We start from the raw sequence: 263,945 nt of genomic DNA, 5'->3' as shown, positions 1-263,945 counted from the left end.
AACCTGGGGGACCCCCGGCACGTGGCTTGTCATCTCTGGACCTCAGGAGCCTCACCTGTGGTGGGACAGTCTGGACTGGGTCCCCGGAGGGCGAGGAGGCTTTGACTTCATCTAGCACAGAAGCACGTCCCAGAAGGAGTGAGTAGAAAGGGCCCCCTCGAGTGTCCCATTTAATCCTTGCAAGACCTCTATGGTGCAGGCGCTTGTTACCAACGGGGAAACTGAGGCACGGGTCATCTTGTTGTGAGCGGCGGGGCCCCGGGCGGCCAGGGACAGCTCTCTGGAAGGGGCGAGACTTGCTCTGAAGTTGGACGGGTAATGATGGCGAAACCTTCGTCCGCCTGGACGTTTTGCCAAAGCCCCCCTGCCCGTTTCCCACTCTCAGATTTGATCCTCGCAATATCTTTATGAGGGAGAGTCTACGAGCGTCCCTAGTGCACAGGTGAGAAAACCGAACTAAGACACGGAGAGAGGGAAGTGCCCAGGCTCACTCAGAGAGTAAGCAAGTGTCTGAGCCAGAAGTGGAACCGATTCCCAGTTTCTGGAAAGGTCGTTCCAGGCCAGCAGGGCGCTCACTGGTTGTTTCGCTCTGGGAGCCCAGTCGGGTCTCCCTGGTCCCACGGGGGCCTTGAGAGGCTGTGCAGAGGGCAGGGAGGACTGGAGGTGAGGGGGCTTGGGCCAAGCAGGTTGGACACCTAGAATGGGGGAGGTGGACGGGAAGGGCCGTTTCAAAATGCCGGAGTCACAGAGCCCAGGGGTTTGGGGCTTAGAGAGTTCCTTAACATCTGGCCAGCCCATTCTACAGATGGGACAAACTGAGGCAGCCCAGCCGCTTAGCTTGGTAATCAGACCAGGACACAGCTGGCCTGCCTCAGAACTCTAAAGTCCCAGCAGCCCCGAGGGGGTGAGGACCCACGGTGGGGAAAGGGGCCACCGGGGTCCAGCGGGCCAAGACCCAGCCCAGCAGGCTGTGCCCTGGGTATGGAGGACCGAAGGGGTCTCTCCCGCCCTCCACTCCCACCCTCGCCCACCCCCCAGCACTCAGTAGTCACCAGGGTGGAATATTTTAGCACCTATAGAAAAACCGCCACAGACGGCCTGTGGCAGCTGTTGCTAAGGAAACGCTCCCAAAATAGCCCCCCTCCGCCAACCTTTCCCGCTGCTGCTCCTGCTGTGGGGAGGGGAGGAGGCCAGGAGGGGAGGGGGTGGCACACGAACCCCGGACCCAGCTTCACCCACCCACCCTTGCTCCTGCTGCCACGCTGCCCCAACACTGGGGCAAGCCAATGACCTGGGCAGCCACAGGTCTGCAGAGGGGGCAAGGGCTGGCCCGTGGCCTCGACCACAGTCCTCGGCTGGAGGAAGGTCACCCAGATGAGGGGGGGTGGGGGAGAAAAGAGCCGCTGCACCCCCACCCCCCCGCACACTCCTCTACGTGCACCATCACAGACCTCACCGTTTTACACATCCACTTGTGCACACCACAAGTACAAACGCACAAATGCCACCCCCCCCCATCCCCAGATATGCCTATTCACCACCCAAGACACAAATAGACGCACGGGTAAACACATATGCCTCAAATACACAACACACACCTGCAAAAACATACCCACAGCCATAAATACGCACATTGACATACACATACTCAAATATGAATCCCAAGTACACACAAACACCAGTGCATGCACGCATGCCTGGCACACGCGCGCGCACACACACACACACACACACACACACACACACCGATGTATATACAGTCTCACAGCCCGTGAATATACAAGTGGACAAACACGTGCCCAGCACGTGGCGTCCAGAGAGCCCCGAGTGGTGTTACCGTCGGGTTCTGTGCAGAAGCCACGCGCGCCCCAGGGCTCTCCAGACATCCTCACTTAGTGGAGAACTCCTGTGATCTGGCCACGGAGTAGAAGATTAGGAGGAGGTGTACAGGAGCGTGAGTAGAGGTCGATGTCTCTGCGAATCCCTCGAGTAGGCGGTGGGGGAACCAGAGGATCCCTGGTGCCTGGGAGAACTAACCTGGGTCCACTTCTTGGGAAGGGGGCAATTCCGGGAGGGAACTGCAGACCGGAAACCTCCGGGCCTGGAGAGTTGGGAGCCCCAGGTTCACCGGGCATCTGGATGTCACCAGGCCTGCAGCGGGGAGGGGGGGGGGGCGGGGTGAGGATGAAGACAAGAGGACACTGGAGTGGCAGCAGTGATGGTCCTTAACATGCGCACAGCGCTTTGCAGTTTACAAGCCACCTGACACTTGTCATTTCACATAGTTGGTAGTGGCTACTCTGAGTTATCCGTGGTGCTGTCCCATCTCTGCGGCACAGGAGGGAGAGGGGACTGGAAGACCACGCGGCGAGGCACTAGCAGAGCTGGAGCCGGAGCCCAAGCAGGTGCCAGCACCCAGCTCCACGCGCCTGCCACTCGGCTGCACTGCACGAGCTGGAAAGCAGGCCAGCGGGGTGCAGGGCTTGCCTTGGCCCCTGATTCGCCCCGTGATATTGGGGAGCAGCCAAGCCCTCCATCTCCCCGCCGGGAAAGCTGAGAGCGGACCCCAGGGGTGAATACGCTCAGTAGTTTGTAGCCACAGGGCTAGAGAGACGTGCCTGACGGATGCCCTCAGAACGGCACCGCAAGGAGGAAGGGCACCTGTCGCTCGCCTCCGCACTTGGCCAGCCACCCCTTCCCCACACCCCCCGCCCCCGCGCACCACGCGCCCCGTGGCTCCGGTTCATCGATCCGGGTTCCGGGTCTTCGCTGACGCCTCGTCACTCGGGAGACGCGGCGAGCGGCGAGCGGTTGCCTTGGGAACCTCGCGGCGGGCCCGGGCGCTCGGCGCACGACTCTCTCGGAGCGCGGGGCGCGGGGCCTGCACCGCGCGCGCGGAGTGTGGCCTTTGATGTCTCAGAAGGACACCTGTCGCCGAGAGCGAAGGGAGGGGGTGTCGCAAGGTTTGGTATGTTTCCTTTTTCTATTAATCGAGGTGTAACTTACAAGCCGTCATACCTACATCTTAAAGGGTCCAACTCGGTGGATTTTTACGTGTGCAGAAAACCTGTGATCACCGCCCGGATCAAAACACACAACGCTTCTAGCGCCCCAGAAGGCTTCCTCGGGCCCAGAGGTTATTTTTAATTGTCTTTTTTGCACTTCTCCTGGAATAAACCGGCGAGGGGGTGATCGCCTTCTGAGAACACGGACATTTTCGGAATTTTCTTCTTTTCTCCCGGCTCTGCTTCGCCAGGCCCTCTTTGGGCCTTGGTGTCCCCTCATGGAAGCCAGGGACTGGTTCCCCTTGTTGAGCGGTTTCCTGTTTGCAAAGCGCTTTAGAGACTTAGCTAACTTTGGCTCCGATAACTAACCTATGAAGTCAGTACTCGGTTCACACCCAGGTTACCCATGAGAACCGTGTGACTTGGAAAGAGGAAACGAATTGCCCAGATTCGGACAGCTCCTCAGTAAGTGGTGAAACTTGAGACTTGAACAAAGATCTGTCTCACCTTGATGGTCATTCTTCACCCCCCTCCCCTTTCCCCCATTTATTGGCCTCTTTTAAAGATCTATACAAATAAAATACGCTGCGAGAGCGGGTCGTGTATCCCATTTCTGTGCCTTGGGGCACATCGTTCCTTCTATTTGGGACTCCTATTCTTTTCTCCCAGGTTTCGTCCTTCAGGCAAGCTCCTACTCATGCTGCAAAACCCACTGGGGCATCGTCTGAAGCCTTCCTAACTGCAGTCCTCCCTCTCGACTCCCCCCACAACCAAGGGTAATTAGTCTCTCCCCTGTGTCATATTTAACTCTTGCACGGACCCCGCCTCCCACGGTGCCCCAGGGGCTCCTTGAGGCTTCCTCTTTGTTCACCCTGCAAGGCACCAGCACACAGCTGGTCTTCAACAAACGTGCTCGGAGCTAAAAGCCGAGGTTTTGGAGCCTTGGTTTCCGACTGTGTTAAAAATAGGGCCGCACTCGCTCTGCGGAACGTCGCTCAAGAGATACTGGGGGGTGGGAAGCTTCCAGAACACCTGGGCAGAACTGCAGGAGGAGAAAGGCTGCCCGCAGCCCACCCAGACTAGGTGAGGGAATGGACTTGTCCGCCCCTCCTGAATGACGCCTGGTGGGGGGGGGGGCTGCCTGGGAAGAGTTCATTCCTCCTACTGGGGGGCGCCCACTCGTGTAGGCCAGAGGATGCCATAGCGGCCCCCAGTGACCTTAAGGGAGTCCCAGGAGCTGGGGCCCATAGCTCCCCAGTGTTTCCAGGGCCCTGCCCAGCGAGAGGCAGCCAATTCACTGCTTTTCACTCGATAGCCGCACTTTCCTTCCACACGGAATTTGAGGCAGGTGGCAGGCTATTCAACTGGGCATGTAACAAAGTGTAACAAAGGGCGAGGACCAGGGAGGAAGAGATTGTTACACCCATTTGCTTTTCCCCCTATAACTCAGTAACCCCCCCATCCTCTCTCCTTTGACTCTGAATGTACAATTTGCATTGTCAATGAGGAAAACAGAACCCTTGCCCTTTGAGTTGAAGGACATTTCCCTCCTGGCGCCCGACCCCCCCCCCCAACCGCATCCCCGACGCACCCACCCACCGACCGCAGACACATGTTGGGTGTCGGGAAAGTGAGGCTTGCCGGGATGAGGGATGTGCCCAGAACCACCCAGCATCAGGGAAGGACAGTGTCGGCTGGTGCAGGTGGCCTACGCGCGGGCATGAGCCAGAGCCAAGGGCTTTCCCTCTTCTCCATCAGGAGCTTTGAAAAGCGTTCCAGCTTAAAGATGGGGTGAATATGAGAAAGGCAGGGCGGGTCACTAAGAACAGAGCGGTAGGACTTTGGAGGGAGCCGTCTACGTGACCTGGGGGAGCAAGAGACAAGTTTGAGCCTCAGTTTCCACATCTGTAAAATGGGCGTGATGAGCTCCCTGTCTTGAGACCTAGGGAGTACCAGTTTCCTGGGGACGCTGGAGACTAGAGGCCAGGAGGACCACGTCCCCCGTCAGCAATACTTTTCCCTTCATTGTCCCCATTAACAGGTGGCAAAGCGAGGCCCAAGGAGGGGCCGTGGGAGGCTCAAGGCCACGGGGGCCACCCAGCCTGGGATCTCTCTCCTCCACCACCACGGTGGCCATTCCTCAAACCTACCCTGGTCTCAGCCAGTTCCCCGGGGACGGGGAGGGGGCTTGGAGAAAGAGAGGGAAGAGGAGAATTCTAGCCTTGTTCCAGCCCCCGCTGGCAGTTGGGGCTGCTTCTCGGGAGGACAGATGTGTCACCAAATGGCAAATGCACGTGCTTTTCCGTGGCTTGGGGAGGAGGTGGGCGCTGAGAAGGAGATGCCAGCTGGTAGGGCAGAGAACCGTAGCCACACCTGAGGGGTTTAAATAGCCACCGCCTTCTCTGGGCGACGCTGGAAGAGAGGCATCTGGGCAGGACTGGTGGGGGGGGAGCGGCGGGGTTGGGGGGGAGGAGAGAGCAGAGCAGCCCATTCAGAGCCCGTCACAGCCCCGAGACGAGTGCCTGGCTCCTCCTTCCAGAAAGACTTGGCTTCCGCACCTCACCTCCCTGGACCTCCACAGCTGTCACCTGCAAAATGAGGATTTCAAGCCTGCCTCGGAGGGTGTCTGTGGAGGCTGAACGGATAGAAGCAACTAACGTGCCCGACGCATGCAAGGCACCCGGTCACTGCTCAATACTTGGCGGCTGTTGTTACTCCAACCTCCCTGCCAGGGCAGAAGTCCCCCCCGGCGGCATCCTTGACAAATGGACACCCACTCTCTGTTCACCCACCTCTGGTGACAGGGATCTATCTCATCATCCCCTATTGACAACCCACAGTGTCGTACATTCATTGAATTGCATAAACCCTGGGGGTGCCTGGCTGGCTCGGTAAGAGAAGCACGCGACTCTTGATCTCAGGGTCGTGAGTTTGAGCCCCACATTGGGTGTAGAGATTACTTAAACGCAAAATCTTTTTTTTTTTTTTTTTTTTTTTTAAAGCCACGAATCACATAAACCCTGGAGCCAGACTGTGCTGGAATCCAGGCTCCAGACTTAGGGTCTGCGTGACTGGAAGCACATCACCTAACCTCTCTGTGCCTCGGTTTCCCCGGGTGTAAAATGGGAGTAATAGCAGTACCTCCCTCATAGTATTGCTTATATCAGTGCCTCTCAAACTCCCGTGGGCCCCTGAATCAGCCAGGGATCTTGTTTAACCACAAATGCAGATCCAGTGGGCCTGAGGTAGGACTCAAGATCCCTTTTTTTTTTTTTTTTAAGTTTATTTATTTATTTTGGAGAGAAAGTGGGGGAGGGGCAGAGAGAGGGCTCGAGAGAGAATCCCGAGCAGGCTTCGCGCTGTCAGGACGGAGCCCCGTGCGGGGCTCGAACCCACAAACCGTGAGATCATGAGCTCAGCTGAAGTCAGATGCTTAACCCACTGAGCCCCCGAGGAGCCCCGGGGGCTTGAGATTCTGCATTCCCAGCAGGTGATACAAATGTTGCTGGCCCGCGGACCGCATTTTGAGTCTCGAAGGGCTGCCTCGCCCTAGGAGTCATGGTGAGGGAGCCACGGAAGGGTGATGAGTAGGGGGGAGACAGATTCCATGGTAGCAGAGCCTCTCTGGCCGGGGCAGGGATGAGGCTGGGAGGAGGCCGGTGTTTGGGAGAGAAGATCCTGGGGTCAAAAGGAGGGTGGTAACGAGGGGCCTTAGCTCATGCATCTTACAGATGCAGAGACCAAGGCCCAGAGAGGGGGGCACAGCACTGGAAAGACCCCTGCGGGCCCTTCACCCTTCCCGCCTCCCAGCCTGCTGGCCAACAGCCCGCAGCCCCCTGGAGTCTCCCGGCCTGTGTTCCCGTTTTACATCCTGTCACACCAAGAAGAGGGAGACATTAGTCGCGGCCCCCGGGTCTCCCTGACGGACATCTTTCATACTCACAGCAACCTCCTTTCACAGATGAAACCACTGAGGCCAAGAGCGGGGGAGGGAGGCCCACAGCACTCAGGCCGGAACAGAGGTCAGCCTGACCCCAAACCCGAGGGCCATCTTTCACCAGCTTCACCGCCCCGACTGGGCGGGTCAGGACAAGGGGGCTCTGGCAGTGGACAGGTAAGAGCGCGGGAAAGGAGGGAGGCCTTGAACCCCAGGGGATGCTGACAGCGGCAGTGGGTCACGTTCACGGGGCGCTGCCAACCCTCTAGGCTTAGGCCAAACGCTGGCGCGCGCCCCGCCCCCCCCCATCCACCCTGGCCCCCGAGTTATAAACCCTGGAGGCGGATGAGGGGGCCTCCGGCGGCGGGAGGGGCGCGGTGGCCCGCCCAAGGTCACGTGCGGGAGGCCCCGGGGCCGCGGCGCTGGGACGGGAGGGAGGCGGGATCTCGGGCGGCGGCGCTTCCTGGCTCGCCCGGCACGGCTGCCGGCCTGGCCACGTCACCGCCCGGCCGAGGGTGCGCTGGCGGAGCGGCGGCGGCGCCGGCGGGGAGCGCGGGGCTCGGAGCGCGGGACCCAGAGCCCGGCCCGGGGACGTGGCAGCCGCCTCTCCCGCCAGAAAGTTTCCCAGGAGTTGGCCGCGCGCGGTGCGGGGGCGGGGGTGGGGGCCGCCCGCCCGGGGAACCATGAACGTGTTCCGGATCCTCGGCGACCTGAGCCACCTCCTGGCCATGATCTTGCTCCTGGGGAAGATCTGGAGGTCCAAGTGCTGCTCCGGTGAGGGTCGCCCGGGCGGAGGTGTGCGACGGGGTGGGGTGAGGGAGGGAGGGCCGGTGCCGCCTGCCTGCAAGCCCTGGGTGGGGGGCTGCTGAATTTCCGTTCAGGGTGGGGACTTCGGCCTGGGGGTGCTTGAGACCGTCTTCGCACAGCTCAGCTTCCAGAGAACATGGAAAGGTGCACCCCATCAAAGAAGGAGGACCCTCGGAGATTCTGGAGGGAGGGTGATTTACCCCTGCCCCACCCCTGCCAGTGGGAAGAGGAGGGGGTGCGCAGGAGGTGATACCCTCTTGCTTCCGCTAGTCTGGCTTGTTGGACAGTTTGCTCTTTCTGCTTGTCAGGAGCTGGCGGCCTGTGACTGTGTACCCTCACTCAGGCCCAGAGTGGATCCGAAGGTGGGGGGGGGAGGGGGTCTGCACCCAGGACTGGCCTCCAGTTCTCAGGGGCTTCTCTTTCCTCCCCTCACCACTCTCCAGGGCCCCTTCCAGACATCCCCTCAGGCTGGGCCCTCTTCCCTCCTCTGCCTGCGCGTGGCACACGAGGCTGTGATGTGGCAGGAAGGACACCAGGCTGGGCCCTGGCGAGCCCGGACCTGCCCCCGTAGCAGAAGCCCCGGGAGGGCAGGAAAAGTTCCCCTTTTGCCCAGCAGTCTGGCTGCCCTCCCTGGGGGGTTTGGAGACGTTTCAGGGTGGGACTGCTGGTGGCCAAAAGGACCCGGTGCGTCAAAAAGGCTGCTCAGGCCTCCTGCAGCCATCTTTGCCCCGCTGGTGTCCTGGAGGGGCCCACCCTGTGCTTGGCACTGGGGTCAGGGGATACAGAGATGAATGCAGGCGGAGTGGGGGCCCGAGGAGGCAGAGAGCAGACCCCTGAAGTATTGGTGGAGGGAACAGCTCTGTGCTGGGTCCTGGAGGATGGGCGGGCTGTCACCAGGAAGGGTGTGCTGTGTGGAGGGTGCTGGGGGTGCCAAAGCCCAAAGGGATTGTCCCGGGGAGAGCTAGCAGCCCGATGTGGGGGAGGTCCACAAGGGAGATGAGTGGCAGAGGGGTGGGGGGTCCAAATGTGAAAGCGCCTTGTCGGTCAGGCTAGGGAGTCTGGACTGGGGAGCGGCGGAAGTGTGGGGAGCAGGGGAGGGGGGCTCGGAAGGGACGTGAAGCAGGTCACTCCCTCGTGTACTGGCCACGGAGGAGGGGCTGGGTGCTGGCGCGAGAGGCATTACAAGAGGGTGTGGTCCTGGACCTGCAGGCCATTCCGGTTTCCAGTCTCTGGAGAGATGGGCACTCTGGGCCCCTCAAGTTCCTACTTGGGGAAGTGAGGCAGGAGCCCTGCGAGGGGCTCCGGTGTGGGGGGGGGGGGGGGTGGGGGAGTCTAGCTCGGACCTGTCCCTGCACTTCCACGGAGGGCCCTAGGCGGGAGTGAGCAACCATGACCGGGAGGGGGCGCTGTTCCCCAACCCACGCTGCCCCGCCCGGCCCTTGGCCCCCCAGACGAACACCGACAGCTTGGGCCCCGCGCCTGGTGGAGGGGACTTGCTAGCAGTGGAGACGTGCCAGCCAGCAACAGTCGTAGCAGCCAAGTAAATGATACGGTTTCTTAGAGGTGCTAAGTGCTACGGGGAAAGAAAAAGGGCAGCTGGGCGGTGAAGCGTGTGTGTCTGTGTGTGTGTGTGTGTGTGTGTGTGTGTGTGTGTGTGTGTGCGCGCGCGTGTGCGCGCGCGCTCGCGCGCGCAGGGGGATTGGCACACGCCTGGCTGGGATCTGAGGAGGTGAGGTGCCTGGACGCCAGCCCCGTCTGCCCCGAGACGCGGAGCCTGGTGTGACCCTCGCTGACCCACCCCAAAAGGTAGGAGACTGGGGCTTAGGTCTCGCCCAGCCACTGACTCCCTGTGTCACCTCGGGCCTCAGTTTTGCCATCCGTCAAATGGAAGGAGGGCTGCTGTGTGCTCAGTGGATCCCCGGGGCGGGGCGGTGGGGGGACTCTGGCCAGGTACCGGCTCGCATTCCCTTCCTTGTCCCGGGTCTCTGTGCCTGGCTCCCTTCGGTGGAAATGTTTCACTGCTTTCAAAGGAGCGTGAAAACCTTTGTGCTCCTGACTGTCGGGCTCTGGAGCACTGAGGTGTGAGTGAAGCCCAGGAACCCGGCAGGCTGAGGATGCAGAGGGGAGCGGGGGAGGAAGGCCATGTGCCGAGAGGGTAGCTGTCCCCCGCCGGGGTTGCCTCCTCCTGGACCCTCCTAAGTGGCGCCGAGGACCTCCCTGGAGAGGCCTCTGGGAGGGCTCAGTGAGATGGGGTGGCCACAGGCATGGCCCGGAGCTGGCCTCGGGTCGGCATTGCCGCCTGGACCCCAGGCGCCACTCCCAGCAGTGGGCTCCGTCACCACAGCCAGCCCCACTGCCTCAAGTCCAAGTCCCAGACCCCCCCAGGGGGCACTCACACCCTCACTGAATCCTGCGTAGGCCTCAAGTCAGTGCTGTCCCACCCGTGGGGGGGGGGGGTGTTCATCTTACAGATGAGGAGTGTGGGGCTCAGGCTTGCCACACTGGCAGGAAAGCCAGCACGGGGGCCTGGTGCCCCCCAGAACGTTGGGGGGTGTCAGCAGTTGTCTCCCTCCCCAAAATGTGCAGCACCAGAGAAATAGATAAGGCACAGTTCAGGCGTATAAAGGAAGCGGGCCCTTAATCAGGTAATGTCACTTCTGGGTGCCAATGTCCCCAGTCACTTGGTTACACGTAGAGTAAAAGCCAGATGTTATCATCGTGACTGGAGGGAGGGACTGAGGGGGACAGTGATGAGATATGGGGCCAGGCAGGCCGCCAGGAAAGGTTGGGCGGGACCTCAGGAGCCACGAGGAGGATATGAGTCTCTATTTTAAAGGGCATTTGGGAGCCGCTGAAGGGCTCTAAGTGGAATTTTATTTTAAAAATAGCCCGTTGGTTGGCAAGTGGCATGGGGGTGGGGGTGGCAGCAAGGAAGGACTTGGGGACACGGGTGGGAGCCCTGAGCTAGGGTGCTGGGCCGGCGAGGGGCACGGGAGTGGGGGCGGTGGAGGTAGATGGCTCTTGCTTTCCTGGCGTGAGCTTGGAGGGGGCCGTGGCGGCATTCTCGAAGGAGGGGAGACACGAGCGGGGCTCGCGGGGAGATGGTGAGTCTGGTCAGGCTGGAATGTAGGGGTCAGAACTCGGAGGAGAGTCCGGAGCTGGGGCGTCCCTGAGACGGCACGGGGCCAGGGAGAAGCCCGGGGAGCCCTCAACGATTAGGTGGTGAGGATGGGAGCGGCCAGGGGCGGTGAGCTAGCCAGGAGGACAGTCGCAGAAGCCCGGGGAAGGATGTGGTTCTGAACGCAGTCCTCAGCCGCCTCTGGGGAGGTTGGGTGAGTTGACCTTTGGATCAGACACGCGGGCATCGTCGTCGATGGGGATGGTTTGGTGAGGTGTCCAGACTGTCCTTGCCTCCCCCACCTCCGTGACGTAGCAGAAGTGGCCGAAGGTCGACTAAGGAACGTGACCGCTAAATGCAGCATCGATCCCTGGATTGGCTCGCGGGACAGGAGGAGGGTGTCAGTGGGAAAATGGATGAAACCTGACTGAAGCCTGGAGTTCGGTCAATAGTGCCATACGAGGGTGAATGTCTTAGTTTTGGTAAATGTTCTGCGGGAGGAAGCTGGGTGACGGGTATATGGGAACCCTCTGTACTGTCTTTATGACCAGCTGCTTTTTGTTTTACAAAGAGCAAAAATAGTTACTCCTTTTATCGCTGAAAAAAAAAAAAGCATTTTGAATCTTTGTTTTCTTAATTGACTTTCTTTTTAAAAATTTCTTATGTTTATTTTTGAGACAGAAACAGAGCATGAGTGGGGGAGGGGCAGAGAGAGAGCGGGAGAGACAGAATCCAAAGCAGGTTCCGGGCTCCAAGCTGTCAGCCCAGAGCCCGACGCGGGGCTCGAACCCACAAACCATGAGATCATGACCTGAGCCGAAGTCGGACGCTTAACTGACTGAGCCACCCAGGCACCCCGCGTTTTGAATGTTTAAAATTTGGAAAATTGGGGCGCCTGGGTGGCTCAGTCGGTTAAGCGGCCGACTTCAGCTCAGGTCATGATCTCGTGGTCCGTGAGTTCCAGCCCCGCGTCGGGCTCTGTGCTGACAGCTCAGAGCCTGGAGCCTCTTTCAGATTCTGTGTCTCCCTCTCTCTGACCCTCCCCGTTCATGCTCTGTCTCTCTCTGTCTCAAAAATAAATAAACGTTAAAAAAAATTAAAAAATAAAATAAAATAAAATAGAATAAAATAAAATAAAATAAAATTTGGAAAATAAAATAGGATGGTCCTCTGGCCCTGCTTCTTCCTCTGCCCGCTCTGGTCTCCCTGATGAATCAACTCCCTGATGAATCAACTCTCAGTGAGTTGCCGTCTAAAAGGCAGAACTGTGGGGACTCAGTGGAAGCGTGAGGGTGATGCGAAGAGAAGCCCGGACCCCCCTACCCCTACCACTACACACACCCTCTCCAGAGCTGAAATCCGGGCAGGCACACGCAGGGACACCGGGATCCCTGAGATCGAGACCTGAGCTGAGGTCAAGAGTTGGACGCTTACAGGACGGAGCCCCCCCTCCCGGGGCGACCCCGGGCACTGGGCTTCTTGAGTGTCGTGGGGCCTAGGAGTCCGGGTCTCATTTTCTCCTCTTCTCATTTGGCCACAGGCATCTCTGGGAAGAGCCAGATCCTTTTTGCTCTCGTCTTCACCACCAGGTACCTGGACCTGTTCACCAACTTCATCTCCGTCTACAACACAGTGATGAAGGTGAGGGCGGTGGGGGGGCGGCGGCCGTGGTGGCGGGGTCCCCTGAGCCCCGCAGACCGAGACCGTGCGCTCGGGAACACGGGCTGTGGAGCCGGGCAGACCTGGATGGGAATCCTGACTGTGTTGACAGCCGCTGGGGGGCCCTGGGCTTGGGCGAGGCCCTGGGCACTTCATCTTCAGACTGAAGACAGTGCCAGTACTCGCCTCGGCGGGTTCTGTTGTGAACACGAAATGAGGTAATAAATGCAAATACACCACAGCTGTCGTATATCAAATATTCGATAAAGGGTCGCTTTATTATGCCGGTTCCAAAAAATGAGCCAAAAATCAAACCTGGTACCCTGAGCCTGCAGAGAGGTTATTCATCCGACATGCATTTGACAAATACCCATATTTCTTGAGCACCCATATTCCTGTGAGCCACGTACTTGAAGACCCGTGAGGCTCCGGCCAGCAAAACTTTGGTTAGGGGTGAGGTTATGCAGATATTATTAAAATAGGGTGACGTTGGCTTTCATTCTGTTTTTTAACGTTTATTTATTTTGAGAGACAGAGTGCAAGCGGGGGAGGGGGCACAGAGAGCAGGAGACACAGAACCCGAAGCAGGCGCCAGGCTCCGAGCCGTCAGCACAGAGCCCGACGCGGGGCTGGAACCCACGGACCGCGAGATCGTGACCGGAGCTGAAGTCAGACGCTTCACCGACTGAGCCCCCCCCCCCACCAGGCGCCCCTCCTTTGGTTATAATAAAAGAAGTTTTAATACCTGGGTTACGTGATAGAGAAGGAACAGGAAAATGTTCAGGGGGTGTGACCAGGGGGGGCCTCTCTGAGGAGGTGACACGTGAGCCAAGGTCTGTGTGACACAAGGAACCAGCCACGAGGCGATCAGAGGAAGAGCGTTCCAAGCAGAGAGAAGAGCTGGTTCAGAAACCACCCAGGTGGGATCAAGCCTGCTGTATTCAGGGGACAGGCAGGGGCTCTGCCGCCGACGGCTGGGGGAGGGCGCAGGTTAACTTGGACTTAACTTTGTGATGGGAAACTGTTGCTTTGAAGCATGGTCCTGTTTCACAGGGGAAACTGAGAACGTCTTGGTCCCATTCTGACGTCTTGGGCCCCGGGCCACAACCGTTGGAGGTTACATTGGGGTGAGCTTTTTCCAAATTAGCCATCCCACGTCTTTTTAAACTCTGCACCCAACGTGGGGCTTGCACTCGCGACCCCCAGATCGAGAGTCACGCGCTCCACCGAGTAAGCGAGCGGCCAGGAACATCTCCCTCAGTCATCTTAACTCTTTAAGGCAACACAGGTTAGTGGAAGGAGCCTGGGTTTCAGAGTCAGGGAAGTGGAATGTTCCTGCTTGGATGCTGGTAACAGAGACTTAACAGAAGAGTGGTCTCAGTAGGGGCACCTGGGTGGCTCCGTCGGTTAAAGCGTCTGATTTCGGCTCAGGTCACGATCTCGCGGTCTGTGAGTTCGAGCCCCGCGTCGGGCTCTGTGCTGACAGCTCAGAGCCTGGATCCTGTTTCAGATTCTGTGTGTCCCTCTCTCTCTGACCCTCCCCCATTCATGCTCTGTCTCTGTCTCAAAAATAAATAAAGACGTTAAAAATAAATTAAAAATAAAAAAAGAGTGATTTTAGTAAGATGAAGGTTTATTTTTTCTTTACTCATAATGTGGAATCTGGACGTGGGCCATCCAGGGCTGGGATGGCAGCTCCTTTTGTTTGTTTGTTTAAGTTTATTTATTTTGAGAGATAGCGTGCGAGCAGCGGAGGGGCAGAGAGGGAGGGAGACACAGAATCCAAAGCAGGCTCCAGGCCCTGAGCTGTCAGCACAGACCCCGACGCGGGGCTCAAACCCACGAACTGTGAGATCATGACCTGAGTCGAAGCCAGATGCTCAACCAACTGGGCCACCCAGGCACCCCTTGAAATTTTTAATTTTTAAAGAGGCCCTGCAAGTTAGATAGCAAGTCCTAATGTGGCATTTAGCCTCAAGGTTGCCTCAGTGTCACAAAATGGATGCCAGGGCTCCTACCATCACATCACATTCTGGGCAGGAAGGAAGAGGAAAGGAAAAAAGAGCAACAGTGTACCTGCCATCTGGGTAAGCCCTTTGTAAAGAGCTTTCCCTAACCCTAGCCAGTGACTGCGCGTCACTGACCATCCTTATCTGCAAAGGAGGCTGAGAAATGTAGTTTTCATTTGGGCACGTCATCTAATAGTTCCATTTTTTTTTCCCTAAAGTTTATTTCTGAGTGAGCGCAAGCAATCATGAGCAGGGGAGGGACAGAGAGAGAACATCCCAGGCAGGCTCCACACTCCCGGCGCAGAGCCCGATGCAGGCCTCGATCTCATGAACTGTGAGCTCATGACCCGAGCTGCGATCAAGAGTTGGATGCTTAACTGAGCCACCCAGGCGCCCCACTAACAGTTCCCTTTTTAAGGAAGGAAGGCTACATAATGGGGAACTCTACCGATCTCGCAGGGCTATTGTGAAGACTGTATGAGATGATTTAGGTAAAGCGCCTAGCACCCAGAAGGTACTTTCTCCTCCACATCAGGGATGTGACTTTGGGATTCCAGGCATCTTGCTGGAATGGAAGATGTTGTTGCCTGTGGGGCGTCGAACTGTGTGAACTTGTCTGAGGTCCTGAAATCACAGTCTGCTTAAATTCAACACGGAAATAGCAACCACCACCTGCTCAGTTCATTTTTCTGCCTGAGGGTCGGACTTGAACGGTCCTGGGAGGGGCTGAGGACCCAGCGCTTGGCGTGGCAGCATGAGTTAGTTGCAGAAGCCTCAGAGAGGCCAGATTCTGCATTGGTGAAGTGAGGAAGTGATCACCACTTCATTGATTCATTCATTCATTCTGGGATGTTTTGTGCCGGGCCCTGAGTTAGGGGCTGGGTGTTCAGAGGTGGACAGGACAGTCAGGACCCGCTTACAGAAAATGGGGGAAAGAGACCAGGTACACAGACATTTCCAGAGCATGTAATTATGGGGGACATCGTATATGTTCCCGTGGAGCTATGGTGACACCAAGGGTATTTTGCCTCCTTCTGGTGAGAAACTGAGTTTTGAAGTTCACATAGGAGTTCTCTAGGCCAGTGAGTTCCTGGACCAGCAGCATCAGCATCACATAGGAACCTGCTAGAAATACAACAGGCCTACTCAGACCTACTAAATCAGTAACTCTGGGGACAGGAGGGGAAAAAGGTGGTTACTTATGTGATTCTGATGCACAAAGTTGAGAACCTCTGGCCTAAAAAGAGGCCAAACCATAACGTCACATGCTGGAGGACAGCTACTGCAATTAGAGCTTTTCTGGGGCACTTGGGTGGCTCGGTCAGTTAAGCGTCCGACTCTTGACTTCGGCTCAGGTCATGATCTCACGGTTCGTGAGTTTGAGCCCTGCATTGGGTTCTGCACTGACAGTGTAGCACCTGCTTGGGATTCTGTCTCCCTCTCTTCTCTGCCCATCCTCCGCTTGCTCTCTCTCTCTTTCAAAATAAATTAAAAAGAGCAGTGCCCGGGTGGCACGAAGTCGAAGTGTCTGACTTCGGCTCAGGTCATGATCTCGCGGTCTGTGAGTTCGAGCCTCACGTCGGGCTCTGTGCTGACAGCTCAGAGCCTGCAGCCTGCTTCAGATTCTGTGTCTCCGTCTCTCTCTGCCTGTCTCCTGCTTGTGCTCTCTCTCTCTGAAAAGTAAATATTAAAAAAAAATTTTTTTTTTAAAGAGAGTGCTTTTCCGCAGGAGCAATGACCAAATGATTCAAAGGACGTTAGTTCTAGTGGAAGAATGCTCACAGGTCACTGATGCAGATCTAGGAATTTGACATTTAAGAGCCCTGGAATGCCACTGCTAAATCCCCCGACAGAGACCAACCCTCCCCCCCCATCTCCTGCCTGAGGCTCTCCAGTAAGGAGATGCCCAGGCACCTTTGGGTCCTCACACGGTTAGTGCCAGTGGTCCTAATTAGAAGCAAGGAGTTACTTAGCAAAAGGGTCATTAGTTTCGGAATCAAGGGCAATGACTCCGGAGAAATTGTACGCGTTTCACTTCTTCCCCCTTGGGGCAAGAGCACTGGCCCTTTAGTTAGGCTGGTCCCAACTCAAGGTAGCTTGGAAGCCCAGCCAATAGAGTGGGAAATGACTTCATTATGGATTCCCCTGTGGCTCTTTCCCTTGTTAGGTGGTTTTTCTCCTCTGTGCCTACGTCACAGTGTACATGATCTATGGGAAATTTCGGAAAACATTTGACAGTGAGAATGACACGTTCCGCCTGGAATTTCTTCTGGTCCCTGTCATTGGTCTCTCCTTCCTTGAGAACTACAGTTTCACTCCCTTGGAGGTAAGTGAAGGGACGCGGAATACCAATTGCTAAGGGTAAACACATTGCCGAACATCCTTCCCTCTGATCTTTTGTAAGGTCTGGGCTTGTGTTTTGGTACAACCGTGACCATCGCTTGTATATTGTTGTTAGTTGAGAAATCGGTAATAAGCTATTCACATGACTCCATTTGGAAATGGGCGCATACAAATAGTCCTGTGGATAAACAGAGCAGGCATCACAGCACCACTTATAGTTATTGAGAACTTCTGTCCCAAAGGTGGACACCTGAGCACAGTCCAGGCCGAGAAAGTAACTCAGGGAGGTCTGGGCTGTGGACCAACAAACATGAACTTGCGATGCTCGTGCATTGTGAGAAACTATGGCCTCCATTAAGGCGAGTTTATACACTAAAGTTCTGCTCCGATTAAAAAATTATGTTCGAAAATGTCCATGTGATGTGAAAAAAAAAAGTTTACTTGGAACTTTTCAAATATTTCCTATTTACAGGGCAAAGGGGGTGGAATGGATTACATTTCGGGAACTTTTTTGTTTCGTTATATCCTGTCCCGTGAACGTTTTAGTAATTACCTTCTTGTGAAGAGATGGCCCCCTTCTTGGTCTTGATCAGCCTCCTCCGGCCTCTTCCCTCTTTGGCTCAGATCCTCTGGACTTTCTCGATCTACCTGGAGTCCGTGGCCATCCTGCCCCAGCTTTTCATGATCAGTAAAACCGGAGAGGCTGAGACCATCACTACTCACTACCTGTTCTTTCTCGGGCTGTACCGGGCACTCTACCTGGCTAACTGGATCAGGCGGTACCAGACTGAGAACTTCTACGACCAAATTGCAGTGGTGTCTGGAGTAGTACAAACCATCTTCTACTGTGACTTCTTCTACTTGTACGTGACCAAAGGTAGGTGCGCGGCCACAGCAGTGTTGCTGGCACTGGCAGGTGTCACCCGTTCACTAGTTGAGGGAATTTGGGAAGTGGACATAGCTCCAGGTCTCTGCCCCTCGTGGTGCTTTTGTTTCAGTGGGATGAGACAAACAAGTGTTGTTAAGAAACAAGCACCACGAAGAACTACAGACCAGGACACGGACACACATGATATACATAGAGAGGTCGGCTGTGAAAGGACATCGGACAGAATGCTTGTTAGATATCCAAGGAACATTCCAGAAGAATAGCTTGTGCAGGAGCCCTAAGGCAGGAACCAGCTTGGTGTGCTAAAGGACAGAAAGGCTAGCGTGTTCAGAATCTATGAACCTGGAGAGATCAGAGGGTAATAATGGGTTTGCGTCGCACAGGGCAGCCACCGGAGGGCTCATTTACAGAGCCAGCAGCTGCTGGGCAGAGTGAAGGGCGGCCGAAGCAGGGAGACTTGTTATGGGGCAGGTGTGGTTGTTGGAAGAGGTCACCAGTGGGTGGGCAATCTTGAGCGGAGAGGAACTGGATAGATGTGAAACCGAAGTGGAGGCCAACTGCATTTGTGGCCTAAGGGAGAGTGGGATCAGGAACATAGGTGGGGCATAGGGGTGAGGGAGTCTGTAGGTAATCCATGATGAAGCTTCCCCCTTGGCTGTAACATGTAGCTACTGTGGACTGGGCATTAGAGATCCTAAGGTTATGCAGTTAAAAGGGAGTTAGTGTGGTGAATTCTCATTTCGTCTCTATTTTCTCCTAGTCCTTAAAGGAAAGAAGTTAAGTCTTCCAATGCCAATTTGAGGGCCCCACAGATGGTTCTACGCCTTCACGAGGACACAGAATAAACTCTTTGAAATAGTCTCCTGGACGACCTCTACAGGACTCAGGCCTAATGTCAGTCAGAAAAATGCTTAGTGGGGATATCTCAGCAGAGCACTGATCCACGTAGAAGACGTTCTCACCAATCTCTCCCTTAAATTATAGCTGCAGTGAGAAATCCAGGCCAATTATACGAGCATGGTGCCTGTCAGCTGGACATCAAGAAATCTTAGGTGCTTAACCCATATACGGGTGAAATAACCTTGCTCTCTATGGCCCTAGTGTGAGCCTCCCACTAAGGAACAGTCAGTCCCACCTGGAAAGATGTCTCTCTGTGTAGAAGACAAATGCCCCCAAAGACCAGACTTCAAGAAACGCAGGCTGCTGTGGCGATTTTCACTTCCCAGACAGGAGACCAAGTTTAGGCAGGGATACAAAGCTGATGGTCTCACAGGGATGAAGTGTCGTTACTTCACTTCTAACCCGCCTCCAAAAGCCAGACAAGAGCCAAATAGATCAGCTTCCGCCAGACTTCAGTAGTCGTGTGCCTCAGCTCTAAAATGGCCTTGCGTCTTGCCACGGCTATGGCAGCTCCACACGGAGTACTTAAATCCAAGCAATAACCTAGGTGGGTACTGCTACCATGAGGACCATTCTATCAGTGAGGAAACCAATGCTGAAGCCTTAACCTACTAGGTGTCCTGCCTCGTTGCTTTGGGATTCAAATCTTCCCGGTAAGACCCATCAACCCCACCTCCCTTCCACGTTTTTAGGTGCTAAGGTTACTACTCAACCCAACACGCCCCAAACTTGGTCTTGAAGCGAATAAAAACTGTAAGGCAACTACCGCTGTCCTGTGGTCAGAGAAGTTTTAAGCAATAAAAAGCTCACACCTTATTGTCAACAGTGTTTTATTTATACCTACAAAAGAAAACAAGATGGTATCAAAAGGACAATTGACAAACTAAGAATAGTAACATAGCTCTTAGAATCCTGTGCCTGAACATCACACATCTACAAATCTTTCAAGTCTTAATGCGACAGGAATGTGTTCAGAGACCAGCAAGAACATGAATAGAGCACTGATCCCAAGCAAAAGCCACCAACCTTTTAGATGAGAGAAGTCCACACAACGAATGGTTAGGGAGGAACTGGGGAGAAGCAGCCCCAGAGCTTAATATTGAAATCCTTTCCCTAAATGAGTTTCGACCGTGACTGCAGTAACTAGCCTCACACGAGGACTCTTCTGCTCATGTTCTGAAGCAAAGGCAGAGCCTGAATTATGAGGGACAGACGCGGAGGCAGAAGAGTTACTCTAAAGCCGTTTAGGAAAAACTCTGCTCGATCTCAGCTGCGCTCAGGCCACGATAGCTTTTGAGATTCGGGATATGCTGTTATTTTGACCTTATGACCACAATATCCCTGGTGGAAAAAGGGAAGCGAGTGGCAGACCAAATGCCGTCTGCGGGCCCAGAGGCCTTCGCCACCAAGGGAGGCTTTAAGACCTGCGAGAGAGTAAATGGCACCCCTTACAGTGGCACCTCTGTTTAAAAATAGTCACAAGTCTGATGTAGAAAGAAATGTCTACAACGGACTGGTCAGTGCTCAGACAAAATTTTTCTGTGGCGGGGGGCACTTTGGTTTGAAAGCACAGAGCAGTTCTGCCCAAGTTTTCCTGTGCCTACCATCCTCCCTCGGCCTCAACTTCTATAAGGGGGGAAAAATGAGAAGTAAAGGAAGAAGAAAGTGTGGGGGGACTGGGGGGAGACGACATGTCAAAGTTCTCACATGCACAGATTTCAGCTTATGCTGACAACCTACCTGTATGTTGCACATTCAACCATACTTTTCAGAACCCCTCAGAAACCATCCCTTCTCTCTCCCTGAAGAATTTTAAAAAGAAAAGAAAAAAACAAAAGAACCTCAAGTATTTAGATATTACAAACCAGCAAGCACCCTCAGGCCTTAGCCAAAGGACGCAGTGGAGCCTTCCCCCTTGAACTACATTGTTAATGAACGATACCAATAGCATAAAAAAATTAATAGTCCAACACTGGATATGGAAGAGGTTTCTGGGGCTGTCTGGTTTCCCTGTCCTGTTACGGTGACCACAAGAGCAGAGAATTCTTTCTAGGCCCGTGTGCTACAGGAAGTCTCAGTTAAACAGTATCATTCTGAAGGGGACAAACTCACCTACCTTCGGAAGGAGGAAAAGTGAAAGGACTTAGGCTTTAGTCCTCTGTAACTTCTCTTAAGCACTACCTACCTGTAAAAAGCTGAGTGCAAAAGGATGCTGAAGAAAATGTGCATCCCAAAGCTGTTACAACAAAGCACTGCAGAGAAGAGTATGAAGAGAATTAAGAGTTCTTTCTTAACAGACCCCGAAGGTTCTTTATTCAAGAGAATCTGGCCGAAAGGGCAGAGTAGCTGGCAAGAGTTGCTTTTATTCTAGCTTTATAGACACGGAGTTTAAAAAGAAACTTTGCCACTGAGTATATTGTTTATAATTAAAAGTGGTTTTTACACTGCAGGTGAACGCATATGTAACTGGTTAAATTATTTAACTGGTTAATAAATTTTCAGTGAGCATTTACGTTCATTCTGCCCCGAGCAACTATCTAGTTGGAAAATGAATTTCACAGATGGTCCCTGGTTATGTGGGGAAGAAAACTAGGCAGCTTCCACCCAGACGCCGAGATGCTACGTTTAACCATTTCAATAAACACTTGGGGTTTTTAAAAGACACACTTAAGAAACTCAGACTCAGCAATTCAATGTCTAACCTGACTAAAATGGTTATTTTTCAGTAATTGGGAAGGGGCAAGGCAGAATATAAGGGAGACAAAAACCAATTAGGAATTTTTTTAACTGTCAAATGCACTTAACGAGCAATCAGCCAAAATGACAATGGCCAGTGCATTGTCTTAAATACTCATCAGGCCCAAGGAACATTAAAAAGTATTACAGAATGTGCAGGGAATTCCCTCCTGGTTTTCTAACCCAAGTAACGAAAGCAATCTAAAGCACAGATGCCACCTTCTTCTGCAGAATTCAACCCTCTACCCTCCCCCCCTACCCCCAACTCAGGACAACAAAAATGGGCTCCCACAAAAGGGCCTAATACCTTACTTTTTCTTTTAAGATGAAAAATAGCTCAAGTATCCTCAACATGCAAGAAGTTGGGGAAAAAAAAAAAAGAATCTCTTCCAGTCGGCTATATATATGTTTTTACAAAATCTGTTATTTCAGACTGGATCATTTTGGCGGACAGAAGAAACCTGGCAGTGAATTCTAACTAATCTGCATGAAAGACAAATCACAATGGTTGGGGGGAAAATAAAAAAAAGAAAGAAAAGGGGAAGAGAAATAAAAGGGAAAGACAGCGTTCCTTTAAATGTAGTTAAGTCTGCGCAAGTCACTACCACTCGAGTGGTTTCATTTACGTGAAGGGGGAGGGGGAGGAGGGGGAGGGGGGTATTGATAGGCCGTCTGCCCCATGTAACCTATCATATTGGTAGCTCCCGGAGGCTGTGCGAACTGTTGTGACATCAGTGGCTGTGGCTGCTGCCCAGACCGGCCTATCCCACTAAACTGCTGGCTAGAGCTCTGTGAACTTCTCCCAGTTGAGGTGGTGCTACCAGCCCCGTAAGTGCCAGCGCCATATTCCTGGGCTGTATAGCCACTGGTGCCATAAGCAGCTGCCCCATAGGTGCCTTGACCATAGGTGTATTGGCCTGCTTGCGCTCCAAAGGCAGAATTTGGACTTCCATAGCCACTGCCGTTAGCATAACCGGCTCTATCGGTTTCACTACGATCCCGATAGCTCGCAGAGTCTCTCCGGCCACCATCCTTGACTCCTCGAAGCCTCCGGTCACACTCATCCTGATACATCAGATTGGGATTGTTGGCAGAAGAAGTGGTCCGGTATCGAGAACGACCTCCTGATGGGAGGACACGAGGAGTTTTTAATGCCAGAAATACAGTCCACACACGACCACGTGTAAAAACTTCTACCAGGTACAAAAGCAGTCAACGTTCTTTCTTGATCTGATTTTTACCCAGGCCAGCCTCCAAATCCGTTACTTTAAAATATACCCATCATTTGATTCTTTAATAGGACATATTCAAAAGAATGGTAAACGCGAAAAGACATTCAACTTCTCACCATTATAAATCCTTTTCTTTGAGGATTATTAAGAGACACAATCTTACAAATGTAGCAACAATGGTAAAGAAGTTGAGGTGACTTACCATAGATTAAAAATAAAAAGACAGTGGGGCGCCTGGGTGGCTCAGTCAGTTAAGCGTCTGACTTGGGCTCAGGTCATGATCTCACAGCTCGTGAGTTTAAGTCCTGCACTGGGCTCTGTGCTGACAGCTCAGCACCTGGAGCGTGCTTCAGATTCTGTTTCTCCCTCTCTCTGCCCCACCCCTGCTCACACTCTGTCTCTCCTTCAAAAATAAATAAACATTAATAACAAAAAGATAAGCAGCCAAGTTGGTATGACCCTACGAGGACCGTCTACTAGCACACACCAGCTTGTACGTTGCCCCGTGGGCCTAGCCGCATCAAAGTTATCTCACAAACTTGAAGTTCCTAGGCTCAATTCCAAACCCAGTTACAAATAAACCAAAAACCTTTTATCTTAAAAACCGTTCAGGTAATTCAGACACAGAGCTTTAGCATGCAGTAAGTTTGGGACAAAAGAATACCAAAATAGTAGTTCAGAAGCTACGGCCCTAGCCTATTTTGCAACTATCCAATTTTTTTTAAAGTAGGCTTCATGCCTAGTGAAGAGCCCAAGGCGGAGCTCGACCTCATGCCCCTGAGATCAAGACCTGAGCTGAGATCAAGAGTTGGGATGCTTAACCAACTGAGTCACGCAGGTGTCCCAGAACTATCCAATTTTTATATTCGTTAACTATACCTGTTTCTACTGCCACAAAACGATATAAAATTACTGATCTCTTCACATGAGAAACTGAAAGCCTAATACACTAAAGTTTTTGAAGGTATTAAAAATAACCGTAATTCACCTGAATTTTGAACATGCACCATATACTTCACAACACAAAAGTCCGTTTTATATTACTGTCTATGGAAATACCATGCTGCTAGGAGGCCAAACATGACAGCCCCCCCCCCCCCCCGCCCCAATCACATGGTCTTACTTAGAAACAATTATGAAAACCTATTAATCACTATCCTCTGTTATTCAGTAACACTTAAAAGTCTTCACAGGACTTAAACAAACCAAAAAAAGGCCCAATGAGCCCAAAAAGATACCTTGGCAGTACCTGGAAAACTCCAGGACTTACCCTTACCCCCTCCTCCGCCGCCTCCTCTGTGGTCCACCAGCTGCATCAGTTTTGGATTGATAGCCTGATTAGCCTCTTCCAGCACTTTGATCAGCTCTCTGGCCTGCTTTAGGTTCCCTGGGGTGAAGAAGGTGTAGGCAGTGCCCTTGTTGGTGCTACGGGCTGTTCGGCCAATACGGTGCACATAATCCTCAGAGCTGTTTGGATAGTCATAGTTGATCACAAACTTGACATCTTCCACATCTTCGAGGCCAACGACGAATCGGTGTGTAGGTTGATGTGGCAGGGAAAGAGAAGGTAAAGGACATGCCAACAACAGGTGGGAAGCACGAATGCAGATGACAGCAAGAGGAAAGAAGATCAAGTTAGTAACCATTCTGAACAGGAACAAAAAAAGACTCATCCCAACAGAGTAAAAGAGGATTACTGATTCTTGGGACATGCACAGGAAGCGGCATCTTTATCAGCTATGAAATCCTAATGGAATCCCATTCAACCACCCGAACTCTTGCCTCTTTATTTTAACCAACGTACTGGCAGGAGTTGTATCGAATTCCAGCTCCTTTTCAAAACCGGAAATGTAGAAAAAAAGCGGTACCACCGATAAGCTACAAGATCAAATTACTTCTACTCTGTTGGGAGAAGCCTGGCAAAATCTACCAGTAATATAACAAACTTACCTTTAAACCAGTCACAGAGCAAAATGAAAAAAGAAACTTCATATATACTTTACTACATTTTCAAGGAGACTCAATCAGAATAGATTAAAAGAACTTTTGCTCTCGTTATTTAAAAAACTGATCAGAGCCAAAGTGCAGTACACACCTATTTTCCCTTGCAGAAATATCCGAATTATCTTTCCCCATTCAATTACCACAAGAGCACATTACACTAAAATTTCACTGTACTACCAAGCCCAGCTCTGCCAAATGAGGTTTTTTTGCTCAACTCAAGGTTATTTCAACTCAGTACTTGCTTCAATTGTCAAAGATTGTCTACATAACCTGGGAAATTAAAATAGCCAAAGAGGGTGGGAAAAACCATGAAACCTTGAGACACAAGTTTAATGTTCTATCCACTGCTGGGAATTGGGTTGAATAACCTCCTAATGCTTCAAGTATGTAAATGTTAGTGTAATGCTTTCAGCTAAATGTAGATTTTTACCTACTTAAACAAACAAGTCTAATATAACAAAGAATCCTAATGTTTTGTGGAAAAAAATCTGCATTTTACAAAGAATATTCAGAAAATATCCTAGATAAAACACAGATTTTTGTGATATAAATAATTAAAAAACATTCTCTGTTTGTTACCAGACCGATGCACACTCCCTCCTCCTTTGGGAAACCGCTGCAGCCGATCCCGTCTCTTTGCCTTTTATTTTTGGCGGCCTCCTTTCGAAAACTCCGCCTTCTGACACGGGACCACTGGAGCGCGGGGAGCATGCATCAAGGGTCCGTGGCAGTGAGAAGTCCCCACACACGCTCGCTCTGTGAACTGGCTTAGATGCTTCTCTGTAGCCCCATTTGGTTGCCAAGCGCCGGAGAACCTGGGTTCGGGTAAAAATTTCAGGTCCTCCAACGCCTCCCCCAAGGATAATTGGGGTGATTGTAGAAAAAAATAATTAATTAAAAAATGTAAGTTACATCCAAAGGGTCAGACTGCATCTATTGCCCAGACTGGATCAATTTCAGGGGAAAGGGGAGATGATTAAAAAAAAAAAAAAAAAAAAAATTCAGCTGTTAAAGGGCCTGTGAAGAAAGGGGCATTATGTCTGTTTCTTATTACAATAAAGGCTCCTCAGTCTTTACTGACCCCTAAAGTCCTGAAATCACACCAGAAAGACGAGAAGGCAGTTATCACAGGGGGCAGCGTGAGTCTCCGGCTAGGGTCGTTGATGCAACAAAGGAAAAATAAAAATTGCCAGGGCTAGGATGGATGTGGGCTGAAGGGCTGGGAAATTACGCTCCAGGACCACATCTTCAGACCTATGGTAATGCTCCTCAGAGTCAATCCCACGGTGTAGGACTGTGGGCAGCCGAGCAAGTTGAATTACTGCACTGGAGGCACAGACGTGTGCTTTCCTAGCAGAAAGCACTGGGGACTGGAGTCAACCGTTCAGAACTTTTAGTCGGGAGTATTTCTGGAGGGGCTCGATAGGGGACGGACATGTTGCAAGTTCTTCACCCTAGAAAGGGGTCCTGTGTGTGTGCACACAGAGCTGGCTGAGGGCACCAAAGAGCAAGCGCAGAATTTGGTTTTCTCCAGTCAGGCCTGCCCTGATCTGATCTGCGCACTGCCACAATATGATCTTGCTGCCTTTAGAGGAGATGCTGTAGCAGGGTAAGACACTGAAAAGTTAATGTTTTGGCCAGCTGCCCGGGATAACAACTTTTTGTCTGACAAACCCCTCCCAATCACTAATTGGGAGGGACTGAGACTAGCCAACAGGCTCATCTAGAGCTGCTTCGGGCCAATGTAGATTTGCCTCGGCCATGTACTGAGTGATCTGCAGCTGATATCAAAGCTTCTGTTAAAAAACAAAACAAAATCAATTCAATACTTTTAGTTTAACAGTGTGTAGTTTAAACGAAAAAAAAAGAAAAAGAAAAATTAAAAATATCCCAGTGCAAAGGGAATAGTGGTTTCCTGAGGACGACTATCATAAAACTATGGGAATTGAAGAACTTACCTGAAGGGAACATTTAAGAGGCCATCGCTGGACAGGAAGTGAAAAAAGGCCTGGTGACTCAGCTGAAAATTGCACCCCTGTCTATGAGGTAGAAGCCTTCACTTTCCAGGATCTTGTAGGACCTTGGTCAGCATTCTGCCATTTTGGTGGGTTTTCCCCCTCCTTTTGATTTTTACAAGGCAGCAAACAAAGGGGCCCAAAACAAGCACTGATGCTGAGTAACAAGAAACAGACTCAGGTACCTTCCCTCTCCCCTCACTTGGATGAGTGGGGGTGGGATGAAGAGTCTAAGTTATTCTAATGGTAGCCAATTGATTTGGTTTAGAAATGCAAGGGGAAAGGGAGGAAGTATTTTTAATTGTCTAGGCAAGATGCACAAAGAAGCTACCAGCACATAGCAAGCCTGTTTAAAAACCACCATCACTGAAAGCTTTTGTGTAAACTGCTTTCAGGCCTCAGCCTCTTCTCCCAACAGGCCCAAGTTCTAACCGCACAGATCCAGACATGACCTCTGAGGGCAGAGACAATTTTCAGTCATGGCTGCAGGCCACCACCTCTGAAGGAGGGAATGATGAATGCAATGTATAAAAAGCCTTCATTCTCTTGTATTCCGGTTGAACACTTTCTCTTTACGCTACGCATTACAAGGGAATATGGTACTTCTCACCTTACTGGGCAAGAAATTAAACACCTGTCAGTAATTTAAAAATATCTTTGTGATAGACATAATGTCATCTTTTTTAATATAAAAATTTCGAGATGTACCTGTGTACCTCAGAAAATAATGGGATCAAGTACCACAAAATAGTTCTATAAATTTAAATCATAATGGGTGGAAACCTCCAAAAGAACATGAGCTTCAAGTTAAGTTCTTAAATTGGAAGACAGCACATTGATGATAGGAGCATAGGTGGGAGGAGGGGACAACTGAGCGTACACAATTATCTTACTTCAGTAAATAAAATTGGGCAATGCAGATTTAATTACTGAATGATAACATATTTATGGACTCATTAAATACCAGGATTATGTTAGCATTCATGGAATCGGAACTCGACATACATATATATGTACATATACACACGTGTATATATATATGTATACGCATATACGGGGGGGGGGAGAGAGAGGGAGGGAGGGAGGGAGAGAGGGAGAGGGGCGGGAGGGAGGGAGAGGGAAGGAGGGGGAGGGGGGGAGGGGGGGAGGGGGAGAGAGGGAGAGAGAGGGAGGGAGGGAGAGAGAGAGAGAGAGAGAGAGAGAGAGAGAGAGAGAGAGAGGGAGGGAGGGAGGGAGGGAGGGGAGTATCTGCCGAAACTAGCTTCTAATAAGTTAGGTTCAATCAGACTCATCCTATCCAGCCAGAAAACCAGGAAAAAGCTGAGCTGTTCAACTGAATGTCTCCTGTCCCCCTCTAACCATTTGAATAGTCATGCCTAGGCCTTGCTGCAGACCAAAGCCTGTTTGTCAGGAGCAGGAAGAGACTTTGAAAATAAAAGAAAACAAAAAACAAAAAACACCAAGGTTAAAAAAAAGTTGTGGGGGGAAGGGAAATTATCACACTTTGTGTTCTTCTCTTTTAGATATTTATCTAAACACATGTATACACGACTCTAATTTGAAATGACAAAGAAATCTTTAAACCAAAAGATACATATACCATTGACAGAGATGCCTATCTATACAAACCTAGCCCACGGGAGGCTACATCTGTGGCAATGAGGATGGGAGCCTTTCCTGAACGGAACTCTGCAAAACAAGAATAGTACCACGAAAGCCAAGTTATACAATCAAGACCAAATGATTATCTTTAAAAATGACCACACAGACATTCCTAGCTATCTGGCCTTTTCACTCTACCATGTTAAATTTCAAGTGATGGTGTCAAGAACATGCCAAGCTCTTTTAAATTCAAAGGAAAACAGTGATTCTTTGAAAATCTTCACTCTCCTCACTTTTAGCAGAGAGGCAACAGACCAAAAGCTACCTCTACTGAAAAGGACTGTTAAAACTATGTTTGTAACAAATTGTAATAGCAATTTGTAACAAAATTTAAATTTTGCTAGAATTTTTAGCCCTTAAATTATGACACTGAAGTTACCTTTCACATGAAATAAAACCAAAAGTAAGGGGCAGGAGAAGAAAACAACTTTAAAAGATGTGAAATGAAAGGAGGCACCCTACTTTCCTCTGTGAAATAACAGAAAATACGTGTATTCGTCTCTGCCCCCAACTCCTGGCACTCAGCTCCTAAAACGCTTGTAAACAGAAATGCTAGGAGAGTCTTTTATTCTTAGTCTTTGACCTTAGGTCCTGACACACAGACCCCAAGTCTCTCGGAAGATCCTGGGTGACGGAAGTATCTTTTGTGCTGAGGCAATGCTTGGTGGAATGCTGGAAAGCTTCAGGATGGGGGCTGGTCACCAGGAAGACCAAGCCATGATTATAAGAGCTTGGAACTTTCAGCCCTACCCCTCATCCTCAGAGGAGAGGATGGAGATCGAATTAATAATCAATTAGGCCTATGTTATAAAGCCTCCATAAAAATTCCAGAAGTACAGGGTTTGGGGAGCTTTACAGGCTGGTGAACGTATGTATTTTAAAGATAAGACCTTAGGGGCGCCTGGGTGGCTCAGTCAGTTAAGTGTCCAACTCTTGGTTTTGCCTCAGGTCACGATCTCACAGTGAGTTCGAGCCCCACACTCTCTCCCCCTCTCTTTCCCTCTTCCCTGCTGGCGTTCTCACTCTCTCAAAATAAGCTTGAAAAAAAAAAAAGACCTTATGAAAGAAAATGTGGTGTAAGTTATGAAAAAGCGTAAACAGCCCGCATTATTGACTTTAAAGGACAGTAGAGATATGCCAAAAATGCCCCTAATATTCAATAAACAAGAGCAGAGTTTGGCAAACGCTGGCCTATGGATCAAATCTGGCAATATGTATTTTTACTTTTACTGCAACACAGCCAAACCATTTTTTTCATGTGGTTCTTGACCATCTTTTTGCTGTAACATAAGACCTGAACGACTATGACACAAACCCCCATAGAGTCTGCAAAGCAGAAAATCTTTACTACCTGGTCCTTTACACAAAGCGTGCCCATCTCGGAAACAGTACGGACAATATTTAGTTTTGAACTCACCATTAAGCACCCAATCTCTTTCCGGTTGACTCTTGTCTCCATGGATACACATAGCTGGCCAACTGTCAGAAGAAAAGTAACCAGTATTTCAAAAATCTTTAAAAAAGAGGAAATCTAAACTTTAAAAACTCCTACGGAACTATAAATCTAAAACCTGAGGCTAATTACCTCAGCGCTGCACTCACCCATCTCTGCGCATCCTTCGAGTGAGGTCATCACAGCGTCTCTTTGTCTCTACAAATATTATTGTCTTATTTTCCTTTTCAGCCATTATTTCCTCCATGAGTTGGATCAACCTGAAAACAAGACGAGCAAAAATGCAGTCATTCAGAGAAGGCCTCCCCATACACTACGTAGCAGGGAGGTCTACAACGTAACTCCCCAAAACTACGGTACTTTTTTTTCACATTACGTTCTATACAGCTGGTAACTATCGCAACTAAGGATCCGGAATCCTTGCTTCTAACGACAGTGCTCTGATGAATGATATAAAGAAAGCTAGTAATGCTTTGGATGTTTTGGGGCCTCAAAAAATGTCAGGCTTCTCAAATGCTTTAATTTTGGAGGATAATTAGGAAAGGTTTAATAGCACCCAAACAGTCAAATCTCTCTTACTTGTGGTCTTTTTCACTTTCCATGCAGACATCCACAATCTGGAGGATGTTGTGGTTGGCACTCAACTCCAGATTGCCCACGTTGATCTGGGTGTAATCACGAAGGAAATCCTCCGCAAGCTGTCTTACTTCTTTTGGCCAGGTTGCGCTCCACATCAGTGTCTGCCTATCAGGCTACCAGGAAAAGAAAGAGCTTTCTTTTAGGCTAAGGATTGCAACAGGCACTAGGCATAAAGACGGCAGACCATCAGCTTCACACACCCTGATTTGGTCAACAATTTTGCGGATCTGAGGTTCAAAGCCCATATCAAGCATCCGGTCGGCCTCATCCAGTACAAGGTAAGTACATCGGCGAAGATTTGTCTTTCCTGACTCGAGGAAATCTATCAGGCGTCCAGGAGTAGCTATACAGATCTCGACACCTATAAAACAAAACCACAGATCTAGTCAACTAAGAATTCTTTATACGCTCTCCAAGCCTCAACAAACTGAGAAGCACCAGCTCCGGTGGCTGCGCTCAATACCACAGAGCACTAGCTACATTTAACACCATACCTGGAAAAGCATGATGTAAAGACACTTAACGTGTAATTATCAAATCTCCACCAAGTTTGTCTCTAATGATGTTAAACTTTCCCCTAATAGCATTTCACCCATACCTGAGAACTTCTAACCTGCTGGAATACTGAATTTTTTCCCACAAGGACCCACTATTTTCCTCTTCAATTTCATTCATAAAAACTCATAAAATTCTTACGTGCTAATTTTAAAAGAGATTACCTCTCTCCAAGTCTCGAATCTGGGGACCTTTAGGAGCACCTCCATAAATGCAAGTACTCTTCAATCTAGAACATTTGCCATAGTCATCAGCCACCTGCTGTACTTGCTGAGCAAGCTCTCTCGTAGGAGCCAGAACTAGACACTGAAACAAACATGCACATTAATACACCTCTCCCAAATTAAAAAAGAAAAAGAACAAAAAGGTTATCTAATTCTTTCTACTGCCTAATCTGATACTTTAAAAATTACACGATGGGGGGAGAAGGCAGAGAGTTTAAGACTGTGCACCTGAGTGTGGCAAAAAATTGTGACAATATTTAGCATATGGAATGATGGTTTACTTTTGATACAGCATTCATTACAGTTTATTGCTATTTAAGTGTATTTACAGATTTTATCACCTAGTTTTTTAACAACTCACAAAAATGAACAAGTGGCTTTAACCACGGATTAAATATTAGTAAAAAGAGATAAATAAGAAGCACTTTTCTGAATTCCAGTTTAAACTTTTAGCCAGACACATAAGGCAAAAACAATGACTTCTAGAACACTCAAAACAATACAAAATTAGGACTCTTTTAAATAGGTATCGTATACATGGTTATCAATGACTCCTGTTTTGTGTACAGATCCATTAAGTATTAGCTAACAATAATAAAGCTAATTCTATCAGCCATATGGAATATATGATGTATCATATAATGCAAAGTAATGCGTTACTTCTTTTTGCGAATATTTTGAGACGTACCTGTTTGTAAACACATTATCAAATGCGAGCCCAATTTTTTAAAGATTTAAGTAATCTCTACACCCAACGTGGGGCTCAAACTCACAACTCTGACATCAAGAGTTGCATGCTCTACTGATTGCGCCGAGCCAGTAAGGCACCCCTCAATTTTTTAAAAAAAAGTAAGAATGTACATTCAAAATGTTTGAAAACCACTACACAAAACTTACAGGAAATAGCACTAAGTGAAAACAATCAAACCAGAAAATCATCCTGCCCCAGAAACACTTACAGAAATACTACTTAACCACAAAGAATACACACCCCAAATCTGACTGACATGCAGAGAAGTGACATCATTTCATACTTCCTTTAATCCCTCACAGCACCATTGAGCAATTAAGAACTGTATTTGAATTTACTACACAGTAAATGCCTATATATGAAAGCAGTATATATAATGGTTAAAAATAACATTGGTTCAAACTCAAGTTCAGCCATTTAACAGCTGTTTTGGCTAGGGGTGCCTGGGTGGCTCAGCTGGCTGAATGTCAGACTTCAGTTCAGGTCAGGATCTCGCAGTCTGCGAGTTTGAGCCCGACATCGGGCTCCCCACTGATAGTGAGGAGTCGGCTTGGGATTCTCTCTCTCCCCACCCCTTTCTCTGCCCCTCCCCAACTTGCACATGCTCTCTCAAAATAAATAAAAAATAGCTATTTGGACTAGTCATTTAATTGCACTGTTAAAATTTATCAGTAAGAAAGTATCACTTTCAGATATGGAGGATGGACTTGAGAATGAAATCTGAAAACACATGCAAAGCACAGTGCCTGAAACAGTGATCAATAAATTATAGTTAATTTTATAATTATAAACACACTTACAATTGGGCCGTCTCCCCTTTCCAAGTATGGCTGGTGGTTAATATGAACAATTGCAGGCAGCAAATACTGGGGGGGGAAAAGAATGACAGTCTTATTCCAAAACTAAGCCATTATCTTAAATTATCACAGTAACTGATAATGCCTAATCACAAAAATGAAAACAGAACTCACAACTGTTAAACACACATGCAATGTAAATTTGAACACAAAATACTTGCACATATCTCACATAACTAAGAAAGCTGAAATATTACCTATACCATCTGAATCAGAACTTTTTAAGAATTAAGAATTAATGGGATAATCAGAATAGCAAAATAAGTCACCACAATATTAACCTTCCCCTCCTGGTGGTACGTACCGCCAATGTCTTCCCAGACCCAGTCTGCGCAATGCCCACCATATCTCGGCCACTGAGAGCCAACGGAAATCCCTGGCACTGAATCGGAGTTGGTTCTGTGAAGTGTTGATCCATCAACACATCCATTACATATTCTGTAAGAGAACAACCGTTACCGCTTTTAGATAAAAAACTAAGAACACGGCCAAGAGAATTCTAAAAAACTGTTCAACTCATCAAAGAAAAGATTTACCCGGCTTTACATCCCTCCAAGGAAAGTGCTGTTTCTTTCTTTAGTTACTGAATCTCTGACCCGATGACGACTACCTCTCTGAATGCTGCTGCTAGATATATCTACCCTTCCCCTCAATACTTAAAAAAAATTTTTTAATGTTTATTTTTGAGAGAGAGAGAGAGAGAGAGAGAGAGAGAGAGAGAAAGCGCGCGAGCATGAGTGGGGGAAGGTCAGAGAGAAAGGGACACAGAATCTGAAACAGGCTCCAGGCTCTGAGCTGTCAGCACAGAGCCCAATGAGGGCTCGAACCCATGAACTGCATGATCATGGCCAGAGCCAAAGTCAGCCGCTCAACCGACTGAGCCACCCAGGCGCCCCCCCCCCCCCCCGCCCTTTAATACTTTAAAAACCACTGCCCTAAGGTATAGAGTGGGCACATGGCTGTCAGTCATGTATTGTCTGCCAAGTCATATCCAGCTAGAAAGCAACTTCATTCTACTTTCTGAAAGAAGGAGACAAAAGTTCTAGGGGAAGATGAAATAAATAAATAAATGAACAGATAAGCATAAAAAAAAATCTCTTATTCAATTAACACAGCATTTACTTCCAAGCCTTGACATTATAAAACAAAACATTTATCATCACCTTTGTGAAGGGTTTCTATTTGCCTCTTCAACAAAATCCTGAGCCCGAATGAAAACCTTTGAATAACCCATTACCCATGTTTACGGTTCAATAAAAACTAACAAGTAAAATCCTTGATTAAAGCACACTTACGTGGGAAGTTAGCGTGATGGAAGGCAAACACAGGTTTAGGACAAACATCCCCCCCTCTCACTGTAATTTCTTTCTTTCGGCGTAGTTCATCAACCTCATACTACGGAAGAAAACAAAGTAAAACAAGTAAGTGAACAAAGTTATTCTAAACATGCAAAACTTTACTTGCCAATCAAGCTCAACGATTATCATCTATTCCACGATTACACTGGAAAATATATCTAACACTTCTAACAGCTCTTTCGCATACATTCAACGTCACCCAATTTGTAAGGATCCTCCCAACTTTGTGCGTCCAGGAAGTGATAATGGTAAGAGTTCCATTTTCCCCATGAGAAAACGAGACACTTCAAAATATTAAGTAACGTGCCCAAGGTCAGAAGTAGGAAGGAGAAACAGTGGAACTTGGAACCAAATGCTCTTTCCATTACACCTTCTTCTGAACAAGTAACCATTTCATGAGTAGAGTCCAAAACAATCACAATGAGGTTAAAAAAAAGACAAACAGAAGTAGATTTATACCAATGTTTTATTTTTTTAATTTATGTTTTCAAGTTTATCGAGACAGCACACACAAGAGTCTAAGTGGGGGGAGGGGCAGAGAGCGAGAATCCCAAGCAGGCTCCATGCTGTCAGCACAGAGCCTGACACGGGGCTTGAACTCACCAATGGTTAAGATCATGACCTGAGGTGAAATCAACAGTCAGACAACTTAACTGACTGAGACAGCCAAGTGCCCCTATATTTATGCCAATGTTTTAATTTTAACTTCAGAGATGAAAAAACATGAACCTCCTATACAGTTAAAATCTCCTACATGACCAATTGGGAAGTATACCAATAAATGAAAACCAAACAAATAAGAATCTAGGTACTACACTAGAATAAAACAAGTAATAGCAGTGTGAGTCAAGACTGCCTAATATGTCAACTTAGTTCATTACTGTGTATACAAAAAAGGTGAAATAAACCCCCAAAACTTACCGGAGTCAGCCTTGCCACTTCCGGATGCTCTACATAAAAATTCTTCTCAAACTTGGGGAGCTCACTCAAATCCCACTTCTTTTTACGTAAACGTTCCCCGGGATTACCAAATTTCTTCGGGGGAAGGCCACCGCCACCTCTTGCTCCAAATCTAGAAGCACCAAAATTTTTACTTTACTGAATATTTACTTATGAGGGTGGCACCTTAGGTGCCATAAAAAACAAGCAAAAAACTCTTCTCTTAGGATACTACCAGGCCCCTCCAAGAATATGTTTTTCTTACTCAAAGGTATGGAGGAAAAGGGTTCATAAAACTTCCTTTACTAATATTGTTACAGGTATGGTTACGAGGAGTGAAAAATTAAAAACTCTTTTATGTTTACAGATATGTATCATAGGGATTACAACCAGATTCTGGAATCACTGAAAAGGCTTGAATTTTGATTCTACTACTTAAGATGTTGTTTTGAACAATTTAGCTTCTCTGTACCCGTTTCTTATGTAAGTGGAAATACTACTACCACCACCTATTTCAGAGAGCGCTATGAAGATGAAACGAAAGTGTGAGAAGTATTAAAAAAAAGTATCTGGCACAGTATTCAATCAAACATAGTATTCAAGTTAGCGTAACTGTATTCATTCAACAAAGTTACTGTACCAGGTACTGTTTTAAGCGGTTCCTGGAGATATTAAACTGAATAAAACAGAGATTCTCTACTCTCGTGTAACAATCAGACACGTAGGCAAAGGAAGACATTAGTTTATGTTTAAATTCAAGGCAAGCAGGTGGACAGGTAGAAAGATCCACTTGAAGCAAGTCGCCCCATACCTGCAACAGTTTCGTGGACTCCTTATCCGAAACTGTGATAAGTACTCCTGTTGTCTGCTAAGCTAAGGAAAACTACCAGGGCCCCTGTAAGACCAGGAGGCTACTCTTCACCTTTAGTTAATGCTAATGAATAGCCAGAAATGATTTATGACCTCTCCTTCCTCTTAACTGCCACCTTTACCTTCTCCTCTTTGTTCCCAGGGAAATAGTACTGTTAACTATAAATGTGCCGAAGAAAACACTACTGAGTCTTATTTAAGTTTTTCTTTTTTGTCTTTTTTTATTTAGTAACCTCTATGCCCAACATGGGGCTCGAACTCACAATCCCAAGATCAAGAATCACATGCTCCACTGACTGAGCCAGACAGGAACCCCTTACTTAGGGTTTTAAAAACTCAAACAGATTTAAGGCCAACCTTTGTTTTATCCAACATTCATAACAGACAAGTTCAACTGGAATACAAATATGACCACTAGGCCAACTTGCAATGTCCTACTCTTCTTAGACCACAAAGATGATCTTCATTTCTGTATTTCAACCTATTGGAAGTGTGGGCCATTGTTTTGAATACAAGTAGTATACACTTACATGATGTTTCCATTCCATTTCTTTACCTCCCAAAATACTATACTGAATTTAACTTCCCCTTTCCACTCTAACCCACTCACAACATCATCTTGCAGATGGTTCCACATCACAACTGACAGGCAGTAGCTGTATTATTTTAAAGGGCTTCAATTTCCTAGAATTCAAAGTGTTCCTAAAACTTACCCAACTAGATAGTTCTCTAAATACAAAGACTGACCGCAGGAAATTTTCTTGGGACCACTGAGTACCTACACTCAACAGGCAGAACTTGACAGATTCCATGTATACTACTGAACTGTTAACAGAAATCAGGAATCAAAACTGAAGCAAGTTACAAAGCTACATATATCGAAGACATAGGATCAATGACTTCTTCAACTTGCCCTCAGGCCCAAAGGTCAATAGATCAAAGACCACCTGGGTCAACTTTCCTCCCTATAAAGGAAGCAACAGTTCTAATTAAGTAGGTAAGTCAAGTATTTTGATTGTCAGGTTTGCAAAGAATTATAGTACCAATTTTGAGAGACTATCAGCCTAGTTTATACTATTTTTTGAGACTGTCAGCCTAGTTTATACTATTACTAATTTATGTAGTTCCTACGTGCTCTTTCAATGCTGCTGCATTCCAATGCTGTCCAGACCTTAAACTAGTGATCTACAAGAGAACTTTGGAAAGTCAGGTTCCTTTAAAGTCTTATTCAGAGGAAGAGGTTTTTTCCCCCGTATCATCTTGACTATTTCATTCTCCAAGACATACTACTCTATACTACAAATATATTTTGAAACACGGGATTCTTCAAAAATATGCTGCACCTTTATAAAGCTAACCCAAATAAGATAGCCTTTCACTTTCACAGAATTTTTGAGCACATATCCTAATCCCTGACATACCATACTGTTCATTAATGTCTTGATTGCATATTAAGTTTGACTTTGCAATAAATGCAGCTCTTAAGATTCAGCAACATCATGCCAGTTTAAATTTACAATGTATAAAATGTTCAAATAATCCATTGTTCAAACTAATAATCCATTTCAGCTGTTAACACTCAGTTAAGAAAAATAGCAATTTAAATCGTAAATGAAATTTCATGGTAAAGGTAGAAGACACAGACATTATGAAAAAGTGTCATTTTGTTGATATGAACCACTTTTAAAGCCTAAAATGTCATCTGATAGTCAATATGGGATAAAGTAGGGATCAGTAATTCACTTTTTCCTCTTTTAAAATAATTTATTTTTATTGTTACAGCATATATACGGTGAAATTAAGTATTAAACCAAACACCCACAGTAAAGAGGACATTATCAGTACCTTGGCAGCTCCCTGTGCCCATTTCAAGTTCACAAACCCCCTAACAACCATCTCAAATTTTGCTTAATAGTTTTGTCATATATGTCTTTATAGCTATTATCCTTTTACCACGATTTTTTTACTTAATGTTTGTGAGTCATCCATGTTGATGTTAAGTTTTTTCTTTTCACTGTTGTGTTGTATTCTACTTGTATAAATACCCACACTTTATCCAGACATACACAGGAGCTGCGTCCACTATTAACATGAACAATGCTGGTATAAACGTTTTTGTATACAAATGCTGGGGAAGGTGTACGAGGTTTCTCTGCATTTGAATGTCTACAGTATAAAGCTCAAGAGGGGAATTACTTGGTCATTTTCACATTTCCTAGCTAACCTCAAATTCCCTTTCCTAAATGGTTGCACAGAAACTCACTCACTTCTAAATTTAGCTATACTGTGAAACACTAAGCAAACATTCCACTTCTAGCCCTCCAAATTTAACACTAAGATCAAATATTTTCCTTCCTAACAATGCATAAATAATGTTTTATTTTGCAACTCAAATGATAACTGAAGTGCTTGTGACTAGTCTGTCTGGGACGTGTGTATCTGAACCACAAAAAACAAAAATGTTTGAAGAAAACATCAAGTAACAGAACACCCTACTACAAAGAGGCAATTTCACATGGCATCTTAATTCCAGAGAACAATGCAAAGTAAAGGCAAGCGTTATGCCCATCTTCAGTTGAGAAAACAGGCTCACAAAGGTCCAGGATCTTGCCCAAGGTCACATATATGTTAATAAGTGGCGTTCCATTACTTTTTATCCAGAGGTTAAGACTTTTATTACATAAAAGTAACAGCACAAACCAACACGGAGCTCTTAAGCAACTTCTTCTTTTTACGGATTTTAAGTTGAATCTCGTTATCTGCGAAGACGTCGGGCCTAATTTTATTAACTTTCAACCCAGGAACCGTGGCACTACCCCACCAAAAACTTTCTGGCTAGGCCGCGAAGCTAATACCCGACACCAAGCGGAGAAAAAGAGACCGAAACACGGGGGGGGGGGGGAGGAGGGACCCTAAACTCACGATTAAAAAAAAAAAACAAAAAACCCCTCCTCAAACAAGATCATTTAGATCGCTAGCAATTCCACTGCTTTACTGTCCAATGTGCTTCCTTCGAATTACCTGAAATACGACTAAAGGTGATCTAAAAATACGTTTAAAACGAGAAGTCAGCCTTAGGGTCTCTAGTTAGTTTCCAACCAGGTTTCCAGCTCCATTAACAGTGATCTCTGGCGGCCGACAACATAAGGGAAGCCATTTGGCGTCAAGATTTTCCCAGGCCGAACTCGGAGACCTCCTCCTCCTCTTCTCAGCAAGAACATCCGTGGTTTCACAGATGAGCGCTGAGGCCTGGAGATCAAATGACTTGACCGAATTGGCCGGGCTCGAAATGCCGGGCGGCGACGCGAGGCCGGGCCGGGTCTGCGGCGCTGGGGCGGCCGCTGCCGCTCCCCGCCACGACGGCGGTCCGCAGAGGAGGGGCTGGGGCGTCGCCAGGCCGCCGCCCCCCGCCGGCTCACCCGCGATCCCGGGGCGCAGGCCCACCCGCAGACCCGCGCCCCACACCGCCATTAAGTCCCCGGTCGCCTCGCCTCCCGGAGTCGGGAGCGTCGCTCCCGGGCCCGCGGTCCGCTCCAGGTCTCCCGCTGGGCCGGAGGCTGCGGTCTCCTCAGGAAACAACCTTCCCCCTCCCCCCCGGCCCACGCACACGCGAGGCCTTCCCTCTCCCCCTCCCCCCTTACCCTCCACGGTCACGGTCCCGGTCCCGGTCCCCAAAGCCGCCTCCGCGCATGGTCCCAAACGGATAGAGATCTGGGAGCGGGGCACGGATGGCCGGGCTCGGGAGGGCCTGCGGCTCCGGTCTGGTGACGACCGATGGCGGCGGCGCCTCCGCTGTTGGGGCGGCGGCAGGCGCGGCGCTCTCTCGCTCCGACGCGCTGTCTCCCGTCGCAGACGCCACCGTCGCCGCCTCTCTCGTCGGAGACGGGAGCAAAACACAGAGAATCGGGGTTATAAAAACAGTGGGTAGGTTTGGCTACGCTCAAACCCGGCAGTGCCGCGGTCTAGGCGTCTCCTTCCTTCCCAGCGACTGCACAAAATGGCGGCCGGCGCTGAGACTGCTCCAGCTTAACGCTACGTACGTCGGAGACGATACGTAAACAGCGTCTTGGAATGGCCCGAGGGCTTCGCGGAGTCCTAAGGGTATTCTTGGAAGCACTTTACGTCAGTTGCGCAGACAAGCCCGTTTTGCATTCAGTAGAAGAAAAAGAAAGTACGAAGCGGGCGTAGAGTTCTCGCGCCACCTGAACTAGAACGTGGGGTGGGGTGAGGGGAAGAGCCTCCGGTGCGACGTAACATTCTTTGCGTCGTTAGCCGGCCCACTATTGCGGAGATGCGCAGTGTGCGTAACGCATTCTGTTTGGAGAATAGAGGATTTTGCCGTGCTCCGAACGCGGGACGGTCTCCCGTCCTCCTTGTGCAAGTTGCTTTGCGGAGACAATAACTGTCCTCCATATTGCAATCGCCAGGTGTCAGGGCCTTCAGGCGCCTTAAGCCCAGGAGGGTCTTCAGGGTCCCTGGCCGGCGCTCCCAAACAGCGCTGCCGGCTCCCTGGCCCCGCCGGCCTGGGCCTGCCGTCACGGGCCGCGCGCCTCGGCGCCATTTTCTTTCGGTTGCCTCTGGCTGCGCCGTCGCCGGCAGCCATGATGGATGCGCCTCGTCCGTTCTTCCGGGAGGTGATCAGTCGACGACGTCTCAGTTGGGTTCAAGTCCTCTCCACTACGCCCGGTCCACACCGAAGTGCTGTTTCTGAGCCGAATGTTCCCGCTGTCCCCGGCTGAGCACAGTCGGCTAGCAACGAACCAAAACGTGGGTGGGGTCCCTGTTGAGATAGACGCCGGGGTCCCTTGGCCGCCGTTCATCTCGGCGCGACCTCCGGAGGCCCTCGGGAGACCCTTGGCGCTCTCCGGAGACGAAAAGGCTCAAAAGCTGTGGCCTGTAGACACGGAAGAGGTGAAGGCATAAGCACGTGTTTCTAACCAGGCCGGACGGCGTTCCTCTCCCTCAATTCCTTCTAAGCTGGCGTCCAGCCTCCTGCTTGCTTCTCTCCCAGACTGAACTTCAGTCTCCCAAGCAAGGCCGGATGGTGTCGCAGAATCGTCAAGCAGCTAGGGCCTTCCGAACAGCTCATCTGTCGTCTCTTTTGTTTCTTTCTACAGATGGGAGATTTGAGGTCCCTCGCTGTGGGGCTGAGTGTTGTCTCCTGGGGCTGAGTGTTGTCTCCTGCTCTGTTGAGAATGTTTCCCAAATTCCTATAAGAGCATAGGGAGAGGAGCTTTGGTGACGAGCCGTTCAGGTGTCTCTGGGACCATGGACGCGAGTGGGAATCACTGGACAAGTGTCGAACGCCTAATGGGCCAAGCACTGTGCTAGGCCCTGGGGCAGAGCAATGAACGTATGGGTTCCTGCATTCATGGAGTTTATACTCTAGTGGGGAAGAGGAGACAAATGGTAGGTTAAGTATCGCCAACTAAAATAAAAAAGAGAGGAAGGACATAGTACTTGTGTGCCCGTGGGAGAGGGGAATTGTAGGTGTCATAGCGTTACTTGCCTAGAATGCCCTGGGAAAGGCCTCCCTAAGTAAGTGACTTTTAAGCAGAGAACTACAGGGAAGGAACATGTGCAAAGGCCCTGAGGCAGAATGTGGCCCGGCGTATTTTGAGGAGGAAGAAAGAGAGAGGGCCAGATTGTGAACTGTACCTTTTCCTTTTGGTAAAATGGAAATCTCCGGAAAGTTTTCAGCTGAGTGACATAATGAGAGGACCCCTATGATGACAGTGTAGAGAAAAAATTGAGAGTGGGCTAGTGCAGCAGCAGGCAGGTTAATGAGGAGGTTGGTGCAGTAGTCCAGGCAAGAGATGATGGGCTTGGTGCAGGTTAATAGCACTGGGTGAAAGAGGAATGGTCTGGAAATTTAGCCAGTGATTTGCTAATGGGTGGGATATGAAATAAAGAAGACTCAAGGATAAATCTTGTAGGAGTGGCACAACGGTCAAGCTCCCGTGATTTAGAACGTATGGGCACTGAAGGAATACTTTGGACTAGTTTGCCTATTTATCGTGTATGCTAAGTAATTAAATCTGAGGCTCTCCATATAACAATTTATAAAGTAAGGTAGCTCCACTGAAACCCTACATTTTGCTGAGGAGAAATAATCTGTATTTTGCTACGAGATCAGGTCCTTGTCTAACAGCATCTCATAGCTCCTCTGTCTTTATAAAACTTTTCACGGCATGCAATTATATATTTATGTCATTATTTGATGAATACCACGTCCAAAAAAAGTGAACTTTTAGTCTTCCTATGTCAGACAAGTTTTTGATTATAAAGTGAATCCAAGTATGCATTTCTCATTCTTGATACATGTCTGTTTTCTTACCAAAGATGGTTGAAGCTTATTAAATTTTTTCTGAACACAGAGAAAGATTTTTATTAAGTAGAGCGGTCAGAGAACCTAGGAATTTCATCACTAACAGCCACGACTATTGAGAAAAAGGAAATGTGCTTTGCTCAGTTCATCTTTATTTGAAAACCTAAGCACTTACTGTATGATCCAGCAAGTGCCCCTTGGTATCACCTGTAAGATTTGAAACTTCAGTCCGCACAAAAATTTGCACACAGGTGGCTACAGCAGCTTTATTCACAGTTGCCAAAACTTGGAAGCAACCCCGATGTCCTTCAGTAGGTGAACAGATAAACTGTGGTACATCAGGGGAATGGAATATTATTCAGCAGCAGAAAGAAATGCACTATCCAGACAGGAAAAGACCTTGAGAAATCGTAATTGTGTATTTCTAAGTGAAAGAAGCCAATCTAAAAAGGTTACATACTGTATGATTCTAACTGCATGACCTTTTGGAAAAGGCAAAACAATGGAGATAATAAACAGATCAGTGATTGTGTCAGGGGATACCGGTGGTGGGGGGGGAGGAAGAATAAGTAGATGGGAGTACAGAGGAATTTTAGGACAGTGAAACTATTCTGTATGGTACCATGATGGTGTGAATACGTATTATTATACATTTATCGAAACCCAGAGAATGTACAACATTAAGAATGAACCATAATGTAAACTACAGACTTGGGGTGATGATGATACATCAACGTAAGTTCATCAATTGTAACGAATGTGGAGAGGGTTGATAATGGCGAGGGGCTCTACGTGTAGGACAGGAGGTAGATAGGAACTCTCTGTACCTTCCTCTCAATTTTGTTGTAATTCTAAAACTTCCCTAAAAATATAAACCCTTAAAAAAAAAAACAAAACAAAACCCTGAGAACCGACAACCGTGGAATGCTCATGCTCACCATATCCTAGGCATGTGCTATGAGCTGTTACTTTATTTTATTTTATTCTCATCTGTAAACGAGGTAACAGTACCTCATAGGATTTTAGAGCCAATGAAAATCCCATTCAGAGTGGCGTTGCCTGTTATCATCTCTCAGAAGAGGTCACTTTCTCAGAATCAAGGGAAATACCACTTTCTCAGAAAGAAAACTGAGGCTTAGGAAGATTCAGTCACTCAGCCAGGGTCACAGAGCCATTGGCATAGCTGGGACTCAAACCTAGGTGCTCGGAGAAGGTTTTCACATAGTACTAGTGACAGTTTGGGCCAGAGAATTTGTTGGGGGGGGGGGGGGGGTTGTCTCATGCAGTGTAAGCTGTTTAGCAGCATTCCTCAACTCCACCCACTACAGGCCCATGGAATCTCCCCCCTCCTCCAAGTTGTGACAACAAAATGTCTCCTTGGGAACATTGAGAATGACTCCAATTGGGAACCACTGTTTTAGGACCCCTATGCTATACTCCCTCCCTGCGGGATCCCGGGATGATCATTCTCTTTCAGTTGTCAAGTTTTCCTGCAAATTTGGTTTGCCTTCTGCACTCCATGTGCCAATACCGATGCCATTTTCAATTTTATCTGTTTTCTTGTTATTACAGCAGTAAAATTTATATTCAAAACCCAATTTCCAACCACGAAGAGTTATTCCTCTTGTTTAGATTTAAAGCCATAGGTTTTTGTTTTTAAGCTACATTTACTATCAACCACCTATGCTAAGTTCTATACATACATTCTCTCTTCTCAGTGATACAACTCTGCAATTTGGGTCATTAAACTCACCCAGAGGTTAAATGCAGTTGCCCTGCTTTCTGTCTTGGTAGGACTGACGTTAGTTTTTTGCTAGCTTGGCTCATTGTACTTTACATATAAGAAGTTGAGAATACGGACATACTTAAGGCAACAAAGGTAACTTAAGAAGTTGCCTTTAAACTATGGTATGTGAGGGACACACTGAAACAGAGTTTTTAGGAAATCGATTTCCAAAGCATGAACTTTCATATATACTTCTCTCTAAAATTGGTAAAACTGACAAATATATTTAAAATGTCACCCTCCGATTTTACAAACAAAAAGTATTTCTCTTCTATCCAAAATCTCACTATGGGGGCGCCTGGGTGGCTCAGTCAGTTAAGCATCTGACATAGGCTCAAGTCATGGTTTCAGTTAGTAGGTTCAAGCCCCGTGTCGGATTCTGTGCGGACAGCTCAGAGCCTGGAGCCTGCTTCAAATTCTATGTCTCCTTCTCTCTCTGCCCCTCCCCTGCTCGTGCTCTGTCTCTCTCTGTCTTTCAAAAATAAACTTTGGGGCACCTGGGTGGCTCAGTCGGTTGAACATCCGACTTCGGCTCAGGTCATGATCGGCTCAGGTTCGCGAATTCTGAGCCCCCACGTCGGGCTCTGTGCTGATAGCTCAGGGCCTGGAGCCTGTTTCGGATTCTGTATCTCCCTCTCTCTCTGCTCCTTCCCTGCTCACACTCTGTCTCTCTCTCTCTCTCTCAAATAAAGATTAAAAATAAATAAACATTAAAAAAAATTTTTTTAATCTCACTGTGGACTTTGCTATGCATGTGAAACCTCAGAGGTGCTGAATACAGGGACAATTAGAAATGATGATTGGGGCGCCTGGGTGGCGCAGTCGGTTGAGCGTCCGACTTCAGCCAGGTCACGATCTCGCGGTCCGTGAGTTCGAGCCCTGCGTCAGGCTCTGGGCTGATGGCTCAGAGCCTGGAGCCTGTTTCCGATTCTGTGTCTCCCTCTCTCTCTGCCCCTCCCCCGTTCATGCTCGGTCTCTCTCTGTCCCAAAAATAAATAAACGTTGAAAAAAAAATTAAAAAAAAAAAATGATGATATTGAAGTGAGAAAAGTAAATGATTCTAATGACTTGTTAACACATCCTTTTGCAAAGAGAATTCCAGTTCTTTGCTTTCAACAAATGGAAAGGGGACCACGTAGAATTTTCAGCCAATAGATTGTTAAAAATAATTTAAGATAGATTACTAGATTTTTGGCATATAACTTGAAAGATTAAAGAACTGAGTGACATTACTATAACAAAATTCTTTCCATTCCCACCTACTAAATTATGTGATCAAAGAATCTCAGCACTTACAGCTATAAAAAATATAAAAAAAGCCAAAAGTAATACTATTCCATGGATACAGGATCTTTTTTCTTAATCTGCCTCCATCTTGTTTTTAAAAGATACATTCTCAGGACACTTGGCTGGCTCAGTAGGAAGAGCATGCAACTCTTGATCTCAGGGTTGTGAGTTCAAGCCCCATGTTGGGTATAGAGATTACTTAAATAAATAAGTAAACTTTTTTAAAAAGTTAAAAAAAAAAAGATACATTCCCAATAAAAAATGTACTATGTTTAATAGTTATTAAGAGGTTTAATGTATTTATGATGCTTTGTTTAATTGTGTTCTAATAATTATAATGATAACTTAATCCAGAAGAAATTTTAATATGTAGAGCCTTAGAATCATAGGGAATGAGAAAAAAAAATTAATATTTGTGCCACAATTCTGGGTGACAGAGAAATAAAATTAAATGATGAATAAGGCATTGGATATAAAAACATGGGATAGACTTCTGGAAAGGAAATAAGAGTTCAAAGAAGAAAGAAAACCATATAAAATGTCCAACTCTTAAGAACTTAGTCATATATTTTTATTTTTTTTAAGATTTAAAAAATGTTTAATCTCTACACTCAGCGTGGGGCTTGAACCAACAACCCCGAGGTCAAGAGTCTAAATGCTCTACCAATTTAGCCAGCCCCTCCTATTCATGTATTTTTAAAGGGAGATGCTGGGTATCAAACTGCTATGGTATTTAAATTACACCGGGATACATTTAAAAGAGTGATGTGACAGTTTCATTTTAAAATGTCAATATTTGGGGTGCCTTGTGGCTCAGTTGGTTAAGCATCCAACTCTTGATTTCGACTCAGATCATGACTCATGGTTCATGAATTCAAGCTCCACGTGGGGCTCTATGCTGACAGCAAGGAGCATGCTTGGGATTCTCTCCGTGCCTCCCTCACTCACGTGCGCTCTCTCTCTCTCAAAAATAGATAAACTTAAAAAAAATAATGTCTTAATGTCAATGCTTTGGGGAAGGGATAAAATAAAATTTTAACAAATTAAAAAATAAAATAAAATAAAATGTCAAGACTTCACCATATCATAAATTTCATCCTTTAAAACAATTTAAACCTACAATGAAGAAGTTTAGGTGTCAGCATATATTCTGTTTTCAGAATTTTCTTAGGGTCCTATTTGAAGACTGCTATTCCAAAAAGGTGAACCCAGACCAGGTGGCCATGCTCCATCTAGAACGGGTGCTTCACTGTCCAGCTAATTGTTGCTAGGCAGAAATTTAGGCCGAGAGGTGTTAATCATGAACTCGAGTTGAATGTGTGTGTTTGTGGCTTCTGTATTAGAGAGACATAGGAGAATGAAATCCCACTGTCACTGTTTTTCAACTTCGCTATTCTGTAGAAGTCTCTTGCTTAAAAACTTTCCACGGCTCGCCATGGCCTGAAGACCCCGTTTTAGTTCCATAGTCTGACATTGAAGGCCTTCCAAATTCTGGCTCCAACCTCTCACCACCTCCCTGCTTCAGCAAATCTCTATTCTCTAGCCTTCACCCACATTTAAAATATTTATGCTTAAATAAATAAAATAAAATATTTATGCTAACGTTTGTGATTTTTGTTAATCCTTGTCTATACATGTGAGTAGAAAAACTCAAGGTCTACTTCTGTCCCCTCCCTGCTTGGAAACTTGGAGAAGTGATCTCCTGTGCTCTGGCATTTGGAGGCATTAATCACCACCTGGAAACATTTTTTCTGTTCTCTTGATAGACAATGGGGGCAGCTGTTCGGTTCCTCCCCTCAACACAGCATGCAAGCAGGCTGAGGAAGAAGAGAGTTGAGACTATACAGTCAGCGCACTAGGGGTGACATAGACAAGAATTAAAGAGAATGACTCACAAGCCTAGAGATTAACAGTGTTACTTCGTCTTAAAGAGTCTAAATGAGAAAGGGGGTATTATAATTAACAAGGTGTGACAAATACTACACTCACATACACAAACGCTTGGCACTTATCTTTTGGAATACACAGGATGATACATCCACCCTGCCCTTTCCCTCGGCAAATGTACCTTTCTAATTAGGGTGGGACAAGAAACTTTTTTTTTTTTTTTTTTTTTTGGTGACAGAAAAAGTTGTTACACTTCCCCAGCAGCCTTCTAAGTCAAGGGATCCTAGTAGCGGAAGGCTCTTTGTTTTGTGCATATAAATGAATTTAAAGACAGGGTTAAATGATGTGTATGGGAGCGCAAAATCTGAGAAGCCAGAAAAGGTAAAAAAGTTTTGCATGGGGAAGTGGGAGAGGAGGCAGTAAGGCAATGGCTTCACCTTCAGTAAAATCGGTAATGTTCTCTAGTGCTCAGCAGAGGGTGTTTGTTTAACGGAGGTGCCATTAAAATGCCATGGAGTGCTGAGTTCCTCTTCAAGATGGATACCGGTTGAGAGCAGAGACGGTCAGTGTTTTCGCAGCCACAAAGGAGGTAACTAATTGGTTCTCAGTCCAGAGAAAGTTCCGAGATGTTCCAGTAGATTGTAAAGCACCGGGAGCTAATTTTCTTTAGATTCCGGTTCCCCGAATTCTCTGTTGCTCCTCACTCCTATAGCCCCTGTCTCCCCCGCCCCCTCGCGGCCCCATGTCCCCTGTTGCAAAGGTTGCGGCCAATCCCGGGGTTTTCAGCAGTTGGGAGTCCCGGTATGGCTGACGTTACTGGCTCTTCTGTGCATGCTAGCAATAGAAAACAACTGTCACAGGCTTGGACTGACCACAGACTGAGTGACCAAGGTGATTTCCATGGTACCTTCTTGGCTCTGGAGAAGCATAAAACTGACCCAAGCAAATTTCTGGGTCACTCTGGCCAAGAACCATCTGCCATGTCACAGCTGGGCCCCAATCTCCGAGCTCTCCTGGGTGTGGCTCAAGGATTCAAGATCAGACCTTGCCAGAGCTGTGTGACTAGCACCACTGGTGCCTGGGAGGCCCTGACAGTCTCGGAACCGGCAGCAGGGCCTTATCTTTGCTGGGGAAGACAAACCTGAAGAACCAGTGATTGGCAATCTTGGTTTACTTTTGACAATCATAGAGAGGAAAAGTCAGCCTTCATACCCTGGAGGGGAGGGAGTAGGTATATGTTAAAGCAGCCGAGCAGGGAGTTAGAGGAATGAGTTCATGTGTTTAAATAGATTCCTCTGTGTCCTCCAGACAGATGTAGGGATGTTGATCAGGTCCAGAGCTGAGGAGAGAATCTGAGAGGAAACTTGGCAATGTCCTGCTGAAAAACAGAATGAAAAGAATTGACCAGAAAGTATATAATTATGTACTTTAATTGTACATTTAGAATTGCGCTTTAGAAATACAATCGTACTTTGGAATTACATAGACAATAATGTGAAGAAAAACAGGCTGGCACCAAAAATCAGAACATAAGGACAAAGAGTGAAAACATCGATGGGTCAGTTAAACACCAACTGGTGTCTCTAAGGCATTATATAATGAGAAGGAAATCTCTGGTGTTTAAATAATTTTGATCACAGGGACAAAATGCAGTTTGCACACATTTGGAGGAAAACCAACTAGCATCAGGGTTATCTCTTAGGGAAGGACTGTGTCAAACAAGGACATCAAGCCTACACACACACACACACACACACACACACACACACACACACACACACACCTTCACACATATACCTACCTGATCTGGGGGTGGTTCAGATCGAATCAAAAGGGAAGACTTTTGCTTTTAAATACATATATAATCCTAGGCATATATGTTTGAGAATTTATGGGGGTACTGCAGCCCTGTTGTTTCCCCTAACGGACTCCTGCTCAGAGTAGAGAAGTCAGGGCGAGTAGATTCACATGGCTTTACCTCCTCTACCTATTGGAATTGCTGCAAAGACCAGTTCTTAGATTGGGAAATGAGGGAGTTGACTCCCTGGGCAGTACTTGTGAATTGAATTGGGACTGTAGTGTTCAGGACAGGTTTTTTTGCTCTCTGCCAACAAGGAGTGAAAGTATTTGAGGAAGTGGGTGGAGGAAAGGTTGGCAAAGTAGCCATCCAAGAGCTACCCAAGGCAGAGGGTGCCTTGTCCAGACAATGTGAATGTCCAGGCTGCCTGGCAGGTCTTCGTATCTGCCCCAAACCTGGTCAGGTCAACCCCAGACAAGGCAGTTCCCTCAGTGCGTACTCTCATAGCTACCTGGCCTTTTGCTTTGTAGCTGTTTGCTGTTTGCTTTGTGGTTATTTGGGTGATTTGGGTGATTTTCCCTGCAAGTTCATGCCTCAGAGACTGTCTTGATTAATCATTACTGTATCTGTTGTACTTGGCAACTAACTGGTGTTTCAGTATTGGTGGAATACAAGACAGTATGCTTTGTAACTTAGGGATGCACATATATGTAATGTAAGAATAAAGAAATATATGGGAGTATTTGAAAACAAATTCATAAAAGTGGATAATTCTGTGGGGGAGGAAAGAGATTCAATCCTAGAGGATATTCAGGGGTCTTCCAGTTATATTGGTAATATTTCATTTCACAAATAATTCATTGCATTATTTTTTTATACTTTTTTGTCTTAAGTACTCCATAACATATTTAAATTTTTTTTTTTCAACGTTTATTTATTTTTGGGACAGAGAGAGACAGAGCATGAACGGGCGAGGGGCAGAGAGAGAGGGAGACACAGAATCGGAAACAGGCTCCAGGCTCTGAGCCATCAGCCCAGAGCCTGACGCCGGGCTCGAACTCCCGGACCGCGAGATCGTGACCTGGCTGAAGTCGGACGCTTAACCGACTGCGCCACCCAGGCGCCCCCATAACATATTTAAAATATACATGTGAATGAATGAATGAGGATAAATGCAGTGGGCCATCAGAGCCCATTAAGAATTTAAGATTTATACCCAAGAAACCTTATTTTGATTCCATGTTCATCAAGCAACCTTAACTTCACTTGAACTTGCTCACGGGAGGCAATGCGTAGTTCAGGTCAATCTTTACATCTGGTCTACTTGCCATTAAAGTCCACTCTTCCGTATCACAGGCATTCTGGTATACTCTCCTTGGCAGCTTATGTTGCTTAGTCAGACTGAGCCATTTCTTTAGAAATTAATCAATACTGGGGCACTAAACACATTGAAGAGGAAGACTTTGAAGGCCTGCCCCTGAAGCATGAAACATTCACCACTATATAAGACCTCTTGGGAAAATTCCAGCTAGCCTTCCCAGGTCCAAACCCCTTTCTCTGAGCCTACCATCAGACTTACATCGTCTTAAAATGTTATTTAAATATTTAAATCCCGTGTTGCTATTTAACTTTCTAAGAGCTTGTGTCTCATGTTTCTGACCCTACTGTAAGCTCTTGAAGATGACCTGCAAAGGCCCAACAGAATACCCTGTAGAAGACTGTTATCCTGATGACTTCCAAAGAACTCCAGCTTCTGGCATTCAAGCCCCTGGGCAGTCCCCTCCCACTATGACTCTGGGCTTGGTGCCTGGCTTGCTCTGGCCAATGGGACATTAGCACGCATGAGCCGAGCAGAGGTTGGATAAGCACTTGCTCTCTTGAAACCCAGCTCCCAGGTGGAAGCTCTGGCTAGACTACTGAATGATGACAGAGAGAAGTCCTACCCTTTCACCCCTCCATCCCTGCCAAGACCCCAGACATACGGGTGAGGCCATCTTAGACCCTCCAGCCAACCCACGAGCTGAATGCAGCTGTGCAAGTGGGCTGCTTTCTTGCCACTTTATCTAGGTGTTGTCATGCTAGGATGTGAAGGTACAACGGCTGTTGCCATCTTTTGACTATGAGAGGAACTTTTGGAGAACAAACCAGCACTGAGGATGGGAAAGTGAAGAAACAGGAAGAGTGTGAGCCCTTGATGACATGATATAGTTGCTATTAACTTAATATTAGTTACATTAATGAACTTACTAGTTAATTAGTAAGGTCAACTTCTGAAATTTTTATTATATGAAATGGCATATTTCGTCATTGCTTAAGTTCCTTTGAGCTGGGTTTTCTGTTATTTGCAGCTGAAGGCATTCTTTTTTTTTTTTTTTTTAAGTAATCTCTACACACAATGTGGGGCTTCAACGCATGACCTTGAGCTCAAGAGTCACATGCTCCACTGAGCCAGCCAAGTGCCCCCGCAGCTGAAGGCATTCTAACTGATACACTCTTCAACCAGCTCTACCTGTACAAGTAGAAAACAAGTAGACAGACTACTGATCAGTGTGTCTTTGCTGAGAAAGTGAAAGATTTTGTGGTAAAGACTGCTAGTTTGCTTACCCGACAGCCGTTCTCCCCTTCCCCCTTAATTACAGAACTCTAAATTCTAGCTGGGCATATTGCCTTCTAGAACAAAAGACTAGTTCCCTACTTCTTTGTAGGCCGTGTGACTGAGTTCAAGTCAATGACACACAAGCAGAAGTGTTGTGTGGGAGGGCTGCTTCACAGGGGCTGACTCAGCTGGAAGGAACCTTTTTTTTTTTTTTTTTCCCCTTCTGCCTTTCATGCTTCTTCCCCCAGCTTGGTTTCTCTGACTAGAGTTCCAAGCACTATCTTAGGCTATAAGGTGACCTTGAGGACAGAAGCCAAGAGCTAGGGTGGTCAAGCAGAAAGACAGAGCCTAATGACAAAGCAGGGGTCCTGAGGAGAAAGTAGAGCCACCATAGCATCTCTGGACTGCCTGGCTTCAGGTTACTTGCCGATGAGAGAAATACAAACCTTGATTCTAAGACACTGCTATCTTTCAGTTTTTCTTTTATATTCAGCCACGTAAAATCTCAACTTTCCTTTTAAACTATTGATGACTGGTTGGGGCGCCTGGGTGGCTCAGTCGGTTAAGCGTCCGACTTCGGCTCAGGTCATGATCTCGCGGTTTGTGAGTTCGAGCCCCGTGTCGGGCTCTGTGCTGACAGCTCGGAGTCTGGAGCCTGCTTCGGATTCTGTGTCTCCTCCTCTCTCTGCCCCTCCCATGCTCATGTTCTCTCTCTCTCTGTCTCTCAATAAGAAATAAATGTTGGGGCGCCTGGGTGGCTCAGTCGGTTAAGCGTCCGACTTCAGTTCAGGTCATGATCTCGCGGTCCGTGAGTTTGAGCCCCGTGTCGGGCTCTGGGCTGATGGCTCAGAGCCTGGAGTCTGCTTCGGGTTCTGTGTCTCCCTCTCTCTGCCCCTCCCCTGTTCATGCTCTGTCTCTCTCTGTCTCAAACATAAATAAAACGTTAAAAAAAAAAATGTTAAAAAAAATTAAACCATTAAAGACCGGTATAGAGGAGGAATCTCTCATCTGAGTGTTAAGCAAGCCTCTCCTGGCTTCTTTTTTCTCCATTCCCCAGAAGCAGCATTTGGGAGTCACTTTCTCTGTGCCTTGGTTGGAATTCTAGGTTGCAAGTAGTATATAGTCCAACTCTGGCTAACTGAAACAAAGGAAAATTTGTCAGAAGGACATTAGGAGTCACTGAATTGGCAGGAGGCTGGAAAACCACCCTGGGAATGGACAGGAGTCTGAGCGACACTGCAGTTTAGGTTTCAGAAACCTGCAGTCTAGCAGCAGGAACAGACTGCCAGGTCACTGACACTGCTGCTGGCTCTGCCACCCTGCTGTCACTGCACGAATGAATAGCTTCTAACCCATGTTTTAATCCTTGCAACTGTCACTCAGTGTCCAATGTCTCAGGATAGACCATATGAATTGGGGAGAGGTAACTCTTTTTAACAATTTTTTTTAAGTTTATTTATTTTGAGAGAGAGAGAGAGACAGAGGGACAGAGAGACTGTGAGTGGGGGAGGGGCAGAGACAGGGAGACAGAGAATCCCAAGCAGGCTCTGCACTATGAGTGCAGAGCCTGACACAGGGCTCAAACTCATGAACCATGAGATCATGATGAGATCATGACCTGAGCCAAAACCAAGACTTGGATGCTTAACCGACTGAGTCACCCAGGTGCCCTCCCCTTTTGTTAAAAAAAAAATCTTTTTAGGGGAGAGGTAACTCTTTTTTTTTTTTTTTGAGAGGTAACTCTTTAAAAGAAAACCAGAGTGGGGTACTTGGGTGGCTTAGTCATTAAGCGTCCAACTCCTGGTTTAGGCTCATGTCATGATCTCGTGGTTCATGAGTTTGAGCCCCACGTTGGGCTCTGTGCTGACAGCGCAGAGCCTGATTGGGATTCTCTGTCTCCCTTTCTCTCTGCTCTTCCCTGTGTGCTCTCTCTCTCTCAAAAATAAAGAAGAACTTTAAAAAAAGAAAAGAAAAGAAAACCAGGGTGCTATTATGATGGAGAAATGGAAACTGCACAACCAAAAAAGTATACATATTCACTATATCCAAGTCAGTGTCAGGTGAAGAACACTTGAGTGGCTGCAGCTTGGTTTCCAAGGTCCCAACCCCTCTTTTCTCCATGAAAGATATCTCTTCTCAGGTGTCTTGTCTACTGGATTCCCTATTTTTGACTTGGCCACCTTATTCTGATCTTCTGGCTTTCTGAACTTGGTTTTTCTTTGCTCTTTAAGGAACAATTGAACAGGAAAGTAAGAAAGGGGTGGCAAAGATACTCTATTTCAACGCCTTCATTTTCTAAGGCCATTTTTATTTTATTTTATTTTTTATTTTTATTTTTTGAGAGAGAGAGAGAGAGAGTGCACAGAGGAGGGATGGAGGGAGAAGGAGAAAGAATCTTAAGCAGGCTCCACACCCAATGAGGAACACAAAGCAGGGCTCAATCTCATGACTGTGAGGTCATGACCTGAGCCAAAATCAAGAGTCGGCCAGATGCTTTACCCACTGAGACACCTAGGGGCCCCTCAACCTCTTCATTTTCTAAATAGATACTAGGTTTCCCCATATCTTGACTTACATGTTTCTGACTGTAGCCAGTATTGAGTAGAGATTGTGTCTTGTGCATCCTGGGGGGATGGTCATGGAGGGTTTGCAGGGAGGTCATGGAGAAGACCTGAATGTCTATTGACCTGTGAGCTGGACTCAGGTGATCAGGGGCTCCTTGCCCCTCCTCTGTCCTTGGAGTATGGATTTCACTTGTATTTCCCATTTTGCCAAGGACATAGCCTTGAGATAGTGATGTGAAGTTGAGAACACCTGCATGGTATAATACGTAACTGAACCCAGTTAAGGCCTCTACATATACTTTTAAGATTTGGCCGGCAGGGGCAGGGATCCATTTGTCTTACTGCTGCCCAAGACAAGCCTCATATTTAAGCTCCCTCTGCTTACTAAAATGACCACCCACCAACAGAAAGCCCTGCCTCTTTCTTCAGTCTCCCCCTGCCTTCCACCTTGGGAACCGATTTCAGATGACCCCCAGGAAGCTCCTGAGGAAGTTACAAGCCATCAGTGGTTGACCCTTGACTGCACCTGATTCTTACTCACTGCTATTATGGGTTTGTGTCCCCCCCTAAAATTCATATATTGAAGTCGTAACCTCAGAATGTGACCTTATTTGGGGATAAGGTCATTATGGATGTAATGAGTTAAATTGAGGTCATACTAGAGTAGGGTGGGCATCTAATCTAACATGACTGATATCCTTAAAAAGGGCCAATTTGAACCCAAAGACACACACACACAGTAAGAATGTCATGTGAAGATGAAGGCAGAGATGGGGTGATTCTTCTACAAGCCAAGGAATGCTGAAGATCACCAGGAAACCACCAGAAGCTAGGGAAGAGGCATGGAACAGATTCTCCCTCATGGACCTCAGAAGGAACCAACCTTGACCTTGGACTTCTAGCCTCCAGAACCATGAGACAATAACATTCTGTTGTTTAAGCTGTCTAGTTTGTAGTACTTTGTTTTGGCAGTCCTAGCAAACAAATACACTAACCTTCCGAGGTAAAAGCCCTAATCTCTATTTGATACTTCCTCGTTCCTGTTCATGATACAAACGTAATCTCCTCTCATAGGTCAGAGAACTTTGTCACCTGTGACTCCTGTTTTTTTACTGAATCTCACACCAATTCTTAACTACCTTTTGTTTTTTTTCTAAAATATATTTTTTAAATTTATTTATTTTAGAGAGAGAGAGAATGTGAGCAGGGGAGAGGCAGACGGGGGGGTGGAGAGAGAGAGAGAGAGAGGGAGAGGGAGAGGGAGAGGGAGAGGGAGAGAGGGAGAGAATCTTAAGCAGGCTCCATGCTCAGTGAGGAGCCCGACATGGGGCTTGATCTCACCATCCTGGAATCATGAGACCTGAGCCGAAATCAAAGAGTCGACATTCAACCGACTGAGCCACACAGGTGCCCCATTAATTACTTTTGAAACGTCTATTTCACTGCTACCCCTCCAGTCCCATTCTTTATCTCACAATTTTGTTATTATAACTGTTTCCTAATTGTCTCCCTGATGCCAATGTTATTTCCTTTATCCATTTTCCACATCACCATCAGATTAATCCCCCAACTTCCCATGGCCACAACTTCCAACCAGAGCACACCTAAAGCCTTTCCTTTTTTCTACTCTAAAGCTTTCCCGTTCCTCTGCCTGCCTTTGAGTCTCTACCAAAAGCAAATGGAGGTCACTAACTCTCTTGCCATAGCAAACTGCGAATACATAGCCTCTGTCCTCATTTGGTAGTCTTTGTTTTTGGTTTTTGTTTTTTGTTTTTCTACAGAATGAATAATGGAGGGAAAAAGGCATGCTTTTTCTAGTGGGTTTTTTTAATTTAGTGGGATGTAAGCCTAGAGCTGCAAGCAGCTTCTTGGCTACTGTGTGGAGAAAGCCTGTCTGAAAACAATAGCAGCCTGGAAATCATCAGAACAGGAAAAGGAGGCAGGAAGAGCAAGTCCTGATGATGCTGTTTGAGATCTTGGCTCCATCTGTGGCCAATGTCAGCACTACTTCTGGACTTTTCAGTTTCATGAGCCAATGTATTCGTGTCTTCCATTTGCCGCCCTGAGTTTCTGTGGCTTGCAACCAAACGAATTCTGACCAATAAAATCTCTTTTTTGAGCTCTTCTGTCCCCCTTAGAATAAGGGGCGAGAGCTGTTTCTATAGTCAGGTGGAGAGGGAGGACTGAAAGCCCTGACAAATTGAACCCTGGCCTAGCAGAATTCCATGGGTGCCACACAATCTGCTGTGCTGTCCCAAAGTTGGGCCCCAAGGTCACAGCTTCTTAATTCCTGTCCTCAGTTCTCCTTAATTCCTGTCCTCAGTTCTCAGCTACTGTTCTCCAGAGCAGGACACAAAAGAGTAGCTGGACCCAGAGAGCTTTAGCTACATGCCATATTAAAACTAGCCTCTCCACAGAACTATATAGGCTCTTTCTTGTATTAAGCCCTGGTTTCCAAACCCACTACCCACCTCTTGGTAAATTCTCACTGGTGAGGGGGTTACTCAGTTTAACCCAGAAATTTTTTCTGAATTTCCAATCTTGGGACTTTTATTTCCTTTCCTACCAAAAAGGCTCTGGGCTTCTACATAAATTAGTCCATTCCCCTCCAGGGCTCCACATACCGAGGTATCTTTAGTTGTTATTCAGTTTTTATCAAGTAACAAAATCTTCCCTTCCCCAGGACAAAAGTATGCATTTATATTTGTATACCAAAAGAATCCATTTGACTTTGCTGAATACAGAAAATCTGCTCCTAGATGACTTTGTCTCTGCTTATTCAGAGAAGCAGCTTCTGTGGTTTAAAAAAAGTAAAAAAAAAAAAAAAAAAAAAAAGCTCTTATTTCCCAGTACACCACTCTGAACAATTTCTGCTTGTCAGGCTGGTCTCTGTTTCCAAATCCCAGCTTCTCTGCCTTTGCACATGCTGTCCCACAGCTTAACCTTTCCTCTCCCATTTTTGCAATCCTATAATCCAAGACCACACTACTGATTAATTATATAATCACTTGCTCTCTCTCATTCTTTCACAACTATTAGTATTTTAACACTAGTATCTTAACTAGTGTTCACATTCTTTGAGGACAGGAATCATACTTTCCTGGTACATCTTTTAGCTCCAAGCATTGGTGAGTGAATGACAATGGATAATCAAATACCTTTTGTAACAAATGGTACTTTCAATACTTGTATTTTCATATGAAGTGATATGAAGTGATGCAACATAAGCTATGAAATCTTTTTGTGGTCAATAAAGATTGTCATTGTAAATATTGCTAGTATTTTAATTTTTAAATACTTTTAATCATACATTCATTTTGAAAACTACATTTTATTTTTGTGTCACAGAAAAACAATATTTTTTTGTACATTTCTAAAATTAGTACTCAGAAATTTTACATGAAATTAACTTTAATATATCTTTTTAATATTTTGAATTCTCTACCCCAAACTTAAAATATAAAACTCATGCACTATTGATTACCCCGAACTATAAAGTTCCTAGTTACCTTCCTCTTTATCTTCCCAATAAAAAATGTTTGTAAAAAATAAAAAAAATTAAAAAACACGTTTTTTAAAAGTAATTTCAACTTGTCAAAAAGTCAAATGGTTTAAAATTTAGTTTAATATTTCTTTTCTGTTGCTAAAGGTGAATATACAATTTAATGCTGTAAATACAACAAAAACTTTTTTGTGTGTCCTGTAAACATTCCTTCCTTAAATGGTTCCCTCCTTGAAGTGTATCTATCTCTGTTAAGTGTTCAAGAGGGAATGGGACATTTTCGAACTCAGGTTTTCCATCTGTTTAGTGTCTCATTTGGACACTAAAGTGAGGGGATCAGTTATCCCTTCCAGTTTTCAATAGGTTTATATATATTTCAATAGTTTATATATATTCCTGAATTGACATTCAATGTATAGTTATTACACATCAGAGACTTTTAGCGTAAATGTAAGATTTAAATTTCTTTTGCTGACTTTCCTTTAACAATAACACATGAAAAAAACAAACTCTTACTTCGAGACCTGAAATTTGAGACTGCTTTGCCATTTCTTTAGCTCCTAATAAGCACTAAGAAGCAATTTGCATCAATTCGCCACCTACTCCTTGGCATCCCCAATTCCTCCAGCAGTTATTGCGAAGGTGGCTTCATTTTCAGGCATCTCGGGGCTAACAGAATACAAGGGAACAGAAGTTTATAAAAAGCTCCATTTCTATAAATACCATATTCATGTCACAAGCATCACACTCCTATCAGTCTGAGTCTCCAGAGACATTTCAGAGTTGCTAGAGCTAAATGTGGACTACAGAAATTTACCCACAAGTATTATCAACTCTCACACTTACTGAACAACTTCCATTTGCAAGGTTCTGAATATCAAGAAAAATTACCCCAAACTTGGAAATAGGCAGAAGGAATAACTAGGGGGTTCTTGTAGTATACGCTCAGGCATTGTGTAGCAGACCTTTAGGGGCCCCGATTTGAAAGGGATGTGCACATTTCTACTGACTAAACTAACGCAGGGGAAAATTGTGAAAGGCTTTGTAGCGAACTGAAAGATTACTGAGGGCCTTCAGTGGAAAAATACGTTGGGGTGCTCGGGTGGCTCAGTCAACTGAGCGTCTGTCTGACTTGGGCTCAGGTCATTATCTTGCGGTCCATGGATTTGAGCCCCACGTCAGGCTCTGTGAAGACAGCTCAGAGCTCAGAGCCTGGAGCCTGCTCTGGATTCTGTGTCTCCCTCTCTCTCTGCCCCTCCTCCACTCACACTCTGTCTCTCTCTCACTTTCTCTTTCTCTCTCAAAAATAAACATTAAAAAAAAGAAAAAAGAAAAGAAAAGAAAAGTAGGTTGCCCAGGACACCCTTCCCAGTTCCCCAGTTCTGTGAGGACTCTGCCTTCCATTGTCTTTGAGCTATTTACAACTCTGTAAATTGTAGGTAACCAAGAGTAATACAAATTATTCTTGTTCATAGAAATGTAAATTGTATGAGGAGGAATACAATGGATTATTGTCCTGTGGATACTGACCTGCTTTTGATCAATTTATAATTCATGTTAGCATTCCTCATTTGGCTCCATATGTGTGCTCATTTGATTTTTTCTTTGATCTGGTTATAAAATTGTATTGGTTCCTGCATTAATTAATGAGTTAAATAAAATCTTTGACATTTCATATTTGTATGTGATTGTATGGTCTTTAAAATTTTACCTTTTAATTTATTCTACAACACTGTAGGAGTCAAGGTTAATTTGTAGAAAACCAATAGCAGTGGAGATGAGTTTTGTCTGAGGGTAATGCAAATGATGCCAGGCTACAGCACTGGAATCATTGTGTAGAGAAGCAACTGATTTCCCTCCAGTAGAAAAGACAACTTCAAATGTTATAATTTATCACCTTGTAGGATACTAACCAGTTTTCCATCTATTTGCAAATTTATTTCATCACTCCTTTGATTGACTACGTAAATCTCTGTCAAATTATCCTTTGAATCAATGTCTTCATCAATTAAGGAGTTGAAACAAGACTTTGACATATGTTTTATATTTACTTGCAAGAAAGTAATGTTTTTAAGCTTATGAAAATCATACCTTATTATATACTAGATCTTACAGATTTCACAAAAATAGACAGTCTACCAGGTGAGGGGCGCCTGGGTGGCTCAGTCAGTTAAGCATGAGGATTTGTTTCAGGTCACGATCTCACAGTTGATGAGCATGAGCCCCGCTTTGGGATGAGTGAGTTTGAGCCCTGCTTTGGGTGAGCACAAACCCTGCTTCTCTCTCTCTCCCTTGCTCACTTGTGCTCTCTCTCTCTCTCTCTCAAAAAAAAAAAAAAAAAAAAAAAAAAGAAAAAAAAGTCTAACAGGTGGAACTATGACAAATGACAGATATGCAAAGTAAGGTAAATTTCATAAAGTCAATATATATATTATAGAACTCTGAAGAGAGGAGGCATTATCCCAACTAGTTTGATTAGGGAAGGCCTCATAGATAAACCTTTGAAGAGGCTTTTGAGGCAGAATTGGGTGGTATTCCAAGTAGAGGGAATAGCATGAATAAAAAATTGGAATGGAGATACTTGTTTTGTAGATAAGAAAGAGAAGACTAAGAAGTTAGCTTTAGATATGTTCTGTTTAAAGTACCTGTGGGATACTCCTGTAGAGGAGTTCTATAAGCAGTTGGAAGTGAATATCTAAAGCTTGAGTAAAAGGTTAATAAACAAGAAATAAAAATTTGAAAATCACTGATCACAAGAGAAAGAGCCTACTGCTACTTTGTACTGTTATTATATCCAAGTTGTGGTGACTGTTTAGTAATATTAATAGCTTTCATTTATTAAGTATTTACTAATTTACTACAGGCTCCTTTGTATTATTTTACTTAAATCTTATGAGAACCCTTGGGTATGTATTATTATCCACATTTTACAGAGAAGATTGAGGTTCAGAGAGAAGTAACCAGGGGGCACACTGCTGGTAAATGATCATGCCAGATTAGAGACTAAAGTATTTGACTCCAAAGCTCATGTTCTTTTTTTTTTTTTTGAGAGAGAGAGACAGAACAAGTGGCAGAGGGGCAGAGAGAGAGACAGAGAGAGAATCCAATGCAGGCTCTGTGTTGTCAGGGCAGAACCTGATGTGGGGCTTGAACTCACGAACCGTGAGATCGTGACCTGAGCTCAAATCAAGAGCAAGATGCTTAACCCACGCCCCCAAAGGTCATGTTCTTAACCACTAGACTAAAATACCTCTCAAAGTTGGTTTTTGTTTTTTGTTTTGTTTTGTTTTGTTTTGTTTTGTTTTGTTTTGTTTTGTTAGAGGGGTAGAGATTAGGCTATACACTCTGAGCACCCTAAGGGTCAGGTTACTTCCCTTAGGAAATAGGGGGGGGGGTTCCCCTGAGGATAGCAAATGGGCTATAAATAAGGCTTGCTAAGCAAAAACTACAGCTGCTAAAAAGGCCTGAACAGAATCAGAAAAGAACGTTTGATGGCAAATACTCAGCTGGCCACTTACAAATGGCAGGAAGATAAGGAGATGAGAAAGAGGGAAGCCTCGCAAGCTATCTACAAAGTTGAACTGGTGTTTTTTTTATTCTGTTCTAGAAACAGAAAAAAAAAATTACTTCAGAAACTTGACCATTTGGGTACCTTTTCAATTTTTGGTAATTATTTAAAATTTGTTTTTCCTTTGAATTCAGTGGGATTCTTTGTTTCTACTGTCCACTGACCTCAGGTATGCTAAGTAGAATAAAATAAATGGGGTTTTTCTTGATTCAAAAGCTTTAAAGGGAGAATAATGTATACTTGGGGGCCAGCAATAGTTACTTATGGGAACAATAACTATAGTGACATCCTACGGAAAGAACTGAGTCCCTTTTTGTAGTCACTCCTGTACATCTGAGAATTCTTCTGATAACTCCTTTCTGTTCAATTCCTTGAGAATTTTGTGTTTTTTTTCTGAACAGGAAATGCCTTTCTACTACATCTGTATAAAGTAGTAGTTGAGGCCATGGGACTAGTTATGACTGTCCTAAATAGATCATCTTTAACAAATTAAAAAATGGTGTAAGATTAAAAGTGTCGGCCTTAGGGGTGCCTGGGTGGCTTAGTTAGCTGGGTGTCTGACTCTTGATTTCATAATCTCATATTCTGTGAGTTTGAGCCCCATGTCAGGCTCCGTGCTGACAGCATGGAGCCTGCTTGGGATTCTCTCTCTCGCCCTGTCTCTCTGCCCTTCCCCTGCTTATGCATGCTCTCTCTCTTTCTCAAAATAAATAAACTTAAAAAAAAAAAAAAAGAAAAAGAAATAAATAAAGGTGTCAGCCCTAGATTCAGACAGCACAGATTCTAATCCTGATTCCAATCTTTATTGATTGATTTCGGGGGAGTCCATTCATTTACTCATTAAGAAAATATTTATTGAGGACCTGCTATATCCTTATTGTAGGCGCTTGAGATCTAGAAGTGAAAAAAATAGACAAAGATTCCTGCCCTGTGGAACTTATATTTGGCAAGAAGAAGAAATGGATAATAAATAATGAACATAATAAACACATTATGTAATATGTTCAAAGATGATGAGTGTTACGGGGAAAGAAAAAATAGAGCTGGGTGAGGGAGACAGAAGTGTGGGAACTGGGAGGAGTTGCGATTTTAAATAGGGAGATCTAGACAGGTATTGTGGAGAAGGTAACATTTGATCAAAGACTTGAAGGAGGAGAGACTGGTTACCAGAATGAGGGCTATGTGGGGAAAGAGTATTCCAGGCAGGGATAACACTAAGTGCAAGGCCCCTAAAGTAGAAGTGTGCCTGGCATGTTTCTAACAGCAAAGTGCCCTCTGGGGTTGCAGTGCTGTGAGAAGGGGGAGAACAGGGGAAACAGGATTGGGATATTTACATAGTGCTCGGTAAACCACTGCAGAGACTTGAGCTTTTATTGTGAGTTAAAATGGGGAGCCAGTGGAGGGTTTAAAGCAGAGGACAGATATGATCTGACTTAATTTTACAAAGGTTCACTCTGGCTTCTATGTTTAAATAGACTGTAGGGGTGCCTGGGTGGCTCAGTCATTCAAGCGCCTGACTCTTGATTTCGGCTCAGGCCATGATCTCACAGTTCATGGGTTTGAGGCCCGCATCGGACTCTGCACTGACAGTTGGGAGCCTGCTTGGGATTCTCTCTCTCTGCCCCTCCCTTGCTTGTGCTCTCTCTCTCTCTCTCTCAAAATGAATAGAGTTTAAAAAAATGGAATGGACTGTAGAGAGGCAATGGTTACCTGTTTCCTCATGTGGAAACTACGGATAATGACCTCCATCTCTTAGGGTTGTTGTTATAAGTGATGAAATATATATATATAAAGCACTTGGTGCAAAGCCCAGGACTTGGCAGCCACTCAATGGGTATTAGCTACCATTATTATTAGCATCATCAACTTCTCAACCAAAAAGTTTCCTTTAAAGTCAAGAATTCTTTGTGGGAAATCTTTAGGGACCAGAAAGAAGGGAGGACAAGCTGCATAGCAAATTAAGTTTTGACATTTTAAGCTCTGATCTAGTTTTGGTGTTTTTATTCAAATTTATGGAAATTTGACATTACTAACCTCTATGATAACTTTAATTACCCTTTATTGAGTATGCAGAACCCTAGTATTCTCTCAAGACTGTAGAACTGCAGGAGTTACTTGTTCCTACAAATAGGGAGGATCTGATAAAATATGCAAATGATTGAACATATAGATGGAGTTCATTCATTTGTTAATTCAACAAATAGTAATTGAGTTCCTACTATGTGCCACATACCATGTTAGGTGCTGGGGACATTGGTGAACCAGATTCAGTTCCTATTGTGAGGGAGAGGTACATGTAGCCAGCTGATGTAATTCAGAGTGAAAAGTGTTTAGGGAAAGTTCTAAGCACAGCAATCTGTCTAAGATGCAGACCAAGAAATTTATATCTGTGAAAAGATGGAAAAATCCCACTACCTATTTAATTCAATAAAGAACATTTAGATTGCTGAAGCTTCATAAAACACAGAATTTGTATATTATAGCTTATAGGGACGGGTCATGAAAAAATGGTCTAAATAAAAATCAGATAAATGGGAGAACTGATTATTTAATGTTTATTCGATGACAGCTCATAATAAGTACCGTGATACATGGCAAAAACCAGATTAAGAGCTCATGTGATTTCCTTTTGCTGATTTTTCCTCCTTTGGGTAGAGTTATTACAAATCTTCGCCTTGTTGCTCAGGGTTGGCTAATAAATCAGTCACAAATACTGCACACGTATTACATCTCAGGCACTGATGGAATACAGCAGTGAGCAAGAGAATCGTGTCTCTATCCTTGGGGAATTTGCTGTCTAGCAAGGATGAGATACATTATATAAATCATTATCAATGGAATATAAGCTCTATGATGGTAGGGCCTTATCTTTTTGTTTTAGTCATTGTTCTATCCCAGAACCTTAAATAGCTGGTATGTAGTATGTCTCTCTGTAAAAATTTATTATTCGGGGCGCCTGGGTGGCTCAGTCGGTTGAGCGACCGACTTCGGCTCAGGTCATGATCTCACAGTCTGTGGGTTCGAGCCCCGCATCGGGCTCTGTGCTGACAGCTCAGAGCCTGGAGCCTGTTTCAGATTCTGTGTCTCCCTCTTTCTCTGACCCTCCCCTGTTCACGCTCTCTCTCTGCCTCAAAAATAAATAAACGTTAAAAAAAAAATTAAAGGGGCGCCTGGGTGGCTCAGTTGGTTGAGCGTCTGACTTCAGCTCAGGTCATGATCTCACGGTCCATAAGCTCGAGCCCCGCGTCGGGCTCTGTGCTGACAGTTCGGAGCCTGGAGCCTGCTTCCAATTCTGTGTCTCCCTCTCTCTGCCCCTCCCCCGTTCATGCTCTGTCTCTCTGTCTCAAAAATAAATAAATGTTAAAAAAAAAAATTTATTGTTTATAATTTTTCATTAAATACGTAAAGTACCACAAAAGAATATATAGTACAGTAAAGGGTACAGCCTAGACTGTAAGGGTTAGGGAAAGATTCCCTGAGGAAGGGATGTTTAAACTGAAACCTAAAAACAAAACAAAACCTGGCAGAAGAAAGGAGAATAATATATGTCTATCATACTCTGTGCTTTCCCTGCACGGACACAATTTGGTTGGAATTGATTCTTTCATTATCTAGGTTTACTGTAACTTTGGGAGGCCAGGGACCAAGTCTATGTGTCAACAGAATCTCTGAATCCCTAGAACCTAGTCCATAGTAGGGACGCCACAATGAATTGAATACTTTCTGAGAAGGAAATTCAAGCATGTAGTATCTGCCAGTGGCATAATTACAGCCCCTTCGAGAGGCAATTCTATTTAATGCCATATGCCCAAGAATCTGATTAAAAATAAGAAAATATTGGGCGCCTGGGTGGCTCAGTTAAGTGTCTGACTCTTGGTTTCAGCTCCGGTCATGACCTCATGGTTTGTGAGATGGAGCCTCACATCTGGCTCTGCACTGACAGCACGAAGGCTGCTTGGGATTTCTCTTTCCCTCTCTCTGCCCCTCCCCACCTTGTGCTCTCTCTCTCTCAAAAAATGAACAAAAAAAAAAAAAAAAAAAGGAAAGAAAAGAAAAGAAAATATTTACCTGTCATAAATCTTGGCAATTCTCAGTTCTCCTCTTCCTTTTCTTAAGCTTATTCTTGTTGTTGAAGCATGAGCCAGAATGTGTCCCCCGATGGGTTTTTTGGGGTCTGCCTGAAAACTGAATTAATAAACACCTTTTCAGGATTTTTTTAAGTTTATTTGTTTATTTTGAGAGACAGAGCACAAGTGGGGGAGTGGCAGAGAGAGAAAGGGAGAGAGAGAGAGAATCCCAAGCAGGCTCTGCACTGTCAGTGTGGAGCCTGATAAGGGGCTCGAACTCATGAACTGTGAGATCATGACCTGAGCCGAAGTCAGACACTTAACAGACTGAGCCATGCAGGTGCCCCTACACCTTTTCAGGTTTTATCATATGGACTATATACAGTGAAATCTGCAATAAGTAGGGAATTTTTCTGTGGAGAACAGCAGGGGATGGGATTGGTGTGTGTTCTAAGCAAGCAGAGGCTCATTTGTTAACTATAGAGTGGGGTAGGGTTTAGACCTGCTATGTACCACATTGTCATCCACTTCAGGCTTTTGAGAGTCCTATGATGAACTGTTTATGTTTTTTTTTCTTTTTTCTTTTAAAAAAAAATTTTTTTTTTAACGTTTTATTTATTTTTGAGACAGAGACAGAGCATGAACGGGGGAGGGGCAGAGAGAGAGGGAGACACAGAATCGGAAGCAGGCTCCAGGCTCCAGGCTCTGAGCCACCAGCCCAGAGCCCGACGCGGGGCTCGAACTCACAGACCGCGAGATCGTGACCTGAGCTGAAGTCGGCCGCTTAACCGACTGAGCCACCCAGGCGCCCCTTTTCTTTTTTTTTTTAAATGTTTTTTAACGTTTTATTTATTTTTAATGTTTTTTTTTTTCAACGTTTATTTATTTTTTTTGGGACAGAGAGAGACAGAGCATGAACGGGGGAGGGGCAGAGAGAGAGGGAGACACAGAATCGGAAACAGCCTCCAGGCTCTGAGCCATCAGCCCAGAGCCTGACGCGGGGCTCGAACTCACGGACCGCAAGATCGTGACCTGGCTGAAGTCGGACGCTTAACCGACTGCGCCACCCAGGCGCCCCGACGTTTTATTTATTTTTGAGACAGAGAGAGACAAAGCATGAACGGGGGAGGGGCAGAGAGAGGGAGACACAGAATCTGAAACAGGCTCCAGGCTCTGAGCTGTCAGCACAGAGCCCGACGCAGGGCTCGAACTCACGGACCGCAAGATCATGACCTGAGCCGAAGTCGGATGCTTAACCGACTGAGCCACCCAGGCGCCCCGAACTGTTTATGTTTTGATTAATTTTTTAAAAGGACAAAACACAAATAAAACATTATTCACTGTCTTAGGATAATTCTTGGGGGTAAGTGATTTTTCTTCTTTATAAAATACAAAGATTGAACTTATTCATTCACTTACCAGAAATATTTATTAATGGCCTACTATGTCCCAAGCACTATTCTAGTCTAATGAATAAAAAATACCCAGTTATCCCTATGAGGACATGATGTAAATGAGAGCAGATTGAGAACTTCCTTCTTGGGGCGCCTGGGTGGCGCAGTCGGTTAAGCGTCCGACTTCAGCCAGGTCACGATCTCGCGGTCCGGGAGTTCGAGCCCCGCGTCAGGCTCTGGGCTGATGGCTCAGAGCCTGGAGCCTGCTTCAGATTCTGTGTCTCCCTCTCTCTCTGCCCCTCCCCCGTTCATGCTCTGTCTCTCTCTGTCCCAAAAATAAATAAACGTTGAAAAAAAAAATTAAAAAAAGAACTTCCTTCTTAGTCATTAACTGTTTGTTGGAAGCCTTTGATGTTGCGCTCATTATGAATTTTCAGTGAGAATAATCTTGAAAATACCTGTGTCTTTATTACTTAAGCCTAAAGTTTATTCTTCTAAAATAAGTTGCAGAACAGAGGAGTTTTTACTACATTTGATCATATGGATTAAAAAAATATATGATTTCAAGGTAGTTACAAATATTATTGATGCTCACCATGAGAGATCTACTCACTAGGCGACTAACACTTCCTTGGCAAGAAGTGAAAGGTTCTTAATAACCCTAATAGTGGACCCTTTACAAAAACCAAGTGCAAAAATCCTTACTAAAACACTAGCAAACCAAATCCAGCAGCATATTAGAAGGATTATACATCATGAACAAGTAGGATATGCCTTAGGAATACAAGAGTGGTTCAACATAGGAAAATCATCAGTGTAACATACCATATCAACAGAATGGAGGAGAAAAAAAAAAACCCACATAATCTTCCCAGCTGACGCAGAAGAAAACCTAGGCTTTGAAATCATCAAGAAGGGGAACTGAATATAAACTAACAGGTTATACTTGATCAAAATAAACTGTGACATAGCATACTAACCTCAGCTTTGGGAGAATATGGTTACAAGTCATTTTAAATTCTGCTTGTTCCATGAAGGTGTTGAGAATTCTAGTTACTCGAAGCATGAGCATGGTGTAGTAAGGATGTGGCTGACTGGCATGAGGTTAAATAGATTGTAGGGTAGTGAGGATAAGAAGCTCTTTGGGAAAGGAATCTGCTATTATAAACTGCTGCTCGATTAAATGGTTTTGGGGGTTAGGACCGGAAGATCCCTGGCTGGGGCTGTTAGGATTGGTTAAGATTCAGCAGGTCCAATGTTGGAACAAACACAGATCGTTCATTTTGAAGTGAACCACTATCAAGAAAGCAGCAGCCAGAAAGTTGAGACTGACAGCAGTTAAGTCAGAAGGCTTGGGGTACCTGGGTGGCTCAGCTGGTTAAGCGGCTGACTCTTGGTTTCAGCTCAGGTCATGATCTCACAGTTTGTGAGTTCAAGCCCTGCACCAGGCTCTGTGCTGGTGTGGAGCCTGCTTGAGATTCTTCTTCTTCTCTCTCTGCCCCTCCTCCACTTGCTCTGTCTCTATTGCTCTCAAAATAAATAAACTTAAAAAAAAAGTCAGAAAGCTATATACCACATCCGCTTTACCCATTCATCAGTTAGTGGACATTTGAGCTCTTTCCATAATTCGGCTGTTGTCAATGCTATAAAAATCAGGGCGCATGTTTTCCTTCTATGTAGTATTTTTGTATCCTCTAGGTAAATACCCAGTAGTGCCATTTGCAACAATGTCGAGGGAGCTAGAGAGTGTTATGCTAAGCAAAATAAGTTAGTCAGAGAAAGACAAATACCATATGATCACTCATATGTGGAATTTAAGAAACAAATGAGCAAATGGGGGAAAAAGACAAGTAAACCAAGAAACAGACTCTTAACTATAGCAAGCAAACTGATGGGAGTGCCTGGGTGGCCCAGTCTGACTCTTGATTTCAGCTCAGGTCACGATCTCACGGTCTGTCGGTTCGTCGGTTCAGGCCCCGTGTGGGGGCTCTGTGCTGACAGCGTGGAGCCTGTTTGGGATTCTCTCTCTCTGCCCCTCCCCTGCTCATGCTCTCTCTCTCTGCCAAAATAAATAACCTTAAAAAAAAAAGATTTAAATAACAAACTGATGGCTACCAGAGGGAAGGGGAGGGGGATGGATTAAATAGGTGATGGGGATTAAGGAGTGATGAGCACTGGGAGCTGTATGAACTGTTGAGTCACTAAATTCTACACCTGAAACTAGTATTACACAGTATGTTAATTAATGGAATATAAATAAAAACTTTAAAAAAAGTCAGAAGGTTAGGTTGCTTTTTGCAAGGCAGCTGAAGGGGTAGAAAGCAATAAAATGATCTCAGCTGGATAAAATAGCTGGAGGTGAGTTGTCTGTATAATGCTTACCGATCGATACCACTCTTTTTTAATGGAATTAAATCGTCCAGGTCATCCTACATTATCAGTGGTTCTTCAAGGTCTTAAAAGAATCCTATGTTCTATACAGATAGGCTGCTTGAGGCGCTGATGATATCAAACAGGTCTGTGCACTCTGAACTTGCAAATACTATATTTACACTTCCCTAATGCACTTTTCATGTTGTGCCCTTAGTGCTATTATTATTCACCTATTATATTCCCCCTCAATCTCTCTTCTATTACCTGTCACTAAGCTCCTTAAGGGCAGACAAAACTGGATTTAAGTTTGTAGCAAGCACCTACACAGTGGGTCCTCAAAAACATTTTTGAGGGGTGTCTGGGTGGCTCAGGTCGTGATCTCACGGTTCGTGAGTTTGAGCCCCACATTGGGCTCTGTGCTGATAGCTCAGAGCCTAGAGCCTGCTTTGGATTCTGTGTCTCCCCCTCTCTCTCTGCCCCTCGCTTGCTCACGCTCTGTCTCCCAAAAATAAACATTAAAAAAATTTAAAAAAAATTTTTTTTGAACATAAGACATGGAAGTTACAAAAAATATCAAGAATATTGGATGATAGAAAGATTAGTGCTTCCACAAGTTAGACCGATTAGAAATTTCTGTCAAGGGGAGACAAGGAGAGTAAAGCTAAATGGGTGAGGACAGGTTTCAACAGCTATGGTTACTGCTTCTCACAGATGGTCTCTCAGTACTGCTTAGTAGTTCTCCTATATGAGCATGGTTGGTGTCCTTAAGCCCCCTTGTCCATTCTTGTCCCTTCATCTTGGATAACAATGCCTGCTTCTTTGTAACAAAAAAATGAATGCTCTCAGGAAGAAACTCCCTCAACTTTCCCTTCTTCCTATCTGCCATTTACATACTTACCTACGATTGTAGTCATCCTTCCTACTTCCCTCTCCAACTTTTCTTTTTTCTTATTCCAAGTCCTCTCACACCTTGATGCCTTTGCACACATACTTCCCTGTAAACAAAAGCCCCTTTCCCACTGTGTTTGTGCATTTACCCACTTACCCACCAAGTGTCAGCCCTTCTTGGAAACCTTGCCTGATTCTCTGAAACAGAGCAGAGCCTGCCTTGTCTGTGCTTTCATGCCACCACACATTCCTTTCAAAGAATAGTACGTTGGAATTTTAAATCCATGGGTCTCAGTCCCCTACTATACTCCAAATCCTTATTCATCTTTGTCATTCCAGTGCCCAGGAAAGTGCCAATAATGTAAAAGGCACTGAATAAATACTGTTGAATGAACGGAGAGGAGGACAGTTTGGGTATCCCTGGTCTAGATCTTTCTGGATACAGATTTTGTGACACACCCTCAAAGAAGTTATAATTCAAGGAAATTTTGAAAGGTGTTCTGACAGAAAGGTAAATGTAAAAGGAGACAGAATTTCTCTCTAATGGAAGTAATCCAACCCCACCCCATGACAGATAATTTAAAGAACAGAAAGGTGGAGCATTTAGATGGATAGCCATGTTGTTTTCTTAGCAAATTATTGTTTGCTGTTACCAATATGGTACCTTTTTTTTTTTTATTTTTTTAATGTTTATTTATTTTTGAGACAGAGACAGACAGAGCATGAACAGGGGAGGGTCAGAGAGAGAAGGAGGCACAGAAACCGAAACAGGCTCCAGGCTCTGAGCTGTCAGCACAGAGCCCAACGCGGGGCTCGAACTCACGGAGTGTGAGATCATGACCTGAGCCGAAGTTGGATGCTTAACCGACTGAGCCACCCAGGCGCCCCTACCAATGTGGTATCTTATGCACAAAAGAGAATAGGTACTACTGCTTATTACTGATTACTGTAGGTGAGGAGCCTGAATGTTAAGAATATTATCTCCAAAGGGAGATGATTTGGAATGAACTAAGTGGGGAAATAAATTACAGAATATGCAAAAGTACTAAGAAAACATATAGCAAAGATATTATGGGAAGAAAAATGTCCTCAAAAGTGATTCATAAACTAAGAGGTCATATGTCATTCAAATAGATTTCAACATACCATAACGGCCTTAGCTCTGGGAGAATACCAAGCCAAGTCAAATTTTACTTGAATTTTACATCCATCAAGGTGTTCAGGATTCTGTATAGAATTTTGCATAGAATTTATGCTCTTAACTTTTCTTATAGGTCACTAACACTTTGTTAATTTATTAAGAGATATAGACTCTTCCCCAGAAAAATGCACATATGTACACACCCAAACTTTTCATGTAAGTTTAAGGGATTCATGGTTTCTCTCTCCTCTGATGTCAATGGCTATTAGTTCTAATAATAACAGCGAAGATTTATCGAATCCTTACTATGTGGCAGATGCCCTTCTTAACTTATCCAGTGATTTCCTTTTGCTTCAATTCCATATTTAGTAAATAACTATGGATTAAAATTTGAATTCCTACAGAGGTCTGCCTACAAGGAGAGAATGCACTGGTTCTAAGAACCTCAAATGTAGTTACATTTTTCATTGGCCCTCTGATCTTTCATGGAGCCTCCTGAGCTTGTGAGTCTGCCCCTGAGAAATGGATTGGTTCTCAGTAGGCAACCCAATTAAATCTCTGCCTATAAGGCTGAGGGCTCTGAACTCTGGTCAATTCACCAGAGTAATGGATACATCCCTGCAAAGTTTCTCAAATGACAGCTCGCCAGCCTCTCCCCAAGCATATAAGGCCCTGATGTACTGTGTGATATATGAGCTTCGGAGTTAGACCAGGTTCAAGTTTAAGCATTGTAAGTGTCTGTTTCTTCATTTTGAAAGGGGTGGGGGGTAGTAAAATATCTAACTGGTAGGGTATCTGTAAGAATACAGGGTATCTGTAAGGCATTAGCCCAGTGGCTACAATCATCTGTTTTCCTAATCCTGACTCAAACACATACTGTCAGTGTAACCATGGGCTAGTTACTTAGCTTTATGAACTTTGGTTTCTTTAACTGTAAAATGGTAACAAAAAGACTTTCCCTCTTAGGGCTACCATGGGGATTCAAGATATATATATATATATATATATATATATATATATATATATATATATATATATAAATATAAAATTTTTTAAGTGTTTATTTATTATTGAGAGACAGAGAGAGACAGAGTGTGAGCAGGGGAGGGGCAGAGAGAGACGGAGACACAGAATCCCAAGCAGGCTCCAGGCTCTGAGCTGTCAGCACAGAGCCTGACGCGGGGCTCGAACTCACAAACCACGAGATCACGACCTGAGCCGTAGTCGGACGCTCAACCGACTGAGCAACTCAGGTGCCTCTCGAGATATATTTAATATAACTCATTGAAAGCCTACTACATGCCAGGAGCTGTGTCAGGTCACTTATGCACATTAGCTCTACCGTTACACTAATCTCGGCACATGAGAGATACCAAATAAATGGTAACTTAATTATTTAATTAAATGATTCAGTTAAAACAGTCACTCTTTCAATGACATGTAAACCAAGAAACTTTTCTTAAAGTTTCTTTGAACTTCCTGAGTATTCTAGCAGTTATAACTAAGGACTGAAGTTAAGTACGACAAGGTATAGAATTCCGCATCCTTTGAGAAGGCTTTAATTTACTTCTATTTCTGATCCAGTAAAAACAGCTTCAGAAAACCACCCACATCCCTCCTTTAGCCTATTCTTATTTCCCTTTCTTTCATATTTTCTTCTCTTCTTTCCTCCTTTTCTCAGGGGATGGGAGAATATGATGAGTGGGAGGAAGAGAGAGGGGTGGGTATGAAGGGAGGTCAAGAGAGATTGTGTCATTTATCCCCATCTGGTTGAACAGACACAGTGTATTACATTGTTGAGGGTAAGGCCCAGAAGAGACTGACCTCCCAACTTCAAACCAGGGTGCTGGGGTCATGAAGTACAAGATTGTGGTGATGGTAGGGCAGGTTACATTTTCCTAGGACTAGCATAGGGAGGGTAGTGCAGTGAGACTAAAAGAGCATCAGCTTTGAAATCAAAGATTTGAAAATCAAACATTTGATTTGAACCTGGGTTCAAATCCTGGCTCCAGGTTTTATTTATTTAGAGAGGGCGTGCGCACACAGGGAAGGGGCAGACAGAGAAGGAGAGAGAGAATCCCAAGCAGGTTCTGCACTGACAGTACAGAGGTCTACGTGGGGCTCAGTCTCACAAACTGTGAGGTCATGACCTGAGCCAAAATCAAGAGTCAGACGCTTAACTGACTAAGCCACCCAGGCACCCCCAGCTCCCATTTTTAAACTGTATGATTGGGCAAGTAGATACTCTGAGCCTCTATTTCCTCCTTTACAAATTAGGAATAATAATAGTATCGACCTCAAATACTGGTTGAAGTGGAGACCTTCAGGGGTCTGTGCAAGGGCAAGCTGGTACTGTCCCTGAGGGACAGCTGGAACTCCTGGTACTTGCTAAAGGGGAAGCTTTTGGATGGAATTTCTGAGAAGGGGTCTACTGAGGAGAGAAAGGCTGAGTGAACATACCCAAGAATGAGGAGGATCCTTTGAGATTAAGGGAAGATATGGAAAGAAGAGTACTGCAAAAAGAGAAGAATTTGGGGGAAAGAGAAAAGATTTTTTTAAATGTTTATTTATTTGTTTTGAGAGAGAAAGAGAGAAAGCATCAGCAATCAGGGGAGAGGCAGAGAGAGAGAGAGAGAATCCCATTGGCTTGATCTCATGACCTTGATCTCATGACCCTGAAATCCAGAGTCGGACACTTAACCGACTGAGCCACCTGGGCATCCCAAAGATTTTTTTTTTTTTTTTTTGAGAGAGGTAGAGAGTGTGAGTGAGCAAGCAGAGAGAGAAAGAGAGAGAGAGAGAGAGAGAAAGAGAGAGAAAGAACCCCAAAGCAGGGCTCAAGCTCATCTGACATGGGGCTCAAACTCACAAACCGTGAGACCATGACCTGAACCAAAATTGGATGCTTAACTGATTGAGCCACCCGGGTGCCCCCAAAACTTTACTTTAAAAGATTTAATTTTTAATATTTTTTAATGTTCATTTACTTATTTATTTTATTTAAATTTTTTTTTTTTTTTTTGAGAGAGAGAGAAAGACAGAGTGTGAGCAGGGGAGGGGCAGAGAGAGAGACACAGAATCCGAAGCAGGCTCCAGGCTCCAAGTTGTCACAGAGCCTGATGTGGGGCTCAAACTCACAAATTGTGAGATCATGACCTGAGCTGAGGTCAGACCCTCAACTGACTGAGCCACCCAGGCTCCCCTAGAAGATTTTATTTTTAAGTAATCTCTACACCACCCAACATGGGGCTCAAACTCACAACCTCAAGATCAAGAGTCATGTTCCATTGACTGAGCCAGCCAGGTGCCCCAAGAAAAGATGGTTTTTTAAAAGGGTTATATTTAAGAAGTTTTGTTAAGTAATTCCCCCCACTCCCACCATTTTCTCATAAAGTATGCAGAAAAATCTACACTTTTTTCAAAAGTTTGAAGATGGAATTCTGGGTTTTGAGCTAGGGGGACACATAGCACTATTCTGAGATTTGCTTCATAGAAAGAACAGGGAGGCCTAGGGAGCCTGAGATTTGCTGGGTTGATATGAGAATTATGTAAGATGATGCATAAAAGCATCTGGCACATGGTGAGCAATCAATAAATAAAAGTCCTCTTAATCCCTTAATGGAATTCAAATAGTTTATTTTTATTATTTATTTATTTAAGTTTTTATTTTATTTAAGTAATCTCTACACTCAACATAGGGCTCAAACTCACAACCCCAAGACCAAGAGTGGAATGTTCTTCTGACTGAGACAGCCAGGCACCCCTGAAGTTCAAATAGTTTAAATGACTTGCTCATGGTCACCAGGCTAGTGGACCTGGCTTAATATTTCCTCTTTAACCATATTGCCTCTTAATTTATGCAAATGATGTCGAATCAGTGGGTGACACCCCTAGAGAATAAACTGACTGCACATTTACAAGACCACAAATGTTCTAAGATGACTTCTTGTCTTAGCAAAACAAATACACAAATGAAGTAGGTGGCAACATCACGGTCTTATTTGTTGCTCCTATTATTTGCCCTGGTATGCGGCTTTGCAGGCTGATACCTTCACTTTTTATCTCCAAGTCTTCATCAGCTGGATCATTCTAGTTCTAAAATCTGTATCTGTAAGCCTCGTCTAGGAGCTAATGCTCTGCTGTATGATACAGCAGCTCCTTGCCTCTATAATTTTGTTCCTTTTTAATACGATGTGCCATCAAGTATAATGCATGGGATATAAGCCTCAATTATTGTCAGTATACTTGGGGACTCATACCAATTATAGTGCTATTTCTCTGACAGGTCCCAGGCGAGCTGCAGCTTGGAGTTCTTCAACACTGAGAAACAAAGATTTTCTTTATTGGAGGTTTTCTAATAGCATTTGAGATCCTTTAGTTTAAAACTGTACTGTTGTTGTTGTTGTTGTTGTTGTTTTTGATTGAGTTGTGGCAACTTATGTGCTTTATATGAAGGCATGCATTTAATTTATATTGTTATAATTTAACATACTTCAGAATATACTAATTATAGTGAAGTTTGATTGCTCACAACTTGGCTCAATAGAGGAGATGATGTTTCAAAGCAGAGTCACCCAGCAAAAATACTAGTCTTTGTTACTTTCTCTGGCTCTTGGCTCACTTCGTTATAAATCTCCTCCTCTCTTCAGTTCCTTCAATTATTTCCTCTCTGTCACCTCTCTATTTCTCCTTTTAGTGTCTTATTGGAGTCCATTCAAAATGGTTTTACTCTTTTTGAAACTTTCTACAAATAGAAGAAAAAGAACCCCTATCTGACCCAATTTCCACAGATCTCCTTTGCCTTCTAACTCTAGATAGACAGTTTTGGCCTCTGCAGTGTTCCCTCCTCACACCTGAAGAAAGAACATTGCTCTTTAACTTGTACTGTTTTATTTGAATGCAACCCACTTCCTCCCTCTGAGCCAATGAGTCATTTTCTCTTTTTAAAGTGAGCCCTAAAAATCTTCCATTTCTCTTCAGTTTAAAATTACACTCTTTGTGAAGTACTTCATGTCCTGTGTATGAAAGACACCCTATAAAACAGAGAAGATTGCCTTAACCACTCAAGGACTACAGGCAATGCGTGACCTACCAAGTCTTCACAATTTTGAGTTAAGTGGACATCACTTATTTTCTTCTTTATGAAGGCAAGGCACATAGTCTTTTGCTCACTAGTGAATTCCCAGAAGGTTGGTACATAGTAGATTTTTCAATAAGTATTTATTGAGTGAATAAGTGATCGGCTTCCCCTTCTCAATCTTTTTAACTTGCTTCATACCATTCATGCAGTTAATGTCTTTCACATTGGAATCTCCTGTGATTAAGTAGAAAATACTCATAAAAGCGTATTGAAAAGTGCAAGTATAAATTGTAGAAGATGCAGCAATATTCTTAGGGTTAGTTTAGAAAATGCCTAAAGAGGGGTGCCTGGCTGGCTCAGTTGGTGGAGCATGTGACTTTTTCTCTTGAGGTTGTGAGTTCTAGCCCCACATTGGGTGCAGAGATTACTTAAAAATAAAATCCTGGGGTGCCTGGGTGGCTCAGTCAGTTAAGCCTCAGACTCTTGATTTCGGCTCAGGTCATGATCTCATGGTTGTGAGACAGAGCCTTGCGTTGGGCTCTATGCTGAGTGTGGAGCCTGCTTAAGATTCTCTGTCTCTCTCTCTCTCTCAAAAAAAAAAAAAAGATTCTCTCTCTCCCTCTGCCCCTGTCCCCTGCCTGTGCGCGCTCTCTCTCTCTAAAATAAAAAAATAATAAAATGTTAAAAAGTTAAAAAAAATAAAGAAAATGCCTAAAAAGAGACACATACATTTCAGTACAATTTACAAAATTTACATTGGCATATCAAATATCCTCAAGTACATATGTCAATGACCCATTTATCTGTTATTAAATGATAATATTGCCTCGGTTTAAAATTTTTTTTAATGTTTATTTAGCTTTGAGAGAGACAGAGCATGAGTGGGGGAGGGGCAGCGAGAGAGGGGGAGACACAGAATCCAAAACAGGCTCCAGGCTCTGAACTGTCAGCACAGAGCCAGACACGGGGCTCGAACTCATGAACCGTGAAATCATGACCTGGGCCGAAGTCGGACACTTAACCAACTGAACCACCCAGGTGCCCCATCTTGGTTTTAAATAAAACTATATTGATGGGGCGCCTGGGTGGCGCAGTCGGTTAAGCGTCCGACTTCAACCAGGTCACGATCTCGCGGTCCGTGAGTTCGAGCCCCGCGTCAGGCTCTGGCCTGATGGCTCAGAGCCTGGAGCCTGTTTCCAATTCTGTGTCTCCCTCTCTCTCTGCCCCTCCCCCGTTCATGCTCTGTCTCTCTCTGTCCCAAAAATAAATAAACTTTGAAAACTATATTGCAATCACCAGAGTAATAATTGACTTAACCAAGAATCTTCAATGGATGCTAAAACCAAATGGTGAAGCTTATTGCAGAACATGATATTTACACACATAAAGTATCACCCCACAAACTGCTTATTCATTAAAAAGGTGAAAAGGGGCGCCTGGGTGGCGCAGTCGGTTAAGCGTCCGACTTCAGCCAGGTCACGATCTCACGGTCCGTGAGTTCGAGCCCCGCATCAGGCTCTGGGCTGATGGCTCAGAGCCTGGAGACTGTTTCCGATTCTGTGTCTCCCTCTCTCTCTGCTCCTCCCCCGTTCATGCTCTGTCTCTCTCTGTCCCAAAAATAAATAAACGTTGAAAAAAAAAAAAAAAGGTGAAAAGGTATTTTACAGTGGGGAAATCTTGTGAACATGATCTTAATCACATGATCAAACTTCTCATCACTAATAATGGGACAAACTGCCATCATGTGTCCCCTGATACGATCTATAGAGAAGGTCATATTATTGCTTAATAATTTTCCCGCCAGAAGTGTTTACTATTTTAACTAATGAGGAAAAACACCCTCCAAATTGAGGGACATTCTGAAAAACAGCTGGCCTGTACTCTTCAAAACCGTCAGTGTCATAAAAGCCTAACAAACACTGACGAGTTGTTTTGATTTAAAGGAGACCAAAGAGACAGAACAACTCCATGTAGTGCGTGATCCTCATTAGTCCCGAATCAAAAACAAAATGTAAAAACCCCACCAGCTATAACAGACATTATTGAGACAAGTGGAGGCACTTGCATACAAATGTATATCAGATAACACTAGTGTGCCGATGTTAAATTTCCTGACTGATACTTATATTGTGGTTATGTAGGAGAATGTTCTTGTTCTTACAGGAAATATGCGGAAGTATTAAGAACTGAAGTGTCATAACATCTGTAAATAATTCTCAATTGTTCCGGTGGAAAACCTCTCAAATGGTTCACTAGAAAATACACACACACACACACACACACACACACACACACACACACACACACACACACATTTGAATATGCATGTGTACCTATGGAGAAAGAGATTTTACACACATGTACACACACACACACACACACACACAAACATGAGAGAGAAAAAATCTGACAAATGTTAAGAATAGATGACCCTTGGTGAATTGTATATGTGTATTCATTGTACTAGTCTTGCAAATTTTCTCTGGTTAAAATTTTTTTCTAAATATAGGCTTGTTGAAAAGACTGACATCACGAATGTGGGGTTATTTTGATTGCTTATTCAGATACATAATGTTCAAAATATTTGATGGTGGCAACTAATTTTTCTTTGAATCTTCTGTTTTCATCATCCTATTTTAGGTCTCCTTGCCTTTCTGTTCACTGCCATCTGTCAAGCAGAGCCATCAATAAGTATGTAACGTGCACAGATACCTCAATAGATTCTGAATATGCCTAGTGTGAACTGAAGTTCTGTTTCTTCTAACAGGAGACTTCTCTCATAGGACCTCTTATGTATCTCCTATAGAGAGCCTCCCTTTTTGTTTTTGGCTGACAGCTTATTAGCACAATAGAAGCCATTCATGTATATGGAATATAAATTTTTATCTTTTTCTTATTGTCCTCCAATATCTTTTTAGTCCTAGACAAACGAGGAGCCCAAAGTATCTCTGAAAATGGTTAAACTATTGCTTCATCCTGTAAAGAACTAGAGATTCTGGAAAACAAGTGATATTTGCATTTATAAAGTAATATGCACTGTGCAATAAAGTGATTTGTGATATATTTGTGCCCACATCAGAACTGATCATTCTGGAATTATTTTCTATTCTTCACTCTAACCTTTTTGATATTAATTGAAACACAAAAGTAGAATATTGGGGCTTACGTCATAGTTGCTCCTGGATCAGCAGTCATTTGATTGGTCACAAACACAGCCACATTATATTCTGCATCAATAAATAAAATTGACAAACTAAGAGAATGGCAATATAAACAGTTCATTGTTTAGATTTCAGAGTTTAGGAATACTGTGCTTTAAATTTATTTTGTAAATATTACATTCCTATTTTTTCCTTGATAACATAAATTAATTTATTTAAAGTTATTATTGTTATTATTTTTAGGTACCTTATTTTGGTTTAAAGTCAGTATTTTGGTTTAATAAAAGAGTTGTAGTCCCATGAATTTTAGTTTTTAAAAATGTACTGCCTCCTGACATTATTCTGAGTTCTCTGCAAAGCCTACTCAACAGTCACAGATGCTATTCTGATAGTACCATTTATTTTAAAAATCTACCTTCTGAGATTTTTTGGAGTCGTGACAACATCTGGGCCAATTTTTGTTGCCGTTCAGCCAACTCCCCACGACCGCTGAAATCCACTCGGAAAAGGGCCATTATTGAATCAATGATCTACACAGGATTCACGTAAAAATAAATGTGCATTCGGCAAAGGAAAGAAGTTAATTTGAATTGGAATCAATAGAAGAAAAATAATATGCTAAGTGGCTCTGTGAGGGAGCAGTATTTAAAAGCTTGTACCAATAGCTTAAAGATGCCAGCCTCTTCGTGGAACTTTGCTGCTACATAATCAAGTAGCTCCATCTGATGTTCACCTGGTGGGAAATGCAGTGAGAAAATGTTACAAAAGCTAGAAGAAGCAGAGGCTAAGATCATGTATGTTCTTGCAGTCAGGCAAAAGAGAGTACTGAAAGGATTTTCTTGGGCACCTGGGTGGCTCAGTCGGTTAAGTGTGCGACTCTTGGTTGTAATCTCATGGTTTTGTGAGTTCAAGCCCCGTGTTGAGCTCTACGTTGACAGTGCATTCCCTTTTCCCTTTTCTCTCTGCCCCTCTGTTGCTTGTGTTCTCTCTCTCAAAATAAATAGATAAGACTTAAAAAAAAAAAAAAAGAAGAAAGGATTTTCTTAATTATTTATGGATTTTTAAAAATAAATGTTTATTCATGTTTTGAGCGGGGGGAGGGGCAGAGAGAGAGGGGGACAGAAGATCTAAAGCAGGCTCCACGCTGACAGCAGTGAGCCTGATGTGGGGCTTGAACTCATGAACCATGTAATCATAACCTGAGCTGAAGTCAGACACTCAACCAGCTGAGTCACCTAGGTACCCCTATTTAAGGCTTATTAAATATGATTTCACATTCTGCCTTAGCATGCATGCCAAATGCTACATTATCCAAAAAGAATATTACTCTCCATTTCAAAGACAAAGAACAAGGACTCATTTGAGAGCATTTTAATATCTAAGGGCTTGCCAGATGATAGGTAACATTTATGGACTAAATATATTTGGAGGAAAGTAAAATTAAGAAAAAGAACAGTGCCAAAATGTTATAAGTATCACCCAAATAATAAATCAGTGCTGCCAACCTTAAAACAGCTCAAGCATTAAATTAACATGGGGCTCTTACTAGTATATGCACGTGCATAAAGTACATTGTCCAGTACTGCATCATGGTCTACATTGAAGCGGTCAGCAATGTCCCGAAGACGATCTGGACGGCTGGAGTATGCCAAGATTAAGGATCCAATAAATCAATTTCAAAAAAAGTTTAGGTAACAACTACAAAAAATAATACCTTAAGTAAGTAAACTAACAGAGGCAAACAACATCCCTGCAAAGGTATTCTGGAGGATACTAATAATCACTTAAAATCTATATCAGATTTTATTTTTCATAAGTGTCCAGATTAATAAATACCTTAGGTAGTGATAACAGTGATAGAAATGATGAGGCAGTGATGAATTTAAATATTAAATAGTCTAGGGGAACCTGGGTGGCTTAATCGGTTAAGCCTCGGACTCTTGAATTCAGCTCAGGTCACAATCCCAGGGTCATCGGATGGAGCCCCCCTCGAGCCCTGTGTGGGGCTCCACACTGAGGGTGGAGCCTGCTTAAGATTCTCTCTCTGCCCCTCTCCCCACCTTGTGCACACACTCTCTCTCTAAAATAAATAAATAAATAATAAATAAATAAATGAAATAAATATTAAATAATCTAATCTTTACAATAACTTTGGAAGCTGCTTGTTATGGCCTATATTACATTTTACAAATAAGGACACTGACCAATAGAGATTAGGCAAATGACTCAGGATCATGCAGCAAATCAGTTACAAGAGAAAAACTAGAGACTAAGATTTGTATCTCTCTTTTGATCTCAGTTCTATAAAAATAGATCTATCCTAGGAAGATAATATCACTGAATTATAATTCAAGTCACTTCACAGTGAATTAATTCACTCTCTTTAAACTACTTATGTGTTTAATATGAAATAATTTAATATATCATTAACCATGAGTTTTCAACAAATGATAAATTTGACTACATGAACCGAAGGATCAAAAAGTAATTTTAAGGATCAAAAGGAAATTATCAACCTATGGTTTTTGGTTTATTTAGAGTTTAAAATCTACCTTCTTCTAAAGGACTTGTGTTAGCTTTCTAAAATCAGTAAATTCATTGGGAGGCAAATTCAGCGCACCAGCAAAGGTATTTGGAAGATGCTAATAATCACTTATATCTATCTGAACTATATAGGAGTAATAAACATTCTTTTAGGTCTTATCCACGGTCTCGTTTCACTTTGTTTACACTGCTTTTATAATACTGATCATACTATAACTAACTGTAAAACAAGGACAATTTACAATCTTATTTGTGACATTTATAACTGGTTCCATATACGTTGAATTGGATTGTCTTTAGGATTTCCCAGCCATCTGGGAAATCTGCATATTCTAATGCAGTAGTATGTTCTTTTCTTCAGAGCTTCAGTGATAACCACTAAAATCTTCCATTGCTACTGACTATACCCCATAGACGTTTTTGGTGGGCAAGTCAAAGAAGACAAAGAATTGGAAGACTAATAAAAATGTTTTTCACTACATTACTTTTTACAGAACCCAGTTACTATGTGACTGGGTGTGTAAAAGGTGGGCTTATGCCGAAGAAAGTTCAAATCAACCTATAAAATATTTGTTAACCAATTACCATACGGAATTGATAATCATTTTAACCAATTACCAATGCATTGTGGAAGGAGGAGTTGTAAGACAACATAAGGAGTTGTAAGACAATCCATATTATAGGTAAACATAAAACAAATTAAGAAGGCAAAATATAAACATATAAAAAACAAAATATCAAGAGAGAGCAGTGTACCTGTAAGAGAAACCAAAGGAATGAGGACATTCCAATGGGGCTCTTGAATGTCCTTGTTCCCCCCAACCCCAGCTGTTCCTCCCTACTCCCTCTTGCGTATGACTTAGCTCCAAACCGGTCCCCTCCACCATTCTTGATAAAATCCAAATTGCCCAAACAGTGGCTGCTCATCTGCAAGAACAATTCCTCCCTCTTTAAGAACCATTCTTAATCAACTATTTCTGAAACTAGCTGAACTCCAGCTGCGCTCCTCTTGCTACAGCCCTACACAGCATTCCACCCTCCTTCCCCAAGTTTGGAGTCTCCTTCAGAGTCTTCTCATGCCTGCTATTTCCAAATAAAGTCTTCTGCACACGGTTCTGGTTTTTTTTTTCCTTCTACTAGCGTATTTTAGATAGTAAATTCTATAACAGCTTAGGAAGGACCAGGTTTTTTAAGTTGAGTAGAGAAGATTAGAAAAGGCAGGCCTTCAAAGGACAGCTTTAAAGGATTTGTATGATTCAGAAAGACTGTGAGGTAGGGGTAGATGGATCACATACTGAAGGAGAAGGATAGAAATATAGCCTGCAGGGGCTCCTGGGTGGCTCAGTCAGTTACAGGTCCAACTTTCCGCTCAGGTCATGGTCTCTTGGTTTATGATTTTGAGCCCCACATCGAGCTCTGGGCAGACAGCTCAGAGCCTGGAGCCTGCTTCTGATTCTGTGTCTCCCCTCTCTCTGCCCCTCCCTCGCTTGCACTCTGTCTCTCTTAATTAATTAATTAATTAATTAATTAAAGAAACATAGCCCACAAATTTCTCTATGACTGGCCAAATTAACACTTAAGAGTGAGAACAAAATAAAGGCATTTTCAGACAAGCTAGGGCTCAAAGTTTACCACCTGCATTACTTTTCTGAAAGAATGACTTGAGCAGGTACTTCAATAAAACAAAAATACAGGAAGGAAGATTTGGGATGCAAGCAACTATAATGAACAGAGAAATGAGTACCTTTATAGTTAAATCTAACTAACTGCTGATATACAATGTTTCCATGTTTTAGAGACAATAATATTGGACTAGAACAGACTGCATCCATTTGTCTCTAACAATGGTAATAGTGAGTAATGAGATCTGAGAGCTAGGCTGGGGCTTCATCGTGAATGGCCTTACAAACTTGTGCAAGACTTTTCCATTGTTAAAAGTAATTTTCGGGGCACCCTGGGTGGGCTCAGTTGCTTAAGCGCCATCTCATGATTTTGGCTCAGGTCATGATCTCACGGTTCATGAGTTTGCGCCCCACATTGGGCTCTCTGCTGTCAGCACAGAGCCCTCTTTAGTTCCTCTTCTCCCTCTCTCTCTGCCCCTCCCCTGATCTCTCTCTCTCTCTCAAAAATAAATAAAAGCATGTAAGAAAAAGGAAAAGAAAAAGAAAAACAATTTCCTGGGGTACCTTGATGGCTCAATTGGTTAAGCAACCAACTCTTGTTTTGGAGTCAGGTCATGATCTCACGGTTTGTGGGATCAAGCCCCGAGTCGGGCTCTGCACTGAAAGTGAGGAGCCTGCTTGGGATTCTCTCTCTCCTTCTCTCTCTGTCCCTACCTACCAGCAATCGCTTTCTCTCTTTCTCAAAATAAATAAACATTTAAAACAACAACAACAATTTCCTCTGGGGTGCCTGGGTGACTGGGTTGAGCGTCCGACTTTTAATTTTGGCTCAGGTCATGATGTCACGGTCATGAGATCAAGTCCCTTGTCAGGGCTGGGTGTCAAGCCTGCTTGAGATTCTGTCTCTCTCCTCTGCCCCCTTCCACCCCCCCACCCACCCCCTATGCGTGTAAAACAAAAAACCAAAAAATTTCCTCTGAACCTGATAACCTCCTCAAACTACTGTATTTCATCTTCTATTTGTTGGTTAATAACACTGCCTCCATTCCTTACTGTTTATTCACAACAAGCTTCCATCATCTTACTTTACTGCAAATGCTCTCTTGGATTCCTAATGTCAAACCTCAGTGATCTTTCTCAGCTTCCACCTTCTCTCTCTTTCTTTGTGGAACAGTACTGACAACACTTTTCTTCTTGAAATTTGTCTCTGGCTAAGCCTCTACAACTGGATTTTCTCCTACTTCCTCTGTCTGTATGGCATCTTCTTTTTAGTCCCTCTTCCTAAGCTGAGGCACACCCCAAAGTTATGTTCTACCTCTTCTCGGGTAGAACTCAACATATCCATGGATGTCTTCCTGTTCCTCACATTTAACACAGTAAAATGAAACACACCATTTGTCTGAAACATGATCTTCCCAATTCTACTTTCGGCATGATTATCCTCCCAGCATCTAGACAAAAAACCTGACAGTAGTGTTTCAAACCTCTCCTTCCTCTGTCTACCAAACAGAGTCATCAAATCCTATCAATTTTCCTCCCTAATATTTTTGTCCCCCACTTTTTTAAAGAATCTAATTTTTAAGTAATCTCTACCCCCAACATGGGGCTCAAACCTACAACCTCGAGATCAAGAGTGGCACGCTCTACCTATTGAGCCAGTCACACACCCTTGTCCTTTTCTTTTTATTCCTACTGCTTCCAGCCTAGATCAAGCTCTCATTACTTGCCTGCAATATCGCAAAAGTATCCAATTTATACCCCTCACCTGGTTTTAAAGCCCTTCATATCTAAAACCCAAATCACCTTTCCAGCCTTAATTCTGAAACACATTTCAATTAAATTACAATTCTTTCTGTTACCCAACCAGGTTCTGCCCTTTTCTCTTCTGTGCTTTTTTGTTCTCTTCTTACCTTTCCCTTTATTTTGAACCATGACTTTGAGAGAGTCAACAATCTTCTTCCTAACTATCAAGTACAATCTTTGGAGAAATAAGAGGATAAAAAAACAAATAAAATATAATTTTCTCCCATGTATTCATTTTGTGAATTTTACACCAAACTCATCTGGAGAACTGAAACCTTTTGAAATAAAAAGTGACTTGAAAACTCTACCAACTGTTTTCCCTGTGGCTTTTCTCATTATTGCTGGTTTAGGAGATGATTGTACAAATGACATATTTCAACGTTTATTTATTTTTGGGACAGAGAGAGACAGAGCATGAACGGAGGAGGGGCAGAGAGAGAGGGAGACACAGAATCGGAAACAGGCTCCAGGCTCTGAGCCCTCAGCCCAGAGCCCGACGCGGGGCTCGAACTCACGGACTGGGAGATCGTGACCTGGCTGAAGTCGGACGCTTAACCGACTGCGCCACCCAGGCGCCCCTCAAATGACATATTTCAAACAGACTTTCTTTTATAGTAACATTACTACATCATACTAATTATGCTAGCAACTTGTTTAAATAAAAAGGTTACAAAGTATTTTCTGTATCAATGAAGATAATCTTTCCTCCTGAGTAGCCACCTGCTCCTGGAAGTTGAGCTGTCACTAGGAAGCAATTAAAAAATTAAATAATATTAATAGGATTGAATAACCTTTGTACAAGTGAATATATAAATTAACATAGGATTTGCATTGGTTCCAACTCTGTAGTCAATCTGGCAAAGAATCATGATCCTTTAGTTTCTAAAAGCATGTTATATTCTTGTATTACTAACCAATGGTAAAATCATAAATATTCCACCAGCATGGTAGCAATTCAACAAAGAATATCAGTATCTCTCACAATGGGAGATATTCATGAAAGTTAGTTCTCTTCTAGAGAAGAGAATTTAAATATTACTTTCTTCCTATAAGAAACAATCACAAATATAATTTATGCTAAATAACTTATTTAAGTAAGCTTTCGGGGCGCCTGGGTGGCGCAGTCGGTTAAGCGTCCGACTTCAGCCAGGTCACGATCTCGCGGTTCGTGAGTTCAAGCCCCGCGTCAGGCTCTGGGCTGATGGCTCAGAGCCTGGAGCCTGTTTCCGATTCTGTGTCTCCCTCTCTCTCTGCCCCTCCCCCGTTCATGCTCTGTCTCTCTCTGTCCCAAAAAATAAATAACGTTGAAAAAAAAAATTAAGTAAGCTTTCAATTAATGCGTGTCAAATTTTAAAATGCATTGTCTCTCTAGGTAGTAGTAGCTGACACTAAGGAATTTCTTTATATTAGGTTCAAGTATTATTTCATTTATTTTCAAAACAACCCTAAATTTGGCATTATCATTACTCCTATTTTACTGATGGGAAAATAAGACAGGTGAAGCCACTTGCCCAAGGTCACACAGTTAGCAGTGGTAGAGCCAAGACCAGAGCCAGGTATTTTGATTCCAGAATCCCATTCTTAACTGCTTAGCCATGCTTCTTCCACTCAGGTCAAAGAAATGCAGAGTAATGTCTTTGTACAGAAGGAGATAGTTTGTTTATTTGTTTTAGTAACATTTATTTTTAAGTCTTAGCTAAGGCCAACCTTACACCATGGAAAGTTAGAGATTCTAGGCCTCAGCTGATTTTGTGACATTTTTGTCAATAGAATACAGAAAAGATGAAATGGGAAAAATGGAGACAGTGAGGGCCTCTCTCCACCATCAACCCTCATATACCTATTCACTTCCTCCCTGGTTCCATTCAGGTGTTCAGAGGGCAGCACATATCCCATTACCTCAAGCATCACGCATTCAAAGACTGGCTCTGATATTTGTGTAACGATGGGCAGTTTACTTAAGCTTCTTGAGCTTTAGTTTCCTTGCAAATTGTTCAGGTTACATGAGATCATATAAAGTACCAGGCACAAAATAAAATTAGTATGTGATAGCTACAATAATTATTGTTGTTGTTGTACATCCTTACCACAGAGGGTATGAGAGAGCTGGGTTTTTCCAGTACGAAATTCTGTAATATATAGAAAAAAACAAAAACCACATAGTTCATTTTTAGATGTTTTCATAAAGAATAAAATACAGCCTCCGAGTATGATTTTCTTTCCAATTATCAAAACTTACATATAAAGTACTGGTATGTCATGGGTGCATTCTACAATATGAATACCAGTAGTAAAAATAACTTTAAAAAACATTTATCTATTTTGAGCGGCGGGAAGAGAGAGAAGGAGAGAGAGAACCCCAAGCAAGCCCCATGCTCAGCACACAGAGTCTGACACAGGGCTGGATCTCACAACAGTGAGATCATGACCTGAGCATCAAGTGTTGGATGCTTAACCAACTGAGCCACCCAGGCACCCCAGTAAAAACAACATTTTAAAGGTATTTGTTCACAGAACTGTCCTTTAGAAAAAAAAAATTATTTAAACCAAGTTTTCCTTAGGATTGATTAATCATTGTGAGATAATAGAAAAAGAAAAAAATATATATATATATTGGTCTCTGCCCTCTAGTTCTTAGCACAGAGTTCCTAAAACCCTTGTAATTTCCTAAGTGATAAGAGCACTACAAGCATCTTTTGTTTCAATGAGGCCACTCTGGGTGGACTCCTGATGGCTTCTGATGGATGGATGGGGGCTGGTCACCAGAAAGACCAAGCCATGATTAGAAGGTTGGAATTTTCAGCACTCTTCTCCTTCTCTAGAGAGGGGAGAAGGGCTGGAAGTGGAGTGAATAATTGATCATGCCTGTGTGAGGAAGCCTCCTAAAAGTCCCAACAGGATGGGGTTCACAGAGCTACTGGGTTGGTGAACACATGGAGGTGCTGGAAGAGGGGCACGCCTGGAGAGGACATGGACACTCCACACCTCTTCCCTCATACCTTTTCCTACTCATCTCTTCCCTCTCGATGTTCATCCATATCCTTTAGCATATCTTTAATAAACTAGTAAATGTAAGTAAGTGTTTTCCCGAGTTCTGTGAGCTGCTCTAACAAATTAATCAACCCCGGGGGCGGGGAGGGGACGGATGTTGGAATCTTGGATCTACAGCTGGTTGGTCAGAAGCAGGTAATAACCTGGGCTTGTGAATGGCATCTGAAGGCAGGGGACAGGTGGGGAGGGGATTCTTATGGGACTGAGCCCTTAGTAAACATATGGAATCTGATGCTATCTCTGGGTAGACAGTGTCAGAATTGAGTTGAATTCTTAGATACCCTGCAGGTATCCAAGAATTGCTTACTGTTGTGGGGGAAAACATCCATATATTTGGTGACCAGAAGTGTCAGAAGTCAAGTGTATTGTGTGAGCAGTAAAGGAGACTCACAGGAAAAAATACACAGTAGGAAAGAACTGAGTTTTCACTACATAGGGAAAAAAATACTGAGTTTTTTCATTTTAGTCATATAAATGAAAGTTTAAGACCCTACTACTAAGGAAGGAGAACCTCGGGTCCTCCCACTGCACTGAGATCCTCTTAGGGAAAGCTGAAGTAGTCTCAGATTGGTGGCATGCCCTACTTCCCAACAAAAGCAAATCCTTTCTAGAGAAAAACTTCCCCATGCACCAGTTTAGGTCCAGTGAACTCCCATAGATCAAAATCAGGCAATAAGGTCACAAATATCAGTAAATACACAAGGGAGTGAGCCAGTAAGACTGACAGTCAACAGAAATAACAAAAACCAGATTTATTTCTCTACATCGACAGAAACATCAACAACAACAAAAAAACCAACTTGGTTCCCCTAAGGACTGCAGATACTGGAATTGCCAGACATAGTATATAAAATAGCTATGCATGAATTGTTTTGAAGAAAAATAGAAGATATGATCAGGGAAGAGAAAATCTACTCTCTACGTTCATGGAACATGCATATCCTAGAAATAAAATTGATCCCAGTATTCAACTACCTTTTGAGGGAATGATAGAAAAAAAATGTCTACTCTTTTAGGGAAGTCAGAGAAAAAGAGGACAAACGCCAACCAGACCTATCTGTTAATGTTGGAATTTGTTTCAATTGCTGCCCAGAATGATCCTGTAGTATAACTGAGACTTCACCATAAGTTTCAAAATAGATACAATTTACTAATTGTTATTTGTTTAATTATATATGTATGTATGTGTGTGTACTTCTTTTCATATAACAAAATACGAAGGTTTTACCGACCTCCAAAAGCTTCTGTGATTGCCATGCTTTCAATTCCACCTCCTAGCAACTTACTGGAAATAGAAAGTAAGCATTAGTAAAAGGAACAGAAATAGAAATATCAAGAAAGGAGAAAGCACATCATATGTCTCCTATCTATCTATCTATCTATCTATCTATCTATCTATCAATCATCTAACATGAATGGGAATTCTTGGCAGAATGGATGACACTCTTCCTGTCTAGACCACAGGTTCTGCTGCATGTGGGCAGGGTGGATCAACAAAACAACATATAAGCCCTGCTGTTCTTGTTCTTACTTCTGGATACCAATAGGAAATGGGCTTTAAGTCTCATTCTTTTTTTTTTTAATGTTTATTTTATTTTTGAGAGAGAGAGAGAGAGAGAGAGAGAGAGCACGCACACAAGCAGGGGAGGGGCAGAGAGAGAGAGGGAGACAGGTTCCAGGAGGGCTCTTTGCTGACAGCAGAGTCCAGATCAAGAGCTTGAACTCATGAACCATGCAATCGTGACCTGAGCCCAAGTCAGACTAAGCCCCCCAGGGGCCCCTTAAGTCTCATTCTTTACAACTGAATTGAAGCTTGAATAAACGGTCTTAGTTATTAACTGGGTTGTTCATATTGTGCTTGGGACTATTCAGTGTTTAAATGTTAAGGAGAAACGTATGTAAAATAGATATTAGGAGAATTCACTGACTGTCACCATGATTGGTTTATTTCACACAAACCACTCTATGAAGAACATGTCAGGATAGGAAATATTCAAAGGTGTTATAGGTAATGCTAGCAGTTAGGAGAATAATGGTCAGATTTTGGCAGCATACATTTATTTGGTAACCCAATGTTTCAGTGTATTTAATATTCTTTAAAAAAAATTTTTTTTAACGTTTATTTATTTTTGAGAGAGAGACAGAGCATGAGCAGGGGAAGGAACAGAGAGAGACACACACACAGAATCTGAAGCAGGCTCCAGGCTCTGAGCTGTCAGCACTGAGCCTGACATGGGGCTCAAACCCACGAACCATGAGATCATGACCTGAGCCGAATACTTAACTCACTGAGCCACCCAGAAGCCCCTACTTAATATTCTTGATGTGAAAAGACCTAAAGTTAAGTCATTATGTCATTCATTCATTAAATGCAACAAATATTAATTGTGTTAACTGTACTAAGACCCAGAAGGAGTGCTTTAAAAAGCTGTGTTGTTTTAGGGTGCCTAGGTGGTTCAGTTGGTTGAGCGTCTGACTTCAGCTCTGGTCATGATATCATGGTTTGTGAGTTCGAGCCCTCAGTCGGGCTCTGTGCTGACAGTTCAGAGCCTGGAGCCTGCTTCAGATTCTGTGTTTCCCTTTCTCTCTGCCCCTCCCCAGCTTGTGCTCCATCTGTCTGTCTCTCTCTCTCAAAAATAAACATTTAAAAAATTTTTAAAAAACTTCGCTTATACTAGCATGAATTTTGAGACATGATCACAGATTAGACAAAGCACTAATAGATATGGATAATCCAATAGATTTTATATTTACATAGTTTAAGAGGGCAATTTAAGTGTAAACTGAGGCAATGTCAGAAGTTACCCACAAATTTAATGAGGACTATGTACTTTAATGAAAAAAAGAAAAATCTAGGTACCACCTGTATAACTTGAATCTAAAGGCCATGGGTTGAAAGACCATCCCATTTGGAGGGCTTGCACTTGAAGATCTATAAATCTACAAACTATTAAATTGAGGTTTACTTGTCCCTCCTCACCTTGAGAAAAATTCTAAAAGGCTGTGGCTTTAGAAAATCTAGGACAAAATTTCTGGTTGATATGCAATCTTAATCAGGCGAAAAAGTTTACCTGACAGGGTACCCCAAATTACTTCGGATAGCATAACTGTTCACTGTGAAACTCAGGAAAATTTAGAATTAAGTATAGGAATAGTGTTTTTAAAGCTAGATATTTAAAAATAGAGCCACAACTCACACCCACAGATGACCATTTTCATATTAAATTTGGGAATAATCTACATATTTAGTATTTGAGAACTTTCATTTATATTATTATTATTATTATTATTATTATTATTATTAAGTAGGCTTCATGTCTAGCATGGAGTCCAATGCAGGGCTTGAACTCAGGACCCTGAGATCAAGACCTGAGCAGAGATCAAGAGTTGGAAGCTTAACTAACTGAGCCACCCAGGTGCCCCTGTTTGAGAACTTTTAAAGTTTAAGAGAATTTGACCTTTTTATTAGAACAGATTAGCCTCTAATTGATTAAATGAGTTGATAACTAAATTTATGCAAAGTATCTGAACATTTAAAAGTGCTGAAGATTCATTATACTTATAAGTTTAATTTATTAGATTTAGAAAGACATTCAGGTAATTGGAAAATTTTAATAATTATACCAATAAGGTCCTTAAAGGAAATATAATATATTAAAATCACAAATATAACCTAAAATGTTTAAGGAAATTTAGTTAACCATGTGATGAAAGCCCCCTTGGGGCGCCTGGGTGGCTCAGTCGGTTGAGCGTCCGACTTCAGCTCAGGTCATGATCTCACACTCCGTGAGTTTGAGCCCCGCATCGGGCTCTGTGCTGACAGCTCAGAGCCTGGAGCCCGCTTCAGATTCTGTGTCTCCCCCTCTCTCTGCCCCTCCCCTGCTCATGCTCTGTCTCTCTCTGTCTCAAAAATAAATAAAAACATTAAAAAATTAAAAAAAAAAAAAAAAGAAGCCCCCTTACAATTTGCTGGATCTATAAGTGGACTTGCAGCTTAAGGAAAAATGCACAACATGTTAATAAGTCAAATATTAATTTTTAAAAACCTAGTTCCTGAGTAATCTTTTCTGTGCCTAAAACTCAATACTGAGGACACCGGAAAACTCACTATGACAGTAATAGTTTCTTTAGCCCAACGTTGCCTAAATCAGGATGTGGTAGAGCAACTGGAGAATATCAAGTTATTATTTGAGTCAAGTTGTTTTGGTGACCGACCTGATTTTGACCAATTAACTTTGGGGTAGGAATTCCCAAAGACTCTTCCTTAGCTGTTACTTGAAAAAAAAGATTCTGTGATTTTTTAAATTTAGGGCAATGTTAAGTTAAAGAGGTGTTTTGTTTCACAGTAGGATTTCATACCCTTTAATAGGCTAGTGTGCACTATGAATCTCCAAAAGAGTAATATATAGTATACTACACTTCACCAACTTATTTCATTCACTATTTGTTTATTCATTCAGTCATTTAATAAATATTCACTGAGAACCTAGTTCATGCTAGAGATGGTTTATTCACTTGGGGTAAAGCAGTGAACAAAAGACAGAAATTCTCTACTTTGTGGAGCTTACATTCTAGTGGGGGAACAGACAATAAATAGCAATAAATACTTAAGTAAAATATGTAGTATGTCAGATATTATTAAATGGTATGGATAAAAATTAGATCCAGAAAGGAGATAAGAAGTACAGAAGATGAAGGCAGGGGGTTTAAATATTTAAATAAAGTGATTAGAGACCTCACTGAGAAGTGGACATTTTATCAAAGACCTGAAAGCAATGACAGCAAGCCATGTAGATACAGGAGGAAAAAGTGTTCCAGGCAAAGGAAATGGTAAGTATAAAGGCCCTGAGGCAGGAGAGTATCTGGCATGTTCTAGGAATAGCAGAGAAGTCAGTACAGTTTGTGCATAGCAAACTAAAAAAAGATTAAAAGATGAGATTAGATTAGAAGTTAGAGAGGATTTTGGCTTTTGCGGGCGTCACTGGAGTAGTTTTGGGCAGAGAAGTGTTATGATCTGACCTAACTTTTAAAGGGATCATTCTGGCTCCTGTGTGAAGAACAAACAGCAAGGTCTGAAAGAGAGAAGTTAGAAGTTATTATAATACTCAAGAGGAGATATTAACAGGTAGTTTGAACCAGTACAGTAACAGTGGAGGAGGTGGTGAGAATTTTTATTTCCTCTTTTTTCCTGCACACACACACACACACACACACACACACACACACACACACACAAATATATAAACATTATTATGGAAAGTGTCAAACATAAAGTAGACAAAAACAGTATAATAATGAGCCATCACGTACCTATCACTTAGCTTCAATTATTATCAACTATGAACTCATGTCAATCTTTTTTCATATAAACCTTCAACCACTTCCCTCTCTTCTCATATTATTTTAAGTAGATACTAGGCAACATATCATTTCATCCTAAATATCTCAGTAGGTATCTCTAAAAGATGAATACTCTTATTCTCAACATAATCAATCACAGTACCATTATTACCTAAAAGAGTAGTAATTCCTTAATATCAACTATTTAGTAAGTGTTCAATTTTCCGTCTCATATATATCTTATTTTTTATAGTGTGCTTGAATCAGGAACCAAATAAAATCCACATATTGGGATTAGGTAAAAGGTGTTCTAAATCTCTTTTAATCTCTGGGTCTTCTTCCTGACTGTTTTGATTCCTTGTGATTTACTTGTTGAAGAAACTGGGTGGTTTGTTGTTGAAGGTAGAGCATCAGGATCTGTTAATGAGGAAGAGTTAGGGCGTGAAAGGAAAAAAAACACAGCACCAAGGATGACTCCAAGATTTTAGTTCTGAGGGTCAGAAAAGAGGCAGATCTGAGATGAGGGAGGCTTTCAGAGGTACAGATCTGGGGCAGATATCAGAAGTTTGGATTTGGATCTGTGAAGTTGCCTAGTAGACATCCAATTAGTTGGATGCAATATTTGACTATGAAATCCTTTCTTCTTGGAGTATCTTGTGAGGCCAGGGTTTTGAAGACTATTTTGTGGAAATACTGCTTTTGTTCAAATCTTAGCCACTCATCTAATTTATGAATTAGTAATTCTGCCTAGTAAGGTAGGGAAAATAAAAAAAACACATGCTAGTCAACTTGCATTAGGAAAATGATGACTACGTCTCAGGAATCATGAGATAGTAAGTAAAAGGGGAAGTTAAAACCGCTGATGCTAAAGAACAAAAACAACCCTGAATTATTTCTTCTAAAATATTCAGTCTAACAACTAATTTTTAAATAAAACCCAAAGTGAAATGGAATTGCCTTTATCAACAAAAAGAAAAGGAAATGAAAAGTTAAACTGATTTTCAAAATGGTTTTTAAATACAGGCTGATTCAGAAACTACTTATAATTTGGATCTGAATTTCTTGTAAGGAATTTAATCCTGCTTCTACAAATCGTTTGGAATTTGTTTGCTTCAGTAGCCTTTCAGAAGGAAAAAAAACTACTTCAAAAGAAAAAGCTATTTTGAACAAACTCAAGAAAAGAAATACTATATTCCGAAGATTGTGTCTAGTAGTTGTAAAAAATATGAGATACACACTCAAATTCCTGGCTCCCAGTGGTAATATGGAAAACCATCTTTCTCTTCTCACTATACTCAAAGGCAGTCAAGAATCCTGGTTCCTACAGAAAGACAAAAGGAAAGGTTCAAAAGGGTATACGCTGCCCAAAACTATTCACGTGATTATCAGAGTCATCGTTTGATACAAGCTACAGTTCATTTGTCTTTGAAGGCAGCACAAGAGCATAGTTAAGAAAACAGGTTCTGGGGTCACCTGGGTGGCTCAGTCAGTTGAGCATCTGACTCTTGATTTCAACTCAGGTCATGATTCCAGGGTTGTTGGATCAAGCCCCAAGTGGGCTCCTCACTGAGTGTGGAGCCTGCTTGAGATTCTCTCTCTCTCTCTCTCTCTCTCTCTCTCTCTCTCTCTCTCTCCCCCCCCCCTCTGCCCCCTCTCCCGTACTTGTACTCTCTCTCTAAAATTAAAAATTAGGGGCGCCTGGGTGGCTTGGTCGGTTAGGTGTCCGACTTCGGCTCAGGTCATGATCTCACCATCAGTGAGTTCGAGCCCCGCGTCGGGCTCTGTGCTGACAGCTCAGAGCCTGGAGCCTGTTTCAGATTCTGTGTCTCCCTCTCTCTCTGCCCCTCCCCTGTTCATGCTCTGTCTCTCTCTCAAAAATAAATAAACGTTAAAAAAAATTAAAAAAAAATAAAATTAAAAATTAAAAAAAAAGAAAACAGACTCTGGAGCTACCCTATCTAGGTTCAAAATATGTCTTGGGAGCCTGGGTGACTCGTCAGTTGGGCATCCTACTCTTGATTTTGGCTCAGGTATGATCTCATGGTTGTGAGATCAAGCCCTGCATCAGGCACTGAGCTCGGAACTAGTTTGGGATTCTCTCTCTCCCTCTCTCTCTCTGCCCCTCCCCTGATCACCCACTCTCTTTCTTTATCTCTGTCTCTCAAAATAAGTAAAAATTTAAGAAAAATAAAATGTCTCTAACACTAGTTATATGATTTGGAGTAAACTACTTAATCTGACTATACTTTAACTTCCTCTTTTGGATCAAATGGGGATAAAGAAACTGTCTCTCTAATAGGGTAGCTGTAAAGTTTAAATGAAGTATATTTATGTCATAAAGCAGAATGGTATTTTACTAAATGATTCCATTGATTTCATTGAATGGCATCATGCACCCCCCCCCCCCCCCCCCCCAGCTTGGCAAGTTTCAAGGAGCACAGAAATTCTAGTTTTCACTATTTAGGAGACATTATCTTTCACATGGTAGGAATACTACTTATCTGCTGAATTAATGAGCTATAGCTGATGTAGAAGAACTAGTAAGACTAGGCCCTGATGTGCTCCAATGACATGGTCTAATGGATTTCCCTCTATGTTTTATACTATGACAGTGGTTCTCAAATTTTGGAGAACTTAAAGGGGGCTGGGGTGGGTAAAAAAAGCCCAGGCCTATCCTATTTCAACGAATCCGGGCCTATGTTTTCTTTATTAAGCCACTCCAGGTTATTCTGATACACACCAATATTTGGAACCACTGTACTATGAAATTAACTTCCTTTTCTCTCTCCTTGTACCTCTCAAATCTCTAAGAATAAACAGCTTTAGTTAAGAAAGGATGCAGACTCTAGGTACAGTAGTGATGCTTAAGAAGGAGGGGGGTTCTTTTCTTTGATAAGGGATTTAGTTTGCAAAGAAAAAAAGACTAATGCCTAGGGGCTATCAAGTGGCAGTTTCCCAAACTCTGGGTACTGCTTCAGGGCAGTTGTGGAATTGACCTGTGAGTATACTGCCTGAGTTTACTCAGAAGTTAGAACAACTGAGCTGAGTGCAGAGCAGTTTGGTTAAGTCCTCTCCAAGTTCAGGACCACACTGCCACCATCATCACTCTCATACCCCCACTGCCCCTGGGGAAAGAAACCAAATGGCTGTCAGTGAAGAGAGCTTCTAGGACTTGCTGGGAATGAGACCCTCATATACACATGTAGACATGGAGAGCCTTGTTCTTTTGCAAAGAGACTTGGTGACTATCTTTCTACACATTCCTGTTTCCAGAGTTAGTGTCTCTGTCAGTCCCCAAAAGTTCTACACAAAAGGTTGTGTCAAAGGTATATGTTTTTGCTTGGAACCTCTTAGCTGTATGGGCCTTTCGTGGTCCGTGAACCAGCTACAAGGTACAAGTTCAGCTTAGCTTTAGCTCATCTGCCTCACTGAGCATTTTTTTTTCTTGGTCATATTTATCTCAACTGTACACAGGTAAACCCACACTGTTAATCTTTTTCTAACCCAACGCTCTCTTACCAACTGGCTTATACCAGGAGAGTGCAATTTCTTTTGTGCTGAGTGTTTTGAAACAACCAAAGACATATTACTTGAGGAGACAAAGCAAAACCAAAGAGGACTTAAAACAGAGAAACAGAAAGGGAGAAAAAATATAAAAGGAGAGCAAAAAAAGAAAGTTGTGGTAAAAATAACTGCCATTATAGTATTGAAGTCTCTTAACCCCTGTCTCAATCTGTCAGAAATTAATTGCTGTTGCTTTGAAACTGAAGTGATATAAAGTTAACACGAGGAGTATAACAGATTGTGATTTACAGAAGTTTCTGGCATTGAGTGAGAAAGGCTATAGAGTCTCACAGGGCCCTACCTTTTTTTTTTTTTTTTTTTTTTTTTTTTTTTTTTTTTTTTTTTAAGTAGGCTTCACACCTGACCTGGGTCCCGGACTCACAACCCTGAGATGAAGACCTGAGCTAAGGTCAAGACCTGAGCTGAGATCAAGAGTCGGCCATTTAAGCAACTGAGCCAGCCAGGCACCCCTCACAGGGCCCTTCTAAGCTAAAACAACAAAGAATCGATTTTGCTTACAATAAGTTTGTTGGCTGCCTCTTTAATCTTGTCCACTTTTGCTTCTGAGAGCCCTTTGACATTGCATAGTGCCCTTCTTGTTGTCATTTGTATCCCTTTGATGGTGCAGATTCCTACTGACTTCAGTTTTTTAATGTCAGCCACATTCTGTAAATAAAAGAATGGATGCAGCAGATTGATAAAATGCCAGCTTGCAAGGCTCCCATACTATGTCATGTGCTTTTGTGTCCATCTCCTTCCACCACGATGCCAATTTTATACAAGCAGCCAGGTGGAACCCACCCACCATGTAGCCAAATGTTCTGGAAATATCTGAGTAGAACATACCCAGCACGCTGCCAAATGTTCTGGCTGTGCCCTGATTTCCCGAGAATGTTAGTGAGACCATGGCAATGTAACAAGGAATTCAAAAGAAAAGTCTGTTGGTAGAAAAGCTAGCGAATTTATCACACGTTCGCCCCCTCAGTTCAGCTCTTTCCTTCTAGAGAACTTCATTATGAATATGTTCTTTTTAAAATTAAAATTTTTTTCCCTCTACCCTTGGGGAATGCAAATAGCTACATCGCCAAAGGGCCAGGATTTTCTCTTGCTCCTATTTTCTCAATCCAACTGAAAGAGATTAAATGTGAGGGCTTCAAAAGAAAATGTCAGAGAAGTTTTACTATCAATGAACTGCTGTTGAAATTCATCTAGTTACTCCAAGTCTGGTTTCTGTCATCATCATTTGCTCCAATCACCTGCCACAGAACTGAATTTTTTGTTGATGAAAACAGGGGTAGATAGCTCTGAACAGCTCCCGTTGGGCCAGGGGTTCTCAACTGGGGTCCATTTTGTCCCCTTGGGACACTTGACGATGTCTGGAGACATTTTTGGTTGTCACAACTAGAGGGGTGCTACTGGTATGTAGTGAGGGGTCAGGAGCCAGGGATGCTGCTGAACAGCCTATGATGCATAGGACAACCCCCACAACTAAGAACTGCCTCGTCCCAAATGTCCAATAGGGACAAAGCTAAGAAACCCTGAATTGGAGGATTTCACACAGCATTGAAAAAATACTTACAATCCCATGTTTTTGTAACAGGTCAATGTCTTGAAACAAAGATTCCTGAAGGAAATGCAACAGAAAAAAAAAAAAAAAAAGGAGTTTTGATTCTTCATATCCAGCTGTATCATATATTTTATAGAGTTAATTCAGCATTATGAGTCACTCCAAAATGCCTCAAATTCCACTTCTCTAAACAGATCGAGGTAGGATCCATATGCTTTTTTCAAACACGGTGCTATAGACTTAGAAGGTGCACCAACATTGAAAGGGCTGGGAAGCCGGATATTTTTGTCCTGTCCTGTCCAGATTTTTAAGACCTTAACCCAAAGGCGTGGAACAACACTTAACCTCTTTTAAAATATGTCTTCTCAGCTTTCTGCCCCGCCAGACCTTGAACTCCTTCCTCTGCTATTGGGTACCAACATGCAAAGATTACCATTATGGCCATACCAGTTGTTAGGTTATTAAAATACTTTCATGCTGGTTGCTAAGTAGCTAATCTTAGCATCCCTTGCCAAACAAGTTGTCACATATTTGTAATATTGCCTCTCCCTGGAACTATGCTTTCTTTCCACTCTTGGTTTCTAAAAATAATAGCTAACAGAGAAGGAACTTCATTTTTGTGGACTGACTGCACGTCTACACGGTTCAACATTCTAGCCATACCTCTTCATCTTGGAATCCTGGTTCTTCCAGCACAACTTGATCCTCCTTCATATTGAAAGGTGAGCAAGCAGAAAAAAGAATCAGTTCTGGGAAAAAAAAGAAATATTATTCAAGAAGCGGTCATAGATCAGACAGTACAAGGGCCTTTGCCCGGAGGCCTCCTTGACTTCATTTCAAAGTCGCCAGGGACCAGAAAAGCAATTAGGGAAACATTTGGTTTGGAATGACTGGGCTGGCCCATCTTTTCTTTTCGCTGGGCACCTTGACTCTTTTCGCTGGGCCCCTGACATTATGTGAGGGTGGGGGACTTGGTTTCTTCTCTTTTTCCTCAAAACTGGTAACTTTTTCCTCATCTTTTGATTTCCTATAGCACAGATATCAGGACTGTCTGATAATGCCTTTTTGGTGCGTCTTGGGTTGCTAGTTAGTATTGCACATTGCGACTTAACCTTTCAGGTTTGTGCTCACAATGCTCTGGGAATGTTGACCTTATGTCGTTCTTCCTGAATCTTCCCTGGCTCCGAGAACTTAGTCTACCCTCGGTCAATACATTCTATTTTTCTCAGGGATGATGAACGCCTTCCCGCTTCCTAATTATGAACGGGATCTCTTGCAATAGATTTCTTTCATAAGACATTAGGCACATTTTGCTTTATAGTATTTGCTAGCTTCATAATTATTTTTAAGATGTACAATTATGGTGGATACCCAATATTAGGATACCAATAAGCAGCTACATGGAGTCTCTAACGCTGTGGCGTTCGTTCCAAGATCTCAGGAATCTACAGGGCATGACTGGAGACTGAAGTGCAGCCCAAGCAATCCGTTTTCTTGGTCTTCACATCATTTTCTGGCTTCACATCAGAGTCACGCGTGGGGTCCAGCAGAAGGGGAACAAACCACGAAGGGAGAGAGAGGTATGACGGCTGTCACCTAATACCTCTCAACAGCAAAATAGCTGAGGTAAAGAGGAGACCACGTAAAAGGAATCTTCTGGAACACTGTCCCCGGATAGGTAAATCATGTATATGACCACCACAAATTCCACACTGGCTGTGCTCATGGAAGGAAAAAAAAAACAAAAATCGTCCGTGTCTTCTCCCCCTTGATAAAACGAAAAGATGGTTCTTTCTCGAGTGGCCACTGATGGGCTGAAGGGCTGGATCTTAAAGCAGGGTTAGGGCCAAACCCCCGCGCCGCCCGCGGGCATTTTCCGCACCTCCGGTTCCCTCCCAGGGCGGGGACGGGCCGCACAAAGTCACGAGCCCGGGGCCCAGCGGCGACCGCCAAGCGCCACCAAAGAAACGGACCCTTGGTTTCCCCTCAGATTCTTCACGCGCTTACCCTCTTTTTTTTTTTTTTGCCACAAACCCCTCTCGTACCCCACAGTCTCCCCGAGGTTTTCAAGGTGGAATCCCTTCCGCGCCCCCCGCCCGGGCTTTCGAGGCCTCCGGGGTTCTGACTCGGAACCCGAACGCGGAGAGCGGCAGCCCGCGCGTCGCTGACCGCGGGGTTTGGCGCCCACCGACGAAAGTCCGGGCGCGTGCCCGGAGTGGGCGGGCCCACGGTGGGGCGGGGCCGGGGTGGAGGCGGGGCGGAGTGCGAGGGGTGTGTTCACGGTGGGCGGGTCCCCGGACGCGGCTGGGACTGAGGCGCGGGGGCAGAGAGCAAGGGGGTGGAGGGTCCGGCCCTCGGTGGGCGGGGTCCGGGGCGGGGCAGGTATGGGGGAGGAGGGGCTACCGAAGGAGCCTCTCGCGGGGGGTGGGGGCGGGGGCTCCCTAGGGTGAGGGAGGGCTTCTGAGGCGGGGAGAAATGTGCTGAGGAGAGGGGCTCCCCGGAGCTGAGGGAAGTGCTGAAGTCAGGGAGAGGCCTCCAAAGTGGGGGCACGGAGGCGGGCGCTGAGGTGAAGGCGGGCTGCTGTGAGAAAGAAGGGTTCTAAGGTGCGGGTTGTTCCGAGATGGAGAGAGGCCTCTGGGAAGGGGTCACGAGGTGGAAAACCAAGGCGGGGAGGGGGTGCTCGGCGACAGGTGCCAGGCAAAATGCTTATCTTACTGGGGACCCGCGGTGAGGAGGTCGAACCTGGGGTCTTAGCCAATGTCCCCGCATTCCTAATGTCTCTGTGACACTCTCTCGTCTCGAGGCCCTTTCAGGACGGAGAGGAATTTTGCTGCGACTTAACTCGCAACGTGAAATAGACAACGGCGGCCAAACATATTTCGGTCCAGCTTCTAAATAGACCTTTTAGGGCCGCCTCCTTGCCAGCCCAGCCGTCTCTGGCAGCGTCGTCTTCCTCCCCTGAGACGGTGACTGACTGTTGACAAGAGTCAGGAAGCATTTGAACGAGCATCTGCTGAGGTGGAGGCTACGATGCACATCTGTGCGGACAGTTCTTGGAGTTCAAGCCCCAGTACAGGGCGACGCTTTTCCTTCGGCGTCTGAATCATTTTGCAGGAATAAAGAGCAAAAAAAAAAAAAAGTTGTTCCCACAATAGCAGTTGGCATTTTATAGGACATTTCCTGCCCCCCCCCCCCCAGTGGATTGTTTTAAAGGGCCAACAAACGGGGCGCCTGGGTGGCTCAGTCGGTTGAGCGTCCGACTTCGGCTCCGGTCATGATCTCGCGGTCCGTGAGTTCGAGCCCCGCGTCGGGCTCTGTGCTGACCGCTCAGAGCCTGGAGCCTGTTTCAGATTCTGTGTCTCCCTCTCTCTGCCCCTCCCCTGTTCATGCTCTGTCTCTCTCCGTCTCAAAAATAAATAAGAGCATTAAAAAAAAAAAAATTAAAGGGCCAACAAATAACTGCCTCAGCTCTTCAAAGTCTTATTTTCCAGAAACAGAGCCTGTCCTTCGTGTTAAGTGGAAACCGATGCCCAGTTTTGGGGTGAACTGGGTAGTGACATTTGGCTTTCGCCCTGTGACCTCACCTGAAATAACTGTAGTAACTTCTGCACAACTTGTTAGGTGAGGACATCCGGTGTAATGGTAGAGCTACAAAGAGCACAGCAAGATGATTTAGGGAAATAGAACATATGTAGTTTGGTGTAGTGACAGCTGGGAGAGAGAAATGTTCATAATATTTGAAGGTTGTGTGCAGTACATTTACCGAAAGAAACTGAAATGAGCGTGGTAATGACAGATCCTTGAAATGAGGATTAAAAAATCATGTTTGGATAGGATACTGACGATTGTATGCAACTTAAAAAAAATTTTTTTTAAGCCCAAAACGCAGGATAGTTAAAAAGTACCCTTGAAGACATTTCTACTCAAATCAGGACCAAAAAAAAAAAAAAAAAAAAAAAAAAAAAGCAGCCTTTCATATCACCTAAAAATTTTGAATATGATGACAGTGGTATTTCAAATCAGTGGGGAAATGATGAATTCAGTGAATGGTGTTGGAACAGCTAGATAGCCATCTGGAAGAAAAATAAAATTGGAACCAAACTTCACACCTTATACCAAGATAAATGCCAGTTGGATCAAGAAATTAAATCTGAATACAATAATAAAAGTGCTAGAAGAAAAGGAGACTTTTTTTTATTATCTCAGAATAAGAAAAATCTTTTTAAATATGACACAAAACCCGGAAGCCACAAAAGACTTATAAAAACGACCACATTAAAAAAACAAAAACAGAAAAACTTGGGTTCCAAAATGCTACTTTCCTATTTTAGATGCAGAGTCCCGCAAGCCAGGGCTTGTGTGTCAATTAGTAATTGTGACAAAAAGCTTTCCCAGTGTCTCAAATCCTTCAGTGAGTCCACAAGTTCTTTACAGAATTTTTAAAATTTGTGTCATTTTTATGGTATTCTAAAAACAACAACAACCACCACCAGGCAGTGGGAGTACCTGAATTTGAAACCGTTACACTTTAGTGCCCCTCTGTGGACAACTGCCTTATAATCAGAAAAAGGCACATGATCCCACCGTCTGCAGTTGGGTTTCCTCAAACTGGTGCCTGCGGATGTGTGTTCTGGGAGTTTCAAGAGCTCAAATATGAGAAGTGCTTTGGTAGAGAACTAAAGAATGGAAGACCATCACACGCACACAAAAAGAACTTCACTGGGCGCGTCTCCCCTTAAACATAGTTCATCCAAAAGATGTTTACTGAATCCTTACTGCTTGTCAGACACTGGGAGGTGTTGAGTACCAGGGTTTATTTTTTTATTTTTTTAAATTTTTTTTAATGTTTATTTAATTTTGAGACAGAGAGAGACAGAGCATGAATGGGGGAGGGGCAGAGAGAGAGGGAGACACAGAATCCGAAACAGGCTCCAGGCTCTGAGCAGTCAGCACAGAGCCCGACGCAGGGCTCAAACTCACGGACCGTGAGATCGTGACCTGAGCCGAAGTCGGACGCTTAACCCACTGAGCCACCCAGGCGCCCCGAGTACCAGGGTTTAAAGAACAAACGAGATACAAACCCTAATGGGGGTCTAGATTGGTAAGTTTCTAGGCAATTACAGGGAAACTCACACACACCCCCAGTCATTTGGGGGCTTTCTCATTTATTTAGATTTATTTCCACATTTGAACACCTTCCAACTTCAGCACACAGCTCCCCAGAGAGGCATGCTCCTGACAGTTTATTCAACCAACATTTATTAAACACTGCGTGATCCCAGCTCTCTGCTGGAGAAGGAGATGAAGACAGGTCTGGACAGGTCTCTGCCCTTTAGGGGCCCTGAGTCTAGTAGGGGGAGACAGATACCGAAACAGGTAATCACACACAGGGCAAGGTAAGAGATCAGACGTGCAGTCGGGTAACAAGGAAACCTCTCCCTGCGGGATCCTCACAGAGGTAGTGACCGAACTTTGGGGCTGGGAGGATGGGTGAGGGTTTGCTGGCCGGGAGGGGTGGGAAAGGCAGAGGCAACTCAGAGGCTCTTTTAGGGAATTGCAAGTGGTTTTGCTGGAGTGGAAGGTGCTAGGGAGAAAGCAGCTCTCAGAAGCAAAGGAGAGAAGCTCAAGGTAACATTTGATGACAGCCCACACTCATAGCACTTACTCCTTTCCACAGATTAATGCAACCACTCGTCACAAAGACACCATGAGGTAGAGACTATTATTACCCCTATTTACAAATGAGGACACTGAGGCATCACAAGGTTCAATAACTTGCTCAAGGCTCACAGTCTGGCTCCCGTGTCCATGTTCTTAACCAATCCACTAAACCAGTATATGGCAGACCCTGTATATTCATATGTGATTTTTTTTTTTTTTCCATTTATAGGAGTCTGGTTTAAGCACACATAGGAGTGGCAAACTGAGCCAGGCTTAACATAGTACAGCTCAGCCATTTACTAGCTGTGTAGTCTTGGGGACATTAACGTCTGTGCCTCAATTTCCTCATCTGAAAACCAATAATAATAGTACTGAGTTGTTGTGAGAATTAAATTGATACACTTGAAGTATTTGGGCTGCCGTGTGAAGAATGGATTGAAGGGGGCAAGAGAGAGAGGGCAAGGAGAATGAGTACCTAGAAGACTGTATAAGTCAAAGCCGGGGGCGACTTCATCCAAGAAAGGCCTCTTGAAAATGGGGAAAGTTGTGCCTCACGCACAGGGCTATAGTGAGAAGGCAATAAAATAATGTGTGCAAACATGCTTAATAGTGTTTAGTTCAGGGACACCTGGCTGGTTCAGTTGGTAGAGTGTGAGACTCTTGATCAGGGGGTTGTGAGTTGGAGCCCCACGTTGGGTGTAGAGATTACTTAAAAATAAAATCTCAGGGGCACCTGGGTGGCTCAGTCGGTTAAGCGTCCGACTTCAGCTCAGGTCACGATCTCGCGGTCTGTGAGTTCGAGCCCCGCGTCGGGCTCTGGGCTGATGGCTCGGAGCCTGGAGCCTGCTTCGGGTTCTGTGTCTCCCTCTCTCTGCCCCTCCCCTGTTCATGCTCTGTCTCTCTCTGTCTCAAAAATAAATAAACGTTAAAAATAAATAAATAAAATAAAATCTCAAAAAAAATATTTAGTTCATAGCAAATACCTTTAATTGTTTTATTATAGATAATTTTTAATATATACAAAGGTAAAATAATACATTTCCATCACCCAGATTCAACAAGTTTTAACACACGGCCAATCTTTTTTTTTTTTTCTTATGTTTATTTATTTTTGAGAGAGAGAGAGAGCAGGGGAGGGAGAGGGAGAGGGAGACACAGAATCCAAATCAGGCTCCAGGCTCTGAGCTGTCAGCACAGAGTCCGAGGCTGGGGTTGAACCCATGAACCACAGGATCATGACCTGAGCCAAAGTCGGACACTCAACTGACTGGGCCACCCAGACGCCCATAGATTTCTTAAGTCACACGGCCAATCTTATTTCACTTATAACTCCATCCACTTACTCCCTCTCATATTATTATTTTTTGTAATCTCTGTTTATTTTTGAGAGAGAGAGAAGGAGAGGGGCAGAGAAGGAAGGGGACAGAGGATCCCAAGCGGGCCCCATGCTGACACCAGAGAGCCCAGTAAGAGGCTCGAATTCATGAACTACGAGATCATGACCTGAGCGAGCGGAAGTTGGGCGTTTAGCCGACTGAGCCAACCAGGTGCCGCAATCCCTCTATTATCTTGAAGCAAATTTCATACATCATATAATTTCATCTGAAATATTTCAGTATGTATCTCTAAAAGATAAGGACTCTTTTCAAACAGAACCATAATACCATTAGCACACCTAAAATATAAGCACTTTTAATATCAAATATATAGGCAGCATTCAAATATTCAATTATCTCATCAGTGCCGTATATTGTCTGTTTCAACTGGGATAAGAAAATGTCTACGTGTGGCAACCGACTGATGCCTTTGGATCCTTTTCTGAAAATTCTATAGGTTTCCGTTTTTTCCCTTGTGTAAAGCACTGTGACAGTGCCTGGACGGAACTGGAGGGTATTCTGCCAAGCGAAATTAGTCAGTCAGAGAAAGGCAAAAATTGTATGACTGCACTCGTATGAGGACTTTAAGAGACAAAACAAATGAACATAAGGGAAGGGAAACAAAAATAATATAAAAACAGGGAGGGGGACCAAACAGAAGAGACTCATAAATATGGAGAACAAACTGAGGGTTCCTGGAGGGGTCGGGGGAGGGGGGGAGGGGCTCAATGGGGAAGGGGCACTAAGGAATCTGCTCCTGAAATCATTGTTGCACTAGATGCTAACTAATTTGGATGTAAATTTAAAAAAATAATAAATAAATTAATTTAAAAAAAAGAAAAAAAGAAAAGAAAGAAAGAAAGAAAGAGGAAGAAAGAAAGAAAGAAAGAAAGAGGAAGAAAGAAAGAAAGAAAGAAAGAAAGAAAGAGGAAGAAAGAAAGAAAGAGGAAGAAAGAAAGAAAGAAAGAAAGAAAGAAAGAAAGAAAGAAAGAAAGAGAAAGAAAGAAAGAAAACAAGTTCAGGAAAGGTCAAGCCCCACAGCTACTAGGTCTAAAGTCCTATATCTATTATGAAGCAGGACTCAAGGCCCTGCATTTTCTGGGGCCAAAGCTCGAACTCCTTCTTCCATCTCTTCACCTGGGATATTCTCCAAGGGGGTCACCTAGGATTACACTCAGGGTTCAAGTGAATATGCATATCTGTGGGAGACACCTTAGGTCCCAAGAATGCACTTACTTTCTTCTTGGTTTAGGCAAATAGCCATCTGCTTGATTTCTTTCCTTTAGGCATTGCCAGGCAGACCTCTCTAACAGATCAGGTCACTCCCTTGTGCCCTGAGGCCCAAGTGATAAAAGCCAAGCCCCTCAGCCCAGCCACAGGTCCTTCCCCACACTGGCCCCTGTCCCTCTGCATCTCAGTTGGTGAGGGGAACAAAGGCAAGAGAAATGTAGCTTAAATTAAATCTCACAGCTTGTAGCCCACTGATAGACACCTGAAACATGCAAAATGTGACCTTACCCAAGCAGCTCATGGCTGCCTTACTTCCTTGATGTTTTATTAAACACTAAAAGTAGCCTTACCTTACCAGTAGCTAGCCCCTCAAGGTCACGAAAGCCTTGCTTCCAAGTTCCTTATAACTTTACTTTATCTTTACCCCTCCCTCCACAAACTTAAAAGTATATAATCAGCCACTCCTCACAACCCTAGGGCAGCTCTTTCTGCCCACGGGTCCTGGCATGCTTTATTAAAATCACCTTTTTGCACCAAGGATGTCTCAAGAATTCTTTCTTAGCCATTTGCTCAAGAACCCCAACATCGGTGAAGTCTTTCTCGATTTGGTTTTTTGTTTATTCCGCACAGATTTCTAGCAAAGCATTAATGTATTAGTTAGTTTATACATCCTTCCCCCTCTCCAAGATTGTGTGTCCCTTAAAGTCAAGGACTGCGTCTTTATGCATCTCTGCAGGCATGGTAGAGAACAGACACCTGGAATATTTGCTCAACCTCTCCAAGCCCCAGCGTCCTCCCAGGAGAAATGGAGGTAACAATACTCACCCTGGGGGGATCCACCAGGAGGGTAAACCAAGATAATGTCTAAGCAGGACTTAACAGAATTAAAAAAAAAAAAAAAAAAGTTAAAGAAAGGGTGGGGGGCACCTGGGTGACTCAGTTGGTTAAGCATCCATCCGAGTTAGGCTCAGGTCATGATCTCACGGTTTGTGAGTTCGAGCCCTGTGTCAGGCTCTGTGCTGACAGCTCGGAGCCTGGAGCCTGCTTCAGATTCTGTGTCTCCCCCTCTCTCTGCCCCTCCCATGCTCATGCTCTGTCTCTCTCTATCTCTCAATTAAAAAAAAAAAAAAAGTTAAAAAAAAAAAGCAGGACTTAACAGAGTACTCGGCATGTCATTAAGTGCTCAATAAATGATTCTCCTATGATTACTATTACTGTGTTATATAATAATATTATGTATTCCATAGTATCACTGCTACTAGGTGAGTGGAAGATTTAGTTGGTAAAGGCATGAATGAATGAGGTGACTTCAGTTTAAATCCTGACTTTGGTCCAGAGAGGAGTGAACTTTAATATTCTTTGTCCCATGGACTGGGAATGATTAAATGTGTTGCAGTATTATTTTGTTGTTGTTTCTGTTTTAGATGAAACCCAACAACATGGGCAGGCTTCAGCCAAAAGTTCTCCCAATTCTTGGATAAGGATTCATCCAGGTGTGTTACAAGGTGAGGGGTTATGGAAACTGACTTCCTTTTTCTGAGTTGGTTTTGACTCCTTGGTGTCCTTCCTGTGGATGAATCATAAAGACACAAACAGATTAAAAATAAACATTGAAAAACCAGTGTGCTGAAGGGAATGCAGAAGTTAAGTCCCCAGGATTACATCAACAGTCTAGAGTGAAACCACCCAGAGTGAAACTGGTCAGGAGGCTGGGAAATGAAGGTGAAATTGATAGACTATGAAGTGTCTGAATGTACTGAGGGGAGATTTAGGTGGCCAAGGAGAAATTTGGAGATAAACTGTGATAAGTACATAATGAAAAAAAAAAAAAGGCAAGAAAACAGGCAGATTAAAAAGAGAGAAAGGCTTAGTTCCAGGGATAGCAAAAAGTTTTACAAGAAAACAAAAATACCATAGTACCCTCCATGGCTCACGGCAGTTGTGTTGATGGTATAATGCTGATTAGTGGTCCAAACCGAATCACAACAGAAACACACCGGGAGGACGAGAGACAGAAAGTGTGTGCATATGAGAGACAGCCCAGTCCTTAACCACTCCAGGTAGGAACTCAACAGACAATGCCTAACACTGAAAAATCAAAGAGCACCGTGGTATTTAGACATTAGAAGGATAACAAATACCAAAACCATCAGTTAAGAAAGTGGAAATGTGTTGCTGGAGAATGCAAAGGAGGTCCAGAGGGGTGCAATTTTTTGTAACAAGCTTTGTAGAACTAGTTATTAGTTAATTAGCATTTGCGTTATGCTTTCCATAATCAGTTAATTGAATAGGCACTTATATATTACCTTGCATCAGGCACTGTTCTCAGTGCTTTACGTATGTTAACCAATTGAATCCTCATAACCACCTTTTTTTTTTTTAAGTTTATTTATTTTGAGAGAGACGGAGACAGCGCGAGTGGGGGAGAGGTGGACAGAGAGGGAGACAGAAAATTCCAAGTGGGGCTCCACACTGTCAGTGCAGAGCCGGACACGGGGCTCAAATTCATGAAACTGTGAGATCATGACCTAAGCCGAAACCAAGAGTTGGACACTTAACCGACTGAGCCACCCAGGCACCCCTTCTTTACTTAATTTAAAAAAAATTTTTTTTTCAACGTTTATTTATTTTTGGGACAGAGAGAGACAGAGCATGAACGGGCGAGAGGCAGAGAGAGAGGGAGACACAGAATCGGAAACAGGCTCCAGGCTTTGAGCCATCAGCCCAGAGCCGGACGCGGGGCTCGAACTCACGGACCGCGAGATCGTGACCTGGCTGAAGTCGGACGCTTAACCGACTGCACCACCCAGGCGCCCCTTTACTTAATTTTTAAAGGATGAATATATATTATTTTAATTCAAATAAAAACAGAAACATTTGGAAATCAGTATGAGCTTTTAAGAGGATTGATTTCCAACTTTATGGGTATAGAGAGGCCAAGTCCTAAAATGAAATCAATTTTTTGTATAAGCAATTGACTGAAGCAGAATGCTAAACACACAGTAGCTGATCATTAATTCCTTCACCAAAAATTCACTGAATCCTTACTACGTGCCAGCCACAGGAGCAGGTACAAAAGGTTCAATGCTGAATGAGACAAGGTCCTTGAATTTGTGAGACTTATAGTACAGAGAGGGAGACAGATAATTCCATCACTAGAGTAGGTCATATTCAATGGAGCAAACTTGGAAAAGCACAGAACACAAAATAGGCAGTCACTAGTGCAGTCTGGGGAGACTTTCTGGAGGTAGTGATGCCTGAGCTGGCCTTTCAGGATCAGGTAGGAGTTAGCCACATGAAAAAGTTGCTAAAGCATATTTAAGGAAGAGGAAAGAGCAATGAATACTCGTTAAAATGAATTGAGTTGGTTGCCGTCCTCTTACATTCTAAAATATCAAAATGTCAGAAATAATAGTATTCATAAGCCCCTCCTAACCTGAAACATTCCACAGCCCAAACCAGTGGGGTGCAAACCATGCTGCTACATTCCGGTATGAGTGGCTATTTCTCTAATCAAAAGAAAAAAATAAATTGATAAAACTTTCTTCATACTGAATTTACTTCAGACTTCTCTTAAGGGTGCCTAGGTGGCTCGGTCGGTTAAGTGCCTGATTCCTGGTTTTGGCTCAGGTCATGATCTCACGGTTTCATGGGTTCAAGCCCCACATCGGACTCTGAGCTGATGGGTGGAGCCTGCTTGGGATTCTCTGTCTCTGTCTCTCTCTGCGCCTCGACCACTCGCGCTCTGTGTCTCTCAAAATAAATAAACTTTAAAAAAAAGTTAAACAAAAAGAAGACTTCTCTTAAAAATAGTTAGGCCAGGGGTGCCTGGGTGGCTCAGTCAGTGAAGCATCTAACTTCGGCTCAGGTCATGATCTCATGGTTCGTGAGTTTGAGCCTCACGTCGGGCTCTGCACTGACAGTGTGGAGCCTGCCTGGGATTCTCTGTCTCTGTCTCTCTGTGTACCTCCCCCACTTTCTCCCTCTTTCAAAATAAATAAATAAACTTAAAGATATAGGGTGTAGCTCAGGCCGTAAAGTTTGACTGCTGGTTTCAAATCATTGTACTGTCTACCAAATGCAAGAGCCTGGGCAGCAGTCTCTAAACCTCTCTGAGCCTCAGTTGCCTCCACTATAAAGCGAGGCTAATGACGCCCCATAGTTTACAGGAATGCTGTGGGAACTAGAGAATACACGGATCATGCTTAGAACACAGCAAGGACCTGACAAGCACAATGCTATTGTGTGCCATTGCTCAAGGTGATAAAACAAATGAATAAGTAAAAGTTATAATTAAGAAAAGAATTAATTAGTAATCGAGTTGTAATTTCTTAACATATTATGTGTTACTTGAAGTTACCAAAGTTTGTAGATATACTGAAGATTTAAATTTCATGCCAGACCTGTATTTTGGGTGCCGGAATTTAGAGTGGTGATATGTTTACGGGGTTCTGCCAAGAGCAGTATGACCTCTGGCTGTCCTGTCCGCAGCACATGGGAGAATCAGGGCTCTGAGCTCAGGAAAAGGCCTAGAGCAGGTCAGCATCTGATCAGCTGCCAGTCCATTTGCACTTGAAACCAGCCTCTTCCCCCTCCCTAGAGCAGTAATCCTATAAAACAACTAGATGCTTTCTCTAAAATGGGTGTGCCCCAAACCTCCCAGTCCAGAAAGGAACAATGTACACTTGACCTTTGAACAACACAGGTTTGAAGTATGTGAGTCCACTTCTATGCAGACTTTTTTCAATAAATACACTTACAGTGCTGAAGAGGTATTTTCTCTTCCTGATGATTTTTTTTTTTAAGCTTACTTATTTATTTTGAGAGAGAGCAAACAGGGTAGGGGCAGAGCGAGAGGGGGAGAGAGAGAATCCCAAGCAGGTTCCACGCCATCAGTGCAGAGCCTGATGTGAGGCTCGAACCCTTGAACCACGAGATCATGACCCGAGCTGAAATCAAGAGTCAGTCATTTAACCTCCTGAGGCGCCCAGGCGCCCCTCTGATTATTTTCTCAAAGCCTTTTCTTTCCTCTGGCTTATTTCATTTTAAGAATACAGTATATAATACATATATAAAATATGTATTAATTGACTGTTTATGTTATTGGGAAGGATTCCAGTCAACAGTAGGCTGTTAGTAGTTACATTTGGGGGGAGTCAAGTTACATGTAGATTTCTGACTGTGCCCCTAAACCCCGTGCTGTTCGAGGGTCAAGTGTAGTTCCTTGCACTACTTTGGGCTCAGTGAATTTTCATGTTAAAAAAGGTCTAAGAGCTCTGAGGAGAGGCATTTGACCATGATGTCCTCTGTGTATGTCAGGGAAAGCTTCCTGGAGGAGGAGACATCATCTGCATGGACTCTGCAGAAGTAGCAAGGGCTGGCTGGACAGAGGGGTTAGGGGCGGGAGGGGGAATGGCATTTCCTACAGGGGAAGAAGCTTGTGCCCAGCAAGGCCCAAAGGCAGGAAGAGCTCAGCCTCCTGCCATAGCTGCGGGGACACAGTGTGGCTTGAGAGGTGACTGGGAGTGGGGGTGGGGCTACCTCGAGAAGGCCTTGTGTCTAAGACTGAATTTTAACCCTAGATCCTCAGGAGATTAAGGAGAAACTGCAGATTTTAAGCAAAGGAACAGCACGATGAGCTACGGATGTTTGAAAGGGACCCACGAGGGGCCTGGGTCTCGACTCTGGTGAGCCTCAGCGGCCTCCTTTGAGAAACAGGAAAAATAAAATTCACCCCACAGAACTGTTTCTAGACTTGAATGGGACCATGGACTATGCCTAGCACGGGGCGAAGACGGCTTCCCTCAGTTTCCCTTCCGGTATTTGTAACAGGAAGAGGGGGCATGCTCTTCTTCAGGCTATGGAAAGCCTGCCGTCCCCCCACCCCCCTCCCCGTCCTTAGTGACTCTGAAAGAAGGGTCCAGGGAGACATCTTCAGGCCCAGGCTACGCCCCGTCTGAATGCGAAACTTTAGGAGCTTAGAGACTTTTCCCCCGCAGGTGAGAATTTGTGTCTTTTTTGGAGCTTCACCGTTTCAGTGCCCTGTGGTGTGTGAGAAGGATTATGCCTGCCACAAGAGGTGTAAAACCCGGCCTTCCAGAGCCCAGAAAACCAGGGAGTCCTTCCGGGCTGGGCTAGGCCAGGGATCTCAGGCAGCCAAGCTCAAAGCGTCCCGGATGCGGGAACGCAAGGAGATTTATGAAACAATAATACGATGCCTGTTGATTATTGACAGGTTCTATGCCGGGCTCTTTGGTTGCTCCATGTAGCAACCATCCACATTTCTTACGACCAAGGAAACAGACCCAGAGAACGTAGGTACTTGAGGATGCAGGGCAAAGATTCAAAACCCCGGATCTTTTTAGAGCCAAAGCGCTTTCTACTGCTTCATCGGCCATCAGGATTTTTAAAACCCAAGTATGATCCAAGTATGATCATGTGGTTCTCTTGTTAATATCTTTCAGCAGCTCCCTGAGACTTAGAAAATTGGGGCGCCTGGATGGCTCAGTCGGTTGAGCATCCAACTTCGGCTCAGGTCGTGATCTCATGGTCTGTGAGTTCGAGCCCCACGTCAGGCTCTGTGCTGACAGCTCGGAGCCTGGAGCCTGCTTGGGATTCTGTGTCTCCCTTTCTCTCTGCCCCTCCCCCTGCTCATGCTCTGTCTCACTCTCTGTCAAAAATAAATGAACATTAAACAAAAAAGAAAAAAGAAAAGAAAGTGCTTCACAGATGATATCCCTTCCTGATTTGTCAAAGGATCTTCTCTGGGTTCACCTTCCCGGGAACCCTGTCACACACTTTCTTTTCTTTTTTTTTTTTTTAAAACGTTTATTTATTTTTGAGACAGAGAGAGACAGAGAATGAATGGGGGAGGGTCAGAGAGAGGGAGACACAGAATCCGAAACAGGCTCCAGGCTCCGAGCCATCAGCACAGAGCCCGACGCGGGGCTCGAACTCACGAACCGCAAGATCGTGACCTGAGCCGAAGTCGGACGCTCAACCGACCGAGCCACCCAGGCGCCCCATGTCACACACTTTCTTGATCCCCTGCCATGCTAATTCCTGCCTCTGAACTTTTGCCTCCGCCGCTCTGTCCACCAAGAATGCCTGTCTCTTGCCTCACCCGCTCCTTCTGCCTGGCAGACACCTTCTTATCTTTCCCAGATGTGGGTCAAGGGACACCACGCTTCTGTAAAGTGTTTCTGCATGGCTCCTGGGTCCCCTCTGTGTAAGCACCTCTGGAGCTTAGGGCATTAATTTGTTGATACACCTGCCTTCTCTCCACCAGGTTGCGAGCCCCTTGAAAATAGGGACTGTGTGTCAGCTACTGTGATTTATTCAGTGTCTACCGCAGGGAACTTTGGAAGCCTCTTTGAACCTGGGCTTGCTGCCGTGTAAAATGCAATGGGTAACCTCTACTCATATGGCTGCTGCGAAGGTTAAAATGAGGTGATGTTTGTAGCGTGTTGAGCTTAATGTGTTTAGTTAATAAACGGTGGCCCTTATCATAGTATAATAAAACACTGTTAGTTGTAGTATTTTAAATAAGATAATGGGTGAAAGAGTAAATGCATGAGTAAATGTGGTTAGCCAAGCAAAAAAAAATAACAAAATAAAAACGAAACCAAAAACCACTTCTGTTTTTCACTCAGCCTCGGAAAAACTGTAAAACTATTGTGGAGTATTTCCCGGTTTGTGTTTCTCAGTCTTTGGCTACAGTTTCCTTTTGTTCCTCTTGTCTTACCCTACCTGGCGGAAATATCCGGGGCTCCTGTGGGAGCTTCCTAGTCCCAGGGAAGAGAATTAGTCAGGGCTTGAGAGTGACGAGGGAGAGAGGCTCAACGTCTGTCTTGCTTCTCGTTTCCTCCCCTCCTTTTCCTTCCTGTGGGGGAAACCAAAAAGACTTTACAAAACTCAGATCCAAAACTCCGTGTGGTTTCTTCAAAGGTTGCGCTGGAATCTTGATGGATGGTGAAAGAAAAAGCTGACAAATGAACCAATGACAACGGCAAACAGCAAGTGACTGGCGCAGGGTCCCCTCATCCATCTTCTGAGCGCTGACTGAGGGCCTGCTGGGTGCCAGGCACTGAACTTGGCCCCTAAGGAAACAAGCTCTCTTGAGAGAGCTCCCCAAATCGTCACTCTGGGGAGATGCACAAGCGGACAGGCAAGTCTGTGACTAAGTAGGCTATGTTCTGTGGGGCACGATCAGGAGAGTGCAGGGCACATAATGGACACCCCGAGTAGGCAAGTCAGGGAAGTCTTCCTGGAGGTAATGCCTGAACTGGGTTTTAAGGGTCAGCTAGGAGTTACTAGATTAAGAAGTAACTAGAAGATGGGAAAGTCGGGGGGAGCAACAATATTCGTAAATTAAAATGAGTTGGCTTTTTATATTTCCGAGAATCTAAGGTGGGTATCAGAGAGATCATTTCTGATAGATCAGTGAGTCACTATCGATCCTGGGAGATTCTGCGGTTCAAGCCGGTGGGTCTCACGTCAAACTGCTATTATCAAAAAATTGTGGGGGTGCCTGGGTGGCTCAGTTGGTTGAGTGTCCGACTCCTGATTTCCACACAGGTCATGATCCCAGGGTGGTGGGATTGAGCCCCCTGTTGGACTCCATTCTCAGCATGGAGCCTGCTTGAGATTCTCTCTCTCTTTCTCTCTCGCTCTGCCCTTTCCCCTTGTTCACACGCTTTCTCTGTCTAAAATACTTTTTTTTTTTTTTTTAATTTTTTTTTTTTCAACGTTTATTTATTTTTGGGACAGAGAGAGACAGAGCATGAACGGGGGAGGGGCAGAGAGAGAGGGAGACACAGAATCGGAAACAGGCTCCAGGCTCTGAGCCATCAGCCCAGAACCTGACGCGGGGCTCGAACTCACGGACCGCGAGATCGTGACCTGGCTGAAGTCGGACGCTTAACCGACTGCGCCACCCAGGCGCCCCAATACTTTTTTTTTTTTTTGAAAGAGAGAGAGAGCGCAAGTGAGCGAGGGGCAGAGAGAAAGAGAGAATTCCACGACGGGGGGAGAGAGAGAGAGAGAGAGAGAGAGAGAGAGAGAAGCAGGGCTCGAGCTCATCTGAAGCGGGGCATGAGTTCACCAGATGTGGGACTCAAAACTCATGAACCACAAGATCGTGACCTGAGTGGAAGTCAGATGCTTAATGACGGAGCCACCCAGGTGCCGCTCTAAAATAAATTGTTTAAAAAAGGAAAAAAAAATTGTGGTCTTCTCCTCTTTAAGAGGAAAATTAAAATTGTAACCTTTAAGACTGGAAGGCTTCCAGGGTGCCTTGGTGGCTCTATTGGTTGAGCGTGGGACTCTTGATCTTGGCTAAGGTTATGATCTCGTGGTTCAGGAGATCAAGCCCTGAGTCTGGCTCTGCGGGGATAGCACAGAGCCTGCTTGGGATTCTCTGTCTCCCTCTCTCTGCCCTTCCCCCACTCGTGTTTTTTCTCGCTCTCAAAATAAATAAATCAACTTAAAAAAAAAAAGATTGGAAAGTTTCCTTGGCTAAATTTCTGAACCCATTAAGCTTTGGTTTCTTCTCAAAAATGGAGAGTATGACACCATCTATCTGTGACAGAGATGGTTAGTTACTAACCCATCATCCACTCTCCCTTTTTCTTTAGCGACGGAGTCAGTTTTTGTCTAAGATGGTAATATGTCCAGATTTTTTTTTTAAACTACACTTCCCAGTCTCCTTTGAAACTAACATCACCGTAATATCTGGCTCTTGAAATAAAGTGGCAATATTATATGTCATTTCCAGAGAGATAATTGAAAATGGAGAGGGTAACAGATTGACTACAACCAAGCATGAAGGACCTTTCTGGGATAATGAGAAAGTTCTAACACTGGATTGTAGCAGCTGTTGTTGCAAAACTCTGTAAATTTACTAAAATTAATTGAATCGTCTGCTTAAAATGGGCAAATTTTATGGTAAATTAGACCTCCATAATATTATAGAGTAATAGTAACAATTATTATAAAACAGCACTTAAAATATTTTTAAAAATAGAGGCATATCTCTGAGATATTGCAGGTCTGGTTGCAGACTACTGCAATAAAGTGAATATTGCAATAATGCTAGTAAATTATTGTTTCGGTTTCCCGGTGCATATAGAAGATACACTTACCTTATACTGCAATCTATTAAGTGTGCAATAGCATTATATCTAAGAAAATGTACCTAGCCTGACTGAAAAATGCTTTATTACTAAAAAATGCTAACCATCCTCTGAGCTTTCAGTAGGTGGTAATCTTTTTGCTGGTGGAGGGTCTTGCCGCCGTGTTGATGGCTGCTGACTGATCAGGGTGGTGGTTACTGAAGGCTGCTGGGTGGCTGTGGCAATTTCTTTTCTTTTTTTAAAAAAATTTTTTAATGTTTATTTTTTGAGAGAGATAGAGACAGAGCATGAGTTGGTGAGGGGCAGAGAGAGAGAGAGAGAGGGAGGGAGACATAGACCGAAGCAGGCTCCAGGCTCAGAGTCTGACACGGGGCTCGAACTCACAAACCTTGAGATCATGACCCGAGCCGAAGTCAGATGTTTAACCGACTGAGCCACCCAGGCGCCCCTGTGGCAATGTCTTAAAATAAGACAATGGTGAAGTTTGCAACGTGGATGGATTCTTCCTTTCACGAAAGATTTCTCTGTAGCATGCGGTGCTGTTTCATAGCATTTTGCCCATAGAACTTCTTTCAAAACCGGAGCCCTTTATCAACTAAGTTCACGGAATGCTCTAAATCCTTTGGTGTCATTTCAACAATCTTCATAGTGTCTTCACCAGGAGCGGATGTTCATCCCTACGAGTAATTGCTCGTCCATTAAAGTCTTATCATGAGATTGCAGTAATTCAAATATAATTAAAAAGTTTGAAATACTGCAGGAATTACCAAAATGTGCCGTAGAGATAGGAAGTGAGCAAATGCTGTTGGGAAAAATGGCGCTAATAGGCTTGTTCCATGTATGGGGGGCCACAAACCTTCAATTTGTAAAAAAAAAAAAAAAAAAAAAAAAAAAAAAAAACAGCGTCTGCAAAGTGCCACAAAGCACAGAGCAACAAAACAAGGTTTGCCTGTATTTGTTTCTTTGTATCTTTAGGACCTGGCACACTAGGCCTTCAGTCAGTGTTTACTTGGCTTGTCAGTGCCTCAGTTTTCCATTCAGCAAAATGGAAGTGATTGATGGGGGGGTGGAGGGGGGGAGCCGAGGGCAAAGTACAGACTAACAGCAACCCCCCACCCCTGCCAGGTGGGAATGTGTGATATTCCTCGGACACTTCTGGTTGCCCAAGAACAGGGGAAAAGGAAAGAAGCAAGATGGCTGACTGATAGAGGTCACAGTCATGCAGGACAGGAGTCTCCTTCAGTCTACCAATAACAGTCAACTGCAAGAAAAAGGCAATCTTATCCAAGCCTAATCTCCAGAAACCTATAGACTCCGTTTCCTGGAGCCCTAATATCACCCTCATCGAGATGTAAGGGGGTTTGGGGCATGCCTGGGTGGCTCCGTCGGTGAAGTTCTGACTTCGGCTCAGGTCATGATCTCGCGGTTTGGGGGTTCGAGCCCCACTTCGGGCTCTGTGCTGACAGCTCAGAGCCTGCAGCTTGCTGCAGATTCTGTCTCTTCTTCTCTCTCTGTTCCTCCACCGCTCATGTTCTGTCTCTTTCTCAAAAATAATTAAAAGATTAAAAAAAAATAGATGTAAGGGGGTTTAAGTACTTGCCATGGTGATGTGAGAAACAAAGGCAAAAAGAATTAAACTCCCTACTGCCTACAGCCCACTGACACGTCCTTGAAACGGGCAGAGTGACCTCCCTCTAGGAGCTCAGCTGCCTCGATGATGACACTTTGCTGGGGGCCAAAGGGAATCCTGGCTTAACATTATCCCAACCTCCAGGATCCCGTAAGTCTACCTTAACATATAAAAATTCCTTTTGAAACTTCCCTTATCTCAACTCCCCCAAGATATATGCTGGCAATCCTACTCCAAGCGTATGACCCCCTGATATACATCTGAAGGGTCTCATGACCGAGGTTTTACTAAACGGTAACGAATGGCGTTTGCCTAACACAGCTAGCCCCTCAAGGTCCTGGAAACCTTGCTTCCAAAATATCTTAGAGACTTACTCTATCCATAACGCCCTCCCAACCTGAAGGTATACAGTTAGTTACTCGGGTACGACCCCAGTGCAGCTCTTTCTGCCCAAGGGTCCTGTCCCCATGCTTTAACAAAATCACCTTTTTGCACCAAAGACGTCTTTAAGAATTCTTTCTTGGCCATCAGCTCCGAACCCCACCATCATCCCAAAACCCCATCAGTGATGATATCTAATAGGGTTTGATGAGATATAAAGTAGGCATGTTGTCTTTGTCTGATGGCATCTCACCCATTCCACTTATGTCACGGACTGTGCCCTGGTCTCTCAGGCCACAGGGACACTCAGGTCTGGCTAATCAAATAGCACTGTTTCTTGAACACAGTGTTCAAGAATACTTAAATACTGTGTTATACACAGATCGGTAGGGCCATTAACCCAAGCAGAGCCATCAGACTTTTATGAAGCTTGGTTTATAGAGGCTAGGAAAGAAAGTCCCTCTTCCTCTAAGGTCATAGACAGTAAGAGCATAGACTTGCGGCTGTCCGTGGCCCTCTTTTTTTGTAGGCAAAGGCAGCTTGGAAAACAAGCCAGCACACAGAGGGAAAGGGGGTGGGAGGGAAAAAGAGAGAGAGAGAACCTAAAATGTCATTGAGCCCTTAGGTCCAACATGCCTGCAGCCGGCCTGTCTGTGGCCTTCCCAGTTATTGAAGCCACTGGACTTTCCCCCGCTCGAGCTAGTTTGAACTGACGTACAGTTCATAAAGTACAAATGCTTGGCACAGAGGAGGTACAAAATCATTGGTAACTCTTATTACTGGTGAGGGAGCCTAAGGCAAGCGGAGGGCCAAGCACAAGCTAGCAGAAACCCCTCCTCCCAGGTGGGATATGTATGATATTCCTTGGACACTCCCAGCTATCCGAACACAGGAAAGGACAAAGGAAAGGACAGAAAACAAACGATAGAATATCTATCAGTTGACAAATATCTTACTAAATTAGAAGAAAAAGGCAATCTTATCAATAGCCTCATCTCTAGAAACCTAGAGACTCAGTTTCCTGGAGCCCCAACATCACCCCTCCATAGGGATCTGGGGACCAAAGGCAAGAAGGAAATGGCAGGTAACACTGAATTTCTTTATAACCTGCAGCCCATTGACAAATACTTGAGGCAAATACAGAGTATAATAGCATTCCTCCAGGACCCCCCTACTGTCTTAATGTTAATGTTTTGCCAGAAGGGAAAACAACCTTAGCTTGAGGATAGCTAGGCTTCCAGGAATCTGTGAGTCTTTAGCATATGAAAGTCTCTTTGGAAACTACCTCTGGACTCTCTCTCCCCCCACTCCATAAAATAGTCAACCCCACACTTGCGCAGCTATTCTGCCCCCAGGTCCTGTCCCTGTGCTTTACTAAAACCACATTTTTGCACCAAAGATGTCTTCAAGAGTTCCTTCTTGGCTGTCAGCTCTAAACCCCACAAACATACCCCCCCCCTCACTCCCAAACCTCACCGCCTACTACCATGAATTATAGTGAAAATGAGAGTTGGGTGAATAACACATAAAAGTGAGTAAACCTTCATGTGCTCTTTTCCATGTATTAGTGACGTGGGGAACAAAGGCAGGAAGAAATGTAGATAAAATTAAATTTCCTTATAACCCGCAGCCCATTGGCAGGTCCTTGAGACAGGCAGAGTGTGACGTTCCTCCAGGAACTTCCAACAGTCTTAATGTCCATGCTTTGCCAGCAGGAAAAACAACTTTAGCTTGACAATAGCTAAGCTTCTTGGAGGTGAGTCTTCCTTAGCATGAAAAACCTTTTGGAAAAGTCCCCTTGTCTTTACCTCACTTCCAAGCATATGATCAGTCACCCCTGAGGACCCCAGTGCGGCTCTTTCCGCCTGCTGGTCCTGTCCCCCTGCTTTAGTAAAACCACCTTTTTGCACCAAAGATGTCTCAAAAATTCTTTCTTGGCCGTCGGCTCTGAAATTTCCAACATTTCCACATCATTAAGAATTCTGACAGTGGTCACATTTCCACTTTTCCACGGTCTTTGTTAGAACAAACCTCGAGGGGTGCCTGGGTGGCTTAGTCGGTCACACGGTCCTACTTCGGCTCAGGTCATGATCTCATGGTTCTCAGGTCAGACCCCAGATCGGGCTCTCTGCTGTCAGCGCAGAGCCCGGTTCTGATCCTCTGACTCCCTCTCTCTGCCCCTCCCCCGCTTGCACACACGAGCTCTCTCTCTGTGTCTCAAAAATAAATAAACATTAGAACAAAACAAAAAAGAAAAAGAAAAAGAAAGAAAGAAAGAAAGAAAGAAAGAAAGAAAGAAAGAAAGAAAAAAGGAAGGAAGGAAGAAAGGAAGGAAGGAAGGAAGGAAGGAAGGAAGGAAAGAAAGAAAGAAAGAAAGAAAGAAAGAAAGAAAGAAAGAAAGAAAGAAAGAAAGAGGCAGCTGGGTGGCTCAGTCAGTCTGTTAAGCATCTGACTTTGGCTCAGGTCATGATCTTACCGTTCGTGAGTCCAAGCCCCACATTAGGCTCTGTGCTGATGGCTCGGAACCAGGAGCTTGCTTCGGATTCTGTGTCTCCCTCTCTCTCTGCCTCTCTCTCTTTCTCTCTCTCTCTCTCAAAAATAAATAAACATCAAAAAAAAAAAAAAGGAAAAAAAGAAAGAAAAACAGGACAAACCTTGAAATAAACGCCATCTCCCTCTCATGGCTTCCTCTAAATTTCTTGTCGGGGGACTCTTCAATGAAGGTTGAAGGTTGGATGAACATGCGATTTGCCTTCTTTTGATCCAATGCTCTTTGATCGATATTCTTCACCTCCCTGTGGGGGAAATCACAACGGCACATATGAAAAAAAACCTCAAGAGTCCACATGATCTTTTCACTCCTATTTTCATACGTAAAGAGAGACAAATATTTACAAATGTACTCATTTAAGAGCAGCTGACTAAAGTGGAGAGCTGACTCCATACCAACAACTCGGTCATGAGCCCCTGCTGTGTGCTGTAGGGGTCATATCAGCCCTTGGAGAACTAGAGAAGATGTGGTTCCTAAACTCAAGGAACACACACTCAAATTAGGAGGACAGGTGAAGAAATCTGAAAGAAAGCTGAGCTTTGAGGGCAAGCTGAATTCAGGTTGGGGCGCTCCCACTTGCTGTGTGACTTTGGGCAGATTACTTAAGCTCTCCAGGCCAGGGGACCCATCTCAACAGGGTGATAATAGGAAGTGGGGTTGTGGTGAGGATTGATGGAGTTACTATACAGGTCAAGTGCTTAGCATAGTGTCTGGTACGTAAAAAATAAAGGAAGTGCCCAGTAAATACCGGCTACTCCTCCTGGTGTTCTTACAGAAGGTTTTCGGCGGAGTGTGTCAGGTAAGCGTGTGGCACACTTTTGGAATGATGAATTGGATGATAAACCAGCTGACTTTTGAAACATGAGCAGACATTTACTTGATGAAGAAGCAGGTATGGGCACTCAAGGTAGACAAAGGAGCAATAGAAATGTATCCGTGCGAATTAAGATGCTGTCAGATACTTCTCTGCTGATGCAGGATAGATGCAGAAGGACTCGTATTAAAAAACCAGCATTGGGGCGCCTGGGTGGCGCAGTCGGTTAAGCGTCCGACTTCAGCCAGGTCACGATCTCGCGGTCCGTGAGTTCGAGCCCCGCGTCGGGCTCTGGGCTGATGGCTCAGAGCCTGGAGCCTGTTTCCGATTCTGTGTCTCCCTCTCTCTCTGCCCCTCCCCCGTTCATGCTCTGTCTCTCTCTGTCCCAAAAATAAATAAACGTTGAAAAAAAAAAATAAAAAAAAAAACAAAAAAAACCCAGCATTGAACTTGGCCTAAACTGAGGTAGGGAGGCTGAAGGGCCTCCGTTTTAGAAAGGCTCCGTCTCTGCTGTTTTTCTGCTAGGTCTCATTTCTGCATGAGCCAAAGAAGCTGTGTTCCCACTTTTAGGGGGAAGTAAGAAAGTTAATTCTTGTCTGAGTTTTGTCCTTGGCCCCCAGACACCCGATAATGTCTAAGAGGAGCCGGATCCCAAACACGTTCCAGGCTGACCCTGGCATCAATATCCCTACTTTCGGGAATTTATGGAACCTGTTCTGACACCTCTGATCGGACACCACCCTGGACTCCTGAAGAAACACGTACCTTAGACCCCTTTCCAATATAAGCCCCTAACCCCAAGCAGGGATGAGACTCATTCTCCTTTCCTTTCCAAGTCTCCCAGACAATCCGTCCACTATTCTCTACCTGTCATTGACACTATTCAATAAAGTCTTTTCACTTTCTCTGGCTTGCATTTGATTTCTATCCTGCGCGAAGTCAAGGACCCCTTCGGCTGGTCCTTGGGGACCTTCCCTGGGTCCTCGGACTCAGCCTGCCTGTATCAAAACCAATGGTTATCCCAACAATGGGCATCTTTTCCCACGTCAAAGGAAGAAATTCTGCTGCAACAACATTCTTACGTTGGGGATCTTCCGCCACAACTTTTCTTAACCCTGGGGAGCCTGCTTCTGCGTACAACGAAGAGGCAAGGGACAGCAAATTGCACGTGTCCTTGTTACGATCACGTTTTCTGACGGAAAGGCGTTGACGTAATTCCTCGGTAATATTTTCTATACTGTTACTTCTTGAGCTGTTGAAGCCTACGCGTGCCTTAGGCCCGTATTTTCCACTGGAAAAGCATCTTCAGTTTGTGGGACAGAATCATATGTTGAAACCTTTCACGGGGTTCTGCAAAGAGCATTCCGAATGGTGGGTGCTCTGCCCCCGGACAAGCGTGAGGATTGGGGGCTCTGGACTCACATGTAAACGAAGTTTTCTGGCAGCCAGTGACCCGGCTCCCTCGGTGCACACTCCATTGGCACGGGTAGACTAGGCTCTTCCTCCACCTACAGCAGGGACTCCTGGATTGCTTTTTCTAAGGGGGGCTGCTCCGGGTCTCCCCCCACTACAAACTTTCAACTCCGAGTCCTGTTCTGCGTGGTGTGGGCTTGCGGGTATGATCTCTGACAGCCTTCACTTACTGAGCCCTTCCTCTGAGCCAGGCGCAGAGCTAGATATCTACAACGGAACGCCGTTCACCTACAACTGTCCTGTGAGAACAATCGGTGTTCCTGTTTTACAGATGGTATCCAAACCTCACACAGGTTACATGATGGACCTAATTCATGCAGAGCTTTGGTCTGTCCGACTTCAAAAACAGTTCTCCTACCTGACATGCTCTGTAAGTGGTAACTGAGGTCCCAGAGGAGTCCTAGCCCATCTGCAAGTAATACTCCAAAGGGCATGGGTCACCTTTTGGTTTTTTGTTACGGCTACCATTAAAAAAAAAAAAAAAAAAAACTCAAAAAATATATATAAAAGAAAATTGCATAATTAACACCATTTATCCATTAGACTAACTTCAGTAGTTACCAACAGGTTAATCTTGATTCATTTATTACTCCCTTTGCATTCCCCATTCCCACCCCAAATGGGTTATTTTATTTATTTTTATTATTTTTTAAAATGTTTATGTATTTTGAGAGAGAGAGAGAGAGAGAGAGAGGGGGAGCGCACGCACGTGCACGTGAGCTGGGGAGGGGCAGAGAGACAGAGAAAGCGCGCGCGCGTGCGCGCGAGAATCCCAAGCAGACTCCGTGCTGTCAGCACAGAGCCCAACACGGGGCTCGATCTCACAACCGCGAGATCATGACCTGAGCCGACATCAAGAGTCAGATTCTTAACTGACTGAGCCACCCAGACGGCCCCCAAATGGGTTATCTTGAAGCAAATCCCAGACACCGTGTAGTTTCATCCATCAACGCTTCATTATGGATCTCTTTCAGATGGGAGTCTTTTATTTTTTTTTTATTTTTATTTAAAAAAAAATTTTTTTTTAACGTTTATTTATGTTTGGGACAGAGAGAGACAGAGCATGAACGGGGGAGGGGCAGAGAGAGAGGGAGACACAGAATTGGAAGCAGGCTCCAAGCCCTGAGCCATCAGCCCAGAGCCCGACGCGGGGCTGGAACTCACGAACCGCGAGATCGTGACCTGAGCTGAAGTCGGACACTTAACCGACTGAGCCACCCAGGCGCCCCTGATGGGACTCTTTTAAAAACTAAGGTAACTGCAAAGCCACTGTAGTATTTCAAGGGAAAGGAACACACCAGGAAAAGGAATTCCTTAATATGTTCCTTTAGAACATAGATACCAAAGAGTTCATAGACTAAATGTGCAGCTCAAGGAGTTTTTGTGTACTGAGCCCACCCACAACCAGCACCCAGGTCAAGAAACAGACCACTGCCTGCTCCCCAGAGGCCCCCACAACCATATCCTACTCAGTCAGGCCCTACTTTCCCAGGGGTAGCCCTGCCCTGATGTCTGACAGCACAGATGTGTTTTGAGGCCACCATTTTCCTCTGTAGACAAAATTTTTAGAATCACTTCATGAAATGCCTTCTCCAACAAAAAGTGGATATATTTAGCAATGAGATTGCTCACACACAATTACAAAGCTTCTCCTGTCTTAAAAGATCTACACTACAATTCACCTGATAAGGATGCCTTTATTAGACAAGGATGTCCTTATATATCGCTGAAATAAATACACTGTAGATGTAATGTTCAATAAATGTAGTATGAGCCCTAAATTATTTTCGCCTTGCTAATGCCACAGCTAGGTGTGACTCTTTCTGGTCAATGGAATGAAAAATGGAATGAAAAATGGAAGGTTTGCATGGGACTCACAGGAGGGATGCATTTCTTCGGACTTAGCTTCCTTTTTACTGGCTGGAACGTGGACCTGTTGGCTGGAGCTCGAGCAGCTATATTAGACTATGAAGCTGAATCATGGGCGAAGGATTATGGAGAAATAAGGCAAAAGGGACTTGGGTCCCTGACACTGCAACCTGCCATATCTACTGGACTCCTTTTAAACAGTAGAAATAAATTTGTATCCTGTTTTAGCCACTAGTTTGAGTTCTTTCGTCACTCGAAGCTAAGCCTTATTCTAAGTGGTCCAATTACCTACTGTGGGCTTGGCCCTGTAAACAGGCTTTATGTGCCTTATTTTACTTGATCGGTGCCACTCTCCAAGGTAGGAAATACTATCTTCATTTAACCAACAAAGAAACTGAATACATGTGACCGGCCCGACATCGCAGAGCCAGCAAATAAAAACCCTTCCATCCCGACCCTAGCCGCTGTCATTCCAAGGATCCCACCTTCAAGGATTGTTGCAACTGTTGGGAGAGACAGACATGTATGTTCTAAACAGGACATAACACCCGGTGCCTAGAAGTGGCTGAAAATCTGTTGGGACGATGAGTAAAGAAGAAACAAAGTATAGAAGAAACAAAGCATGTGGAACTAAAGTAACGAAGGCAGAAGCAAGGAGAGTCCTGGAGAGCGTTTCCGGGTCCCCTCGCTTCCTGATCCTGACCCTCTCCTCCCTCACCTGCAACTCCCATCTCTCCCCCTTCACACCGGCTTGTATCTTCCACTTTACATTTAAACAGCCCTATTACTCACCATCCAACCTTGCCCTTTTTGGTACAGAATTTTGTTCCTTCTGCTTCTTAGTGGTCTCCTTCACCCCTGGGGGTCCACACCTTGCCCCTAAGGTCCCAGACTCTGGTGTCGGACTTCAGCCCTGCTAAGACCACCCTCTACCTAATCACCAAACTCGTCTCAGCCCCAGGCTTCTCCATCTGGCACGCCCACTGCTGATCACTGCTTCCCTTAACCCTTTCTTCCCTTGGCCTCATGGTTGGTGCATCTTGACATACAGGCTCTGCTTTCCTTCTGGCCACTCCTCCTCTGCCCCATATTTTGTCCTCCCCATATATGTGGTGGCCCTCTAAGGTTCTGTCCCTGACCTCGACTTCTGTAAAATGGGGATAAATAACTGTGTCTATCACACACACTATTTTACAGCCTGATTTTTTTTAACTACCTTTTTTTTTTTTTTTTTGGGAGAGAGAGAGAGAGAGAGAGAGAGAGAGAATCTTAAGCAGATTCCATGCTTAGTGCTGAGCCTGACACGGGGCTTGATCCCATGACCCTGGGATCATGATCTGAGCTGAAATCAAGAGTCAGACGTTCAACTGACTGAGCCACCCAGGCACCCCACATCCTGATTTTTTTTTTTTTTTTGGTCTCAATAATATGTTGTGACTATCCTTCCTTATGAAATAAGAGCATTAAATTCACAGTGCCATTTTTACTGGCTGCAGATATGCACATATGACAGCTTGTTAACCAATCATCTTCTGGTGAACATTTAGGCTGAACTGCATTTTTGTGGTTCTGGTGTTTACTGGGTTTTTTGTGAGTGTGCGTGGATCATGTTTTGAAACTAACGCCACTATATCACTTGGAATCTGAAGTAGTTACCTATGTGTTCATAGTTGTCTTTCTCTCCTATTATGGCAGATAGAGATAGCTGCCTAGCCAACAGCCATTCTCTCTTTCTCTCCCTTGCTCCCTGAATCCAGTGTTATTTTGGGTAATGAAGTGCCCAGCGGGTCCTGCTCTGGTCCAGTCATGGACATCTAATTTCTCTTTGCCAGATGTTTCCTAAGCTTCCTTTGTGGCCAGGATGTCCCTGTGAAAGAGTTACGGGAGCGGGCGAAGAAGACACGAGAGGGAGAGACACAAGGAGCGAAAGAAGGTGATCTCTTCTTTACAGAGAAGTGCCAGCTATTAAATGGGGAGGGGATGGTGGAGGCGGAAGATGGCCCTTTTGCAAACCCAAATATAAGAACTGATTCGGGCAAAGACCATCCAGGGATGCTAAAACCACTGGGCGAAGATGTGGGGAGAACCTATTCATCCAGTCTCAAGGAATCACGTCGCTTATTACAGACTAACGACACAAAAATGGAGTCTACGGTGGAGAGGTCTGGCAGAGACCACGCGTCTGGCTGACCTGACACCGAGTGTCTCCTGGTGTTTTGCAGTGTGCATTCACAACATTGTCTATGAGGTGTTCTTGGCAAAAAGATCTTATCTGAATCCTATCAAGCACCTAGGATAGCCCCGATGTCCCATCTACAAGAAATATAGGATAGGGGCGCCTGGGTGGGTTAAGCATCTGACTTCAGCCTAGGTCACCATCTCACCATTTCTGAGTTCGAGCCCCACGTCGGGCTCTGGGCTGACAGCTCGGAGCCTGGAGCCTGCTTCTGATTCTGTGTCTCCCTCTCTCTCTCTGCCCTTCCCCCACTCAGGCTCTCTCTCTCACTCTCTCTCTCTCTCTCTCTCTCTCAAAAATAAAATAAACATGAAAAAAAAATTTTTTTAAGAAATAGAGGATATATTGGAATAAATGATACCCTGAAGGAATAATCAGAAAAATCCAGAATGTGGCTTGAGTCTTTCAAAAAAATCTATGTCATAAGAAACTAATAATGTAATAATTGATTCAGGGAATAATAACAAAGCTGGAGGAAGAGCACCAGTATTGATTAAAAGATACCAAGGTGATATCACAAAAATTATAATTCCCAATCTTTTTTTTTTTTTTTTTAATTTTTTTTTTTCAACGTTTATTTATTTTTGGGACAGAGAGAGACAGAGCATGAACGGGGGAGGGGCAGAGAGAGAGGGAGACACAGAATCGGAAACAGGCTCCAGGCTTTGAGCCATCAGCCCAGAGCGTGACGCGGGGCTCGAACTCACGGACCGCGAGATCATGACCTGGCTGAAGTCGGACGCCTAACCGACTGCGCCACCCAGGTGCCCCTAATTCCCAATCTTTGACTGGGAAGCAGTCAAAGTAGGACCAAAAAGGCTATTCTGGGCACCACTGGGGAAATGAATTTGACCTAATTACTAGAGAGAGAAAGAAAATGTGGCAAAATGTGGAAAACTGGTAAACACAGTGAGGGCATACAATGTTCACTGCACTGTTCTTTTAACATTTCTGGAAGGTCTGAACATTTTCGGAAGAAATTAAAAATATTGCAAATGGCTGGAGGCACAGGAAAATATCCATCATGCGCTGCTAAGCAGGAAAAAAAGTCTAAAAACTAGGTTGACAGATTGTCTAGACTGTAAACTAGATTGTTTAGAGATACACCTCTACGGACCCAGGAGAAAAGACTAGGTCTTTTTCTAGAAAAATGTTGGCCAGGTGCTTTTCCAGGTCTGTTTGTTTCTTCTCACTGAACATAAATGATGTTGTAGTTTAAGAAAAAAAATAACTTTCAAGGAAAGATCCGGTCTCTGTTTTTCTGGGGTTTACATTCTAACCACAAGAAAGCTGAATGTGCTTAAGAGAGTCCCAGGGCTAGGGGCACCTGGTGGCTCAGTCGGTTAAGCATCCGACTCTAGATTCTGGCTCGGGTCATAATCTCACAGTTCGTGGGATCAAGCCTTGCGTTGGGCTCTGCGCTGACAGCTCGCAGCCTGCTCCTGCTTGGGATTCTCTCTCTCTTCCTTTCTGCCCCACCTCCCCACTCCCTCTCTCTCTCTCTCTCAAAATAAATAAACTTAAAAAAAAGATAGTCCCAGGGCTAGGCCTCCAATTAAAACCTGCCACGTGTGACAATAGACAGGTGCTCAAACAATGCCCCTTCCCTAAAGCCCTTAAATACCTGAGGAAGTTTTCTTGTAGTGCCTTTAGGTATTCGTGAAAGTAACTCCATTCATTCCAGTGGAGCCAGTTCAGCACACGAAGGTTTTCCTTCCGTTTCTTCATGTTGATCAGGGTCAGTTCGATGACCTCGGCGTACGTCAGGATGGACTCAGTGGCTTCAGCCGTCAAGGAAACCGCCACATTGTCAGTTGGTATTATTGACTCTGAGCCTGATCAGCGGGATGGCCTCGTGCATGGCCGGGCCGGGAGTGGGGGGTGGTGAGATGGCAGAGTGGGGAAAATGACCTGCTTCTGGACCAGACCACTGGAATCTGAGCAGGAAATGACTCCTGCTCTTTGACCATGGCCTACTTTGGAAGGCAAGAGGCTATCCTCCCCAATAAAGCCCTTCTCTCCTCCCTCTGATGGAAAGGCTAGGAAATGCTTTCTTGGTACTGCCATCTAAAATTCCCACTCTGTCTGGTGACAGATGGTAACTACACTTATTGTGGGAGGTGCTTCATAATGTATAGAATTGTCAAGTCACTGCGTTGCACACACGAAACTATTACAGTATTGTAAGTCAACTACACTTCAATTTCCTTTCCGTCCCAAGGGCTCATCCTCTATATCATGTGTGTACGTTGAAAAATCCTCTGTGCCTCCCCCACCTCTGTGCCTCCCCCTCCCTCTCTACCCCTTCTGGATCCATCAGCATCTCACAAGTTTGGGATCTCAAGTCAAGATAAGTCATTGTCTACGTCTCCATTTTCTCCTCTGTAAAATAGGGATAATCATTCCTACCTTAGATGATGTTAATAATAATTACGATAGTTATTACTTATTTAGAGTCAGCCATCTACCACATAATCCTGGTCACAACTCTATTGGTTTGGTATGATTATCCCTATTTGAGGAAGGAGCTGATCAAGACATTGAGCTCAGAGGTTAAACTGTGCACACGAGACCTTAAGGCCGGTGGCTTGCTGAGTTGGGACTCAGATCTGGGGCTATGTGTCCCCAGCCCAGGCTCCTTCCGCTGCATTCCACTGTCTACTGAGCAAAGAGGTGATACATGGGAAAGTGCTTTATGAATAATAAAGTGCTATGAAATGTGAGCTATTATTCTCTGCCTATAGGCATATAAATACACTTGGGGATATGAGCTCTACCGGGCAAGTGCTGCCCAGTCCATTCTGGAAGCTCTTCCTGCTGGGAAACGGTGTATTGACAGGTAACATTCAAGCACTTGTTACCTGCCAGGCACTATGGTAAGCCTTTATGGCTGTTGTGCCTGTATTCTGCATAACAGCCCTAGAAGGCGGGTGTCGTTATCCTATTTTATAGATGGAAAACAACAACAACAACAACAACAACAACAACAACAACAAACGAGGCTAAGAGAGAAGCTGAGCCTTGTCTAAGGTCACTCAGCTGGTCAACAGTTGGGTTGTTATCTTGAGTCCAGGTTTACCGGATTCCCTGTTCTGACCCCCTATGGCAAACTGCTTGCTAGGACTCAGGACACCAACATGTCACATCTGTTTTCTTAAGATCTGAGCCGGTTCCCCAATCTTTAAGATAAATGCCAACAGGGCCAGGGATTTGCTGATGAGCCTGGAGGAGGGGCGTGTGTGTGAGGAGGAGGTTAGAACAAACCCATACCCAAAATCCTGATTGATACACACTCTAGGGTCAGTGAGCCTCTGGGAGGCATTACTGAGCTGCAAAATATGTTTGAACACCTAGTTAGCATTCACCCTGGTAGACAGGAAGAGATTTTGCACACAGGGAAATTTAACTTGCCCAGGATCCTACACAGCTAGCTCATGAGGCAGATTTGGAACTAAAACGACCCTTAGGCTCCTATCAATGGCTACCCTCGATGGGCACCTACTAAGCGCCAAGCACTGTGCTCAGGGCTGGGTACCTCTCCACACCCTTGCTTCTGGGAGAAGCAGAGGCCTGGCGTAACGTGAGCCCTGCCCACTGGAGGAAAGGATATGGGATGCTCTTGGTTTTTTCCCTTCTGACTATCAACATGTCTTTGCCGTGCTGCTGCAGACTGGCGTGGTTCTGGAGGAAGTGCACAATCAGAGGGCTCTTCCCGTAAATGTTGAAGAAGTTCAAAGTCGGCTCGGGGCTTTTGCAGGCTGGGTAAGACTGAATAGGAAAGAGAGAGGGAAAAATAAGATATTGTCATTTTTACAGCCTGTATTAAGAAATGGAAAGGTACTCTGGGGCGCCTGGGTGGCGCAGTCGGTTAAGCGTCCGACTTCAGCCAGGTCACGATCTCGTGGTCCGTGAGTTCGAGCCCCGCGTCAGGCTCTGGGCTGATGGCTCAGAGCCTGGAGCCTGTTTCCGATTCTGTGTCTTCCTCTTTCTCTGCCCCTCCCCCGTTCATGCTCTGTCTCTCTCTGTCCCAAAAATAAATAAAAATAAACGTTGAAAAAAAAAGAAATGGAAAGGTACTCATCATATTCTTTGTCCAGTAACTCCAGTTTTAGGATGCCATCCTAAAGAAATTACACCAATTAAAGAAAAAAAGATTTAAGTACTAAATCAGATAGATATTTACAATGGCAAAAGATTAGAATAAACTGAGTGTTCAAGAAGATGTTGGTATCTCTACCCCAAGAAATAGTTATGCCACTATTAAAGTGTTTATCAAGAGTCAATACTAAGGAACTGTTTCATATCTGATTGTACATTAAAAAATCAAGATGCACCAGGGCACCTGGGTGGCTTTGTTGGTTAAGCGTCTGACGTCAGCTCAGGTCATGATCTCGCGGTTCATGAGTTTGAGCCCCACATCAGGCTCTGTGCTGACAGCTCAGAGCCTGGAGCCTGCTTGGGATTCTGTGCCTCCCTCTCTCTCTGCTCTTCCCCCTCTTGTGCTCTGTCTCTCTCTCAAAAAATAAATAAACATTTAAAAAAATTAAAAAAAAAAAAACCCAAGATGCAGGGTGCCTGGGTGGCTCAGTTAGCTGAGCATCTGACTCTCGATTTAGGCTCGGGTCATGATCTCAGGGTCGTGGGATTGAGCCCCGTGTCAGGCTCCACACTCAGTGCGGAGATTCTCTGCCCCTCTACTCTGCTTACGTGCTCTCTGTCTCTAAAATAAAATTTTTAAAAATCAAGAGGCAAAATTGGGTAGATGGTATTATGTATTTTCTTTTTTTTTTTTTTAATGTCTATTTATTTATTTTAAAGAGTGCGAGTTGGGGAGAGGGGCAGAGGGAGAGAGAGAGAGACTCTCCAGCAGGTTCCATGTTCAGCACAGAGCCCGACACAGGACTTGAGCCCATGATGGTGGGATCATGATCTGAGCTGAAATCAAGAGTTGGACACTTAACCAACTGAGCCACCCAGGTGCCCCTGTATCTTTTCTATGAAATAAATCAGTTAAAAAAAAAGATAGACGGGAGACTGGAAGCATAGTTACCAAAATGTTAACGATTCATTCGGCAAATATTTATTGGGTCCCTACCACGTGTATACACTGTTTTAGGTGCTGGGGATTCAGCCGAGAAGACAAATTCTAATGGAGCTTGCATTACAGTTGAGACAAAGACAATCAACAAACCAACAAATAAAAGAATAACATGACATTATGGAATAGTAAGTGCTTCAGATAAGGATCGAGCAGGTGGGGCGCTTGGCATGTGACTCTTGACCCTGGATCTCAGGGTTGTGGGTTCGAGGCCACACTGAGTATAGAGATTACTTAAAATCTTTAAAGAAAAAAAAGAGAAAAAAAGAAAAAAAAAAAAAAAAGAAGTGGGGCAAAGGGTGGAGGGTGGTGGGAAGGGAGACGGGGGAGTAGAGGGATCTTTTCCATGAAGTGGTCGGTGGCGGGGGCGGGGGGGGGGTGCTGTGAAAAGGTAAGGAACCACAATCTTTTTGTAAGTGTGATAGAAGCCACCAGAAGGTTTGAGCTGGGGCTCAACGTAATCGGACTAATTTCTCTGCAGATCCCTAGGAGTGCAATGTAGAGAAACTCCTGCAGTGGGTGAGAGGGGATGTGAGGAGTGGTTAAGAGGTCTCTGCAGTGGTTGGGGGGTGTTGGGTTAAAGAAGCAATACATTTTATTTAAAGAAGGAGTTATAATTTAACTAAAAAACTCTGCCTCCTGCATAAGGGCTATGACGACGCCTGAGTGCACTCTTCTCTAAGCCTTTTTGGATCTGAATTGCTTCCTGGGATGTTTCTTCTGTCTATAACAGTCTCTGAACCTCGTCATTCGACATCTTGGGACAGAAAACTGATGGTGGTGGGAGCTGTCCCGTGCATAGTAGGAAGCTGGGCGGCATCCCTGGTTTCTAGATGCCAGTAGGATGCCATCTCCTCCTTTACTCCCAGCTGTGACAACTGGAAATGTCTCCAGGCAGGGGCCAAGTCTCCCAGGGGGCAAACCTGCCCCTCCCCAGCCCCTATGGAGAATCACTGTTCAACAGCAAGATCCCACTGGGATCACAGAAACTTGGGGCTAGTAAGGAAGCTGCACATCACTTAGCCCAGGACTCCTAAACCCTACGGCCTACGAGGGGGCAAGTCTGTGTTCACTGGTCTCCAGTGAAATGAGGGCAAGAAGGAAAAAAAAAATATTGCCGTAAATCTGACTTAAAGTGAGTGTGAGTCACTTTAAGGACGTTCTTTTACTCTGAGATTCCCTTTTCCGCTTTTTTGTATTAATAACCTTCCTTCTATGAAATGATGGTGATGGCAGATAAGCGGTCATTTTGCTTTAGTGAACTTATTTGGTGAAAAACAAATTGTTTCCCACAGTCTAGAAGATTCCAAAGTGGACCCAGGGTCCACTAATCTCGTTCCCCATTTATCCTAAACTTGTTCTTTTGTCTGCCCAGAATCCACCCTCCTTTCCTGACAGCCCCCGATTCTTGCACTGGAGGGAGTTCACCTGCCCTCCACTGCCTTCAGGCTTGTGGGGACTTTAAGCCAAAAGTCTTGCTCCCCCAGGGCGCCTGGGTGGCTCACTGGGTGAAGCATCTGACCGGCTCAGGTCATGATCGCTCAGTGCATGAGTTCGAGCCCCATTTTGGGCTCTGTGCTGACAATGCAGAGCCTGGAGCCTGCTTCAAATTCTGTGTCTCCCTTTCTCTCTGCCCCTCCCCTGCTTGCTCTCTCTCTCTCTCTCTGTCTCTCAAAAATAAATAAACAATAAATAAACATTAAAAAATTGTTTTCAGGGGCGCCTGGGTGGCGCAGTCGGTTGAGCGTCCGACTTCAGCCAGGTCACGATCTCGCGGTCTGTGAGTTCGAGCCCCGCATCGGGCTCTGGGCTGATGGCTCAGAGCCTGGAGCCTGTTTCCGATTCTGTGTCTCCCTCTCTCTCTGCCCCTCCCCCATTCATGCTCTGTCTCTCTCTGTCCCAAAAATAAAATAAACATTGAAAAAAATTTAAAAAAAAAATTGTTTTCAAAAATTATTTTAAAAAATTCTTGCTCCCCTGTGAAGGCCACTAGCAGGGCCATCAGGGGGGGTCTTCAGAGGTTTCACAGTTTCTTCCAGAGCCTGCCTCTCACCCACCCAGCTAGAACCAGGGCACGTGCAATAAGCTTGGTCAGTCAAAATTCCTGCTTCTGGGATTTTGAGTCTTGACCGGGGTAAACTGTAGACTGGAAACACATGGGGGCTCACCCATTCCAGACATGTTACCTTGAAGAGATGGTTCAAGGGTTGGAAGGGCCATGATTCTTCTCCCGGTCCCTGGACTCACTTCAGACTTTCTAGCTACTCGATGTTCTTCTAGTCTTTGCTCACAGTGGCCAAGGCCGGATTTTGGCACTTATAAGCAAAGAATTCCAACGAATATACCTCCTTTTGATAATATTAGCAACAGGGAATGGTCCATTTTTGCTTCCCTAACTCTGGAAACAAGGAACGTATTACCCTCAGAAGCATCCAGTTCCACGGTTGGTAAGGACCTGATTTCTCCTCGAAGGAAGGAGGCAGGGGAGGGGCCTTGGGTACCGAGACCTGGGGACGGGAGTGCGAAGGGCTGGTCCTAGCCACAGCACCGGGCAAAGGCGGGCCGGTGTGCAAGAGGAGAGAGATTCCGAGACGTCAGATCCAAGGGGCAGGGAGAAAGCAGAGTAGGGGCTAGGGTGAAGGGTTGGCATCAGAGACCTGGCAAGAGGAATGAGTTTCAAGAGGTCTGAGAGTCAGGGGCGCCTGGGTGGCGCAGTCGGTTAGGCGTCCGGCTTCAGCCAGGTCACGATCTCGCGGTCCGTGAGTTCGAGCCCCGCGTCGGGCTCTGGGCTGACGGCTCGGAGCCTGGAGCCTGTTTCCGATTCTGTGTCTCCCTCTCTCTCTGCCCCTCCCCTGTCCGTGCTCTGTCTCTCTCTGTCCCAAAAATAAATAAACGTTGAAAAAAAAAATTAAAAAAAAAAAAAAAAAAAAAGAGGTCTGAGAGTCAGAGCTGGAACAAGCCCTGCGGATGGTCTGCCGCAGAGCCAGGGGGTAAAGCTGGTTTAAAATGACAACTTGGACCCTGAGGAAGTTCTTTCTTACCCGAGATAAAAATCTGACTCTCTGTAATTCTAACGGATCTTCCTCCAGAACCACGTGTTATGGAATAGTCCTTAAAATATCTGAGGAGAGCCCTTGATCTTCTCTCATTGTTGCCTTCTCCAACCTAAACATCCTTAGTGTTTTCGATGACTCATGGACAGGGGCGCCTGGGTGGCTCAGTTGGTTAAGCGTCTGTCTGACTTTGGCTTGGGTCACGATCTCACGGTTTCTGAGTTCAAGCCCCGCATCAGGCTCGCTGCTGTCAGCACAGAGCCTGCTTGGGATCCTCTGTCCCCCTCTCTCTGCTCCTCCCCCACTTGCACTCGTGCCTCTCTCTCTCTCTCTCAAAAAGAAAAGAGAGGAAAGTGGAGGGTGGGTCCAACTGGTGGGGCAACTAAAAGGTTTCTAAGAGCAACTCACTGTTCTTGGCCCCACTGTGATGAGGTCTCCCTTATTCTCACCTCTTTCAACTTAGTGATACCTTCTGTCTGCACGACACATACACAAGCCTGTGTGGGCGATTTTTCGAAAATGAAGGGAAGAGGGGGGTTGCATATTTGGGCCCATGTGGTAGGTGCACAGCACATGCAGGACAGAAGAGGGGCTGGGTGCCAGTAAGCCCCCCAAGTTCACAGACATTTGGGGAGAGGACTGGGCTTCAAACAAATCCTGTAACAAATGCTTGAGCCGATCTTTGGCTAAATTCAAAGGAGCAGAGTGACCCCTGGTGACATTCGGTTATGTGAGTAACGTTTTTGTATTGCGAATAGGTGATAATATAAAAATATTGGGGAAAAATTGGGAGAATATCTCACATAATCGTAGAGTGATAAAGATCTTTCTTTTTTTTTTTTTTTTTTTTTTTTTAAATTTTTTTTTTTTTTTCAACGTTTATTTATTTTTGGGACAGAGAGAGACAGAGCATGAACAGGGGAGGGGCAGAGAGAGGGAGACACAGAATCGGAAACAGGCTCCAGGCTCTGAGCCATCAGCCCAGAGCCTGACGCGGGGCTCGAACTCACGGACCGCGAGATCGTGACCTGGCTGAAGCCGGACGCTTAACCGACTGCGCCACCCAGGCGCCCCGATAAAGATCTTTCTTAATAAGAAATGAAATCAAGAAACCATAAAACAGAAGACCAATAAATATGGCTCTTAAAAAAATTATAAGTTTCTCCCCCCAAATTACATTTTCTCACATAAAATACCATCATTAAAGTAAAAAGATTAAATAGTAAACATTTTTGCCAAACAGATGACAAAGAATTGAACTCCTACAAACGAATTATAAGCAAAAGACTAAGAACCTCAAAAGTTGTCCTATTTCTACTAAGAATAGAAAAAACAAAAACAGGGGCAGCTGGGTAGTTCAGTCAGTTAAGCACATGACTTTGGCTCAGGTCATGATCTCACAGTTCATGGGTTTGAGCCCCACATCGGGCTCTGTGTTGACAGCTCAGAGCCTGGAGCCTGCTTTGGATTCTGTGTCCCCCTTGCTCTCTGCCCCTCCCCTGCTCACACTCTATCTCTCTCTCTCAAAAGTGAATAAATGTTAAAAAAAAAATTGGGGGGCATCTGGGTGGCTCAGTCAGTTAAGCGTCCAACTCCCGGTTTCAGCTCAGGTCATGGTCTCGCGTTTCGTGGGTTCGAGCTCTGCATCGGGTTCTATGGTGACAGTGCAGAGCCTGCTTGGGATTCCCTCTCTCTCCCTCTCTCTCTGTCCCTCCCCTGCTTGCTCTCTCTGTCTCTCTTGAAATGAATAAATAAACTTAAAAAAAAATTTTAAACGTTAAAAAAAATTTTTTTAAAAGAAGTTAGACACAGAGTTACCATATGACCCAACAATGCCACTCCTGGGTACATACCCGAGAGAACAGAAAAAATATGCACACACAAAAACTTGTATGTGAATGTTCATAGAAGCAGTGTTACTCATAGCAGCCAAACGATGGAAACAACCCAAATGTCCATCTGCCAGTAGATGGATAAACACAGTGTGGTCTATTCATACACGGCATGTTATTCAGCCATAAAAAGAAATTAAGTACTGATACCGCATGGATAAAGTTTGAAAACATTATGCTAAGTGACAGAAATCAGTGATACAAGGCCACCAATTGTATGATTCCATTTATACGAAATGTCCAGAACAGGGAAATCTGTATAGGCAGAAAAGTAGATTGGTGGCTGAAGAGACTGGGGTGACAGGGGACCGGGGAGAGACTGCTAATGAGTATGCACCTTCTTTTTGGGGTGATAAAAGTGTTCTGGAATCAGAGAGTGGTCATGATCGCACAACTAAACTAAAGCCCACTAAATTGTACATTACAATGCTGAACTGTATCGTATATAAATTGTATCCTTTTGAATATCTTGGTTCTACCACCTACTAGCCATTTGGCATGAAGTGAAATACTTAATATTTCTGAGCCTAAAATGGGGATAATAAGTAAAAACTACTTTTCATAGGGTTGTGTGAAGATTAAATGAGTCAATACATATGACGTGTTTAGAATGATGTTTGGCATACAGTAAGCACTCAATAAATGTTGGCCATTATGTGTTAGGTTGAAAAAGCAAAATGAAAATAGTGTATATTCTATTGTGGTTTGTATATATTAAAAAAAGGTTTGTATTCCTTGACATCCGCCCGATATTTCTGGAAGGATATATGGGAAAATAGTGTTTGCCTCTGGGTCAGGGGCATAGGGTCTGGCGTGAAAGAGAAATTTACTTTTTATTACGTGCCCTGCAACGCTGTTTGATTTGACCATGGGCAAAGAACAGGCAGCAGGTTACACCCAAGCTGTGCCTCAAGTGGTAGAATCACACGTTCGCTCCTCGGTCAGGAGTGTCCCGCGGGCCCCCGTGAATAGCGTACTGAGCTGGCTCTCCTTTGGCACTTCCCTTCCCCTTGCCTCTGCCAGGCGGTTGGCTCTCAGCTGCTTCCCATTCCTGTTAACATCCACTCCACCCGCTTGGCCTCCCCTCCCCACCGAGCTGGGTCACAGAGTAGGACACGACTGTTGGTCACCCACCGCCAGCCCTGTCGGCAGGAAGGGCCATCACCACTGCTGGACTTTATTTTCCCCGTTTTATGGAAGGAGGTCAGAAAAGTTGAGTCACCTGCTCAAGTAACACAGCTGAAAAGATTCAGCACCAAGATCTGAACCCATGTCCGTCTGTCTTTTCCATCACGCCCTGCCCTACTTCTCAGAACGTCACCGCTAAATGCTGAGGGGCAACAGGCAGTGGTAAAGTATGGAGAAATGAAGAAGGCTCTAGAGCTGAAGGCTGAAGGTGCCACTGATGTAAACTACCGTCCGCAGAGGTTTGTGGGGAAGAGCTAGGGGCGGGGAGGAGAAGAGGAGAGAAAACACATTAATCCAGGGACTTTCGAGTTCGGGGGACTTTGCTAGTGGCAAAGCTCAGTGATTAACAGCTCAGGCTCACAGTCTGACAGATCCGTGTGCAACTCTTGGCTTTAACACTCATCGGCTTTGTGAATTTAGACAATGCTCTGAGCATCACTTTCCTCACTAATAAACTGAAGAAGACTAGGAAGAATTATCTCAGAGGACTGTGACAGTAAAATAAAATATACTGCATGTACAGGTTTAGTTTAATGTCCGACATGTAGTAAATGTCCATTACATGTTAAATATCACTATCTCAGGTGAACCTCATAAGAACGCCATGACCTAGGAATTACTGTCCCATTTTCTAGAGTAGGGCAATGAGGCTCAGTGCTCTCTTCCCATTACACCAAGGCTCCTGAATTTCAAGCAGGTAATTTAAATCCCTGGAGAAATCCAGGTAAAAAGCTCAGTCAACGGGTACCTACCTCCACCAGGAATTACCCTTAGGAGATTTCCTGACTATATCACCCACGTCTGTAAGAAATACCCCCATTCTGACCCTGACATCTTCACATGGCTGGCTTTTCTCCCCAGATCTCCTAGCCCCTCTGAAATCATCTCTACTATTAAATTTCCAATCATGTGCTCACCTGCTTGGGAAGCATATTCTCAAATTCTCTTGCTTCTGATATCCTCTTGACTTGTTTTGCAGCTTTCCTCAAGACCAGAGTCTGCCGGTGATTCTCTGTCAATATAGCGTTGGCAAAAAAAAAAAAAAAAAAAAAAAGGATCATTGGAGAGCATGTATGGCAGATCTCCGCTTCCTAATCGCATGAATTACCTGGGTGTATTCAGGTCATTGGGAAATAGTTCAGGTAAATTCATACAATCTCACTTGTACTTTAGCCAGATCTATACCTGCGGCCACACATTTGTCCCTCTATATATCTGTCCATCCATCCATCCGTCCATCTATCCATCCAACAAACATCCACTGAGCATTTACTATGTGTTAGGTCCACGCACGGTGCTGGAAATAGACTATCTTCGAGCAACTCACAGCTTAGTGGGAAAAAAAGACATGCAAATAACAAGTGTAACACCAACTCAGACGCCATGCATACAGTTCTCTACAAGTTACACCATGGCCAGAGAATAAGGAAGGAGAGGGCTGATGGCTTTAAAAATGCTAAGCAGCGGGGTGCCTAGCTGCCTCAGTCAGTAGAGCACGCAATGTCTTGATCCGGGGGTTGTGAATTCAAGCCCCCCATTGGGTATAGAGCTAACTTTAAACAAACAAACAAACAAAAAAATAAAATAAAATGCTAGTAGAATCAGGAAGCGTGTTGAGAATAAAAGACCCAACTCTTGCACAAAATTCTGGCTTTACTGTGGGAGAAGGTTGACACAGACCATCTTAAAGATGGGCAGAGAGAAACAACAGATCATCGATAAAGGGATAACAGAATGACTGCAGAGTTCTCGACAGTAACAACAGAAAGCAGAAGACAATGGAATCAAATCATCAAAGCATTTAGGTAGACTTGTGGATCCATAGGAACTATCTTCAAGAAGAAGGGTGAAATAGGGGTGCCTGCATGGCTTGGTCAGTTAAACGACTGACTCTTGGTTTGGGCCCAGGTCATGATTTCACGGGTTCGTGAGTTCCAGCATCAGGCTCTACCAATGGCGTGGAGCCTGCTTGGGATTCTCTCTCTCTCCCTCTCCTGCCCTCCCACACATGTGCTCTCTCTCTCTCAAAACAAATAAATAAACTAAAAAAAAAAAAAAAAAAAAAAGAACAGAGATGAAATAAAGACATTCATAGAAAAATAAAAACTAAGGGAACTTACCAAAACGCTTGTGATAAAGGAACTGCTAAAATTCTCTTTCTCATTCTCTCTTTCTCTCTAAATATCTATCTATCTGTCTACCTAATTTTTTTTCCAGGAAAAATGATCCCAGAAAGATGGTCTGAGCATCAGGAAGCAGGCAGATAAACTGACAGTTTAAGACCAAACAAAAATTACCTGCTATAATAAGCATAATATGTAATTTGTGAGGTTTTAAAATAGAACAGAACTAAAAACTCTAGACAAAATAGCATTTAAATCTGGACAGAAGAGATTGGAGTTAAATTTGTCCAAGTCCTTGCTTTGCTCGGGAAAGGAAGTGGGTTAAGATATTATTTAACTTTACATAAAGCTAAGTATGCATGAGAAAATTTCAAATGCACACAATAAAGCAAGGTTTCTCAATCTTGGTGTTACAGACATTTTAGCCAGATGATTCCTTGTTGTGGGGGATGTCTTGTGCATCGTAGGATGCTTAGCAGTATCCCTGACCTCTACCCACTAGATGCTAGTGGCAATCTCTCCCCAAGACATTTATGGCCCCAAATGTCTCCAGACATTGCTAAATGTCCCTTGGCGGGGGTGGGGAGTGGTTAGCCCTGTTTGAGATTCACTGCAATAAAGAATAATCTGTAATGAAGAACAGAGACAGAATACATAGCATCCAAACAATTAGAATAAAATGGAGTAAGAAAAAAAGAACCAAAAGAATTCTATCAGGATTCCAGTTCTGGTTAAGATAAAGTAAGCAGTCCCTACTCCATCTCCTACTAAATGCAACTAAAAACCCTGGGCATAACGCATGGGGTAGCTTTCTGAGGAAAAGTAGACGCTGGCAGGTGACTTGGAGAAGGAAACCAGAACTCAAAATAAGAACCATATGGCAGTGAATTTCCTGGATTTATTTTCTTCCTCTTAAATGTCCCAGCTCAAAGGCAACATGAATCCCAGAGCTGAGCATCAGGGGAAGACAGAAAGAGATCTAACAGAAGCTCTCTGTTTGTGGTCATGATCTCCCCCCGCCAGAAGAGTGGGGGAAATCCTGGATTCTTTTCTCTCCCACACGTGCATCTCGGCAAGCCCTCTTCCGGAAGCTTGCAAACCTGTATGGTAGTGACAGCAGGAGAAGTGGCAGCTGGATAGGTATCTAAAACTCTGAGGGACGGGAGTCCTTCTCTGGACCATGGATTTGTGGTTCAGAAAGTAGGAAGGGAATCTCTGTCACTTTTTTTTCTCCCTCTGTCTTCCCAGTTGGCCATGAAGGCAGACCCAGTCACAGGAAGTATGCAGAAGAGTGGAGAGACGGAAGTTCTAACTTTCTAGCAGAAGACCAGACAGGGGTGCCTTTGGAGCCAGTGTGGGAAAGAAGAGAGAGGTCAAGAAAGGAATCCCATAGGGGTACCTGAGTGGCTCATCGGGTAAGCTTAAGCGTCTGACTCTTGATTTTGGCTCAGGTCATGATCTCAGAGTTGGTGAGTTCAAGCCCAAGTCAACTCCATGTTGAGTGTGAGCCTGCTTGGGATTCTCTCTCTCCCTCCTTCTGTGCCCCTCCCCCACTCACGTGTGTGTGTGTGTGTGTGTGTGTGTGTGTGTGTGTGTGCGCGCGCGCGCACGCGCTCTCTCTCTCTCCCTCTCAAAATAAACTGAAAAAGATCTTTTTTAATGTTTATTTGTTTTTGAGAGGGAGGGAGGGAGAGGGAGAGAGAGAGAGGGTGGGGAAGGGGCAGAGAGGGAGGGAGACACAGAATCTGAAGCAGGCTCCAGGCTCTGAGCTGTCAGCACAGAGCCCAAGGTGGGGCTCAAACCCACGATTCATGGGATCATGACCTGAGCCGAAGTCAGACACTTAACCAACTGAGCCACCCAGGCACCCCCAAAATAAACATTAAAAAAGTGGGGGGAGCTGAAAGAAAAGAACTACCAACCCAGAATAACCAGAAAAAAATATCCTTCAAGAAAGGAGGTGAAATAGAGACATTCTCAGATGAAAGAAAACTAAGGGAATTCATTGCCAGCAGGCCTATTGGAAATGGATTACTGAAGGAAGGGTTTTTTAACCCTCAGATAGAAGGAAAATGGTATGAGAAGAAAACTTGGAACTTCAAGAATAATGGAAAAACAATATGGGACACCTGGCTGGCTCAGTCAGAAGAGCATGTGACTCTTGACCTTGGGGTTGTGAGTTCAAGCCCCACGTTGGGTGTAGAGATTACTTAAAAATAAAATAAAATAAAATAGAAAAGAATGGAAAAACAATAGAAGTCATAAATATTTGGTTATGTACAGTAAATACGTGTTAAAAATAGTAAATATATAACGTAAATAGTATATAACGGTGGCTATACACAGTTAACATAGACTGTTTCTCCTCTTACATTCTTCAAAATATGTGGGATGATCACTTTGGAGTATAGCTTGGCAGTTTCTCAAACTGTTAATCATATGACCCAGCAGTTCTACGCCTATGTTTACATACACCCGAGAGAACTGAAAACATACGGCCACACAAAATCTTCTCTGTGGGTGTCCATACCGACATTCCTTATTTTATTTATTTTTTTAATTTTTTCAATATCTATTTATTTTTGAGAGAGAGAGAGAGTGACAGGACGAGGGGCAGAGAGAGAGGGAGACACAGAATACGAAGCAGGCTCCGGGCTCTGAGCTGTCAGCACAGAGCCCGACGCGGGGCTCGAACTCATGGACTGTGACATCATGACCTGAGCTGAAGTTGGATGCTCAACCAGCTGAGCCACCCAGGTGCCCCCCCAGCATTCTTTATGATAGCTGCAAAGTGGACAACCCAAACTGAATAAAAATTAAAAGACCATATCCAAAACATTTGTGAAATGCCTCCATGTGCAGAGGGAAATCTATAGCATTAAATATTCATGTTAGAAAAAAAGGTTTTCATTTTTATTCAGTTCAAAATATTTTCTTAAAAAAAATTTTTTCTGTGTCTCCCTCTCTCTCTGCCCCTCGCCCGTTCATGCTCTGTCTCTCTCTGTCCCAAAAATAAATAAACGTTGAAAAAAAAATTTAATAAAAAAAAAAAATTTTTTTTAATGTTTATTTATTTTTGAGAGAAAGAGCAGGGGAGGGGCAGAGAGAGAGGGACACAGAATCTGACGCAGGTTCCAGGCTCTGAGCTGTCAGCATAGAGCCCGATGCGGGGCTTGAACCCACGGACCACAAGATCATGATTTGAGCTAAAGTCGGATGCTTAACCGACTGAGCCACCCGGGCACCCCCAAAATATTTTCTAATTCCCTTTAGTACTTCCTCTTTGACTCACAGGTGTTCATGAATTTGAATGTGCAGTTGACCCTTGAACAATGTGGGTTGGAACTGTACAAGTCCACTTATATGCAGATCTTTTGCAGGACAGTATATATACTTTAAATATATATATTTTCTCCACCTTATGATTTTCTTAGCAGCATTGTCTTTTCTCTAGCCTACTTTATTATAAGAATACAGCATATAATACATATAACATGCAAAACGTGTTAATCAACTGTTTATGTTGTTGGTGAGACTTTAAGTTAACAGTAGGCTATTAGCAGTTACGTTTTGGGGGGAGTCAAAAGTTATACATGGATTTTCGACTGTGTGGCAAGATCATCGTCCGTAACCCGTGTCATTCAAGGGTCAACTGCATACTTATATTGAGGACTTGCAAAGTCTCCTACAAATATATTTTTTTTAATTTTTTAATGTTTCTTTATTTTGAGAGAGAGAGATCATGCACAGAGAAGGGGCAGAGTGAGATGCAGACACAGAAACCGAAGCAGGCTCCAGGCTCCAAGCTGTCAGCACAGAGCCCAACATGGGGCTTGAACTCACGAACCAAGAGATCATGACCTGAGACACTTAACCCACTGAGCCACCCAGGCGCCCCTCTCCTACACATATTGACCTCTGTTTGGAACCTGGCTGTACCTCTCAATGAGTGGTTCCCAAGTTGTTCTTTTTTTTTTTTTTTTTTTTAATAACAGCTTGATTGAGATATAATTCACATAGTAACATCTCTGAGCTTCCATTTCTCCGTAAAGAAAAAGGATTGCTTAATTTTTTGGAATAATGATCGCATGCGTGTAATTGCCTGCAATGGTACTTAAGAGTTCCTGTTCTGTGTTTTCTTAGGTTCTGTATTTGTCTATTTGGCATCCAGTAATTACAGGGCAAAACTGATGGCCAGTGCTGTTCACGTCTCCCCTGTGACCCAGAGGCCATGCTCTGAACCACCGACTTCTCCAACTCCCCCACACCAAGGCAGTATTTCCCCCGCCCCTAAATCACCCCAAGGCCCAGTGCCAGACAACCAGAGACAGTGCCTACGTCCCAGAGCCCACCAGGAACTCAAACCAGATAATCCCAACCTGTTTACCTTTCATGCCTTGTCTTTCCCAGAGAAATCCCAGTAAAGGTGGTGGCCTAAGCCTTCGCCTTGCTCCATTCCGCCCCCTGGCCGACACCGGTGATCCCTCCCATGACCCTGTGCGTCTGGGTCTCTGTTCCTAAGACAACTGTGAGTAGCAAACTTTTCTTTCAGTGGCATTGGCCTCTCTGTGTGTTCACTCAGTCTCCTTCAGAAATTAACACCTGGACACAAATCAATTCTTACCTCAACAAATGTTGAGTTTCGCGGGGGGAAGTGGATGGGAGCAGCAATCATGTCTTAGGTATTTTTCTTCCTTTGCAAACAACCTTTCTTCCCCACAAGTATTAGCGCTGTGCTGAACTCCTCATCATAAGAGTGGAACTTAATCAGTGTTTGTTGAACTGAAGAGATAATTATGTTCTCTCCTAAGATATCACTTGGTGTCAAGACCCAGGCTAGAACCACAAGTGTAGACCAGGGTGGCACATTATGTCTGAACAAACCCAGGAAGCCAGGGCTCGTGAGATCATAACTAAGTCAAACGCCTACATTTCCCTTTTAAGAGAGTTCCTGTACCTTTCGTGGCATTCTGTGTTTGTGAGCCATCCCGTGATTTCTTCTGGGCCACAGGACCTTTCTCCGTGGTTGAATTTATACAGGAAGACTCCAGGAGAGGAAAAAAAAAAAAAAAAAAGATGAAATTGAGTAAAATTGGTTGGGAGAGGAATACTAACAGTCAACATGCAATTTCCCAGACATTTCTCCTCGTTCTTAGCGATGCATCACGTGGAGGGAGACCACTCAGCAGAGCCTGGGCACCCAGCCCTCTAACCAGGGCGCATGGCCAAGAGGTGGCTGCAAATGCAGGTCCCAGGGGCCGAGCAGACCGGGATGCCAGTCCCAGCCCTGTCCCTCAGCAGCCGCTAAGCTTGGACACAAGTCCCTGGACGTCTCGGTTGCCTTTGTTTCCCATTCGGTTCTTAGGAGGATTAAGTCAGCTAATGCGTGCAAAGCAAAGCGCGTGTGTGGCTGCTTAAGGGAAGTGGACCGAGAGCATTGTGGCCATTGTTCACGCAGTCACTTACCACACTCCCTCGGGCGACATTTCACTGAGCAACTACTACTGCGTCTATTACTAGGCAGACCCTGAGACCTAGCCCCTTGCCCAGAGGAGCTCCCAGTCCAGCAGGGGAGAGAAGAGTAAATAGATAATTACGCAAAGGGGTGGGCAGATTCACATATTTCTTAGAGAAGTAACGTAAGTTAGGATTAGGTTTGTAGATCAGTGACTCAAAATAACAGTGGCTCAAACTAGGTAGAAATTTCCCTCCCACGTAACAGTCTGAAGGTACGCAATCCAGGGTTTGTATGGTATTTCTGCGGTGGTAAGTCCTTAGGGACTCTGACTTCTTCCAGAGTCCCCTTCTTCATGGTTCCACCTTTCCTAAGATAGGACCCTTGTTCTTAGGGTCCAAGATGGCAGCAAGAGCTCCAGCCATCACATTCACATTCCAGGCAGCAGAATGGAGAAAAGGAAACAGAGACAAAGGATTCATTCGCATGAGCTGTGTTTTAAGGAAGATTCCTAAAAACTGCCACGCGGCATACCCACTTCTATTTCCTTCACTGGATCTGAGTCACATGGGCTACATGTGAAATCTAGGGGGGGCTAGGAAACATCTTTATTCTGCCCATGTATGTGCACAGCTACACATCCAAGGTTCTTTTTCTACAGGGGAGGTGAATGACAGATAGTGGGGAGCAATGACTAGTCTGCCACAGGCTGAACGAGCAGACTATAGGCGGGAAGCCAGAGTGGGGAATGCTTGATCCTGCCTGGGGGAGAGCTGGAGGGCTTCCAAGGAGAGAAGATGCTTTTGTTCTGTCTTTAAGGGTGAGTAGGAGTTTGGCAACGTTAAACAGATGGCCCACCAAGAGGCGGACGAGCAGTCCACCAGCCTCAACAACCACTTTGCTTTATATAAATACAATATTTGAATGGGAGGAATGCTGAGACGGCCTCCCATGTCCCATGCAGCTGGCGGTCTGGCAGCCACTGAGTTTTATAGGGTCGAAGCGGTTCCTGGGGTGTGTGAGACAGAAAACACTCCCGGGCTCGATGAAGCATCACGTGCCTTGTTAACAAGGCCTCAGGGAGATCATGTCATACACGCGAGGAGATCGTCCTGGGTTTGTCTGTTGTTGGAAGGGCGGTGGGGCGATGTGAAAAGAGCTCGGATGCCAGCCGAGGTCAGCTGTGTGGCCCGGGGGAAGCTGTTCACCTCTGTGAGTCTCCTGCTTCCCCTGTCAAATAAAGGTAATACGACATCCTTGCAAAAGGATGTCGTAAGGGCCTAGAGAGGACACTTCCCCACGCACTCTGTCAGGTTGTGACCAGCAACCATGCCCAAGCTATGAGGCAAGGCGACTATCATGCAGGTGGGGTGTAGGCTAAGATTGCCCTGGGGCTCCCTCCCCAGCACGGCCCAGAGGAGACGGAACCGTTCTGTCCCACGTGGTCACCCTGCTACTCAGACGGCACGCGCTGAGGGCTCAGCTGTGATGGGACAGGGCAGCCCGGGAGCCCATTTTTGAGCTAAGGTGAGATTCGATCTGGGGCTGCCCAGAAATGTCCAGGAGGGCAGTGGGCTTTAGAGCTGGTATCAGCAGGCACGGGCACGGGCTGGAGGAGTTGGAATCATGACTGTTATTGACCCTTACCGTACCCGTGCCCTGGAGCTTGGGAAAACTCCGGATAAAATGAGTAGACACTCTGACCAAACCTGACCGACCTGGGGCCTCCCCTGTCAGGTGTGACGCCCATTGTGAGATAAGAACACAGAGGCTCAGATTTGCTCAGAGTGGCACAACTGAGAGATGGCATCACCTTAGAGGGGACTTTAGGTCTGCTGCACCAAGCTAGCCTATGACTCCATGGGGGTCATTCACTCCTAACTCCCATATTTTGTCACAGATACAGACAACTTGGGTAGGACTTGATCTTTAACTCAGACCTCTCCTCCAAAGTCTAGCCTTGCAGACTGAACTACCTAGGTGACATCTGCCTTCACGCTTCTCATAGGCTTCCTCAAGGTAACAAGTTCAAAACTGAGCTCTTGGTAGCTTTCCCCCGCCCCAAACGCTATGCTCTCCCGCTCAGTAAATGGCACCATTCAGATGCTTCAGCCACACACCGGAAAGCATTTTTGGCTCCTTCCTTTCTTCCCTACCCTTCCTCCCCACTCCCAAGGCCATTCTGTGAGCACAGCTTGAAAGATCTGACTCCAAAACACACTTCAGGTCTCTGCTTCTCCTCATCTGCTGTCACAGTCTCTTCCCGAGACAACGACAAAGCCTCCTAACTGGTCCTCTGTCCCCTTGTGTTACATTCTCCGTATTCAGAAGACAGTGTGATCTTATAAAAAGAAAAGTCGGACGGTATATTTCCCTTATTTTAATGGATTCCAATAGCACTTACATTATATACATACTCCTTGCTATGACTCTCGCAACTGTCCAGGCCGCTGCTGCTTCCCTCGCCTTGACTCCTGCCCCTCTTTCCTACGGTTCCGTCACCTCTGGGCCATGGTGGGGAGGGGGCCCCAGGCAATCTTAGCTTATGCCCCACCTGCACTGGGTGACAATATCACTGGCCTTCTCTCTGTTCCTTGGATAGCTCAAGCTCTTTGTGTGTGTGTGTGTGTGTGTGTGTGTGGCCTCAGGGCCTTTGCACACATGTTCCCTTTTTCAGGAAGGTTCTTCCATTAACTCTCTTTTTTTAATGTTTCTATTTATTTTTGAGACAGAGAGAGACAGAGCATGAGCAGGGGAGGGGCAGAGAGAGGGGGAGACACAGAATCTGAAGCGGGCTCCAGGCTCTGAGCTGTAAGCACCGAGCCCGATGCGGGGCTCGAACTCACGGACTGTGAGATCACGACCTGAGCTGAAGTCGGACGCTCAACGGACTGAGCCACCCAGGCGCCCCTCTTCCATTAACTCTTAATGGCTGACTCCTCATCCTTTGGTTCTCAGCTTAAATGGCTCCCTCTGGGGGTGTTATCTGTCACATGTGTGCCCTTCCTTCTCCATATACGCAAGACTCATGCCCCAAGGTGAAAGACGTAAGCTACTCCCCCAGCTTCTTTTGGGCTGTGAAGCAGACATTTCACCAAAGGTCTACCCTCTAGATGCACCACACCTGCCTTCAAGGTATAAATGATCAACATGCTGAAGCAGTGCCCTGCAGAGTCCAAGCAGACTCCAGTTTGGGGAAGTCTGTTGACAGGAAAGCAGAGCAGAGCTTTGAGCATCTGGTCCCAGGAACACTGACTGGGGCACAGCAGTGTACCTTTGTGGGGGTGGAGGGGGCGGCGGGGGGGGGGGGGAATGGTTTGGGCTTCATTCTTTGTGGCCTGGCCTTTGAAACTAACATGCTGGCCCTTCCTGGGGGCGGTGCATCACCGTTTCCCTGAACACATTTCTTCCCGAAGGAGACTACTGTTTGCAGGTAAGAAGATGATGATTCTTCCTTACAAAGATCTTTAACTGTCTTCTCTAATTTTTTTTAATTTATTTTTTTTTTAGCATTTATTTAGTTTTGAGAGGCAGAGAGAGAGAGCGCGCATGAGCACGAGTGGGGGAGGGGCGGAGAGAAAATGAGTCACAGAATCAGACTCAGGCTCCAGGCTCTGAGCTGTCAGCACAGAGCCCGACACGGGGCTCGAGCCCACGAACCGTGAGATCATGACCTGAGCCAAAGTCAGACGCTCAACCGACTGAGCCACTCAGGCACCCTGGAGTTTATATTCTAATAGAGGGAGACAGATACTAAACACTACATAAATCCCCCAGGAAAAAGAGCAGCCTGTGATAAGCACTGTGCAGGGAATTCAATTAGCCATGTGATGATAGAGCGTCCCTGGGCAGTCAGGACCGGCCTCACTAGGGCAATGTCAATGAAACTGGAATCTAAATGTCAAGAAGGAGCCAGCCCTTCCTTAGAACTCTGAGGAAAGCACGTTCCAGGCGAAGGAGACAGTTAGTGCAAAGGCTCAGCTGGACACAGGCCTGGAGGGTCCAAGGGCAGAAGGAAGTCCGGTGGGCTGACTGGTGCCGAGGGAGGGAAAGGGTGTGAAGAGGCTGGAGAGAGAGGTGGTGGCCCGATCCCGAGGGGCAATCCAACTCAGGCTAAGGGGCCTGGATTGGATTCCCAGTGCATTGGAGAAACTGCTGGAGGCTTGAGGTGGAGAACAGCCTCATCTGGTGTCTATGAGAAGGTCACTCTGGTGGCTGTGTTGAGACTGGACTGGGGCCAAGGGAGGAGCCCAGGAAGAGGCTGCTGCAGTCGGCCAAGAGCAAACTGATGCCGGACCCTGGGAATCAGCAACCTCCTCACCCCTTTCCAGGTCGAGATCCTCCTGGCGGGGCCCCAGGGGGCAGGTGGATACACCAGGGTCGGGAGGGAGATTTGGGTGTTCCTGGCCAGCGGACCAGATGAGACCACATGGGGAGAACGTGTAAGTGGAGGGGAAGGGGCCGGGACAGACTGACGGGCTGAGAGGACAGGGAGCCAGCAAGGAAGACGGAAAAGGAGCAGCCAGCCGGGAAGGAAGGCACTTGCAAAAGCCTGGCAACACAGAAGCCAAGCGGAAAAAGTGGTTCAGGAAGGTGGGAGGAGCCAACCACGTGACACAGACTACAGCAGGCAACAGATTGGGGTCTGGGCCACGGCAGGAGCCGCCGCCCGCCGCTGCAATGATGCCCTGAGGGCAGGAACCGACTGGAGGGCTGAGGCAAGGAAATGTGGGTGCAGATGAGGCTTTCAAGAAGTTCTGGCAGGAAAGGCAGCAGGAAATGGCGGTGCAGAGGCAAAGGCCGGAAGTGCTAAGGCAGGACTGTTCAAAGATGGGCGTGATCCCACCGAGTGGGAGAAAGTGAGGACACAAGACAGAGGGGTTTGGTCCCCAGGGGGTGGGGTCCAGGGCACAAGCGGGGGCAGGGCCCGTCCTCCATAGGCCAGTGGTGAGGATACAGATGGGGGCAGGTGCCTCGTGGTACGAAAGGGAGTGCCTTCCTGCTGACTCTGCTTCTAACTTCTCAGTGAAGACGCTCCCTGGAGGGTGCTGGGGTGAAGGGCAAGCGAGACAAGTGAGACAGGCCGCCTGCAGTACAAGAATTCTGGGAAGGGAGACCAAGTGACATGAGGGTTTGGGGGAGGGGAGCACATGCTGGGGAAGTGTGCCAGCACAGGCGGGCAGTGCTAAGTGCCCCGTTGAGACGTGCGGCCGTGGATTGACAGGGGCCGCGGCCACACAGACACATGTGCTGCGAGCTTCATCACGGCAGGGAGAAGGCCCTGCTATTATTGTGCTCATGTCACACCTGCGGAAACCAAGTCTCAGAGAGGTTAAGTAACTTGTCCGAGGCTGCACAGCTACAATCCGAACCTGTGAGAGCAGGCTTTGAACCAGAGACCTTCAAGCCCTGTGGGGACATGGAAACTTCCCAAGGAGCACTGGCCTTGCCAGTTCAAAGAACATCCATTTCCAGATCCTTAAATGTGCTTCCGTCCTGTTTTCGAAAAGTGATCGTCCTGAGAACGTAGCCTTTATCCCGCTTTACAAAAGAAAGGCACACCCTTCACCCATTCCAAACATTGGGTGAATGTGCCAGGGTGAAAACACCCCCAACTCCGCCCCAAACAAAGGGGAAAGTCTGGTCTAACAATGAATCGAGCCTCATATGGTACTTATTCAGAATGAAGCATATTAGAAATGAGGATGTTGGGGAGCCTGGGTGGCTCAGTCAGTTGAGCGTCCGACTTCGGCTCAGGCCATGATCTCGCAGTTCACGAGTTCGAGCCCCACATCGGGCTCTGCGCTGAGAGCTCAGAGCCTGGAGCCTGCTTCGGATTCTGTGTCTCCCTCTCTCTCTGCCCCTTCCCCGCTTGTGCTCTCTCTCTCTCTCTCTCTCTCTCTCTCTCAAAAATAAACAAACATTAAAAAAAAAAGAGAGAGAAAGCAATGAGGATGTTGGTCTACAGCTTACAGATTAGCAGCAGAGGGGTGCTTGGGTGGCTCAGTTGGTTAAGCATCTGACTCCTGATCTCTGCGCAGGTCATGATGTCACTGTTCTTGGGGTGGAGCCCCTCATCAGGCTCTGCGCTGACAGCGGGGAGCCTGCTTGGGATTCTCTCTCCCTCTCTCTCTGACCCTTCCTTGCTCATGGTCGCCTTCTCTCAAAATAAATAAATAAAAACTTAAAAAAAAAAAAGATTAGTGGCAGAGACAGCCATGATCATAGGAATGACCGCATAATTCCATAAGTGCTCTGAAGGACAGAGCTCTGAGTACATATCACAAGGAACCAAATGCAGATGAGGGTCAAGGCTGCCGACCCTGAGGATGGGGGCTTCAGCTGAGATAGAAGGATGAGTACGTGTCCCCTGAACCAGGGTGGCAACTCCTTCGGCCGAGAGCCAGAGAGTAAACGTTTTTGGTTGTGCGGGCCATGATGTCTGTACCGCATCTACTCAGCCCTGCCATTGCAGTGCAAAGCCCGTTGAAGACCATGGTCAACCAGGGACCGTGGCGGTGTGCCAGTGACATTGTACTTACAAAAACGGGCAGCAAAAGGCCTCTTTCATTGTTTTCCCAGACATTTATTTGTCCAGCTTTCTGGAAAAAGGAGGCCTTGATCGGTAGCAGTAGCATTTGGTTTCGTGTTACCAGTGGGAGGAGATGCTGGCAATGATAGTGGCAGGAGGGAGCTTACCTGGGACAAGAGGAGTGGCAGGTACAGAGGCCAGGTGTTGGTAGGGGTGTGACGTCCACAAGGAACTGAGAGAACACACCTGCAGGGGGAGCCCCAAGGGCCCAGGAAGGTGGAGATGGGGCCGGCAGGACGTGGCAGGGTCGCACAGGTCAGTCTACCCCACGGCAAGAGGAAGCCTTCTGAGGTTTGGGAGGTATTTTGTATTTGGGCTGGGGGAGGGTGTTTAGGGTAAGGGGAGTTGGGTGGGGCCAGGGGGGTGACCTAGGACATAATTAGATCTGCATTCTGAAAAGATTGCCGGGGTACCGGGGAGCCTGAGGGAGCAAGGAGCCTGCTGTAATATGAAGGAGCTCAAACTGGAGTGTAGGGAGGGGAGGGGAGGGGAGGGGTGGTGCTGGAGCTGCCTAGGAGGGAACCTCATAGGGCACAGAGGGGCAAGCAGGGGTCGAGAGGACAGCCAGGCGCAGGTTTCTGACAAGGGCTGATAGGGAGGAAAAGACAGAAAAGCACCTTGAGCTGAGCCTCTGCTTCTTTTCCCTTCACTTCCCCATCACTGCATTTCTGGGGTCACCCTTTGGTGCTCTGCTCATGCACGCAGACCTAGAGGACCACCAGGACCCCTCCCCGAGACGCTGGGCGGGGAGCACAGAGATGTGGAACCACGTGGAAGTCACTGAAGCATCTGGGATGCAAAGGGTCTGGGTCTGTGACTCTCTACTCACCTTCGGGCCCTGGGCTTCCTTGCTCTGGGTAGACTTCTGGAAGGCATAGCTCTTAGAAGTGGACAAAGGAAACTCTCTTCCTAGGAAGGAGACAAAGTTGTGCTTCAGTTCCTTCTTGTCCTGGAGAGGACACTGTAGACCAGGAGTTTTGACACAGCCCCCTCCCTGGAGGACAACAGACCTCAGGCAAACCAGAGCCCCTCAGTCCATTACACCTGCTGAATGACCTTGGGCAAGTTACCTAACCTCCCTGATCCTGTTAAAGGCTTAAATACCAACTACCTTGCAGGGCTGGTGAGCCAATTAAATAATGTATGCGGAGCCCCATACACAGTGCAAGCACTCAACCCACAGGGGAAAAAAAGTACTGGCTTCAAAAGAAAAACCAAAAATTGAAAACATCGAAATGAAGACATGTTGGCTTAAACCCTTAAAAAAGTTAACAAACTATCCATCTCCTAGAGTGTCATTAAATTTGAAGACAGTTCACAGGTTAGATGTTGTTCACTTTGCAACTCCTGTGTGTCCACGGTGATTGCTGGGAAAGCGAACATATCAAGCGGGGGTCATGCTCTTCTCTGAGGCCTGCCAGGCAGTCCCTCCCCTGTGCCCTAGACTGGCGCTCCGCAAACTGGACAGCGCTTACGGAGCCCTGGGGGACCACCGCGGAGCCCGGTGCAGCCGGGCTAGAGACGCTGACGCTGCTGGTCCTTCTAGGTGGCAAAGGCGTGGCTCTCAGTGTCCCCGCGCAGACAGGGGGTTCACCATCGTGGGGACTGTACTGCCTCTCAGGGGGCCCCTCCTTCCTGCTGAGTGGCCTCACATTCCCTGAGGGAGGCAGACTGAGTGGGGACAATGGCTTCATTGGCCAGAGGGCCCACAGGCTGCCGAAAGCAGGAGGTTGATTAGCCCGTCTGGGCAAAATTCTGGCCCTCCAGCTGCGCAGGGGCGCCTTGGGCGCATGAACCTCTCTGCCCCTCACCTCCTGCTGTAAGAGGAGGGGAACAGGCTCTCTCATAGGGGTAGAGTAGGCGGAAAACAAAGTAACACAAGCTGGCTGGTGCAGAGAATGAGTCAGTATGCGACAGCATGATTTTTACTGCTGATCAGAGTACAGCTTTGTGCTTAGACTCACATTCTTTCCGGTATGAACTGTTTCCACTATATTTGAGAAAAAAATAATTTTCTCACTCCTATCCTCCACTTCCAAAGGGTCCTGGGTGTGGCTGAGGGATTTCATTAGTGGGATGTTGTCTGCCCTCTGGGTCCTATTCACCTACTAAAGATAGGGCTTTTCTGTGTCCCTGGGGTGCCCCCATGGAAAGGATAGACCTCTCCCTGCTGGAGAAAATATCCACCTGACCCAACAGTGTGTCCCTTTGGCTTTGCAGTCCCGTGTTTGAATCCTGACTCAGCCACCCACAGGCTGGTTACCCCATAAAGTCCTCTCACCGCTGCCACGAGAAATGCCTCTGGGTCTTCTCGCATGCTGTTCCCTCTGCCTGGAACAGTAATTCTCCCCTTCACCCGCCTAAAATACACATCCTTCGAATCTCAGCTTCAATGCCACTTGCCTGCTCAGGGCTGGACTGGGTACCTCTCCCCGTGCCGCCTCAGCACGCTGTAAGCCCCACCACAGTGCCCAATCCAAGGTAGTGTCACTGCGTTGCCTAAATTCCTCCTAGACTGCGCTATGGGTCCCAGTAACCGGACACCCAGAGACACCCAGGAACCGGCATCCATCGTTAGAATACAAAATTCCAACTCTGCAGCCCAGCAATTATGTTGCGCTGACTTTTAAGTGCACCCTGAACATCAGCATTTCAGTCATTTTGGTGACCAGACAGGGGAGCGTCAAAGGGAACCTGGCCCGACTACCTCAATACTAAGGCCCTGCCCTGCCTCAACTGGATACGGGGGGTGTGGCAGGGCCACAGGGGGCTAAAGTCCACAAGTGGCACCTTACTCTTTAACAGTCGTTTTCTCTGCACAATTAATTCTTCTCTCCGGAATCTCTCTGGATCTAGTTCCGAGTAGTCCCAGCTGTTATAGCTCTGTAGGCAAGGATATATACCTAACAGAGAATGAAGAGGGATCGTGAAAACCTCCATAAAAGAGAAGGGAAGCAGAAAACAGAAGCCAGAGCCTCTCCTCCAGGAGCCCCCTGCTGGTCCTAGGGAGGCGGGGCTTCTAGCATTAGCCCCACCCTACAGTGGCCCTGAGCCTTGCGGAGGTGGGGGGAGCACCCCCCTTCCTCTCTAGGTCCGCTTGGTGCCTTCCTCTGGAAAAGGGAGATGGTGGGGCGCCTGGGTGGCTCAGTGGGTTAAGCGTCCGACTTCAGCTCAGGTCATAATCTCGCGGTTCGTGAGTTCGAGCCCCGTATCAGGGTCTGTGCTGACAGCTTGGAGCCTGGAGGCTGCTTGGGATTCTGTGTCTCCTTCTCTCTCTGCCCGTCCCCCACTCGTGCTCTGTCTCTCTCTCTCTCAAAAATGAGTAGATGTTAAAAAAAAATTTAATAACTTAAAAAAACAAAACAAAGAAAATGGAGATGAAGTTCGCCCTGCGTTCCAGACAGCGTGAGTGTCAAGATCCTATCCGATCACACCAGGACACGTGACCCTGTGTACACAGATGTGAAGGGTTTGTAGACTTTGGTTTTCCTGCCATCTCCTCTGCTCTTGCTGGACTGGGAACTCCCTGAGCGCAGGACCTGGGCCTTACTCACCTTTGCACCTCCAGGGCTTAGCTCTGGACCTAGCACATAACAAACAGGTGCTTAGCAAGTATTTGTCCAACATCTTATCACACTTAGCTAAGTACCAGAAATGGGTTCTCCCTAAATATTTGATGGTGACACTAATGGGGCTGATGCTTTTTCTTGTAAGAAAACCACGTGCTTCAGAGTCTTGGCTCCTGGAACCTGAACGCTCAGACATTAGAAGGATTCCACTTTCTCCCTCGGTTCTTTGGTGTAGAAAGGAAAAGACCAAGGATCACTTGAGAAGTTTTGACCACCTATGCAAAGATGCTGCCTCCACTGGACAAAGCAAGTGGACGGGGGGGGGGGGGGGGTTATTGCTGAGAATGCGTTAGGGGAAGGAGGCACAGTCTTGGACAAAACGGGAAATAGGAAGGGCGAAGCGAAGAAAAGAGTCGGAAAATGAGAGGAAGGATGGAGCAGTGGTCAAGACCTAGCTTTGCAGCGGGACAGCCAGGATCTGAACGCCTGCTCCCCTGTTTGGTGGCTGTGGGACTTCTTGGAGTCTGCATATGTTAAGAGGATTAAATGGGTGTGCAGAAAAGGCTGAGCAGGCACAAGGCTGTTCTCCTTGGAAAATCTTGCTTGTGAACTTGGCCTTTGGCTAGCATCTGCGAGTTGTCTGGTAAACATTTCTCTACACTGATATAACTTGCCCTAACTACCCAGAAGTGGGCAAATTCCTGGAAGTGTACAACCTACCACCACTGAATCATGAAGCAATACAAAAGCAGACCAGACCGATAATGAGTAAGGAGATTGAGTCAGTAATCAAAAACCTCCCAAATAAAGAAAAGCCCAGGACGAGATGGCTTCACAGGTGAGCTCTACAAAACACTTAAAGAATTAACTCCAACCTTTCTCAAACTCTTTCAAAAAAACTGAAGAGGAGGGAACACTCCCAAACTCATTTTATGAGGTGAGCATTACCCTCATACCAAATCCAGATTAAGTATGCTACAAGAAAACTACAGACCAATGTCCCTGATGAATATAGATGCAAAACCTCTTAAGAAAGTACCAGCAAACTGAATTCAGCATCATTTTAGGACGATCATACACCATGGTCAAGTGAGATTGATCCCTGGGATGCAAAGATGGTTCAATAGCCACAAATCAATCAATCAACATAATACATGTTAATAGAAGGAAAGATAAAAGTCATGATAGTCTCAATCGGTGCAGGAAGAACATTTGTCACAATTCAACATCTTTCTGTGATAAAGACACTCAACAAAGTGGGGACAGAAGGAACACACCTCAGTGTAATAAAAGCCCCATATGACAAGCCTGCAGCTAACATCATACTCAATGGTGAAGAAAAGCTTTTCTTCTAAGACCAGGAATGAGATAAGGGTGGCCACTCTCACTACTCCTATTCAACATAGTACCAGAAGATCTAGCCAGAATGATTAGAAGAAAGAAAGGAAAAAAGGCATCCAAATCAGAATGGAAGAAGTAAAATCGTCTCTGTTTGCTGATGACCCCATCTCGTATGCAGAAAAATCTAGAGTCCACCAAAAAACTGTTAGAATTAACAAATTCAGTACTTTTTCAGGATACAAAATCAATATATCAAAGTCAGTTGGGTTTCTATACATTGACAAGGAGCTATGTGGGAAAAAAATAAAGAAAACAACCCAACCCCACTCATGATAACATCAAAAACAGTGAAATACTTAGGAATAAATGTAACCAAGGAAGTGAAAAGTCTGTACATTGAAAACTGTAAGACACTGATGAGAGAAATTGAAGGAGACACAAATCAACGGAAAAATATGCTGTGTTCATAGATCAAGAGAATGAATATTGTGAAAACATCCATACTCCCCAAAGCCATCTGTAGATTCAATGCAATCTCTCAAAATTCCAACGGCATTTTTCACAGAAGTAGAGAAAACCATCCTAAAATTTGTATGCATCCACGAGAGACCCTGAATAGCCAAAGCAATCTTGAAAAGGAATATAGGTGGAGACATCACACTCTCTGATTTTAAACTATATTACAAAGCTAAGAAATCAAAATAGTATGGTACTGGCATAAAAACAGACACATGGAAACAGAATTGAGAACCCAGAAATCAACCTACACATAGATGGTCAACTGACATTTGATAAGGGAGCCAAGAATGTACAATGGGGAAAAAACAGTCTCTTCAATAAATGGTGCTGGGAAAACTGGACAGCCACATGCAAATGAATGAAACCGAACCCCCTAATTTTTACACCACTTAACAAAAATTAACTTGGAATGGATTAAGGACTTAAATGTAAGATCTGAAACCATAAAACTCCTGGGAGAAAATATAGGGAAAAAGCTCTCTGACATTGGTCTTGCCCATGACTTTTTGGCTACGACAGCAAAAGCACAAGCAACAAAGCAAAAATCAACAAATGGGACTACGTGCAACTAAAAGGCTTCTGTGCAGCAGGAGAAACAATAGCACGAAAAAGCAACATATGGAAGGGAAGAAAATATTTGCAAACCATACGTTTGATAAGAGGTTAAATATCCAAAGCATATAAGGAACTCATAGACTCAATAGCAAAAATAAGTAAATAAATAAATAATAATAATAATAATAATAATAATAATAATAATAATCTGGTTAAAAATGGGCAAAGGACCTGAACAGTTATTTTTCCAAAGAAGACGCGGCCAACAAATATGTGAAAAGGTTCTCAACGTCACTAATCAACAGGGAAATGCAAACCAGAACCACAGTGAGATATCACCTCACACCTGCTAGGATGGCCATGATCAAAAAGACCAGAGGTAACAAATGCTGGAGAGGATGTAGAAAAAAGGGAACCCTCTGCACTGTTGGAAGCGATGTAAATTGGTACTGTCACTATGGGAAACAGTATGGAAGCTCTTCAAAAAATTAAAAATAGAATGACTCTATGATTCAGGAATCCTACTCCAAAGGAAATGAAATCACAGTCTCAAAGAGATACCTGCACCCCTAGGTTCCCTGCAGCATTATTCACGATAGCCAAGGCATGGAAACAGTCTGAGTGTCCGTCAATGGCCGGATGGATAAAGAAAATGTGGCATATATATACACAATGGAATGTTATTCAGCCATAAAAAGAAGGAAAGCCAGACAATGCAACAACGTGGATGGGCCTTGAGGGCATTATGCTAAGTGAAATTAGGCAGATGGAGAGAGACAAATACTGTTACGCGATCTCACTTATAGGCGGAAGCTAAAAAGCCAAACTCATAGAAGCAGAGAGTAGACTGGTGGTCGCCAGGAGCTGGGGATGGAGGAAATGAAGAGATGTGGGTCAAAGGGGGTAAAGTTCCAGTTATAGGAGGAACGAGTCCCAGGGATCTACGGCATGATGGCTACAGTTAACAATACTGTGTTGTATATTTGACTGTTGTCATGAGAGTAGCTTCTAAGTGTTCTCACCATAACAACAAAATGATAATTACGTGTGATGAAGGATGTGTTAACTAACCTCATTATGGTAACATTTCCCAACATATGCATGCGTCAAATCGTTACGTTGTGCATCTTACACATACACGATGTTATGCATCAATTATACCAATAAAGCTGGGGGAAATTTTTCCCCTAACTGGTAAGAGTGGCAAGCTGTAAAACAGTGTGGCTTCTGCTGAACACCTGCTTTCCTGGAATTTTGGTACATGACAGACAGAGGTCTCTATGTGACCAGCCCCCAGTAGAAAGCTTGGGTGCTGTGTCTCCAGCCGGCTGGGCAGAAACATCACACGTGTTGCTGCATTTTTGTTGCAGAGGGATGACAGTGCCCTGCCTAACTCCTCACGGAAGGGAAACAGCATGAGGAAGCTTGCACAGGAATTCCTCCAGACCCTGCCTGTCATTTCCCTTAGGAATATTCCCTGGCTGGGGGCACCTGGGTGGCTCAGTCGGTTGAGCATCTGACTTCGGCTCAGGTCATGATCTCATGGTCCGTGAGTTCGAGCCCCGCATCAGGCTCTGTGCTGACAGCTCGGAGCCTAGAGCCTGCTTCAGATTCTGTGTCTCCCTCTCTCTCTGCCCCTCCCCTGCTCATGCTCTCTTTCTCTCAAGAATAAATAAACATTAAAAAATTAAAAAAAAAAAAAAAAAAAAAAAAGAACATTCCCTGGCTGTGTAACCTCATTGCACTGCCATAATCTTGGCTGTCAATACTCCTACGTGCTGAGACCTGAGAGTTCGCCTAGCAAATACCTTAATGTGGGAACGGCTTGGAGACCCCCAAGACAATAGGAAATGTAAAAGAGTGCTTACTTAGCACAGTACTTAGGACCCAGGAACTTCTCAATAGGTAGGAGATTTTAAGGGCCTTAGAAAATATCTAGGTTGAGAAGAGGGGAGTGGGGAAGGGGAGTGAAAAGTCGTTAAAAGCAAACACCACCCTGGGCACTCACTGTGCGGGCAGCAGGGACAAGGGGACTACAGTTGGGTCACGTGGAGTCACCCGGGGGAGGAAGGTTGGGATCGTCCAACCAGCATACGCTTTGGGGTTGCTGAGTTCTGCATCCATCAGCCCCACAGCACATGGCCAACTAATGGGGCTCGGCTGGAGCCTGCTCCCTACAGATGCACTGGGCACAAAAAGGGACTAAGAACATCTCAGAACTGTTCTGCGGAAACAGGCGAGATCAGTACTCCACGGGGCTCTAACCGCACACCTTACCTTCTTGAACGTCAACGAGAGTAGAGGATGGCTGCCTCAGTAAAGGGTGTTATGACCTAGGCTCAGGCAGAAAAGTGTTTCCGGAATCGTGTTCCCCAGGACAGAGCAGGCTCCTCTTACCCGAAATCCACAGGCTCATTGTGTTGCAGATGTCCGACTTGAAATCGTGCGTGTTGAACCAGGACTGTGGGAAGCAGCAACAGAAGCTGGTGTACAGGGCTTTACTCAGAAGAGATGGCAGCCTCTGGGGAGGGCGGGGGCGGGGTGGGGGGGGGGAAGCAGAGCTCAGGCCATGTTCTGGACGTTTCCACACCCAGAAAAGAGCCCCCGACTGTGGAAAGGATCTGTGATAAAACTCTCCACCTGACACCGTGCTGCCTTCCATTCACGGGGGGAGCAGTTTCTATCTGTCATTGGCCCACATCTTGGTGGACTCCTTACCCTACCTGGGGACCCCACCTCAGACCTCAGGCTAGGCTTGGCCAGCAACCTCCCCCTCTCGCTTTCCCTCTGCACGTGGTCTGCGGCTCAGCCCCTCCTGCCACCCCCAAAGAGTAGCCCGGATGACAAGATACATTTGACCCACCCATCAGAGATTACAGGAAGTACCACGACTGTTATTTTTTTCCCCTCTGCACGCGTGGAACTGTTGTCCCTTCTTAACTACGGTTGAGTTCAAATTATACATTTATATCTGGCTTTGTTCATTTAACAATATAGTAGAAGCGCTTCCTCAGGTTGTTAGAAACTCTTCGGGATTTTTTTTTTCCCACGAGTGAACTTCATAATATTGTGCTGAGTAGGCATATCAAAATTTACTTCAACACCCCCATCGGGGGGTACCGTTTCTATGTCTGGCACATAGCAGGCAGTCAAAACTTTGTGGAATGCATGAGTGAAAGCAGTTTTTCCCGAGTATTCGATTATGACTTCCAGAAGATGGAATCACGGGGGCGCCTGGGTGGCTCAGTCGGTTAAGTGTCCGACTTCAGCTCAGGTCACGATCTCGCGGTCCGTGAGTTCGAGCCCCGTGTCGGGCTCTGGGCCGATGGCTCAGAGCCTGGAGCCTGCTTCCAATTCTGTGTCTCCCTCTCTCTCTGCCCCTCCCCCATTCACGCTCTGTCTCTCTCTGTCTCAAAAATAAATAAAACGTTAAAAGAAAAAAAAATTAAAAAAAAAAAAGAAGATGGAATCACGATAGTAATCATAGCAGCTATGATACGTTGGGGCCTTATCGTAGCAAAAATGTAACGATGCACTTCTCTCTCAGACTGTCAGAGTGTCATTTCCCTAGATCCTTCACAACCCTGGCGATTATTCTTTTTAATCCATGCAATCCAGCAGGTAAAAAGGGGCATCAAATGGCTATTGTTTTAATTTGTATGTTTGACGACTGTTAAGGGTGAACTTTTTTTCCCATTTGTATTTCTTCCCTGATGAATTTCTGGTTTGGTACTTTGTCCGCTGGTCTAGAAGGGGTTTCATAAGATTTATAAGAGTTCTTTTTTTTTTTTTTTTAAGTTGTTGTGTATTTAAGTAATCTCTGTACCCAACGTGGGGCTCGAACTCATGACCCCGAGATCAAGAGATGAACGCCCCTCCAACTGAGCCAGCCAGGCGTCCCGATTTGTAAGAGTTCTTTCCATTGTGTGACATATATGCTCCGTGATTTCTGCAGTTTCGCATTTGCCTTTTAACTTTGTGGTAATTTATTTACGTAGTTAAATCAGTCTTTGTGAATGTATGTATATTCATGCTTTTTAATTTTAAAATCACATGCTTATTTGAATACTACAGGAATATTTAAAGTAGAAAAGGAAGTCTCTTACAACCTCATTCCCCAGAGATAATCATTGCTAAGAGCTGGGTAAGTATTTTTCCAGATTTTTTTTTCTATTCATAGGCACACATGCATATATACATATACATTTTTAAACACAGAGTTCTAGAAATTTCTTTGCTTTCCACTTAAAATACGCCATATATAGATCTACCTTATTTTTTTGTGACTGCGGCATTGCAAGTCTGTGTATGAATATAGCACAACTTACTAATTACTCCCTCACAGAAAGAATGTTAAGGGCATTCTATTGGCATTAGCATGATTTTTTGTTCTCCCAACAGTGGTTGATGCTCACTTTCAAGAGAGCCTCTTCATAGTGGGATTTGGATTCATGCAACAAGAGAGACGCATAGTGTTGGGATATCCGATCAAACAGCTTATTCTGGATCTCCTTGTTTGGCTACCAGGAATAAGAGTGGAGACGGAATTACTAGAGCCTCCTGATGAAACGGCTAAGGTCTCAGGTTCTTAAATACGTACTCCTCTTATTCTCGAGAGGTTGAACCTCCTGTCATTTACAAAATAGTACGCTGATTTTTATAGGATTTATGAAATCGATTTAAACGTGGGGCGGATTGTTGAAGAAAGTGCGCAAACTCTGGGGTGGGAGGTCCCGACCCTGCTCCCGGCCCTGTGCTTGACCAGCCATGTGTCAGGGACCAGTTCCTGATGCTCAGGAGGCTACGGGACATTGTGCGGAGGCTGAAGCACAGGATGGATGGAAGAGGCACGGGTGGGGAAGGGAAGGGGTGGCAGATGGGGCTGCAGGGGTGCTCCATAGAATCAGAGAGCCTGGTAGCCCATGTTAGAGACATTGGGGTTTATTCCATAGAAAAGTAACTTAAGCAAGGGAGAGAAGCACGCAGATTTACCTGGTACCTCTCGTGAAAGATCCACCAGAAGCTATCCAGCCATATGGCTCTTGGAGAAGGAGAAGAGAGAAACTTCTCTAATTCTCTATCGGAACAGAAAGACTTGGGAAGAAAAAAAAAACACAACAACAACAACAAAATTCACATTATTATTGCTGTTGTCTTTGAAAACACAATTTTTCATTGTTTCATGATTTCACTGTGGCTGTGGAGCCACAACCAGATTAATAATCCTCTCCGTTCAGAACCCGCCTTTCCTCCTACGTTCCACAGCTTGTTATTGTCGCTAACCACACCATCTTCCCACCCGTCATCTTTGGAGTCAACTTAAAAGAAACACTTACCCTTTTAGTTTAGTGAGTGCCGACTATTTGCCTTTCCAGGCATTTTACACATTCTCATCTAACCGCTAAGATAATCACACAAGGCGTGTGACCACTATCCCCATTTTACAGACGAGCCAACTGAGGACCGAAGAGCTGAAGTCTCTTGCCCAAAGAGATACAGCCAGCGAGTGGCAGAGCCAGCACTGGAATCTGTAACTGGAGGCAGCTTCCCCGTTCTGTCACCTACTCCGATCAGCGGCAATCAACAAACACACACGCTACACAGCTGCAAGTCACCGGACCAGGAGATTCTGCGGGGTTCACGGTGAGCACATGCAACTCTAAAATCAGAATTATCAGTGAACTCGGAGGGGCGGGAAATTCAGACTTCGTTGCAAGGCGACCCGGTAACCTGACTCTGATTCCAGAGCTACCATCGTAATAGCGTAATGACGTGTAATATTTGTTGAATGTTTACCATGTGTCTGGCACAGGGCTGTGCCCTTCACCCCTCACCTCGTTTCGTTTGTTACCATCTAGGTGGTAGCTACTACAGGCAACCCTGGTTTATAGAAGAGGAAAGGGAGGGTCCGAAAGTTTAGGACTCTTGCCCAAGTTCGCATGGCCGGGGAGGCTCTGGAGCAGGCAGCTTGACCCCAGAGACACCACACACGCTGCCTCTTAGCATTATGAGGAGCAAAGAGATCCCATTCCTGCCCCCTCTTGGATGCAAAGGGGGAGACTCCTTGGCTCTCCCTTCAGGCCTATGGAAGCTGGGGGCAGGGTGCGTGGATAAGCCTCCCTCATCGGCAGGGAGTTCTCTGAGCCCAGCTCTCTGCTTTGTCTTTTTCACCGTTCCTCACGTTTCCTTAGAGAAAACATACAGTCAGAGCAGTTCAGAGCACAGACTTCGAATCCAGCTGGATTCAAATCCAGCTCTTATGCTAAGAAGCTGTGTGGCCTTGAGCAATGTTATTGAACCTGTATGTGCTCAGCTTCCTCAACCAGACGACAGAGGGAAACTGAAGGACTCCATAAGAATCTGCTTTCTGTGGGAGGCCTGAGTGGCTCAGTCGGTTAAGCTTCTGACTCTGGGTTTTGGCTCAGGTCATGATCTTGCGGTTTGTGAGTTCGAGCCTACTTGGGATTCTCTCTCTCTCTGCTCCTCCCCAGCTAATGCTCTCTCTCTCAAAATAAATAAATAAACTTAAAAAAAAAAGACCCTGCTTTTTGCTCCCTTTTCCTCTTCTATTCTTGCTAGGACCTGCACACCCCACTTTACACAAGCCTCATAATGCAAATGGTGCCTGTCCTCCTTGTAAAGTACGAGGAGTTGATGATTTCTTTAGAATAGACATCTAGGGGCGCCTGGGTGGCGCAGTCGGTTAAGCGTCCGACTTCAGCCAGGTCACGATCTCGCGGTCCGTGAGTTCGAGCCCCGCGTCAGGCTCTGGGCTGATGGCTCAGAGCCTGGAGCCTGTTTCCGATTCTGTGTCTCCCTCTCTCTCTGCCCCTTGCCCGTTCATGCTCTGTCTCTCTCTGTCCCAAAAATAAATAAACGTAGAATAGACATCTAAGGGAGGACCGGGTGAGAATGACCAGAAAAACCATCATATGCACATTCCGGACCACGGATGCTAAACATCTTGATGCCAAGACCCCCGGGCTCCAAGGAATAACACCTGGGCCTTGGTCTTTGTTTTAACCGTTCCCGGATGCCTGAGAGGACACATACACCGGAACACCATCTTCAGTAAAAACCCTAGACCCCAAACATAGGCAAGATTCATATCCCTTTCCTTTCTGAGTGTCCCAGACACTCTGTCTCTACCTGCACTCTCTCTATACCTTTAATAAACTCTGCTTTCACTTCCTGCTGGCCCCTGTTTGATTTCTATCCTGTGTGCAGCCAGGGACCCTTGGACCCAGCCTACCAGCATCACGGAGAATGGAGAGGACAGCGATCGTCCCTGCCTCGAGGACTGCCATGACCGTTACATGAGTGAGTGACACACACAAAGTGCTCAGAACAGTGTCAGGCACTTAGGAAACACTCACTAAAGGTGTGCTAGCTCTTACTTATTTATTCACACTCTTGCTTCCTTTCAAAAAGTTCATTTCAGCCCTTCAACAGCTATTTACTGAGCACCTACTAGGTGCCTAGATGGTGATGTAGAGTCCCTGCCCTGGAGACGTTCACAAGTAAGCAGACATTTATAATGCAGTGTGATGGGTGCCTTAAAAGAAGGAATCCCAGGGGCATATAGAGGGGCTCTGGGGTATCGGGGAGAGTAAAAATGACTGGATGGGGGTGCCTGAGTGGCTCAATCAGTTGAGGATCTGACTTCGGCTCAGGTCGTGATCTCACAGCTCATGAGTTCGAGCCCTGCGTCGGGCTCTGTGCTGACAGCTCGGAGCCTGGAGCCTGCTTCAGATTCTGTGTCTCCCTCTCTCTCTCTACCCCCACTCTGCTCATGCTCTCTCTCTGTCTCAAAAATAAATAAACATTAAAGAAAAATTAAAAAAATAAATAAATCACAGTAAAAAAAAAAAAAAAAAAAAGACCAGAGGAAGAAGGGAGAAGGTACATTAGAGGGGACCGAGATGGCCAGGCAGAAGGCATGCTGAACAGCAGGTGCAGTGATCCAGACAGGAAGGTGTGGGGCTTGAACTTGGCAGTGGCAGCAAGGAGGAGGAGGAGGTACAGGGAAGACAGCAGGTGAATCTCAGTGATGGCTCAGACGCAGGGGTGAGGACCAGGGAGGAGACTGGCTTATGCTTGGCTGGAAGGCTGTAGTTTTCGACCAGACAGGAGGAGAAGCAGTGTCATGAGTCTGAGAAGGGCAGGAGGCGGGGGGATATGGGAGTCGGAGTGCAGCATGGGGTTTGGAGGTGGTGACACAGTCCCTAAGTGTGATTAGCCTCATGCGGGGAGATGACTCATGTCCACCCCCCCCCCCCCCCGCCCATGAGTCTGTGTAGAGGAAGAAGACGGAGCAGAGGCAGGGGTCCTGAAGAACGTGGGCTTGGAAGGCCAAAGCGTGCTGCCTGCATAGACGGAGAAGCTGCTACAGGGACCAAGGAAGGACACAACTGTCAAGTGCAGGGAGTCATCCTCTGGGTCAGTTCTACAGAGAGGTCGTCTAATGGAACAACAGAAACACATCCTGTGGACTTGGCCTTCTGAGAGCCAAGGGCGGACAGACACGGCCACTTTCAGTGATGGGAAAGGAATGGGGGTGGGTCACAGCAGCACCGAGGAGAGAATGGCAGTGAGAATGTGAGGGCAGCTCTTGGCCTCCGAGGCTCGGCTCGGTGCCGGGCTGGGGCCAACCACTGACCCAGGGAGACGGGCCTTTCGTCCTCATGGAGCTCACAGTCTAGTGATGGCCTCCCGATTCTCCAGAGCAGAGGCAATGTCGCTGCCAAGAGGGAAGGTGCGGTGACAGAGGAGAGGGTTCGAGGAGGCAAGGAAGGGTTTGCAATGGCCCCTGAAGAGCTGGAACAGGGTCCTTTTAAAGGTAAGACACAGGGGGGCGCCTGGGTGGCTCAGTCTGTTAAGGGTCTGACTCTTCATTTCAGATCAGTTCATGATCTCACAGTTTCATGGGTTCAGACCCCATCCACCTTTATGTGGACAGTGCAGGGCTTGCTTGGGATTCTCTCCCTCTCTCTCTGCCCCTCCCCCACTTGTGTTCTCTCTGTCTCTCTCAAAATAAATAAACTTAAAAAAAAACAAAGGTGGGGCGCCTGGGTGGCGCAGTCGGTTAAGTGTCCGACTTCAGCCAGGTCACGATCTTGCGGTCCGGGAGTTCGAGCCCCGCGTCGGGCTCTGGGCTGATGGCTCAGAGCCTGGAGCCTGTTTCTGATTCTGTGTCTCCCTCTCTCTCTGCCCCTCCCCCGTTCATGCTCTGTCTCTCTCTGTCCCAAAAATAAATAAACGTTGAAAAAAAAATTTTTTAAAAATAATAAAAATAAAAAAAACAAAGGTAATGGGGCACCTGGGTAGCTCAATCAGTTCAGCATCCAACTTCGGCTCAGGTCATGATCTCACGGTTCATCAGTTCAAGCCCTGCATCCGGCTCTCTGCTGACAGCTCAGAGCCTAGAACCTGCTTCTGATTCTGTGTCTCCCTCTCTCTCTACCCCTGCCCTGCTTGTGCTTTGTCTATCTCTCAAAAATAAAGAAAAATAAACATAAAATCTTTTAGTTTTTATTTTTTTAATTAAAATTCAATGTTTAGGGGCACCTGGGTGGCTCAGTCGGTTGGGCGTCCGACTTCGGCTCAGGTCATGATCTCACAGTCCGTGGGTTCGAGCCCCGCATCGGGCTCTGTGCTGACAGCTCAGAGCCTGGAGCCTGCTTCAGATTCTGGGTCTCCCTCTCTCTCTGCTCCTCCCCTGCTCATGCTCTGTCTCTCTCTGTGTCAAAAATAAAAACATAAAATAAAATAAAATAAAATAAAATAAAATAAAATAAAATAAAATAAAATAAAATAAAATAAAATTCAATGTTTATTTATTGGGGGGGGCTGGGGGGAAGTGCAGAGAGAGAGAGAGAGAGAGAGAGAGAGAGACAGAGGATCTGAAGCAGGCTCTGTGCTGACAGCAGAGAGCCCGATATAGGGCTCATGAACGGTGAGATCATGACCTGAGCTGAAGTCAGATGCTGAACAGACTGAGCCACCCAGGTGCCCCAATAAAATCTTAAAAAAAAAAAAAAATTAAAATGAAGCCAAGACACAAATTTGCCTTGAGTTTCCTGGGAGCCGAAGGAAAACACCAGTTATAAGACTAAAATCATGCCAGGGGATGTGTAGTTTTTCTGGGGATTAAGGCCTAAGGAGAACATTCCCCATGGGACCTCAAAAATGGAACATTAAGTAACAGCAGTCACTGTCCTCGGGGCTACCCTCACAGCAAATGGAACACGAATACATGTGGCTGTGCCAGTGGGCCTGTGCAGGGCAAGCAAAGTCATGGGCTGGAAGGTCACACAGGGACAACAGGCCCATAAAACATACAACCTATTTGTTCTCAAATCTTTCTCCTATCTATCTATCTATCTATCTATCTATCTATCTATCTATCTATCATCTATCTTTAACTTTTTTTTTTATTATTATTTAAGTAATCTCTACACCCCAGGTGGGATTTGAACTCACAGCCCCAAGATCAAGAGTCGTATGCTCTTCTGAGTGAGCCAGCCAGGTGCCCCGTTCTTTTTTTTTTTTTGAAGTACAGGCAAAGGAGGGAAAAAAAAGTATGACCTTATCACTCAGTGAACATCGGTGATATCTACTATGGTTCCATCACCAGATTTTCCTGTATGTGCTTACGTAGCATCATACTGTAGAGTTTCATATACTGATATCTTTCATTTAACGCCACAGCATAGCACAATACACTCTTTGTAAACATTGATTTTAATGGCTAAATAGTCCATGATACATATACCCCAAATGACCGTGCTAGTCTTCTATTATTCATCATTAAGCTAATAGCACTGATAATAAAAACTACCATTTTTTGAGAACTTCTGACTTACTAGGCACTGCGCTAAGGACTTTTTATACACTTAAATAAGATCCTTATCTTATTTAATGTTACAATAACACCTCCAGGTAGAGACTGCTTTTATCCTTACTTTACAGCAGAAACTAGAGCCCAGAGAGCTATTTAGCCACCAAGAGGCACTACCTCCCTTCCAGTTTCTTGCTGTCCCAAATAACAATGTGGGGAATATCTTCTTACACTGTCCTGGAGGGAATGTGACGCTGTGAGTGCCCGCCGCTCCTCCACCCCTCTGCCAAAGACGGCAGGGGACCAGGCACCTGGGCCCAGAGCCCCTACCGACTGGTTAAAGGCAGCTGTCCACTTGCTGACTGCAGTCCATGCTGGAGCCAGGCGCTGGAACTCCAGCAAATACCAGTGTCATCTTGGGCGGCGGCTGGCCCAAACAGACCATCACTCTTAGAAAGTCTGAACGCAAGACACAGAGGAATGAGACCGACGGAGCTGATGCAGAGACATCGCCGCCGGAGAGAAGACAGCAGGGAGAAATCGTGAAGAGAGGAGGGAGTGAAGGAAGGTGGCTGGGCAGAGGGAGAGAGGAGCGAGGGAAAGAGAGACAAAGGGACAGAGGGAGGAGGAGAAAAGAGAGAGAGACGGGGTAGAAAGTGGTTTGAGGCAGCAGTGGGAAGTACAGGTAGACAAGGCTAAGAACCTGGGTCCCGGCAGGGGACGACGATTGGAACTGCTTTGGGGACACCATGAAGGGCGATGAGACCAGCTATAGGGCTGCGGGTACCATTTCCTGGGCTTCCTCCCCTCCCCACACCTCTCTGCACTCATCCCCACCTCTTGAGTGGTCTCACATATTCTAGGCCTTGGAATACCGCCCCCACCCTCCGCCCTGCTTCCCAAGGAACCCAGCGTGCTCCAATGCACTGCTCTCCAAGTGGTTGTTCTCCCCAAGGGGCACCAAGGGACGTGTGAGGAAAATACTCTAACTAATGTCTAACTAAGAAAAACAAGAAATTAAGATTACTAATATATAACGTAGCAGTTGACAACAGAGCATGTATGTATATCATTTACAAAAAAACATAGATCGTGATGGTGCACGCTCAAAATTTTTTGCCAATAAGACACATGATCAAAGCAGTCTGGGGGCACCTGAGTGGCTCAGTCGGTTAAGAGTCTGACTTCGGCGCAGGTCATGATCTCACGGTTTGTGAGTTCAAGCCCCACGTTGGACTCTATGCTGACAGCTCAGAGCCTGAAGCCTGCTTCGGATTCTGTGTCTCCCTCTCTCTCTGCCCTCCCTTGCTTGTGCTCTGTCTGTCTCTCTCTTGCAAAAATAAACATTAAAAAGAATTTTTTATTTATTTTATTTATTTTTTAATTTTTTTTTAACGTTTATTCATTTTAGAGACAGAGAGAGAGACAGAGCATGAACAGGGGAAGGTCAGAGAGAGAGGAAGACACAGAATCTGAAACAGGCTCCAGGCTCTGAGCTGTCAGCACAGAGCCCGACATGGGGCTCGAACTCATGGACCGCGAGATCATGACCTGAGCCAAAGTCGGTCGCCCAACCGACTGAGCCACCCAGGCGCCCCTAAACATTAAAAATAATTTTAATAAAAAATTAAAAATGAAAAAAAAACACAGTCTGGAAATGAGTGCTCAGGGAGGAAGAATCTAGGTTTTGGAGGGAACATGGGCTTGGGTTCTAATCTCGGCTCAGTTACTTGCAAACTGTCTGGCCGTGGAAACTGACTTACTTAGTGAACCTGACTCAGTCCCTTGGGGTATAGAATGGGGACGGCTATGTCTGTCTGCCACATGGTTGCTGTAAAGCTGGGGTACAGCTGGGCCCACAGCAGGGGGATCACACAGTTGGTAACATTGGTGAGCTGCCCACTCTCTTTCCTTACCTTGCCACTAAGGCGGTTTCTCTCAGCCCGGACCACATTGCCCACCATGTCACAGAAGTTCACCCCATTTGGAAGCCTGTTCGGCACAGCGCTGTTAAATTTATGTGGGTGCTGGTACAGCTCCACCAGCAGATTTTTATCTGCTGTTTTCTGAAACAAAAAGCAGATATGAAAATGAGGTCCATCATTTGACAGCTTAAACTGAAACTAAAAACTAGGATATCTTCCCCTTTTTGTCACGAAGATGGTGTAACAAGCTTACAGAAACTGGACAAAATGGGGGCACGTTCAGGACCCCAGCACCTCTTACCAAATGATTTACATTATTTCTGTTTTCCCTTTCAGGCTCTGAGCATGTTTACAAATGTGCAGACATAACTCGACTCATGTGACAATACATAAATACACACACACACACACACACACACACACACACACACACGGTGTCCTGCTTTCTCCACCTTAGATTTTCCACATTGCTACACTGTCTTCAAATGTATCACTTCAGAGAATAGATCCTGTTATGAAGATGGGCTATCATTTAATTGACTACTCACGGATTACTTCCAATTAATATTACTGTCATTAATAATTTGGAGCATACAGTTTCCCCCTTGGGTTTATTCATTATGAATTTCTGGGGAAAAAAGGCAATATAACAACTATAAAAAATGTGAAGATACAGAAAAGTGGAAAGAGAAAACCAACTGCCATCACCCGAGGCACCTGCTGGAAACATTTTGGGGGACTGAGTTACTTTTCTTTTTTTTTTTTTAAGTGTGTTTATTTCTTTGTTTTGAGATAGAGACAGAGAGAGTGAACTACTTTAAGATCCTCTAAAAAGGGCACTCTGCAGTTTTCCTGCACCATCACCATCCAGGTGCCAAGCGTCCCCTCCCCAGGACTAAAATCTCTTTCATGCCCAGCAGAAACCAGTCAGAGAGAGACCCAGCAGCAGATCCCTTACCCTTTTATTGATGAAAGATTTGACATTCCTAGATTCCGAGCCTCTGCAAATATGCTGCGATTTTCTGTGACTCTTGTCTGCAGAAGAATGGAAGAAGAGAAAGGATGTAACCACGAGGTCTGTCCATCGCTGCGCAGTAACCATAGCTGTGATGTTTCACTCACTCAGCCTGAGCTGCCAGAGGACAGTCACACTGTTAGTCTCACTGGTCCCCGCCTGAGTTGCTGGCTCCCTGGATCCAGGACCCACCGCAGACAAGCTGTCCCCTTGCCCCCAAGCCTGTTCCCTCGTCTGTAAACTCTGTTCAGCGGCACCTAGCCCACAGTTGGGGGCATTGCAAAGATTTAATAGGAGAAGTGCCACCTGGTAGGCCATCTCTAAGTGCGCTGTCCTTCCCTCCTAACTTGCCCAATGCCAGCAGGTCACACATGAGACTCCTCCAGAAGAGGACAAAGCTATCCTCGGTTGAAATGCTGGATTCCTGCTTAACTGCATTTGAGATACTAACAATAGCCAAACCCCACAGAAACACCATCAAGGCTATAAGAAAGGATTTTTGCCTCTGTCTCCCGGGTCGCCGTGACTTTTCTCTCTCAAAGCCTTCTTCTCCAACTCAAATCTCTCAATTGCCTTCAAAAACCAGAAAGAAATGGGGCATTAGGGATTCGTGCAGATCTCGGTGCGGGATGAGGGTCAGAGATCAGGCCATTTCCCCCGCTGGGGCGCAAAAGGCCTGGAGCAGAGGTTGTGGCAGCGCCTCCCTGTCCTCCCGGTGGGTGCCAGGGTCTCCGTGGCCACTGGTGTCACTGACCTCATCCCCACCCCACCTCCGCCCCCACCGAGTGTCACCACCGATACATCCCCCCACCTTGCCTTCTCCCACGCTGCCTCTCCTCCTGGCTATGCCTCCTCTTGTCTATACCTCTGAGGAGGTACAGGATGTGGGAATGGGGCTCCAATCAAACTCCCTGGGCTAAAAGCTATTGTTTAAACTCTCTGTGAGGGGGACAATGATACCTACCTTCTAGGGTCCTTGTAAGGATTGGATATACAGTATTGAGTGCATCTTAAATTTTTTTTAATGTTTATTTATTTTTGAGAGAGAGAGAGAGAGAGAGAGAGAGCGCACGCGCATGTGAGCAGGGGAAGGGCAGAGAAAGGGGAAGACACAGAATCAGACTCCAGGCTCTGAGCTGTCAGCACGGAGCCCGATGTGGGGCTCGAACTCATAAACAGCGAGATCATGACCTGAGCCGAAGTCAGACGCTTAACCGATTGAGCCACCCAGGCGCCCCTAGTGCATCTTAAAACACTAGTGCAGAGGCTACTACCAGATAGGAGCTGCTCAATAAAGGCTTATTATTATTATTATTATTATTATTATTATTATTAATCACCAGACCCTTGACTTCTCAACAGATTTCTCTTGATCTCTGATTCCTCCTCCCCCATTCCCGCATCCCCTCCTGAGGGAACAAAAGGAAAGAAAAATGAATGTCAGTGACCCAACAAGTTGTACTGATCGTCGGCCATGAGCCCGGCACTGCTCTCGGACAATAAAGTCAACGAAGAATGAGGATTCTGTGTCCTCGCCTTTAGGAATTTACCATCTGTTTGGACAGTTGACATCAGCACACGTGGGCCAAGTAGGTCCTAAATTGCTACATTTGGGTTTGAAGCAATTGAGAGTAGTGTGAACTAGAAGAGTCACAGAGGACCACCCACGAGCACTGGGGGAAACGATGAGGCATCTGTCGTGCTTGATAAACTGTGAAACGCCCCCTCCAGTCTTCTACCCCCTTTATGAGCATGTGCGCAGGTGTATGTAGATGGGGAAAGGGCTCACACTGGTAGGTCTACATGTCAACGCTTGTCACTCCAAAAACATAGGCCAAGATAAGGCATGATGAATGAACGGGAGGGGTATGAGCCAAGGCAGTGGAACAGCGGTGTCTCTGGTCCTTACCGGGATGCCACTTGTAGCCCATATTGTCAAGGCCTTGGAAGGATGGACAAGATTTGCACACGGAGAGAGCAGAACGGATAGGTGAACGCTGGGAGACCAGCAAGTTTTAGGCGTCAACGAGGAGACCAGCACTGGGCCGTGTGCATCTGAGATGACAGTGGTACCTACAAGTGGGGCTGTCCCCCTACTTGGGGACTTTTTCAGATACACCAATTCAATGGAGAAGTTCAGTCCTTGCGTCTGCCTCAGCTCATGAATTGTTTACGTACTGTGGCTCCTGAATAGTTCTCTACTTAAAATTTGAAACCAGTAAATAATTTACAAGGTACAAAATCAAGTAGTAGAGTAAAAAGTCTCCCTTCTGCCTCCCTCCACCCAATACCCTTAGTTTCTTGCATAGCCTTCCGGAGACATCGTGTTCAAATGAGAGCACGCAGAACACACGGTGCCACGTGATGCTCTTTTCACTTTTAGTTTTTTTAAAAACCTCCCAGGGGAGTCTGATGATCACTTAGGTTTAGGTGCCACTACTCTAGGTGGCTGGGAATATGAGGCTGAGATACAGGAGAGAAGCTAGGATTTGCAACCATATCATTCATTCCACAAGTATTTCCTGAGAACCTGCTCAAGGCCAATGCTATGCCCATGTCGGGGATGCAGCAGAGAGCAGCGAACGCTGCTGAGGCTTCAGGGATTAGTGGGGAGAAGCCAGGGGTTTTGAGGTGGCCAGTGCTGCGGTGGGGAGGTACAGGATGCTAGCAATGTGCCCAGAAGGGCCCCTCCACTAGTCTTGGGGTACGGGATGCAGAGAAGTCCCTTCTAGGGTGAGGATGTCCAGGCGGAGAGCAGAAGGAATGTGCCTGCCACTGGGTGAATGGTGAAGCTGTGCTATGAGTGGAGCTCTTGAGGGGAAGGGGGCCGGAAGGAAGAGCCAAGCAAGGGGTACCCGGTGCGGGGCGGGGGGGGGGGGGGGGCGGCGCGCTCAGTCGGTTTAGCATCTGACTGTTGATTTCGGCTCAAGTCATGATCTCACAGTTCGTGAGTTCGAGCCCCACGTCAGGCTCTGCGCTCAGTGCAGAGCCAGCTTGGGATTCCCTCTTTCTCTCTCTCTCTGCCCCTCTCCCGTGCTCTGTCTCTCTCATGTGCTCTCTCCTTCTCTCTCTCACTCTCAAAATAAATAAATAAATAAATAAATAAATAAATAAATAAATAAATAAAGCTGAAGAAGAGCTAAGCAAGGTTCATGGCCAGAGAGGTGGGAAGCCCACACTTAGGGCATGGAAGAAGGAACAGAAAAGGGACCTGGTGATGTTGGATGTGGGGAGGAGGATCTGGGGCTCATTCGTTCACTAGTGCACACTTAAGAAGCACCTCTTACGCACTAGGCACAGGGCTAGGTGCCAGGCAGCACGGCAGCATGGAGGCTGGAGAAACCCGTTTGGCTATGGCCCTGACACAGAAGTGGCTGCACAGTCAAGGCCCGGTGGACAAAGGGCAGGGCAAACCGCAGCCAGCAGAGCTTGGGCAGGGTAGCCTAGGGATGGGCTCTTGTGGCAGAAGGCAGTGAGCATCTGACAGATTTGACCAGCTGCTTGGGCAGAGGACAGGAAGGACAGGCAAGGGGTCCCTTCCTCCAGGTCATATGAGGACCCAAGGTTGCTCCCACCAGCCCTATCTTGGTTCTCACTGGCCACGAAGGGCACCTGAGGAGATATGCCAATGCTAGGCAATCTTTTTTTCTTTTTAACGTTTACTTACTTATTTTGAGAGGCAGGAGAGCGAGAGAGAGACAGACAGAGAGAGAGAAAGAGAGAGAGAGAGAGAGAGAGAGAGAGAGAATATGGGCAGGGGAGGGACAGGGAGAGAGAGGGAGAGAAAGAATCCCAAGCAGGTTCTGCACTGTGAGCACAGAGCCCGACAGGGGACTCTAGTCCACGAATCGTGAAATCATGACCTGAGCCAAAATCAAGAGTCGGACACTTAACTGACCAAGCCACCGAGGCGCCCCATTGCTCGACAAACTTAAGTAGCCACCAGATCCTGTTTCTGGGAGCAAAATATTCTTTCTCTTGGTTTTAAAATTATCATAAAAAATCACAGAACTGACATGCAAATACATTCCTTTTGTAAACAACATTACAGAAGTATCCAGAGTAAAAAACATGTTTACTCGCCTTCCATACCACCCCCTGTCCAGAAATGACCCCATTGACTGTTTGGTGTGTATCCTTCCAGACTTTTCTCCTACACGTTCATACATATAGAGTGTCCTTCCTGTGAGCCAGGCACTCTTCTCGGGCCTGATTTATGGGGCTTCATGAGTTTTAACTCCTCTAATTCTTACAACAACCCTATGAGGTAGATACATTATTTTTGTTATCACCATTCTCTAGAAAACAGAGATTCATAAAGGTTAAACAATTAACCCAGTTTCACAATGTGAGAAAATGGCGGAGCAGGAATTTAAACACAGACCGTCTTATTCCGGAGTCTGTGTCTCTAATGCTATACCTCTCCTGCCTACACAGGCACACACAGAGAGACGAGGTTTCTTAACTTATATGGAATCACTCCAAGTTGTGTGTGTGTGTGTGTGTGTGTGCATGTGTGTGTATATGTTGCCTTTATTCACAATTTAATTCTAAGCTCTACTCGATGGTGGGGTAGGTAGGGGCAAGTGAAGCTAATGGTCTCGTTGCTGTGTGAGTGAAAACATGGCGGAACCTCTGGGAAAGGCAATTCGACTGTATTTACCAAAATTCGAAATTTCACTTCTAGGACTCTAGCGTGCAGAAATACTTGCAAATGAGCCCCAAGATACAAATACAGAAATATTCACGTGTTCACTATGATGAAAACACCACTGAAATATTTATCGGTAGGGAATAAATTAATGATGCCGCATCCAACAAATAGAATATTATGTGGTCATGAAAAGACCAGGGCAGATCCACAGTCGTGACTTGGAAGCATCTCCAAGAGTTATTGAAGCTAAAAATAAATAAATGAATGAATGAATAAAAAACAAACAAAAGCAGGTTACAAAAACAGTATTTATGGTATGACCCTACTCACATTAAAAAAAGAAAACGGGGGGCGCCTGGGTGGCTCAGTCGGTTGAGCGTCCGACTTCGCTCAGGTCACGATCTCACGGTCCGTGAGTTCGAGCCCCACATCAGGCTCTGTGCTGACGGCTCAGAGCCTGGAGCCTGCTTCAGATTCTGTGTCTCCCTCTCTCTCTGGCCCTCCCCCCGTTCATGCTCTGTCTCTCTCTGTCTCAAAAATAAATAAATGTTAAAAAAAAAAAAATAAATAAAAAAAAATAAAATAAAATAAAAAAAGAAAACGATAACCCTAAATATATGTGTTCTATGTTTCTAAATGTATGGAAAAAGTTCTTGGGCACCTGGCTGGCTCAGTTGATGGAGCACGCAACTCTTGATCTCAGGGTCATGAGTTCAAGCCCCATGTAGACATTATTTAAAAAATAAAAATTTTTAATTTAATTTAAATTTTTTTAAATTTACATCCAAACTAGTTAGCATCTAGTACAACAATGATTTCAGGAGTAGATTCCTTAGTGCCCCTTCCCCAGTTAGCCCATCCGCCCTCCCACAACCCCTCCTGTAACCCTCTGTTTGTTCTCCATATTTATGAGTCTCTCATGTTTTGCCCACCTCCCTTTTTTTATATTATTTTTGTTTCCCTTTCCTTACGTTCACCTGTTTTGTCTCTTGAAGTCCTCATAGGAGTGAAGTCATATGATATTTGTCTTTCTCTGACTGACTAATTTCACTTAGCATAATACCTTCCAGTTCCATCCACAAAGAAAAATAAAATATTTTTTTAAAAACTCTGGAAGGATACAAAACAAACAATTAACAGTGGTTACTTCTCAGGAGGAAATAAAGGGCTGGGAGTGAAGCAAATTTTACGGTTTACTTTTATACTTGGAGATGGTTTGAATATTTTAGAATAAGGATGCATTGTCCTGGCATTTAAACTTTTTTTTAATTCTAATTTTAATTTATTGGGGGGGGGTGGTGCAGAGAGATGGAGAGAAAATCCCAAGCAGGCTCTGTATCGTCAGTGCAGAGCCAAACGTGGGGCTCGATCTCACAACTGACTGTGAGATCATGACCTGAGCTGAAATCAGGAGTCAGATGCTTAACCCACTGAGCCACCCAGGCACTGCTAAATTTTAAAAAATAAATCAAAAAGACTAACTCAAGAGATGAACTGACCCCAAAGGTCAGCACCAGAAAAGTTGGGATAGGGGTGCGGCTAAAACCTGCAGAGGCATTCACCAGGTCTGGGCCCTGGGGACAGAGGAGCTTGGTGGAAAGCAAGACGCCAGGGGTAATGGGGTTAGGAGATTTAGTTGGAGTAAAGTGGCAGAAAGATCTGCAAAACACACAGCTGGTAAAGGACTGTTATCCAAAATACACAAAGAATTGTTAAAACCCAACAATAAGAAAACAAACAACTCAATCAAAAAATGGGGCAGGGACACCTGGGTGGCTCAGTCAGTTAAATATCCAACTTCGGCTCAGGTCGTGATCTCGTGGTTCGTGAGTTCGAGCTCTGCGTAGGGCTCTGTGCTGACAGCTCACAGCCTGGAGCCCGCTTCGGATTCTGTGTCTCCTTCGCTCTCTGCTCCTCCCCTGCTCATGCTCTGTCTCTCCCTCTTTCAAAAATAAGTAAAAATTTAAAAATATATATATTAAAAAAATAAATTAAATAAAACAAAACAAAATTTTAAAAAATGGGGCAAAGACTTCAACAGACACCCCACTCAAGAAGAGAGACAGATGGCGAGTAGGCATATGGAGAGATGTTCAATGTCATTAGAGAATCGCAACTTCAAACGACAAGCAGATATCGCTATATCCTGATTAGAATGGCCAAAATCCAGAACACTGATAACACCAAATGCTGGTGAGGATGTGGAGTGACAGGAGCTCTCATTCATGGCTGCTGCGGATGCAAAAGGGTACAGCCACTTTGGGAGACACTTTGGCAGTTTCTTACAAAACTAAACATACACTTACCAGATGGTCCAGGAATCACGCTCCTCACTATTTACCCAAATGAACTGAAAATATACATCCACACAAAACCCTGCACATAGATGTTCACAGCAGCCTTGTGCATAATTGCCAAAACTTAGAAGCAATCGAGAGGTCTTTCCGTAGGTGAACAGATAAATAAACTGTGGCACATCCAGACAAAGGAATATTATTCAGCCCCAAAAAGAAACGCGCTATCGAGCCATGAAAACACATGGAGGAACCTTAAATGCTGATGACTAAGTGGAAGAAACCAATCTGAAAAGGCTGCATCCTGTATGGTTCTAACTCTGTCATTTTGGAAAAGGCAAATATGGAGACAGCAAAAAGTTCAGTGGTTGCCAGGAGATGTGGGGGCGCCGTAAATGGGGGGGGGGGAGGATTTTTAGGGCAGTGAGACTATTCCGTAGGATGCTACTAAGGTGGGGTGCCTGGGTGGCTCAGTCGGCTGGGCATCCGACTTCAGTTCAGGTCATGATCTCGCGGTTTGTGAGTTTGAGCCCCTCGTCGGGCTAAAAGGTGGATATAGGTCATTACACATTTGTCCCAACTCATAGAATGTACAGCACAGAGAGCCCTAACGTGAACAACGCACTTGGGGTGATAGTGATGCGTCAATGTGGGTTTATCACTTGTAACAAATGTACCAGTGTGGTGACAGGCAGCTTGCCCATGCGTGGGGACAGGGGTATGTGGGAACTCCGTACTTTCAGCTCAATTTTGCTGTGAACTAAAACTGCTCCAAAAAAGGAAGCTTGCTAATTAATAAAATATATCTCTGAGACCCCTATTGTGCAAAGGTGCTTTCAAATAAATGGGCGGGACTCCCGGAGCCCTTCCTGCCCCAAGCCTTACCTCAGCTTGGGTAACTCACCAGGTTGTTGGCCAACGCATTGGGACTCAGATCTAGCTCCCCAATCGTTTCGTTCACCTGGTGGATGGAACCAATAAGGCAGGCTGGCAGGTGAGTTTGCTAAGGAAATTTTCTGGGTGCTAATCATGCAGGAACAGGATGGGACTAAGCTGGCAAGGACAGTCCCTTACTCTCTCTGCTTAACTACTTTCTTTGCAAACATTCACACTTCTTTTATCATTTTAAATGAGTGGCTTTAGGCACCTGGGTGGCTCAGTCCCTTAAGCTTTGGACTTCGGCTCAGGTCATGATCTCACAGTCCATGAGTTCATGAGTTCGGGCCCCGCATCGGGCTCTGTGCTGACAGCTCAGAGCCTGGAGCCTGCTTCAGATTCTTTGTCTCCCTCTCTCTCTGCCCCTCCCCCACTCACACTCTGTCTCTCTCTCTCTCTCAAAAATAAACATTAAAATAAACATTAAAAATACTCTCAAAAATAAACATTAAAAAATTAAAAAAAAATAAATGAGTGGCTTTATCAATTCTAAATGAAAACTAACCACATTCTAGACACCTTGGAAAAACATAAAAAGAAACAGCCATTGTAATCTCAGTGCATGCCTACTTTAGGACTCGGACTTCTCTTCCATTCATTATCATGATCATGCTCCATAGAGCTAAATAATCTTCATAGTATTTTAAATGGCATTATATGAATCTACTTGGAGAACGTACTTTAATACACTTAATTGTTTCATGGCTATTGAATACTTAAGTTGTTCATCATTTTTTTGCAATTGTAAATAATGCTGTGGTATACACAGAGAGTTGTTTCCGTATTTTGGATTATTGCTTTAAGAGACATTTTCAGGTGAGGCATGGCTGGATCGGAGGGTATCTCAACCTTGTTTATCACTGTTGAAGTCTCTGCCTAGTTCAATGGCCCCTCTTGTCACCCTCTCTAGGTTTGCATTTCTTTTCGTCTTAGCCTCAACCGGTCTAGGATATATCCTTTGCAGAAGCCCCATAATCCTATCACTTCTCACTGCCTTCACAAAAAGCGGGGTTCACTCTTACTTCCATTACCCTCAAGGGTTCTTATAAACTGGAGGACACTTGACCAATGAAGACGCCAAGGAGGGACATGAAAATCATAGGAAGGGAAATGGGTTAGTTAGGTTGAGAGGAGTGTGGGATTAAGGAGGAAGAGGAGACATTAGAAAAAGGGCCAGGGAAGTGAGTCCCTGAAGCAGCCTCTGATGGGATCACTTGTGCTCATCTTGAGAAGGGTTTCTGAGAGGTGTAGAAAGCGAGGGGATACAGAGGGACACATGGTTTGGCTGGTAGCAGTGGGACTTGAAGGTCAATGGGCTCTTTATGAGATGGGACCATCTGGCGGTATTTATAACCTGAGAGGGTTATTTGCCGGATGAGCTCTAAGGTCCTCCAGAGATGGGGTTCTGCGGGTCCCTGGCATAGAGTTCAGAGTCACAAGTGAGATGTGGATCAATAAAGGGAGGGCTAGAGAAGTAAGATTCTGGAAGAGTCCAGGTGATGCCAGAGAGGGCAAACTCTGAGCCCAGGTAGGAGGCCTGGCAGGTGAGAAGTGAGGCCAATTGGAATGAGAACAATGAAGCTGGGTCTTTTTTTTTTTTTTTTTTTTTTTTGGTTAATGTTTGCTTATTTTTGAGACAGAGTGAGAGCAGCGGAAGGGCAGAGAGAGAGGGGGACACAGAATCCAAAGCAGGCTCCAGGCTCTGAGCTGTCAGCACAGAGCCCAACACGGGGCTCGAACTCATGAACCGTGAGATTGTGACCTGAGCCAAGGTTGTATGCTGAACCAACGGAGCCACCCAGGCGCCCCAACAAAGTTGGGTCTCAAGCTCACTTATCTGAGGGCCGAGGGCTTCACCATGACTTCTTATTTGCTACCTATAACTATAATTCTTTGGAAGACAGAAGATATTTCAACGAATATGTCAACAAATATTTCCAGTACTTCTTCCTCTGGGGCTCTTTCCAATTATCCTAGTAAAATAAATTCAAACCAAACAACCCTTCACAGTCTCAAATTCTTTTAGAGCACAGGTCGGGCTTAACTAATTGAAAAAAATCAACGAGCACATAAGGAAAGGAGCTAATAACGTGTGTCACAGACACAAGCCCTGGTTACAGGTCTGCAGCAGGTGTATTTGGTCTGGATTGTAGACGGCACCATAAAAGGATACAGGGTGGGTTGTCTTCCAGATTCTTCCTTGCGGCATTCTTCATCGCGTTCCGCGCAGCGAGGGAGACAGTCAGGTGCTCGTCTACTGGCACCATTGGCAAGGCAGTGACATTGATGGTATCTATGTTCCCGAAATAAGCCATGATCCAGTTTCTCGTAAACTGACAAACAGTACGTTTCCACTTAAGAATCTGTCATTTCCCACTCCGATCTTGTTCTCTGTTCAGCCAGCCTCCTGGAAATCACAAATACCATAGAACCACCTTAGAAAGCACAACCACGCTCGTCTGGTAAGCAGGGCTGATGGCAAGGTGCACGCTGCCTGCGACACGGGGGATAAAGGCCTTCATCTGACACGCCCGTCTTGACTGAGGATTTCAGACACATCAACTTTTTCGGGCCTGTCGATGTTCGCCCTGTTTGCCAAGAAAGCTGTTCTAGTTTTTACAGTAAGGAGACTAGAGTGTTGGAAAGGCCAGGGCTCCAGAGCACCCAGCAAATCAGTTTCCAAATCAGAAAGGAAATCAAATTCCTGTCTCTCTGAGGCTCATCTGCAAAGTCAGAGATTTGGATTAGATTCCTAAGACCCTTTTCCGGCTCTCAGCTGCTCTGATTCTATGATACTGGGTCTATCTCCTCAGCATGAAGCTGGTGATCTACCTGAGGCTTTCTGCCCCCTCCCAGAATGCTGGCCCCATCACTACTCTTCCTCCTGCCTTCAGAACACTCCGGCTGGACTGCCCTCCTGGATCCTTGCTTATTAACCAGGAGTTCATTCTACTATTTGTGGATCTTCCATATCCTGAGCCTGGTGGCATAGGCCTGTTTCTAAGGAAGTAAAGACTCAGATCGGCCCTCAAGAAGCTCATACATAATGGAAGGAGAGAGGAAAGGTAGTTTAGTGGGAAAATTAACCAAGGCCCCTCTCATCACATCCCCTCTCCCTCTTCTTCAGTTGATGCCTTCTGCTCTGCCCTTTTCTACGCAACCGCTCATCCTATACGCCCGCCCCTCTGAAATTGCTCCTCGTCCCTGCTGTGCTATGCTGCTGGCCTCTATGCCTTTACACACGCAATTCCATCTAGCCAATGCACATCCCAGGTGACACATCTTTTAGAAAACCTTCCTGAATTACTCTAGGCCATTAGTGACCACCCCTCCTCTGGAAAGTTCAGGATTCTGCTTTCATCTCTCCATTACAGCACTTACAATTCTGAACGGGAATTATTTGCTTCCACACCTTTTTCCATCAGGCAAGTTGCTCCCTAGGGGTTCGGCACACTCAATATTTGATTCCATTTGAGACTCATTCACCACGCTTCTTTCTAGTCCAGAGAAGCTGTCCATCAGGGCGTGGGGCTGTCCCAAGTCAGCTGGATTGCAGGAAAGGCTGTCCCAGGCCCACGTCAATATTACTTCCTCTTTCCTGCTCCCAGCCATAAGCCATGTAGGCAAGGGGGAGAGGGGTAAGGTGGAAGCAGGTGCACTGCAGGGCTCCTTGTTTTCCTCCTACTCACTCCCCAGCATGACTGGAAAACTATAGCATGTTCTCTGAAAAGCAGGCTTTTAGGGCAACCCTGTCAAGAAGGCTCTTGCTTTAACTTAACATTCTTACTCATGCCTAATGGAAGAATTGACTATTACTATGCTCCTTAAAAGGAATGTTTAAGATACGCACGCCGTTGTCTTCTGAATTTTCCATCATACCCTTTCAGGTATTCTCCGAGATATGACAAGTCTTTACCGTCACGACTTGGGGAGGAAAAACGGATGGGGGAGACAATGAACTTCATGGAATGAACAACACTGCACGGTGTTGGGGCAGGAGAATAGCAAACGTTCTGCTCTCATGTGGCAAGTATTCTGCCAGCCGAAGTGCGAATGCCCTCTGTTTAAAGCTAACACGTTAGGGGCGCCTGGGTGGCGCAGTCGGTTAAGCGTCCGGCTTCAGCCAGGCCACGATCTCGTGGTCCGTGAGTTCGAGCCCCGCGTCGGGCTCTGGGCTGATGGCTCGGAAGCCTGGAGCCTGCTTCCGATTCTGTGTCTCCCTCTCTCTCTGCCCCTCCCCCGTTCACGCTCTGTCTCTCTCTGTCCAAAAAATAAATAAGAAACGTTGGAAAGAAAATTTTTTTAAAAAAAATAAAGTTAACATGTTAAACAATTTTAAGCATGTTAAATACGTTAAAACAATGCTGACTTTGGAATCAGGATTCAGGTTTGCCTTCAGCAATGACGGACTACTTACTGAGTGCCCGACACAAGCCAGCGGTGTTCTTCCTGGAGACAGGGTGGTGAGCGAAACCAGACTTGCTCCCTGCTCTAAGGGACTTCTGTCTGCCAGGGGAGACATGCGGTAATCAAACAATTATATAAATAATTGTGAATGATAACTGTGACCACTGCTCTGAAGGAACATACGCAGTGCTGTGAGATGAGCTGAGATTACGTAAGGATGTAGGCAAGCTTGGAGGAAGAGCAGGAGTTAACTAGATAAAGGGGATGGGGAAATACCATCCAAGCAGAGGGGAGCAAGTGTAGAAAGGCAGGAAAAGGCGAGACCTGTGCATCGCAGTAGCCACTAGCCACATGTGACAACTGAGCCCTTGCAATCTGGTTAGTGTGACTGAAGAAATGAAATTTCAATTTTAGTTAATTTAATTTTTTTTAATGTTTATTTATTTCTGAGACAGAGAGAGACAGAGCATGAGTGGGGGAGGGGCAGAGAGAGAGGGAGACCCAGAATCTGAAGCAGGCTCCAGGCTCTGAGCTGTCAGCACAGAGTCCGACGCGGGGCTCGAACTCACAGACCATGAAATCATGACCTGAGCTGAAGTCGGGACGCTCAACTGACTGAGCCACCCGGGCGCCCCCGATTTTAGTTAATCTAAACTTAAAAGCTGAAACAGTATCAATGTAAAAGCATTGATCATATGTTGAAATGATAATATTTGGGATATACGAGTTAAATAAAATGTTCGAATCCATATAACCTGGTTTTTAAAAATCTTTAAAATATGGCTACTAGAAAATTCTCAATTACATACGTGGCCCACATTATGTTTCCATTGGGTAGTGCGGGATTAGACTGTGCAGGTCTTGGTTCTAGGACATGGAACTCTCCCCTTTTTAATACACTGAGGTGTAGTTGGAAGAAAATTGCACTTGGAGCCAGAGACCCATGGGTTCTGCCCCTTATTGGATGGATGGACTGGGTGCACTCGCTAAGCACCCAATAAACATCCCTTGAATGGTTCTGAGTGTCTTTATTTTTCAAATGGAACCAATAGTTCACTGTTAGGACTTCAGGGGATCTGGAGTTGATTCTCGAGTAGTTCTCTGCCCTTGCTCACTGTGCCACCTTGAAGCGGTCCCTGGCCTCAGTTTCCCCTGCTCGTAAAAGCTGATGAGAGTCAGGAAACTGCAGTCTTTGGAAGTGGGCAGGGCGGATCATCGTCCTTCTTCTGTGCGTCTTACCTGAAGACATAGGCGAAATCCGACGAACTTGGGGCCGGTTCCGCCACGGGTCCCTCAGGGGACCCCGCAAAGTTCTGGATGGGACACCCGACATCCACCAGGAAGGGGTGCCCTTTGCTTTGTGCTCGGGGAGGAAGAGGAGGAGGAGGGGCGTCGGGGAGAGGTCCATTTTGCTACTGTGAGTCCTGGCGTTCCCCAGGCAACGCCAGGCGCAGTCACCACTGCCACCCTTCCCACAACAATGGAACCGTAGTGAGCCACCGCTGCGTCCGCGAGACGCCGTTACCACAGTGATGGTCCCGGGTGGTCGGGGAGACCAGACCAATGGGCTTGTGGGGAGGGAGAGTGTAGTTCCTCGTCCCAGCCTATCGCACGGGGAATGGAAATGACTCCAGGAGACATTCCCCCCCCGTGGATTGTCTTCAATGTATCGAGGGCAGTCCTCAAGTGTTTCTGATGCTTCGCGGAGGCTCCCGTTGGACACCCCGCCGCGCCGGGCACCCCCCTATCTCTCGGTGGTGGAGGCCGGGGCGGGGCTGCGCGTGCGCGCGCTGGTGGGGGGCGGAGCATCCCAGGAGCCGTGGTAGCGGTGGGTGACGCGAGCCTCTGCAGGCGGTTTCCGGCAGGTATCTGGCTGCCTTTTGTCCCTGGCTCCTGGGGCGCGACTGTTCTGAGCCTGGCGTCGCTCCAGGGCCCGAGGAGGGATGGGACGCCCGGGCGTGCTCCAGGGGACCCGGGGCTTCCCCGCCGCTGGAGCGGCCCGAGGGCGCGGCACAGGGGGCGGAGGCTGGGTTCATCCCAGGCCGGTCTCCGCACTTCTCGGAGCGGGTTTCCTCGGTGAGAAACCGGGGTGGTAGTTCCTCCCCGTCAACCGGCTGGCCGTGAAGAGGGTTAGATGAAGGCGTGCGTGTGAACGTTTGTTCTCTACGGCTAGTTGAGTCCAGCAGCCCCGGGTGGCAGAGTATCTGCGCGGCGCGGCTCTGAAATCTTTGAGGGACGCATATCTCTTCGAGAATCCAATGAAAGTCAAAAACTGCCCCCTCACCTTCTTGTTAGGTAAAAATAGGATAGTGTATGTTGTGGTCCATGGCAAACTGTAAAGCCTTGCCCAGTGATGAAGTGATTATTGTCATCGGCGCAGAGGAGTAGACCTTACTTGAAACCCAATTCCACCACCTTCCCACCGCGTGATTGGGAGCGAGTTACTTTACTTCTCTAAGCCTCCGTTTTCTGATCTGTAGACTGGGACATACTTCACTTCATCTATTTCTCAGGGTTGTTGTGAATATCAAATGCTCACAGCTTTTTATAAACACCAACACACTATAACAACCTGTAAGTGGGTAACTGTTGTTATCTCTGATTACAAATAAAGAAGCCGGGGGGGGGGGGGCAGAGAAGATAAGTTCTGGGGTCCCACTGGGGCTGAGTGGCAGAGCCATGACTGGAACCCAGATGCTCTTCCTTCACTTCCTTAGAGCTGAGCCCTCTCTCCCCAGGGAGTTTCACTAGACAGCTGCCTTGGGCCACGGGGGTCAGCTGGAACTTCTGGGTCCACACTAATGTTCCAGGATCCTAGGGACTCAGCCAAAGTTGTTCGTGGATTATTGGTACTGACTTAAAAGGCAGCTCCACCAGACCCTTCCTTTTCCTCATCTGTAATATATTGATGATCGTTCTCTGCTGAAGGGTTATGAGAATGGATGAGGTTGTGAGGGAATTGTTCCTGGTAAAACCCGGAGAAATAAAGTAACTTGGCTAGGGTTTAGCAGGCAATTGAGGGGCAGAGCCAGACCTGGAACTCCAAGTTGCGTCCAAGTGATACACTCAGGCATGACTGGAGGCTTTGCAAGAACAACTTGACTAAGTATTTTTCCTTTTTCAGATGTCTCCAGATGCTTGGAAGGGCAGGTGCTGCCTTTTAGCTGTTTTTTGTTCTTTTGGTTTTTTTTCCATAATTAACACATGAATATATTACCATTGTAGTAATTTATTAAATCCAGGAATTTTTTCCTTTAATCTAATTTGATATTATAACATGGAATTGCCACCACTTGACCATTTTTTACCTATAAAATGACAATGTCACTTAAGCCAGCCATCCCATTCCCCTTCCCACATTAAGCATATTGAGCAGTTTGGTGTATCTTTCCAGATTTTATTTTGTTTTATTTAATTTATTTAAGAGAGAGAGAGAAAGTGCATAAGCAGGGAGAGAGAGGGGGAGAGACACAGAAAGAGAGAGACTCTTTTTTTTAAAAAAAAATTTTTTTTCAATGTTTATTTATTTTTCTTGGGACAGAGAGAGACAGAGCATGAACGGGGGAGGGGCAGAGAGAGAGGGAGACACAGAATCAGAAACAGGCTCCAAGCTCTGAGCCATCAGCCCAGAGCCCGACGCGGGGCTCGAACTCACGGACTGCGAGATCGTGACCTGGCTGAAGTCGGACACTTAACCGACTGCACCACCCAGGCGCCCCTAAAGAGAGAGACTGTTAAGCAGGCTCCACACCCAGCACACAGCCAGACATGGGGCTCAATTCCATGACCCTGACATCATGACCTGAGCTGAAATCAAGAGTTGGATCCTTAACCAAGTGAGCCACCCAGGTGCCCCGATTTTCTTCTATTTTTTTAATGTGCACACCTACATTCTTGCCTTTTTTTTCTTTTATTTCTGTCTTCTCTTATACCATCATAGTATACACATTGTTCTGTAGCTTGCTTTTCTTTTTTTTTAATGTTTATTTTTGAGAGAGAGACAGAGTGCAAGCAGGGGAGGGACGGAGGGGGGTGGATAGAGGATGCGAAGTGGGCTCCCTGCTGACAGCAGAGAGTCTGAGGTGGGGCTCGAACCCACAAACCGTGAGACCATGACCTGAGCCACAAGTCAGATGCTCAACCTACTGAGCCACCCAGGTGCCCCTGCAGCTGGCTTTCTTAATGTTAGAGTATGTTGGGTTCTTTCCAGGTCAGTCCATATACAGCTGCCTCGTTGTTTTTACTTGCCCTGTAGCATTCCATTGTAAGAACACAACAATGTATTTGGCTGTACCAACCATTGGTAGACATTTTGGATTGTTTCTGTTTTTTCACTGTTACCAACAGTAGGGAATTTTTTTTTTTTTAAGTTTTTAAATTTAGTTGGAGAGACAGAGTGTGTGGGAGAGGGGCAGAGAGGGAGAGAGAATTCCAAGCAGGCTCTGAGCTGCCAGAGAACCATGAGACCATGACCTGAGCTGAAATCAAGAGTCAGATGCTTAACTGACTGAGCCACACAGGCGCCCCAACAGTGGGGAACATTTATCTGTACCTGTCCAATTCTTTGTGGAGGACAAACTTTTAGAAGCAAATTTGCTGGCCAAAAAGTATACACATTCAAAATTTTGCTAGGTTGAAGCGCCTGGGTGGCTCAGTGGGTTAAGCACCCGACTCTTGATTTCGGCCCAGGTCATGAGCTCACAGTTGTGAGATTGAGCCCCATGTTGGGCTCTGTGCTGAGCATGGGGCCTGCTTGAGATTCTCTCTTCCTCTCTCTGTCCCTACCTTGCTTGTGCATGCATTCTCTCTCTGTCTCTCTCAAAGAATAAATAAGTGAACTCTAAAAAAAGAAAATAAAAATTTCCTAGCTTTTGCCTAACTGAAAAAATTGTAGCATTTTATGTCTCCACCTAGAGAAAATGAAAAGTGTGGGTGCCTGTGTGGCTCAGTGGGTTGAGTGTCTGACTCTTGATTTGGGTTCAGGTCATGATCCCAGAGTTGCGGGATGGAGCCCCGCATCGGGCTCCACAGTGGCGTAAGGTCGACTCATCTGTTTGTACCCATGACTTTTCCTGACCCTAGGAGAAGGGAGCATTGGCCTTTCCTTCATCCGGCCAAAGATGCCTCTCTTTGGAAATACGTTCAGTCCCAAGAAGACGCCCCCTCGGAAATCTGCTTCTCTCTCCAATCTGCATAATGTGAGTATCACTACTGGGCCCATCCCGGTGTGCAGTGTGGCTGAAACATCAAGCCTGGTCCCTGATGGAAAGTGTCGTCCTCCAGAGGCACCCTTGTAAGGAAGACATCCTTCTAATTCATATTATTGCTATTGCTAAAAACCTTTTTAACTCTTGGGGCTCCTGGCTGGCTCAGTCGGAAGAGCATGTGACTCTTGATCTCAGGGTTGTGAGTTTGAGCCCCATGTTGGATGTAGAGATTACTTAAATAAATAAAATATTTTTTTTGGTTGTTTTTTAATTTTAGAAAGAGAGAATGCAAGCAGGGGAGAGGGTCAGAGGGAGAGAGGAGAGAGAATCCCAAGCAGACTCCATGCTCTGTGGAGCCCAATGGGGGGCTCAGTCCCACAGCCCTGGGATCATGACCCCAGCCAAAATCAAGAGTCAAATGTTCAACCAACTGAGCCACCCAGGCATCCCAAATACATAAACTTAAAAAAATTTTTTTAATGTTTGTTTATTTTTATTTTATTTTTAATTTTTTAAATCTTTAATATTTTTTTCTTTTTTTTTAATGTTTATTTTTGAGACAGGGAGAGACAGAGCATGAAAGGGGGAGGGCCAGAGAGAGGGAAACACAGAATCTGAAGCAGGCTCCAGACTCCGAGCTGTCAGCCCGGAGCCCGACGCAGGGCTCGAACTCACGGACTGTGAGATCATGACCTGAGCTGAAGTCAGACGTTTAACTGACTGAGCCACCCAGGCACCCCTAATGTTTGTTCATTTTTCAGAGAGAGAGCACAAGCAGAGGAGGGGCAGAGAGCGAAGGGGGCACAGAATCCGAAGCAGGCTCCAGGCTCTGAGCTGTCAGCACAGCGGGGCTCGAACTCACGAACCGTGAGATCATGACCTGAGCCGAAGTTGGACACTTAACTGACTGAGCCACCCAGGTGCCCCCAAATAAGTAAACTTTAAAACAAAACCAAAAATGGGGTGCCTGGGTGGCTCAGTCTTAGGTTAAGTGTCCAACTTCCGCTCAGGTCATGATCTCGTGGTTTGTGAGTTCGAGTCCTGCATCGGGCTCTGTGCTGACAGCTCGGAGCCTGGAGCCTGCTTCGGATTTAGTGCCTTCCTCTCTCTCTGCCCCTCCTCCCCTTGTGCTCTGTTTCTCTCAAAAATAAATAAACGTTAAAAAGAATTAAAAAACAAGAAGAAAAACCAAGAACAAGAAGATTTTTAAGTCCTGTTTGGAAATCATTGTCAGAGCGTGTTCAAGAACCTAGTAAGACAGTCAATCTCATCGTGATTCGGGCTCCAAATGACACTAGCCAGCTCGCCTTCAGTTTATTCCCAGGACTTAGCCAAGAATCCATTTTAGTTGTGTCTAAGAATCATACTCATTCTCAAAGGATGATGTTCTGCCACCGTTAGTGTCATTTAAGGCTGTGTGGAAGCTCTGGACAGCAGCTCCTCAAGGGCGGGGCTGGTCACATTCACCTTGGAATCCCTCGGCCTAGTCCTGGCGTGGTGTGGCTGCTGAGTGAGTCGTAGAAACTTTGAAAACCATGTTACAGACCACCTATGACTGACTACTGGTTGAGTGTTAGCATTTCATGCCTTTTTTGTGACCTGTAGCGCCCCATGGTGAGCAAGCGATCACCTTGGGGCTTATTAACCTTTAAAAAGGATTTTCTACTTTATTAAAAATGTATGGTAGGATTTCTTAAAACCGTTAAGTGCCAAGTAGACGTCAAATAATTCAAATTTCGATATATGTAGTTTTTCTAGAAAACCTGTATCTTACAATAAGGTGGGACGTTTCTTCCCTCTTAGAGTTTAAAAGGTTTCGTTGTGGGGCGCCTGGATGGCTCGGTCGGTCAAGCAGCCAGCTTCAGCTTAGGTCATGATCTCAACGGGTTTGTGAGTTTGAGCCCCACGTCGGGCTCTGTGCTGTCAGTGAGGAGCCTGCTTCGGATCTCCGCGCTCTCTCTCTCTCTCTGTCTCTCTCAAAAACAATAAGTAAACATTAAAAAAAAAAGTAGGGGCTCCTAGGGGGCTCAGTCAAGTGAGCGTCCGACTTTAGTTCAGGTCATGATCTCATGGTTCGTGAGTTTGAGCCCCACATCGGACTCGCCGCTGTCAGCCTGTCAGCGCAGAGCCCACTTTGAATCCTCTGTCCCTTCCCCGCTTACATTCTCTTCTCTCAAAAAAAATTTTTTTTTAATTTATTAAAATAAATAAAAGTTTTTGTTGTTTTGTGCCTTATTGGATTTTCTGACTTTTAACAAAACGTTACGAAGTGTGCGAGGTAAGGATTAGAAAAAGGAAGTTAGCCGCTGGGATACAAATACAGTTAGCAGGAGAGTCACTAGGACTGGGGTCCCCCGTGTGCTTCCTGAAGCCTCCCTGCAGTGTCTCATCCACAGCTGGACCGGTCAACCCGGGAGGTGGAGCTGGGCCTTGACTATGGAACCCCCACTATGAACCTGGCAGGGCAAAGCCTGAAGTTTGAAAATGGCCAGTGGATAGCAGGTGGGCTGATTTCTTGCCGTTCTGTCCAGCAAGATTGTGGAAAGGAAGCCCCCACGTAACTAACTGCTCGTTCTGTCCTTCCCCAGAGATGGGGATTAGCGGAGGTGTGGACCGGAGGGAGGCTCAGCGCCTACGCAGGCGGAACCAGCAGTTGGAGGAAGAGAACAACCTCCTGCGGCTGAAGGTGGACATCCTGCTGGACATGGTGAGGAGGGTGATGGGGAGGGGCGCGTAGGCTTTCCTTTTGGGGAGGCTCCACGGAGAGTCATTCCATCCAGCTGATTCCTTTGGAATGCAGTTTGCCCAGGTAAGTTGCTTTGAATCCAAAGATACAAATTTTTTTTTTTTCACATTTATTTATTTTTGAGACAGAGCATAAACCGGGGAGGGTCCGAGAGAGAGGGAGACACAGAATCCGAAACAGGCTCCAGGCTCTGAGCTGTCAGCACAGAGCCCGACGCGGGGCTCGAACTCACGGACCGCGAGATCCTGACCTGAGCCGAAGTCGGACGTCCCACCGACTGAGCCACCCAGGCGCCCCTGAATCCAAAGATATAAATGAGAGAGCCCCTACTCTCAGGGCCTCACTGTCTCGCAGGGAGATGGACAAGAAACAAAATGACAGTGCCTGGGGGCAAGAGTAACAATTGGAGTGTGCGTAGGGCCTGGCACCAGCACAAGCAAAAGTAATTCTATCCAGTCAGGAGGGTGTCACAGAAAGGGATGTTTGAATTGAATGTAGACGGACCAAGGGAGGATTGGACGGTGGGAAGAGGGCATTCCAGGAAGAAGGACCGTCTGCTCGTGGCCCGAAGTTGTCCCATATCCAGCGGGCATTAGTGAGTGTCAGACCTGCCAAGGGGCCCGCTCTGTGCTAGTGTCGGTTTCCTGTGGCTGCTAAAAACCCTGCGGGCTGTTGGGACTGGGGGTGCCGGTGAAAGTTGTGAAAGTTGGCCGGGAGGCAGGCGCGCCTCTGCTGTCACGGTTAAGAGCAGGCGTTCTGGAGCTAACCTGCCTGGTTCCTTGTTCGGCTCCACCACTGGCCATGTGACTTCAGCGTGTTGTTTACCTGCCCCGTGTGAAGAAACTTAGTTTCGTTGTCGAATAGGCACAATGCTAGAATCTGCCTCATGCTGAGTTAATCACACAAGCACCTGCAATAGTGTATTGCTCAGAAGGGCCGCTCTTATTTCAGGGTAAGCCGACCTCCACTCTGGAGAGTAAAGTTTCTGTCCCTGTCTTGAATGTCTTCCACCTTCTACTCAGGGGCTTTCTCAAGCCCCCTGAAAGACCCTAGTAAGAAAAGTGGCATTCTTTTTGGGGCATTTTTTTCCCCCGATCACCATTATGGGAGCCACAGCTCAGAAGCTACTCAGACTCTTATTTTTTTAGCCTTAGAATGGTCCATTATGTGCCTTTTTCATCCCCTGAGGCCTGCCGTCTTCAAGGCAGTGAACTTGGTGCAATCCTAGGTGACCAAAATGTGGAGAGGGTGGACTGTGATTAAGTACCGGAGGCCCTGGGTTGTCAGGGGGTTGCATTCTGCCCGGGTACAAAGGGGTTCCCCTCGTGGGGGCCGTCAGCGGCGTGTGAGGGTACGGATGCTCTCCCCACCGCACAGAGCTGCCCTCGCAAACCTGCAACAGCCCCGGAAGGTCCTTCTTGGTTAACGGTCCGCTGCCTCACTTTCAGCTCTCTGAAACCACCGCCGAGTCCCACTTGATGGAGAAGGAATTGGAGGAACTGAAAAGCACCAGCCGCAGGAGGAAATGAAGACCCTGAAGACATTCGCTAGGAGGAAAGGGAGAAGCCCACCGATCAGAGGAGGTGGATGGGGCTGAGGGGTTTTTCTAGCCGAACTAGTGGCCCAGAGTGTCCTATCACGGGGCCGGAAGGCACCGGCCCCCTCGGTTTGGCAGCGGGAACACACTGGTGGAAGCCAGGACTCCAGGCCAGGGCGGTCCTAGGAATGAGCACTGGGATGCTGTCTAGTCACTCCACGTACGAATGCGCCTTCCCAGGTTCGCCCTCACCGGACTGATGCTGTGGCCAAAGCGGCTGGAGTTCATTGTCTCCCCCCTCACGCTGGGCTGGTGTCCGGGGTGTGGCACCAGTTCTAAAGAGTCCTGCCTCAGGGCCCTTGGATGAGCAGCTCCCCTGGTCCTCCGCGCCCCTCCCCCCTCCCCCGGGCCTACTCGCTTCATCCTTTGAAGAATGCTCAGCCCCCAGATCCACAGCCTCTCCTGGCCGCAGCTTGTCAGTGGCCAGCACCAGCCTTCCACGGGCAACACTGCATTTTTGTGCTACTTTCCTGTTTACACGTTTTTCTGAAAATTAAATGCCAGTACGTAATCTGTGTGTGGCCAAAGTGACTGAAAAATGAAAGCAGCAGTTCTTGAAGAAGTACATAGAGCCTGGAGTCGAAGCTTCTGTTTCGCCGTCCAGAGACCGAATTTTTGAGTTGTGGGGAAACGCCACCACGGCAGGAGAGGCGCTCCAGCTTCCCGGGCATCGGCAGAGGCCGACCTGGAACAGAAGCGGTGTCCCTGCCCAAATTCTGCTGCAGCCCTTCAGAGATTTGCCACCAGCCTGGACCTGGCAGGGACCGAGCGGTCGGGGTGGGAGGCTGCATTCCTAGAGTGGGAATTTGCACCCACGTCCGTGTGAGCTGCTCTGGTTGGAGGAGGGAGTCAGTGAGAGGGAACCCAGCTCCACAGTTAAAGGGGAGGGCGCCAAGACGCGGACAGAGTCCAGGGCTTTAGACTGGGGATGGCCACTATGGTCAATAATTTCTGAAAGCCGGTGACTTGCCTAGGACAGGCCTCAGCACTTTGCTCCTGCTCATTTCTTCTGCTCAGCCCCGCGAAGCAGGGACCATCAGCACGTGTCCTTGCAGGTAAGGAGCCAGACTCCAGGAGGTTCAGAAACCGGTCCGGGGTAAGGAGCCAGACTCCAGGAGGTTCAGAAACCGGTCCGGGATCGCACAGCAGAAGCGTGGGAGCCTGTGGACTCCTAGTTCCTGGCGAAAGGGAGGGGCCGGGTGGGGCACAGCCTCTGTTGGAGGCTGCTGTCCACAGCCCACCCTTAGGAACAGCTTTAGGGGAGACGGATAGAAGCTCCAGCCCATAAACCTTACTTTCTGATAGGAGAGAACGCTGAAAAAATTAGGGGAGGTTACAAATACGTGTGGGATTTAAGTCTCCAGGTGCAGATATTGGGAGCAGTTGGGGGTTGGCATTTCCTAGGGCAGCATCGTTGGCAACCACTTCCTGAGTGCCTTTGGTGCCAGACAGCCTGTTGCTAATTCTCAGGATTCAAGTGTGTCATCGTCCCCTGCTCTGAGATGAAGAAACGAGTCCGGCAAGGTGACACAGCTGGAAGGGACGGAGCCCAGGCTGAAACCTTGGGAATCATGAGGGGCAGGATTGGGTGTCCGTGATGTGGGTCCCCCTCTGCACCCCCACTGGTGCCGGAGGGGGTTGGAATCGCTATGTGGGACCATTCTGCAGTGAAGGAGGACTTTTCATTTGTTCAATGTTTATTTTTGAGAGAAAGAGAGTGCAAGTGAAGGGCAGAGAGAGAGGGAGACACAGAATCCGAAGCAGGCTCCAGGCTCCCAGCTGTCAGCACGGAGCCTGACATGGGGCTCAAACCCACGAGCTGTGAGATCATGACCTGAATCAAAGTCGGATGCTCAACCAACTGAGCCACCCGGGAGCCCCAAGAAGGACTTTTATTTTGAGTGAAAAGGCAAATAAGCCATTGGTGGGTTTTGAGCAGAGGAGTGTGACGATCAATTTTTTTTTTTTTTTTTTTTTAATCCTCTGGCCAGATCCTCTGCCTTCTGTGTGGAGAAAACAGACTGAAGGGGGCCAGGCTGGGACAAGACAGGTGGCAGGAGAGAAGGTGAAGTGGTCAGATTCTGGACTGAATTGAAGGTGGCACCCACCAGTGTTTGGTGTTTTTCCTCGCTGAGGTGCTATATTCTTTCAAGTCCCTACCTTCCTTTTTTTAAGGTTTTATTTTTAAATAATCTCTACACCCAACAGGGGGCTTGCACTCATAGCCCCGAGCTGAAGAGTTGCACACTGCACCGACCGAGCGAGCCAGGCACCCCCTCAAGTTCTTATCTTTCTAGTCAGATCCATCCTTCAGGTTCTGGTTAAAATTCTTCCTCCTTCGAAGCCTTTATTAACCAAATCTGCTACTTGGGGGACACCCAAAGAAATAGTACTGTCTACTTGATGGTATCCCTTGTGATCTACAGCAACTTCTGGGACTTTCTGGGCTGCGTGTCCGGTTAGGGGGAGCTGTTACTGAGGAGCTTTGCGAGAGCTCTGGGGGCCTGAGGGAGCAAGTGCAGGATTAGGGGCAATCAGAGGAAGTGGTACAGTTTGAGGCCTCACAAGGGGCCCCCACCTGCACTATCGCACAGATAGGGGCTGATGGGTATTTTTTACGGGAGGGGCTTCCAGCTTTTCTAGGATTCCCAAAGGGATCTGTGCCCGTCCATTGACCCACATAAAGAACTGTTACCAATTTCAAATTCTGATGGGATGGAAACAGGAAAGACGGAAAGTGTGGACTTGAGGGATGGGGTAGGAGAGGACCTGGAGGCTGGGGTTCTAGAACACCCCATCTCCTTCTCCATCCGGGTGGCAGAGTCACTCTGTGCCTGCATGGGGCATCCACACTCACTCGTTAGCACCTGTACTTGTGCGTTACTCTTCGACGGTGACCCCTGGCCTGGCATCGTCCTCACCCTATCTTCTTTGCTGATTCTGAGCAGTTCTCCTTGAAGCCTTCAGTGAAGCCACCCTTCTCCGATCCTTCTTCTTCCTCTCCAGCAGCTCCTTGAACCTCATGAGGTGGGGGAAGAAGGTCCCCCCCCCCTTTTTTCCCCTGATAGTTCTGCTTTTCTGCTTGTCTTTAAATTTTCTTCTATTGTGGCAAAATAACAAATTTACCATCGTAACCATTTTTAATTCTACAGCTCAGCAGTACTGAATACATCCATCGCGTGCCATCATCACCGCTGTCCCATCTCCGGACACTTCAGCCTGTAAACTGAAACCCTGTACCCATCAAACAGTGACTCTCCGTTTTGTAACTGAACCCAAGTCCGTGTGCCCGATGTGCAGCAAAGCTGATCGTTGAGATAGATCTCTAGTGGGCAAGGAGGCAAGAGGTTTTTCTCGAGGCAGCCACGTGAGGAGTTGGGAAAATGAGCCTCAAGTCGGCCTCCCTGAAGCAGGATGGCCAGGAATTTTTTAAAGGCAAGTAGAAAAGGGTGTGGGTAAGGGGAAGGAGAGAGGAGCTTTGTGACTCAAAATCAGATAAAGGAAGTTAGGAGGTAGGGGAAGGTTAATTTCATTTTGTTGGGCTCCAAGGGGAGGTCAGTGTCCTGACTGTTCTAGCTGGCTTCTTGACGAAACCCTGAGTTCCTGTAAAACGACTAAATTAACCACTCGGTCATCGTGGCATGACTATTATCGTACAGGAACGTGGTGGCAGACAGCATTCTGAGCACCCCCAAGCAGGTTTGGGGAGAAGTTGCAGCTGCCTTGGCTGCCCTGTTAACTCTTTGGTTATGGGTTTCTGTTTCCTCTCCCCCAGACCCCGGCAACCACCTGTCTACTGTCCGTGATTTCACTGTACCTTTAAATGTCTGATCCCACAGGATCCTGGCCTTTGTTTTCCCTTCTCACTCTGCCTTTTCTAGACCATCTCATCTGTTCCCAGGGCTCTGAACACTCTGCACGGCATGACTCCCTTTTTTCTTATCCCTTTGCAGAGATAAAATTACTCCCAAGGTTTTTTTTATTATTCTTAAACATAGGTGTTTTTTTTTTAAAAATGTTTAACGTTTATTGTGGGAGAGATAGAGTGAGTGAGTACATGGGCAGAGAGAGAGGGGGAGAGAGAGAGAGATCAAGCAGGCTCCACACTGTCAGCACAGAGCCCAACGTGGGGCTCAAACTCAAGAACCGTGAGATCATGACCTGAGCCGAAATCAAGAGTTGGAAGCTTAACTGACTGAGCCACCCAGGTGCCCCACATAGATTTTTTTTTTTTAATCATGTATTGTTCTTGTGAATATAAACAAAATTAGTTGGCTAAAGTTTTCCTAAAACTTCTCCACATTAGCATTACGACTTTCCAGTTGGAGGCATTAATGCCTGTACCTTCCACGTAAGATTGCCTTCTCTAGGGGTGCCTGGTTGGCTCAGTTGGCAGAGCATGCAACTCTTGATCTCAGGGTCATGAGTTCAAGCCCTAGGTTGGGTGTGGAGACTACTTAAAAAAAAGAAAAAAAAAGATTGCCTTTGAGAGCATTGATCTTCCAGCATTTCCTAAACAGCCACAAGAGAATCAAAAGCCATTGGTACTGGGCTCTCAAGCTGCCCTTGCATTTACATAGTGCTAGCCAACTTTAAGTAATTTTAACATGCAAAAAAGCATAATTCATAAGTATCGAAAATACAAAATGAAAATACCCATGCGAACACCACCCTGATCAAGAAATGGAATTTTACCAGCACCCCAGAAGCCACTCCCCTGCCCCTTACCAAATATTCCCCCCCTCTGAGCTAATCAAAGGGAATCACTAATCCTCACCATAGATTGGTTTTGCCTGTTTTTGAACTTTATGTAATGGAGTAATACAGTAAGCAGCCTTTTGAGACATAAAAGCTTTTTGTAGTCAGTGCTGCCCTCGCTCAAAGATGAAAAGGACCAAGGCCTGTTAGGGGAGGAAGTGCAAACCTACCTGCCCCTCATTATGTAAGCACGGGACAAAGGACAACATCGTGCATCAGACAGAGAGTTGGACCGTCCAGTCCTGAGATTCTCTGATTCCGGGGTCAGCTGGCTAAAGTGTGTATCAAATTACTACCCTTGTATTTAAGGTGCAGCACATTATAAAAAGAAGTATTTAATCCATCATAAAGGCAAAAAATTAAAATATGGGTAACGCTTAAGGCTGGGGACATTGTGGGGAAAAGGACACTTCCATTTACAATTAGGTAAGTATATGATCTAATTTTGAGGACGGTCAGCTAATACCTACCAAAATGCTAAATGTTCATACTTTTTGGCCTGCAAACTTCCTCCTCGAAATCTATCCTCAAGAAAGACTTCCAGCAACTCTGTACTGAGCCTCAACTTCCCCGTTTCTTAAAACAGGGGTGATGACAGTACATGGCTCAGTGGGTTGTTGAGCCAAGCAGATGAGTGTACACACACACACACACACACACACACACACACACACACACACACACACATTTAAATGTGTATTTAAATGGTAACTCTTGCCTTTGTCTCAGTACGTTGGTACTGTTCACTTGACGTTTTCACAACAGATCGATAAAACCTTCAAGTATCGAACTCCTACCAAAGAACACACCCCTCAGGGAAAAGAAGCTGGATTTTTTGTTTGTCTCAGTGTGACCCCCTGGGAGCTTACTGAAGTGCAGGTTTCTGGGCCCACTCTAAATGAAAAGAATTACCGCGGAATCACCGCGACCCTGTCCTTGAACAAGCTTCCCAGGTATTTCTTAGGAAGTCGCCGCCGCCTCCTTGGCCGAAAGCCGGTGGAGTCCGCCAGCCAGACGGTGTCGCTCTTCCCCAGCACTTCAGCCTCCGGCTCCCGGAAGAGCAGCTCTGTCCGCCGGGGAGGGGGTGGTGCTGCACTCGCCTCCTCTCTTCCGCTTCCGGTGTCCCCCTGCAGCCATGGCCGCCGCCGCTGCCGCTGGCGGCCCTGGGGCGCCCCTGTCCCCGGACGAATTGCTTCCGAAAGGCGATGCCGAGAAGACTGAGGAGGAGCTGGAGGAGGAAGACGACGAGGAGGTACTGGGGCCCTGTGGTGTGAGGCGGAGTGCAAGGTTACGGGCCGGGAGCGGCCCGCACGGGGGTGTGAGCTCCGCGTGCTGCGGGATCCGGGCGAAAGCGCGTCGCGGAGCCCGGAGAGGTCGGAGGGGAGGTGTCTTCTCCGGGAGGCGGGGTTAGGGCCCCCAGTGGGCCGGAGCGGGCTGCCCTAGCTCCAGGGGGTGGTTGCCATTGCTTCGATCGAGATCCCCGCCGCCTCCACCACAGCTAGATGAGACCCTGTCGGAGAGACTGTGGGGTCTGACGGAGATGTTCCCAGAGAGGGTCCGGTCCGCGGCTGGAGCCACTTTTGATCTCTCCGTCTTTGTGGCTCAAAAAATGTACAGGTAAGGTCCGAGGGCAAAGACGTTGGGGTGTGCCTGGGGTGACCGAAGTGCTGTGAATGAACATGGGCTTTGGAAGTAGCAGAGCGGGGCTGGAGGCCAACCTGCCACCTAGATCACTGAGTGAGTGACCTTGGACTGGTCTCTTAACCTTTCTTGATCTCCACGAACTCTTCCGTAAAGTGGCGATTCCTGTGGGGCAGGGTCGTTGTGAGGATCGTTTCACGTTACGTGAGGTAATTAATGTGTTGTAGAAGTAGCTTCGTAAGAACTCAGGAGGATGTTAGAACGGCTCTCGCTAGGTAAACAGCCGGCAGAACTGCCCGTCCTGTTTCTGGTGCGAGTGTGGTGCACGTGTTGGGGAAAGAACGTGCCTTTCAAAAACATTGGCGTGGGAGAGGTTTGGTTACTGGGCCGTTCTTGGTGAAGAAGAACACATCTGTGTTTGTGTCTTGCTGTCACGCTCACACCCTGTCTGCAGGTTTTCCAGGGCAGCCTTGTGGATTGGGACCACTTCCTTTATGATCCTGGTCCTTCCTGTTGTCTTCGAAACGGAGAAGTTGCAAATGGAGCAGCAGCAGCAACTGCAGCAGCGGCAGGTGAGCCCAGAGCCTTTGCCTGCGCGGCGGTGCAAGGTGTTGATTTTCCCCAAACCTGGGTAGACCCGTGGGTAGAGACTGGGATCCAGCCCATGCTCTTTTAGGTGCCCACGTGATCGGCAGTGTTTGCAGACCTCCTCTGCCCCGTCAGAGGGAAAATGCGACCCGGAGGCTCGTCCGGTGCCTTACACCTCTCCTTTTCTTTTCCAGATACTTCTAGGGCCCAACACAGGGCTCTCAGGCGGAATGCCAGGGGCTCTACCTTCACTTCCTGGAAAGCTCTAGCTTGTTACTGCTCTATGACTTGTCTTGGTGGGACGAGTTTGAAAATTCAATAGTGTTGAACTGCTGATGATTTGGATTCTTTTCTCTTTTCCTTTTTTTTTTTTTTAAACTTTGGCACATTGATTTATCTAAACTTGGAGAGAATTCTCCCCAGTGTGTCACGGAGACTCCCAACTTGCAGCTGTGCCCTCCACGCTGTCCCATTTCTTCTGTCCTCACTCTGATACCAGAGTGCAGCAATGCAGACGGTTACTCCAGCTCTGGCCATCCCCCCCCTTTCACTAAATCACTAAATCACTCGTGACCGGAAGATCTCAACTATCTGAATGTGGCAAAGGAACCGAAGCCACTGGGAAGGATGTACCCCTGACCATTTTTGTTTTTAAGCATGGAGATGTTGGGAAGGGACATGCACACAGTATGAAATACATAATGCCGTTACAGCTGCAGTGTAAAGCAGCCACTGTGAATTTCTGGGGTGGAAAGGAGGGAGGGCTGGGCAGCAGCTTCAACCACGGGATGGGGACTGTGGAGGGCAGAGAAGAGCTCATTTTCTCTGCCGGTTTTGGCTATTAGAGACCTGTGTGTGTGTGTCCAAAAAAGAAAAAAGTGCTCACTTTTTGTATTTAAATATTAAAAATGATTCCGACAGAAAGTGTCATCCATGTACTTGTGATACACACCTTGAGATCATGTCCTTCGACTGCCCCTTGCATTTCCTCTCCGAAGCTAACACCACTGTGTGACAGTTTGACCCCTGAGGCCCAACAGTGGAAAACATGATTCATTTTGGGCTAGGAACCTCTTTTTTGTTGTTGTTGTTAAAGATTTTATTTTTTAAGTAATCTCTACAGCCAACCAGGGGGAGTTTGAACTTAACCCCGAGATGAAGAGTCACATGGTCTTCTGACTGAGCCAGCCAGGTACCCCAGAAACCTCAGAATAGTAATCTTTGTCCTGAATTCAGGCAATCGTGTTCAGATCCACCAACAAAGGATTGGGTCCATGTATTTGTACGGTCTACAGTGATACACAGTTATAAAGGATTTGTAGGGAATGACCTACTACTAACTTCTGGTCTAGGAAGGGAATGGTGGCAAATAGAACTTTTTTGGTCCTTTTAAAAATAATTGCTGAGATGAGCTGATTATGAATTCCAACTATACCCCTGCCTTTGAACCTTGCAGTTTTTGTATTCAACGTAAATTTTTATTAGCAATGTGCTATTAACAATACTGAGCCTTTTATGTGTATATTGTTTATCAGAATGATGCTATATAATTTAGGGTGTAGTGGTAGTTCTGTTTTACAGAGGAGGAAGGAGTCACAGAGAGGTTGGATAATCTGTGCCAGACCACACAGGAAATGATGGATCTGAATTCAAGTCTAACAGGCTCCCTCTGCTATGTGATCTTGATCTTGTTAACCAGAGAAAAACGCTAGTCATTTGTCAGGGCTGGTAACGAAAACTTGTACTTATTAGGATTCCTCAGATTAAGTCTAGTTTTTGTAAATTGAAAAGTGCCTCAGGATTTTGAACCAAATGGAGTGCATATTTTGTCTGGATTTTTGAGGGGAGAGGTTGGACCAGAGCACAAAACAGCTCTGAAAGATGGCTGAGGATCGTAGTGAGTTTCTTCTGAAGCATCACCACACTAATGTTCACTTTTTTCCTTTGCAGAATTACAAATTCAGGCAGACATATAACATGTACGGAGTTTTCCATTTTTAATATTTGGTTAAACAAAATACATCTTTTGTAAACAAACCCAGCACAAGGCCAACAAAAAAAAGGAATAAAAGCAAGAAAAACAAAAAGCCTAGGGTTGCCCCTTATTGGGCATCAGGGTCAGGCCTGCCCCTTTCCTTAAAGGACATGGGGCTTTTTGCCCTTGGGCATCAGCATGGGTCCCTGTTCCTAAGCACCAGAATTGGATATGAACAGAGAAACCAGCCCTGAAACGTGTAAGCGTCTTTGCATATCCCATTGGCTCATGGACTCCAAGTGCATGGGGACTCCTTTGAAGTGCCATTTGCACAGGCCCAAGCAGACTGGTGGACAGGAGTTCCCTCCTCCTCCTCCCAGGAAATGGCTTACTATCACTGACAGTGCCCATGGACCCAAGGTCCTGCTCGTGACAATCAGGTTGGCTGTAACTTCTGGCTGGTGGTGGTTGGAATGTCATTGTGCAGGGGTAAGGAGCTCCCTGTGGTGCCAAGCAGGTCTGGTGTGGAAAATGGTGCAGAAGAGACTGCAGCCAGTTGCCGAGAGGGTGTAATGCAGTAGCCGCTTGGTGGCCTCTGTTACTCAGCATAAAAAACGGCCTTGTTGGATTGAAGATACATGTGCAGAAAAAGTGCTGGTGTAAACATGCACTCCAGTCACAGTGGGGAGAAAGCCTCAGCTTCGTCCTGTCAAGCCTGCTCAGTCTTGACGCGCAAGCCCCAGGCTGGCTTTGCCGCTGGAGAGGCGTGTGGCCAGCGGGGCAGCTCTCAGACCTGCCAAGACCGTCGATGTGTAAGCGGCAGACAGGCCATCCCCGCCCGCCCACCCGCCTCGAGGCAACTACGACCACTTTGGTGACGCGCTATGTGTACACTTCCCCTCCTTCTCTTCTGTTTTCCAAAGTTACAGGAGAAAAGTGGCCTACAACTATTTCAAGAGGTAGGGGGTAGGTCAACTTTCAGTTGACATGTAAAGGAAACTAAAGACATGACAAATCCAGGTCCTCTAACATGATGCACATAAACACCCAACTTGAGGGCTCTGATTCTTGTCACTATAGGGACTCAGCCTGGGACTTCTACCAGTTCTAGCTGCTCTTAATCTCTGAGAAGCTTGTCTTCACAATACTTTCCTCACCCAGCTGTGTCTCAAACTAGTGGAATTTGCTATCAAAAGCAGACTTGTTGTTTCCTGACTTTGCCAGAGTGTGTCAACTGGGAAAACTGCCCTCTTGCCTGTCTTGTGCCCAGAGCCCCCTAAATCAACGTAGTGGAGCGGCAGGGACAACGCTGGAGCGAGGCGGACAGGCCCCCCGGGCCTGCCCCAGTCTGGCGTCCGCCACGTCCTCTTAGGTATCTAGCTCACCCTGTCACACTAGAATATTGCAGGCCTCGACCACCCGGCGTGGAACACTAGAGAACTTTTCATTATAAGACTCCAAGGATGGCCGTTGACCACCCTTAAAAATGGGGGTAATGGGTGGCATTAAGGGTTGGAGATGGCATGCTGTACCACTGCTGGCGTTTTGGAGATGGTTTCCTGAGAGGCCCTTCTGCTCTGGGTCCGTCAAGCCAGTCGCGTGGGCTTCGCGTGTACTATGTCTTCAGACCCACCGGTTGTCAGGAAAGGGGAAGTGGAGGCAGCATCTCCAGGTGAGTCACAGCAGCAGTGAACTCCAGCAGAGCCTCTGTCAAGTTCTCGTGGGAATGGGGAAAATAAGCTGGGACCCACCTTCCTTTCTCCTCTCTGAAATAAAACAAGGGTCTTCCAGAGCTGGCCCTAAGCACACAGAGCTCCTACCTTCCTTTCCCAGGAATGAGTAACGCTGGTTGCTTCTCGTAACAGTCCGCACATCTGTCCTATTGCACTGTCCAATCTGAAGGGAAAACCCAGTGAGATGTTTGGGGAAGTGGCAGGGGCAGACCCGCTGTATAGGCCACAGCACATTACAGACGATTTCGGGGCTGAGGTGAGGGAAGGATGGGTAGAACTGCGTTACACGTCAGCCCTCCAACTCTGATGGGCCTCCACCTCTTCTGGTACCACCAGCAGGAGTTCACAGTTCTTTCCTCGCAAGTGATGTTTTAGAAATTTCCTGTGGGAACAACGGGTAGATGAAAGAGAAGATGAAATGCCGGTAAAACTGCAAATTCCAGCCTCAGGGCCATGTGTTCACCGGTGACCTCCTCAGCTATACCCTCGGCAGTCCCCAAACTCTCGAGTAGGGATCTGTTCTTGCAGCTTCTGCAACTGGCTAGCCCTCGATCTGGCCACTTAATTTCCAAGCTGAATTTTCGCTCATTCTCATACAGAACTGCCAAACTATCGGGGCACCTGGGTGGTTCAGTCGGTTGACCATCCGACTTTGGCTCTCGCAGCTGGTGAGTTTGAGCCCTGCATCAGGCTCTGTGCTGACAGCTCGGAGCCTGGAGCCTCTTCGGATTGTGTGTGTGTGTGTGTGTGTGTGTGTGTGTGTGTGTGTGTGTGTGTGTGTGTGTGTCTCTGCCCCTCACCCACTTGCATTCTGTCTCTCTCTCAAAAATATTTAAAAATAAAATAAAATTAAAATAAAATAAAAGTTTCTTCTTCGGTCTCTGGGAAATTTAGCCCTCTCTGGCCTGAATGTCTGTCTTCCTCCCTCTGAACTGGCAGCTTTACCATCAGTTGTCTGAGTACAGAGAATGCTACAATGCCAGTCCTACCAGACCAGAGGGTCAGCATGCCGGGGGCTGGGCTTCTCTACCAAAGGGACTTCCCGTCCTCATGGGCCATCAAAGATTTAGGTGTTTCAAGCCCGAGACCCTGTGATTCTAAGCAAGGCGGGGAGAGGATCCCAGGGGCTAGGAATTTCATCTCCTTCGTCGAGTAAAAAGAAAAAAAAAAGACGGGCTCAACTTCCCCAACACACCAACGGAAGGAGCCCAGCACGTTCCCGGCAGGTACCTGAGCTCGCTCTCGCCTCCAATCCACTCGGGCATCTTCAGTTTGGAGTCGAGGTTGTAGTAGGCACCTCCCACCTCTCGAACACAGATCCAGTGCTGCCTTTTGAGAGGCAACTTCAGCGGACCCCAGCACAGGCTGGAGGGCAGGTTCATGATGAAGCCCATGACGTTAGTGAGAGCAATGGCACTGACATCCCTGCGGAGGAAGAGCGGCGTCAGGCTCCGAGGCTGTCCACGCCCCAAGGTCCCCCCGGGAGCACCTCCCCACGCGTGCCCGAGTGACAGTCCTCATCGGGTCAAGCCTGGTTCGGGTTACCTGCGCTTGTCCCACCAGACAGCTTCGTAGCCTTTGGTCTGAAGTGCTGCCATGATGACGTTCACATCGTAGTTCCCGTTTCCTAACATGCTCTTCTTGTGGGGCGTCACCATGGTGTTCGGAGACAGCCTGCACGCGTGCAAGGAGCCGGGCTGAGACTCGTGGGCACGGCCGCCAGACCTCCTGCCCCACACGCCCCGGACACCTTCCAGCGTCCAGCGCAGCGCGCCCCCGCAAGGCCTGTTCCCCCCACTCAGGTACAAGGTAACTCAATACTTTACCGACGTATTTTACAGTCGGGCCTCCTACCGCACTAGGGATTGCCTTTCTTCTTCTGCAAAACATTAATTCAGTGGTGCCAGGGCCTAGCTGTCTGTCATCCAGAAAGTCACTGGACACAGACTGTACTCTTATGATGGAGTCTCATTTGTGAAGCCCCTGGCCTATCCCTGTCTGCAGCCTTCTTCACTGCAGACCTTCCTGCTTTAATACAGCCATTTTTTTTAAGCATTAGAAAATAGTAATTGATATTTTCATTTGCGTGGATAGTATTTTTTGCTACTCTTGTTTTTTTACAGTTTAAATGCTTTCTATTTAAGGCTTGCACACTTGGTAATCATTAATCCTTAAATACTCCAAGGGCTACAGGAGCCCAGGCATGAAACAAAAATGTATGAACCGGGGCCACGTGTAAAGCACTAAGAACTAATAAGGCCTGTATTAAACTGGCATGTCTGAGCCACCTAAAGCATTTCAAATATACGTGTCTGGTTGTGTAAGTACTTGAATAAAAAAAAAAAAATTTTTTTTAAGCTTATTTATTTTGAGAGAGAGGGCATAAGCAAGGGAGGGGCAGAGAGAGAGAGGGAGAGAGAGAATTCCAAGCAGGCTCTGCACGGTCAGTGTAGAGCCCAGCACAGGGCTCTATCTCCTAAACTGTGAGATCATGACCTGAGCTGAGATCAAGAGCTGGAAGCTTAACCGACTGAGCCACCCAGGCGCCTCTGGAATAAAAAAGTTTTTAAAAACTGAAACACAAAGAATCAACTGGAAACAATGTCTGTGCCAAACAAAACTCAATTATGGTCCATGCGCCCACCCCGCTCTGGGCCATTTTTGGCTGGGCCTCATCAGCTACTCCTTTGTCTCCAGCAAGGTCAGCTCCGAAGGCACTTCCAGTCCTATTATTTGGTTTTCACAAGCTTGTCAGACCGGGACTTGAGGAAAGGCCTTCTTGAAGGAAGGGCTGGATTCCTTTTGCCTGGCTGTGAAGGGAAGTGTGAGCTTCTTGGGAACAAACGTGGAGGGCAGTATCCAGGAGGCTGCTAAGGAAGGGCCAGCTCCAGAGAACCAGGGCTCGAGGGCAACTCTGAACACTCAAGAACTCTTACAGAGTTTTTTTTTTTTAAAACTTCTCTGTACACGGTGACCACACTGATATTTTTCAAACATAAAACATTCCTCCCACTGCTTAAACCTTCCAATGGTTCCCAAAGCACTTAAATACAATCTAAATAATTTGCTTTCTAGGCGAGGCCCTCAAGACACTGCTGACCTCATCCCTATCGCTGGGCACAAAGACCTTCTCTCTGCTACTTAAACACACAAAACACCTTCTCACCCGAGGGCCGTTGCACGTGCTCCCTGTTTCTACCACACTCACTGTTCTGCTGTCTGGAATGCTCTTTCCCTAGGTCTGCACTTGGTTTGCTCCTTATTATTTGGGTCTCAAGTGTTAGTGCCTTAGAGGCCTTTTCTGACCACCCCAACCTTCAGTTTCTTCCAGGCACCAGCTCTTACCCCACCTGCTTTAATCACAGCCCCTGTCGCGACCAGACCCGTCTGGTTTTCCACACTAGAATGACAGGTTTCTCCATCCCGTTAGGGCTACCCCACCAGGACCCAAGGGGTGCCTGGCACATAACAGGTGCTCAAGGAATGTTTATTGAAACATTCACCGTGTTTATCTTGTTGCTCTCTTTCTTGGGAAACTTTCGTAGCAGACCCTTCCAAAGAGCTTGTGTGCTTGTTCTCCAGAGCGAGCAAAGAAGAGGGCTGGAGGACACTAACCTTCACTCTGCAACCAGATTGCATCTTACCATCATAATAACTACTACTTATTGAAAAATTTCGTGCCATGCCGTCCAATGCTAGATCCTTTCATGTGTATCTCACTTAATTTTCACCAGAAACCCATGAGGCTGTAAGTTATTCCCATTTTATAGGTTAAAAAACTGAAGTTTGGTGATTTAAAATGACTGGGCTGTAATCGCTGATCTTGTAAGTGACAGCACTAGGATTCGTTCGTGCTTGGGTTTGTCTGACTCCGGTGCTGTGCTTCCCGTCTTGTGTCGAGGAGCCAAGAATCAGAGTGGGTGGTGGTAGCCGGCTGATAAGAGGAAGAGCTGGCACACCCTGGGGTCTGGGGCTAAAATGCAGCTTAAAAGGACAAAGGCCCTCAGCAGGCTCTCACATTAAAATAAAAAAGCATATGGAAGCAAGCCTAGCTCCAGGTATATCAAGCTCCTACCCTTCCACCGATTTTCCAGTAGCTTCTCCCTACTTTCAGTGAAGTCTCTTGCCAGGAGATGCGTGAAGGCTCCAACAAGGAAACTTCCAGGTCTTCTACCTCGTTCACCATTTTACTCCCCACCAAAACTTACAGCCACGCTTTCCCGAGGGTGCTCCCAGAGGATCACAGAAGGTGTTCAATACAATAACGGCTGAATGAATCAGGTAAAAAGGTTTCCTGCAGGAATTCCTAGAGCCCCGAATACGCTAATATTTACCTTGCGTCTTGAGGAGACAGGGTACATTGCGGTTCCCAAACATATTTGACCACACGTTTTTTTGAGGTGCACCTTACAGGAGTTTCCTAGGGTCTCCTTGTCCCATACATTCTATCTCCGATTCCAACCTTCTCCTGTCTATTCCCATTGTCTCTCCCTGAACTGGAGCCTCCTTGCTCCATATCTGGGCTTTTGAAACAGGTTCCTAAACTGATCTCACTTCCAAACTCTCCTTCCACCAAGTCCCTTATATGTTCCTACCACATTCACCAAGGTACGATGTTCTCACTTTCATGTAAGAACTGCCCGCTGGCTAACTCCAACCCTCCCGGCCCTACGGGGCCTGCTGTTCCTTTGGGTTTAGTGCACTTCAAACACCACGGCCACACGGCCTCTATTCTCTCATCATATTTCCTGTTCCAAACCAAATCCTAAAGCTTCTTCAAGGTCAACCTCACATCCTACCTTTGCCACGGAATCTTTCCTGGCTCCTGTGTAGCAGAAAACACAGGGAGATGGGGAGGACTACACATTATCCTAGCAACCAGCACCGGGACTAGTCGTGAGATTTAATCTCCATGCCTCTTAGTGTATCTGTAACAATGGGAACAATTCCCATTTTACAAGACCATTAGAGAATTCCGTTGTCTTATACATGTCCAACCAAACAGCAAATTCCTGAAGCAAAGGGGATGGCTCTGCTACTCTGCAGCCCTCACAGCTAAGCAGTGGCAACTGAGTAAACGTGTGTCACCCAGATGATCAATACAGGAAATGCTGAGAATGGCTTCCACCTCATTCCCAGGATGGTCATTTGAATACGCGGGGTCCGTCCAGTGTGCCCATTATATCAGTACTTGTTTTTACTTTAACGATAATCAAATGCCCACTGCGTCAGCTACTCTTATGAGGTTTCCCTCTTAATCCTTCCAATAGTCCTGAGAGGTTAATCTCACAGTGTGAATAAGGATGCTTACGGTGATCTGCATGATCACATATACAGCTGGTGAGTGGTACAGCTAAGATCCAACCCCTTCCCCTAAGACTACGCTCAGCAGCGTCCTGGATAGTTCAACACACTGGTCCCACTGAACTCCCTGGCATCCTGTTCTGTGATTGTTTTCTGGAGACTCCTTGGCAAACTCTTGCTCAGGACGGCCTTAATGACTCGGACAGAAGTTCTGGACTATAAAGCAAGCCTCTCACTTCTGTCGTCACAGCCACAGGTTAGAGCCATGAGATCTGAAGTGATCTGTAAGTGAGAAGACAGGCTCTTGCCAGGTCTCACTAATGCCTAGGCCCTCAGCTGAGTTCCTGGTCCTCCCTGGAGGTTACCACTGTGTCTGGCTATGGTGGTGAGTTCTGATTTTAACAACAACAACAACAACAAAAAGATGTGCAAACATTCATGAAGATTCCTTTCTCTCCTAATTATGACTTTCCTTTTTATCAGGTCTGAAGAAATGTGCCATTAGAAAATAGGGCTCAGAAGAACTTCACGATGTGTCTCTAAATCATTAAATACATAAAGCACAGATCACAAGGCCAGGCACATAGATGTACTCTGCAGGTACTGGCGATGATGATGTGTTTACCTGGCCCTTAGACAAGATAATTTCAATCTCTGCAGGCTAACATTCAACGCCATTTCTGAATTTACCACCACCACACCTTTAAATGTGGCCCCTTCCACCTGCTAAGGGACATTTTACTGGGGAGGCTGGATTTCTTTGTGGTAGAAAACGCTGGCTGTTCACCAATATCTAAAATCTCTTTGTCCCTTCCAGCTTGCATTAGATTTTTTGAGTGGTATCAGCCTGGTTTCTATTTAGATTTTAACAGCTATTTCACCTGGGGAAGGGATGCATAGCTAGCTGCAAGAACATTTAATCACTGAAAAATTGAGCAGAGTCTCGTGAGGATGGTTCGAGGCCTGAGGATTTTCCAAGTAACTCTGCAAGGCTGCCGCTCTATCATTTCACTTCCCAATGTTTCCTTTTTCAACGCAGAGGAACACATACGATGAAATATTCAGGATCAGACATCCACATCTGAATACATGCACCACGTCACCTGCCCAGTTTCTGAGCTTTTCTCCAATTTCACATGTTGAAAACTGATCCTTTTCAAAGCAACGACCTCTTTTGCCATCACTGCGGTGGTTACCACGATCTTCAAATCCTGGGCTCTGCCACCTTGATTCCTCTCTTCCTCATCCCCAGGTTCCTGCTGAGCCACTAGCTTTAGTTCTAAGTCCCTGCTCATTTCTATTCCAAACATGAGTCATCTCAAGTCCCATAACTGTACTGAAACTCCACCCTGCCTTTGTATTTCTTTTTTTATCTGGCTAAAAGCGAACTGCTGCGATGAACTTCCTCTCAACAAACAGCATTCATCAAAATTTTTCTCCCATTTCTCCCAGCCATCAGCCACATCTTCAAACAGGGACAGAACTTTGTATCCGGGAATTTGAAATTTTCTGGTTAAACCTGCCAACATTACTACTGTTTCCGTTAAGACCCAAACAGATCCTCTTCCCCTCCGTTTAAACGGCTCTAAATCCCTCGGGTTTTAACTTCATTTGAGTCTGTTCTCAAGGCCTGGTCAGTGTATGGCTCTGGGATGTACTTAGCGGCTGAGTCCTGTTCAACTTGTTTTCTCTACAGTGCCCAGCAGCGCTTGGCTGGCTGCAGGCAGCTCGTAAATCCTTGTTTATACAATTCTATTGCCTCTCCCTCATCTCATCTCCCCTCCCTCTGATCCCTTTCACACTTTGTTTCCATTTACCCACACCAAATCTTTCCACCTAAAATACACAGAATTCCACCTCTGGAGTGGGAACAGAGTGTATTTTCTTACGTACTGGTTTGCTATTACTTTGAGATGGATCCTTACATTGTGCTGACAGGAAACTGGGGAGGCTGGTACAAATTTGCAAAAGCTTTAATAGCCAGGAACAGAACTCTGGTTCCATGTGAGTGTTTAGCAAATATTTCGCATTCTTTCATTCAGGGAAAACACAACTGAAAGAGTCCTGCAATTACCTGCAAACTGCTTATAATCATCATCCATATCTTTGGGCCCAGGCCCAACATACTAGCAGGGTGAATGGATGCAGATGATAGAACTACGCGGACACGCCTTTCCAGGACTCAGAAAGCAGCAGAGCAGATGTCCTGCTGTGTCCATCCAGACACTGCAGAACTAATTCTCAAACCCTTTTGATACAAACAATTTTAGAACATCAAAGGAGACAGAGAAAGAGCTGAATTTCTATCACCCTGTCAGGTAACATGTTGCAAAGTGGGTAAAAAAAAAAAAAAAAAAAAAAAAAAAAAGGCCATCTAGAATGAAGCGGAAAGGGGAAGAGATCTAGAGTCCATTTCAAAGCACAGCTTTGCTACTTGGAAGCTATTTGAACAAATTACCTGACCTTTCTGCCTGTTTCTCTATCCATAAAATAGACAGTAAAATGACTGCTGGGGAGGTGTACACAAAGCAATGCACAAAAAGCACCAAGGCCAGCACATGGCCTCATGGGAAAACTGGGCACCCTGCTTATAAAACCCACAACATTCCACCTCTGATGGCAGGTGACTGAGCGTGTACAGATCTTGTCCCCTTTCCAGACTGTAAACTCTCAGACCAGGGCTTGAGAGGCATTATAGCACAGTGGTCAACAGCACAGACACTAACCTGAATTCAAACTTGGCCCCATCTGTTGTTGCTACCTAAGGCAAATTACTGAACTCCTCTGAGCCCTGTTTGTACCCATAAAATGGAAATAACACAAATTGCATGGGATTGCTGAGGACATCGCACGAGATGACACAACAGAGGGTCCTAGCACTATGCCCAGCCTACAGTAGGTGCTCAATAAATGATAGTGATTATTATTTTTCCCACTTCTGTGTCCCTTACATCTGCTAACAGCATCTAGCTAATTAATATGTTGGTTTGAAGGCTTACCTAGCGGAGACACTGCCCCACCCACAGAAATGCAGAAATAGCAAAAAGTGTAAAAATGGCAAGGAGAAGGAGTCCCCTACCTCTGGAAAATCTCTTGCAGCGTTTCCCGGGTGAAGGCGTTGCTGTCCTGGAAGACGTTATTGAGGGCATGCAGGGCACAAAGCTCCCTGCGCTGTTTCTCATGGTAGATTTGTGGGGGTGCTGCCTGGGGCAGCTCTACAGATTCAGATTTGGCCTTGTCTCCTTTCCATGGCACGCAACTCATGTTTTCGTTTTAGGCTCCAGAGAGGGCTGAAAACACCCCACCCTTCTTCCCTCCAGAGGAAGAATGTAAGTAAGCTTCTCAGTCTTTCCAGGATTCCTGAGGTCCACCTTATTTTCTGATGTCCATGATTTATGCTTGGTCACGGGGAGAAGAGGTTGGAATCAAAAGGAAAAGAAAATCCACCTCTTCTCTTTCCAATAGGAAGATCACTTTTGGATTTAGTGTTATTTCGCCACCGCTGTCAAAGTGCAGAATTTTTTCAAAAATCATAGGAAATCTAAGACCTTGCTTCCCTCCTCCCACCCTCCCCTCCAAACACCCCCGACGATTTTCTTGCTGTATTTTCCTCTCTGCAAATGCCAACCAGGCCTCAATGCAGGAGGACCGAACGGAATTGGTCACATCGCTCCTTTTCTTCCATTTCTTTCGAACCGCAACGCCACCGACTCAGGAGACAAGGCCTAGGTGGTGGGTAAAACGCAAAATTCGAGCAGCTAGCGAGGGCAGGCCAGCGTGGGATCGCGGGCGGTGCTGGGGCCTCGTAGGCGGCTCTCCATCCCCTCGGGTGCGGTGGGGCCCCGCAGGGCGCGGGCCGAGGCGGGGGCGGCTCCCTCCGAACCCGCGGACTCTCACCCTCTCGCCGCGGCCCTGCGGAGGAGACAACTCCGGTCAGCTCCGGCGGTCGGGCGGGCAGCCTCGCAGAACCAGGCTGGCGGGCTAAGCGGCGGGGCGGGTCCGACCCCAGCCCGAGGGAAGGTCCTGCGCAGCGACCGGCAGGCCCGCGAGGGGTGGGGTCGGGCCCACCCCGCTTCGCCGCCCACACCCCAACCTCCCCGCCCGTCACGTGAGTGCAAGGCGACACGCCCTCCCGCCGCTGCCCCTACTCGCACCGCCCGTCGCCCCCTCACCGCTACTGGCCGCCACCTGACGCTGCGGGCCGCCACCTGGGCCGCGCTCGGGCGGCGGGCAAGCGCGCGCACCTGAGCCAGACGTCAGCAGCCCTCGCCGGGCGCGTGCTCCGGAAACGCCCTCCTGCGCCGTCCCCGCTCCCGCCCGCCGCGGCGTCACCTATGACGTCAGCCAGTCGTCAGGCGGCGCCGGCTCCAAGGCCCCGGCTGCCACGGGTCGGCCGAGTGGGTGTGGGCAGCGTGGGGCGGCCTAGGGACAGTAGGGCCAGGGGGTGCGGTGGCTGCCGCCACTAGAGCTGGTGCGCGGCTCCTGGTTCCCGGGCTGGGTAGGGCGGGGCGGCCTGCCGGAGTCTCGCCTCGACGCCCGCCGCTCCCCACCCCTCCCCTGGCGTCGGCGACGTTCCGGGGCGGCGACCCGGCCTGCGGCTGCACTTTGCGGCTCTCCCCGCCCTTTCCCCTCTCTGGGCCAGGCTTCTCGAGCGGAGTGCTTTCGAGAACCTGGACTAGCTCCTCCTGCGTTGACCGTTCTATGTTTGTCTAGCGCGCTGTTCACCAGGTGATTTCAAAGAACCTTACTGATGCGGCCGGGCGTAAATTGTCTTGGTTAGTGGGCCCGCCGCCCCCCACTTCCTTGGGAGCGCTGAGGGTAAGTGCCTCGCCCGGAGTCACGTTTCAAGTGAAACAGAGTCCGATTGCAGTGCCTTGGTGTCGAATTTCGGTGCAATACACTGAGACCACTGTCCTCTCACCCTCGCTCCCTTCCCCCCCCTTCCCGCCCCCCCCCCATCTTTCGGGGGTTGACACAGAATCCAATCTGGGTTTTCGCAAGGTGTTTTGTGTGTCAAGCAGGTAAACTCCCTGTCTTGCGTGAACTTTTCCCCCCTTACCTAACTTCTAGGTCATGTGGAAGGCGTCATCCACCCTAGTTGCCCTTCTTCGGGATTTTAGTTCAGGGAATTGGAAAAACAATAAAAAATCATGCAATCCATTTCATTTTTTAAAAAGATTTTTAAATGTATATTTATTTTAAGGCTTATTTATTTTGAGAGAGAGAGAGAGAGAGAATCCCAAGCAGGCTTCTTGCTGTCAGTGCAAAGCCAGATGTAGGGCTCCATCTCCCGAACCGGGAGGCCATAACCTGAGCCCAAGTGGGGACACTTAACCAACTGAGCCACCCAGGCACACCAATTTGTTTCTTTCTTTAGCCCTGCTACAACAGTGACACCATTACATTCACCACAGTTCCTACTTTAACACAAGCTTGCGTGCTTACCACGTGGTTGGGAGTCCTACTCTAATCCAGACAACTTTTAAATTATCTTAATTTTTTGTAATTTGTCAACCACCTAAGAGTTGCAGTTCTGTTTTCATAAGGTTAGTTAATGGAGGCTTGCAAGCACTGTTCTAAGTGCTTCCCATGTGCTAATTTATTTTCTGCTAACTGTGCCTTGAGGTAGCTGCTTCATTTTTTTTTTTTTAAGAGAAGACAGCTCAGGCTCAGAGAGGTTAATTAACTTGTTGGAGGTCACACAGCTAAGTAGTGGACCCAGGATTGAACCTAGGTTCTACCCTGTCTTCAGAAAGAGGATGTAAAAATGGGTAGGGAATTCCCTTCCCCAAAAGTAGTTGTAGATTTCTCTATTCAAGTAAAGAAGCACCTTCTCTTGAGAATATTTTTTCTGGGCAAGCACTATAGTGAGGAGGACATGTGTTTTAGTGTACCGATAGATGTCAGCACATTCTGAACTTGAATTCTTTATGGAAGAGCCAGTTGGTAAGATGCTAAATCCCAATTATTATTCTAGATTACTAATGCTTGATATTTGGCTTTTCGGCCAAATCAAGATTTTAACGTTTTTAACTACCTCATAGAGTAATAGGTAGGATAGTTGTGAGCAATGTAGCCAGAACAAGAAAAGAAAAAACGCATTTGAAGAGCTGTTATCAAGACCTTTGGAGTTGGATGACTTCTGGTTCCAGATTCCCAGCTGTTTGTGCACATAAGACTTGATTGTAAAAAAAAGGGGGGGGCAGTCTGGGTGGCTCAGTTGGTTAAGCGTCAGACTTCGGCTGGGGTCATGATCTCACGGTCCATGAGTTGGAGCCCTCTGTCGGGCTCTGTGCGGACAGCTCAGACTGGAGCCTCCTTTGGATTCTGTGTCTCCCTCTCTCGGTCCCTACCCCGCTCATGCTCTGTCTCTATGTCTCAAAAATAAATGTTAAAAACATTTTGTTTTTTAAGAAAAAAGGCTTGATTTTAGTTGAAAACAGGAGCAAGTGGAAGTTGCCTCTTTTTTTTTTTATCAGGTGGATCCTTAAAACTGACGGCATTTTGAACCCCGACTCTTACTAAATCTTGTGTTCCAAACCCTGGATCTTGGATAGGTTACTGTCTCAGTGGCTGCTCTTTCTTGATTGCTGTCTGGGACGAGTGGCCAAGGCCAGATATGCGAGTTTTGGCTAATCTCTAATTTTATCAAGCTTTTCAAACGTTTGAAACCGGGAAAGATACTTAAAACTTGTGCTGATAGTATTTTGGATTGGGGCTTATCCACAACCGCTTCTACTCTTTAGGAATCATCCATTGGAAACTACCCTTACAGACCCTAGATCTTGGCTTCACAGTTCACAAATGCGGTGAGGTAGTTTTGGCTTGTATTTTAGCTGGTTGCCTCTTTTTGTTTCCGTAATTGCTCTCTCCGCAGAGGCAGTGAATGGAGAATTCTCCCTATGGTCAGCGTTTAATTAATTGCCTCGCTCTGCTGCTATAGTATTCCAGGCATCGATCCTACTATTAAAATTGCCTGGAGGTTGCCAGCACGTCGGATTTCGGTCTTGCAGGGATTGCCCGGAGTCATTGAGTTGAGAGGAGGGAGGCGCCTTGTGCAGTTTACTATCTCGGTGGGCGGTGGCCCGAGGCGCGGGACCTATCCGGTGACTAGATTGGGCCTTGCCCCTGTCCATCATCGCGAGGCTCTCCGCGCCGACTGTTTTGCCCTGAGATTTGGAAACTGAGCACCGCCTATGGGAAAGGGGGAAGTGAGGGGCGGTGAGGGTAAACGTTGCGTGTGTTCCCCCATTTATTGGATGGCTGCTGTGTCAGTCATACTCTGCCCACTCCCGTTGGCTGGAAGGCTCCAGGCAGGTAGCGTGGACGCGGCGCTGCCCCCTCCCGAGCTGCGATCCAGGCGCGTGACGTCTCAGACATTTGTTGTTGGGGTTTGGGCCTCATTAATTATTCATCAGGTACTTGAAAGGGCTTCAGTGATTGGTGGCTAAGAGGCCTGGTCGATTGTTTCTTAGCTAGAGATACGTGTCGCGCTTTACGCGGCTGGAGAAGTTTCGCATAAATTATCCAATGAGGGGCAGGGCGGGGCAACGCATAGATTAGGCAAATGCGCCGAGGAGGGAGGGGAGGCCGGCTACGAATTAGCCTAAGTTATTAAAGATGGCGGCGGAGCGGAGTCGCTCCCCGATGGACTCGCCGGTCCCGGCCTCTATGTTCGCCCCCGAGCCCAGCTCGCCGGGGGCGGCCAGGGCCGCGGCGGCTGCCGCCCGGCTCCACGGCGGCTTCGACTCGGACTGCAGCGAGGACGGCGAGGCGCTCAACGGCGAGCCGGAGCTGGACCTCACCAGCAAGGTAGGCCTGGGCGCCGGCGGCGGCGCTGAGGGGGGACAGGGCGGTGGGCCGAGCCGTCTCCGGGACAACGGTGATGGCGCCGGCGGGGGCGGGAGGGGCCGGGCCAAGCCCGCCCACCTGCCGGTGCGGGACGCGCCTGGAGCTCCCGGCCGAGGGCGAGGGGGTGGCCCCCGAGGGCCGCGCACCGCCGTCCTCCCCCGGCGGCGCCTACCCGGCCTCCCGCCGTCGGGCTCCCGCCCAGATCGCTGCCCCCCGGCTCGGCCACGTGGAACGGGGGCGCCCGCAGCGCCCCGCGCGGTTGCGGTCCCGGTCCCGGTCCCGCTCCCGGAGCGGTGCCGCCTCCCCCGAGACGGCAGCCGAGAGTCGGAGGTGGCTGGCGCAGGGGGAGCGGCGGCGCGGGAGGATCAGGTAGCCCCACCGGGGGCAGGAAGGCCGCCGGGGCTCTGCCTGGTGTCGGGAAAGGAGACCGAAAGTAGTTGCTCGGTCGGAGGGAGGGTTGTCCGAGGAATTCCTGCTCGACGAACCAAAACTGAAAGACGGGCAGGACCGGTAATCTCGCCACCCTGGGAGTGGAACCTCATCCTGTATGAATGGAATCACGAAGGACCTTTTAAATCGGGGCTTCTGAGCTTGGGAGAAGGTAGGCGGGAATCAAGGGCTCGGCTTCCGCTTGGCATTGTGCGAATGAAGCAGTAAGTGAAGACGCGACTGGTGTTTTGAAGGTGCTTAAACATCAATAAAGAAAGAATGCCAATTTGGGAGTCAGGGCTGGGTTCCCTTTCCTGCCCTGCCACTTAAAAAGGCTCTGTGACCTTGGGAAAGTTTCTTAACCTCTCAGTTCTATAGCTACATCATTTATAAGTCCAAGTATGTTGCAAAAATGAGAAAGGTATTCGACGTATTAAAGAACAAAACAAAACAAAACAGGCCCAGGATGGAGTCACTTGCCCCCAGAACGGCAAAACTTAGTTGCAGCTTCAACCTCTCCCAGGAGTGAAATTTCTTGGTCAGTGCTAGTGAGGTAATCTGCCTGAGAAGACCCCCCCCCCCCCCCCCCCCCGCTTTTCCCAAAGAGAAGGTAACCTTGCCTGGAACGGATCCTTTCTTTTCTTGCGCTAATAACCTTGTCTCCCCTCATTTCTGCCTATAAAATTATCTCTCCTTTCTGTACAGCTACATGGAGCTCCTTTCTCCTTGCTGGATAGGATGCTGCCTGATTCATGAATGTAGAATAAAGCCAATGAGATCTTTAAAGTTACTTGATTGAATTTTGTCTCTTTCACAGACCCCTAGTATAGCGCCCGATACATACTACTCAGTAAACGTTTGAAGGGAACTGAACAACTGGTAATTCCCTGTGCAGATTAAATAGCAGCGGGTGGAAGACAGAACATCAATGCCACCTCCTACCTGTTGCTGGATAGTTAAAATGAAAGGTGTTTGTCGAGCCTTGAAAACATTCATGCCTTGTCAAAGTCTGGTGGCAAAACTGCATGCAACTTGACCCAAACCGGAGAGAAGTTCCCTTGCAACCTAAGCAACCAAGTTTCCACTGTTTTCTCTCCCTCTAGTCTCAGCTGCCTACCTAGAAACCAGCTATCTGGCTTCTTTAACAGTTTTCTTGTCTGCTGTCTCCACTACCGTAATGAGAATAGCCAAGCTCAGAGAGAGGGATGGCCAGAGGCAATGTGTGAGGCCATGGGCTTGAAGCAAAAGACCCAGGCAGCACCCAGGTTGACAAGTACAAGCCCTAATGAGTCAACTCAGGAAGTTGTAAGAAATGCACTTGCTTCAGAAGCAGATGAGTCGGGTGTCAGTTCATGGTCAAGGTGCTGAAGAATCCTGAAGACACAGGGTGGGAACGTGCAAGGCAGAGTTGCAAAGAGAGTAGTACCGTCATTTCCTGACCAACTCATTTAATGTTCCGGGATAGGCCGGTGTTACTTCATTGCAGAGCTGGGGAAGTCCTTCTCACTGTTTTGAACTTGAGAAGCCGTAGGTCTGTAAATTTTGATGATATTGAAAAGAAAAACTGACAATGTGGAGAGGGAGAAGGGATGTGTTGATTCCTGAGGAGAAGACTAGAAGCTATAAGTGTATATGCTTGCTACAATGAACTACGGAGACCAAAAGTTCTGCGAGCTTTCAGAGGGAGAAATGATCAGTGAACTGTAGTGGCTAGTTTCATCTGAGAAGGTTTTCCTAGGGCTGATTGGGCGAAGGAAACGAATTCCCACTTACTGAGCCGTGGACTGGGTGTTTTTACATGTTATCTTACTTGGTCTTTGTAGTGGCCTTAGGATTCAGGTAGTATAATCCCTATTTGTAGATTGAAAAACTGAGACTCAGAGAGGTTAAGTTCTTTGTCCAAGGTCACACACAAGCGGTCAGAGAATGGAATCTGACATACCTCTTGCTAAATGGCCTCCCCAAATAAGCAGTGTATATTTTCACGTTATTGACAGAAATTTGCAGAATGATGGCGCTCACTACCCGCCTTACTGGTAATGGGTGTTTTGTTGCTGGAGATGAGTCTTGCGGCAGTTTTTGCTGCTGATTCTAAATAATCAAGATCTTGCCAAGGCGAGATGGAACCGAATTCTTTGGTTACTGTGAGAACCAGTGGCCTAGGGTGGCGGGAATGGCAGGGTAGGAGCTCTCTGTCCGGTGAACTGCAAAGTGCAGGTAGCAGACTTTGGCATGTAGGTACCAAAGCACGGCTCCTGAATGCCTCCCCACAGTGCCCCATTGTCAGTCGTGGTGGGTCCTGCCCCTCCTGTCAAGCAGCAGGAAGCAGGCTGCTCACACCCTCTTGTCTGTGGGTTGTGGCTCGGACATACTCATTTTTAGTACATCATAGAACTCAATTCCCAAAAGGCTAAGGCTCAAAGGCTATTTCAAGGGAGGCAGAGAGGACATGAGGGGGGGCCGCGTAGTTATTTCAGATCAAGATGCTGCGGGGTTCAATCAGGGTCTTTGGTCAGGCGGCTGATCTACCTTGGCTGTGGTGCTCTTCTAGTAAGTGTGGTCTTAAGGCTGTTGGTTTCTCTTCTAGCTGGTTCTAGTGAGCCCTACATCAGAGCAGTATGACAGCCTACTTCGGCAGATGTGGGAGAGGATGGACGAGGGATGCGGAGAGACCATATATGTCATTGGGCAGGGATCAGGTGAGCATAGTTTTCCTTTCGCTTTATTTTTAAAAAATTATTTAGAGCACATTGTCCTTCTTTTATCAACTTCCTGGTCCTGTGTCGGCTGCAGTGATTCTTTAGTGTCTGCACAACTGTTCAGGAGGACATAACAGTGCAAAGCGGTGATGCTAACTCCCACCCTAGTGACCATAATATGCTTGATGTCAAAGATTCACTGTCCAGGCGGTTCTACAGATGCTTCCTTGCTGTCTCCAGTACCCTCAATTTGCATAAAGGGAAAGCACAAAGCGAGGAAACTTCTTATCCCAGGTAACAGAGCAAGTCACAGTGAGGCCTACAGTTAAGTCTTCCTTGGGCAGCTCTAGGCCCTTCCCTCTTTAGGCCCGGTTCACGGATCCCATCTCTGTTATAACCTGTTTTGCAGAGAACCTTCGTGATTCTTCTTGACGTCTTCAACAAAAGGACACCCAGCGTTCCTCCCTTTGGCAAGACCGCCTTGCCTCAGACCACACTGACCATTCGCTGTGGTTAGCTGTGATAACAGAAGTCTTCTTTTTCTCCCTGTGAGATCCTATCAGACGTGTAGCCTTGTTACCATTCCGGAAGGGGCTGATCAATGTCCTCCAGCCTGCTTGTTCCATTGTAATGGGGCCCACTGTTTTAGAGGAGGGCAGTCCTCTAAATTTTATCTTGGGCTTTCCCCCCGCCCCCCCCTTTGGTCACTCCTAGGGATACCCTACCTCAGAGGTACTTTGTGTGGATAAGTTAGGTATTAAAAAATATTCCCTCGATACAAGGCCTACTTACTCTTGCTTCATTATGACATTATTTTTGCTGAAATGGCAGCTGGGCTTGTTAACAATTATGAATTTAGCCTGGACCAGAACTTGGCTCTGTCGTCTTCACAGGAAGCCCTGGTAGGCCTTGATGCGTCATTAAAGGAACAGTTCTTTGCTGAATGCAGGCTTTGCAAAGGCAGGTAATAATTCTTTTTAGTCAGAGACGGAGAAAAACTCAAAGTCATTCTTTAGCTATTTGACTAGAAGATCTGTTAAGTATCTTCTAAGGGCTTGATACTGTTGCAAAGTACTTTTGGATACTTATAAACTGGCCTCCGCCCCGGGAAGAAAGATAGTATATACATAGATAATCTGAGCAGAAAATATTTGGAAATGCCGCAAGACTGACGTATGGAAGAAGGGTTTGATCTCCAAATACTGCTGTGCTTTCTTTGAAATGTCTCTCCTATCCGTCCCTTCCATTCCATCCTTGCTGCTGCCTTCCCAGTTTCGGGTCTTATCACTTTAGAGAAAGCATGGTCAGAGAGGTAGACACACTGAGAGGTTGCCTGACAAGAAGGGGAGGGGGTTGGTCAGCACTGGCAAGTGCTAAAGACAGCAAGGAGAGTCAGGTTCAGAAAGAGCCGTTCGATTTGGTGACCAGGGGTTGGTTGGTAGACTTTTAAAAGCTTTTGTTCAGGTGCACATCTGGCCTGCTGTGTTAGGATGAGCCACTCTCAGGCCACTTCACGCTTGTAGAATTGAAGAAACCATATCTAGACCAATTTTGACAAGCGTCGGGACTGTTCTTTGATGGTCTTATTCTTAGGACCCTGCCCTTCCCCGCCCCCTCCCCCCCCATCATTACCATGCCTTGGCAACTCACAACTAATTAACCCTCCGGTGGCAAAGCATAAGATGTTCAGTATTCATTATTACATCTACACACCCAAGCATTATCTTTGCATCCAGCAATTGGATGCTGTTAGATTCAGTGACTCCTTCCTACTGGAATTCTTTAGAGGTAGAAAGAGAGCATAACTAGTTAAACAAGTTGAACATCAAATAGAGGACTAAACCAGATGCAAGGCCCCCAGGGGTCAGCTTCATTACCGGCTTCCTGTGCTTTACTTCTGTTTATCACTTCCTTCGTCTGTAAAATGGAGTTAATGGCACACTTCCCCACCCTACCTCAGAGATATTTTGTGTGGGTAAGTTAGATGTTAAAAAGTTCTAGGCAGAGTAATATGTTCATTAAGTATACGTTCCTAATTGTAAAAGGAGGCGGTCTCACCTGGTAGTAGATCTCCATTTGCCTACTGGCTCTTTTCCTTGTCTTCAAATGGGGTTGATAATAGAATCTGTCCCGTGGGTCATGGCGAAGATTAACACTGGACTATAGTATTGCAGAAACGTTACCTAGTATTAATCATGGCAGTAATAATTTTTTAAAGATTCCAGGTTAGAGTTGATTTACCAGGAGATTTTTTTTCAAGAAGAACTTTGTTCATTTTTCATATTAAGTCATGGCTTTCTAAGAACCAGCTCCTGTATTAAAAGTTCAGGGAAATAGGAGGAGTGTCAGGTCTCTGGGGGGCAGTCAGCAAGGGCTTCAAAGAGGAGGTGCCCCTTGAAACGATACTAAAGGGTGAGTAGGAGTTTTCCAGGTTAAATGGAGGCAGTAGTGAGTGAGCTGAGAAAGCCACATGCACAGAGGCACAGAGGCATTGGTGATTGTGGAAGAGTTGGTGGACCAAAAGTGATTCTGTAAAGTGGGAGCATAGAATGTGAGGTTGGGAGTATCAGGAGGGTAGGCTGGACAGATCAGCAGGGCCCACATCTTGATGGTTTTTGAACGCCACATCAAGGAATTAAGACTTTTATCCTAAAAGCACGGTTGAGGAGAGTGCATACAGAAAAGGTAAGCCAGATGGCAGGACAGAAATCTGATTAGGTCTGGGCATGGCTAAATATGTGGCCTTAAGTAATTGGACCTCTACAGCTTTTCTCCTTGGCCTTTGTCTCCACTCCTACAGAATGAGGAATGCGGTGCACGCTGGAGAAGGGTAATGTGACTAGCGGCATTCGCTGGGAGGTCTGGATAGACAAGGTGACATTCGTGATTGCCCCTTGGTGTGAAACAGGACCCGGAAGCATTTTGTTGTACCAGAAGCAGGGAAGGTTGGATAGAATTTGGGAGTCTGGCTAGAATGGCAAGGTTAGCAAGCTTTCTCTTAGGAACACTTTCAGTAAGGCCTTCTCTAACCTAGAAGATTTCTAGAGCTAAGTAGGCCATGAGTTTGGGAACTCCTCAGCCCAACCAATCCCTCTGTATTCTTTTCTTTTCTTTCTTTCTTTTTTTTTTTTTTTTTTTTTTTTTTTTGCATTTTGTAAACATTTGAGGACTTGATGGAGGAAAAGCACCCTCATGGGGCATCCAGGGAATGTTTGAGATACCCTGTCCTCAAGATCCTTGTATATAGTGGGAGAAGACATGCATCCAGAACCCTATTCCACAAGGGGGGTAGTGTGTGGTGTGCTGATGCGTGCTTTCTAGGATGGGAAATACGTAAGCAAAGGAATAGATCTGAAGAAGTGTAGGGAACAAGGAGGGATGGTAACTGAGCCACTTGCGTTGGGACAAAACAGGAGGGGGTGTGGGATAAATGGGGGAGACCTTGAAGAAATTGGAACCGGTTGCTACTGGACTGGGGGAGCCCGAGGGTTTGACTTGGAAGTAACAACGCCAGAACTGTGCCTGGATGTATGCAGGATGGGTTGCAGGGAATAAAGCCGGGCTGTGCTACGACCAGCTAGGGGTCTTGTAGTGTTTGAGGTGGAACAGGGCCTGAATTGGGCTGGTGGCACTGGATTGGCAACAGGAGAGCAGGGACAAGGACAGAAGGGCGAGGCGTAAAGCTAGAATCAGGACTGGAGGGATGAGTGTTGAGCCTGGGTGACTGGAAAGGTAGTGTTGCCATCAGAAGTAGGGAAGGCAAGGGAGGAACTGGCCGGGCACGAAGAGGAACCCTGGCCAGAGGAAAAGGCTCTACGTTTGGAATCAGAAAACCCAAACGCCCACGGCCCCTTGGCTGTCTACCAGCTCTGAGACCTCTCCGGGTTCTGTTTATCCCATTGCTAAATGGGAACAGTAATGCTTACCCCATAGGATTGCACGGAGGACTAAAGTGCTTTACTAGCAGTGTTCGTTTTTGTGCTGTGGTTTAAAAAGGGGTGTGGAGTGGTTGAGTTTAGATGCCGGGCTTCTAAGAGTTCTCACCCATGCAGCTGGAAATCCAGTCTGGAGCTCTTCGAAGAGGACGGTGCTAGAAATGAGTGTTTTTGTCGTTTACAAAGTGACGGTTGGAGCCATAGGATGAGATGGCCAAGGGAAATAAATGTTCAGAGGCTAGAGAAGAGGACCACTGAGAGAGGAAGGAGCCAGACAGAGGGTAGAGAGGTAAATCAGAAGAGTTCAGGCAATAGGCAGGCAGCATGGGAGGGAAGTGCTTCGGGAAGCAAAGGTAGGGTAGCCAGCGGTGTCCAGTGTTGTAGGGGGTCAAGTAAAGGGCATTAGATGAGTGGTTGAAGGCCATCAATGACTTGAAAATTAATTTCTTCTAGAGTCCTCAGAAATACAGTCAGCGGGTGTGATCACTCCCCTGAGATGCTTGGTGGTAGAAGGGAAGAGGGGGTGGGAAAAGGCAGTGTAAAGTCTTTGAGAGGCAGTAGAAGAGAAGGGGTTGGGCACATGCTGGGGGATTAGCCTGGGGAAGGGGCAGAGGCACTCGCTCTCTGAGACCCAGAGGCTGGAGGAAAAGCCGACGAGCTCTTGTGGGAGGAATTGAACGATCCCAAGTTGAAAGCACCTCGCAGGGATTACCTTACAGTAGACACTCAGGTGATTTGGTTGATTGGTCCCTGTCTTTCCGTTGGACTCCCTTCCTCATTCTGAGCTCAGACTCCTTTTTTCCGGCTACTTGCTGGATGTTTCACCTGAGCCGCCTCAGTTAAAAATCTATCCCTAAAATCATTCTTCAATTCTCTCCCAATTCTCCTGTCCTCATCATTTCTTGCTTGGGTTATTAGAATTAGTTCCTAACCGGGCTCCCCCTCTCTGGTCTCTCCCTTGCCAGTGCACACTCTCTGTTGCTGCTCAAGACCTCTTTCTAGCCGACAGTGAATCTGATCGTGTTACACCCCTGCCTAAACTCCCAAAGCTTCCCACTGCCTGGTACATAATGTGTTTTGCTGCCGTCTGGTGTCTGTCTGCTCTTAACGGCTCTCACCCCTTATAGGGTCTCTCGCCACTTGACATCCTGCTCCCCAACACACCAAGCTGCTTATTGGTCCTTGAATGTGCCGTGATCTGCCATGCTCCGTGCTTTGCTCCTCTGCCTAGGATGTTTTTACTCCTTTCTCCGTAGGCCCATTTTTCATACTTGGAGACCCAGCTTGGACTCGGCATCCTGCAGAGCTGTCCTCAGCTTCCCTAGGCTGTGCTAGTTGCTTACACTTTACATTCCCTTTGTATAATTCTATAGTAAAGCACTCAAGTTGTATTGCAATTAATTAATTTTCTGTCTCTCCCGCTGGGCTGTGAGCTCGCCGAGGGCACCTGTACTCCCAGTACCCAGCATGAGACTTGGCATAAAACCTTGGAGAGTCTTAGTGATTACTGTTGAATGAATTAACGAATACCCTGCTTCAAGGGGAAGCCCGTGGCACTATTATTTATTAACTCTGTGTGTGCCCAAGTTTTTGAAAAGTGTCAGAGAGAGCGGTGTTGTTCTCCAGTGCCTGGGGTCGGTGGGGTGGGGGGAGGGTGCGGTTTGGTGGGGGTGGCTGAACGGCTGACTTGTTGGCAGGCTGATGTCTGGGCTCTTGTCACCAGATGGGACTGAGTATGGACTGAGTGAAGCTGACATGGAGGCCTCCTACGCCACAGTGAAGAGCATGGCGGAACAGATAGAGGCTGATGTCATCCTCCTGCGGGAACGCCAAGAAGCGGGGGGCCGTGTGCGTGATTACCTGGTCCGGAAACGAGTAGGAGACAATGACTTCCTGGAGGTCAGGTGAGGAGGCCTTCGGAACAGTTCAGGGGTTCTGAACCCCTGCGTGACCCTGCGGTCTAGGGCTTCACGGAGAGCAGTGATTGAACCTCTGGCACTTGACACTCCTTCCCTTTCTGAGGCCAGGAAAGAGTGTCCAGAGATATGATAGCTCCGTTTTCTGCTTCTGTACTTCCCCCTCCCTAAATATTTCCATTTGGTAAGAGTGGAGGCCAGCCATCCATTTGTGGCCATGGTGTGGGCTGCCTTTTCTTAACCGACTGAGCCACCCAGGCACCCTTTTCTTATCTGAGGCTACGTTGTCTCATCTAATCAACCTGTGAGGCTGAAAACCAGGATATTGGAGGGGAGCACTTTGTGCCTCTGCCGGCTTGGGGCTCCTGTCTGGCAGCTTTGAGGAAGCTAGTGGACGTCAAGAGAGAAGGGAGTCTAGTTCCTCCGAAATAATTCTTTCTACTCTGGAGGCTGTGCTTCCAGGGACATTCCCAATGTGCTCAGCCACGAGTGGGAGGAGCAGTGGGCTGCAGAGGCTCAGGGGCAGTGTGTCCTTAGAGATCCAGGTACTCGGGTTCGCTTTGCTTACCCACTAACTCACAAGGATGTATGGGTTCGTGTACGTGCAGGGTAGCAGTGGTAGGCAACGTGGATGCCGGCAAAAGCACGCTTTTGGGGGTCCTGACACACGGGGAGCTGGACAACGGCCGAGGCTTTGCCCGCCAGAAACTCTTCCGCCACAAACATGAGATTGAATCTGGTCGCACCAGCAGCGTGGGCAACGACATCCTGGGCTTTGACAGTGAAGGCAATGTGGTAAATAAGCCAGACAGCCATGGTGGCAGCCTGGAATGGACAAAGATTTGTGAGAAATCCACTAAGGTCATTACCTTCATCGACTTGGCTGGCCATGAGAAGTACCTGAAGACCACTGTCTTTGGCATGACAGGTCATTTGCCGGACTTCTGCATGCTCATGGTAAGTGGGAAGCACTCCTGAGGAGGGGAGGCTCCGGCTGGGTTGTTTGGGAGGTGGTGATGCGCGAGCGCTAGAGATTGTTCTGCGACAGAGGCCTGTTGATTCGGGGCTTTGACACTGGGTAAGGATGACACATTTTACAGGGTTGCCTGGTCCCCTGAGTGCTGTGGTCTTGTACCTTGGTGGTGTACGTACCTCGATCTCTCCCCCTGGTGCCGGTTGCAGACCTGTTTTATTTTTCAGAGAGGCATAGAGGAGGGTTTCTCCTGGGGCTCACTTACCACCTTCAGAAATGTTTTCCCGTGGCGGGGTTAGGCTCCTTTGCGGAGGTGATACTAGGTGGCACCCCCAGAGACGAGACGAACCTGGGAAGAAATGGAAGAGAGGACAGACGGCAGTCAAGAGGGGCCCGGGAGGTCACCTCTGTCAAAGCCTGGGAGGAGAGGCTCCCGTGTGCCTGGCACCGTTCCTGGGGCCTGAAGGATACAGGGCCACCCCGGGCTCCCGTAGAGCTTACAGTCCAGTGAGTAGATTTTTTGGCAGCTCATCAAAATATAGATCAACTGAAAAGGAAAGGGAGCAGAGGCTTCTGTGTTGGATCATGTTGCAAAGTTTCCATTTGGGTCCCACTGATTTTCTTCCCTGGACAGCGTGTGGGAGTCTGTGAGGCCCACTGCCTTGCACACAGCTTCACAGCTTCCACGGAGAGCACAAGTGAGCAAGTTTTCCTTTGGCAAGTGCTTCTCAAAGCCCTTCCCCATTTCCTGGTTCCTCCAGCTGCTTGTGTTAATAAGTGTAGTAAACACAAGCATCTGTTGAGAGCATAATTGATCAAGTTGCCCCACAAACACAGGTTCTCAGGCAAATTCTCCCCAAACTGGAGAGTAAAGAAGCAGAGCATATGTGTGAACACTCTTGGTGGCTCTCTACCCAAGGTTCTTGGGATCTCATTAAATCAGGATCTCCCATATCCTTGAGCATTTCAGGGGCCACCACCAACTTTGGGCTAAGGAAAACTTCTACAAGAAGGGGTTTCAGAGGAAGAGCCATAGGGCGTATTTGGGGGAATTGCTGGGTTTATGTTGAGAAAGGTGTAGAAACCAGTGTAAAGTAGGCATTTTTCTAACTAAGTATAGTGAACAAGGGCAATTAAAGGAAATACCTTCACCCTAGATGAAATGTTATACATTATCTGACTTTTAGGCTATAATCCAAATATTAAAAATTTCTGTAGAAAACATGAAACCATCATGGCTCCATGATAATAAATTTCCAGGGGGGAAAGGAGTCTGTAAAATATATAGACAACAGAGCGATAGAGCATTCTCTTATCCCAGCTGGAAAGACTGCAAACAAGTCTGGGTTGGATAGGAAAGGTGGTTGGAAGAGACGGGAAGAATTAGAAGGAAGAGAGAGGAGGTGTCTTGGTGTGAGCAGAGGGGAACATGGCAGAGGACGTCTGTGTTAGTGGGATAGCGGCTCACCTGTGAAGTGCGATCAAATGAAGGGCATCGCTCGAAACCGTTCTGGAATGTAAGGGGCACCTGCGTGGCTCAGTCGGTTAAGCATCCAACTCTTGATTTCGGCTCAGGTCATGATCTCACGGTTAGTGAGTTCGAGCCCCATGGTCGGGCTCAGCGCTAATAGCTCGGAGCCTGCTTGGAATTCTCTCTCCCTCTCTCTCTCCCCCTACCCCACTTGTGCTTCTCTCTCTCAAATAAATAAACTTTAAAACATTTTAAAAAGGGAAGAAACCGTTCTGGAATGTATTAAACGCTATGTAAATATGTTACGACAATATTTATTTTGAGAGAGCGAGCGAGTGAGCAAGAGCAAGCATGTGCTCAGGAGCAGGGGAAGGGCAGAGAGAGAGGGAGAGAGAATCCCAAGCAGGCTCTGTGCCTTCAGCACACAGGCTGACACAGGGCTCGATCTCACAACCCGTGAGATCATGACATGAGCCAAAATCAAGAGTCAGACATTTAACAGACTGAGCCACCCAGGTGCCCCGTCATAACAACTTGAATTCAGCTTCAGTAAGTTTCAGTAAGTAGCGCATTCTTATGGCACAGAAACAAAAAGACACCGAAATGCTTCTGCTGAAACGTCTCCCTTCCTCCTCTGTTCCGTTTCCTCTCCAGGGCAACCAGTATTTCCAGTTTCATATGTAGTCTCCAGAGATATTTTGTGATCATACCAGAAATTGCGGATGTATTCTCTCCCTCCAGTTTCAGACAGTCAGGAAAGTTGAGGGAATAGTACAGCGAACACCATCGACCCACTGCTCGGATTCAACAACCATTAACATTTTGCTGTGTTCATCTGTGTTTGTGATGGATGCATATGTGTGTTTTTGTTGTTTCGGTTGAACCATTTGAAAGATTATAGGCATTGTGACTCTTGACCCCCAAATACTTTAGCACACAGCTCCTAAAAGTAAGGACTGTCTCCTACTGTTACTGTAGCTGGGAAGATGCACATGAGTTCCCTAATACCCTCCAATATCTAGGCTCTAAGTGTTTATATTGTCTCAGATGTTCCCCAAGTTTCTTACAGCCGCCGTTTTCAAACCCGGATCCATTCTACACCCTTTTAACGGTAGCATGCTACATACACCTTGCCTTTTTTTTCCTCTTAAAAACATGTCTTAGAGATTAACCCATGTCAGTAGATAGGAGTCTCTCTTTCTTCTGGATAGCATGCTTGGTATGTTTTGTATGGCACACTTGTACATGTGCCCTAGTTTATTTGGGCAGCCTTTATGGTGATATTTTAAAACGTTTATTGTTGGGGCGCCTGGGTGGCGCAGTCGGTTAAAGCGTCCGACTTCAGCCAGGTCACGATCTCGCGCTCCGTGAGTTCGAGCCCCGCGTCAGGCTCTGGGCTGATGGCTCAGAGCCCGGAGCCTGTTTCCGATTCTGTGTCTCCCTCTCTCTCTGCCCCTCCCCCGTTCATGCTCTGTCTCTCTCTGTCCCAGAAAAAATAAATAAACGTTGAAAAAAAAAAAAAAAAATTAAAAAAAAAAAAAAAAACGTTTATTGTTACGGGAAGGACCAGTAGCAATAACAACAGCTGCCATTGCCTGAACACCTCATTGGTGCCGGTTGTATTGGATCTCTGACGTATGTTATGACACTTGAACCTTAACAGGCCCTCTAAAGTGGGTGTCATTACTGCTCCATTTTATAGACCAGGAAACTGGAGGCCAGTGATGTTAAACTGAATGTATCCTTGATGGCTCTAGACGGTTGTTTTCCCAGACTGTCTGAGTTTGTCTTTTTTATCGTTTCCAAGTCTCCTCTGATTTGGATAGCCTACATCGTTAAATCAGAGGTCAAAACCATTGGTGCCTAGTCCAGCTTCCATCTACAGCTATTTGGTTTCCGGCCCAAGACTTCTGCCCCATGTGTCCTGTTCTGATGGAAGCCTCAGAGATGGGAGCTCTCTCTTACCCCAGCCTTCTTCGAGCCCCTGTGCTCACCCCTACTCTGTCTCCCTTGTCCTGACCGTTGCTTCTGTGTTGGGGCAGGTGGGGAGCAATGCTGGCATCGTGGGGATGACCAAGGAACATCTGGGCCTGGCACTGGCACTCAATGTGCCTGTCTTTGTGGTGGTCACCAAGATTGACATGTGTCCTGCCAACATCCTACAAGGTAAGTGAAGCTTGCAGCTAGCAGCAGTCTCTCTATTTGGGGCTGTCGCCCACTGTGGCTCCTTGGTGGTGCTGCCAGGGCTTCAGCCCAGAATCTTTTGCTTTTTTCCCTTGTGCTCAGACCTTGGTCTGGATTTCCGTCAACCCGGAATCTTCTGCTTCCTCCTTTGTTTAGCTCTTGGTCTGAGCACACCCTCAAATGATGCCCTGCTCTTTGTTCCTTCTGGTTCCAAATATAGGATTCTTGAGATCCCTGATCTGGCACCTCTTTTCAGCTGGCCACAGGGCCAGGGCCTTGGCTTTTAGCATCTAAACAGGGGATATCTATGGAGACATTTGGGCAGAGGGTCTGATTGCCTTCTATCACCAAAGGCTTCAGAACAGCCTCACATTTCTTCCTCACTGCTACAGACGGTAGATGAGAAGTAGAGAGGTGTCCTTTTGGAATGCCTCATAAGGGCTTCTGTGGATGTGTAAATGTCTTAGAGGTCCTTTGTCAGATGAATTTTTATCGAGGAAGCAGAACATTCTGAGAACATTGGCTTTGTCGTGGCTTACAGGATGTGGGTCTTTTAGAGACTCTGGAGAAATCTGACCGGTTTCAGACTTGTAACCTTACCAGAAAGGCCTTATCTATGCTCTCTTTAACTCTAGCAAGCACCTACCCACCCCAGGTTTTGATCCTCCTTTTGCTTCTCCAGGGCTGCCATTTAACGCTGGTCTGTCCATCTGTCTCCTGCTTATGTCAGTAAGGAGTAGACCAGTCTTGCTCTGGAAGCCTGGCCAAAGAGAAAGCTGTGTCCCCCTAATTGTGTTCCATTTCACCCTTTAAGAAACCCTGAAGCTGTTACAGCGCCTGCTGAAGTCGCCAGGCTGCCGGAAGATCCCTGTGTTGGTACAGAGCAAGGATGATGTGATTGTTACGGCCTCCAACTTCAGCTCTGAGAGGTAAATGGGTAGTGAGCACTCACTTCTGGGCGGGCATAGAGATTGGATGGACTAGAAGATTCTGAACTCAGTACAGGTTCTCCCAGCCGGGCAGTGTTGCCCAGAAGTTCTGTCAGGCAACCCATATTCTGAGGTGCTGGCCTTGCTGAGGTTGGAATCCCAGCTGAGGCTTCAGTGTCTTCTTACCTGTGAAATGGGAATAATATTCCCTTCTCCATGGCGTTCTCATAAGTGTTGGAAATGATGTATGTAAAGCACTTAGCCCTGTGTCTGGCTGCTGTGTGATACAAACGCAGCCATTTTTATAACTTATTATTAATTAAAAAAAATTTTTTTTTAATGTTTATTTATTTTTGAGAGAGAGACAGAGTGTGAGTGGGGGAGGACCAGAGAGAGAGGGAGACACAGAATCCGAAGCAGGCTCCAGGCTCCGAGCTGTCAGCACAGAGCCCGACGCGGGGCTCGAACTCACGAACCGCGAGATCACGACCTGAGCTGAAGTCGGACGTCTACCGACTGAGCCACCCAGGCGCCCCTTATTATTAATTTTTTATACTGTTGTCCCCCAAAAGCTGTCTCATCACAGATCAGTTTTGGCATTTACTTATTAGTGTATCCTTTGATTCCATAGACATTTATTGGATGTTTGTTCTGTGCCAGGTTCTTCATCCGGGCATTGAGGATTCACAGTTAACTCAGGCAGTCTTTGTCCTCAGGGTGGTCACCTCCTTGGTCAGAGAGCTACTCTCTTGATAATAGTGAACTTTGTTAAGTTTGCTCCTTTTCCCAGAGTCTGGGGGCTGCTTAGGAGCCATCGCCTCCTGGCTTGGTCTGTAGTACAGAACCCAGAGCAGCCTGGCATTTTGGTCTATGGCTGTGCCCTGATGCTGTCTTCAGTACCACCAGGCGGCCAGCAGAGGGGGTATGTTTCAGCTGGCCCCATTTCATTTCATTTCATTTCATTCTGAGCGCCTCTTCTGTGCAGGTGTTATTCTAGAAGCTATGGAGACTATATAATTCCCAATCTTGAAAACTCTGATTAACCCTGGATAGGAGACAGAGAGCCTATTGTAATGACTGATGGAAACTGAGATGTAGTCACATGTAACAGACACAAAAAGTTTTCCAAGAGCTGGCAGGAGTCAAGAGTGCCCATCTGGGAAGGGTTTCCTGGAAAAATCTGCATTGGAGATGGGCTCTGAAGGATGAGAGGGTTTTTTAGTTGGGTAAAAGGGAAGAAATTCAGGCAGGAGGATCAGAGTGAAGATACACACGGGGAGCAAAAAAGTATTAGGCTTTCGGGAGAAGCAAAGGTTCTCTGATCTGGCTGGCAGACAGGAATTTGAGGGAAATAAACCTGCCGACATGCTGGAAAGAGGGAATTCAGGCTGTCTCCTCTGCAGCAGAAAGGCAGGTAAGAATTTTAAACAAGCATGTGTGTGCTTTAGGAAGAAGAGGCAGTCATACGAGCCCCAAATAGAGCAGTGGTGGAAGGACAGGGACGAGGGGACAGATTTCAGAGAGAAAACTGAGTGAGAGAAGAAGGCCTTAGAGCAGGTCTGGCCAGCCCTTGGAAGGCCAGGGGAGAGGCGTAGAGCCCTAGGAGGCCGGGGGCCCTTAGCAGGCAGCACGTGCTTACCTTTCCCACCCTGTCACCCAGGAGCTGGCCATCTGAGCTCCTTTGTCTTTCTCCACCCTCCACTTAGGATGTGCCCGATATTCCAGATCTCCAACGTCACAGGTGAGAACCTAGATCTGCTGAAGATGTTCCTCAACCTCCTCTCCCCCCGCACCAGCTACCGAGAGGAAGAGCCCGCTGAGTTTCAGATTGACGACACTTACTCTGTCCCAGTGAGTGGCTTCTGGTGGACCGAGCGGCGTGGGAGACTGGGTGGGCACCTCCTACAGGGGCATCAGGACAAGTATCCGGTGGGGAGGGTCTGAGTGGGCATAGACTTACTGGGCCTTGGCCTTCTTTGCAGGGTGTGGGGACAGTGGTGTCGGGGACAACACTGAGAGGCCTGATCAAGCTGAATGACACACTGCTGCTGGGCCCAGATCCCCTGGGTAACTTCCTGTCCATTGCTGTCAAATCAATCCACCGCAAGCGCATGCCTGTCAAGGAGGTGCGGGGGGGCCAGACGGCCTCCTTTGCGCTGAAGAAGGTGAGTGTCTAGAATATGAAGAACAGCCCCCTCGGGTTCCATTACGCTAGGCTCCGGGCCATCTGCAGTTGTCCTGGCTGCTCAGTAAGGCAGGGATCACTGACCTCACTTTTACAGGTGAGAAAACGGGGGCTCAGGGAGCCCAAGGGACTTACCCAGGATCACACAACTAGTAAGTGCTATAGCCAGGACTTGACCCAGGCCTACCTGCCTCCTAAGCTCTGTTCCCCCTTCTAGTGCCTGAGGAGGGCCCCCCAAACTCAGTGGTGAGGTCAGAAAGACACTTCCCTCCTATGCAGATGGTCCCACTGCAAAGGGCCATTGGGGTCCGTGCCAGATCCTCCTCCCACTCAAGCTTCCATCCCTCAGGACTTGGGACGAGCGCTAGCTATAGGGTCATCTGCCTTCCCTGCCAACCAAATAAGCCAATGGAATGGGATTTCCTTACTCCCTCCAGCAGTCATCATGCTCACCCTGTCTCTGACATCTGCACACTCGCCTGCCTGTGCCCTCTCACCTCCACTTAATTCTTATTCATCCATCAAGGCCCAGCTGAAATGCCACTTCCTGTGTGAAGCCTTTCCTGACACAACCACCCCTCCCCGCCCCCGCTGCCCCGCAGAGCAGTGTTTAAGCTTCCCATATAGCACTTAAGCCGGCCTTGTATTGTCCACCTGGAAGGCCTGTGGTCCAGTGCAGTAAGAGGGCAAGGCTGAGCTGGGGTGGTCTTCATTCCCAGAGGGGACGCCTGGTCCTCTGGGACCAGGGGATAGAATCCTGGGCATCATTATCCCTGAGGTCTGGGATTCCCTCTTTCTTTCAGATCAAGCGCTCGTCCATCCGCAAGGGCATGGTGATGGTTTCCCCACGCTTGAATCCCCAAGCATCCTGGGAGTTTGAGGCCGAGATCCTTGTCCTCCACCACCCCACCACGATCAGTCCACGCTACCAGGCCATGGGTAGGTGTCTAAGGGCACTGCCCGCCCAGGAGGCCCTCTGCTCTAACTCCCTCAACAAAGTGTTAACAGCTCCCCAAACCCCAGAGTCAGGTCTCCATCCTGTTTAGTGATGCCTTCCCCTCTGTTCTGCCCACAAGCTGCAGGGTTTAATCAGTTCCTGCACACATTAGCTGAGTGCCGGTTCTGTGTCGGGCTCTGGAGACCCGGACTTGCCCTCAAGAGCCTCACACTCACTCCTTTAGCAAACGTCGGCCTGTTATGTGCCAGGCAGTGTTGCCAAGGTGCCAGGAACAAAGAGATGGGCAAACTCTGCTGTCAAGAGGCCAACAGTCTAGAGAAGGTACACACGCAAACAGAATGCCCTGTATTTGGGGACCAAGACTGTGGGTCCGGGGACAGGTGGGGTCTGACAGTGTGCAGCAGGAGCGGACCTCCAGCTCGCTTGGCAACACGCGGTCCCCTGAGGCCTGTAGCTGGCCACAGCTCAAGCGTGTGCCATGCTTTCTCTCCTGCCTGGGGGCCACTGAGCAGCCGAGTCCTATCCTGACCTCCTGGCTCTTTTGACAGTTCACTGCGGGAGCATCCGGCAGACAGCCACCATCCTGAGCATGGACAAGGACTGTCTGCGCACCGGGGACAAGGCCACCGTGCACTTCCGCTTCATCAAGACCCCTGAGTACCTGCACATAGACCAGCGGCTGGTGTTTCGGGAAGGCCGCACCAAGGCCGTGGGCACCATCACCAAGGTATGGCTGGGAGGACCTCTTTGCCCAGTCCCAGGGAGTCCTGGGGACCATCCCATTCTCAGACTGAGCACAACAGGAGAAGCCCTGCAGAATCCTGCTAACTGCCAGGGACAGAGGCACTAGTTCCTGCCTTGGGAGAGCTGAAACAGTGCTCAGGTGTGGCCTCGGTGCCATGTTCTCTCTTTCCCGAGAGGTGTCTCTGGGCCTTCTGCCTCCCTGGGCTTTGGTGGTGACTGTGGAGGAGAGGAGGTGGGATTGATGCCTGGCTGTCCTACCTAGGAAACAGTGGTAGGAAAGTGTCTGGTCCTAGCTATGGTCAGCCTCCGAGGTGCCAGGCATAGGCTCCAGTGGCCTGGCTGGGGGGGGCGGGGGGGGACGGCAGTGGGTCAGGATATAGTGACTGTTGGACAGCTAGGGTGCCTGGGCTTGAGCTGTTTCTGTGTCGTGGAGCCCACTTCATGCCCTCTGCAGGCTTCACCCGTGTTCTTGGGTAGGGGCAGTTGATAGAGTGGTTTGTTTCTTGCTCTAAACAGCCTGTGTGAGATCTTGGGATCCACCTCAGGCTGGCCTTGCCTCCAGAACGGCCTTTCTCAGGCTCATCCAGGCAATTCCAAGGGCTGTACCGTGGGTGGAAGATCGTATCTTTGAAGGCTGCTTGCCTCTGGGGCTGGCTGAGAGTGGCAGAAGCTGCCAGCACGTGCCATAGTGCCCTTGGGGGTGTAGCCAGGCCTCCTCCCTGCTTTGAGATTGAACTTAGACCACAAGGGAAGGCTTTAAATCAGTCTCTCCTGGGTGGGAGCTCTTAAGATTCATGAAAGCCACACTCCAGATGTTTCCAGGTGCTGAGGCATTCAGGTGATTTCTTTGGGAGGCCTGAAGTTAAAGCCTGCCGCAGACTCTTGTCACAGGGGCAGCAGGAGATTCAGTTGATGCCCTGAGGAGTTCGGCCAGCTTAGCAAGGAAGAGAGCCTCAAGTTGGGTTCACAAGGTTCTGGGCAGGCTGGACTCCAGCTAGGAGCGAGGCTAGGTGGGGGGTTGATTCACAGTGGTCTGCGGGAAGAGCAGCTGGGGCAGGGGCTAGGATAGAGCCACTCTGGGCTGGGCTGAGGCAGGCAAGACGTCAGCCTGGGTTGGAGCAGCCCCGAGACACTGAGTGGGAATGAAGACCTCCCTTCATCCGGCTGCCGCTGTCACGGCCTCCCTACCGCCCACCTCGCCCAGGGCTAGCCAGGCCAGGGAGGGGGAGGTCCCTGGGGGCGGAGGCACAGGGCCTGGGCAGCGGAGCTGACGTCACTGCCTGCAGCTCCGGCCCCATCCTCAACTCCTTGACTCCTGCAGCTCCTCCAGACCACCAACAACTCCCCGATGAATTCGAAGCCCCAGCAGATTAAAATGCAGTCAACAAAAAAGGGCCCCCTGGCCAAGCGAGAAGAGGGAGGCCCATCTGGAGGGCCAGCAGTAGGGGCACCCCCGCCTGGAGATGAAGCTTGCTCTCTAGGGACGGTGCAGCCGGCTTTGTCCAGCGGTCTCCAGGCACAGGTGAGTGGACTCCTCGGGCCAGTCTGGTCCCCTGACCACCTCAGGGTGGCAGTGGGAGGGTGGCTGTTCCTCTAGCCGGTGGGGGTGACAGGAGAGCTTCGGGCAGCCTGTGCTCAGCTGCCGTGTCTGCAGTTCATAGAAGGTGCCTCCCCTCCAGCTCTTGGCACGTGAGTGCTAAATGTGTGCTGGTTGTTTCTTGAGGCAGAGCGTTCTTCGAACACTGTAGAAAGCCCAGTTTAGTCGGTCCTGCTTAGCATTTGGTGTCAATAATCAGAATAGAAAATTGTCAGGGGTTCCCTCTCTGAGTAAGAGAGCTTGCGGTCTGTGTGGGGGGGGGGAGTGGGGTATGTCTGTGGTGGTCCAGAAGGTTGGAAAGGCCCTGCCTTAGAGGGTCGTCCTGCGTGGCAGGGGTGGAGTAGGTGGCCTTGGGCCCCGTGCCAGTGTGGTTGTCACTCGGCATCTCCTGTTAGGTTTGTCCCCCAGTTCTGTCCCGTTCGCCCCCTCATTTTGCTCCTTCCGGTGTCTTCTCCATCTGACCCCGCTTTGGAGAAGGAAACTTCTGCTTGGACCTGCCTTTCTGTTTTCTGTCCCCCATTGAGCCTTTCTCTCCGTATCAGTGGGGGCAGGTGTTGGTTCCTGCTCTCCTTGTGCTTCTCAGAACGGCTCACTGTCGTCAAGTGTGACCTGCCCGCTGGGGAGGCAGGGTGGATGCCGGCTCCATCTGACAGAGAAGTGCTGTGCTCTAAGTCACACAGTAGCTGGCGGCTCGGGCTAGGCTGGGACCATACCGCCTGCTGGCTTTCCTCCCGCCCCTCTTCCCGCTGCCTTGCCCCTGTGCCGCCCTGCCCTGCTCCCAGTGGGCCACTACTTTTCAAGCTCCTTCTTTCTCCCTTTCAGCCCAAGCCCAGCAGCGGGGGCCGGCGACGGGGGGGCCAGCGTCACAAAGTGAAGTCCCAGGGGGCCTGCGTGACTCCTGCCAGCGGCTGCTGAATCTCCCCTGGCCCACCCCCACCACCCAAGGGATCCTTGTACTCTGGCCGCTGTGCCACCAGATGGGCCAGAGCAGCTCTGACCACCACCCGTCCTCCCCCAGGCCACAGCTGGAGCCTCATCATGCTCCCCCCGCCCCCATTTTCCAGGGGGGTTGTAATTTATAAGCTGAGGAAGGTGGCCAGACTTCCGGAGGACTGACCATCATCTACCTTCTTCCCTGCCTTCTTCTTTACTCACATTTTTTGTATATCTGGGCCCTTAGTTTTTATTCTTTTTATTATCTCTCTCTCTCTAGTGTGTGTGTGTGGGTGTGGGTGTGGGTGTGTGGGTGGGTGGGTGGGTGGGTGGGTGTGTGGTGCAGAAGTGTAGCCAGTCAGGGCCCTGGCAGTCTTTCTCCTTTTATCCTCTGTGGCCACCAGCCTCCAGGAGCTGGCTGCCTGCCCATCTGTCCATCCGTCTGTGTGTTTCTGTGACAAACTTTAGGGGCTTTCAGAAGCTGAGGAGCTCATCACTCCTCTGTGCTCACCCTCCTCCCCTGTGCTCACCCTCCTCCCCTGTGCTCATTCGTCTGTGCCCAGAGCCCTCTACAGAGCCGGACTCAGGGCTTAGGGGATTCATCAGTGTCTGCTGCTGCCCGAGCAGGGAGCCTTCCTTCTGGGACTAGGGGGATTTTAGCAGAATGGAGCGTGGTGGCCTCCTTTTTTCTCTCTCCTTTTTTACCCCCTTAAACCCAAAACCATGTTATGCCAAAAGCTCTTAAGTTGTAGCCTGTAGATGTGTGGAGGGGAGTGGCACTTGGATTGTAGGACCCTTCCTGCCCCTAACTCCGACCCTTGCCACTGACCCAAAGACAGCAGGTGGTTTTTTTTTTTTTTTCTCCTTGGAGACAATCCTGTTTGCCTGGCCAGGCCAGGGCAACTCCTGCTCTGCTGATTCTGCTGAGCTGAGGCTTTGGCCCTTGAACTTTAACTCTGCATCTTGTTGGGCCTGGGGGCACTGATGGCTGACCTGGACTCGCATCAACTCGCTCTGGGTCCTGCTCACCAGCACCTCCTATTGGTGGGGATGTGTTCCTCTGAGCCAGGCCTGGGCTACAACTCCTCTTCCCTACCACAGCCCCGCCGTGTTGCCCCAGCTGGCTGCTACAGGAGCACAACAGGGAAAGGTCTGAGCCCCAGTTTTGGAGGCCCCTGTGGGGGTGTGGGGAGGTTAGGTAGGGGGTTGTGAAAAAGATTCTTCCAGGCCCAGCACAGAGCATTAAGCCCTCTGGAAGATTCACTGCCTGGGGTCCTCCAGGCCAGAGATGGCACTGTGGGGCCCAAACGAGCCTGGCCTGAGCTGCGGACAGAAGCCCTTGGTTTAGGGTGGACTGGTGGGTAGAGATATGTTCTTCTAACCAGAGCAGACACCCAGCTGGCTGGGTCCTTCCTCAGCCTTGCCTTCTTCCCATCCCAGCCCTCTCCATTCTTCTTGCTTCTGAACTGCTGGTCCCTTCCCCTCCCCTCCTTCCAACTATTTCTAGTTACCACTGACCCATGGCCATGGACTGACCGGACCGGCACAGAAAATAAAAGTTTGTTCCAAGTTGATGGTGTCATGTTCCCGGCCCAGGCCCTCCAGGTGGAGGTGCTGCCATGGGGAATGCTGGCTGTGCCTCTCTGGAGCCCCCAGCTGTGGAGCAGGGCGGGGTCAGGAGGAGCCCAGCTTCTCCTCTCGGGCATGTGTGGCTTCAAAACCCAGGCTCCTCTGCCAGCGGTGACAGGGGCCAAGCTGCCAATCTTCTCTGACCCTCAGTTTCCTCGTCTAGAGCAAGAGGTAAGCGCCTCTGTCACGGGGGTTGTGAGGATTCGGTGAGAGAACGTACGGTGAAGCTGTGATGTGCCCAGCACATGGGAGGTGCCCGGTGAACGGTCCCCGTGCTGCTTACCACTGCACCAGCTGCCAAGTCCATGTGGCGATAGGCAGGCTTGGAAGGAGAAACGTGGTGTTGACAAGTCTCTGTGATGTGGCTGTGCTGTTGGGTGTCTCCCTCACTTGTTTGATTTTGAAGCTACTAGATAGGAAAGAGGTGGTGTTCCATTTTTCCGGTTACGAAACAAGCTCAGAGAGCAGTGCCTCCAGTGGGCACGTTCATTCCTGCTCCGGCCCACGCCGCGGCCACCGTAGGCAGCTGCTCTGCTCCTTGCCCTTTGGCCCCTGCCTGTTCCTCGGTGTGCTGTGTCCTTCTTGCTTTTTGACCTGGTTCTGCTTATAGGGGCCTCTGCCCGCTGGTGCCTTCGGAAGTGGAGGACTCTAGCATTGGGCAGCGCCCCCTGCTCTCTGTCCCCGTGGGAGGTGCTGCGGCGTCTGTGTTTCCACAGGGTTTCTCCAGGGTGGGACCTTGTTTTGCCTGAACTCTTTTGCCCCTAAGAGCATCACCGCTTTACTTTTGCAAGCTGTGGCCTCCACCCTGGCCTCTGTCCTCACTCAGGAGGTTGGTCTGGATCTGTGGTCGCCAGGCCCACACCTGCTGGCAGGGGCTGACTGAATACAATGTTTTACTGTCATTAACAGGGACTCCAAAGGTCCCCTACGGGTCTCAGCCCTACCAACTCTCACTTTGGAACAAAACACCAGCCCTTTTGTAGATGATAAAGAATAAAGTTGTTAACTGATCATCTCGAATGGCCAATCCTGCCCTTTCTGTACGTGCAGCTAACATTTGTGGTGTCTTTAGTTCAGTTGGGACCCCTGTTCTGGCTTACTGAACAGAATAAGGTAACAGAACATGCCACGGTGCAGAGGGAAATGCAAGCTTGGGGATCACGGGGCGTGCCTTGGGGAAAACGGGGTGAGAGCTGCGCCCCTGAGGAGACAGTAGGACTTGGACGCGGGCAGGTGGGCAGAGGGCAGAGGGCAGAGGGCACACGCCCAGCCCGGAAGCACACAAGCAGAGGCACGGAGCCCTGACTGTGCGTGGCAAGTCCCAGGCACTCGTTTACTGGTGCAGCTTGGGGACATCCCGTTGTTGAGCAGTGGCGCCAGATGCAGAGCAGGTGTCAAGTGAAGTAAGGGGAATGGAGTGCGTGGTCGCTGGCGGTGAGCCCCAGGACCGGCCTTTCCTGGCGCACAGGACTGAGCAGTTAACTGGCCCGAAGCCTCAGGGCTGGATTTACGTTGCACCTGCTACTGTCTCCTGTGGTTTATCCCCAGCCCCTCCCTACTGACTTGTCCCTGCCTTTATTTTCTCAGCTGCAGTGGGGACCAGCCCTGGGTCAGGTACCGGGTACACTGGAGAGCGTGGTTGGGGACCCACCCCTGTCCCTTCAAGCGGCTTCTCGGGAGGCACTGGATCTGGGGACAGAGTTACAGGGAAGGGCCAGGACCTGTTCCCATTAGCTGGTAGGTGCGGCTCTGCAGGGGCTCCATCCCAGCACAGGTACGAGGGACAGATGCTTAGTTCCCGTGGGGAGGATCCGCACTAAAGGCAGGCGTGGTTGGTTGTGAAGCAGGTAAGTTCTTCTGCCTTCTGTTCAGATGGCACTGAGAGATGCAGGGAAAGCTGCCCCTTCACACTGGGGTGTCTGTGAGGCCTAGTAAAACCACCTCCCTTCTTTCTCCTGCCAGCCCCTGAGCCCAGAATCGCAGAGCAGGGCCTGCCTCAGGCCCCGTTCCAGCTAGGTTTTAGTGGAGAAGTCTGGTTTCTAAAGTTCAGGAATGAGTCTTTGGGGCATTGTTTAGGCTCAGACTTCAGATTAAAAAAAAAAACTACACACTCTATTAATCCTGGGCATAATTTATTTTTTTTTTGCATAGGCATAAATTAGAATCTGGAGATAAAAAATTCAGAACCAATAGTGCAGCATTTGTGACAGGAGAGCGCAAAATGAAACCTGGTTGTCTGGGGGGGGGGGGGGGCAGGGGCTGAGCTGGGGCCAGTGCCAAAGGCCCACAGGTGGCCTTAGGCCTCACCTTCCTTCTAGCTCCATCCCCTTGGAGCCCATTTGGGGCTCAGCCCTGTTCTTACGGCACCTGCCTGCACCGCAGCCCCCCCCTGGCAGCCAGGTTACAAGGAACTGAAATCACCCGGTGCCCCACAGAACGGGGCTAGGAATCAAGCCCAAAGCTTTTCAGTTAAAAAACAGACCTTGAAAAATATATACATAATACAGCAGAGTCTGCTGGGTCTCAAAGCCCTCTCTTCCCCCAGCCCACACCCCTGACAGCACCCCACCCCCCCTAGAAAACGAGCCAGAAAGGAAACAATCTGAGCAAGAGCTGAGAGTCTCAAGGGAGTAGCTGAGCCCCTTACAGTCAGGTGGGGGTGGGACAAGGCCCACAGTGCGGACAGGCCTCTTCCCACCACGACACCCTGAATGTCACCATCATTCTCATTGGACCATCCCGAGAGTCTGGGGAGTATGCTGCTCCCCACCCTTTTAAGCTTACCCCAGCTGCTTATGGCCTCAAAAGGCAGGTCTGGGCTCCCTGCACCTTGGGGGAATGTGGCAAGCTTGCTCTGGGGCACAGGCATGCCCTAGCAGGAATGGGGAGCAGAGTGGGCCTCGGTCCCAACATCAGGGGAGAGAGAAAGCACTAACCCCAGCAGAGGGGGAATCCTACTGGCTGCCCCCCTGACCCCTCAGAGCCAGAGAGGCAGCCTCCCTTAGAGGCTCCTAGGAGCCCGACCCTCAAGGGTATGAGAAGCCCTGTGGCCCACTCTGACCCAGAACACATACAGTGTATAGAGAGGCCTTTGGGGGACGTTAGGGGGTCAAGCTCCATAGGTTGATGGCACTAGATTTCTGGAAGAGCCCGGCTGCCCTGCACAAGCAGCTTCCTGCCTGGGGCTCAGCCCCAGCCTGCACTGTGAGCACCTTCCTCCTAGAGGACGTCACTTCCCTGCCTGGTGATAGGGGCAGCTCACCTGCCCCAGGCCCTTGCTTGTCCCACCCATGGCTTTGGCACCTGCTTCATTCACACGCCTACCAACCGCAGCTCCTTGGGTGCCAGCCCCCCATCCTGGGTAAGGGGCAGACAGGTTTCACCCACCTCTGCCGGGACGACATAGGTCCACTCACTGCCTCTCCCCCTGCCTCACGATCACCCCATGATATGCTACATATATACACCCTCCCAAGAGGGGGAAGTAGACACCCAGTGCCTGGCACAAGGAGGTCACAAAAAGGGACGCTGGAACGTGCTGTCTACCTCGAGCTGCCCCGCACTAGGAAAGCCCTGCATATTCTTTCTTGTCTCCATCGGGCCAGCGGTTCTTGCTCCTGGAAGTCAGTGCGCTGGTCAAGCATGTGGGGAAGGGGCAGGGGTGCTGCTCTCCCACTCCCAGAGAAGGGGGCACGTGCTGGGAGGGGCTGGCCTCCCAGCTGGCTGGCAGCAGCACAGAGAAGGCCTAGTGGGTGGGTTCCCCATGCACCCGGAAGCGGTAGATGCAGGTGTACTCGGGGTGGCCCCAGTTAGTCAAGATCCGAAGCTCCACCACCTGGTATGTGGCCATTTTAGTGTCCTGGATAGAGAAAGAAGGTGTTAAGAGTGTCCCAAGCCCTCAGACCTCGCTGACAGGAGGGCAGAGAGGGGGGCAGCCACCCCCAGGGTCCGATGCCCCCCTCCCCCACCCCTCCCGTAGGCCTCCACAGCGAACTGGACTGCAGAGCTCCTGTCTTCAGATCGTGGAGCAGAGTTTCCAGCTTGTGGGCCAAGGAGTCCCAGGGGCTTCAGAGGTCCTCTAGGGGCCATGACCCACAGCCACATAAAAATGGCCTTGTAGCTGAGGACCAGCCAGATTCATTCCAGACAGATTCACAGGAGCTCTTTATCATGGTCAAGGGACACAATCACTGTCACGGAGGATCTGATCTATGTTGACGGTGGAAAAGAATCCTTTTACTCTGAATTAGGCAGAGTTTTCTTCCTCAAGTTCTTAGCAGGCCTCTGTCCTCTTTGCTCCAAAAGCCACGATTTTTGAGCTTTAGGAGCAAATGGCCCCCAGTCCGACGCCAACAGACACAGCGCTTTCCCGTTCCCTTCCCGTCCTCTGGCCTTCCGCACAGCCGCTTTTCCTCTACTGTCTCCGAGAGGGTCGGTCAGCACACATCCCCCAGACGTCCCAGGCACTCCCATGGCTCAGTCTTTGGTCCCCTGGTGGCTGCATGGGACTGGCCCACAGGTGCCTCAGACTTGGTGGCCAAACCCACTCCTGCATTAGCCTGCCTCTTGGCACCTGGGACAGTCCTCCCCTCCACGTTCTCTACTTCTGTCCAGTCTGACACTTGCAACTGTGTATCTACCTCCACTCCATCCTCACTCCCGACACTCTCCGCAGCCACTTCCTGACCGGTCTCGTCCCCTGGATGCACCGTTCACACGGTCACATGATCTGACTACAGTGCACAGTCTTGTCACTTCTCTGCCTAAAACGTGGCAGTGCCCACCCCAGCCCCGAGGGCCAGAACTCTTTGGCCTGGTAGCCAGGCCTGCCCCTCTCCGGCCTCCCTTCCCACCACCGTCCCTTTGCCACCTCACCCAGTTCTTCACCCCTAGTGTAGCTCTCAAGCCCCCGGCACAGCATTCATCTGGGCTGTCAGAACATTGACTTCTTGGGGCTGCCGGGATCTGGGAGCCTAGCTCCTGGGGTGGAGACTGGCAATCTGCATTTCTAACAAGGCCCTGGGAGACTGATGCCCGTTCAGATTGAGGCCAGAAGTCTCCCTCAGAGCCCTAGCTGTGCGGCACTGCCTGAGGCCTAGGAGGAACACCCTCTGACGACTGCCCCTGGCTCCCCGTCCGGGATGGGCCCCTCTGTGTGGATGTCTATGTGGTGCCTCTCCTGTGCCACTTGGACAGCTGTCCCCGTTCCCTGCCTCGAACTGTGGGGAGGCAGGGGCTGTGCCTATTCTTGACCTGAGCCCGCGGTGCCTGACACGGAGTAAGTGCTTGGAAACCATCTGCCGAACGGATAGGGAGCTGAATATACCATTCCGCTGGCACAGCGGAGTCCCATACCTGAAAATAAAAGGTCTGAATGGGCTCCCCATCCTGGTCGTAGGTGAACTGGCCAAGAAGTGTCCCCTCTTGCTGCGCATCTTCATCAAATCCCTGAAAAGAGAACAAAGGATGGAGGGAAGATCCATCCCCGGGGACAAGTGCCCCAGTCACCCGGGGAAGAATGCTCTCCCTTCCTGTTCCCACACTGGGTCCCCCGCCCCCGAGCAGATCAGCGCCAGCCTTGGTAGGACTACAGGGGCCTGAGCACTGGACGTGGGTTATTCCAGCGCAGCCTAAGCTACCATTTCCCAGGCTGGGGCTATCCCTTCCAGATCTGCCCCCTTCCTCCCAAATAACGGTCCTGGCTCTATCCTTAGTAAAGACTCACGGTCCCGTAGCCCCTCTGAGCCCCCAAAGGTAGAATACTCACAAAGATGGCAAAGTCCTTGGGGGCACTGGAGATGGTGCTGTTGGGGGACAAGGACTTGGGGACATGCTCTAAGGTGACAGCAGTGGGGCGGATGCGGGCAGAAAGGCGAACCACAGCAAAGCCCTGGGGCCCCTGGAAGGCCCAGCAGTTGCCTGGGTGCACATCTGGCTGAGGGGACGAGGAGGAAAGGAAGTCCCATCAGCACGGGGCGGGTGACAAACACGGCCCACCCTGAGCACGGCTTTTGCTGGCTCAGGACGGGAGTCACCCAGCTATGCGGGCGACCTGCTCAGGGCCCCTGCTGCTGCCCTCATGGGTACCTACCTGGAGAATGACTCGGGGCGACTGGGAGTGGTACCACAGGGGGATGCCGAAGAGACTGAGGAGGGCCGTCTTGGTCTCATAGGTCTCAGAACATCGGGTGCTGATAACACTCGCCCCTGAGACAGGAAAGACAGGCAGTGTGGGCACCTAAAGCTGGACCCCAGCAGGGGAGGGAGGGAGGCGCTGACACCTGTGCTGCTCACCAGCCCAGGGAACTCGAGAGGGGACCCCTACGGCCATGTCCTCTCTCAAGGTGGGAGGGCAGATGCCCCAGGCCGTCTTCAACCTCACCCCAACTACAGCTGTGAGCATCAGTTTCCCTGGCCAAGGATGGTATTCAGTTCATCCGGACTTCAAGTTTCTTCGCTTGCCTTTGTTGTGATTTCTGCCCATCTCGAGCCCTGCCCGCCTAGCACCACGGCTGCCCGGCAGATGCCGGGGGGGGGCGGCCAGCACGGGACCAGGCTCTGCAAAGTGGGGAGAGCGCACACACAGACCTCCTGATTCCAGAGCATAGTCCACCATCCCGATGCGGTCCTCACTGTAGCGCTTCAGGGCCTGGTTTACGATGCGCTGCACCTGCTAAAACAGGCATCCAAGGCAGCTGCCACGAGCAGCAGACTCGTCCACCCTTGAGCCCCCACTACTGGGGGCGAGGGACCCCCAGACCAGCCCCCTCCTATCCTGCACCACACACTGGTGTCCAGCCACACGTGCCACTTAACCTAGATGCACCCCCTCCCCCGCCCCCACCAGCCCCAAAGCAAGCACCGGAGCCTCCCGCACGTGGTCTTGGGACGTACCGGGAAGCTGGCAGTGTGCGACTGCGCGGGTCTAGGACTCCCAGGGAGGAGGGCGCTGGGTGAGGGTGGGGGTTGTTCCCGGGGCCCCACGGTCCTCACCTCCTCTGTCACCCCGATCACGCCTTCCCTCTGCAGCGTCAGCCCCAGGCTGGCGGCGGCCTCCCTCGCCGACTCGCCCCGCATCTCGGCCACGTGGGCGAGGATCCTGCCCTCCAGCTCCCGCAGCTGAACTTGCATGTCTTCCTGCTGAAGGAGCCCGTTGCGGGTCCCCCCGCCGTGCAGAAGGAACTGACTGATCCAGGCAGGGAACCGGGACTCCACCTGGCGACAGAAGGAAGGTCTTTCAGAGGCTCACAGGGACAGTGCTGCTGTGGTGGCTCCTGGCTGGAGTGGAGGGGGCGGGAAGAGAACACAAGCCGGGAAGGGAAGGGCCAAGCACACCCCGCTAGTCCACCTGAAGGAAAGCGTTACGACCAACTCTCCGTGTTACTGATAACAAAACAGGAAGAACTGTCTACGAAAGCCAACATCTGGGCCAAGTCCAGACTCAGGGGACTAGCAGGCCACCAGGGCAAAAGGCTCTTTGCCGTACAGACTCCTAGGACAGACACTCTCAGAGGACACGGTGTTCGGCAGGGGACTTGGATGGTTCCAACTTACATCATCCCTCACCGCCTGCAGCTGCTGGGGCAAGAGGCCCACTTGGTCTGCCACCGAGCTCTGCTTCAGGCTCAGGGCCGCCAGCTCCTGCCGCAAGCCTGCCAGCTGGCCCTCCAGTCGCCCCAGCTCCTTCATGGAGTTCTCTCGGAAGGACTCTTGGGTCATCCTACTCCCAAGGAGAGGAGAAAAGAGTAAGCCTTGGATCTCTGGTGAGGTGTGAGGCCACGCCGAGGAACACAAGGGGATCCCCTAGTTGGCTCCCGACAGAAGTGAGTGCCCAGCACCTGCACACGAATGCAAGGCCTCCACCTAGGGACCCTGGCTGTAGAACACAGCCCCAGTGCCTTCGAATTGGCTTGCTGATCCCAACGAGCGAATTCTTATCCTGTCCCCTTCCTAAGACCAGAGCCATAATTCACTCTGCCTCGGCCTCTCCATCCTCCACACGGGTGGATGTCTGGGGCACGGAAGGCAGCCTGCATGAGTGTGTACAGAAAAGGTAGCGGGTCTACGAGTGAACCCACAAATCCCAGTTCTCTTGCGGTGCCCCCTTCCCCACTCAACCGCTCTTGCCCTTCAGATGTTCCTGAGCTAGTTTTCAGCCATCCCCTCTCTGTTCAGAACGCAATCAGAACTCTGCTCCGGGGCTCTGTGCCCCAGGCCTGCCAGGGTGTGGGGTGGAGAGGTCGGGGGTAGAGCAGGCCTAGGCCGGATGGCAGTGCCCATTACCTTTGCCACTCGGACTTCAGCTCCTGGAGTCGAGCCTCAGACTCCTGTAAGCAGGAAGAAGGCAGAAATACAACATATGCCAGGCTCAGAGCAGTCAGTCTCCCAGAGCAGGATCTATTCTGTCTGGAGTCTCTGTTCCAGCAGAGCCCTGCCCCAGGCTCTCCTGACTGCTCCAGCAAACATTAACCACCTCCTGGCCTAGGTCCTCATGAGAGGCTTGCCCCATCCGCATGCTTGGGCATGCATACATTCCCTCATTCATTCAGCATCTTATACCCAGCACAACAGGCCTCTTGAAAGCGACCCTTCCTCAAACACACCCCCGGGCATCCCTGCAAAGCATTCCTGTGCACGTGGGTTCAGCTCCAGCAGAAGTCAGGAGATGACACCCCCACCCCATCTAGTGTCTAAGCACCCTTTGGGAGAACCAAGCTGCCTCAGCCCAAGAGCAGATGTTGAACTATAGATCAGGGCCCCACTGGGGAGGCCCCAGGTGCCCCTGAGTCCACCAACCTGGGAGGCCTGGACAATTTTCTTGAAGAGGTCTTCTGAGTCTTGTTGATGTTCTGCTCTCAGGGTGACCAGCTCTTCCTGTCAGACACAGGGGAGCGTCTTGAGGATTTTACTGAGTTACGTGCAGAGGGAACTTACAACCACCAGTAAGTGGCAGAACTGGAGACTGAACCAGACCCGTCTGCCTGCAGACTTCGGCTCCTGGCCTTTGTGCCACAAGTGCTTCTCAAACACGCAAGACCCCCTTGATCTCTGCTGCACCCCTACTGTGCCAGGCACTCTGTGGTCTCCTGTTTCCACAGTCGGGGTTGGGAGTGCACGGGGAAACCTGAGGGTCTCCATTTTAGAGGAAGGAACGAAGGCTTAGAGAAGGTGAGTGACTGCCAAGTGACACGGCTGTCCCTCTCGTGTCAGGGTGTGCAGGGCCTCACCCCTCCACCCCACACACCCACGGTGTCACCCACACGCCACTCTGCTCACGCTCAGAGACCTGGATCCGAGCGGCGGTGTCCCTACGGAAGTCCTCCTTCAGGGCAGCCTCGCGGCGGCTCACCAGCCCTTCTAGAAGTGCCAGGGTGTCCTCGTGGCTCAGGCCTACGTGGCCTCCCCCACCAGCAGCCCCTTGTCGCAGCTCCAGACGTTCCAGCCGCACAGCCTCCTTCTGCCAGTTGGAGGAAAATTCGGCAGCGAGAGCTTCTAGGCGTCGCTCCAGAGAGTGTACCCGGGACAAGATGCGCTGCTCAGCCTGCTACGGGGTGGGAGGGAAAAGCCATAGAGGTGAGGGGCCTAGGACAACAGTGCTCCCTGAAGAGAAAGGGAAGGGAATCCCAGGAACACCCAAATGTGAGCTCACGCTGGCCCTGAGGACCATCCGTGCTCAGCGAGGTGAGTACCCCAGCAGGGCAAAGGGGTACCGTGAGTATGCGGACACGTGGTGACAGAGTGCAGCACAAGGTGCCAAGGACGGGTGCGCAGGCCAGGCGGGAGGGGACACAGCGCCCTCTCCAAAGAGGGTCCAAATGGAGGAACAGGTCCAAGAAGAGGACCAGAGGAGCGGCAGGGGGCAGGGTGGCCTCCCGGGCTGGAGCCAGCCCCCTTCCCTCTCCTACATGTGTGCGTATGCAGGAAAGCGAGCGGCCGACAGGTTCAGCCGCCCACTTCGTTCAAGAGAACTATGGCTAGGGGCGCCTGGGTGGCTCAGTCAGTTGAACGTCTGACTTCGGCTCAGGTCATGATCTCGCAGCTGTGAGTTCCAGCCCCACGTGGGGCTCTGTGCTGACAGCTCGGAGCCTGGAACCTGCTTCGAATTCTGTGTCTCCCTCTCTCGGCCCCTCCCCTGCTCATACTGTCTCTCTCTCTCTCTCTCTCTCTCAAAACAAACATTAAATTAAAAAAAAAAAAGAGCTATGGCTAAAAGACGAAACAATTTGAAGAGGCTCTCTTTTTTCTAATTGGATGGCCCACAGAGTAGGTAGAATAAGTCCTTTGGACTTGACGGTGGCACCTGATAGCATGCCATGGATTTTGAAAACCTTGTTGGCTTAAAAACAAAAATCTTTGCCAAGAGAAATTATAGTCTCTCAACTGTCAATTAAAGACCGGGGCCGCCTCCTGAGGGCAGAAGTTGCTTCTGATTTTTAAATGTTTTAACGCCAGTACATCTGCAGGACAGGAAGAGCAAAGAGTGACAAGTCCTCTCCTAACCTGTGTCCCATCCACCTGGGCCCTCAGCCACCACCGGCTCCCACGCCAGGCAACTATTTTTATTAGTGTCTTTATGCAAACGTAAGCAAGTACGACATAGGTGTGTTCGTTCTTTACCTCCTCCTTCTCACAGAAAAGGTAGTCCTGAAATTGAACTACACTTAACATCCTTACTAACGATTCCAAAAGGGAAAGTTATAATGCCAGAATAGGTCATTATGTGATAACATGGCAGTCGGGAAGGTAATATTCGCCAAAATAAATGGTTAAAAATGTGTTCCCCAGTTAAATTCAGCAAGATACAAGCAAAATTCAGATGTCATTAGGGGAAAAAGAATGAAAAGCTTTTCACTGGTGACTTCATGACATGTATGCACACATTCTGGTTATGTGTGCCCTGTCACCTCCCACGCCACACTGCAGGCTCCTTGAGGACACAGCCTGGGCAGCCTCGGGCAGAGTGCAGACAAGGCTCTTGTCCTCCCGTCCTCCCTGTATTTGTACCCTCTGCAGTGTGGCCTCGCATGTGCTATATCAAGAGGTGGTGTCTACCCCGCCCCCTTTTTAAATGTTTTTATTTATTTTTGAGAGACAGAGCATGAGTGAGGGAGAGGCAGAGAGAGAAGGAGACACAGAATCCGAAGCAGGCTCCAGGATCCGAGCCGTCAGCACAGAGCCCGACGCGGGGCTCGCACTCAAGAACCGCGAGATCGTGACCTGAGCCGAAGTCGGACGCTCAACCGACGGAGCCACCCAGGCGCCCCTATTCCCCCCTCTTTGAGTCTAGACTGGCTCGGAGATTTACTTCGGCCTGGAACGTGGAGGAAGGGACAGTGTGCTAGTTTTGAATCCAGGCCTGATTTTGCTCTTGTGGCACCATGGTCGTCTGCTAAGAGAACGAGGCGGGGCTCGCCTGCTGGACGAGAAGAGCACGTGTGGCACCCAGCCTGCCCCTGCTGACCCAGCAGCCTGTCCCTGCTTAGACCAAAAGAGCCACCCAGGGCACCCATGGGCTTGTGAGCCAATCGAATGCTTGCAGCTTTAAGGCACTGATTTTAGGGGTGATCTGTTTGTGGTAATCGGTAACTGACCAGCCCATCGCCTTACTCTTAGAAGATGCTGAAGAAATATTTATGAAACTATAGAGAAGGAACAAAGTAGCTGAAACGATTTGTCTGATTCCTTTTCCTTCTGTTTTTGTTTTGTTTTGTTTTTGTGTGTGCTTAAGATGGCAACTGATTTGGGACAATTTGGAGTCCTATTTAAGCCCAAACTGCTCTCCCAGTGTCTGTACCCCAAACAGCAGAGACAGGGGACAAGGCAGTCTACCAGCTAGGACACCGCCTACGGAAGCTATAAGGGCAGAGAAATCAACTGCAAATAGAGGCAAGGTGAGGACCCGTGACCCTAAGCTACTCACCTGGAAGTCTCTGGACTCCCACACGTCATGCTGCCTGCTGCCGCCCTTCGCTGCCCACCAGGAAACCATCGCAGGGTGGAAGGTCTGCAGCCCATAGGGGTAGAAATACCAGGCACCTGTACACAGAAGAGAGGGGGTTATCCAGGCCCGTGGCCATAAGCCAGAAGGCACACGCTGCTGAAGACGGTGGCCTAATCAACATGGGTTGTTAGCAGCCTGTCCCATTCTGCGAGCTGGGCTGCTGCTGGAAGGCGGTACGAGGGATGGAGGTTCCCATCATTCTCTGAGGCAGCAACTTCCACCTGACGGTCCCAGAGTATATGCTTTCTCACACTCCTCAGGAATCCCCATCTTTCTGTAAATGGCAAAACTCAGAGAACATAGCTCTAATAAAGCTAGGGATGATCCAGAGGTACAACCAGAGGACCTGATGGTGGCTCTCAGCCAAGACTGTCCGGCAAGATCACCCAGGAAGCTCTTTGGGCGCCTGAGTGGCTCAGTCACTTAAGCGTCTGACTTCGGCTCAGGTCATGATCTCGTGGTTCATAGGTTTGAGCCCCTCATCAGGCTCTGTGCTGACAGCTCGGAGCCCGGAGCCTGCTTCAGATTCTGTGTCTCCCTCTCTCTCTGCCCTCCCCCTTTCGTGCTCTGTCTAGGGTCTCACTCTCTCTCTCAAAAATAAACATTAAAAGGGGCGCCTGGGTAGCGTAGTCGGTTAAGCGTCCGACTTCAGCCAGGTCACGATCTCGTGGTCCGTGAGTTCGAGCCCCGCGTCAGGCTCTGGGCTGATGGCTCAGAGCCTGGAGCCTGTTTCCGATTCTGTGTCTCCCTCTCTCTCTGCCCCTCCCCCGTTCATGCTCTGTCTCTCTCTGTCCCAAAAATAAATAAACGTTGAAAAAAAAAAATTATAAAAAACAAAATAAATAAATAAACATTAAAAAAAAAAAAAAAGAAGATCACCCAGGAAGCTTAAAAATACCCAATATCTGGCCCCACTCTCTAGGAAATGAATTCACTGGTCTGGAGTATCCCTCTATAGGTGAGTCTTAAAAGCTCCCCAGATAACTCTCATGAGCTGCCATGGTTGAGAATCCCTGAAACAGGAGACACCTGCTAAGAGAAGGTGCTTTTGACACAAGACAACACAAGATTGCAGCCACAAAGACGCCTGCATCTTGCTTCAGGGGCCATCTGCTTGTGATGTGTTTACTCCTGAGCTTACGCGTGTGGGGTGGGGGATGAGGGCACCTGGCGAGCCGTATCAGCCAGTGGGTCTCCATCCCAGGGAGACCACACTTGCCACTCAATCATTGGCCGTGAGCAGGTACAACCGGAAGCACACGCCCACCAGGCTTTCCATCAGACCCTCTGGACACACCTCCCTTAATGCACTCCCTGAGGAGCCCACTCTGCCGGCCTTTCAGGCCCACCACACACATCGGCCCCATCAACCCTATGAGGCCACGGTGAAGCTCAAGTTAACAGAGTAACTCCTGAACAAAGCACTGTATGATCGTAAAGGGTCATTATTACTTCAAGGGCGATGCCCAGTTTCCACTGGACGTGAACAAGCTGTTCTTGTAACAGCAAACAAAAAGGAAGTCCACACTTGGAAAGATTTTCTACCTGGCTGTTAAATAAAATAAATACTAGTTGAGTAGATGCTAAACCTATAAAACCAGCTCTAAAAAAAGGTAAAGTGTGGTCTTTATAAGTTAATTATAAATTGGTACAATAATTAAAATGGAGCCTGGGGGCCATGAAGGCAACTCACGTGGAATCGTGAGACCGCAACACTGTCAGATTAGAAGCTGAACACAGTATATATAAATAATGATTACAACTATGCAGAACATGTGAAAGTCCTAAGATAGAGAATGGAACACCACCAAGCATCTTGTAAGGCTCTGTGCTGACAGTGCAGAGACTATTTGGGATTCTCTTCCCCCACCCCCTCCTCTCTGCCCCTCCCCAACTCATGCTTTCTATCTCAAATAAATAAAAAAAATTTTTTAAATGAAATATTTTAGTACAAAAAGGCAGACTTCTCTTTACAACTTCATTGTTTCAATCTTAAAGATTGAACTTGATGTCATAACAAGAATTCACTCACTCAGACTACACCCTGATTTGGAATGCAGGGAAAATGACTACTAACAACAAGATCCCTGTCAAGATCCCTGCTTTTTACCCCAATACTCCTGTACTAGGGCATGTTCTGACTCAGATGCCCCCGAGGATGCTCTATTGACATGCCAGGCAGTCAAGTGCGGCCACCCAAACAGAACACAAGATCAACGGATTGGGGCATATCCCTTCTCACCCACTGGACACCCTAGAAATGCCACACAGGTCCACGAGGAGCCGGGAGGGCCAGACAGGAGTGGCCGAGAGCTTGGGACTGAACTGCCCAGGCTCAGTCTGACTCCACTCATCCTGCCTCCTTCCGTTGCCTGTAGGCGATCACCATCCCCCTGGTTTTTGCGTGTCCGCTCAGCGCCAGCCCCCCACCCACACTGCCCTGCCCCTCTGGCTCACCAGCTCCATTTCGGCCTGGCATGCTCGTCCTACCCCTGCCCTGCAACACCGGGCAAGCTTACCATAGGTCAGGCCGGTCAGAAGCAGCAGCAGCAAGAGGAACCACAGGAATGTCTTCACGGATGAGAAGCGCCTGGGCCACAGGAGGGGACAGCAGGGGAGGAAGAGGTGTCAAGAGAGCATCCAGGGCTCTATATCCCTGCTGGGAGTCTGCAGAGGCTTTCCCTGAGTGCCAAACTAGAGTTGGGAGGGGGATGCCCTGGAGCATCTCATCTTGCCAGGGCTGGACTGGAGACTTTTAGAGCTTTGCCTGCAAGTCTTGGAATAATGGGGACAATGCTGACTCTGAATTTCATTGATGTGATTAAAAAAAAAAAAAACACGGGGTCTTTGTAAAACCTGAAATTTTCATACGAACAAGTCCTCTAAGCAAGCAATTCTAGAAAAAAATACAGAACTCCTTAAACAATATTTTCCTTAAAAAAAAATTTTTTTTTTAAAATTTATTCATTTTTTTTGAGAGACAGAGTATGAGCTGGGTAGGGGCAGAGAGAGAGGGAGACACAGAATCCGAAGCAGGCTCCAAGCTCTGAGCTGTCAGCACAGAGCCCGACGTGGGGCTCGAACTCATGGACTGTGAGATCATGACCTGAGCCGAAGTTGGACACTTAACCGACTGAGCCACCCAGGTGCCCCAACAATATTTTCTTGTAGAAAAATATGGAACCTTCTTTTGGTGACACGGATCCACCCTTGGCCCTCTTCTCAGCATAATCCTCAGCCAATCATCCAGCCAGGATTACGTCCAGAGGACCTTGACCTCTTGGCTCAGTCTTCTTTCCCAGCTCTGCTGGGTCAGGGACTTAGAAAATCAACCCACAGCATCACGCAGCGCCTATCCCTGGCTTCTGAACACCCAGCAGAGAACACTGGGTTCTAGACTGCCCCAGGGCCAGGAGGAAAGCTGAACTTTCCTCGGAAACACCACTTGTTGGGCCAGAGCCTGAAACCTGACCAGCCAGAGTAAGACCAGGCTGTCAGACTCAGACGTGGCTGGATGGGGGCTGGCATCTAGCAGGAAGTAGCCAAATAACAAGAACCCATAATTTCAGAATTCTCCCTGAAAGGCTACTGGTTTGGAAGGCAACACCTGACTCGATCCCATTATCTGTCAGGCAGAGAGGGGCTCTGGATAGTCTACTCCATGCTCACTGATTAAAAATACACGTAAACTCGAGAAAAAGAAACCTTCACAGAAAGGACATATACAGGTTTAGAAGCCTTACTGGTCCCTTGTGTCCCAGGGCTTTCTGAGTCATTGTCAAGGTGGGAGTCTCGCTCACCTGGTTAAAACGAAGACATCGAGGAGGGAGGCAGCTGTTGTCAGGCGATACCAGGTGGTGCCAACCCACCAGTAGAGGAGTCCAAACAGCCGGCCTGGAAGAGGGACCGTCAAGGCCTGAGTGTCACCCTCAGCCAGCGGCCTGCAGCTTGTGGTTTCAGAGCATTACTGTCTCCACCTGCAGCCCTCCCTGCCGCTACCCCCAATGCTGACCTGCCGGTGCACCTGTCCTCGAATCCCACCTGCCTACTCTGCCAACTTTCTCCATCCTGCTCCACAGCTGCTCCTGCCCTTCCGAGTGGGAGTGTTAGAGTGTTGGCTCCTGGTTTCCAGTGGCTTATTCTAGGACGAGCTCTCCCTGCTCGTCCTATGGTCTCTCGGTGGGATGCCCAACCACAGGGAGAAGGGGAAGAAGGGACTGCTGTAGAGAATGGAAATAGCCGTGCACAGAGTAGCCAGCACCCACCTGGAGAAGTGACCACCATCCAGAAAAAAGAGGCTGCCCAAGAGGCTGCGTTCCTTAACCGTGAACCCGAACCACGGTGGTCAGTCTCCGAGTATCCTGCAGGGACAGAGAGGCCACGGCTCAGTCTGTCCTCCCTTTTAAGAGCCCAGAGACAGGGAGACTGCCTATTATTTATCTTCTCCTTTAGACTGTGAGCTGAGACCACGTGTCATTCTCCTTCGCATCCCCAGAGCGTCACCCAGGCCTGGCACCTAGCGGGTCAGTAAAGGTCTGTCAAAGGAACGCAACGGGAGGTTTCTGACATTTTATTTCCCTTGAGCTTACTGTCTGCACCCCTCTCCTCACCAGCAATCCTTCGATCCATCGTTTGGAGCTAGACCAAAGGGGTCAAGCAGCTCCTACATGTGAAGCGCCCCGTTAAGGCAGACACAACGGAGTCGACCATAGGCTGCTCCGACTGATGGGGACAGGGCAGTCACAGTATGTCAGGGGCCGCCCCAGGCCTGGGTTCAGGGTGCCACGGTGACATGGCACCAGGGGGTGCCCAGCTGGTCTGTGCAGGGGCCTGCCAGACACCACGCTCTCTCAGGCTGGCAGGCGGGCACCTTCCCCGGGCTTCCCGTCACCTCCCCCAGCAGCCCCAGAACCTGCTGGAGCGTATCCCTGAGGCGTCACCCACCTGCATAGTCATCCTCTGAAGAGTAACCTGAGGAGGACCCCAGGAAGTCCTCGGAGCCCTTGTTCTCAGAGAGCCCGTTGAGTTTGCTGCTTTCGGTGCCGCCCGTCCCTCTCCTCCTCCTCACCCGCAGATCCTCACCTGAGGAGGGAAGAACTCGGGGTTCTCCTGGGGCAGGAGGCTATCCCGGAGGGCCTCATGGGGACACCTTGAGGAGCGTTTCTGACGGACAGATGGAGCTGCCCTGAGCTTCCTCCTGAGCTCCCCGGGTCCATGGGCGGGGGGGGGGGGAAGGGGTCTCCGGGCCTGGAGAGCATCGTGGCCACCTCGTTGTCTGAAGTGGCCTGTGGCTCCTCTTCCGAGGGCTTCTGAGGACGGGGAGCCCTTCCTCTGGCCCGGCGGGGATTAGGAAACCACTGGGGGGGGGGGGAGGGGGGAGAGTTTGGACCTTAAATTTCCAGAGGAAGCAAAGCCTCGGGAGGCAAGTTTCAGACACTCACCCCAGTAGGGGTCGCTATGCAGCTGGTCGTCGAGGATGGAGCTCCTGGCAAGGGAGGCGGCCCGGGGGCTGCCAAAGTAGGACTCCCTGACCACCGACTCGCTGTAGTAGGACGTGTGCGTGTCGGAGGAGGGGCCCAGCTGCGGCGCTGGGGAGAGGCGCTTCATGTTGCCGGACTTCCTCTTCAAGGTCCTGTGGGAGGGGAGCCGGCAGGGGAGAGGAGGGGAGCAGGCAGGTGAGCCCATCCGGGAACAGGAAAGGGAGCCGCTCTGCCCGCCTCTGGTGAGTGGGTCAGCCTTGTTGCCAGGCAACTGACAGCTCCCAGCTGCCGACTGCGCTAACCACAGGTGCAGTCGCTGCCCCCGTTATCTCCAGATCCCACCAGCAGTGAGTGATGAAGGCAGGATTCAAATCCAGGTCTCTAACTTCAATGCCAAAGTTTTTTGTCCCCCACCCCCCGCCGCCATGCTTCTAAGAGAGTAGCAATTTCAACCACCCACTGAAATCCCAGACCAACTCGACCTGGCCTCCCAGGGCTAGCCAAAGCCTCGTGAGCGGTTATCTGGGCCTCATATCTGCAAGCGGGGCAGGATGAGGCTGGCGCCTGCTGTAGCTCATTTGCCATGCTCCTCGGACCGGGACCTCTCCTGGGCTGCCTCTGCGGGCCCCACTGAAGCCCTGCAGAAGGCACTCCTGGGTCTGGGGAGGATGGTCAGACGGGCACATCCGTCCAGAGCAGAGAGGGCTCCTGTGAACCCAGCCCGCACTGGCGGGGTTTCTGGCCTGGCTTATTCTCGAAGCTGCCTCTCCCCACTTCCTGTTCTCTGACCGAGAGGGCAGCAGCCTGGCTTACAATAGGGGGAGAAGAGACAGCAGGGCTGGGGCCTCGCATCCTCAAGGGTGCGAACGCTCCCCCTCGGCTGGATGCGGGCACCCGATCTCTGCCCAGTCAGGTGGCGACAGGACAAGGCTGTGCAGCGACCTGCCCAAGCCCTCTGCTCAGCAGGTCAGCGCTATCCGCGGGTGGCCGGGGCGGGGTGGAGGGCGGGGGTGAGACGGCAGTCTCCTACCTGAGAGGGCTGTCTTTAAACAGGGTGCTCTGGCTCCCCATCACCGAACTCCCTCCACTGCTGCTGCCACCGTCATCATCGCCCTGGGGGTAGCGCGTGAGGCGCTGGCTTCGGCGAGACATGACGAGGTAGGATGGGGACTCTCCCCCTGAAGAGAGTCTTGGGAGAGAAAGGAAGACCGGTGAGGCCTGGCGGGGGCAGGTGTTTCAGCTCCTCCCGGCGAACAGCCTACCCCCTGCGCATTCAACACAGACAGCCCCAGAGGTGGGGACAAGGGGGGCGTGTACGGAGCATCTCCCGGCACCACCCACCCTGCCGCCAGGCGGCCCTGCCTCGGGCTCACTTAGTGCCCAGGTGGCCTCTCTCACGGTGCTTTCCACACGCTCTTCTGGCTTTCGGTTTGACACGGAGCTGCCTGAGAGGCAGAACCGGACCTTCTGCAGCCTTTAGCAAGTAGCAGAGCAGGTGGAACGTGAGAGGCACGCAACAGACGCTAACTGAATGCCTTTGATCATTACTGCCCACACAGTCTCTAGTCGGGCCATCCCACTACGCTGCCCTCCCCCTGGAGCTGGGTGCGCGCGCCTTCCAGCTGTTTCTCTTAGAGGGGACACACTTTCTTTTCCTTGTGGCTAGACTCGTTGACTCAGGGTCCCAATCCAACGCTGACCGGAGAAGACCTTTCTGGGGTGAGCCCCACCTACATCCTGAAGGTGTCCGCATGCCGTAGCCCCTCAGTGATCATTGTAGTGCAACATCAGGGCATCCTGTATGATGATAATTGTGATGACGGAATACTTTGTTAATGCCTCCTGGGTGCCCGGCTTCTTTCGCACTCATTTCTGATCCTTATGAACACGGGAGGTACTATTACCGCCACTGTGCAAGGGAGGCACCTGGGACCCTGAGACGACCGGTGACCTTGCCCACAGTCCCCTAGCCTGTACATGACAGAGGCAGGGTTTGAGCTCAGATCGGACAGGTGGCACGGCCTGGCTCTTTCCCCCTCTACCATAACATTTGCAAGTTGCTTTAGGAAACGTGTGTCCCCAACCAGAGTCTTTGACGGCCCTGAATATGCACAGAACGGGTTGTCACACGACAAATATTTGTCAACAAACTAACAAAACAGGGAGGTGGAGCGGCCATGTGGGATCACAGTCAATCCCTGCCGGAGGGAAGAAGTCACCACGTGCCGTGGGAAATCAAGGCTCTGGAACGGATACCGAGGACTCGAAGCCAAGGTGAAGAGTCGTGGCAAAAGGCGGTGTTTGACGACCGGGGGGCGGGGGGGATTAATCAGCCTTTCAGATGTAGAAACCCAAATTCAAAATCTCAGATTTCCCGCGTGAGGAGTCTCAATGTGGTGCCTTTGCCTGCCCATGCTACGAAGTCTTTGTTACACTTAGGCCCCCACAATAGTCCCTGGTACTTGTGACTTATTATCACTTCTCATATTCCTTATACTATTAGTTCCCTAGGTTGTGCAGTGGGTATAGGCTCTAGTGTTTCCCAACTCCAGCCTATGGAAACCAGAAGGTCTGGTTAGTCCAGCCAGAGAATTCAGAAGTCCTCTTCTGAAAAACAAGCAGCCTCATGTCTCGGTCTGACTGGCGTCTGCCCAGGTAGGATGCCCACCTGGCATCCCCCGCTCCCCCTGGTTTTTAGACAGTGTTAGTAACGGGACCAATCGGTAGTAGCCAAAGCAGGAAGCTGGCCTGGCTCCTTTTCTGTATTCCTCTCCTTATAAGGTAATGCCACCCCCACTACTGCCCTCCCCACCTAAAAGCTCCAGATGCCCATATAGACTCCTCTTCCTCAACCCCCACCTGCTGAAGTGGACGAAGCCTTCACCCGGGGCGGTGGGGGGGGGGGGGGCAGAAACAAAGCAACGTTTCTGCCAACTCAAGCTGCTGTTGGCAAGAATATAAATATTCAGACGAAGGGGTGGGGAGGGGAGGTGTGGGGGGCGTGGGGAGGTGGGGGGGCTGAAAGCATCAGAAGTCAGCACCCTCCTCCACCCCCCCCCCCAGAGGCTTCTTAGTCTTTCCTGTAGTCCTAGTATCAAAAAAAAAAAAAAAAGTTTGCAACTGAGTCCGGTTTCAGAAAATGAGAAAGGTCAGGGCTTGGATCTTCCAAAACAAAACAAGAAATGAATCTCTAGGAGCTCGAATCTTTTGCGTATCTGAATAGACCCCACCCTCACCAACTCACAAACACACACACACACACACACACACACACACACACACACACACACACAGAGTTAAGAAACCCTCAAACAAAACATCCCTCCCCACTTCTGTGCTGAACCACATCCCTTTTCTCAACTCCACCTTTCCCCACACCCCCCTCGGCAAACTTATATGGCAGTGTCCACCCAATCTGCAAACTCAGATCTCCGGCGACTTCCACAAGACGTTTTCACACTACTTTCCCTCGTGGGACCTGTAAAACGCTCCAGGGGCTAACTCCCTTCTCCCTTCATTTTCCCAACGGGCTGAACCTGCAGAGATTTTTTTTTTTTTTTTTTTTAAACTAACCACGCGCCTTCCCTGCGGCTCTGCACTAAGTCACACTCCCGCCTCCTATTTGTTTGGTTTCTTTTTTTAAGAACTGAACAAAATGGGCCTCCCTCCTATTCCCGGAGTCTGACAGGCAGAGGGCAGAGAACTGCCTGTCCCTGGAAACTGCCTGCCTGGCACGAAAACACAGGCACTGCCCTGGGCCGGTTTGAGGTAGCCCGGTTCTCGCTCCCCTCCTCTCGGGGAGGTTCTGCCCCGGGGAAGTCCCGCCTGGAGACATCCGCCCTCCGGGCTGACCAGTGGGCGGCCGGCCCCGGGGACGGGGGGCGGGCTGCGGAGATGAGTCAGGGCGGCTGGCCCCGGCACGGCGCTGGCCCTTCCCGACCGGCCCAGGGGCGTGCGCCAGGCGGGGCTGGAGCCCAGCCCGGCTTGGCCGGGAGAGGAAGAACCAGGCCTGGGCAGCTCGGCCCTGGCTGGGGCGGCCCGACGGTGACCCCGGGGTCCGGCCGGGGCCCGCGGGGAGGCGGGAAAGGCCGACCAACCCCGCCTACCACCCTTGCCCCGCACGTCCGCCCGCCAGAGGCCTACCGCCGGCTGTTACCTGCTGCCGCGGCTGCTCCGTGCGGGGCCGGGGGCGTCCGAGGCCCGCTGCGCCGCCTGGGCGCGCCCCCTTCCCGCGTCCGAATCCTGCGAGTGGCGCTAGGCGCGGGGACCCGGGCGCGCGGCGCGGGACGAGGCCAGCGGGCCGAAGGGCGCAGCAGACAATGAGGCCCGCGCAGAACCGCGCTGCGCGAGTGGGGCCGGCCGGCGCGCGCGTGGCCGAGTGTGTATGTGTGCGTCTGCCAATCAACGCTGACAGGCCGCCGCCCATTGGCCGGGCCCCGCCCGCGTCACCGCCCACTGCCACCGCCCATTGGGCTGTTTGAACACAAAGGCCCCAGTTCGCTCCGCCCGCCGCGTGGGCCCCGGGGGCCCGGCGAGCCTTGCCTGGAGTCCGCGCGTGGGAGGCGCGGGGGGCGGTGCCGAGCCCCAGGAGCACGCTGCTGGAGCCCGCAAGTTGGGGCTCGGCCGGGCCTGACTGCGCACTTGACTCCAGGTCTGGTGGCTCAAAACACCTGATCCCGCTCCGAGCACCGCCTCGTGCGCCTCACCCCACCCGTGGCCTTCCGGCCGTGGCGTCCCCGCGCTCCGCAAACGGACTCCACACGCGGGATGCCAGGGCTTTAAAGGCATCGGGTGATTGG

The 263,945-nt window shown here is 47.4% G+C and overlaps 9 protein-coding genes and 1 long non-coding RNA gene across 23 annotated transcripts; 5 read left to right on the top strand and 5 right to left on the bottom strand.

Moving 5' to 3' along the window:
- The first annotated feature begins 7,381 nt into the window (after nt 1-7,381).
- On the top strand, nt 7,382-19,483 carry KDELR3 (KDEL endoplasmic reticulum protein retention receptor 3). Of its 2 annotated transcripts, none has more exons than XM_086712270.1 (5): nt 7,382-7,737; nt 12,408-12,508; nt 16,703-16,861; nt 17,503-17,755; nt 18,528-19,483. In XM_086712270.1, exons 1-5 carry the CDS (start codon nt 7,626-7,628, stop codon nt 18,566-18,568), a joined length of 666 nt encoding a protein of 221 aa, XP_086568396.1. In that variant the 5' UTR covers nt 7,382-7,625; the 3' UTR covers nt 18,569-19,483. The 2 variants fall into 2 exon arrangements, with proteins under 2 accessions (XP_086568396.1, XP_086568397.1); XM_086712271.1 differs by having other exon boundaries at nt 7,386-7,716.
- Nucleotides 19,484-21,807: 2,324 nt separating this feature from the next.
- Nucleotides 21,808-39,997, bottom strand: DDX17 (DEAD-box helicase 17). 2 transcript variants are annotated; one of them, XM_025926553.2, is made up of 13 exons: nt 39,604-39,997; nt 35,075-35,225; nt 34,091-34,190; nt 33,100-33,233; nt 32,739-32,804; nt 31,128-31,269; nt 30,609-30,769; nt 30,349-30,521; nt 29,919-30,029; nt 29,734-29,795; nt 28,284-28,343; nt 23,906-24,148; nt 21,808-22,527 (listed from the first exon to the last, which is right to left on the bottom strand). In XM_025926553.2, exons 1-13 carry the CDS (start codon nt 39,651-39,653, stop codon nt 22,022-22,024), a joined length of 1,959 nt encoding a protein of 652 aa, XP_025782338.2. In that variant the 5' UTR covers nt 39,654-39,997; the 3' UTR covers nt 21,808-22,021. The 2 variants fall into 2 exon arrangements, with proteins under 2 accessions (XP_025782338.2, XP_086568395.1); XM_086712269.1 differs by having other exon boundaries at nt 23,912-24,148.
- Nucleotides 39,998-57,815: 17,818 nt separating this feature from the next.
- DMC1 (DNA meiotic recombinase 1) lies at nt 57,816-101,086 on the bottom strand. 4 transcript variants are annotated; one of them, XM_086712265.1, is made up of 15 exons: nt 100,919-101,086; nt 99,537-99,622; nt 98,886-98,930; nt 97,826-97,972; nt 94,981-95,063; nt 89,635-89,687; nt 87,439-87,480; nt 86,023-86,095; nt 80,929-81,020; nt 80,042-80,115; nt 79,798-79,912; nt 79,388-79,448; nt 65,347-65,463; nt 59,241-59,344; nt 58,318-58,379 (listed from the first exon to the last, which is right to left on the bottom strand). In XM_086712265.1, exons 2-14 carry the CDS (start codon nt 99,585-99,587, stop codon nt 59,278-59,280), a joined length of 1,020 nt encoding a protein of 339 aa, XP_086568391.1. In that variant the 5' UTR covers nt 99,588-99,622; nt 100,919-101,086; the 3' UTR covers nt 58,318-58,379; nt 59,241-59,277. The 4 variants fall into 4 exon arrangements, with proteins under 4 accessions (XP_086568390.1, XP_086568393.1, XP_086568391.1 ...); XM_086712266.1 differs by having other exon boundaries at nt 58,319-58,379; nt 59,241-59,320; nt 100,919-101,085; XM_086712264.1 differs by lacking the exon at nt 59,241-59,344 and having other exon boundaries at nt 57,816-58,379; nt 100,919-101,085.
- LOC147578890 (uncharacterized) lies at nt 99,484-108,703 on the top strand. Its single transcript, XR_015253302.1, has 3 exons — nt 99,484-99,595; nt 107,877-107,951; nt 108,565-108,703. It is a non-coding gene; the product is annotated as an uncharacterized LOC147578890 (long non-coding RNA).
- Nucleotides 101,861-187,198, bottom strand: FAM227A (family with sequence similarity 227 member A). The gene is made up of 20 exons (XM_086712268.1): nt 186,923-187,198; nt 185,694-185,782; nt 183,450-183,683; nt 181,257-181,327; nt 173,896-173,965; nt 173,336-173,412; nt 172,369-172,518; nt 164,605-164,706; nt 164,028-164,132; nt 162,010-162,133; nt 156,424-156,531; nt 154,458-154,537; nt 146,539-146,626; nt 140,376-140,470; nt 131,838-131,995; nt 129,852-130,004; nt 121,939-122,079; nt 121,431-121,436; nt 114,887-114,924; nt 101,861-101,988 (listed from the first exon to the last, which is right to left on the bottom strand). The coding sequence occupies exons 3-20, from the start codon at nt 183,589-183,591 to the stop codon at nt 101,861-101,863; spliced, it is 1,836 nt and encodes a 611-aa protein (XP_086568394.1). The 5' UTR covers nt 183,592-183,683; nt 185,694-185,782; nt 186,923-187,198.
- A 279-nt stretch (nt 187,199-187,477) lies between these two features.
- On the top strand, nt 187,478-195,744 carry CBY1 (chibby 1, beta catenin antagonist). 3 transcript variants are annotated; one of them, XM_025926974.2, is made up of 5 exons: nt 187,478-187,548; nt 190,766-190,881; nt 193,287-193,392; nt 193,479-193,597; nt 195,085-195,744. In XM_025926974.2, exons 2-5 carry the CDS (start codon nt 190,804-190,806, stop codon nt 195,163-195,165), a joined length of 384 nt encoding a protein of 127 aa, XP_025782759.1. In that variant the 5' UTR covers nt 187,478-187,548; nt 190,766-190,803; the 3' UTR covers nt 195,166-195,744. The 3 variants fall into 3 exon arrangements, with proteins under 3 accessions (XP_025782759.1, XP_086568387.1, XP_086568389.1); XM_086712261.1 differs by lacking the exon at nt 187,478-187,548 and adding an exon at nt 187,571-187,759; XM_086712263.1 differs by lacking the exon at nt 187,478-187,548 and adding an exon at nt 189,425-189,519.
- A 5,340-nt stretch (nt 195,745-201,084) lies between these two features.
- TOMM22 (translocase of outer mitochondrial membrane 22) lies at nt 201,085-203,144 on the top strand. The gene is made up of 4 exons (XM_025926668.2): nt 201,085-201,243; nt 201,490-201,608; nt 202,087-202,204; nt 202,415-203,144. The coding sequence occupies exons 1-4, from the start codon at nt 201,127-201,129 to the stop codon at nt 202,487-202,489; spliced, it is 429 nt and encodes a 142-aa protein (XP_025782453.1). The 5' UTR covers nt 201,085-201,126; the 3' UTR covers nt 202,490-203,144.
- Nucleotides 203,145-204,200: 1,056 nt separating this feature from the next.
- Nucleotides 204,201-215,736, bottom strand: JOSD1 (Josephin domain containing 1). Of its 3 annotated transcripts, none has more exons than XM_086712259.1 (5): nt 215,405-215,736; nt 214,312-215,144; nt 207,474-207,602; nt 207,159-207,353; nt 204,201-206,310 (listed from the first exon to the last, which is right to left on the bottom strand). In XM_086712259.1, the coding sequence occupies exons 2-5, from the start codon at nt 214,494-214,496 to the stop codon at nt 206,211-206,213; spliced, it is 609 nt and encodes a 202-aa protein (XP_086568385.1). In that variant the 5' UTR covers nt 214,497-215,144; nt 215,405-215,736; the 3' UTR covers nt 204,201-206,210. The 3 variants fall into 3 exon arrangements, with proteins under 3 accessions (XP_086568385.1, XP_086568386.1, XP_025782660.1); XM_086712260.1 differs by having other exon boundaries at nt 215,477-215,736; XM_025926875.2 differs by lacking the exon at nt 215,405-215,736 and having other exon boundaries at nt 214,312-215,383.
- A 3,075-nt stretch (nt 215,737-218,811) lies between these two features.
- On the top strand, nt 218,812-254,264 carry GTPBP1 (GTP binding protein 1). 4 transcript variants are annotated; one of them, XM_086712254.1, is made up of 12 exons: nt 218,812-219,044; nt 222,100-222,211; nt 227,870-228,050; nt 228,671-229,019; nt 232,549-232,672; nt 233,505-233,619; nt 235,326-235,470; nt 235,602-235,784; nt 236,608-236,743; nt 237,311-237,489; nt 238,828-239,028; nt 253,394-254,264. In XM_086712254.1, the coding sequence occupies exons 1-12, from the start codon at nt 218,853-218,855 to the stop codon at nt 253,499-253,501; spliced, it is 2,025 nt and encodes a 674-aa protein (XP_086568380.1). In that variant the 5' UTR covers nt 218,812-218,852; the 3' UTR covers nt 253,502-254,264. The 4 variants fall into 4 exon arrangements, with proteins under 4 accessions (XP_086568380.1, XP_086568382.1, XP_086568383.1 ...); XM_086712256.1 differs by lacking the exon at nt 253,394-254,264 and adding an exon at nt 239,926-240,275 and having other exon boundaries at nt 218,815-219,044; XM_086712257.1 differs by having other exon boundaries at nt 218,905-219,044; nt 227,844-228,050.
- Nucleotides 243,781-263,441, bottom strand: SUN2 (Sad1 and UNC84 domain containing 2). 2 transcript variants are annotated; one of them, XM_086712253.1, is made up of 18 exons: nt 263,303-263,441; nt 260,177-260,335; nt 259,108-259,298; nt 258,611-258,748; nt 257,932-258,027; nt 257,467-257,560; nt 256,186-256,256; nt 253,586-253,701; nt 250,952-251,209; nt 250,462-250,539; nt 249,949-249,992; nt 249,220-249,385; nt 248,659-248,880; nt 248,254-248,338; nt 247,757-247,872; nt 247,433-247,600; nt 247,021-247,113; nt 243,781-245,524 (listed from the first exon to the last, which is right to left on the bottom strand). In XM_086712253.1, the coding sequence occupies exons 2-18, from the start codon at nt 260,296-260,298 to the stop codon at nt 245,411-245,413; spliced, it is 2,172 nt and encodes a 723-aa protein (XP_086568379.1). In that variant the 5' UTR covers nt 260,299-260,335; nt 263,303-263,441; the 3' UTR covers nt 243,781-245,410. The 2 variants fall into 2 exon arrangements, with proteins under 2 accessions (XP_086568379.1, XP_025782859.2); XM_025927074.2 differs by lacking the exon at nt 263,303-263,441 and having other exon boundaries at nt 250,952-251,206.
- Between the last annotated feature and the right edge of the window lie 504 nt (nt 263,442-263,945).

This window comes from Puma concolor, chromosome B4, assembly GCF_028749965.1.
Source record: "Puma concolor isolate L17-30 chromosome B4, mPumCon1.1.hap2, whole genome shotgun sequence".
NCBI classification, from domain to species: Eukaryota; Metazoa; Chordata; class Mammalia; order Carnivora; family Felidae; genus Puma; species Puma concolor.
Note: the sequence above shows the minus strand (reverse complement) of the source record. Positions and strands in the feature narration are given on the sequence as shown.

What these genes read in the sequence shown, in the direction of transcription:
- KDELR3 (XM_086712270.1), top strand. Translation starts at nt 7,626, where the DNA reads ATGAACGTGTTCCGGATCCTCGGCGACCTGAGCCACCTCCTGGCCATG. An exon ending in TGAGGGTCGCCCGGGCGGAG is followed by an intron (nt 7,738 to 12,407) that starts GTGTGCGACGGG and finishes ATTTGGCCACAG; the next exon opens with GCATCTCTGGGAAGAGCCAG. An exon ending in TCTACAACACAGTGATGAAG is followed by an intron (nt 12,509 to 16,702) that starts GTGAGGGCGGTG and finishes TTCCCTTGTTAG; the next exon opens with GTGGTTTTTCTCCTCTGTGC.
- DDX17 (XM_025926553.2), bottom strand. Translation starts at nt 39,653, where the DNA reads ATGCGCGGAGGCGGCTTTGGGGACCGGGACCGGGACCGTGACCGTGGA. An exon ending in CGGGACCGTGACCGTGGAGG is followed by an intron (nt 35,226 to 39,603) that starts GTAAGGGGGGAG and finishes TGGTGCTTCTAG; the next exon opens with ATTTGGAGCAAGAGGTGGCG. An exon ending in GATTCGAGACTTGGAGAGAG is followed by an intron (nt 30,770 to 31,127) that starts GTAATCTCTTTT and finishes TTTGTTTTATAG; the next exon opens with GTGTCGAGATCTGTATAGCT.
- DMC1 (XM_086712264.1), bottom strand. Translation starts at nt 99,587, where the DNA reads ATGAAGGAGGATCAAGTTGTGCTGGAAGAACCAGGATTCCAAGATGAA. An exon ending in ACTGGGAGCCAGGAATTTGA is followed by an intron (nt 89,688 to 94,980) that starts GTGTGTATCTCA and finishes TTCTATTTCCAG; the next exon opens with TAAGTTGCTAGGAGGTGGAA. An exon ending in GATCCAGGAGCAACTATGAC is followed by an intron (nt 65,464 to 79,387) that starts GTAAGCCCCAAT and finishes TTATTAATTCAG; the next exon opens with TTTTCAGGCAGACCCCAAAA.
- FAM227A (XM_086712268.1), bottom strand. Translation starts at nt 183,591, where the DNA reads ATGGCTTATTTCGGGAACATAGATACCATCAATGTCACTGCCTTGCCA. An exon ending in GAAACCGCCTTAGTGGCAAG is followed by an intron (nt 164,707 to 172,368) that starts GTAAGGAAAGAG and finishes TTTCTTCCCAAG; the next exon opens with TCTTTCTGTTCCGATAGAGA. An exon ending in AATGAGCCTGTGGATTTCGG is followed by an intron (nt 156,532 to 162,009) that starts GTAAGAGGAGCC and finishes ATTCTCTGTTAG; the next exon opens with GTATATATCCTTGCCTACAG.
- CBY1 (XM_086712261.1), top strand. Translation starts at nt 187,627, where the DNA reads ATGGGACGCCCGGGCGTGCTCCAGGGGACCCGGGGCTTCCCCGCCGCT. An exon ending in CTCTCTCCAATCTGCATAAT is followed by an intron (nt 190,882 to 193,286) that starts GTGAGTATCACT and finishes TCTCATCCACAG; the next exon opens with CTGGACCGGTCAACCCGGGA. An exon ending in AAATGGCCAGTGGATAGCAG is followed by an intron (nt 193,393 to 193,478) that starts GTGGGCTGATTT and finishes GTCCTTCCCCAG; the next exon opens with AGATGGGGATTAGCGGAGGT.
- TOMM22 (XM_025926668.2), top strand. Translation starts at nt 201,127, where the DNA reads ATGGCCGCCGCCGCTGCCGCTGGCGGCCCTGGGGCGCCCCTGTCCCCG. An exon ending in AGGAGGAAGACGACGAGGAG is followed by an intron (nt 201,244 to 201,489) that starts GTACTGGGGCCC and finishes CCTCCACCACAG; the next exon opens with CTAGATGAGACCCTGTCGGA. An exon ending in GTGGCTCAAAAAATGTACAG is followed by an intron (nt 201,609 to 202,086) that starts GTAAGGTCCGAG and finishes CCCTGTCTGCAG; the next exon opens with GTTTTCCAGGGCAGCCTTGT.
- JOSD1 (XM_086712259.1), bottom strand. Translation starts at nt 214,496, where the DNA reads ATGAGTTGCGTGCCATGGAAAGGAGACAAGGCCAAATCTGAATCTGTA. An exon ending in CTGCAAGAGATTTTCCAGAG is followed by an intron (nt 207,603 to 214,311) that starts GTAGGGGACTCC and finishes GCACGCGTGCAG; the next exon opens with GCTGTCTCCGAACACCATGG. An exon ending in GTCTGGTGGGACAAGCGCAG is followed by an intron (nt 207,354 to 207,473) that starts GTAACCCGAACC and finishes CTTCCTCCGCAG; the next exon opens with GGATGTCAGTGCCATTGCTC.
- GTPBP1 (XM_086712254.1), top strand. Translation starts at nt 218,853, where the DNA reads ATGGCGGCGGAGCGGAGTCGCTCCCCGATGGACTCGCCGGTCCCGGCC. An exon ending in CCTCCTTTGCGCTGAAGAAG is followed by an intron (nt 235,785 to 236,607) that starts GTGAGTGTCTAG and finishes TCTTTCTTTCAG; the next exon opens with ATCAAGCGCTCGTCCATCCG. An exon ending in TCCACGCTACCAGGCCATGG is followed by an intron (nt 236,744 to 237,310) that starts GTAGGTGTCTAA and finishes CTCTTTTGACAG; the next exon opens with TTCACTGCGGGAGCATCCGG.
- SUN2 (XM_086712253.1), bottom strand. Translation starts at nt 260,298, where the DNA reads ATGTCTCGCCGAAGCCAGCGCCTCACGCGCTACCCCCAGGGCGATGAT. An exon ending in GATGGTGGTCACTTCTCCAG is followed by an intron (nt 257,561 to 257,931) that starts GTGGGTGCTGGC and finishes TCCCTCTTCCAG; the next exon opens with GCCGGCTGTTTGGACTCCTC. An exon ending in CTATGCTCTGGAATCAGGAG is followed by an intron (nt 247,873 to 248,253) that starts GTCTGTGTGTGC and finishes TTCCTGTCTCAG; the next exon opens with GGGCGAGTGTTATCAGCACC.